Raw genomic sequence first — 261078 nt, 5'->3', positions numbered from 1 at the left:
ATGCCCAGTTATTTTTTTTTATTTTTTGTAGAGACAAGGTCTTGCTATGTTGCCCAGGCTGATCTTGAACTCGTGGCCTCAAGCAATCCTCCTGCCTTGGCCTCCCAAAGTGCTGGGATTACAGGCCTGAGCCACAGCACCTGGACTGTCCCTGAGTTTTGTTGATAAAAACCAGTAGTCTTTTTCTGTCCAGCCATCCTACTTCACTGCAGCCCAGCACCTGTCCAGGCCCTAAAAGCTCTCCAAGGAAGGCTGACTCCTCCCTTGGGGGACCCCTGGGATGAGGCACCAAGAGCTGGGATCCCAAGTGTATGGCTCCTTGCTTTTCCCTGAAACACTCAGCTCTTGTTTCCACAACACATCTGAGGGGTTGCAGCAGCAGCCCCAACCACACCCTCGATAAGAATCTGCCTTTCCTGGCCGGGCGCAGTGGCTCACGCCTGTAATACCAACACTTTGGGAGGCCGAGGTGGGTGGATGACCTGAGGACAGAAGTTCAAGACCACCCTGGCCAACGACATGAAACCCCGTTTCCACTCAAAATACAAAATTAGCCAGCATGGTGGCATACATCTGTAGTCCCAGCTATTGAGGTGGCTGAGGCAGGAGAATCGCCTGAACCCAGGAGGTGGAGGTTGCAGTGAGCCGAGATCACACCATTGCACTCCACTCCAGCCTGGGTGACAAGAGCGAAACTCTGTCTCAAAACCTGCCTTTCCCAACAACAATCCGTACCCCGATGTTGAGCTTCGTCCAGCTTCTTCCTGCTTGATGAGTTCCCCAAGGGTTCCCATGTCCCCTGTCTGGCAGCTGAGCCCACCAAGACCCTTCTCCACCCATCAGAGAGGGTCAGACCCTGAATTCTCTAATCTCAGGAATCTCTTTGACCCCTCACAAAAACTTGCTCTGGGATAGTCTTTGTGTACCAACGGTTACTAGGAGAAACAGGTTATATCGAGACACAAAGAAAGATCTTGCTCTACCCCTCCCCGGGGCCAACGGTTGTCTGTTGCCAGTAAGATTTACAGCCGTAAGAGGGGTGGACCAAGGTCAGCTCCAAGGTGATCTGCTACCTCCTCCTAGACAGCCTGTGTTGTTGTTTTGCCTTCCTTTTGTTTGCTACTTAGTCTCACTCTACTGCCCAGGTTAGAGTGCAGTGGCACAATCTCAGCTCTCTACAACCTCCGCCTCCTGGGTTCAAGCGATTCTCCTGCCTCGGCCTCCAGAGTAGCTGGGATTACAGGTACGTGCCACCATGCCCAACTAATTTTTGTATATTTGGTAGAGACAGGATTTCACCATGTTGCCCAGGCTGGTTTCAAACTCCTGGCCTCAAGTGATCCACCCCCTTGGCCTCCCAAAGTACTGGGATTATAGGCATGAGCCACCGTGCCCAGCCATGTTCCTTTATTTTTTGAACTGGTAGTACATTTGCATGGTTCAAAATTCACAAAGTAACAAAAGATATATAGTCTCCCCACTCCTGCCCTCAGCCACCCATATCTTCTTCCCAGAAGCAACCAATTCGATCAGTTTTTTGTGTGTTTCCTTCAGTTATTTTATGTATATACTAGCAAATATACACATATCTCTATATATTCCACCCCTTTTTACATAAATGGTGTTATGCAATACAAAATGTTGTGCTACTTTTTTTTTCACTTAACAATATATCTACAATTGATCCATAGAGCTTTCTGTTCTTATTATAGCTTCAAAGTACAGTGTATTCCGAAGTATAAATGTATTCTAAGCTACTTAACTGAAAGTATTTTGTTGGTGGACTCTGGTTGGTTTACATGCCACTTACAAATACAGTCATGCCTCACATAACAATGGGGATACGTTCTGAGAAATGTATGGTTAGGCGATTTTATCATTCTGCAAAATCATGGAGTGTGCTTACACAAACCTAGATAGCCTACTACAGACCTAGACTGTATGGTGTAGCCTATTGCTTCTAGGCTACTAACCTATACAGCATGTGACTGTATTGAATACTGTAGGCAACTGTAACACAATGGTAAGTATTTGTGTATTTAAACATAGAAAAGGCACAGTAAATGGTATGATTTTATGGGACCAACTTCATATATACAGTCTGGATTGTGGATTAAAACATCATTATATGGTGCATGACTGTAACCGTACTGAATAAACTTATGAACAGGACCCAGACAGCTTTTAACAAGTAAATTCTTTTGCTTAGAAATAAATTAAAGTTCCAACTAAAGGAGGCATCCTGCTGTGTAAGATAAAGAATGATAAAATACCCCAAAGGATCAGAAAAGATACAACTTACTTTTGGCTGGCTCAGGATGAGGGAGACGATATGTGTGGAGTGAAAAAGACTGAGTCTAGCCGGGCATGGTGGCTCACGCCTGTAATCCCAGCACTTTGGGAGGCTGAGGCAGGTGGATCACCTGAGGTCAGACGTTCAAGACCAGCCTGGCCAACATGGTAAAACTCCCTCTCTACTTAAAATACAAAACATTAGCTGGGCTTGGTGGTGGATGCCTGTAATCCCAGCTACTCGAGAGGCTGAGGCAGGAGAATTGCTTGAACCCGGGAGGCAGAGGTTGCAGTGAGCTGAGATCGCGCCATGGCACTTTGGCCTGGGCAACAAGAGTGAAACTCTGTCTCAAAACAAAAAAGAAAAGAAAAGAAAAAGACTGAGTCTGCAAGAGGGGAAATCACAGATGGATTCATTTAGAAAAAAATTAAGTTACATTGAGCTATGTATAGAATGCACAGTATTGGGGGGTGAGTTGTTAGCTCAACTTAAAAAAAAAAACAAACTCTAACTTAAAAACTCCAGTATTAAAATGGCATTATATATATTGCTTGCCTAGGAATGCAAGTATCAGGCTGTTCAAATAAATCACAGACCTACTGCAAAATCTGACCCAGTTCTTAGGAACGCAGACTATAAAACACTGTAATGGAGGCAAAAATCCACATCAAAATCTCCATTGTCTCAGAAGACTGGATTTAAAGAAGCCCTTCTCTATTCAGTGACACTACAACTGGTAAATTAGAATAATACTATTCTTGCCTTTTGTCATTAACATATGCTTGCCACTTCTTGGCAAATGTCTTTGGTTTCTTTTTGGTTGGTGGGTAGAAAGTGAGAGTAATGCAGTTAAGGTGGCAAATTTTCCCACAAACAGGCACTGCAGACATGACATCTTCCCACAATGCACTTGATGCTCTGAATTATTAATTAGGGCGTTATATGTATTGCTTGGTGCATGAGGTTATATTTAACTCCATGTACTGAACAATCTAAGCTTTCTACCTTCCTGGGTTTGAAAATTAATTTGTAACAAGATTTCTTGTGTGTTTGTTCAGAAAAACATTCTTGTAACAAGGGTGGGAAATCATTTTAAACTAACCTAGAGAAGTGAAAAGTCAGTTGAGGTCTGGGATAGAATCCCCAAATAGGAACATCCACAATTAACCCCTGGCACCCCCAGGTTCAATCTTCCAGAAAATTCTGTCTGGAAGTATTGGAAAAGACATCAATCAGATCTGAGTTCAAATCTAGATTCTGCCAAAATCTAAAATACGGCCAGGTGCAGTGGCTCACACCTGTAATCCCAGCACTTTGGGAGGCAGAGGTGAGTGGATCATTTGAGGTCAGGAGTTCGAGACCAGTCTGGTCAATATGGGGAAATCCTGCCTCTACCAAAAATACAAAAATCAGCCGGGTGTGGTGGCAGACACCTGTAGTCCCAGCTACTTGGGAGGCTGAGGCAGGAGAATCTCTTGAACCTGGGAGGCAGAGGTTGCAGTGAGCTGAGATTGTGCCACTGCACTCCAGCCTGGGTGACAGAACAAGACTCCATCTCAAAAAAAGAAAAAAAACCCTAAAATACAAAAATATTTTGCAAGTATTAAAAAGATTTTTGCAGACATTTTGTGAAACGGATAGTACTGCAGCATTTTATGTAAAGACAAAACACTGGAAGCAATTTAAATGTCTGTTGGAATGGGTTTGGAAAAATAAGTTATGATACGCTGATTATGTTGTGAAGTGACTTAGGCCAGTTTGGTCAGGCACACATGGAAGCTCTCTGCAGCCACCAATAGTCCAAAGTAAGTGGAGCCTACTTATTCCCCACCTTTCTAGTGGGTTAGAACAAAAGCAAGTTTCAGGCCCAAATTGGCCAAATATATTAACAAGCAGGCACAACAATTGTACAACCTCTTTGATGGACTCAAACCCAGCTCTTGGTCCTTTGTGCAAGGTTCATTTGCGGCGAAGGCTACAGTGTTCTGAAAACAGGATTCCTTTAGCCTTGTAGGTGGAATCAGGCAACCAGAACGTCCAAATTCATGGCTGGACAAACGCCTTATTGGACATCTAGCCTTAGGTGATACTGAGCATGGGCCACATGCCCATCTAGATTCAATCACCTTGGTTGTGCAAGGGTGAGGAGGATCTCTAACATAGCGCACAGCCAATCCATATACCTTGAATACTTCTTAATTCAACAATAAGAGCCTATTTCTAATAGCCATTGTGCAGATTGACTTGAACATTCATTATGCTCATTAGCAACATATCTGGCAACACCTGTAAAGGGCAACTGACTGTTCCAAGAGGGTAGCTTAAGGTAACTACAGTAACACACATTGCTAATACACTATCTGTATATTACAGACACCATTACACAGACAATAGAATACGATGCACCTATATACTTCCTGACATGGCATGGTAGCTGAGATATTTTATCTTTTTTTTTAGAGAGAGACAGGATCTCACTATGTTGACCAGGGTGGTCTTGAACTCCTGGCCTCAAGCAGTCTTCCTGCCCTAGGCTCTCGAAGTGCTGGGATTACAGGCATGAGCCACCTTACCCAGCTGCTGAGACATTTTAAAGTAAAATAAGCAAGAATGTGTAATGTGATATTTTTCGTAAAAAAATTAAAAATTATATATATGACTGAATAGGTATAGCAGAAAGTATAGACCAATATAGAACTTATTTTTACCTCTAGAGAGGGAAGAGATAACAGAATCCCTCCATGTTTTCCTTCTTTCTTTCTTTCTTTCTTTCTTTCTTTCTTTCTTTCTTTCTTTCTTTCTTTCTTTTTTTTTTTTTTTTGAGATGGAGTCTTGCTCTGCCGCCCAGGCTGGAGTGCAGTGGCATGATCTCGGCTCACTGCCACCTCTGCCCACTTCCCAGGTTCAAGCAATTCTCCTGCTTCAGCCTCCCTAGTAGCTGGGATTACAGGCATGCACCACCACACTTGGCTAATTTTTGTATTCTTAGTAGAGATGTATTTTCACCATGTTGGCCAGGCTGGTCTTGAACTCCTGACCTCAAGAGAGCCGCCCACCTTGGGCTCCCAAAGTGCTGAGATTACAGGCATGAGCCACTGCACCTGGCCCACGTTTTTCTTTATGCATTTCTGTATTTTGAGGTTTGTTTTCACAACTACACATTACTTTGGTAACATAAATTTTAAAAATAAAAACTTTTTATAAAGTGATGTTGCAGAATAATTATGTGATGAGATGCTGATAATATATTGTTGGGTAAAATAGTATTCCATTAGCTATGACAGCCATTGTCTCCCTACCTATATGCAAACCCCTACGGCAGATTGTATTTTCCAAAGATGGCCACACCAATAAATATCCTAACCCACAGGCTCTTCTTACAATGTGACTTTGACAAGCCTCTGCTGATGGGTGGGGGGGTCCGTGTTCCCTCCCCTTGAACCTGGGCAGCCCCTTATATCTGCCTTGACCAGTAGAATACAGAGGAAGTGATGCTCAGTGACTTTCTAAAGCTAGGTCATAAAAGGTGCTATGGCTTCCACCTGCTTTTCCCCTTTTGGGGACACACACCTGAGCCTTTGGAGTCCAGAGTTTCCATGGAATCCATCTGATTACCCTGAAGCCACCTGCTAGAATGTCCACGTGTGGAGAGGTCCTGTAGAAATAGAGACAGAGTTGCCCAATATGCCCCGACACTTCCAGCCCCCAGATGTTTGAGTCTTTCTAGAACAGGTGCCAGGCATGTGAGTGAGGAAACCTTAAAGATGACACCACCTCCAGCCACCATCTGACTGCAGGGGCACTGAGAGACCCCAAGCCAGGTGGCACCCAGCCAAGCTGCTCTCAAATTCCTGATCACACAGACCCTGAGAGATAACAAATGGATATTGTTGCTTGAAGCCACTAAGATTTTTGTTGTTATTGTTGTTGTTTGTTTGTTTGTTTCTTTCTTTCTTTCTCTCTCTCTCTTTCTTTCTTTCCTTTTTTGTTTCTTTTGAGACAGAGTCTCACTCTGTCTGCCAGGCTGGAGTGCAGTAGCATGATCATGACTCACTGTAGCCTTGACCTCCAGGGCTCAGGTGATTCTCCCACTTCAGCCTCCCTGATAGCTGGGACTACAATTGTGCACACCATGCCTGGATTTTTTGTGTGTTTTTGTAGAGACGAGGTTCCACCATGTTGCCCAGGTTGGTCTCGAACTCCTAAGCTCAAGCTATCCGCCCGCCTCGGCCTCTCAAAGTGCTGGGATTACAGGCGTGAGCCACCATGCCTGACCCATCTTCATCATTATTATAGGTCAGGATGATGGGGTGTTCTCTAGCCAAGTACCGTCCTAAGCACTCTGCCCATGTTAACTCATGTAATCCTCACACGACCTATGGGGTCAATACCATTATCAACCCCATTTTACAGATGAGGCAACTGAGCACTGAAAGGTAAAGTAACTGATCCAAGGTCACACAGGCAGTTGGGTAACAGAGTCCCTGTCTTACCAGCTCTTTACCCCACACTGTTGTTAGATACCCTGGTATCCTGCCAGTAAAGGACCCACTTTTTGTTGAGGTCTCAAGGGGACCGAATGAGTCACTTGCAACCAAATCATTTCTGATGAAGCCAAGTGTGTATAAGACCATTCCAATTTGGTAAAATTTAATACAACTAAATTTAACATTAATACAAGAGGGGAAAACGCAATGGTTGCAGGAAACACCGTGATGGGTTCAGGTACAAGTGTCACTTCAGGTCACTGGGGCTTCCAGAATTGAGACTCATCTGCTGGTGTGGTAACTGCCAGCGATAGAGCTGGGGCAGAAAGAACTGTGGATAGGAAGGAGTGGAGGAGGGCAGGGGGCCATTAGGTGGGGAACATCCATGCCCAAGTCAAGGCAGTTCAGGAGAAGAGAGGAAGGAAATGAATCAAAACTCCAGCTGGATTAGGTAAAAACTGAGGAAATCTAAATAAAGTATGGACTTGGGTGACTGGGCACGGTGGGTCACGCCTATAATCCCAGCACTATGGGAGATCGAGGTGGGTGGATCACTTTAGGTCAGGAGTTTGAGACCAGCCTGGCCAACATGGTGAAACCCCGTCTCTACTAAAAATACAAAAATTAGCTGGGCGTGGTGGCAGGCACTTGCAATCCCAGCTACTCAGGAGGCTGAGGTGGGAGGATCGCTGGAATCCAGGAGGCAGAGTTTGCAGTGAGCCGAGGTCGGGCCACTGCACTCCAGCCTGGGAGACAGAGCGAGACTCCGTCTCAAATAAATAAATAAATAGATAAATAAATAAATAAAGTATAGACTTGATTATTAACACATTAATATTGGTTCTGACAAATATACCACACTAATGCATCATGTTAACAATAGGGGAAAGTTGGATGTAGAGTATATGAGAATTCTCTGCACTATCTTTGTGGCTTGTCTATAAATTGAGACCTATTCTAAAATAAAAAGCTCATTCAAACAAATTCTACCTGGAAAGTTGAACCAGGCACCAAGTGGAAAGCTGAACTGTGGATGAAGAAGACAGCAAATGCAGGATGAGAAGTCTGAACACCAGGAGAGTTAGGAACATGGGGCTGTAAGGTTCTCCAGGACGAAGGCTCAGTCTGAGGCACTCTTCTCTCCTCATCCCCAGCGCCACACCTAGTGCACACGGAACTCAAGATCTGTGCAGAAGAAATGGGTGAGGCCAATAACAATGTGAAGCCAGGCTTCCATGCTCCTCTGGAGGCTCTCCCTAATACCCAAGAGCGGGTCAGTGCAAGGTGCTCCCGCAGGCCACTAGGTGCAGGGTTCCTGGAATGGCCCTCCTGGGGATGAGGAAGGGTATCTAGAGACTGGAGATTTTTCATTAATAAGTCATCGCATTCATAAAGAAGGGGAAGTAGCTGCCAGAGGTGATGAAAGAAGAGGGAGCACGGTTGTTTTCCTGAGGCTGGTAATGGATCCGTAATGACCAATTCACACTCCCGAGTCTAGACTCTTTCCCCTATGGTCAGCAGGACGATGCTCAATAATTGGGGGAAGCTGGAGTGTGGTCTCCCTAGAGGAGGGAGAGGCTTGAAGACATTGCTGGAAGCTTTAAACAGCTGCAGGGATGGGGAGGAAGGGAGGAAGCAGTGAGTGGGGCAGGAGAAAGGGTGGTCAGGCAGGTTTGAGAGCCCATATGACAGCCACTTCCCAGGGGTAGGGGAATTTCCACAGCAGTAATCAGCAGCCCATTATAGAAAAGGAAGGTGAGCAGCAACATGCTGGAAGGAAAGGGAATCAGGCTGTGGTTTTTTGAATCATGGGTTAAAAGCGGAATGGGGAAGGCAAAAGAGACAGAAGGGGAACTGGTGGGAGGAAATAGAGGAACTGCTCAGGACATCAAGCACCCCAACCAGCTCCTGTCAGCTCCAGAGATTCTGTCTTAAAAAGAGTTGTAGCAGAGATGAAATCTTGCCCTGTCTTTGGTTTTTTACTTATCTGTGCTACCGGAAAGGGGTCCAGATCCAGACCCCAAGAGAGAGTTCTTAGATCTCGCGCAAGAAAGACTTTGGGGCGAGTCCATAAAGTGAAAGCAAGTTTGTTAAGAAAGTAAAGAAATAAAGAGTGGCTACTCCATAGGCAGAGCAACAGCTTGGGGTGCCCAACTGATAGTACTTATAGTTATTTCTTGATTACATGCTAAACAAGGGGTGGATTATTCATGAGTTTTCCAGGAAAGAGGTGGGCAATTCCTGGAACTGAGGGTTCCTTCCCCTTTTAGACCATATAGGGTAACTTCCTGACATTGCCATGGCATCTGTAAACTGTCATGGTGCTGGTGGGAGTGTCTTTTAGCATGCTAATGCATTATAATTAACATGTAACGAGCAGTGAGGATGACCAGAGGTCACTTTCATCGCCATCTTGGTTTTGGCAGGCTTCTTTACCGCATGCTTCATCAGCAAGGTCTTTATGACCTGTATCCTGTGCGGATCTCCTATCTCATCCTGTAACTGAGAATGCCTAATCCTCTGGGAAGGCAGCCCAGTAGGTCTCAGGCTTATTTTACCCAGCCCCATTCAAGATGGAGTCACTCTAGTTCAAATGCCTCTGACATCTGGAAATTGAACTTACTGTGATCCCTTTACTCCCAGAAAGTTCCCTCCATTTCATACTTACTGATAATAGAAACCATTATTCGTTAATTTATTCATTCACTCATTCATTCATTCCTTCATCCATTGCTGTGTGCTTATGTGCTCTGTGTACATTGGGCCCTGCTAACTTGGAGCTGAACCATGTGGAAATAAGTTTTTTCTTCTTTACCCCTTCCGATGGGACATACATTCTCAGTTTTTTCCCTAAGATTCAGCTCTGAAGTTAGCAGGGCCCAGTGTTCACACAGTGCATTGTAAACACACAACATTAAATAAAGGGATGAATGAATAGGTGGATGAACAAATTCACAAATAATGTTTCCTATTCATGTGAGTTTAAATACACTCATCCCCTAGGGGCAAACTGAGAATACCCTACTTTTGAAACTTTTTAGATACAATTTGATATGGTAACATGCTTACATCTTTTTTTTCCCTTTCACACAGCTAACAACTCCAACCTGCATGAGTCTTAAGTGGACAACTTGTTGCATTTTCACCTATGTCTATCCCTCATGTAACCACCACCTAGATCAAGACACAGAACATTTCCGGAACCCCAGACAGTTCCCTTATGCCCTTCAAGTCGGCCTCCCTCACCTTCAGAGATACGGAATATTCTGACTTCTATTATCACAGAGTCAGAAGACACACTGCATTCGATTAGGTTTTTTCAGGGGAGTTGGGAAGAACTATCCCAGAGTCACTGAAGTCAGTACCCAGTGGCTCAATGAGATGAAGTGCCCACTAAAACTTGGAAATAGGTTTGTCCTCTGCCTCGGTCAGGGTTTAGTCAGGAAAACAAGATATATCAAGTAAGGCCAGGCTCAGTGGCTCACACCTGTAATCCCAGAACTTTAGGAGGCCAAGAAGGGTGGATTGCTAGAGCCCGAGAGTTTGAGACCAGCCTTGGCAACAAAGTGAGACTCCATCTCTAATTTAAAAAAAAATCTCAGGCCAGGTGCGTGGCTCACACCTGTAATCCCAGCACTTTGGGAAGCTGAGGCAGGTGGATCACCTGAGGTCAGAAGTTCAAGGCCAGCCTGGTCAACATGGTGAAACCCCGCCTCTAGTAAAAATACAAAAATTAGCCCGGCAGCTGAGGCAGGAGAATGGCTTGAACCCGGGAGGTGGAGGTTGCAGTGAGCCAAGATCACACCATTGCACTCCAGCCTGGGCAATAAGAGTGAAACTCTGTCTCAAAAAAAAAAAAAATTCAGGCCAGGCGCAGCGGTTCACACCTGTAATCCCAGCACTTTGGGAGGCCAAGGCGGGTGGACCACTTGAGGCCAAGAGTTTGAGACCAGCCTGGCCAGCATGGCAGAAACTCTGTCTCTACTATAACATACAAAAATCAGCTGGACGTGGTGGCACATGCCTGTAATCCCAGCTACTGGGGAGGTGGAGGCTGCAGTGAGCCAGGATCACGCCACTGCACACCAGCCTGGGTAACAGAGCAAGACTGTCTCAAAAAAAAAAAAAAAATGCTGACAGATCTTAAGAAAAGTTTGTACTCATCAGAAGGTGAGGTTTGTCAGTGGAAGTATATAAGGAGCCTGAGAACAGAATAAGGATAAGAATAAGAATAAGAATAAGCAAGCAGTGTCCAGATGAGAACATGCTCATTTTAGCCAAAAATATTTTGGTTACAAGCCCCCAGACACCCAATCAAACCAGCTGATGCAAAAGAGAAGGTTGATGTCACATCCATTAGGATGGCTACTATCAAAAAAAAGAAAAAGAAAACAAAAAGCCCCAGAAAATAACAAGTGTTGCTGAGGATGTGAAGAAATGGAAATGAAACCCTTGTGCACTGCTGATGGGATTGTAAAATGGTGCAGCCTCTAAGGAAAATAATATGGCAGTTCCTCAAACAATTAAAAACAGACTTACCACATGCTATGGTTTAAATGTGTCCCCTAAAGTTGATGCGTTGGAAACTTAATCCCCAATGCAACAGTGTTGAGAGGTGGGTCCTTTAAGAGGTGAGTAGGTCATAAGAACTCTGCCTTCATGAATGGATTAATGTTGTTATTGAGGGAGTGAGTTAATTATTTCAAGAGTGGGCTTGTTTTAAAAAGCGAGTTTGGACCTCTTTTGCTCTCTTGCTCTCTGTCTCCCTCTTGCCTTCTGCCATGGGATAGCACAGCAAAAAGACCCTCGCTAGATGCCAGCACCTTGATATTGGACTTCCCAGCCTCCAGCACTGTAAGAAAGAAATACTTTTCTTCATAAATTACCCAGTCTGTGGTATTCTATTATAGCAACACAAAATGGCAGCTCCAGACACCATATGACCCAGCAATTCCACTCCTGGGTAAATACTCAAAATAATTGAAAGCAGGATCTCAAAGAGATTTCTTCTTTTTTTTTTTTTTTCTTTCTTTCTTTCTTTTTTTTTTTTTTGAGACAGGATCTCACTCTGTCACCCAGGCTGGAGTGCAATGGTGCAACCTCGGCTCACTGCAACCTCCGCCTCCCAGGTTCAAGCGATTCTCCCACCTCAGCCTCCCAAGTAGCTGAGAATACAGGTGCCCGCCACCACGCCCAGCTAATGTTGTTGTTGCTGTTGTTTTTGTATTTTTGGTAGAAACAGGGTTTTACCATGTTGCCCAGGCTGATCTCGAGCTCCTGGGTCCAAGTGATCTGCCCACCTCGGCTTTTCAAAGTGCTGGGATTACGGGTATGAGCCACAACGTCCAGCCTCAAAGAGATATTGGTACACCCATGTTCACAGCAGCATTATTCACAATACAAAAAGGTGGAGGGTGCCCATCCACGGATGAATGGATAAACAAAATGTGTTGTATCCCTACAACAGAATACTATTCAGTCTGAAGAAGGAAGACAATTCTGACACATGCCACAACAGGAAAGAACCTTGAGGAATTTTTTTTTTTTTTTTTCCTAAGTGGAATAAGCCAGTCACACAAAGATAAATACTGTATGATTCCACTTACACAAGGTGTCTAGAGTAGTCAAATTTATAGAGACAGAAAGTAGATCAGTGGTTACCAGGGTGTAGGGTAATGAAGGAATGGGGAATTCTTGTTTAATGGGTACAGAGTTTCAGATTTGCAAGATGAAAGAGTTCTGGGGATAGACTGTGGTGATGGCTGCACAACAATGTGAATGTACTTAATGCCACTGAACTGTACAGTTAAAATGGTGAAGATGGTCAATTTTATGTTACCTGTATTTTATTACAATTAAAAATAATTTTTACAGAGGTGGTGGATCACCTGGGGTCAGGAGTTCGAGACCAGTCTGGCCAACATGGTGAAACCCCATCTCTACTAAAAATACAAAAATTAGCCGGGCATGGTGGCACGTGCCTATAATCCCAGCTACTCGGGAGGTTGAGGCAGGAGAATCAAGAGGCGGGGGTTGCAGTGAGCTGAGATAGTGCCATTGCACTCCAGCCTGGGCAACAGAGCAAAACTCCGTCTCAAAATATAATAATAACAATAATAATAATTTTTAAAGAAGAGGAGGTTGAGTTATAAGAATTCTGGGCCAACACATATAGTTCTAAGTCAGGGGATGCAGCTGAGTCTCCTCACGGATGAGAAAATAATTTTAGAGCTGGCAGGAATTGCAGGCACATTTGGTCTTTCCTGTCTACTTGTCTCTGGATGTTTGCTTTGCTCCTCTCTTTCTGCAGCCCAGCTTCTCCACCTCTGAGTATGTGGCAAAAGATGGTAATTCACAGGTCTCCCTGTTCAACTGTCATACAAGAATCACTAGCATCTTTTGGCCTCAATCCCAGAATTCTAGGATAGAGAAGCCCATTGGCCTAGTCTGGGTCATGTGACCACTCCTGCTTTAGTCTGCCAGGCATATGGACTCATAAAGTACAGACAGGGCCAGGCACAGTGGCTCATGCCTGTAATCCCAGCACTTTGGGAGGCCAAGGCGGGTGGATCACTTGAGGCCAGGAGTTTGAGACCATCCTGGCCAACATGGTAAAATCCCATCTCTACCAAAAGTACAAAAATTAGCTGGGTGTGGTGGTGCCTACCAGTAATCCCAGCTACTCAGGAGGCTGAGGCAGGAGAATCGCTTGAACTCGGGAGGCGGAGGTTGCAGTGAACTGAGATTGCACCACTGCACTCCAGCCTGGGCGACAGAGCAAGTCTGCCTCAGAAAAAAAAAAAAAAAAAAAGTACAGATAGGACTGTAGAGGTCATGGAAAACGTGGGAAGCTATCATAAATGGCAAGGTGTGGTCCTTGCAGTCATCCCCAATATATGGTTTATCATAGTGCCCTGTCAGTCTGAAACAATATTCAGTCTGCTTGGTGTGTATGTTCCAGATGTGGACATGGATACAACAGAGTTTAACGCGTTAAATATTTGCTCTGATTGTATACTCACCAAGTCTATTCTGAGTAACTCAAAGAGTCCTATGTCACTTGCATTTTTGGAGAGAATACACTAGCCAGGTTGACATGAATATGCAGACTACTACATACTTATATATCTCACTGTAAATGAACAAATTGCTATTCGCAACATTAAAATCTTATGAGCTTATTATTTTGGGTTGATGTCACCCAGTTGGATTAACTCTGGGATGCTGATAGAATTAGGATTCTCAGGCTGGAAGGCCAAGGCCTGGCTTTTGCCTCATAGTGAATTCCCACAGGAGATAGCATCTCTACTATCTCTTGGAAGACAGCCGTTAGCATGCCAAGCACAACACTGGCCTTTCTTTGGAAACTTCCACACTCACTGAAGACATGTTTTGTAAACACAAGATTCTGCAAACACAAATTGAAACCACATACAAATAATTTCTACCAAGTGAAAAAGAAGTGCGCCTTCTCAAGACTCAAAAAAAGCAAACTAGATTTTTAAAACCTTTCTACGGGAAAATACAGCGCACAAGTGAACATACAATTTCAATGCTCAGAATATGGATAATCACAAAATGAACACTAGTGTAAAAACCACCACGACCACTCAGAAGCGACCAGCACGCCCAAATACTTCTGCATGTCTCTTTCAGACACATCTTCCTCCCCTCCACCGTGGAGGTAATCACTATTCGAATTTTTTATGGTAACCGTTTCCTTGCTTTTCTTTAAACGTTTGTCACCTATGCTGGATTCTTTAAAAATATAGTTTCTGGTTGTTGTGGGTTTTTTTTTTTTTTTTTTTTTTTTTTTTAGAGGGTTTCCCTCTGTTGCCCAGGCTGGAGTGCAGTGATGAGATCTTGACTTACTGCAGTCTCAACCTCCTGGGTTCACGTGATCCTCCTGTCTCAGCCTTCCCAGTAGCTGGGACTATAGGTGTGTGCTACCATGCCTGGCTAATTTTTTTTTTTTCTTTTGAAGCAGGGTCTCACTCTGTTACCCAGGCTAAATTACAGTGGCACAAGCTTGGCTCACTGCAACCTCCGCCTCCCAGGTTCAAGCGATTCTCCCACCTTGGCCTCCTGAGTAGCTAGGACTACAGGCACGTACCACCATACCTGGCTAATTTTTGTATTTTTTGGTAGTGATGGGGTTTCACCATTTTGGCTAGGCTGGTCTTGAACTCCTGACCTCAAGTGATCCACTCGCCTAGGTCTGCCAAAGTGCTGGGATTACAGGCGTGAGCCACTGCACCCGGCCCAGACTTTCCTTGTTTTTGATTACCTCTGAGGAGCAGCGGTCAGATATTTTGTAGAATGCCCCTCTATTGGCATTTGTCTGATGTTTTTCTCATGATTTGACTGGGGTGATGGGTTTGGGGGAGGAAGATCATAGAGGTGAAGTGCCTGCCATTATCATTGTATCACATCAAGGGCACACACTGTCAACATGACCGATCACTGTTGGTGTTGACCTTGATCACCTCACCTAGATAGTATTAGTTGGGTTTTTGCACTGTCAAGCTGCTCTGCCCTCCCCCACACCTTTCCATACTGCATACAGTACCTTTTGAAGAACAGAAATTCTTAATTTTAACTGCATGGTCTGTGAGAGGGGCATGATCTTCGCCTCCACAGGGCTCCTGGATGGGATGTCTCATTTGCAGAGATCAGCTCATGTTACTGAGCTCACTCTGGGATCACTCAGAACTCACTGCTGGACTTAATTGGGGGGTGAGGGCGGGACCTAGGGAGCAAATGGAATTACGTATTCTTTCAAATCTTGCATCGGGACCTCTAGGTTTGAAACTCAAGAGCCAAGAATTTGACATTTGTTTTCTGGTTCTCCTGAGAGTCCTCCCCTCAGGGCAACGGATGGCTGGAGTCTTGCCTATTTGGCCTGGGGCGAGAGGGGAAAAAGGCTTCTTTTAGGCTAACAAATGGGGTCATAACTTCAAATATTGTATTACCCTGCCACACATATATCCATCTCTAAATGCTTCGGTGGAAAAGTTAACCGTACATCACCAGTTGTTTACTGAGCGCTAAAGATTGAATCAGCAGGGCTGCATTCACCAAGCAGAACTGCTGACGATTCAGAATATGACCTTGAGTACATATGCCCTTCCCTAGGCTTCAATCTCTCAATCTATGAAACAAGGAGAGGGCTTCCGACAATGTTTATCTTGCTAAATTCCAAGGCTGTAAGGAACAACAATGCGTCTTTGTGACCTCAGGTGAAAAGGGTCCTTAGATGTAAAGAATAAGCTATTCGCCCTTAGCTCAAAAAGGGATGTTATTTCTCAAGATATAAATGGAGTGTGAAAGATTGCGAGGTTTTCTGGGGAAATGGGGGTGGGGGTGGGGATTTATTTTATATTCCAGTCCATTTACAAAATTTTTCATCTTCCTTAAATTCAAAGAAATAAGAATGTACTAGAACTCCTTTAAGAACAGCGACATTCACTCCTTTCTCTGTTTCCTCAAGCTGGATGAAACCGCAGGAGGTCTGCTCCACTTTTAGCTGATTATGTCCCTAAATAAGGTTTAGATAAGCTCTTGCAGGGCCTGTGATTCAAAACCTGTTCTAAGACATGCAGAAAGATGGACAAAGAATGAAACTTTAGTTGGTGTGAAGAGATTGTGAATTTATCATGCTTAAAAATGAATTTTTAAAAGTGATTAATTTTTTTCAGCAGGGCGTGGTGGCTCACGCCTGTAATCCTGGCACTTTGGGAGGCTGAGGTGGGCGGGTCGCCTGAGGTCAGGAGTTTGAGACCAGCCTGGCCAACATGGTGAAAACCCCGTCTCTACCAAAAATACAAAAATTAGCCGGGCGTGGTGGTGCGCACATGTAATCCCAACTACTTGGGAAGCTGAGGCAGAATTGCTTGAATTCGGGAGTTGGAGGTTGCAGTGAGCCGAGATCTCACCACTGCACTCCAGCCTGGGCAACAAGAGGGAAACTCTGTCTCAACAACAACAACAACACCACCACAAGTGATTATTTTTTTCGAGTCAGTCACATTAGAGTGGAGGTTTTGGAAGGGTGCTTTAGACATTTTGGTGCTAATAATTTCACATTCCTAATGGAAAAATCTCTCTTCTTCCTTTCAGAGTTCTCTGAAGTCCCATTTGTATAAATTCCCTAGAGGCAAAGCAAGTTTGAGAGTTTCCTGTTTCTTGATGATAGGTGAGGAAATCGACTCTATTCCCTAAATTGGGAGTGGCTTTGGTAAGCATAGTGTGTTCTAGAAAGTTCAAACTTTTTAGGGAGTGTTTTTCTTTTTTTGCTTTCTTTCTTTTTTAATAATAAAGAGACAGGGCCTCGCTATGTTATCCAGGCTGGTTTTCAACTCCTGGCGTCAAAGGATCTTCCCACCTTGGCCTCTCAAAGGGCTGGGATTACAGGAGTGAGCCACCACACCTGGCTTTGAGAGTGTCTTTCTGATTCAGTTTTCAGTTGGGCAAGGTTTTCCTAGGGTGAGTCTGCTACCTGGGGAACTCCTGGGGTCACTGCTTTTAACTCACTCTCATTTTTTCACCCTCAGGAAACTCCAAGAAGAAAATGGAGACTGGGAACTGAAGAAACAGTAAGGCTTCCCCGCCCCCCCCAATAAATCTGTTTTACATTTGTGCACTAAATCACGCTCAAATGCCTTAGTGTAGGTCTCTTATGTGCAATTTAAAATCCTCAATGTCTCTAACTGAAAGTTTTAGCTCTGTGCCTCCTCTCTCATATAATCTCTTATTTGATTACTGATGCTCAACCTGACTGGGCTTTCTCCCCACCTTACCTACAGTTTTCACTGAAAAAATCTCCCCATCTCCTATCCTTGGATATGAAATCATTTCCACCTTTCAAGGTCACCAGCTGGGGCGTCATTTTCTACCTAGAGACGCTATAGTGTGCCCCTTCTTGCCTCACATCATAGGCAAAAGACTATGAACTGCGGAAGGGGAGGATCCTGGTCTAATTACTATGTCTAGCCTTCATACATCCTCATGGAACACCTTGCCCAGATTGGAAACTGAGTGAATGGACAAATTAAGTAATTAATTAACTTTCTGTCCCATGACTCCTTGTAGATTGGAAAGCCTTTGGAGGTAGAGTTGCCAGATTTAGCGAATCAAAATATAGGCTACCCAGTTATATCTGCATTTCAGATAACCAGTAATATTTCTTTTAATATAAGTATGTCCCATAAATTAATTGCGACATCATAACAAATAATCGTTGTTTACATGAAATTCAAATTTAACTGGGCGTCCTGTATTTTATCTGGCACCACGATGTGGAGGGCAGGGGTTCCCTTTTGCGCCTGGCTTCTTCCCAGCAGGTGCTCGGTGTCTGTGTACCTGTTAGAGCGAAATCCTAACCAGCCCCGCCTTTCATAGCTGGCGTCCTTAGCCGGGCGGAGGCACACGACCAGGAAAGCCAGACATCCGGGTTGGAGACCATCGCTCGAGACTGGCAGAAAGGTCTGCACTCGGGAGGCAGCCTCAACCCGTGGGCTCCGGGACTTCTCGACTGGCTCCATCACCCACTCTGACCACCCGCCCTACGCCCCACCTGGTGACCAGTCATCCCCGATCGGGGGGCGGGACTGCCCGACTTTTCAGTCGCTGCCTACCATTGGCAAAACTCTCCATCCGTTACTTTAAGCCCCGCCTATCAGACTGACGCTTCCCAAGTTACGTCTCTTCCGTAGGCCGCGACGTAGCTGGTGATTGGTGGCGAAAGCGGCAGCTGTCCCAGCGGACGCGACGAAGGGACGGGCCCCGGGAGTCTGGAAGAGTCCGAGCGCGTCGCCCCCTCACGCTGCGGTTGTCGCTCGTGTCCCGCCGGCTCGCTCCGTGTCGCCCTGCACTGCTGCGGCCGGCGCGGCACCATGGCTGTGTTTGTCGTGCTCCTGGCGTTGGTGGCGGGTGAGGAGCCGGGGGCGGGCAGGACGTGCCTGGGAAGGCCCTGCGCCGCGGGGCTTGGGGGTCCGGGGCGGCCGCGGGCGAGTGACTGCGAGGCAGGTGCCGCAGTGCGGTCCGTCAGCGGCGGCCTCGCCTCAGCCGCCTCCCTGTCAGCATCTTCTCCGGATCGGCGGTGGCGGCGCGGCCTCACGGGCCGCCGGGGCCGGGGCTGGGCTGCGTAGGGGACCCTTGAGCCGGCCTCCACCCTCCACTTTGAGGAAGGCGCGTCCGGCAGGCCTCTTCCGCCTGGAGAGGCCCTTCAGAGTACGGAGATACATTTCTCAATGAAGTGGGATTCATTGAGTCGCAGCCCGGTGCCGAAGAAGGGAAGGCAGACTTTTTAGCTGCCACGATGTTTTTGCATTTGTACGGTGTCTTCATTTCTAGTGGTTGTCATCAGTAATTGCTGAAATCTCCTCCCCTCCCCTCCCTTATGTATATTTCAGGATACAAAAGTTGAGATGGAGTCATTATTTTTATGTGATTATTTCTTAAGGCGAATACAAAGCACCTCTCAATGGTTTGTCACAGTTCCAAATTTTAAGGATTTGGAAACTAGGATGTGAGTCACATTTTTAGGGTCACATGTCAATACATGGTAGCTTTCTGAGTAGAACCTAGGTTCCTAAGCATTCAGCAAGAGGAGAAGAAATCAGCTAATACGTGGCCTCTTATTGCATATCATGTGGTAATGTATTTCATTTGACAGCAGTCCTTAGAAGTGGGTATCTTCTTCGTTTTGCAGGGTGATCAACCTAAATAAATTACCCAATGCTAAACAGGTAGTAGCAAAGCTGAATTTGATTTCAGATGAGGTGGTACCAGCGCATGGGCCTTTTCCATTATATATGTTGTGTTGCACAGGTAACGCTATTACTGTATGAGAATGTGGGAGTAATGGGGGCTGAGACTGGAGGCACACACAGTAGTGAACAAGAGGCCAAGTTGAGAACAGTTTGGAGGAATGGGTGCTCTGATCCTCAGTGTGTCAGTTTAAAACCTGTGGGAGGCCGGGCGCGGTGGCTCACGCCTGTAATCCCAGCACTTAGGGAGATTGAGGCAGGCGGATCACCTGAGGTCAGGAGTTTGAGACCAGCCTGGCCAACATGGCAAAACGCCATCTCTACTGCAAATACAAAAATTACCCGGGCGTGATGGGGCACGCCTGTAAATCCCAGCTACTCAGGAGGCTGAGGTACAGGAATCGCTTGAACCTGGGAGGCGGAGGTTGCAGTGAGCCGAGATCCCGCCACTGCACTCCAGCCTGAGCGACAGAGCCAGACTTTATCTCAAAAGCAAAAACAAACAAACAGACAAACAAACCAAAAACCTATGTGAGGTGTTGGGAGGTCCTGCTTTTGGAATGGCGATTTAATTCTGCACCAGTATGCTCTTGAAATCTGCAGATCTCCTCTGTCCCTAGAGGTGCGGGGGTTTTTGTGTGTTAATGATAGTTAGGTTGTATCCATGCCCCAAACATTTTCAAGTTTTTTGTTTCTTCTGTTTCTGGCTCCGGAAAGGTCATTCTGATCTACTGAGATATTTTGAGGGAATTAATTTTAATTCAGTTTTTGAAATTTTAAAAATATTCCCTTTGATCCTATGGTTTAACTGAACATCTATTGAGATTCCATGTTTTAATGTTTTGACTGATATTATTTTGATTCAGTGAGGTGTAGGGTTTTTTGTTTTGGGTCTGAGATAAAATAATTGCTTCTGCACACGGTTTGAACATGCTTTCCTTACTAGCATAGCCGAGTTCATACAGAACAAGAACCTGATCCTGTCAGCTTCTGAATTGCTCAGTCTTGTCAGATGAGGCTCAATTATTATTTTCCACAATGACTAAATGTGATGTAATGGAAAATATCTTTAAGAGCTCTGACTTCTATATTCCAGGCAGAAACAAAAATAGAAATCCTTTAAAACAGTGTTGCCAAACTAGACAGAGAACTAGGGACCTAGAGAGAGAGGAAGGGAACTAGGGTTTTGAATACCAAATCATGAGGAGTATTTGAAAAAATTCAGATATTTAGCCTGGAGAAGAATGGCCAAGGGTGAACACATGGAATTTGAAGTGATGTCATGTAGAAGAGAAGAGAGATAGGACCCATTTTATATTAATTGATTCCATCCGCCATTCATAGATGATCATAGCACAGTATAGTGGAGTTCCTAGAGGGAAGGACACTTATCCCAGATGGGGGAGGCTGAGAAAAATTTCCCATGGGAGGTGCCTCCCAGGGCTAATGTGTTGAAAAGTTGGGGTGGGAAGAAAAGGTATTTGAAACAGAACAGCATGTGTAAAAGCAGAGCGATGTGAGAGTAAAGGGGCAATTAGTTTGGTGGGGCTAAAATGTACAGCGATTAAGTTGGGGAGATCCCAGAAATAATGTTGATGAGGTTACTTGGGTGTTAATGCTTTGGGTTTTGCCTCAGAGTCTCTGGGCAGTGAGAGGAGGCATTTAAGCAGAAGGGTGAATGGTCAGATCTATATTTTGAAGCAGTTATGGGAAAATCTGGATTGGAGAGTGGCATGACAAGGGTCATAAGGCAACCAATTCTAGCACACCTGGTGAGGGCCTGAAGAGTGTGGCCTGGACATTGAGGGAAAGGATTTGTGAGATAAGAAAGAAAGATGAGAGTCAGTGGCTAATTAGCTGTGTTGCTGAGGAAGGATTTAAAGACAACTGATTCCAGCCACTGGTTGGAAGGTGGTATCATCCATCAAGATAGAGAATACAGGAGAAGCGTGTGGAAAGATGGTGAATTGGGTGTTTTTGGTGTTTGTAGCCTTAGGAGTAGTTGGGCTCAGCCTCGGAGAGATGTAGAATAGGAAAATAATAAAAGTCAAGAATGGAGCCCTCAGATCTCCAAAGTGGAATATGCTAGGTGATCCATTTGGATGCCAGAAGAATGTACTAGAACTTCCATTTATATCTTTTTTGTTTTTGTTTTTGAGACAGAGTCTCACTCTGTCGCCCAGGCTGGAGTGCACTGGTGTGATCACAGCTCACTGCAGCCTCGACTACCCAGGCTCAAGCGATTCTCCCACCTCAGCCTCCCTAGTAGCTGGGACCGCAGGTGCATGCCACTATACCCAGCTAATTTTTTGTTTGTTTTTGTAGCGATGAGGTCTTGAACTCCTGGGCCCAAGTGATCCCCCTCCTCAGCCTCCCAAAGTGCTGGAATTACATGCAGGTGTGAGCCATCGCACCTGGCCTCTATCTATCTATCTGTCTATCTAGCGATCATTTTTTTTTTTTTTCTTTTTTGAGACAGTCTTGCTCTGTCACCCAGACTGAAGTGCAGTGGCACAATCTCGGCTCACTACAACCTCCGCCTCCTGGGTTCAAGTGATTCTTGTCCCTCAGCCTCCCAAGTAGCTGGGACTACTCTTGTTGCCCAGGCTGGAGTGCAATGGCACGATCTTGGCTCACCTCAAGCTCCACCTCCTGGGTTCAAGTGATTCTCCTGCCTCAGTCTTCCAAGTAGCTGGGATTACAGCCATGCGCCACCACGCCTGGCTAATTTTGTATTTTTCTAGTAGAGACGGGGTTTCTCCATGTTGGTCAGGCTGGTCTTGAACTCTCAACCTCAGGTGATCTGCCTCCTGAGTAGCTGGGACTACAGGCATGCACCACCACATCCGGCTAACTTGTGTATTTTTTTTGGTACAGACGAGTTTCACTATGTTCGCCAGACTGGTCTCGAACTCCTGACCTCAAATGATCCACCCGCCTCAGCCTCCAAAAGTGCTGGGATTACAGGCATGAGCCACCACACCTGGCCTAATTTTTATATTTTCAGTAGAGATGGGGTTTCGCCATGATGGCCAGGCTGGTCTTGAACTCTTGACCTCAAGTGATCTGCCTGTCTCAGCCTCCCAAAGTGCTGGGATTACAGCTGTGAGCCATCATGCCTGGCCTATCTGTTTTTATCTTATCTCTTTTTAAGAGATAATGGTCAGGTATTTTGTAGACTGTCCCTCGATTTGGGTTTATCTGATGTTTTCTCATTATTAGATTGGGAAAAATATACACAGGTATCTCATCCTTTTTAAAATTTTTGGTTTTTTGTGCTTTGTAATATAGCACAAATCAAATACATAATCTATTACTATAGTAGAAGTGTATACTTTACATGGAGAGGATGAGAGGGACAGAGAGAAGAGAGAAAGGCTACTTTCCAATTTTGTGCTGATAGGGTTGAAATCTAAAAAGTTTGGCCGCCAGTGCTTTAAAGGACAGGAAGGGAAAGAAACAGAGGAGAAGCAGTCAAAGGGATTGCAAGGAAAACCAGGGGCTGTGGCTGCATGAAGACCAAAGCAGGGGCTTTTCAAGGACGGAGTTGGCAGTATCAAATGCTTTGGTAAGTTAGATAAAATTAAGGGATGGAAATTGCCTTTTGAGTTTGGGGAGTCGTTTCAGTGGCATGGTGGGCTTGGAAGGTGTGGGCGGCCAAGTGCGGTGGCTCACGTCTGTAATCCCAGCACTTTGGGAGGCCAAGGCAGGCGGGTTGTTTGAGGTCAGGAGTTTGAGACCAGTCTGGCCAACATAGTGAAACCCCGTCTCTACCAAAAAAATACACAAGTTAGCCACATGGGGTGATGCGTGCCCGTAGTCCCAGCCACTCAGGAGTCTGAGGCAGTAGAATCTCTTGAACCTGGGAGGTGGAGGTTGCGGTGAGCTGAGATCCTTACCACTGCGCTCCAACCTGGGTGACAGAGCAAGACCCTGTCTCAAAAAAAAAAAAAAATTAAAAGTTTTAAAAAATTGTGTGGGTTAAGTAGTAAATGTAAAATGAAGTCTAGAAGCAAACGGTGGTTTACGGCTCTTCCTGGATTCTTCCTCTGAAGGGGAGCAAGGCTGGTAGCTGGTGGAGACTGGTAGGACCAAAGGAGGTTTTTTATGGTTTTAGTTATAGAATGGGAGTGCCCTGAGTTTATTTTTATGCTGAAGTGAAAGGGCCAGTGGAGAGGGAGAAAATTGGTGGTTTGAGGTGTGACTTCATTCATTCATTAACTCAACAAGTACTTATTGAGCAGCAATGTGTCGGGCTCTCTTCTCAGCCCTGGGGATAGTGTGTGAACAAGACTGCACTGAAATCCCCGCCTTCATGGAGCTTGTATTCTATAGGACCATCTTTTGATGGCTGTTACCATATAGCCACCTAGCTCCTGATATGTTGTCTGTCCTAGAAGAGTGGCTTACTTAATAAACAGTGAAGGAGCGAAGGTCCCTGAGAAGGCTGAACACAGGATTGTCTTAGACTGGAGGAGGGACATCCCTGCCCTCATGTCTGGAGGGAGAGGAGATATAGATAGGGGCTTGTGCAGATACATTTGTGGTGGGGAGAGGAAGCAGGTAGCTCAAGAAATTCCTCTGTTTTCTCTGAAGCTGGAGATGAGGTTATCTGGTGAGACTGAGTCAGGGAGTGATAGCATAGGAAGTTGAAAGTTAGGAAGCCCATTTCAGTTCAGTACAAGGAAAAACTTTTCAAAGGATTAGAATGTTGGGAAAATGAAGCCAGTTGCCGGCAAATGTAGTTCGTATATTGAGGTGGTGTCCCCATCACTGGCAGTATTGAAATAGAGGAGGGGTGACTTTCTGCCAGGTATCCCTGAGACATGCTTATACTTACAATAAGCAGAAGTTTGGACAAATGACCTTTCTCTTTATAGGAGTCCCTGACTCTAGGTTTTCTAAAGCTCTGGGCTTCTAAAGGACTGTTGTACAAGCATGGAAGTTGAAACTACGAAGTTGGGGCAAAGTTATTTGGTATAGGTTTGCTGGAATTGAATGAGTAGGGCCATGTCTCAAAACAAGGGTATCTCCAAATCAAAATATGGTTTTTTAAATGTGTATGGTACCTGGGGCTGGGTGTGGTGGCTCACGCCTGTAATCCCAACACATAGGGAGGCCGAGGCAGGCTGATCACTTGAGGTCAGGAGTTTGAGACCAGCCTGGCTGATATGGTGAAACCCCGTCTCTACTAAAAATACAAAATTTAGCCAGGCATGGTGGCACACACCTGTAATTCCAGCTACTCGGGAGGCTGAGGCAGGAGAATTGCTTGAACCTGGGAGGCGGAGGTTGCAGTGAGCCAATATTGTGCCACTGCACTCCAGCCTTGGCAACACTGCGAGACTCTGTCTCAAAACAAACAAACAAACTAAATATGTGTATGGTTCTTGGGAAGCATAGGTCTCTTGGTTACTCATTTTTTTAGTGTTTGCAGTACTACTACTTTAGTGAACCAAGATATCGATCAGTTACAAAAGACCATTCCATTCTGCTAAATTTTTTTGGTCTATCTTCAGCTAGAGCAGTTTGGAAGTTCCTGTTCTGACGGCTGTGCTGGATTGAAATTTGTAACACTATGTATCAGCACCATCCTGAAACCTTTTATTTACTGTCAATACTGCAACACCAAAACATTTACTGTTGCTTCCAACTTTATTTCCATACCCTGTTAGTGGTACTTTCCTTAGGTCAAGAGAATAACACTGATGCTTTACTAAAGTCTAATTTTCCCATACTAGATGTGGCTGACATTTGTTCTAGACTTAGAGCTAATTTTTTTCATAGGAATGCAAAATTTAAAAATCAGCCAGACATGATGGCATGCACCTGTAGTCCTAGCTACTCAGAAGGCTGAGGCAGGAGGCTGAGGCAGGAAGATCACTTGGGCCCTGGAGTTTGAGGCTGCAGTGAGTCATGCAGACTCAAACTCAGCTTGGGCGACACAGTCAGACCCTGCCTCTAAAAAAAGAACTAGGTACAAATTTCATCCTTAAATGTAAACAACCAATTGTGTTCACTTTGGTTGCCCAAAGACTACAAAAAGCTCAGGGGCTCTGCCCTTAGGCCTGGCAGTGAAGCAGTTCCCAGGCAGAGTTTCTGTTTTCAGGGGTGCTCAGGATATGGAGAAAAGTTCCTTTCAGTGACTGAAATTAGCTACTTGTCCCCGTGTAAGCTAGACATCACTAGGTTAATAGATAATGGATGAAGAGGCCAAATACGTCATCCTTGGCTGTGGAGGGCTTATAAAATAGTCCCTTTCTCATCTTTATCTTTTAATCCCAAAACCTTAGACTAGTTGACTTTATCATTACAGAATACCTTTTCTTACCCTCTTGACATGTCAACTACAATTTCCTGGACTTTGTTTCTAAAGTCTGAAGTGTTTTTGTGTTTCTCCTTGTGACATGTATGCCCCATCCCCCCAACATTTGAGAGTCCTTATTTCACTAGGGTTGCCTGTGGGACATAGGGGAAGATGTTACCTATCCTAAGACATACTAACCTGCTAAAATCTTATAGTGAAATACTAGGAACTTTATGAATTTGTATTGTGTAGAGAGGATTGATGGTAGAAATAATTTAGAGATTTCAAGCTTTTCTTCCTTTTTAGTCTGTGCCTGGGCTTTGTTTTTTAAATTTTGGAGATATGCCACTGATTTCTAATTCCTGCCAAATTGCTACATGCCTCTATTAAGAGCCATCAGTAGAAAGGTGTCTATATCATTAGGAAACCCTGTTTTATAGTCGTACCTTTGTTGATCTCTTTTTGAGATTTTGTTTGTTTGTTTCTTGTTTTTATCAGGCAGTCCCTGAACCGGAATAGGTTCAGAGAGGCTCTGATAGTTGTACTTTTGTTCCAGCAGAATGTGTGGACTTAAATCCTTAGAGTGATACTTTGAAAAAGAATTTGTTATTGTTTAGGACTCAGCATTTTGACCAGTCATAATTTAATATGCTAAGTCAGTGAATGGGGAAACATGTATTATATTTAATAATTGTCAAGGTAAATGATTTATGGTGTTGATAATTCATTTACTAATCTGTTTTCTTTTCAGGTGTTTTGGGGAACGAGTTTAGTATATTAAGATCACCGGGGTCTGTTGTTTTCCGAAATGGAAATTGGCCTATACCAGGAGAGCGGATCCCAGACGTGGCTGCATTGTCCATGGGCTTCTCTGTGAAAGAAGTATGTATATATTTTTTTAAATGTTTGGAGCTGCTTCTAAGAACATTTTTACTGATTTCTGCTAATAGCCCAAGAAAGCATCAAACAAACGTAGGTACATTTGGTACAGATTACAAAAGTTAAAAAGCTCATCTGGACCAGGCGCAGTGGCTCACGCCTGTAATCCCGGCATTCTAGTAGGCCAAGGTGAGAGGATCAGTTGAACCCAGGAATTTGAGACCAGCCTGGGCAACATAGTGAGACTCCCATCTCAATTAAAAATAAATGAATTAATTTTTTAAAAGCCCATTTGAGTTGGGAAGATTTTGGATAAGTGCTTCAAGCTTGGCTTCTGAAACAAATCATTAGAAATCATTAACTATATAATTGTTTATTCATTGTAGTGAAATTCTTTATATATTAGAGAATGCATCTGTCCTACTGCTAATAGGATATCTACTTTGTTTTTTTTTTTTTTCTTTTAGAATAGGCGATAGATTCACTATGAATGATAAAATATATATGCATTATGCCTGAGGTTAGGAAAATAGTGTAGTCAGTAGCCATGGGGCAGCCAAGGACCTTGGTTTCCTAGAATGAAGCTGTGACCTGTTGTAGTAATTGGTTGCTTATGTGATTGTAGGGGGTGGGAGGGTCTAGATCCAGTCAGTATGAGAGATCAGAAGCTAAGGGCTCAGAAGAAAGGAAATGCAGCTTGCTCTGTGCTATCATCTCCTTCTCTTTGTAAGTCTGCTGCTTTTGATGTGGTCTCTAGATATATATCATCAGTCACTGAAAGGAACTTTTCTCCAAATCCTGAGCACCCTTGAAAACAGAAACTCTGCCTGGGAACTGCTTCACTGCCAGGCCTAAGGGCAGAGCCTCTGAGCTTTTTGTAGTCTTTGGGCAACCAAAGTGAACACGATTGGTTGTTTACATTTAAGGATGAAATTTGTACCTAGTTCTTTTTTTTAGAGACAGGGTCTGACTGTGTCGCCCAAGCTGAGTTTGAGTCTGCATGACTCACTGCAGCCTCAAACTCCAGGGCCCAAGTGATCTTCCTGCCTCAGCCTTCTGAGTAGCTAGGACTACAGGTGCATGCCATCATGCCTGGTTGATTTTTAAATTTTTCATAGAGACAGGGTCTCACTATGTTGTCCAGGCTAGTAGGTCTTTAACTCCTGGCCTCAAGCAATCCTTTCTGCCTCAGCCTTCTAAAGCGCTCGATTACAGGCACGAGCCACCACACCCAGCCTGTACCTAATTCTTTTCTTTGTTTTGTTTTGTTTGCAACAGGGTCCCGCTCTGTCACCCAAGCTAGAGTGCAGTGGCCTGATCTCGGCTCACTGCAACCTCCACCTCCTAGGTTCAAGAGATTCTCCCACCTCAGCCTCCCCAGTAGCTGGGACCACAGGTGCACAACACCATGCCCAGATCATTTTTATATTTTTTGTAGAGACAGGATTTTGCCATGTTGCCCAGGCTGGTCTTGAACTCCTGGGCACAAGGAATCTACCTGCTTCAGCCTCCCAAAGTGCTGAGATTATAGGCGTGAAGACCATACCCGACCATCTAGTTCTTTACAACCTTAAACTTGATTACAGATGGCTGTTAAAATAACTTTGAGAAAGAATTATTAGTAAACTAATGATAGTTACTTTTAGTAGGAATTGTTTTATTTATAAAGAGCTTAGTCTAAAGAAGATGTTTTAATGACCATCTTGCTATGTCGCTGTGAAAGATAAAAGTGATGCTGTATATAAGGGCAAAAAATGATGTGGGGGAAGAAAATTTCCGTGGCTACATGAAGAAAAGAATTATTTTGTGATCTGTTATTTGAAAGGTACCTATGTTTTGTTTACTTGCTTTTTTCCACAAAAGGTGTGAGATAACTTACTATTAGACTTTGTTTCAAATCTGTAGAATTTTAAGAAAATGAAGAGGGTAGAAATCAGCATTCTTAATTAGGAGATTGCAGCGACTGCCACAAATAAAATGTTTACTTTCCCTGTGAATTTTCCTTGTCAGTGTCATCCCAGAACCCCTTAACTCTGCTTTTTAGATGTTATTGGGGAGGTGGGTTCCTGAGTTGATAATTAAGCACCGTTTTGTGCTTTTCAATGTTTAGGACCTTTCTTGGCCAGGACTCGCAGTGGGTAACCTGTTTCATCGTCCTCGGGCTACTGTCATGGTGATGGTGAAGGGAGTGGACAAACTGGCTCTACCCCCAGGCAGTGTCATTTCGTACCCTTTGGAGAATGTGAGTATTTATTATAAAAATATTAAAGGGATGTGTTTTACATTTTCCCTTGTCAGCTGCCATTATGAATTGCATTCTAAACATACTTCTCTTATCTGTTTCTGATGCACGGTTTCTTTTGAAATTCTTTTACAAACACAATTTCTTTTTAAGAAAATTACATGATGATTGTAATTGATTGAGGCTTGGCTGTTCTCTGTGGATGAGAGTACTGTTTAAGATAAGAGATAGAGAAATTGCCCCACTCAGAATAGCCAGAGGCTCGAAAAAAAGAGCCACCAAAGGAGAAACCAGTTGGGGGTGTATCCTGCTGCCATTTTCTTGGCCATTGTCTTGTCATCTTCCCTGCAGGATTTTACCTCTTTTTGTGTGTAAGGACACTGGAGGCTGCTTGCTGGCTCACTTACTCCTTCACTGGCCATTCAGGCAATGTGGGTGACTGTGCTGATCTGAGAGGCCCTCCTTCCATTATAAGCATAGAGAAGTGCTTGAAAGAATGTCACAAAAACATTTTTACTAGCATAAGTAAATTTGAATGCAAGAGGGGGCGATATACACAGGTGTTACATATGGATAGAAAACTCAGAAGCCATAGTGGTGAGCAGGAGCTGATGCTGAAACTGTGTTTCCTGCAGAAATCCAGGGACTAGAAAATGCTGTCAACTTGTTCTTGAAAAGAGGACTGGTAAAACTAGTAAAGCTGGCTTGCTGCCCTTGGCTGTTGGACCCAAAGAGTCCCCTGAGATAAATTAGAATTAGAATTATAGGCTTATGCTGTGTAGAGTGGTTCTTTCCAAATTCACATGACCTGCCCCATAGGGACACCTCCACAGCCAAGGGCTCCTTTGGTCAAATATGGAAGATGAGTGGAATTTACAAAGCACCTGAAGGAAAAAAAATGCCACGAGAAACTAGGTGCAACAAACAGAATTCATCTCCTTAGAACTACAGAGAATAGGCCAATTTCCAAGAGACCTAAAAATACATACATTAAAATTGTGAAAAAAAAAAAAAGGGCCAGACATGGTGGCTCACACCTGTAATCCCAGCACTTTGGGAGGCCAAGATGGGAGGATTGCTTGAGGCCAGGAGTTCAAGACCAGCTTGGTCAACATAGCAAGACCCTATCTCTGGGGAGGGGAGAAGAAGAAAGAAAGAGAAAAAATTTGTGAAAAAAAGGAAGGAACAGAAACTATGAGGAAGTTATAAGATATTTTTGATATATGGTGCTTTAGTTGATACTTCAAAATATTTCATAATTTGTATTGTGATTCTTTAACCCATGAGTTATGTAGAAGTATTTTTTCCAAATGCATGAGTTTTAAAAACATAATTTCTAATTTTTAAATTTCTAAGTTCACTGCATTGTAATACTGTGGTCTATGTGATGCTGAAGTTTTGGGAATTTTTTTTTTTCAGACTTTCCTGTGGTCTAGTATAGATTATTTCCAAGCACACATGGCATACTTAGAAAAAATTACTATGCACTAATCCACAAGGCAAATCTCAACAAACAATAAAGAATCAGTATCATATAAACTACCTTCTCTGACCACAATGCAGTTAAATCTGAAAATAATAATAAAACAATATCTTAAAAGGGTATTTGGAGCCCGACACCATGCCTCATGCCTGTAATCCCAACACTTTGAGAGGCCGAGGCGGGTGAATCACTTGAGGCCAGGAATCCGAGACCAACCTGGCCAACATGGCTAAACCCTGTCTCTACTGAAAATACAAAAATTAGCCAGGCGTGGTGGCACACGTCTGTAGTCCCAGCTACTCGGTGGCTGAGGCACGAGAATTACTTGAACCCAGGAGGTGGAGGTTGCAGTGAGCTGGGATTGCGCCACTGCACTCCAGCCTGGGTGACAGAGCGAGACTCTATCTGAAAAAAAAAAAAGAAAAAGCTATTTGGATCAACATTTCTCCTTTCCCCATCCACCTGTCTTCCCCAGCCTCTTCTAACCATCATTCTGCTCTCTACTTCTATGAGTTCAACTTACAAGTGAGGTCATGTAGTATTTGTCCTTCTATGCCTGGCTTATTTCACTTAACATAATGTCCTCCAGGTTTATCCATGTTGCAAATGACAGTTTCCCCCACTTTAAAGGCTGTATAGTATTCCATTATGTTTATATACCACATTTTCTTCCGCCGAGACCAGCTGGGTTGGGGAGACCAGCGGCGCTAGAGGAATTAAAGACACACACACAGAAATATAGAGGTGTGAAGTGGGTAATCAGGGGTCTCACAGTCTTCAGAGCTGAGAGCCCCAAACAGAGATTTACCCACATATTTATTAACAGCAAACCAGTCATTAGTGTTGTTTCTATAGATATTAAATTAACTAAAAGTGTCCCTTATGGAAAATGAAGGATGGACAGAATTAAAGGAATAGGTTGGGCTAGTTAACTGCAGCAGGAACATGCCCTTAAGACACAGATCGCTCATGCTATTGTTTGTGGCTTAAGAATGGCTTTAAGCGGTTTTCCGCCCTGGGCGGGCCAGGTGTTCCTTGCCCTCATTCCTGTAAACCCACAACCTTCCAGCTTGGGCGTTAGGGCCATTATGAACATGTCACAGTGCTGCAGAGATTTTGTTTATAGCCAGTTTTGGGGCCAGTTTATGGCCAGATTTTGGGGGGCTTGTTCCCAACACACATTTTCTTCTTTCTGCTTTTTTCTTTTTTTTGAGACAGAATCTTGCTCTGTCGCTCAGGCTGGAGTGCAGTGGTGCGATATCATCTCACTGCAACTTCTGCCTCCTGAGTTCAAGGGATTCTGGTGCCTCAGCCTCCTGAGTAGCTGGGATTACAGGTGCATGCCACCACGTCTGGCTAATTTTTTGTATTTTTAGTAGAGATGAAGTTTCATCATGTTGGCCAGGCTGGTCTCAAACTCCTGAGTTCAGGTGATCCACCCACCTCAGCCTCCCAAAGTGCTGGAATTACAGGCATGAGCCACTGCATCCAGTTGCACATTTTCTTTTATCCATTCGTTTGATTATGGACACCGACGTTGCTTCCATCCATATCTTAGAAATTGTAAATAGTGCTGCAGTGAACATGGGAGTGCAGTTACCTCTTCAGCATACTGACTTCAATTGCTTTGGATATATATACCCAGAAGTGGGCTTGCTGGATCATGCTTTAGTGATCTGTTGCACAGAATGGTGACTATATTAAATAATAATGCGGTGTATATTTCAAAACTGCTAAAGGAGTAGATTTTAGATACTTTTACCACAAAAAAAGATAAGTATGTGAGGTGATGGATTTGTTCATTAGCCTGATTTAATCAGTCTACTTTGTAAACTTACGACAAAACATGACGTTGTACCCCATAAATATATACAGTTACTGTTTGTCAGTTAAAAATAAAATGAAAAGTATTTGGAAATAGTAACAAACAAAAGATACGACTCCTCAGATTTAAAGCATATGGAACATCCAGTAGGCAAAAGCCAGATCCACACCTGGATACAGTGAAATTGAAGAGTCATCAAGGAAATGGAAAGTCTTAAAAGCTATCAGGGAGAAAAAAGACACTGTCATTACAAAGGAATGAGAGTAGAAGGAAAGCAAGGAAAATGCAGTGATTGTGTAGTATGAGCTAAGTTGAGTATTATTTACATTGTCATAATAATAAAATGATATTGATCCAGTGAAAATTTTGATGTAACTGTTGGGAGAGTGGGGAGATAGAAACAGAAGTGGAGCGCATGGATGGCTCAGGGGGTGGGGCAGTGTGGTTGGTGATGTGAGAGAGCTAAAGCCTTGTTTTCTATAATGGGTAGTAAATAGACAAGGCCTGAAATTGAAAAATCAGGAGATTTAATTTAAGTGTCTTATTTAGAGATGGTAAAAACAAAAAAAGTCAACAAGAAAAGATAGTTGGAATAGATGTACTCCTAAATAATTCATGGGTTGAGGAGGAGATCACTGGAACTTTCTAAATTATTTGGAACTGAGTAACAATGAATGTACCATTTATTTACAAAATTGGGAGGTGCAGCTAACGTGGTAAGAAAAGAGAAGTTTATAGCCTTAAATTCATGTTTTAGACAATTTAGCTTGTCTAAGAATGGAAATTAATGAGCTAAAGAAAGCAGAAGAACTTCAGAGTAAATACACATAAAGTAGAAGGAAGGGAACAATACAGATCAAAAGGCAGATTATTTCACAGGGAGCATTTAAGTTGTTTATTATGTGATTTCTGTGAAAATCATTGCAGAAGATTTTCTTCAAAATAAATATATAAAAATCCAAAATGCCATTTTGAGATTTTTATTAGCATGTAATCCAAAAATAAAGATTTAACAACAGACTAGCCTCATTTTACATGAGAAGAAGCTGTGCTGTGCGAGGAGCTCATTTTATTGTTTGGCCCTGGTTGGCTGCTCAATACTTTTCCTAGCAGAAGATGGTAAATGAGAGAAAAGATTCAGGGGCAAACCCCACAAAACATAAAAATCAGAGTATCTTAGAATTCCATTTAACGTAGCTTCCATTTGATTAGCTAGCTGTTTTAGTTAGAATTTCAAGTCATACAGGTACAGAAATATGAGAAGAGATATGCATCTCCTTATAATACAGTGAGAGAAAACCATCATTCGTTATTATAAGCAACCAAGCTTTTTACTTTTTGAGCTTAGCTGCCTATATAATTATTTATTTTCCTTCATTGGTGTTCATCTGATTCATGAGCTGCTTCAATTTGATCTCTATGGACATGGTACCTAATCTTCAACTTTCCTGAACCAAGCGCCATTTCACTAAGTGAAGTGAGGCTGGAAAGTTTGCATGATTTACTCATGTATTCCCCTCACAGCCTGAGGAGGTAAACTGTATGATTGCTAAAGGAAAGCACCTCTAGCTGATTCAGGGCGGCTGCTAACAGTATGCTTTTGCAACTTTGAACTCTCTTCCCCCTCTTCACTTACTCATTAACTCATTTTAAGAGAATTTGGGGAAGAGTTAATAAGCATCTTGAGTAAGAGAAAAAAATTATTTCATTTCACAGAATCATAAAATTGATCACTTAATATTGATGTTGGGGCCGGGCGTGGTGGCTCATGCCTGTAATCCCAGCACTTTGAGAGGTCAAGGCAGGCAGATCACATGAGGCTAGGAGTTTGAGACTAGCCTGGCCAACTTGGTGAAACCCCATCTCTACTAAAAATACAAAAATTAGCCAGGTGTGGTGGTGCGTGCCTGTAATCCCAGCTACTCAGGAGGCTGAGGCAGGAGAATCACTTGTACCTGGGAGGCGGAGGCTGCAGTGAGCCGAGATCACACCACTGTACTCCAGCCTGGGCGACAGAGCAAGACTCTGTCTCAAAATAAATAAATAAATAAATAAAAAATAAGTAATGCTGGGATTTTATCAGTAAGACATAATCACATTGATTTCTGCCTGTACCACATTAGCGTTACTTTGCTACTTGTAAACATGAATCTTTAAGTAGTAAGGGAACTACTGAACGAAAGATCAACGTAAGAAATCTCCATTAAAACAAAAACATGACTGTATTCCTTGTTTTAATACAGTAATACTGGGAATGAAATAATTTTTTGAGGGGAAAAATAACTAATTTATTTTTTAAAATCATGTAGTGCAAAACAAATCTAATGGAAATAGAAGTCAGAATTTTCATTACCCTTGAGGGTAGAGGTAGTACTTCGAGGGCACTGATAGTGTTCTGTGTCGGTCTGGCTGTGCTACCTGAGTGCATGCATTTGTAAACATTTGTTGAGCTGTTACCCCAAGATTTGTATACTATATTATATGTATTTTGCACTTTAATAAAAAAATTGAAGAAAAAAAGTAGGTCTTATCACAATTGGTTATTTCAATCTAATAATATCAACATGTCCTAAGATAAAGGCTTCAAAAACCTTGTGACATACTTAACATGTTATCCAAGAGTCTTTAGGCTATCTGAAGACAAATGTTAAATCTCATTAAACATTTTTAAAATTTTGAAATGAAAGATGAATTCCATTTTTATTTCAATTAAATTCAATACTCAGATTCCTCTAACCTTCTCTTAAATGCAAGTTAAATACTTTATTGTGGGATACGCATTAATCGTGGCCCATTTAGTCAATATTGAAACCAAATGTCTTGCTACTTCAAATACATGAGTGATCACCAGAAAATGGTTTGTGCTAGATATAGTGTTGTGTCCATCAGGTTTAAGTTATTTTCCTCTGAGGCACATTGGGAGACACAGACTTGGCCTACCAGGGGGCTGTTTAATCTTCTGTGCCCTCAAAAGAGCTTGTTTGGAAATGATTTTGGGTTTCTAAATTTCCATAGAAAGTGCTGGAAAAAAGTTTAAGCCTTCTTTTTAAATACCATTCAGATGAATGATTTTTATTCCCACTTTGGTTCACATAATAATTGCGTTCTTACTCTTAAATTTCAGGCAGTTCCTTTTAGTCTTGACAGTGTTGCAAATTCCATTCACTCCTTATTTTCTGAGGAAACTCCTGTTGTTTTGCAGTTGGCTCCCAGTGAGGAAGTAAGTGATAATGTTTTTATTTAAGACATTTTTAAAAATAAGCTTTTATTATTTGGAAATTATGAAATGTATTTTATTATGAAAATTTAAAACTAATTTATGAACAATGTTGTCATACCTCTGTGTATTGGAACTAATCTGTAGAATGTGAGCAACTTAAAATTTTCTATTCTTCTTACAGAGAGTGTATATGGTAGGGAAGGCAAACTCAGTGTTTGAAGACCTTTCAGTCACCTTACGCCAGCTCCGTAATCGCCTATTTCAAGAAAACTCTGTTCTAAGTTCACTCCCCCTCAATTCTCTGAGTAGGAACAATGAAGTAAGTGCAGTTATTCAATGAATATATGAATATCATTAATTTCCCTCTTTTTAAAAAATAGAGACAGGGTCTTACTCTGTTGAGTCCAGGCGAACTCCTGGCCTCAAGCAGTCCTGTCTCGGCCTCCCAAAGTGCTGGGATCACAGGCATGAGCCACTGCGTCTGGCCCTCCCATTCCTTATACTACTTGAAATTTTGGAAATTTTGATATTTTAGAAAATGAAAAATTGTGCACATTTACTGCTGGGGTAGATTCTTCTTTAATGTAATTTTCTTATGACTCTCATGAATAAACTGATCCTTTTTTGTGAGGGGAGCTATGGTAAATAACATCACATTTTAGCACGAGGGTTGCCACCTATTAATTCAAACAAGCCAGAGGTCATAGATCTACTTGGTGACTGGTGGAGCTGTGTGGATCTGGTAACTTGGGAGCCATTGTTCACTGCTTCTGCTGATGTGCTGCCACATTTTTCTCATTCATTCTGGACATTGCAGTGGAGGGAGCCACCTCTGCTTTTGACTCCTGTCCTTCAGCTTCTCCATCTGCTCATGCGCCCTCTTAACCATGTGGCATGCCACTTTTGTGGTGGCCTCCCCTCTTTATTTGCTGTGGATGACCAGGGCCATCATCTTTTATTCTCTGATGTGGAAACTATTCAAGGGAAGTAAGCAAACTGGGCCAATGGTAGGATCTCATTGCAGAGTGCCAGGATATCCCGATGCTTTGAAGGAAAACCACTGGAGAACTTGAATGCTTTATCATGGTTTTGTCAAAAATATAGCTATTGAGTGGCGGTCACTGTACTAGGGAATGGCCATCACCTTTTTGTTAGGAAATAATGTTTTATGTGCATTTTCAATTGAAGCAAACATACCAAATGGAAGATAATTATATAAATTCAGTTATATCATCAACATTTGTAATATCCCATGCCTTACTTGATAAATGGCAAATAAAGATCTCTGGTGCACATTTAAAAGAATGCTCTTTTTTTTGGGCTCTCTGAAGGTTGACCTGCTCTTTCTTTCTGAACTGCAAGTGCTACATGATATTTCAAGCTTGGTAAGTAGGCTGCTCTAATTTTTCAGTTCCATTTATTTTGGTTTCTAGAGAATCCTTGAATGATAGTAAAAGCAGTTGAAAAGTTTGATTAAATATGCCTTAGATTTATGATCCCATGAAAATTGAAAACTTAGTGGCAGTATTGGGAATTTTGAATATATCCATGTTATAGTCAAATTATTTTGCATTTCTGCTTTTTAGGGAGAGACAGCATATCTTCCAAGAACACAAGCCTGGGTGTAAGAACACCCTGGCCATAGTCCTAACTTGGCTGTTGATTTCTTGTCAGACTTAATTCCTATCTATATCTTTGGGCCTAAAATAGAAATAATAGTTTGGACTAATAATGCTGTCAGTCAAGTCAAGAAGGGACAAAATCCGTCTGAAGGGTATTTTTTTGGTGAATGATTTTTTAAAAATCATCCTTGTTACTGAAATAGAAATTCTTACCTGTTTGTTGTCTTCTGAGGTTGTTTTCCAAACTTTTTCAACAGATGTTGGTTTGGGGAGTCTGGAAGTGTAGTGCATTCCTGGGATCAAACTGGTCCAGCCATCTGTTCTTTCATACCAAGGCCCATACCTGTGTTTTTAAAACTGAGGAATTTTGTTGAAAGCTTTTATTAAATATCCAAGGAGTCTTGTACTGCTCCTAAACATGAGATTCGTGTTGGATTTATCAGAAACGCTTATTCAAACCAGTTTCTTTTGCCACCATTTTAGACTATTTGCATGCTGTAGTACACTGGTATGGTTTAGTTTAGCCTAGTTTGGGCATAAAACTTTAACTGGCTGTGTTTGACATCTTTCATCTTACTTTATCCACTACCTTTTTTTGTTTGTTTGTTCTCCTAAGCTGTCTCGTCATAAGCATCTAGCCAAGGATCATTCTCCTGATTTGTATTCACTGGAGCTGGCAGGTTTGGATGAAATTGGGAAGCGTTACGGGGAAGACTCTGAACAATTCAGAGATGCTTCTAAGATCCTTGTTGACGCTTTGCAAAAGGTAAATATCAATGAGACATGAGAGGCTGGAGTATGACCATTTCACTTTTAGCCTCTTAATAGAAAAATCTGCTGTTTCAAACACTGTTGACTGAGCTCTTACTTGCCTTCTTTGGGGTTCCTCTAATTATATTGGCCAAGGATGGAGTAGGGTCAAAAATGTATATTGATATATTTCTTCCTAATGCTAGAAAGAACAGCATTAGGAAAAGTTATCTCACACAAAGCTTTACACAATTTTTGTGGTAAAATATATATAACATAAAATTACCATTTTAACCACTTTTAATTGTCCAGTTCAGTGTTATTAAGTACCAGTACATTCACATGTTGTACAACCATCACTATCTTTTATTTCTAGAACTTTTTCATCTTCCCCAACTGAAACTCTGTACCGCTTAAACACTATGAGATAACTGAAGTAGAACACCCAGCACAGTACCAGACACTTAGTAGATGCATAATAAATGCTAGTTCCCCTCTGCCCTTGAAGTTCTTCACCTGCATCCTTTCAGTGAGGCTTCATATTTTAATTTTTATAGATGTTTGTGATTAACCAGAGACCACTTAGGAAGATTTCTTCATTTCTGTTTCCAACTTTCCCTCCTCCAATTTATATGCTGACAAATTCAGTCTCTTAAAGTAATTTTATTCTGAACATTTGCATATATGTTAAAGCTCAACACTTTTCTGTATAGTTGAGCATAATCAAAACCTTTAATACTTGCTTATTTTAAGATGTAGTATATTTCATGAGCCAGGAGGTAAGTGTACATTGTTCTTGTAGCTACACAAAAGCTTTAAAAATCATTTTAATAAGTATGTGTTTGACTCATTGCATAAAATGATAAGTAGTGAGGTAATGCATATGTTAATTAGCCAATGTGTACTTAAACCATTTCACAATGTGTACATATTTCAAAACAATTTGATGTGATAAATATATATGATTTTAATTTGTTAATTAAAAATGAGAAAAGTACATATCTGAGATTCCCAATAACGTTAATAACTAACTTTCAGTTTGCAGATGACATGTACAATCTTTATGGTGGGAATGCAGTGGTAGAGTTAGTCACTGTCAAGTCATTTGACACCTCCCTTGTTAGGAAGACAAGGACTATCCTTGAGGCAAAACAAGCGGTGAGTATATTTTGAGATCCTGCTTTAAAACTGTAAAATTAACTTTTTATAAAAACAAAAACATACAAAGTCCTATATCACCTATGGGTGACATGAATGAGCAGTCAGTAAATCTGAAAAACAATTTCAGTTAAAACATAAGCTTCTTGTTCACATACATATGTGTGTTTTGCCAGTGATAATCAATTCTTTGGGGTTATAATCAGATAATGCAAGAATTTTAGGGATCAAAGTAAATCTGTCCAAGATTATAATTCAAATATCAGTACACACAAGGAGACATCAGAAGTTAATGTGGCGCCAGGTGCAGTGGCGCACACCTGTGATCGCAGCTCCTCAGGAGGCTGAGGTGGGAGGATTGCTTTAGCTTGGGAGGAGTTTGAGGCCAGTTTGAGCAAACATAGCAAGACCCTGTTTTGAAAAAAAAAAAAAGAAGTGAATGTGTGCAGGAGTGGTGTGGTGCCCACATCCTATGGGCTCTGCTTTTCTAGCAGGCACATTGTCTTTGTGGCATAGTCCCTTACTTGCTGAGATCCTCTGTGTATACCTCTTTATGATTTTGATTTACTTCAACAGTTTTTTGGGTATGGATCTTGCTTCGATTTTAAGCATTTAGAGGGTCAGGATTAAGCATTACCATGGTTGCTGGCCATGGTAAAACACATACCTGTGTGTGTGTATATGTATGTGCACATTTACATACATACATATATACTTACAGCTGCAGCAGAACCTAGGGAGGGTGATGAGAAAGAGTAGTGTAGATACTCCCTAACATCCTACGGTCGAGAACATTGCTTAGGGCTGGCTGCATCACTTGCAGCAGATAGATATCCAGTCAGTCACATACACCTCCACTTCAGAACCATTTGCAGCCCCCACCTTGCTCAGTTTTACTGACCTCAGTGTGGGACTTGGAGTCAGAAGGTTGAAGCCAGTGCCTGTTTGAGATAGTCTAGCGATTACTGGTTTGAGATTGTTTCTTTCTAAATTAAATTGGGGATGGAAGGACTCTGTTTCAGACAGCATGTCAGTCTAGACAACCACCCCAAATTTTCCACCATACAACATCTAGAAATGCTGGATAAAAATAAAGACCTTTTAAAAAGTACATAGTTTGGGCCGGGTGCGGTGGCTCACGCCTGTTATCCCAGCACTTTGGGAGGCTGAGGCGGGCAGAACACCTGAGGTCAGGAGTTCTAGACCAGCCTGGGCAACATGGTGAAACAAACCCTGCTGTCTCTACTAAAAATACAAAAATTAGCCGGTGTGCGGCGGCACCTGTAATCCCAGCTAGTTGGAAGACTGAGGCAGGAGACCGCCACCAGCAGGATGCGTGAGTCGAGATTGCACCACTGGGGACCCCAGCCTGGGAGACAAGAAGCGACCTGGCCCAAATTAAAAAAAAAAAAGAAAAAAGAAATTATAAAAATAAAAAAGTACGAGTTCAGCTCACAAGAAAGGAAATTCTCTTACAGAGCAATGGAAGAGGAGAAGGCTAGTAGCCTCCGCTTCAATCCCAGCATTTTGGGAGGCTGGAGGCGGCAGATCATGAGGTTAGGAGCCTGAGATCAGCCTGGTTAACATGGTGAAACCCCGCCTCTACTTAAAATACACAAATTAGCCGGGCGCAGGCGATACCAGTCCCAGTTACTTCTAGGGAGTCTGAGGATTAAATCACTGAACTCGGGAGGCTGAGGCCAAGTGGTTTCAGACTGTGCCACCGTACTCCAGCCTGGTGACAGGAGTGAGACCTCGTCTTCAAAAGAAGAGGAACTGAATGGTAAGCAGGCTGCCCCTAAGGATATTTGCAGGCCAGCTGGGTCACCAAGCAAGAGTCCTTTGGTGCCTTGTGTGTTGGGATGGGAATGGACACCTCCAGATAAAGCTGGGGACCCTGACCCTGAAAGAGCTGTGCCCCCAGTGAGAGGGCAGACTGGTACCCTTGCCCACAAGCAAAGGGGTAAGCAGAAAGGCACCTGGGCTCTGGGTGGTGAGCACATGTTAAGAGGGATGCCTCCCAGATAATTCCTTTTTTTTTGGAGATAGGATCTTACCTGTCACCTAGACTGGAGTGCAGTAGCACAATCTCAGCTTACCACAACCTCCACCTCCCAGGTCTGCGATTCTCCCGCTTCAGCCTCCCTAGTAGTTGGAATCACAGGCTGTACCACCATGCCTGGCTAATTTTTGTAATTTCTAGTAGAGATGGGGTTTCACCCATGTTGGCCAGGCTGTCTTGAACTCCTGGCCTCAAGTGATCTGTTCACCTCAGCTCCAAAGTGCTGGGATTACAGGTGTGTTACCTGCCCAGCCTATGAGATTTCTTTTTTTTTTTTTTTTTTTTTTTTTGAGACGGAGTCTCAGCCTGGCCCAGGCTGAGTGCAGGCTTGATCTCAGCTCACTGCAAGCTCCGGGCCTCCCCGGGTTTACTTTATTCTCCTGCCTCAGCCTCCAGTAGCTGGAACTACAGGCTCACCACCTCGGGCCTCGCTAGTTTTCTGTATTTTTAGTAGAGACGGGTTTCACCGTGTCGGCCAGGATGGTCTCTGACCTCCCTGACCTTGATCCGCCTGCCTCCCGGCCTCCCAAAGTGCTGGGATTACAGGCTTGGAGCCATCATACCGCGCCCAGCTGAGATTTCTTTTTAGGGTGATAGAAATGTTCTAGAATTAGATTGTGGCGATGACTATGAAACCACTAAAATTCCTTGACTTGTACACTTAAAATGGATAGGAAAAAGAACCTGTTTATCAAAAAAAAAAAAAAAAAAAAAAAAAGGAAAGAAACAAAGAGGTCTTCATGGGCATGAAATCCTTTAATGTTTGCCTCAGCTCTGAGCTCCCCGCAGGTAAATATGCATGTCTGTGTACCCATTCTCTCCTACAGTTGAAATCACTCTCTTCCATTAGTTTAAGGAGACAGTTGGGAGTTTAAGGAACATTTACTGAGTACTCACAACGTGCCAGGTGCTGGGGCTGTAGGGACAAATAGATCTCAGTTACATTTTCTTTTTCATTCTTACTGCCAGGCACCCTGCCCTCATTTCTCCCACCTCATTTGGCTGCTGCCTCCTAACTTGTCTGGACTCATCTGTCTCTCTCTGTCCCAGCTGGCTCCTCCCAAATCCATCCAACACATTGTTATCAAAGTTATCTTTTTTTCTTTTCTTTTTTTTGAGACAGGGTCTCGCCCTGTCCCAGGCCGGAGTGCAGTGGCACAATCATCGCTCATTGTAGCCTCAAACTCCTGGGCTCAGGTGATCCACCTGCCTCAGCCTCCTGAGTAGCCAGTTCTATAGGCTTGAGCCACCACACTCAGCTAATTTTTTATTTTAATGTTATCTTTTTAAGACAAACCTGATCATGTCACTCACTTTCTGCCTAAAGCTTGTCAGTGACTCCTTATTGCCCAGAGGCTCATGTCAGATTTTCTGTAGCTTCCCTGCTTCTAGCTTCATCTCCTGCTGTGTTCCTACTTTTAAAATTCTCTAGCCAGAATGAATATTTCCCAAACTGTGCCTTTGTCAGAATGAATTCAGTTTCCCAAACAATGTTTTTACACAGCTCTGTATTTTAAAAAAAGTGTTAAGTAGATCATACATACATAAGTATATAACATATTTAATACTAGTTATTTAAATAATAAAAATAATAACACTTTATAGCTCCATTTTCACATGGCTATAAAGAACTACCTGACACTTGGTAATTTATAAAGGAAAGAGGTTTACTTGACTCACAGTTCCACATGGCTGGGGAGGCCTCAGGAAACTTGCAATCATGGCAGAAGGGGAAGGGGAGGCAAGCACCTTTTTCACAAGGTGGCAAAAGAGAAAGTGCCACACTTTTAAACCATCAGATCTCGTGAGAACTCACTATCATGAGAACAGTATGGGAGAAACTGCCCCCATGATCCAATCACCTCCCACCAGGTCCCTCTCTCGACACATGGGGATTACAAATCAAGATGAGATTTGGGTGGGGACACAGAACCAAACCATATCAATAGCTTAAGAGAATGCTTGGTCCTTTGAAGCTCCCTATTTTCTCCCTCTACCCTCCCTCATCCAGAGGTAACTGCTGTCCTGGATATCATGTGAATCCCTTGCTTTTCTTTACAGATTGACTGCATATGTATTTGTCCTTAAACAGTGTTGTTTGGTTTTGCCTGTATTTGAATTTTATATAAATGGAATCATACTACATGTATTTTTCTGTGTTCTTTGTTCAGTATTCTTTTTAAGATTCACTCAGGCGGACAAATGTAGCTGTAGTTCAGTCATTTTACTGTTACATATTCTGCTGTAGGGATATGCCACAATTATCCATTCTGTTGATGACTTTTTTTTTGAGACAGAGTTTTGTTCTTGTTGCCCAGGCTGGAGTGCAATGGCACGGTCTTGGCTCACTGCAACCTCCACCTGCCGGGTTCAAGCAATTCTCCTGCCTCAGCCTCCTGAGTAGCTGGGATTACAGGCACCTGCCATGCCTGGCTAATTTCATATTTTTAGTAGAGACGGGTTTTCACCATGTTGGCCAGGCTGGTCTGGAACTCCTGACCTCAGGTGATCTGCCTGCCTTGGCCTCCCGAAGTACTGAGATTACAGGCGTGAGCCACTGTGCCCGGCCTTTTTGATGATATTCTTATACATGTCTCTTGGTACACATATAGAAATTTTCCCTAGCGTATGGACTTACTGGATCACAGGATATGCACACCTTCAACTTTATTAGGTATTGTCAAAATTTCCCAAGCATTTGGACTGGTTTATACTTCCACCATCAGTGCAAGTGTCTTGTCCACGAAGGCGCTCCTTCTTGCTTCCTCTTAGTATAAGTAGCTGTTATGCCACTTATGAAGAAATGTTTGTTAGACAAATGAATCACAGCCACTAGACTGGGATAATTTCCTATCTTAAAATTCTTCCCTCTTGATTTTTCTTTCTTTTCTATATTGTAGAAGAACCCAGCAAGTCCCTATAACCTTGCATATAAGTATAATTTTGAATATTCTGTGGTTTTCAACATGGTACTTTGGATAATGATCGCCTTGGCCTTGGCTGTGATTATCACCTCTTACAATATTTGGAACATGGATCCTGGATATGATAGCATCATTTATAGGATGACAAACCAGAAGATTCGAATGGATTGAACGTTCCCTGTGCCAGAATTAGAAAAGAGGGTTGGAAATTGGCTGTTTTGTTAAAATATGTCTTTTGGTGTGCTTTAAAGTAGATAGTATACTTTACACTTACAAAAAAAATCAAATTTTGTTCTCTATTTTGTGTGTGCCTGTGATGTTTTTCTAGAGTGAATTATAGTATTGATGTGAGTCCCACTGTGGTATAGATTCCATAATATGCTTGAATACTATGATATAGCTATTTAATAACATGATTTCATTATGTTTAATGAATTTGGAAATATGTACTGAAAGAAATGTAAAACATTTAAAATAGCTCATGTTATTATGGAAAAAAGTGCACTGAATTTATTAGATAAACTTATGAATGCTTAACTTCTTTACACAGCATAGGTGAAAATCATATTTGGGCTATTGTATACTATGAACGATTTGTAAATGTCTTAATTTGATGTAAATAACTCTGAAACGGGAAAAGGTTTTTAATTTAGAGTGGCCCTAAAATATGGATGTGCTTATATAATCACTTAGTTTTGGAACTGTATCTGAGTGACAGAGGACAGCTGTTTTTTAACCCTCTTCTGCAAGTTTGTTGACCTACATGGTCTAGTATGGATACTAAAAATACTACATTGATCTAAGAAGAAACTAGCCTTGTGGAGAATACAGATGCTTTTCATTATACACACAAAAATCCCCAAGGGGCATTTTGAGGCATGAATATAAAACATTTTTATTTCAGTAACTTTTCCCCCTATGTAAGTTACTGTAGTTTGTGGTACAACTTCATTCTATAGAATATTAAGTGGAAGTGGGTGAATTCTACTTTTTATGTTGGAGTGGACCAATGTCTATCAAGAGTGACAAATAAAGTTAATAATGATTCCAAATTTGTGTCATTGCAGTACTAAATCTATTTTATATCGTAAAAACCTAACAAAATAGGCTTTTCTTTCATCAGGATTGGCTGTTTTGTTGTACAGATGATTTCATGCTGTTTCTTTTACATTTGTTTATTCTCACTGCCTCTTGAGATTTAGTACTAATGTAAGGAAGGCATTTTAATTACCATTCTTGTTACTGAATTTATATAAAATATATGAGAAGTTCATACTTTATGTAGGAAAGGGTTACATTTTTCTATAGCTTTTTTTTTTTTTTTTTTTAATTAAAAACATTTTAGAGACCAGTCTTGCTATGTTGCCAGGCCGAACTCCTGGCCTCCAGTGATCCTCCCACCTCAGCCTCCCCAGTAGCTGGGATTACAGGTGTGCACCACTGCACCCGGCTCTGTAGCGTTTTTAAAGATGAATAAGCAACTAATTGGTTAGAATATGAAGGACTGTTTCAGGTAAAGGTTTAAGGTAACAATTTGTTTTCTTTTTCATAAAACAGAATCTTTAACTTCATAATTATATAGCAAGATTATTTTAGTACGAGCATTGTAGCCCTGACCCTGGGATCCTTCCTTGTATTTAGTATTAGCTGTTTCTGCATCTTCTTTGCAAAGATCATCAAATTATTTATAAATAGCATTGAGTTTGGCAGGTTTGAGAAGGTAGGGTATATTTAGTTGTCACTTACTGCAAGATGCCCTTGACAATTACAGTTTCAAACCTCCATAGAGTGGAGGAAATGTTGGTTTTCTTTTTGCCTCTCATTGAAGTATAAATAGTTGTAGGGAAACTGATACTCAGCTTCACAGGGAAGAAAAACTGCGTTGTTCTAAAATCACTCTTCCATCCCTACTTCCTACCAGAGTGATGGGGGTGAGGGTTTTTCAGCTGTTTATCACCAAAACAGTTCCCACTCTGACCCCATGGAACGCAACACGGCCTAAGTGTAGGGAGCAGGAACCTATCATGCTGCAGGGTGGTTAGAATCCACTTGTCTTTCACAACTTTCTTATATAAACATTGCCAGAGATGTTAGATTGTTATGATTATGAAATAAACCAATGCCTTTGTAATTTAAAACTGATGAGACTTTTAAGTTCTAAGGGAAGAAAAAAAAAATTACATGACAGCACTAATCTGTATAGGGTAAATGGCATCAGCATCCTTCTATCTATGTTAGGCAGAGAGCAATTCATTAAAATAAATGTTCTGCCAAGATTATTATACCTGTTGCTGATGATTTGCTCTTAAATTAAGTCTAATTTGTTCAGGAACATAAATCACAGTGTCGATTTGTGTGAGAGGCAGAAAAGGCAGACTCATGGCAGATGATTCCACTGACAAAGAGAAAACCCAATCACTTTAAATCTCATTGGTGGACTGTTCCGGGTTTATAAAATATCTGAGATTCTACATATGCAGATATTGCTTATGGCCTAATTCTATTAGGAATAATATACAATTGATTTTTATTTTCTTTGGTTATGTGTTTTTTTGAAGGAATAATCTGAATCCATTTTCACTGATACCAAGTAATATGGAAACTGTAAATGTAGTTTTTTTTTTTTTTTTTTTTGAGACTGTAATCTCACTGTGTTGCCCTGGCTGGAGTGCAGTGACACAATCACAGCTCTACAGCATCAACCTCCTGGGCTCAAACTATCCTCCCACCTCAGCCTCCCAAGTAGATGGGACCACAGGCGTGTACCACCACACCTGGCTTATTTCTTGTAGAGATGGGGTCTCTATGTTGCCCAGGCTAGTCTTGAATTCCTGGGCTCAAGCAATCCTCCAGCCTCAGCCTCCCAAAGTGTTGGGATTACAGGCATGAGCCACTGCGCACCTAGCCTAAACTTAACTTTGTTAGGGGGATAGAGTCTCACTCTGTCGCCCAGGCTGGAGTGCAGTGGCGCGATCTCGGCTACTGCAACCTCCGCCTCCCAGGTTCAAGTGATTCTCCTGCCTCAGCCTCCCAACTAGCTGGGATTACAGGCACCTGCCACGATGCCTGGCTAATTTTTGTATTTTTAGTAGAGACAGGGTTTCACCATGTTGGCCAGGCTGATCTCGAACTCCTCCTGGTCTCAAGTGATCTGCCTGCCTCAGCCTCCCAAAGTGCTGGGATTACAGGTGTGAGCCATCACGCCTCACTCTAAACATTTTTATTTTATTTTATTATTTTTGAGACACAGTCTTGCTCTGTCGCTCAGGCTGGAGTGCAGTGGCACAATCTTGGCTCACTGCCGCCTCCACCTCCTGGGCTCAAGTGATTGTTGTGCCTCAGCCTCCACGAGTAGTTGGGACTATAGGCGTGCATCACCACGCCTGGCTAATTTTTGTATTTTTTGATAGAGACAGGGTTTTGCCCTTTTGGCTAGGCTGGTCTTGAACTCCTGACCTCAAGTGATCTGCCTGCCTCAGCCTCCCAAAGTGCTGGGATTACAGGCATAAGCCACCGCGCCTGGCCTAAATTTAACTTTTTAATGGACAAGCAAACCAACAATTTTGCATGTAGGAACCAGGGTCAATGATCATGCCAACTGAGTTATACAGTGGCATCAAGCCTTCTAACTTTTGGGCACAGGTGGTTTTTTTCTAGCCTTTTCATGACAGAATGACTGACTATTCTGTGGTTTCTTTGGAAAATACAGTTGTTGGGGAAGGCCATCAGTAAAAAGCATTGTGAGTAAAATACATTAAGAGTCATACAGGTGAATTCAGTTCACTGCTTTACCACTTACAAGTTGAACAATCTAGGGCAAATCCCTTAATCTCTCTGAATCAGCATTTTTAATCTATATAATGGGGGTAGTAATACCCCAGGTCTATAAAAATTAGCATTCAGTAGGAGAACACAATAAAGTTTGTGAATGCTTAATAAATATAAACTACAATCTTAGTACTAAACTCAAGGAACTCTGCTTGGACCCAGCATTGCGCCATTGATATGTGCTAGCCAGTTTCTTGCAAGCAACAGGAACAAACTTTGGTTAAATTTTGCTAGTTGTCTTGCTAATGCCCTTTTACTAGACCAGGGTCCAGTCCAGGAGCACTCATTGTAATATCATGTTTCCTTAGTCTCCTTTCATCTGACACAGTCTACCTTTGAAAAGTATTGGCCAGTTATTTTATAGGACGTCCCTCAGTTTTGGTTTGTTTGATGTTTGCTCATGATTAAATTCAGGTTATGTATTTTTAGAAGGAATACCACTGGCTAGGCGTGGTGGCTCATGCCTGTAATCTCAGCACTTTGGGAGGCTGAGGCAGGAGGATCACTTGAGTCCAGGAGTTCAAGACCAACCTGAACAACATTGGGAGACCCCGTCTCTACAAAAATTAGCCGGGCGTGATGGTGCATGCCTGTGGTCCCAGCTACCCAGGAGACTGAGGTGGGAGGATCACTTGATCCCGGGAGGTTGAGGCTGCAGTGAGCCAAGATCATGCCACTGCACTCCAGCCTGGGCAACCCTGTCTGGAGTGACACTCTGTCTCAAAAAAAAAAAAAAAAAAAAGAAAGAAAGAAAAAAGTAGTAGTATTCTGTTCTTACTGTTTGTGTAAGACAGGAAATAAGGAAACATGCATATACAGGTTGACTACCCCTTATCTGAAATGCTCGGGACCAGATGTGTTCCATATTTCAGATTTTCTTGGACTTTGGAATCTGGTTGAGCATCCCCAATCTAAAATTCCACAATCAGAACTGCTTCAATAAGCATTTCCTTCATGTGTCATGTCTCAAGAAGTTTTGGATTTTGGAGCATTTTGGATTTCAGCCTTTAGATTTGGGATGCTCAACCTGTATCTTCTTACTTTTGTAAAGAGAAACATGGGAAATATAAGCCAGAAAACAATAAAGTTAATTATAAGCTGTAGGAGTAGACAGAATGGAACAAATAAGGGAGGAAACAGCACGACTACAAAGAGTAGACCTTTTTGTATAGTTTTAATGCCAGAAGGTCAAAGGAGGCAGCTTCAAGGGGCTCCCACTGTCCAAAGTTGGGCCAATTTCAGCATCAAAATTAAGAGGACAGTAATAGATTATAACCCACTGAATAAAATGAAATAAAATGAATAGATTATAACCCACTAAATAAAATGAAATCCATGAGACCATATTGATAATAAGTAGATAAGTAAATAAATGGGGAGAGAAGGAAGGGTATTCCTTATATCAGAATGCTGACTGATATATGTATATGTATATATCCATATACACATATGTATGCATATACACATATATGTATATATCACACATATACATATATGCCACCCAGGCTGGAGTGCAGTGACACAATCATGGCTCACTGCAGCCTCCACTTCCCAGGCTCAAGTGATCCTCCCACCTCAGCCTCCCAGGTACCTGGGACTACAGGCGTGTGCCACCATGCCCAGCTAATTTTTGTTGTTTTTTTAAAAAAATCTTTTTATTTATTATTTTATTTTATTCTTTTGAAACAGGTTCTTGCTCTGTCACCCAGGCTGGAGTGTAGTAGCATGATCTCAGCTTACTGTGACCTCTGCCTCCCAGGCTCAAGTGATCCTCCAACCTCAGCCTCCCAGTAGCTGGGACCACAGGCCCGTGCCACCATGCCCAGCTAATTCTTTTGTATTTTTGGTAGAGACAGGGTTTTCACCATGTTGCCCAGGCTGGTCTCAAACTCCTGAGCAAGTAATCCACTTGCCTCAGCCTCCCAAAGTACTGAGATTACAGGAGTGAGGCACCATGCCTGGCCTAAATTTTGTATTTTTTGTAGAGATGGGGTCACGCTTTGTTACCCAAGCTGGTCTTGAACCCCTGGGCTCAACCAATCCTCGCCACTCAGCCTCCCAAAATGCTGGGATTACAGGCCTGGGCCACCGCGCCCAGCCAGTAGTCCCCTTTAATCTAGAATAAGACAGAGAAACAAAACAAAAGATTGGAGGAAACCGTGGTTCAATGGGGGCTGAACAAAACCCATTCCCTCCTGTCAGTTCATTGTACTGGGGGACCGAGACCAGACTACAATGACAAGGGGCATTTTATAGCTAGAGAAACTGAGGTACACAATACACTTAATCTAACATTCTTATAGCTACTGGAAGATGCTGGATAACCATACAGCCTTCAGCCATTGTATTCACATGAGAAAAACAATGAAAAAGGCAAAAGATTAGAATCAGGGCCGCAGATGGCTCTAAAATTACTTTCAGCAGTATCTGAAAATAGCGAGCCAATGTATCTGCCTATTGTTTTATTCATTCAGCTTCTCTTGAGGCACAATGCTATTTATTCCCTTTGGTAGAATTTAACAGCAAATATTCCAGGAAGTCAGTACAGGATATGGCAAAAAAAAAAAAAAAAAAAGTTTCATAAAATACTCAAATCCTAAGTGTTTTGTTTCACAGCCATAATTCAAGAGCAGGTATGTTTTTGTAAATGTGGGCCAGCATTCCATGGCAAATTTAATGAAATACATTTCTGATTTTTATTGTTTTAAACCGCAGACAGAAAATCACTTACAAAATATAATGTTGCAATCATTAGACTGATACTGACTCAGACAAGAATCATCGATGTATGCTAAAACTAGCGGGTTAAATATTTAATGAGGAAATAGATATTTACATAGTCTCAAAGTATCTCTGCACAAATTACTTATTAATTATAAAGGGAAAAATACTAACTTAGCAGTAGAGAAACCTGGTGAACACTACCTTAACATCACTAATAACCAGATATCACATGCCTCCCAGTGTGAGGCACTGGGGACATGTCGTTGCTGTGGTGTTCATGCCAAAAATGAACACCCTGAAGGTAGCTGTCTTAGTCCATTTGGGCTGCAATTACAAAATACCTTAGACTGGGTAATTTATAAACAACAGAAATGTACTACTCACAGTTCCGGAGGCCAGGAAGTCCAAGATCAAGGTGCCGGCAGATTTAGTGTCTGGTGAGGGCTCATTGTCTGCTTCATAGATGGCTCCTTCTTTCTGCGTCATCACATGGCAGAAGGGATGAACAAGCTCCTTCGGGCTCTTTTATAAGGGCACTAATTCCATCCATGAGGGTGGTGCCCTCATGGCTTCATCACTTCCCCAAAGGCCCCACCTCTTAATATCACCTTGATGGTTGGTTAAGTTCCAACCTACGAATTTTGGGGGAAGGCATACACACCCAGATCATAGAAGCAGTCATGAGGAAACATTGAATGAACCCCAGTTGAGGGGCATTTTACCAAATTGCAGGCTTGAACTCTTCTAAAATGTCAAGGTCGGCCAGGCGCCGTGGCTCACGCCTGTAATCCTAGCACTTTGGGAGGCCAAGGCAGGCGGATCACCTGAAGTCAGGAGTTCGAGACCAGCCTGGCCAACATGGTGAAACCCCATCTCTACTAAAAATACAAAAATCAGCTGGGCTTGGTGGCACACACCCGTAATCCCAGCTACTCAGGAGAATCACTTGAATCTGGGAGGTGGAGGTTGCAGTGAGCCGACATCGCATCACTGCATTCCAGCCTTGGCAACAGAGCGAGACTGTCAAAAACATAAAACAAATGTCAAGGTCATGAATGCCAAAGAAAGGTAGAGGATCTGGTCTAGATTAAAGGAGACTAAAGTGACATTACAATTAAGTGCCATGTGTAATCCTGGTCTGGATCCTAGACTAGAAAAACAAAATTGTTATATTGGACGTTATTGAGACAATTAGCCAAATAAGAATACTGATTGTAGATTATAGTATTATATCAATGTTGAATGTCTTGATTTTGATGGGTGTATTGTGATAATATAAAAGAAAGTTTACAAAAGTCTATATGCTTAGAAAATACATACTGAGGCTGGGCGCGGTGGCTCATGCCTGTAATCCCAGTACTTTGGGAGGCCGAGGCGGGTGGACTACCTGAAGTCAGGAGTTCGAGACCAGCCTGGCCAACATGGTGAAACCCCATCTCTACTAAAAATACAAAAATTAGCCAGGCATGGTGGCAGGCACCTGTAATCCCAGCTGGAGATTTGGGAGGCTGAGGCAGGAGAATTGCCTTGAACCTGGGAGGTGGAGGTTGCAGTGAGCCAAGATCGTGCCATTGCACCCCAGCCTGGGTGACATAGAGAGACTCCATCTCAAAAAAAAAAAAAAAAGAAAAAAAAGAAAATACACACTGATGCTCTTAAGAAATACTGTTAAGGGCCAAGTGTGGTGGTTCACACCTGTAATCCCAGCACTTTGCCAAAGCAGGCAGATGGCTTAAGCCCAGGAGTTCAAGACCAGCCTGAGCAACATGGCAAAACCCATCTCTACAAAAAATACAAAAATTCGCCGGGCATGGTGGCACACGTGTAGTCCCAGCTACTTGGGAGGCTGAGATGGGAGGATCACTTGTGCCTAGGAAGTTGAATCTGCTGTAAGCCATGATTGCATCACTGTACTCCAGCTTGGGTGACACAGAGAGACCCTGTCTCAAAGAAAAAAAACAAAACAAAACAAAAAACCAATACCCTTAGGCTAGAGAGAAGAGGAAAGCAAATATCGCAAAATGTTAACAGTTGGTACATCTAGGTAAAGGGCATATGGGAGCTCTTTTGAGCATTTGTTTCTCTGTTATACCTGTTTTAGATTTTTCTAAGTTTTCTCAGCTTGAAATTATTTCAAAATGAAAAGTTAAAAAGAACAATTAAAATTAAGTAATGCCACCTCTATGGTCTGCTGCACTGGACCTCACTGAAGATTTGTGTAGGTCCAGGGTCATGCCCATCAAGCAGGATTTCGTAGGAGCTGTGACCGAGAACCTTGGTTAGAAGAAAGAGTGCGATGCACATTTTTCACAACTGGGAAAAGGGATGAATCTATCGTTGTATTTGCTTGTCTTCTCCCGGCGTTTTCCTTTGAAAGATAACAGTAAACTTGCCAGCCATGTCTCGTGATTGAGTCACATAGGACCTGACAGCTTCACGTTTGTGAGGCAGCACTAAGAGTAGAAATGCCAAAAGCATTAACAGCAGATAAATATTATTTGAAATAATGAAAAATCTTTAGCTGTTCAGTCTCATCTATTAAGCACAGCAAACTGTACAGCAGAACTAATTTAGCTGTGAGGAGAGGTAATCGCTGGACAGCATTACTGATGTTCTCTAATCCTAAAGCTGTTTCATCACTACCTTTGTTTCAGACACGTAAAATTCTCTACAGTTTTGCTCAATCCTAGCCCTGAATCTTCTCAATCCACCTTGGAGACCCTTTTACCTCTAAGTATCCCTTCAACTGCTGGCAAAGTTCCAAGATAATATCTTACCTTCTATTTCTAGTGTAAGTCTGGCCCATTTGTCATGATTATAACAATCAACAAATGTCTAGTAGACACATATGTTATACAAAGGCACAGCCAAGCGTCTACCAGGAAAGTTACATGCACATCGTCTGTACCTCCATTTCTCTAAAATTTCTGTTAAAGTGCTCCTCTGGGTGGGCAGGCCTTGTCTTATTAAATTTGGGCCACATCCAGTCAACATGTTAGAAAGGTTTGGAGGGAGAAGGAATATTTCATTTGGTGATTTCTTCCCTGGCCTAAAGGAATTTAACGACATAGTTGGAAAGACATAAACACATCACAAGTTACAGTAATTTGTGTAGAGGAGTGAGGTGAGAAATAGGAAACCTTAATCCTGGTTTCCCATGAATTTGCTGTCACCATGCCAGATGACATGATCTCAAGGCCTCATGCCTCCTTTGTAAAATGAGATGGATGGACTGGATGATAATAATGACAACAGCTAAAATACACTGAGCACTTACTATATATCAAGCCCTATAGTAAGCATTTACTGTGGATTAACATGCTGAAACCTTGCAACACTGCTGTGAGGTGGGTACCACTATCATCCTCATTTTACAGATAATCCATGAGATCCTTTCAACTCCAAATTTCTATAATTATGTGACTTCAAGTTAAGTAATATGGTAGACTGCATTTTCCAGAGGTGGACACAATATTTCCTATCTTATATGCTTGCTCTCTCTATATATACACACACACATATATGTGTATATATGTATATAGTATATACACATATGTACATATATTATACACATATGTACATATAATATACACATATGCATATATGTATATGCACACATATATGTATATGCACACATATACATATATACACATATACATATATAATATACACATACATATATACATATATTCATATATAATATACACATACATATATACACATATATACATAATACATAAATACATATATGTACATACACATATATGTATACACATACATGCATATACACATACATGAATGTATATACACATATATGTATACATATATACAGACATATATACACATACATACATATATACACATATACATATATAATATACACATTACACACAATGTACACACATACATATATGTACACACACATATGTACACACATATGTATATGCACACATATACATATATGTATACACATACCTATATGTATATACACATATGTATACACACACACACATATACATATATATATTTTTTGGCTGGGCACAGTGGCTGACACCTGTAATCCCAATGCTTTGGGTGGCTGAGGTGGGAGGATCACTTGAGCCCAGGAAGTCGAGGCTGCAGTGAGCTGTGATTGTGCCACTGCACTCCAGCCTGGGCGACAGAGTGAGAGCAGATCTCAATCAATCAATCAATCAATCAATCAATAAAGTATTTTTAGAGATGGGATCTCGCTCTGTTGCTCAGGCTGGTCTCAAACTCCTGGGCTCAGGCAATCCTCTTACCTCAGCCTCCTGAGTAGCTGGAACTATAAGTGTGTGCCACTGCACCCAGCTCCTATGCTCTTCTTGAAGTATAACTTTGAGAAGTGGGTCTATCTACCCTCCATTGAATTTGGGTGGCCTTGTGGCTATGAAAAAAGTGATGTCATGTTGACTTCTGAGGCTAAGTCCATAAAAACCAATATAGCTTATGTTAGTTTTCTATTGCTATGCAACAAATTACCCAAAACTTAGTGGCTGAAAACAATACCTGTTTATTAGCTCATGGTTTTGTAGGTCAGAATTCTGGGCACAGCATGACTTGGTTCTCTGCTCAGGGTGTCACACAGCTGCAATGAAGGCGTTAGCTGGGCTGAGTTCCTGGAGGATCAGAGTTGAGGTGGGGACCCGCTTCCAAGCTCACTACATTGTTGGTTGAATTCAGTTCTTTATGGTCATAAGACTGAGATCTCTGTTTCTTTGGTCAGCTGGGAGCTGCGTGCATTTTTCGCCATGTGGTCACCTCCACCTTCAGAGCCGGCTATGGAGAATATCCTTCACGTCAAATCCCTCTCATGTTTTGAATCTCTGAATTCTGGTCTCTGACCTCTAGACCCAGATTTAAATGGTTGCTATGGTTAGGGGAGGCTCACTTGGGAAATCTCTCTGTCTTAAGATCAACTGATTCAAAACCTCAATTACATCTGCCAAATCTCTTTTGTCATGTAATCATGGGAATAATATCTAATGATATTCATAGGTTCCGCTCACACTCAAGTGCAGATTACACAAGGGTGAGGGTCACTGGGGCCATCTTAGAATTCTGCCTACGCGATAGCTTCTACTTGATTCTCTTGTTACGTTTACTCCTGGAACTCAGCCACCATATTGTGAGGAAGCCTAAGCACCCTGTGGAATGGTCCACATGGAAAGAAACTGGCCCCAGTTAACAGCCCCAGCTGAGCTCCCAGCCAGTAACCAGCATCAGCGTGCTATGTGAGTGAGCCATTTTCAAAGTGGATCCTCCAAGCCGCAGGCTGAAATATCCCCACTGGTGATGCATGGGACAGATGAGCTGTCCCTATTAAGTCCTGCCCAAATGGTAAATTTGGGAGTAAAATAAAAGATTTTGTTCTAAGCCACTAAGTTTTGGGGTGATTTGTTATACAGCAATAGGTGATCAAAACCAAGTAACTTATGTGAGACAGTCTGTAAGTACTGAAAGCTTCTGTGGACAAGGAGCGGTAGCTTCTATTTCTTTTAAGACATTGGAGCATCTGGCAGTGTAGGCCTAAAATGTCATTCAACACATGCTTGCTGATTTATTAGTTCAAACTTATACTGACCTGATTTATAACAGTATACCATTCATCCATATTTGGAAGCTCCGCATTTTAAAATAGTTATCTAAAAATTATGCCACTTTCTTTTGGAGGAATGGCTATACTATATATTTTTAAGCCATATTTGTAAAATGTTTGGGGTGTAAATGAACACAGATAATGAATATTAATTTTAAAGGTACAATGGGCTTGTGTGTAAATCACTACATAAAGCATTAGTATTTCAATGCATATTCAATCGTTTTTCAACAGTTGCTGTTTTTATTTTTTTGTTGTTGTTATTTATTTATTAGACGGAATCTTGCTGTGTCTCCCAGGCTGGAGTGCAGTGGTGCAATCTCGGCTCACTGCAACCTCCGCCTCTGGGGTTCAAGCAATTCTTCTGCCTCAGCCTCCCGAGTAGCTGGGACTACAGGCACGTGCCATCACACCTGGCTAATTTTTATATTTTTAGTAGAGATGGGGTTTTATCATATTGGCCAGACTGGTCTTGAACTCCTGACCTCAGGTGATCCTCCCACCTCGGCCTCCCAAACTGCTGGGATTACAGGCATGAGCCACTGCACCTGGCCAACAGTTGCTGTTTTTATTGGAAAACACAGAAAGCACTGGAAAAATAATCACCAGTTTTGTCATTAAAGATTTTTCATCCACAGATATCAAAACTATTAGGTGAAAAACTGTTGGAGAGGCCAGGAGCGGTGGCTCATGCCTATAATTCCAGCACTTTGGGAGGCCAAGGCAGGCAGATCACCTGAGGTCAGGAGTTCAAGACCAGCCTGGCCAACATGGCAAAACCCCATCTTTATGAAAAATACAAAAATTAGCTGGGAATAGTGGCACACACGTGTTATCCCAGCTACTAGGGAAGCTGAGGCAGGAGAATTGCTTGAACCTGGGAGGTGGAGGTTGCAGTGAGCCAAGATCGTGCCACTGCACTCCAGCCTGGGCAAAAGAGCAAGACTCTGTCTCAAAAAAAAAAAAAATTGTTGGAGAATAGAATATCCATACACTCTCAAGGCAGTTCCCCCCAGATTATTTGAAGGGAAAAGGTAACTTTACAATGGAGAAACCCGGCAGATAACTTCTTTTTTTTGGGGGGAATATATCCATTTTGTTAAATGCATCTTGTCTGAGCCATGGAAGATACAGAAACAATTTCAAAGAGCATTAAACACTGGTTCTCTCAACTGTGGACTGAAAAAATATAAAGCATATGGAGACGCTGAGTCTGACAGCTGTTCAAACAAGTGGGCCAGAGCTGGTTTCAATGGTGCCAAAAGTACAGGTACTCTACCTCCTGCCAAATGATCCTACCAAAAAAGATGCCAGAAGTACACAGAGAAGATGGTTAACAGACACTTGGAAGGTACAAATTCTCCCTGATATGACATTTTCAACATACCAGTGGAACCCACATATGTAGGCTCCATTCTGTCTTGAACAATTCCAAAATATTAAAGAAAAACATCAGGAAGTAGGTAGATTACTTAGAGAAAAATTTGAGTTACTTTTAACCAAAGTTATTTCTACTATGCTTTGTCACTCACTCAGTAGCTGCTCTCAAAACAAAGAAATATTTTATATATAATATGTATTTTACTAAAAGTATTTTTTACCCATCTCAAATGGGTTGATTGACCAGTCTCACTAATAGTAAGAGTGCTCAACATTTCCCATTTTGGGCCATTTCTATCACTCTCAAATTTTGGTGAATCTGCCCTAAGTTCCCAGCATCACAGCATTCGTGGATCTGAGTAAACATTCCAGAAAACACAGAGATGTTCCAATACTCTCTGTTCTTAATTTCATCTAATTAGTTTTAAAATTTATTCTCTACTCACAAAGAAGCATAAATAAAGGTTTCACTCTTATGTAAAGACCTGACAAAACATACTGATCCTCTGCTGATGTGGAAGCAAGGACAGTTTTCTACGATAGTCTGTTCTTTATAACCTGTAACTGTTGTGGAAAAAAAAGAAAATCAATTTCTTATTGTAATTATTTTTCTTGTTTGAGGTTTCTTTTCCACACCCTGAATCTACAATGACCCAACCACAAGTTTGGGAACATTGCTTCTGAGGCCCATTCTCTGATTAGAAAGTTCAGTCCCACCTGGGGAAAGTACCCGAGTCCCAGCCTTTTCAGCCTAACATTATGCCTAATATCTAGAGTAAGAAATCAGGCTAAGTGTGGTGGTGTGCGCCTGTAATCCCAGCCACTTGGGAGGCTGAGGCAGGAGAATCGCCTGAACCCCGGTGGCAGAGATTGCAGTGAGCAGAGATTGCACCAGTCACTCCAGCCTGGGCAACACAGAGAGACTCCACCTCAAAAAATAAATAAATAAATAAATAAAATAAAACATCCAAGTATCCACCTTGGGTTGCAGGAAAATAGTTAATATTATGCGTTTTAAAAAATGTAACTATATAATGTGAAACACCATAAAGTCAGATGGCACTGCACGAGGCATTTTTGCTTCTTTTTCTTAGGGAAAAGGAGTTCTGTGGAAAATTCTCTCATCCTCCTCTCTCCGCCACCGACTCCTCTATGTCCAAAGGTTTTTTCCTCCCTCCACCCCCCGCGAGAGAGAGTCTCACTGTGTTGCCCAGGCTGGAGTGCAGTGGTGCAATCTCGGTTCACTGCAACCTCTGTCCCCTCTGCATTCAAGCGATTCTCCTCCCTCAGCCTCCCGAGTAGCTGGGATTACAGGCATGCACCACCACATCTGGCTAATTTTGTATTTTTAGTAGAGACAGGGTTTCTCCATGTTGGTCAGGCTGGTCTCAAACTCCCAACCTCAGGTGATCCGCCCACCTCAGCCTCCCAAAGTGCTGGAATTACAGGCGTGAGCCATCGCATCCGACCTAGGTTTTTGTTCAAAATTGGGCCTTTGTTCTTATTCAGTAAATCTATGTCACAGGATGAGCCAGGACTTAAATATATAAATATAATTTTTTAGTATCTTTCACGTCAAATTAGAAACACATATTTGGAACCTACTGCTGCAGTCTCTACTGTGCTTATCATGGTAGTGGTTGAAACTGAAAGACTTTTTTTTTTAAACCCTGAAGTCATCCATACTTGCTACTTATTTAGTCTTCTTGCTTGGAATGAAAAGTATTCACCAATACCACCAGCTAAGCACCTGTTTCAAATGCAACTCAGCCTTCAGCTTGCAAAATGATCTCTTTATAATTAAGCAAACAGCGGAAGACCCATGCGAGTTGTTTCTTTCTTCCTGGAGAAGTTGGCAGGATAACTGGAATCCTAGGAGCTCCTCTGTATTGAATTTGCCAAGTCCTGAGTTCAGAATTTTGTTTCTGAGATGAATATAAAAGCACCTAATGGTCAAGGAAACTTTTCTTCCTGTGATAAGGAACCTTTGCTTTAGTGTAGATGACCACTCCCCTCTGTAAGGTAGGGAGGAAGAATGTTCGGTTAGTTCCTTTCCTCTGGCCGATCTCTTTTTTTCTTCTCCTCGCACTGTACAACAGACGCACTCAGCCTCCCGGGGTCCCGGCCCAGAGGCCAGTTTATAGCTGCACGCCTCACTCCGCCATCTTCGCAGCTTCTCCGCGGATAACTTCTTAACCAAGTGGCCGAACTTAGTACCACCAATGCTGGAAGAAAGTGACGTCATGTGCCTCGCATTGTGATGCACTAAGAATACAACATCTCTTGTGAAGTTGTTTTATCAAAAAATGTTTAACCTAAATCTAGTAAGAAAACAGACAAATCCAACTTAAAGACATTCTGAAAAGCGACAAGCTTGGACTCCAAAAATGTCCATGTCATGAAACACAAAAAGCCAGGGAACTCTTCTAGATTAAATATTAATCAAAGGAGTTAACTAAACTTGAATTTTGATTGAATCCTGATTTCCCCCTCCAACAAGAAGGAAAAAAAAAAAAAAAGCCGTAAAGCTATAAAATTTAAATATGCTCTGCATATTATAGTGTGGATTACTGCGTTGTGGTTAAGTAGGGGTCCATCCTTGTTTTTAAGAGACAGATGCTAAAATCTTAAGGTGAAATGTCACCGTGTCTGCAAGTAACACTCAGGCAAATTATGTAAGGGCTAAAATTCTGAACCTGGTTGAGGAATTTTGTATCAACATCTAGTCAACACTGTCCAGGGACTAGTCAGAACAAGTAGTTTCCCTTCGCATGGCTGAGAAGCAGGCAGCCTGACCCACTCCTCTCCGGGTGGCACGAGTAACCCTCAGCACTTAAAAGCGGCTGCAGCCCTGTGGGGAACGAAGGCTGAGGCTGTGGTTCCACTTCTGCCAGAGGACACACACATGCACACATGCTGTATGCACTTTATGGCAGTCCATGGAAGGCACAAAAGTGCAAGGGTGAGGCTGCGCCCCTCCCCTAACCTCCACAGGAACATATGACAGTAGCACAGGCTGTCTAGAGCACTTTACAGTAGTCACGTCCGCCCGAGGGTGAAACCACACCCTTTCACCCCCACAGAACAGCGGCAGGTGCTGTCTGGAGCACTTTAGGGCAGTCAGGCAAACGTGCGAGGATGAGGCCAGGCCCCTTCACCCTGGCAGAACCGCTGCACGTGCTTGTGGAGCACTTTACAGCAGTCATGCAGAGGCGCGAGGGCAAAGCTACGCCCTTTCATCCCCACAGAACAGCGGCATGTAGTCTGGAGCACTTTATAGCAGTTACTTGAAGGTGCGACGGCAAAGCCACGGCCTTGCACCCCCGTAGAACAGGAGCACGTGCTGTCCGCGGCACTTTAACGGCATTCAGGCAGAGGCGCGTGGGTGAGGCCACTCCCTTTCGCCCCAACAGAACAGCGGCACGTGCGGTCCGGCGCACTTTACGGCAGTCAACGCGAAGGCGCCAGGGTGAAACCATGCCCTTTCATTCCGACAGAACAGCTGCACGTGCTGTTGGCGCACTTTATGGCAGCCACGCGAAGACTCGAGGTCGCTAGCGTGCGCCCAGTCAGGGTCAGCTGCGGATACTGGGCTTTGCGCTCTATTTCGTTGTGGTCTGGCTGTCGGTCCGTAGGCACACCTACGGCTATTCCATCATGGCGAGGGTGGCGGTACCGTGGTGAACGATGAGAGATCACTTCCAGAGCAAGGAGTTCCGGGGATACGTGAGCAGCACTCACTTCTGGGGTCCTGTGTTCGACTGGGGCCTTCCGCTGGCTTCCTTTAAAGACATGAAGGCAGGCCGGGCGCAGTGGCTCACGCCTGTAATCCCAGCACTTTGGGAGGCCGAGGCGGGTGGATCACCTGAGGTCGGGAGTTGGAGACCAGCCTGACCAACATGGAGAAACCCCGTCTCTACTAAAAATACAAAATTAGCTGGGCCTGGTGGCACATGCCTATAATCCCAGCTACTAGGGAGGCTGAGGCAGAATTGCTTGAACCTGGGAGGCAGAGGTTGCGGTGAGCCGAGATCGTGCCATTGCACTCCAGCCTGGGCAACAAGAGTGAAACTCCGTCTCAAAAAAATAAATACATAAATAAAATAAAATAAAAATAAAGACATGAAGGCGTCGCTGGAGATCATCAGTGGCCGCATGACGACAGCGTTCATCTTGTACTCGGCGATCTTCATGCGCTTCGCCTACAGCGTACAGCCTCGAAACCTGCTGCTGATGACGTGCCACTGTACCAACGTGATGGCGCAGAGTGTGCAGGCCAGTCGCTACCTACTCTACTACGGCGGCGGCACCGAGGCTAAAGCCCGCGACACTCCGCCGTCGCGGCCGCCACCAGCCGGGGTTCCCAGCCCCCGAAACAAGCTTCTTAAGAACTGAGAGGGCCTGATCTCATCTCTGCAGGTCACAAGCACTGAACTGTCATTCCTCCTGAAAAAAGGCCAATGAAGACCTCGGTTTTGACTCTAAAACAGTGCGAATCTGACTTAAACCTGCAGTTTGATTAATAAAGAAATACAAAGTAACATTGAACTGAAGTTGAGTGTTGCCTCTTTTGTAAACTGGAAATGTTTTTTAGAAGGGGAGGATGGATTAGCTGGTCTTTCTCTTCACAGGACCTGCAACTCAAGATAGTTTAATATGGGGGAGGAAGACTTTGAATGTAAAGCACTTCACAGCTTTTTTGTTTTTTCTTAAAGCTCTCTTGGGAACATATTTTTGTTACTTGTTTTGGATGTCCAGGGCAAACAGGGTTGCTTAGTATCACACATGACTCACAACTTGGTGCAGTCACAAATCTGTACGTCAAAAAAAGTCTGGGGGCTCTTTCTACTGAGGGAAATGTTTCGAAGTGGGTTTTAAATGAATGTCGTGAGGTACAGTGTAGCCTTAAGGAGTCCTCAAGAGAACCTAGGATCTCTTGGTGACGGAGAGCAATTATAGAATTAGCCATGGAGACAGGATAAACAATTCTGGGGACAATTGCCATCAACCCTGGGATTCTAGGTAAATAGGTAAAAGGACAAAATCATTCTTTCCTCCTTTTCTTATCCTTAAAAACGGGGGAAATGGCAGTTTGCAGAACTGGTTACCTATCACTCTGTCGAATGCTAGCTAGAGCTGGGGGTGAGGGGTCAGTGGTCAACAGCGGCAGCTCGGAGTATTCCCCTAGGAATCTTGGGGGGCTCCTACGGACTCTTAAATCACAGAGCCGAGAAAAGGGAAACGAGAAGGGTGGGGTAGTGGGGCAGTAGGCTAAGGCTATTACCTACATAGGAGAGGCTGCCCTCTACGATTTGACCCAAAAATTTTCCCTGCCCCTGCCTCTGAAGGATGCGGAAAGTTCCAGAGTGTTTACTGGTGAACCCCAAAGTAGGTGTTTAGAAGTATTCGACCCTGCTTTAGATAGAGTTTTCAAATGCAAAGAAATTTAAAAGCACTATCAAAGATTCTGAAGACATCAGTTCTTGGACAAAACGGGCACATTTGTGGAATTCTAGAAGATTCCCCTTTATCTTCTCTGGCATTAAAGCAGTAGTCCTCTTTGTGGGCAGTCTCTGTGTTTCACGAAATTCTGCATGTGGGGACGGGGGTGGGGGGTGGGTGGGAAACGAACTATGGGGAAGTAGTGAATTATCTATGGCCATGTAATCACCCCCAACACTTAGTTTAAAACAGTTACCTCACTTAATTTCTGAAGGTCAGGAATCTGGGAGTGATTTAGCGGGGGACTTCTGGCTCAGGGATTCTCAGCTGTCAGCTGGGGCTGCAGTCTCTGAAGATTTGACTGGAGCTGGAAGATCCACTTTCAAGCTCATTCATAGTTGTTTGCAGGAGGCTTCAGTTCCTTGTCATCTGGGCCTCGCCATACGGCTGCTTGTGACGTGGCTTCCCCCAGAGTGGTGTTCCAAGAGACAGCCCAAGATGGAGGTTCTAGCCTTTTACAGCTTCATCTTAGAAGTTACATACCATCACTTCTGCTGTGTTCACACAAAACAACTCTGGTACACTATGGGAGGACAATATGAGGATGGGAAGCAGGCATTGTTAGGGGCCATCCTGGATGCTGGCTACCACACGTGGTGCTAAAATAATTCTCATGCCTTTCTGGTAGTCAGTAGGAAAGTAAAGCATGTAAATTTGTTGCCTACCTTCCCAAAGAGAGGTCACAAAATGCTCAGTTTACGGTTTTGTGGTCATTGCTAACATGCACATAGAGAGCATGGGTTTGAGAAGCAGAAATCTCTGGAAGATAACAGTGGGTCTTAATGTTTTAGATAATTCAGACTACAATGCAGTATTAAAAACCAGTTCTTAAAGTTATGAAATGAATAACTTTATATCCACTTCACTAACAATTTCATAAGTAGAAATTAATATATTTTTAGGTTGTCTTACAATATGCATTTTGTAATTTGAGTCTATTTCAATGAAAGGCCACTGTCTGTTGAAGACATTTCAGAGCAGGTAGGTTTCTAATTAACCTCGTGAGGGAAAAGGAGGTAATCTCTGCTGCTAATTTCCTATTACTCTATACTTACAATTTAGAGGTCAAAACAATTCAAGGAAATGTCCAAAAGATTGCAACACTTCCACAATAATGCAATGTTCCACTTAAGGCATCTAATTCACAATATGCCCACCCAACTAAGTGAGCTAACCCTTTGTTGTCTAGGATATTAGTGTTTAAAGCCAAATAGGTAATTCATACTTTAATAAAAATGAACCTTTTAAATCATTAGGGTAACAATCATTTCATAATCTTCCCAAACTCTCAAACGTAATCCTTTCTAACCTTGGCAATTTAAACTGTCTACAGATCTCCACAACTTTATAAAGCCAGTAACATTTTTTGAATTGGCAGAGCTAGTTTTCCAGTTTTTGTCACCAACGCACTTTAGTCATTTCTCAGAATCAGGTGTTTTACTCTGAGTTGAATATGTAATGTCTTCCTCCTTAGGTACTCTGAGCTCCCTGGTGAAGAACAGGATAAATCCAAAGAACTGCTTTATCTTTGCAACTATAATGCTAATACCATTTTTTTCCTCTAATTCTTTCAAAACTATGAACCACATATTGTGTCCCAGGGAGAGGCTGACAACAAATCATATTGCTGGACGAAGAAGACAAGGCGCTTCACAATGAAACAGACAGCCCTATGCAGAAAGTGATCCATGTGCTGGGCTTCTTCCCACTGCCCTGACAATTTGCAGGTGACCCTGGAGGTGGAGCTACAAAATGGAGGAATGGAGGCTACAACATAGCCCAGGAAATGCGACACAGCCAGCTTGCAGTTTGAATTTATATTTTATTATTCTGAAATATAAAATTTTAAAAACATTCAAAATACACCAGTACATGTTTGTTATAAAAATTTCACCCAGGAGGATATAAAACAGAAAAGCCAAATATTCCTTCTAACTCTCCCCTCTACCTCAATTTCCTACAGAGGTAACACAGCAAAAAAAAAAACTGGGGAAAAGCAAACAACTTTCCAGACCTCTACTATTCTAAAACACAAACAACATTATAGCTTGCTATGCATTGTTTTCTTGTGTTTGTTTTTTTGGTTGTTTTTTAGAGACGGAGTCTCCCTCTGTCACCCAGGCTGGAGTGCAGTGGTGTGATCTCGGCTCACTGCAACCTCCACCTCCCCAGTTCAAGCGATTCTCCTGCCTCAGCCTGCGGAATAGCTGGGATTACAGGCACGTGCCACCGTGCCCGCCTTTTTTGTGTTTTTAGTAGAGACAGGGTTTCACCATGTTGGCCAGGTTGGTCTCAAACTCTTGACCTCAGGTGATCCGCCCCACTCAGCCTCCCAAAGTGCTAGGATTACAGGCGTGAGGCACCGCGCGCGACTGCTATGCATTGTTAAGCCTTTTGCTTTTCTAGTTAGTATGTCTGAGACCACTGCATGACCACAGTGCGGCGTCGCTTCATTCTTTCCAACAGTTGCATAAGATTCTGTAGTATAATGCGCTACACTTTAACAGTGCTGCTGTACACATCCTGTTGTGCACACCCTTGTGCCCAGGTGCACAGTTCCGTTAAATAGAAAGATATCAACAGGTTGATGTCTCTATAGATGATGCTACATTGCCTTAAAGTCCTCTCTGGGGTTTTAAAAAGTTTTCGGAACCGTATCTTTATCAGAGCGGACAAATCCAGTAAGATGACAGCTCGTATACCATCATCCATACCTTACACATCCTTGTATTTATATCTACTTCAGGGGCTGGCACATGGTGGACCCTTGATAAAAGCTTGTGGGCAAACTAACTAGACACAGGTATAAAATGGAAGCGTTCATAACCCAAAGTTCCTAAAATCAGAAGTCAGATCTTAAATTGGTTAATGAATCAAGATTCCATTTGATCCCAAGTTTTGTATTGCACATCTAGAAGCTCGGAAATATTTCGCTAAGTTTCTTCATTTGGAAGAGTTGTGAGATGAATGAAATTTCTTTCTTTACTGTTGAAGTTTTCTCAAGGAATTCCATGAAATGAAGGGAGAAAGAAAATGTAAGACTAAAGATTAAATACTACCTGGACAGATTAAAGGAGGAAGTTACAGGCACATCTGCACTCATCTGGGCTTTCCAGAGTGATATTAAGTGCATTTTAACATAAAAATGTACACCAAATAAACCCCTGCCCTCCACCCATTCTACAGATGACATCCTTGGTAGGCGGCTGGATAGGCACACATCTTCACTGGGCTTGGAATGGAGCCTTTCCTGCAGGCAGCGAGGAACATGGCAATTCTGTTCCTGAAGGTCCACAGGCAACTTGACCCAGTTAAGTACCGCTGGCCTTGGAAACAAGTAGATGCGGGGAAAGGTGAAAGTGAGGCCGACTCCGCAGACCACTGCCTACGATGGGGCAGTCATTGCGCAGTTTGGGAAACCAGCAGGAGGAAGTCAGGAGTGGATGACTTTAGGGGTAAAAGGTATAGAAAAAGCATGAACGAATGTGTGAATTTGTTGAAAGAAAATGTTTGTCTTTGAATTTCCACAAGAATGATGCAATTTCATTTTTAAATTTTGTAATGAAGGACCAGGCTTAGTTAACAGCATAACTAACATTTAGGCCTGGGAATACTCCCAAGCTAAGAGGGGCCCTTCAGTCAAATGTTCACTGAGCATGTGAGGCCAGGCCCCAGGAGCTTACTTTTCAAATGTGTACCATAAACCAGCTGCCAAGCGAGAAGCTCCCCTGCTCCTGCCTGACATCCCTGCTTGTGATGCTGGCCTGGGTCCTGTCAGTCTACTGGTCACTCAAGTCACCATTCTCCAGCTCCCCACAGACCAGCCTGGGCCCACCTCCTTGCCCTACTGCCTTAGGCTACTCCAACCTAGTAGTAACAGTTTTTTGGGGTTTTTTTGAGACAGGGTCTTGTTCTGTTACCCAGGCTGGAGTGCAATGGCATGATCATAGCTCACCACAGCCTTGACCACCTGGGCTCAAGGGATCCTCCCACCTCAGCCACCTGAGTAGCTGAGACTAAAGGTGTGTGCCACCATGCCCAGGTAATTTTTAACTTTTTTGTAGAGATGGGGTCTTGCCAACTTGCCCAGGTTGGTACTACACTCCTGGGCTCAAGTGATCCGCCCACCAATGCTGGGATTACAGGCGTGAGCCACTGTACCCAGAGGCAGTAACATTTCTGTACTAATTGGAAACGACTAGAAAAATCGCCTTTCAGGCAATGTTTCTTCTTGCTTTCCTCTAAAAAGGAAATATTTCTTTCCTATCCCAGCATTTATATCCCAGCCCAGCCTTGGGCATCCTGGGTGAATAGGAATAGGACTTGCCTGCCAGTGGGTGGAGCACTACAGGTAAGCCTCTGGCACAGGCCTGGCCAAACACAGCCTTTACTAAGTTAAGCAGTTACAGTTTAGGACCAGAAAAGAAATTCACCTTTTAAATAGCAAAAAAATCCCTGGATGGTAGTAAGTTTTGTTGCTGTTTTTTGTTTTTTTGGGAGACAGAATCTCGCTCTATTGCCCAGGCTGGAGTACAGTGGCATGGTCTCAGCTCACTGCAACCTCTGCCTCCCAGGTTCAAGCGATTCTCCTGCCTCAGCCTCCTGAGTAGCTGGGATTATAGGCACATGTCACCATGCCCGGCTAATTTTTGTATTTTTTTTCTTTTTTTTTCTTTTTTTTTTGAGACGGAGTCTCGCTCTGTCGCCCAGGCTGGAGTGCAGTGGCGCGATCTCGGCTCACTGCAAGCTCCGCCTCCCGGGTTCACGCCATTCTCCTGCCTCAGCCTCCCGAGTAGCTGGGACTACAGGCGCCCACAACCACGCCCGGCTAATTTTTTGTATTTTTAGTAGAGACGGGGTTTCACCGTGGTCTCGATCTCCTGACCTTGTGATCCGCCCGCCTCGGCCTCCCAAAGTGCTGGGATTACAGGCGTGAGCCACCACGCCCGGCGTATTTTTTTTTTCAGTAGAGATGGGGTTTCACTATGTTGGCCAGGCTGGTCTCGAACTCCTTGCCTCAGGTGATCCACCCGCCTGGGCCTCCCAAAGTGCTGGGGATTACAGGTGTGAGCCATCACGCCTGGCCTGGTATCAAGTTTTGGCAAAGAGTATCTAATATTTTTTATTGCAATAGATTATACAACCCCAAGTTTACAAATATTAAAATAGTTCCAAAGAGAGGAAAGTTCAGGACAAAACAACAAAAATTCCTTTTTGTTTGGGTACAATAGTCTGGTAACTTTTTCCTTTTGCACAGAAAAGGATGTCTGAGACGGAAGCCATGCTGACTTTCACAGAACATGCCTGATTTTTGTTGACAGGCAACCTAAAATGAAAGGGAATGTTTTGATTTTTTTTTTATTTGAGGGGAAAAAAGTAAAATGCTGAAGATAGTTACTCATTTTAAGAAGTTCTCCTTATGGAAACTAATCAATTGCTATTAATGCCATGGTAAGAGCCAGGCATCAATGGTGTCATTTTAAGGCAGAAATGCTTTTTGATTATGTTATAAAGCTGATTCATTTAATTCTAGACCAATGACTTCAGGTATATTTGGCTAAACAGGGAGTTGATGTTGAATTACTTCACAGACTTAAGAACCGTTAAGTAGAGAAAGAACACAAACCTCAGTGTCCTCTCTTTGAAACAATAAGGACAAACTTCAGATTAGACTGTTGTGTGTTCATGATGGCCTCACATGAGAGAACAGACATGAAAGAGATGGGGCGATTCTGTCCTTCTTTAACACCATCATCTGCCTGAACTCACCTCAGGCCTTCCTGTCAGGTGTCTGTCTCCCAGGTTCCTGTGAATCCAGTTTCTGATGTAGACGGAGGCTGTCTAGCTTCTGCATATCTTCTGTAAGGCCACTTCTAAGATCCTCATTGTTTCTCAGAAATTCCTTCACCACTTCTAGTCGATTTGAGAGCTGCAAGAGGAAACCATGCAATGTACAGCTTAGACGATTTTATAGCAGATTTGTAATTCAAATGAAAAACCCACTAGCTCCCAGACTGGCTCCTACTCATATGCCCAAGAGACAGAAATCTTGGCTACAGGTATCTGTCCACAGACAGGTTAAAGTTTGAAAAACAAAAACAAAACAAACCCTTTAAAACAAAGCATCCTCCACTCAAAAAATAGTGGCCCAGGATAAGTGGTTCTGGGGGTACACAAGGGAGTATTTGCTTGTCTCCTTCCATTTTTTTGCTTTAAAACTTTGTCTTTACATGAAAGGGCATCATTTTATACATACACACACGTGTATGTGTATAAATAAATAAAATGCCCTTTTCTTTTGAATTCTGTACCTGAATTATTATACATATGGATATATACATATATACACGTGTGTGTGTGTGTGTGTGTGTGTGTGTGTATTTTTTGTTTTTTTGAGACAGTATCTCACTCTGTTGCCCAGGCTGGAGTGCAATGGTGCGATCTTGGCTCACTGCAACCTCCGCCTCCTGGGATCAAGTGATTCTCTTGCCTCAGCCTCCTAACTGGGATTACAGGAGCCTGCTACCACACCCGGCTAATTTTTGTTTTTAGTAGAGACGGGGTTTCGCCATGTTGGCCAGGCTGGTCTCAAACTCCTGACCTCAGGTGATTTGCCCACTTCGGCCTCCCAAAATGCTGGGATTACAGGCATGAGCCACGATGCCCAGCGATGAATGCTTTTAAATGGGGAACCCTCAACTGCAAGTCAAGTCAGGGTTATATAAATCTAATGAAGAAAAGTAACGGAGCACTCTGCCCTAAGAGAGCAGTAGCTCTTAAACTGCAGAGTGTATGTCACTGATTCCCATGCAGTAGGTCTGGTGTGGAACCCCAGCAAATACTCACGTTATTGTGAAGTAAGCAAATGAAAGAGCCGGATGCCAGATGATGGACGCTGGGGATGGGAGGGAGGTGAATGACTGGCTAAGGCTGTGGCCAGGACGCACAGGGAGTGGGGAGGGACAGGGAGGAGCTGCAGATGATCAGAGGGTTTCCGATTGGTCAGTAAGTAGACCGGGAATGTGCCCTTCAGGAGCTGGTTAATACACAGCTGGAAACTAGCCTAGAGCTCCTGCAAGATGCTTGGGCTTTAAATAATAAATCTGAAAGCCACAGACATGTGAAATGAAGATCACACGGATGACATGGTTCACAGCATGCGTTAGGAACTGTGGGCACTGCATCGTTAGCTCTCAGTGACCGTGCCCGTTGCCCTAGACACACCCCAGGGTCCTCCTGAGGCTCTGATCAGATGTCCGTGATGGCACCAGCAGGGCCTGGGCACCACACGCATACTCCCAGATAGACTTTTGCCCTCAGTGGGGTGCCCCTCCACTTGTGCGGAGACTTTCTCACATGATAACCTGGGAACGGTGGTCCTTCTGCTGCCACCTCCTGACCCCCCCTGCAGACTCTCAGGACTGATGTGCTCTGTTCTACTTAGTTTCTTTTCTTTTGTTCAAGGTTTCAGTTCTCTTTTCCATCCCAAATTGCCTTTCTTTTCCATTATCTTCAACATGAGTGTCCCATAGCTGACATTTCTTGGACTTGTTTTCTCCTTTGTGAAATGCAACAAATGCATTTACTCTTGAAATGTGCTTAAGAGATGTTCTGGATGGGGTGATTATTTTAGCTTGGGGTTGGCAGGATGAATCAAAAGGAGGCTTTAAAAAAAGTATTAAGAACAGAGAAGGCTTTGTATGTTTATATGTAAAGGGGGAGGAGAAAGTAGAGATGGAAAAACTGAAAGTACTAGAAAAATTTGGAACGCAGAATATTCAGACTTGGACACTGAAGCCCAGCTTTGTCACTTAATTAGCTGTGTGACTTTGGCCAAGACATCTGACCTCTCTGAGCTTACTTCTAGGTACACAAATTAAGGATGATGATACCAACACCACCTAGGATTCTGGTGAGGATCAGAAATAAACTACTAAAAGCACTTAGCAGCTTTGGTCCATTCCCTCCTCCCTAACTACATTCATTTAATAAATGTCCAATTTACTCACAGTCTACTACGTGCTGGTCTACTGTTGGAGGCAAAAGACGCTCGGCAACTTCACTCTTCCAGTCACCTAAGCCAAAACTCTTGGCCTTGCTTTGATCTCTTTCTTTCTCTCACATGCCACACTGGCACACCTTCACATCACCTCTACACTTCTACCCTCAGCCTGGCTACCACCATCCTTTACCTGGTCCACTGCAGTAGCCTCCTACCAGTCGCCCTGCTTCTATCTTGGCCCCTCCCCTCCAGTACCCCAGGGTACCCTCACCACTGCAGCCAGGGGCTCCTTTTGTCATCCCAATGGCTCACAAGGCCCAGTAGGACCTGCTTCTTCTCCCTTCACTTCTCTGACCTCTTCACCCACTATTCTTTCAAATCCTCTTCCCCCAGATACACGCATGGTTAATCCTCACCTCCTTCAAGGTACTGCTAAGTCTCACCCTCTCAAAGAGGCCACCCTAATTACTCTACTGCAACCTGACATTCGTCCCCACTCTGCCAATCCTGATCACCCTCCCTCTGCTCTACACTGGATTTCTCCTTCTACTGCCCCACATCATGACCTTATTATGTTTACTGTTTAGTATCTGTCTCCCACTCTGGAGATCTTTGTCTGTTTCACTCACTGATGCATACCAAGCTTCTAGAACTGTGCCTGGCACACAGTAGGTGCTCAATAAAAATTTCTTGAATATAACGAATGAAGTGCCATTTTCTATCCTTTCCCCAGTGACCTTGAGTACACGCTGTCATCATCCCTTATCCCTAAGCTTCCCTGCAGGTCTCTGTGAAGGTGGCTCCCTCACCAGGGTTTAAGAAATCAGTCTTGATTTTAAAGTCTGTGAAAATTATTTTCATGTTTTTTAGCCACTAACTGTGCTCAATGTACTTTAGTTGGATTTTTTTTTTTAACTCCCAGATCCTAACAGAGCAATGAGGGCTGGCAGGACTATGTGAAGGGCACTTAGGTGGCAGCCGAATCCTGGGGCAGATGAGCCCATGGCCGACACAAACTCCATGTTACAAGGGGCTGAGCAGCTGCTACTGCCATTTGGCTCCACAGCAGAGTAAAATCTCACAATCACAGCAATACATGCACAGTGTATTTTAACGTGAGCCCACTTTTTCTACTGTTTTATACCTTTAAGGTTCACCAAACTAATAGAAAACTGTGGAGATGGTAAGCTCTCTGTGGCACTCCATGATGTGTTTGCAGGAGGTGTCACACTGAATTACTGCTATCAATCATTTTTCTCAACTTAGCTTTCTAACCCTACCCCTACTTCTTTTGGTTTGTTAGTTTGTTTCAAGAGATGGGGTCTCCCTATGTTGCTCAGGCTGGTCCCAAACTCCTGGGCTCAAGTGATCCTTTCACCTTGGCCTCCAAAAGTGCCGGGATTATAGGTCAGAGCCATCGCACCTCGCCTTTACCCCTACTGTTTTAACAAAAACAAGAAATAGTTCTTGATAACATTTATAATAAAAGCCCTGGGGTCATAATACAATCACTGTATTTCCTGATCCCAGGATGCACATTTTTTCCTATTCTAACATCTCAAATGAGAATGCATCTTACCATTGATAGTGTCTTATAATAAACGGGCAGCATTGTTTTTTCTTTCTTAGAAGTAACTAAAATAATGGTATATTTTACAATTGACAGCATTTTAGATTCATTGAAATCTGGTCTTAACAAATCCTCTGACTTTGGCAACTAACCCGAAAGAACATGGATAATCATATAGGGTACTGAACTTTCAGAAGACGTCAAATTTCATATACACAGAAACCTGACTTCCAACTTTTTTGAGATAACATGCCAATCAATCCTCACATTTTGATCAATTGAAATATTATGAGAAATGCCATGGTCTGCTGAAGAGAAAGCATGAAAAATGAGAATTTATTAACTCCACCTAGAGACTCCACCCAGAGAACAAGCCAATTAATCCCTATTTCCTTTCTGTAAAACAGAGATAATGGGGGTTCAAAACTTACAGCTGCCAGCTCCTCAGTATATAAGATCTGCAGCACAGCAGGCAGGAAGCCACAGGATCAGAAGGGGGAGACCTGCGGGCCAGCCCTGAGCCCCAGTGCAAGCTCTTTGGGGCCCTTGCCTCACATGCAAAGCAGGGGATATAAGATGACTGCCAGGTTCCCTTCCAGCTCTCAACTGACACAAACTCCTGGCTCTAGCTTCTGAAAACAGCAGCAGAAAGAAAACTGGGGCTCTAATGGCATTATAAAATAAAGACAGGAACCGAAACACACGGATTTAGAAAAGAGAAGATTAAACATTCTAATACATCATTTTAAATACCTATGGTGTACCATGGTAGGCACACCCAAAAAACCAGGGGTACCAAGTCCTTGTGCTAAAGGGGCTCACCATGCTGAATGAAGCACCTGGATCAAAGCTGGAATGGTTAATACAGGCATAGTTACCTGCAAGGAGCATGGTTCCGTGAATTTGCATTTAATAAACCCTCCCTATGTTTAATGAGGTAACCAGCAAAACTACTTTCCTTGGACAAGGAGGAATGGAGAGGTGAAATGATTTTTCCAAGATCTCCTGGTGATCTAGAAGTCTAATCCAGCCAGTACTGGAATATTTCTGAACCTTGCTGGAATATAATTCAACTACTGTTAATTTATTTTATACCTTGCATGTGACAAAGGAGATTTGTTCCTCCTGTACCTGGGAGTTTAGACCATCATTAGCCTGCAGGTCCTAAACTAGAAACATTGATGATTCTTTAAACACTCCCCTCCCTACCTTCTCCACCCTTTTCCAGCCCCATGCCATGCTCCAAGTAATCTCCCTGGCCACCAAGATCCATCAGTTCTGCCCAGGTACTGCCTCCAGAATCCAGTTCCTCCACAGCCCCTAGTTTCTGTTCTCTCTCGCCTTCACACGACTGCAAGAGCCTTCTGGGTAGTTGCTAGCCACTCATCCAACCTCCAGCTACCACAAGAGTTAACTTTCTAAAAGCTGTATCTGATCCTATTACCCTTTCTTGACTGCTTTTTGGGAATGAAGCCAAAACTCTGTGGCATGGCCTAGAAAACCTTTCGGCATGTGGCTCCAGCCCACTTTACCATCCTCAAACCTGGCCATGGCTCCTGTGCTCACTTGTCCTTGCCCAGGCTTAGACTATCCTTCCCTGCTTTTGCAAGTACTGTGCTCTCTGTCAAGAATCATCTTTTTCTCTTGCCAATTTGTCAGACTCTTATTTGATTCTGTGAGTCACAGCTCAACAGCATCTTCTTAGCAAAATCTTTTTTTTGGCAATCCCCCTGACCAGCAGAGAACGTCTGGAGCATTTTTTTCAGAATTCTATTGTAGCCCTTACCAGATTTTTCCACTTTGTGGCACAGATTAGGCACTCAAATGTTTGCTGATGTGAAAGTGAAAATATTTGTTAAGAGGTAATATTAATTTGTGCCAAAAGCATATTCACACTTCTGGAAATTATTTGACTTATAAATCAAAACCACCATTAATTATTTGTTAAGATGAGCTACTCTTCCTCCCCAGAATCTTTCTTTGTGTTGTTTACTCACACGGAGCCTATAACACTTTTCTTTTACCTCTTCAGGCAACACCTCTTGTTCTTCTGCTTGAAGATATATCTCTTGAAGTTTCTCCTTTAGTAACTGCATTTCTATTTCATTGACTTGGCTCTCACTCAGGTAAGTTCCCGTTTCACATTCACACCCATCTCGCTGATCTTCCTCAGGGATGTGAACAGCCCAGTCAGATGTCAACAGCTGAGGGATTGCCACACAAATATATGAACTGATTTCATGTAAAATGCATTCCACTGAATTACTCAAATAATTTGTAATTAAACATAATGAACTGGATCCATATTAATAGTGCACCGTGACCACAGAAAAGTTTCTCAGCCCAGTATAATTGCACATTTCATATCAGCATTCTTTCCCCTGCTTACATTCTAACATTTAGGTTAAATCTAATAAACTTCAAATTCTAAATGTGTGGCTGTTGTTGTTTTCTGTCCCTTCATTCTGTATGCCAGAACTATTAAACATGATTTTTACCTGTTCTATTCTGGAGTATACTGCCACAATCTCTGGGATGTTCCTGAATTCATTCAGAAAATTTTGGATCTTCATCTGAAAATCTCGAAGCCACGTAGAAGATACTTTCATCTCTGAAGAGTGCATGATCTCATTACGACATTTAATTACCTGCAGAAAGACAAAAAGATAAAAGGCTTCAAAATCAAACAATGGGGTAAACTGAGATCTTTGACCCCAAAGAAAAATCATAGAAAGGCTTTGTTAATTACAAATTAACAAAAGCAGTCGTCAGAAGAGAAGGCCTGGAACTTTCTTGGGATCATGGGCATAAGCTGGCATGTACCTGTATCAGAGTGGAGGACACTTCAGCCCTCCAGCCCCGTAAGTCAGATCCATATTTAGTTCCATCCTGTCTAGAGGGCAGACACCAAGAAGTGAAGTTCTCCTTCTGTCTTCAAGGGTCAGGCAGGTAGCCTAAGGGAAGCTGGCCATGTGTAATGGTAAGGAGTCATCTCCCTACTAAAAGACTGGTTCAGAGCTAACTGGACAGCAGAGGCCCTATCTGAAGGGGCAGCCTCTACTTAACATGCGGCTTGTTGCCATGGGAGTTGTATGAGCCTATGTTCCCAGATCTTCTGATTTTTCATGAGAAACTGGAAATTTAGATTTTTATGACAACTAATTTGAAATTTTAAAAAATCATGCAGGACACATAAGACATGACAATAAGTCAGATTATGGCCACAGGATTCTAGGAATAAAAAGATGGCTCCTGGGTAACAGTTCAGCCTTTTCTCCCTCCTTGAGTCTCTGGAGCTGATTTCCAAGCAATCCCGAAATTCCTAACATAACCTGTAGGTACCTGTTGGTGCCGCTGAGGCGTGAGGGATTGTTCAATCCCCAGTCACACAAATAATACATTAGTCAGTGTAAGAAATACAAATAAGCCTACAACTATCCTTAGCCCTTGAAGTCTTGTGGCCAGCTGGATATTCCACATTCCCCCAAAATCCCTTAACTTAAAACAACCTGCCAAAGAACAAGCTCATTGGCTCTGGGTATACCCACAGGATGAAGCAGCCAACACAAAAGTCTTTTAAATACTGTTGGAGCACCAGGAAGCTGCGTCTAGGGAGTTTCCTGATGTGGAAACCATGATGAAAAGAAAATAAACTTTGGCCACTATCTTTAGAAAAATGGTCTTGTCTAATCATGTATTAATATATAATTCATATAGTCTTCCACAGTTTGGTTAAAAGATATCAAAGGGTTCAACTACTATGATAGTTCTTTGTTTCTGCTGATATCATAAAGGAGTCTCAATCCTGGTAGTTGCTGGTATGCAGACAAAAGATACATGCATTTTCTCTACCTATTATAAATAATCCAGGTATAGCTATATACTCTTTCCAATGACCTTCAGGGTAATAAATGTATGAATTGTTCTCTGGTGAACTAGAGAAAAATTTAAATTTCCCAGAGGAAATCTAACAAGCACAGTGATCTATTCTGACACTGTTACCATCAGTATTCAAGTTTTCTTCAGTTCCATATCATTTGGTCTTGCAGCTGCTTAGCCAATGAGATTCAGAAGGGTAGGATTCCAACGCTGGCATACAACAGGCAGAATGATGCAATGTTCTGTATTTTTTTTAATAAGGAAAATTATTTTGGTTCTGTTTATGGCAGAACAGGGAAGAGACTTTTAGGTTCATCTACTTCAGCGGCAAACGGCACAATGAGTTGTTAGGAAACTAATTCAGGAGAACTACTCTTGACTGCATTTGCACTGGGGTTCTTGGACATCACAGAAGACATGATATGAGTCACACTAGCTTGCTTAGTGATGCCAACTTTGAACCCAAGTCTAACTTTCTTTGTACACCACTGTTCCGGGGAACTACTACGTGCTATACCTGCATGGCTGGCTTAGCATCACAGGTGTATCTCATGACTGGCTCTCACAGCATAGACCCAACAAACTCAGGGTATGCTTTTGAATCTGAAAGCTCTTACCTCTGTGACTTTCTTTCGATCAACCACGAAGTGATCGCAGGAGTTGATGAGACTTAAAAGAGCAACCGCATCACATTCCTCAGGTCCTCGTTTGTCTGCTAGTCCTCGGGGCATGAAGGCCTATAGCAAGGGAGGGAGGAGGGGGACCTGAGCCTCTTCCAACTCTAGGAGATGGAAAGGCGATGGTTACTTGTCTGTTTTCCAAATGATGACTGAAATTCTCTTACGCACTGAGGTTTCAACTTAGAGCCTCATGGGCCCAAAATGCAAGTAGGGAAACAGTGTCACAGCTAAACCTTGGTCAAGGGCAATAACTGAAGGGTTGTACTATCCCTGCTATTAGATACATATGATATAACTGGCTTTCCATCCTGTCTTAATGGCATATAAACAGAAAGCATGAGTAGAAGGCACCTTTTTTCTTTTCCTTACTGAAATTTCAGTGGTTGAGTTGTTAAATAAAAAGATTTAAAAATAAAATAAAAGCCGGGCACGGTGGCTCAAGCCTGTAATCCCAGCACTTTGGGAGGCTGAGACGGGCGGATCACAAGGTCAGGAGATCGAGACCATCCTGGCTAACACGGTGAAACCCCGTCTCTACTAAAAAATACAAAAAACTAGCCGGGCGAGGTGGCGGGCGCCTGTGGTCCCAGCTACTCCGGAGGCTGAGGCAGGAGAATGGCGTAAACCCGGGAGGCGGAGCTTGCAGTGAGCTGAGATCCGGCCACTGCACTCCAGCCTGGGACACAGAGCCAGACTCAGTCTCAAAAAAAAAAAAAAAAAAACAAAAAAAATAAAATAAAAGTGGACAGATTCTAAACGACTTGAGGAAGTTCGGTATGGAAGTAATACATTAAGAGTCTGGGCTTTGGAGTGAAAACTGGGTTCAAACGCCAGCTCTGTCATTTGCCAACTGTGACCTTGGTCAAGTCACCCTCAGATTCCTTATCAGTAAATGGGGGATAACTGTCCTTATCTACTTCAAAGGATATTGTGAGAATGAAATAAGAGAAAGCAGGTATAGCACTAGCACAGTGCTCGGTACATGCCAGTAACCAGGACATCAATGCAGGCAATTATTATGTAGATGGTGCAAGGCGAGTAGGACCCACATAGGAGTTACAGATAGAATCCGGGGATGGGAGATACTAGATATACCAGAAGGGCCTCAAGCTAGCAGGATCTTGCCTTTAGTAGGATTTTATGGCACAGACTCCCAAAATGGTGTTACAGGAAAGCTTGGGCGTATTTCTTTCCTGAAATATTGCTCAACTTATATCGGGATGCAACAACTTTACTAGGCTAAGAATCACAAGGGTACTCTCCTGCCAAGGAAGTAACAAAAAGTTACTCACAATAAACTCTAAATAGGCTGGGTACAGTGGCTCATTCCTGTAATCCCAGCACTTTGGGAGGCAAAAGCAGGAGGATCGCTTGAGCCCAGGAGTTTGAGGCCAGCCTGGGCAACAAAGCAACACTCCCATCTCTATTTAAAAAAAAAAATTAGCCATGCATGGTGGTGTGTGCTATAGTCCCAGGTACTCAAGAGGCTGAGGCAAGAGGATTGCTTGAGCCCAGGAGTTCAAGGTTGCAATAAGCTCTGATTACACCACTGCACTCCAGCCTGGACAAGAGAGCAAGACCCTGTTTCAAAACAGAAACAAAAACAAAAAACAACAAAAAAGACCTATTTTATTTAAGAGACCTGTTCCATTGAAAACACATCTCAATAGGCAAGCAACTACAATGCCTCCTACAGGGCTGCTCATGAAAGCATTCTGAAAAGGCTGGGGTAAGTGTTCATGTATGCCAAGGAGAGTCAGCGCTACGTTCCTGATGGTGGCGAAATCATACACCTGAGTCCCACATAATTCAGAATTTTGTAAACCCTGGCTGGCCCCTATCAACAGGTACAGTAGCCAGTACCATCACTATCTTTCTGTGCCTTAATAGCCACAGACATGCTGACCCTCTGAAAGAAATCTATTATGGGCCGGGCGCACATCTGTAATCCCAGCACTTTGGGAGGCCAAGGCGGGTGGATCACCTGAGGTCAGGAGTTCAAGACCAGCCTGGCCAACACGGTGAAACCCCATCTCTACTAAAAATACAAAAACCAGCCGGGTGTGGCGGCACGTGCCTGTAATCCCAGCTACTTGGGAAGCTAAGGCAGGAGAATCGCTTGAACTCAGGAGGCAGAGGTTGCAGTGAGCCAAGATTGCTCCACTACTCTCCAGCCTGGGCAACAGAGTGAGGCTCTGTCTTAAAAAAAAAAAAAAAAAAAAAAAGAAGTCTATTATGAATGCTACAAAGGTTAACGAAGAAGCTAACTAACTTACCACAGGCAAACTAATGCCATGAAACTGAGGAAAAGAAGCTCTGAAAAATAAAAAATAAAAAAAATTAGTCAGGCATAGTGGCATACACCTGTAGTACCAGCTACTTCGGAGGCTGAAATGGGAAGATCACTTGAGCCCAGGAGGTGGAGTTTGCAGTGAATTGAGACTGTGCAACTGCACTCAAGCCTGGGCGACAGCGCAAGACCCTGTCTCAAAAAGGAAAAAAAAGAAACTGCTGAATTCAGCTGTTGCTGGGAAGAAAATGCAAAGTTAGTGGGGTCTTAGTCACCTCCAAATCAGGTGTAGTAGTTTTTCTTTTCCATTATAAGGTAGGTCCTGTCTGGCATTTTTCTCACCAATATAAGCCAATCTCTTCCACGTTAAAGTGTTTGTTTTGTTTTTTAGAGACAGGGTCTTGCTCTGTTGCCCAGACTGGAGTACACTGGCACAATCACAGCCCACTGCAGCCTCAAACTCCCAAGCTCAAGCGATCCTCCCAACTCAACCTCCCAAGTACCTGGGAGGATTACAGGCATGCACCACCATGCTTGCCTAATTTTTTGTATTTTTTGTAGACATGGGGTTTCGCCATGTTGCCCAGGCTGGTCTTAAACTCCTGGAGTCAAGTGATCCACCTGCTTCGGCCTCCCAAAGTGCTGGGATTACAAGCGTGAGCCACTGTGCCTGGCCTTGTTAAAATTTTATTTTAGTAATTATTCCCTTTCTTCAGAACTGGAAGCCAACAGGGAGGCTCTGCGGCATCCTTGCAGTGAAAGCAGTGTCTTAAAATTGTACTGCATACCACCGTGTTCCACACGCCAAACGCACAGCAGTGAGAAACATGTTATTGCCTCTATCCTCCACTGTCTCTTTGCTGAGTAGGAGATGGGGCTGGAAAATAAACAGAGGCCCAATCGTGCCAGGCCTTATCGGCTCTGGAAAGGTGTGGGGTTTATTCTAAGGCCATCAGGAAGCCATCCAAGGGTTTTAGGATGATCTGATTCCCATTTGAAGACTGTACATGCTGCTGTGTGAAGGACCGGATGCTCAGAGCAGCAGAGGCCTGGTAGGAGGCCAGGTAGAGGCCTGGTAGGAGGGTGAGAGTTGTGACGTGGAGATGGAAAAGAGGATTCCAAAAGTATTTTGCAGGTACAAACAAGGAGAGAGGGGGTACTGAGAGGGAAAGAGATGAAACGAGTGATTCTAGAAAGTTGGTAATGGGGAATGGGCATAGGGTAGGGGGGCAAAGACAAACTGTTCTACTTTCAAACTAAATAAAATGTGCTCCATAGGCGATGGAGTGGAGGGGGCAAGTAAGCAGTTGGATGTGTGCGTCTAGAACTCAGAAGAGAGGGCAGGGCTAGAGCCACCAATTTGGGAGCCAGTTAGCATTTAACACCACAGGCCTGGGCAATGTCACCAGAGAAGAAGGGAACAGAAGAGGCCCGGCCCCGAGTCCCGGGGAAGGCCAAAAGACATTCAGAAGGAGGCTGAGCAGAAAGAGCCAGGGAGATGGAAGGAAAGCCAAGAGGGTTTCAAGAGCAGCCAGTAGTGCCAAATGGCTCTGGGAGGTAAGAGAGATGAGGTCATAGATGCAGTGGAGTGACGGGGGCAGAAGCCGAGGCAGAGTGGGTTGAAGAGGAAGTGAGGGCAGAGAAGAAGAGAACAGGCATGAAACCTCTTTTTTGAGATGCTTTGCTGGATATGTGTATAGGAGGCAGATAGAGAAATGGGGAGACAGCAGGAGAGAATGGATCAAGGGACATTTTTCTTTTTGTCTTTTTTTTTCTGAGACAGGGTCTTACTCTGTCACCCAGGCTGGAGTACAGTGGTGCCACCACAGTTCACTGCAACCTTGACCTCCTGGGCTCAAGCAATCCACCCATCCCAGCCCCCCAAGTAGCTGGGATTACAAGCACACACCACCACAGCTGGCTAATTTTTTTTGTATTTTTTGGTAGCACACACCACCACAGCTGGCTAATTTCTTTAGGTATTTTTTTGTATATTTAGGGGTTTCACCATGCTGGCCAGGCTGGTCTTGAACTCCTGAACTCAAGTGATCCACTCGCCTCGGCCTCCCAAAGTGCTGGGATTACAGGTGTGAACCACCGTGCCCAGCCACGCCCGGCTAATTTTTGTATTTTTTTGTGGAGACAGTTACAGGGTTTCGCCATGTTGCCCAGGCTGGTCTCGAACTCCTGAGCTCAAGCAATCTTCTCACCTCTGCCTCCCAAAGTGCTGTGATAACAGGAATGAGCCACCACATCTGGCCTCTTGAAATCTTATTTTCCAAGTATTTATTCAAGTGTTTTTTTAAAAACAGCTTTCTTGAGATATAATTCACCCATCTACACATTACAATTCAGTGGTTTCCAGCATATTTAAAGAAACCATCACTACAGTCAACTTTAGAACATTTTCATTGCCACGAAAAGAAACCCCATACCCATTAGCTATCATCCCTCATTCCCCAAAGCCCTGGCAACCACTAATCTACTTCTGCTTCTGTGGATTTGCCTATTCTGGACATTTCTTTTCTTTTCTTTTCTGAGACGGAGTTTCGCTCTTATTGCCCAGGCTGGAGTGCAATAGCACAATCTTGGCTCACGGCAACCTCCACCTCCCAGGTTCAAGCGATTCTCCTGCCTCAGTCGCTGAGTAGCTGGGATTACAGGCATGCGCCAACACGCCCGGCTAATTTTTTGTATTTTTAGTAGAGACAGGGTTTCTCCTTGTTGGTCAGGCTGGTCTCAAACTCCTGACCTCAGGTGATACACCCGTCTCGGCCTCCCAAAGTGCTGGGATTACAGGCGTGAGCCACCGTGCGGATATTTCTTATAAATGGAGTCTAAATGGAATTTATATAAAATGGACATGTCATATAAATATAACATGTGATTGGCTTCTTTCACTCAGCATACTGTTTTCAAGATTTATCCACATTGTAACATGTATCAGTACTTCATTCCTTTGTTACACTGTTACAGCAAAACAATATTCCATTGTACAGAGATACTGCATTTTAAAAATTCCATTCATCAGCTGATGGGTATTTGGGTTGTTTCTACCTTTTGGCTATAGTGAATGGAGCTGCTATAAACATCTGTGTACACTTTTTTGTATGAATGTATGTTTTCATTTCTCTTGGGAATATACCTAGGAAGGGAACTGCTGGGTCATGTGGTAACTGTTTAATTCTTTCTTTTAAAAAATTTAAATAAACCATGGCTATATTAAAGCTTTTTCTATGGAGATGGGAATGAGCTGCAAGAGAGAGAGTGGACAACTGAAGCCTCAAAGGCCTTGAGCAAGAGAAAAGGGATAAGATCCAATACATGAGTGGAGGTATGAGGCAATAAGAGGAGAGACACCCTTCCTCCTCTGTAGCAGAAGGAAATAGATGGTGCACATGGAGATTAGTTGGTGTTGGCAAAAAGAAGAGGAAGTATAGTCAGCCCTCCATATCTATGGGTTCCACATTCATAGGATCAACCAACTGTGGATGAAAAATTCTCAGAAAAATAAAATAATACAATAGTAAAAAGTAATAGAAATTTAAAAAAAAATAGCATAACTATTTACATAGCACTTACATTGTATCAGGTATTATAAGTAATCTAGAGATGATTTAAAGTATATAGGAGAATGTATGTAAGTAACATGCAAATGCCACATACATCATTTTGTATCAGGGACTTGAGCATCTGTGGATTTTGGTATCCTTGGGGGTCCTGGAAGCAATACCCCATGGATAAGGAGAGACAACTATATATGTCCAGGGGCCTCCATCAATTCCGTGAAGGGTGAGCAAGGGCGGAGGAACGGGAGTGGGGATTTGCTGAGGAAAAGTAGTAGTCTCCAGAAACAGAAGCCTAGAGAGAGATGTGGTCAGACCACTGGGGCTCATGATCAAGAATGAAAGTGAAACTAGTCAGCTCCCTTGTGAGATTCTTTCCCACTAATCAGAAGTAGAAAATGTTGTCATCAGGACTGGAGTTGGGCCAGGCAAGTTCAGAGAAAGGAGGAAAAAAAAAAAAAAAAAGCGGAGATAACAGCAAGGGACTGATTATACTGATAGGCCATGGAATCTGGGCTAGCTGAGGTGACAAAGGCAGGCAGGAGGGCAGAGGGCGCTGGGTATTCAGGAAGCAGTGGAAGCCTCAAAGAAGCGGAAGTAGTATGGGGCACAGGGTTGGGGGCAGGGGTGTGTGAATAAGTGTGCCAAAGGCCAGCAGGATGTTAGACACTGAGACTTCCTGTGCTAAGGTCCAGGGTGTGGGCATGCAAGCGGGAGGCTGAGTGGGAGTACAGCAGAGGATGCTAGAATCAGGAGCCCAGAAACTGAGAGGATGGGGTTGGACTAGAAGGTCTGTAAATGACAGCAACCAAGAGGAGCAAAGAGGGGTATAAGGAGGTAGCATAGGCTACAAGAGGATTCCAACGGTGTGAAAGCAGCAACGGAGACCAAACAGATGAGGGACAGGCATTGCAAAGGGCAGAGTTTTCTTTCCGTTTTTTTCTCTTTTCTAGGTAAAAGTAGAAGTCAGCAACTCTATGGCTGCAGTGGCAAAAAAAATGGGGAAGAATGTGTAGGTGTGGTGGGTTTGCCGGCTCGTGATACCCAAAAGTCTGGGGACCCCTGATATAGTTCAATTTTTTAAGACAGGGTCTTGCTTTGTCACCCAGGCTGGAATGCAGTGGTGTGATCACAGCTCCCTGCAGCCTAGACTTCCCGGGCTCCAGCGATCCTCTTACCTCAGCCTCTTGAGTAGCTGGGACTACAGGCACGCACTACCACACCAAGCTAATTTTTGTATTTTTTGTAGAGAGGGGGTTTTGCCGTGTTATCCAGGGTGGTCTTGAACTCCTGAGCTCAAGCCATCCTCCCACCTTGGCCTCCCAAAGTGCTGGGATTACAGGCATCAGCCACCGCGCCCAGCCCCAATTCCTTTCATTTTTGAGATTGGGGAGCACAAGCTGGCCCAGTGTCACACCACAGCAGCTGAGCCAGGACTCAGATCACCTGCTTCCCAGGCACTGCTCCTTTCCAGTGCCCACTCTGTGCCTGCTGATAACCACTGGCATGTAGACTGACTGCTAAAGTCAATTTGTGTTAGGAAGCCACTTCTGGCTGTCCCTCTCCGTCCCTTATTGGGCAAAAAAATTTCCCACTCGGTCTACTTAGTAAGTGACATTGCCAAGATCTGAAGACAGATCCGGCTGCCTACCCCATCCCCAGCTCCCCAAAGTGCCTTTACCTGGGCACTTAAGGTGCTTTCTATTTTAGCTCTAACTTCCCTTGGCTTACTCTGTCATCCTTATAGCTTCCTATAGCCAAAAAGAGCTGATGAGCTGTTCAGTGAGTCTACCCTCAAACAGGCCACACATGAGTCTCCCTCCCTCCCTGCCTGTGCTCATGATGCTCGCTCTACATCTTGCCCCTACATCTCTTGTAGAAATCTTTCCTATAACTTTCCAAGCAGGGGTAACAAACTCAAAAGCCGTCAGGAGGCAGACGAGTAGAAGAAAGCTTCTACTTCACTAAGCTGGGTTGGGTCCCCCACACCACCCTTGAACCGCCTAGATCCTTGATCAATCTCTCTCTCCGCATCTGTTTATGAGGCCCCGGCGACCACAGGACCAGACAGCCACCCCGAGTGCTGGGTGACCCGCCGCCTCCTCCTTCCGTCCCAGCCTCAGGCGCTTACCTTGGCCACCTCCCAGGCGTCCACGGGCCAGCGGCCCGGCCGGCAGTTTCCCCAGTGCACGTCTCCATTTCTGTTGACGTGATGTCTCAAAATCTCCTGTTTCCATTCAGCGCACACCTGACACTGAGGCTGAAACTACAGGAGGCGGCGGTGAGCAGGGGCCCAGGAGGGAGGGGCGTCGCGGTTGGCCCTGCCTCGCGGAAGGAACAGGACACTTGCGCTCTGGGTCTGGGACAGGAACGGGGATGAGGAGGGGTGGGGTGGGCACGGTGGTCAAGGCCCCGAGCCAGGTGCTCACCTGACGGGCGCGCGGGCTGCACCGTGAGCCGCCGCGGCAGACGGCGCGTGGCCCCAGGCCGGGGGCTGCGGCGAGTAGGCCGTGGTGGAAGGAGAGCACCTCACGGCCGACGAAACCCTGCAGGCAGCTGCGCAGCAGCAGCAGGCAGTGGCCCGCCTTCACCCAGTTCTTGTACTCAGCGCAGTTGAGGCGCGCCGCTAGCTCCGACAGCACCATGTCTCCCCGCTTGTACCCAGGAGACTGCGGGGCGTGGCGGACAGCAGTGCGCAGGCGCGGCGGACGGCAGTGCGCAGGCGCGGAGCCTGGGAGGTGCCCGGGGCAGCGGCGCCTGCGCCTGCGCGGCGCGGCGCCACCGATCCTGGGGCGGGGCGTCTTGACTTCCGGGGCACGTCGGCTCCACCCCACTTGGGTGACGTCTGACGTCTAAGAACTTTGGTGCTTGGGGAAGCAGCCGCTATTTGAAACCCTTAGGCCTTCTTCGTCCCCCAGAGACCCTGTCAGCATCCAATTCGACTTCCTCTCCTAATGTAGGGCACTTCTGTTTTAACTTTTTTTTATTGTACAGATGTACAAGATGCTTAGGGCACATTACTTGAATCGTGTGTGTTCTTTGCATTATACAATTCTAGAGTTACTGGTGCCTAAGCCCACACACCAGCTGTAGCAAATTGAGGTATTAGTGAACCGTGACCGCTGGCTGCCGGCGGTGTGCCAAGCTGACCCAAAACTCAAAATCCCCCGCCACTGGACCACCTAGAAGGGGGCATTTGCCTGTTTAGGGCAACACATCATTTGGATTCTAGAAGGCTGCACATCTGAGCCAGATAAGGACATCCTGAAGCACCTAGCAAAGGTTAGACGATAACTATCTAGTATTCTTGGTTATATGATAATTAGTGCTCCTTGCACATGGAAGTCTGATTTAAGTTCCAAAGAAGTGCCACAAAGGTCAGAAGGCATTGGGATTGTCAACTCCAAGTGACAAGTCAAGTCAGTTTTAGTTGTTTTTAGTGAGCTTTCTGAGCTTGGAAAACATGTCAAAATTGTGTGTAGTTAAAAGCCTCTGAGGAAAGAGTCCAAAACATTAAATCTTCCCCTGACTGTGGTTCACAGCAAAAATGCCCAGTGTTTAGAAGCACTAGCTCAGACTCAAACTGCCCCTTCTTAGCAGTTCGATCTTAAGCAACCTTAATTTGATCTCAGGCAAATTACATTTCTCTCAGCCTCCATTTAGTCATTTTTAAGAGGAGGATATCAATAACCTACCACACTGGGTTGTTGTGAGGATTAAACACACATTGAAATATTAAGAAAATGCCTAGCACATAGTAAGCTCTCAATAAATACTTGCTATTATTTTATATTGACCTAAATATGCCCTTTCACCAATCAGTTATATTCTTGGGCAAGGTATTTTAACAAATCACTGGTCACTTGGAAGTGGAGGCAACTTACAGAAAATTGTGAGCATATCATGGAGTTCCTGGAGTTGTGCAGCACAGTGCTGGTTGGCCTCTGCTAACTTTGTCTTAATAACCTCAATGCTAAATCCATCCTAAGTAAATTTAAATCACATCCTTAGACACAGTGTCCATTCTCAAACCAAATGAAAAAAAAAAAAAATTCCACAAGAAACAATGAAATATACATTAACATTTTCCCTCTATGTCCCTTGAATGTAAGTTCTCTTAAAATTTTCTGTATACTGATTTTATATCAAGAACACTTGGATGATAAATAAATATTAAGGTAAAATGTAACAGACATTTCTTTTGGGGGGAAATAAACTATGAAAGGAACAACTTTTTATACTGAAATTGGATCAGAATCCAGGGTAGCAAAGTTATAACTTCTTCAAGTTATCAAATTAACCACAGCCGAAAGAATGGCTGTTAGTATCCTTTGGCTGAACAGATTACTGTATTAATTAGAACACAGTTATTAGTGGCTCTTAAATTCAAAGTCATATATATTTCAGTTTATGCTTGCACTTAACTCACTCAGTTAATTTTCAAACATAAGGTTCAGCTCCTGTTATTAACAACTTGACATGTTCTGTTGAAGCTCTCACTTTTCTTCTAATTCTGAAAGTACTTTTATACATTCTGAAGTGGCATTTCAGCAGATGGAAAAATGAAGATGGCAAATCAGGACCAATTTCTTATTTCAAGGTTAAATTAATACTAAACCAGACTATTAACGAAAACATCTTCATCAAAATTAACTAGAGAGAGTTGGTAGTTCTCTGAAACTTTGTATAAATTTTATTTATTACTGGAAAATACTAAAATCACATTGAAAACACCTTAAAGTTAAGTCCCAACCCGATTATTAGAGAAAATCACTTGGGCATCCAGTCCCTTTGATTGAACCTGGGTAACAAAAGAGGCAAAAGACATGATTTGTGATGAAACTTACTATTCAAATGCTAAATGTTTTCAAGCTTTAATAAGGTATATATCAATTCCAAGTACCAAGCATAATATAAAAATTCAAATTCATGGGTTTACTCTTAATAAGCATCAAAAGCAAATTCTGTTCACTGAATCCTATCTTTTGATTGGCACAATGCATTCAGAGATGAGTTATAATTAGGAAAAAAGAGCGTCCACTGAATGCATCATGTGTAAAAATGCAATTAACATTTCAAAACCACATTAAAAGGGAAAATACCTAAAAAGTTAACTCTTAATAAAATTATTTGAAACAATATTATCCTGCAGATAAAAATACATTTCTTGTATATACATGTAGATTTCTACATGAAAGAAAAGATTCAGCTCCAAATAGAAAAGGGCTGACCCTTGAAAAAGACATCTTAGATTGCCAAACTGATGTGATTACCACTGTAAGAACTAAAAACAGAAGGATAAAAAGGTTAAGTTAAAGGAAGGATAAAAGTTTAGTCAACTGCTCCTGAACGGTGGCAGAGTTGGGTGAGAAGTGGGAGATGAAGGCAGAAATAAGACAAAGAAGAAAGGCAAAGAAGGCCTCAACTCTGATTGAAAATGAGTGGAGAATCAAGCAAAGTTGAGAACAGATATGATATAGGTGCAGTGAGACACTTCAAACTAGAATTTGGTAGTTGATAGTTATAGAAGCTCAATTAAATCATCTTAAAGTAGAATTAGACAAAGCATCTACATTTTAATGGAGAACCAGTCTTACAGTGACCAGATAACTCGGCATGGTATTATCATTTAAAAATTTTTCCTAAATACCATGAAGTCGGTAGAAGACCTTTGCATCAGATCATGTTCTTTGAAGCTGAAAAAAGTCCCTGACTGACTAGGAAAGACAGCACAGTGCTCCAAAAAGAAACCTGCAGAGATGTATCAACACCAAAAACTCCATTTGACCCTGGACAGGCCCAGGATTTGGGATTCTTCAAAATGAGGGGAATGGACCAGGTTTCTTCCAAGCAAAACATTCTATCGTTTTGTTGACAATGAATTAAATTGAAATTGTTTAGAACAATCCCAATTTTGGTGGGGAAGGCAAGGAAGATAAGTTAAGCAAGATAAAGAAAGCTCACAGAAACTTCATGCAGGGGTACAGCATTAAAGTTCTTTGTTTCCTAATTAATGTTGTATGCAGAAGTATTCTGTAAACTAAATTTTCCTGATAGAAAAGTTCCCACATCCTCAACAAATGAGAATGATTGCATTATTTGGGATCCTTGATCAATATGAACCACGTACTGTCCCTTCTCAAAGACTAAGTTCCTTATTTTTCACCCAAATCCTATATATTGAAAGACAACTGAGGTGCTAAATGTTAACCACTAGTCAAGTTAGGAATGTCTGAAGAAAATATATTAACCTTGACATAAAGATGATGTTTTCGGTCAAATTTCAGACATGTATTATTATAAATTAATAACTGGCTCCATCCACCAGGTTAAAGATGAAGGAGGGCCTAAGATGTCTCTTAGAGTTTATATACACACAAGTGAGTGTCACTGTTTTGTTTTGTTTTTGACCTAGTTTTATTAAATATTGCTTCCTTGGGGTGTGTTTATAACAACTCCCAGAACATTTCATGTAAGGATTCAAAGCGGTCATATTAAAATACAGCTTCAATATAAAGTTTATCACAGTTTTACAGTATTCAAAAATGACAGACCTGCCTTAAAAAACAAAACAAAAACCAAAAAAGGACTATTACACCCAAAACATAAGAAAACAATTAAATAAACAAGTTTGGCATTTTCATAACTTTATAGTATAAAACAGAATATTAAATTTATTACTGGCAAACGGACACTGATTTATTTCCTTTGAAATGTGTCCCATTTAAACACACTATACAAGTTCATTATACAAAAGATTGATGATCATTTTGATGAAAGAAGTGCACCCTGAAAATTTTTGCCAGTTTAGAATATTTAGCTCTTAAAGTTTTTAAAAAAAGTCCTTTTCCTTTTTTAAACTGAAGGCTGAATTCAGATTTTTTTTGTTGTCTCATCTGTCAGCCTTCCTGGTTTAAAAACAATAGTGTCTATGGACGCCCACCAGGGGGCAGTGTAAGATTAGCCATTAAATCACGAACAGCTGCAAATATTGTGCATTCACCTGCAACAGAGAAAAATGGTCATTAGCTATTCGCAATACAGGTAAGATGATGTTAACACACCGGTGGGGGAAGGGGTAATTAAATCTAAAATTAGTAAGAACTTTAAAGATCAAAATAAAAGACAATTTTAACTGCCCAGATTATTGGGGATTAAGCTGTGGTGTTAAGTATCAGATTATATTTGTTTGGATTTTTTTTCTCAGGAGGAAACTTTGAGCAAGTCCCAGTTAGGTCTGAATTTAGGAAGATATGCCTAGAGTTTCTGTTTAGAAACAGTGTAGCATTAGATAAGCCTTTGAAGTTGGGCTTTAAGGCTACTGAGTGCTTATGGGCATTTTGGATATCATAAAAACATCTAGTTTATATTTATGCATTAGTTACAACTTTGGTGGTATCTTTCAAACATTGCATTAAAGGCCAGATAAAAAATTTTTATGACAGCGCTGTCCAATAGAACTTTTTGTGATGATGGAAATGTTGTATAAGTGTGCTATGACTACTAAGCACTTGTAATATAGCTATTGTGACTGAGGAACTGAATTTAAAGTTTTATTTAATTTTAATTAAATTTAAGTAGCCACATGCTGGCTAGTGGCAGTTATACTGGACAGTGCAAGTCTCTGACATCTATTGGAGTTTTCTCCCAAAATTCAAGGAAATGGTCAACTTCCAGAGTTCAACATTAAAATCAATTATATACAAAAATGATTTTTCTTAAAAGCACTTCATCAGAAGAGAAGTGATGGGTGTGGGAGGTGGGGTGGGAGACTGAAGTATGGTGCACCAACAATCCAAAAACAAGATTTGTGGGTGGGGAGGGTGCTGGCAATTCATCCCCTCAACTTCCCCTTTGCTCAAAGAAACCAAATACTCTGCTTCTTGTAAATATTACAAGTATTTAAATATTATAAACCAAAAGCTGGATCCCTTCCTCTACAGCATGGTCTAACACTATATACACTGGCTGAAAGTGGGAGAACTGAAGACCTCATGTGAACCATCGCCTTTCAGCAAAGGGCAGGATGTGCAGTGATCCTGTGCACATGAGAAGGTACAGAAAGAAAAGGAAATCCAAAGGTCTGCCCAGTCCAAGGGGGATAAAAAAGGAAAACACTTCCAAAATATCTCAACAATTTCTTAAAAGGAGAAGTGATATTGTTTTTTAAAAAACACATTTTCATTATTGATAGGCAGGAAAACTTGCTTGATCCCAACTGGATCAAAACATTTTCCTTTTAATTTTAAATTCCACAAGACATAATACATAAAAACACATAAGATAATGATAGCCATCTTCTTGTGAAGGAATAGTGTTTATTATCAAGGTTCTACTGGACTGTTACTTTGAGAATTCTGATAGCTTTAAACTTTGATTCTTGAGGACCTATTTTTAGCTGAAAGAAGAGAGAAGTCAAAGGATGAAAGCAGAAAATTTTAAGAAGTAGAAGAAGTATTACAACAAAAGAAGCACACCCTTCTCTACTGCCCAGTGTATTCCGTATACACTAAAGTGAGAACTCGCCTGCATATCCAATGTGGGGAAACAAATAGTTAAATATATCATTTCTTTCCTGATTCCTAGTTCTAGAAAACTTTGGACACTGTAGTACCTAAAAATGTTTCAGAGAACAACTTTCCCTCATTTAAAAACATAATTGTTATTTAACTATTCTAAACAGAGAGATACAGAGAACTTCCTTAATATTCCAAATAAGCAAATTTTAAATTTAAATTTCCTTAATATTAGAAATGAGCAAAATGGAAGAAAAGTTCTCTTGGCTGAGCTTTGTATTTCGCAACCCCAAATTTAGCACTGCCAGGAGTTACGTGTTAAGTGAAGGCTACTCCAGTATTGCAGGGACCTTGTTTATCTTTCTAGAAACATTCTGGTTTCCTCGGAAATGTTCAGTTTGAGAGCTTCATTGTGCACATGGTGAAAAGCTTCACTTGCACCCACCTGACACTTATATAAGAAGCCCAAAAAAGCAGTAATGCCATTTGTATCAGCTTTTATTCTTCACAAAACATTTAGAAGATACAGAACTTTTAATAATATTCTTCTATTCATGATTGAACCATGAAATATGAGAAACCAACATGCATTTCAACTTTGTGATGTACAGAGTGGCAGGTATTGATGGTAGGGCAGGAATTCACAGCCATGGAAAGTTCTATCATCCTAACCTAGGTCTTTGTGGCAATGTGTGCTATAAATACAAGCTTCTGGCATTAGCAACTGGGTCAGTCCCAATAGTAAGTAAATCACTAACAAAAAGTCCAGGCAGCAGAGAAATGGACAAAAATGAAGAACCAGTGAGAAAGGAAGAAAGCGACAGGCAGACATTAAGAGGGCCACAGCAACCAGACCTCTACTGCTATGACTGGGTGGTAGAGTAGGTAAGGAGGGAGAAGAGAAGAGGAGAAAGGGGTGTCTCTCAAAAGCACTTTTATAACATCTATGCAATAAAATATTTTCTACTGGTCATGTACCTTGTCGTGGTGGATTCATCTCTGCAAACCTCTTCAGAATGTTGCTGACCATCATGGGAGCAGCAACAGAAGAGTTCTGCTGTCTAGGAATGTCTGCCTGCTGGGTTGTACCTGAAGCCATGTCATAAATGATTGGAACTATAATACTAACAGGTTCTTGGGGAGGGACCGATGTTTTCTGAGTTAGTTGAAGCTGTATACACACAACACACACAAAGAGAATAAAAACATCATAAAACATCTGTCTAAATGTATCAAAGGTACTATCATTTACTATACTTTCAGATTAAGATAAGCAAGCAAAAGAAAGTTACACATGACAAGTGACAAACAACTGAATATTATGGTTAAGATGCAACTGTGCTACACAATTACCTGGTTCAATAAATTTCTGTTTATTACTAAAGGAACCAGGATGTCATGACATCTACGCTGACAATTAAGGAATCTTGGGCTCTATTTGGCAACAAAAGATAATTTATGCAGTTATCCAAAAGTTGCTCTATTATCACGTGGCTTTCTCCTCAGAAGCTCTGTACATGCACAGATGCTGGGTGGTACTTACAAAAAATAGCATTTTTGATTTCAGCACCACAGCAGGTGTCCCAGGAGGTGCAATTGGTGGTGCGCTGGGAGGGATCGTTAGGCAAAACTGAACATTCCATTTCAGCTGTGTTGCCTGGTCAGGGAACTGTTTTGAGGGGGAAAAAAATCAAGATAAAGGCATATAAACATTTAAAATCATATTCTACTACGAAAGTCTGAGAGGTTAGAATTTTGTTTCATACCCAATTATTAACAGAACATAAAGTTGATAATCTACACTTTTTCAAAACAAATATATACATGAAGTTGCTAACAGAAAAGTCAAGTGTGGATTTATGTAAGATTTCCCCCTTCCTTCCCTCCCACTTCGTTAATTCCTAAGGCCTATGGATTCAGCTTCTGCAGTGTCTCTGACATCTGTTCCCTCCTATCGATATTCATTGAGGCCACCATGTGCAGGGCTTTATTACTTCTCCTGTGCTCCCCTAACAGCTCTTTCCAGTGGCTGCGTCTTCCAGTCCATCCTTATACCACCATCAGACATAGGTCCTACAACATGGTTCTACTCAAGCTCACAAATGCTCAGTGACATTTAGTGACATATGCTGTCCCCCTACCACCCACAACTGAGGACCAACACCTAGCATTCGAGGCCCTTCTTAACTGTGCCAATCTAGACTTCCCAGTCCTGTTTCCAACTCTTACCCTAAACAAACTAGTCAAACTGTGTGAAAGACTTTTAAATTATATCCATTGGTGCTTTTTTAGCCACATAAATATTTACTCCTTTAAAAATTCAAATGGATCTCTTTTTGACATAAATAATGTTTCCTACAGCCTATTAGATCAGAAGCCAAATGTTGAGACTATTAGCAAAAGAATACTATTGCCCCAATATGTATAGTAAAACGCTAACTAAAAAACCAGTGAGGTAATTGAAGTTACTCAAATCAGCACTAGAAACATTAAAATGAAAAGACCACTGTAAGATTGAAAAAATATATCAGCTGCCATCTTGATTCCATCTATATAACTACATACTTTCACAGGAAAGAATTCAAAATCTCCCCATACAGAGAAGATTGATTATATGATAAATTAGCATCTGAAAAAGTTGGATCCATACCTCCTCACATTTGACACCAAAACAAAGTGAGACCCTGTCTCAAAATAAATAAATAAAAATAGATTTAAAAATTTAAATAATTAAAAAAATGAATCCGAATGGTATTAGAAAAAAACTTTGGGAGGATTATTTCAAAATCTGAGAGTGAGAAGAATCTAACAATGATACAAAATCAGGAAAACTTAAAAACCAATATTGCTACATTTATACTATTTAAAAGAAAATTTTGCATAGCTAAACCTACCAAAAGTCAAGTCAAAACACAAATGAAAAACGAGGAAAAAATATTTACAATGAATATCCCAAGGGGCTAACTTCGCTAATGTACATACCCAATTCCTACAAATCAAAAGACCTAAAAATCTACAAATCAGAAAGACCCAAAGTCTAAAGACTGATAAAACTGTTGACAAGGATGTGGGAAAAAGCCAGTACTCTCATTGGTGGTGGGAATATAAACTGGCATAACCTCTGTGGAGAACAATTTGGCAAAATCTACCAAACTTACAATTATATATATCCTTCGACCCAGCAATTCTACAGGTATACTGGCACATCCATAAAAAGGCTCTTTATTGTGGCACTGTTTGTAACAGCAAAATATCAGAAGAAACCAAAATGGCCAACAAGTTGGGAGTACTTAGAAATTTTAATACATTCACCTAATGAAATACTAAGCTTTGTTAAACAACACAAAACAAAGACATCCTTTATATACTGATATGGAAAGATCTCCAAGATTTGTTCAGTGAATAAAGCAAGATGCTCTTCCATTTCAAGCAATACGCCAGGTTTGATATCCTGGACATCACATCCACCACAAACACTAAAAATATTGAGGGTGGAAAGGCATCTTTTTATTTTATTTTTTATTTTTTGAGACAGAGTCTTGCTCTGTCACCCGGGCTGGAGTGCAATGGTGTGATCTCGACTCACTGCAGCCTCTACCTTCTGGGTTCAAGCGATTCTCCTGCCTCAGCCTCCTGAGTAGCTGGGATTACAGGTGCCCATCACCACGCCTGGCTAATTCTTTGTATTTTTAGTAGAGATGGAGTTTCACCATGTTGGCCAGGCTGGTCTCGAACTCCCGACCTCAGATGATCCACCCACCTTGGCCTCCCAAAGTGCTGGGATTACAGACATGAGCCACCACACCCAGCCAAAAGGCATGTTTTTAAATGCTGTTATGCATTGAATTGCACACCTGAAAAAGACACGAATTCCTAACCCCCAGCACCCATGAATATGATCTTATCTGAAAACCAGGTCTCTTTGTAGATGTAATCAAATTAAGATGAGGTCATTAGAATGGTCCTTAATTCAATATGACTGTTGTCCTTTATAAGAACAGAAGAGACACAGGCAGAGACACACACAGAGAGAACACCATGTGATGACAGAGGCAGAGGTTGCAGTGATGAGTCTATAGCTAAGGAATACCAAAGACTGCTGGAACCACCTGAAGCTAAGAGAAACGCATGGAATAGATTCAACCCTAGAGTCTTCAGAGAGCATGGCCCCGCTGACCCCTTGATTTAGGATTTATGGCCTCCAGAACTGTGAGATAATAAATTCCTATTGTTTTAAGCCACTCAGCTTGTGGTAATTTGTTGTGGCAGCCCTAGAAAACTAACACGAATGCAGACTGAGCTATGCAGAAACTAGGGGAAATCCCCAAAGGGCCAACAACAAACCAAGAACAGATATTCCGTGCTCTGAAGGCAGCTGCTGCCCATGGAGCATCCTGCTGTCTCTTACTTTGCACTTCAGATTGACTGATTGATTGATTTTTTTGGAGACGGAGTCTCACTCGGTCATCCAGGTTGGAGTGCAGTGGCATGATCTCGGCTCACTGCAACCTCTGCCTCCTGGGTTCAAGCGATTCTCTCGCCTCAGCCTCCCAAGTAGCTGGGACTACAGGCATGTGCCACCATGCCTGGCTAATTTTTTTGCATTTTTAGTAGAGACGAGGTTTCACCATGTTGCCCAAGCTGGTCTGGAACTCCTGAGCTCAGGCAATCAGCCCGCCCTGGCCTCCCAAAGTGCTAGGATTACAGGCGTAAGCCACCGTGCCCGGCCATTTTTTTTTTTTTTTTTTTTGAGACAGTCTCACTCCATCACCCAAGCTGGAGTGCAGTGGCGAGATCTCAGCTCACTGCAACCTCCGCCTCCCAGATTCAAGCGATTTTTCTGCCTCAGCCTCCCAAGTAGCTGGGACTATAGGCCATGCCACCATGCCTAGCTAATTTTTTTGTATTTTTAGTAGAGACAGGGTTTCACATTGCCCAGGCTGGTCTCGAGCTCCTGAGCTCAGGCAATCTGCCTGCCTCAGCCCCTCAAAGTGCTAGGATTATAGGTGTGAGCCACCGCGTCCGGCCTACACTTCAGTTTTAACAGCTATTCAGGACATAAAGTCTAGGACCAACAAAGGTGAGGAGTCAGATTTTTTAAAATTACATGTTATAAATTTATACATAAACTAGCTCATAATAAAAATGGAAAAAAGTATAAAACAGGATGTGTAAATATCATTTCATTTAAAATATTTACAAGAAGGCCACGCACGGTGGCTTACACCTGTAATCCCAGCACTTTGGGAGGCCAAGGTGGGTGGATCACTTGAGACCTGAAGTCTAAGACCAGCCTGAGCAACATGGTGAAACCCCGTCTCTACAAAAACAACAACAACAACAAAAGCCAGGCATGGTGGCGTGCATCTGTAGTCCTAGCTATTCAGGAGGCTGAGGTGGGAGAATCACCTGAGCCCCAGAGGTTGAGGCTGCAGTGAGCCGAGATCGCATCACTGCACTCCAGCCTGGGCATCGGAATGAGACCCTGTCTCAATCAATCAAAAGTTTATGAGAGCAATGCTATTTGCTTTTATGAATGGACCATCTCTGGAAGGAGAGGCAAGCCATGGTAACTCTGGTTGGCCAGAAGACAGTTGGACAGGGATGGAGGGGACAGGGATAGCTAGACAGGAACTGATGGGAAATTTCTCACTATATTATCTTGTTTTAAATTCAAAAGATAAAACAGAATTGTGTTACCCATTCAAAGATAAATAAAATTTAAGTTAAAAATATTTAAGAATTTAAGAGAAAAATAGAAGAAACTATATAGATGGGTGAAAACCAATAAACACTGCTCCCACCAAGTCTAACCTCCTCAAACAAACCTTGCTGGAAATGTATATCTCTGTAACTTACCAGCTCCAGCTTCATAATGTGCACACAATCCCTCAGGATGTGTGTAGGAGCTCCTAATAGCTTGGTGAAGGCTATTAACGTATTAGCTTTAAATGGTGGTCCTGCAACCTACAGGGATAAATAAAGCAAGTTATTCTTCATTCTACATTAATGCTTCTGTTTCATTAATTATATTCAAATTATGCATTATTAAACACATACTCTTGTTTCAAAGAATTTCTCTAAAACTTGAAGTTCATCAGGTTTCCACTGTCCTGCATTTTCAGGTGTCACTTTTAGCTGAAGCGTTTGGTTGGTTTTGGGACTAAGGGCAACTCTGCATTTCAGTGCATCAGTCTTAAACATGATCACTCCGGGTTCATTGGAATTTATCAGCTGCAGCTGCAAAATAAGGACACATCAAATTAACATGTAAATCAAAGAGAAAATGAAGATGTTACTGAGAGAACTGTTCCAAAAGCAAAACCACTAAGTTGATACCTATTCCAAAACAAAGGCACCTACAGCATTCAGCATCAACTGCTGTCAACATTGCAAAAAGAAATGCAATCAGACATTATGTGCCTTTTGATGGAAGAACATAATTCTACCTATGAAGTATTCTTGCAAAACAACATCAAAAAACTTGAGCCTGAATACATTCAGTAGCTTGATCCAGAGGACTGACCAATGTGATAGAAAACATAGGGATCAAAAAAATATTCAATGATTCCAAATTGTATAAGGATGAAGAAGGAGAACTAGAGGGGGGAACCAAAACTTTGAACGGGACTTAGAAAAACTTATTTGAGTTCTGATTCAAAGTGTAAAAAATGAGACAACCTGGGAAATCTGGATATTAACTAGATATGTGGTGATAAAGAAATTTTTTTTTTAGGTAGAGAATGGTGCACTTTTTTTTAAGAGTCCATACCTTTTAGAGACACATGCAAAAATTTTTATGGAAGAAATTATGTCTGAGATTTGCTGTGAAAATCTGAGGGGAGTTCTAGATGAAACAATACTGATACTAGTTAACTGTTGGAGGTGGGTGATGAGAGTACAGAAGTTCATTATACTATTCTACTTCTGTATATGCTGAACATTTTCCACTATATATATATATTTTTTTAAAGTGGCACATTAGAAAAAAAGAATACAGAGTACAATTACAAAAGGTTAGATCTGGATTAGGCTCTTATTTTAGCCCAGGGGTTGACAAACTTTTTCTGTAAAGTGTTATATAGAAAAAGTTGCAGGTTTTATGCACTATATGGTCTCTGTCACAACTATTCAATGTTGTCATCACAGCTGAAAGCAGCTATAGACAATACATAAATGAACAGGTGTGGCTGTGTTCCAATAAAACTTTATTTACAAAAACAGGTGGTGAGAAGGACATAGCAACCAGGGGCCATAGTTTACTGACCCCTGTTTTGGCAGAGTATGTTGATTATGCAGCTGAGCAAAATGAGGTCAAAGAGCTGAAAGCTTAGATAGTAAGTGGCATAGCTGAGGCTAGATCCCAGGTCTGATGATAACCATTTTGAGTGCTGATTTTAGTTTATTTTATTATTTTTCTCTTTTTTCTTTTGCATGCTAATTTATTCAAAAACGTTTCCGTACCAACTCTTAGTGTGAAGGTTGCAAAATGGCTTCACACTAAGCATGGAGTGAATATTTTAAACATTCATCATTTTTAATTCTTTTTTTATTTTTTGAGATGGAGTCTTGCTCTGTTGCCCAGGCTGGAGAGCAGTGTCACGATCTCGGCTCACTGCAACCTCTGCCTCCCAGGTTCAAGCGATTCTCCTGCCTCAGTCTCCCAAGTAGCAGGAATTACAGGCATGTGCCACCACGCCCAGATAATTTTTGTTTTTGTTTGTTTGTTTTGAGAGAGAGTCTCTCTCTGTCTGCTCAGGCTGGAGTGCAGTGGCACGATCTCAGCTCACTGCAACCTCTGCCTCCCAGGTTCAAATGATTCTCATGACTCAGCCACCCAAGTAGCTGGGATTACAGGCGTGTGCCACCACACCCGGCTAATTTTTGTATTTCTAGTAGAGATGGGGTTTCACCATGTTGGCCAGGCTGGTCTCGAACTCCTGGGCTCAAGTAATCCACCTGCCTTGGCCTCCCAAAGTGCTGGGATTACAGGCATGAGTCACCGTGCCTGGTCTTGTATTTTCAGTAGAGGTGGGGTGTCGCCATGCTGGCCAGGCTGGTCTCAAACTCCTGACCTCAAGTGATCTGCTTGCCTCGGTCTCCCAAAGTGCTGGGATTACAGGCATGAGCCACGGTGCCCAGCCTAAACATTCACCATTTTGACTACCTCATTAATACATGCATCTACCAATAATAACAGTAATTATAAATAATGAAAATGCCAAGACATTATATTAAGGGCTTTACATGAAATATCTCAAATCCCCACAACTGTTATCAGTTAGGTAAATACTATTATCTGAAGTAATTTGCCCAAACACACATTAGCAGGTAGTATGGCTGGCTACAAACCCAGGCAGCCTGACTCTAGAACTGGTGCTCTCAATTATAAATTATCTCCTAAGGCTTTATCACCATAGGATAAGTTAGAAGTCTTCTTTCTTTTTTTTTTTAGAAGTCTTTTTTCTACAAGAGTTTTTAAAAATTCAATTGTTTATTTATTTATTTATTTATTTATGAGACAGAGTCTCGCTCTATTGCCCAGGCTGGAGTGCACTGGCGTGATCTCGGCTCACTGCAACCTCCGCCTCCCGGGTTCAAGCAATTCTGCCTCAGCCTCCCATATAGCTGGGATTACAGGTGCACACCACCATGCCTGGCTAATTTTTGTATGTTTTAGAAGAGACGGGATTTCATCATGTTGCCCAGGCTGGTCTTGAACTCCTGACCTCAAGAGATCTGCCCACCTCAGCCTCTCAAAGTGCTGGGATTACAGGCATGAGCCACCGTGCCTGTCCCGTTCATGTATTTTAAAAGAAGCTTTTGTCCTTGTAACCATAAATAATTTTCTTTAAATTTTTTTTCTATTTTTATTTTTTTAGAGACAGCGTCTTACTTGATCACCCAGGATAGAGTGCAGCAGCATGATCACAGCTCAGTGTAACCTGGAACTCCTGGTCTCAAGCAATCCTCCTGCCTACACCTCCCAAGTAGCTAGGACTACAGGTGCATGCCTGATGATTTTTTTAATTTTTTGTAGAGAGAGGGTCTTGCTATATTGCCTAGGGTGGTCTGGAACTCTTGGGCTCAGTGATCCTCCTGCCTCAGCATTCCAAGGTGCTGGGATTATAGGTCTAAGCCACCACATCCAGCCAATTATTTTATTTCCATAAAGACTCAGATTCAAAAAATCAGTCTGCCTGCACGGGCACTCCAGAAGGCAAATAATTACTGGTATGCTATTCTCTGCAAGGCCAGATCCTGTGCGCACTGGTCCTATGTGCTGCAGAGACCTATCTCCAGGTTCATGTTAGCCACATAACATAGAAGCCACAGCACAGCAAATTGTATAATGCAGAACTATGTTAACGTAAGAATGGAAAAGAAAATAATGGAGTCCATTTTTAATGCCAGTTTAGGGTGAAAAGCATAATTCTAACGAGCTTGTTAAAGGAGGGAAGGTGAAGGAATGTCACGTTAGTTCAGATCCTATCCTGCAGGACAACTGAGCATTTTACCCTTAACAATCACCACTTAGAAGGTCACTAGGTACCCATACCGTTTCTTGTTGAATAATTCTTTGAAGATGTCGTCTCATGATGACTGATCCAAGGAATCTCTCAAGTGGAGAACAAAGGTAACTACCTGCCAGACCAGGCACAAGGCCTGGCGTTGGAGAGGGCAGCAGTAAAATGTTCAAGGCACTGTGAGTGAGGATGGTAGGTATGGATGCCGCCCAAGAGCGCTGAGGTAGTTTACGAGGTGGAGGCATGTTTGTTGGCATTGTTTGAGAACCTTTTGGGAAGGAAAACATGTTATGTCATTTACAAATACATACTATCTCACTGCTTCCTGTTTTGCCTTCATCACAAATCTTTGATGTTCTAAATCATTCTGTACTGTTGCAGTTACTCCTTGTGGTGTAACAATCGTATATTAACAACCTGTTAGCAAAAATGGCCACTATTTTTCTCCTTCTTGTGTCCAGGCCCCTTGCAATATGACTTTGCAGCAACTCCTTTAAGGGGTGAACTCTATTTCTCCACCCGAAACCTGGCTGGCCTAGTGACTTGCTTCTGACCAACAGAATGTGGTGGAAGTGACACTGGGCTAGTTGTAGGCCTCAGCTTCTACTCCCTGCCTTAAAATCCTGTTGAGCCACCATGTGAACAAGCCTCAGATCAAGTGCGAAACCACACAAAGCAGAGCGAAACCTTGCCATCTGAGGCCATCTTAGATCACCTAGTCCCAAACAAACCCAGCAGCTGACTACAGACACCTAAGTGAGCTGCCCAGCAGAGCCTGAAAGAATCACTCAGCTGTGCTCAGCCTAAACTGCCAACCTGCAGAATTGTGAACCAATATATAACAATCATATATTGTTTTAAGCCACTAAATGTTATGTAGCAAAAGCTAACCAATAAATGTATATAATTCTCTTCTGTGTTAATATGTGTGATATTGTGAAATATATATTTGGTCTTTGTCCTAGCTCCTGGCATACAAATCCTAAAATTTTTGGAATCTTCAAAGTGGTTAAGTGTCCTTTTGTATGCTAATGAGATGGCTGATGGCTGGCAGCCCCTGGGTAGCTTCAGGAAGGGGGCTGATCATAGGAAAGACAAGGCACAATTAGAAGGTTGGTAGTTTCAGCCCCATCCCCAAAGTTGATCACCAGTGGCCAGTGATTTAATCAATAATGCCTACGTGATGAAACTTCCATAAAAACCCAAAAGGACAGAGTTTGGAGAACTTCCAGATAGCCAAACATGTGGAGGCTCACAGAGGACATGGAAACTCCACTCTCCTTATGCATCTCTTCATCAGGATCCTATGTAATATCCTTTAAGTATCCTCTCTCAAAAAGTAGATCATGACTTTCAAATGTGAGGATGCAACAAAATACATCACTTTGAGTTATACTAAAAAAGAACATAAAAATGTTGATGATACTCACTTGTTCCAGCTCGAGGGGAATGAGAAGCATCTGGAACCGGAGAATGTAGTGAAGGGTTGGCTGGTGACATTCCAGGCATGCGTGCTGCTGGTGAGGGGCCGGACACTTGAGGAGATCCTGGCCAGTTCCCTGCTCGTCCACTTGGTGACACCATAGTGTATGGGGAACTAGGGTCAAGAGTCCCTATAAAAAAGGTAAACAAATGATTCTCAAAACCTATATTTTAATAACTGAAAATTACTTGACAGCATTCAAATCTTTACATAGTAATAATTTTATTTTTTCTTCCAATAAGATGTTTCACTGAAGCTTGATGTGTGTTAACATGTCATGACTGAATCTCTATTTTGTGTAAGGTACTTTTTAACATGATACAAAAATTAGAAAAATATAAAGATAGAGGATAAAATTTACCTTCACACAAGCTTCAATGTGTGTAATATGTAACAGTGTATGCTACTATATGCATGAAAATATTAAGCAAACAATCTCAGAGTTCCTTTAAAGGCAGAAATATATTTTTAAACCAACTTCGACAAATGAGGAGAAGGAAATTTTCCATATTCTTTATTTAGGCTACGTTGACTAAGAAATGAACCAAGACTCAAGTTTTGAAAGCAGTGACTTCCTGAACAATCTGATATTTAAATTTCATCCTCCATTGGTATCCAAGAAAATATTCAAAAATAAAAAATAAATAAATAAATTTCATCCTCCAGATACCTTCAACATATTTTTTATATCCCTCTATAACCAAATGACAAACTGAAAAAATACTTTTACCATGTATATGTCAGACACTAAATGGTCTTTACTTAAGTCTTACAAATGGGTAAGAAAAAACACAAGAACATAGGTAAAGCATATATAACTGGGAGGTATAAAATAAGAAACACCAAAGACCGGCCAGGCATGGTGGCTCACACTTGTAATCCCAGCACTTTGGAAGGCTGAGGTGGGTGGATTGCTTGAGTCCAGGAGTTCCAAGACCAGCCTGGGCAACACGGCAAAACCCCATCTCTACAAAAAAAAAAACCCCACAAAAACTAGCCAGGCGTGGTGGTGCACATCTGTAGTCCAAGCTACTTTGCTGGGGAGGGGATTGAGGCAGGAGGATCACCTGAACTTGAGAAGCGAGGTTGCAGTGTGCTGAGACTGCACCACTGCAGTCCAGCCTGGGTAACAGAGAGAGACCCTGTCTCAAAAAAAAAAAAAAAAAAAAAAAAAAGGAAAAAAAGAAACACATTAAACAATAAGATACCATTTTTCACCTATCAAAATGGCCAAGGTCTTTAAAATATGTAATACTCCCTGCTGGCAATGATGCAGGATAACAGACATTCTTGTATGATGGTATGGGAAACTGGTACAGCCTTTCAGATGAGCAGTTAGCAATATGTTTCGAAAGCTTTAGAATTTCTCAAAACCCTTGATACAACAATTCCATTTTTGGAACTTAAGGAAACAATCATGGATATGAGCACAGATGGCACCACTTTTAATTGTGAAAAAAATGGCAACATTCTAAACATATAACAATAGGAGAGCAGTTAAGTCATGGTACACCCTGACAAGGGGATATTATTACGCCATATGGTATGATGATGTGACAGAAATGTTCCCACAAATATTAATAGTAAAAACTAAAATCCCAGGTGCTATACAACTTAAAAACTGAGGAACCTGTTTATGTTCTATGGTATCATACTCATGATACATTAAGTGAAAAAAGGCACTGAACACTGTAAAGTATGCTGTCGTGTGTGTAAAGGAGAGGGGAAAGAACACTTGCATGTATTTGCTTGTGTATGCATGAAACAGCTCTGCAAGAATATCTACATGTTTCTGGGAAGAGGAACTGGTGGTTGGTGGAATAAAAAGGAAACATTTCACTGACTTCTGGTTCTGGTTCTAATTTTTATCTAGTTGAATCAATTCAAAATAAAATTTTTTAGTTAAAAAGTTAAAAAATTCAAGTCTCAAAACAATTCCTATGTTAGGGTACCCACTGTAGGGGGGCAAGGGCAGGTATTTGAAGGGGGAGACAAGCAGCTGGGTAGAGAGCAAGCGAGAATAACAGAAACGTGAGAGGGCAGGCAAGCAGGGCATGTGACAGGAAGGGCAAGGCAGAGCAACAGCAAGGGAGAGTCCAAGGCAGAGACAAACTCACTGGTCATTACCTCTGTGTGGTGGAATTAGATAAATTTGATTCTTTTTGCTTGAGCAATATTTTTGCTACTTCCTCAATAAACAAGTATTAATTTTGCAATGAAAAAATTTACTCAACAAAAATTATTTTCACATCAAGCTCTTACGCTGTATCGATTTCCATGTATGGACTCACCATGTGGACTAGCAAAACTGGCCCCTGGTCCTATTGAGATTCCATGCGAGGATGGGGGAGGAGTTGGAACAAATGACGCTGGTGATGGGGCTCTCAAAGCCCCACTTGGGGAGCTGGCAGCGTGCAGATTTCCTAATAAAGGAAAATAATTATAGATAATCTTGCAGGACACATTTTATGTCCTGTCCAAGGACCCCAAGTTAAAAACCTCTCTACAAACTAAAGAAACGAGTAGTATAGCTCCCATATATATAACACAGAGAAAAACTGGCAAGATTTCATTATCGAAAGAGAGTGTTCAATTCCATGGGCCCAAATTCTAGCTCTTATATTGACTGATTAAAAATCCGGTGTACTTTTTATTCAGTTATTCATTCAACAAGAAGGCCTGAATGCCGACTTCATGCCAAGCACTGTTTTAGGCACTGGGGATGCAGCAGTTAACGAAAGAGATAAAAATTCCTGCCCTAACAAAGCTTATATTCTAATAGAATGAGAAAGACAAGTATCTGTCAGGTAAGTGCTATGGAAAAAAATACAACAGGGTAAGGGGACAATATCGTGTAGTGAAGGAGGTGGGTATTGTTCCTTATATATAGCAATCAGAAAAGACCTCTCTAAGGAAAGGGGCATGTGAGCTGACACGTGAAGAAAGGATTAGGCATGAGGATACCCAGGGGATGAGATATTCCAGCCAAACAGAGAGCTAGTGCAAATGCCCCAAAGGTGGAAGCAGTTATAAATAACAGGGAGGAAGCCAGTGTGGCAAGAACAGAGTGAACGAGGTGGGCAGTGGGAAGAGAGGACACCAGAGAGGCTGGAGGAAGAGGGGTGGGTCCCAGATCACATGGGGACTTGTGGGCCACTCTAAGGACTTAGGGTTTACCCTGAATGAGTGGGAATCCAATGCAGAGTTTGGAGCGGAAATCATGGACGAACTTCTGTCCCAGAAGGATCACTCTAGCTGCTGTGGGACAGACTATAGAGCAAGGGTAGGGGTAGGGACAGGAAAACCAGTTAGAAATGACTGCAATAATTCAGGTGAGAGAGGACTAGTGGCTTGGGTAAAGGTGACAGACTATGGTAGTGAAAAGTGGTTGGATTCTGGGTAAATTCTGAAAATCAAGCTGACAGTATTTGGTAAATGACTGAACATGGGTATGAAAGAGACGTCCAGCATGACTCGAAGAGCTTCAGCCCAAGTAGCAGGAAGGAAGGGCCTGCCATTTACTGAGCTGGGGTGTCTGTGGGAAGAGGAGCACTGGGGCAGTGAAGAGATCCGGAGTTTAGTTTCAGCCATGCTGAGTTTCAGGTATCTACCAGACATTACATGGAAATTATGCCGAATAGACAGTTAGAAAATACAATACAAGGCCGGGTGTGGTGGCTCACGCCTGTAATCCCAGCACTTTGGGAGGGCGACGCGGGCAGATCACCTGAGGTCAGGAGTTTGAGACCATCCTGGTCAACATGGCGAAACCCCGTCTCTACTAAAAATACAATCATTAGCCAGGCACAGTGGCGTGTGCCTGTAATCCCAGCTACTCAGGAGGGTGAGGTGGGAGAATTACTCGAACCCAGAAGGTGGAGGTTGCAGCAAGATGAGATTGCTCCATTGTACTCTAGCCTGGATGACAGAGCAAGACTCTGTCTCCAAAAAAAAAAAGAAAGAAAAAAGAAAATACAATACTAGACTTACGGAGAGACTGAGATTGGAGATATAAAAAACAGGCAAACGTTAACTTATTTAAAGCCACAGGACTAGTTTTAATTTAGGATTATGAAAGGGTGAACTATGGCTACCAAAACTATGAATAAATGCAACATTTAAACACTTGCTACATTATCATAATTACCTTTAATATCAGCATGTTTCAAATTCTCTACTATAGCAGTCCCCGCCTTATCCACAGGGGATATGTTCCAAGACCCCCAGTGGATGCCTGAAACCTCAGATAGTATTGAAACCTGTTTTTATCCTACACACATATATGATAAAGTTTAATTAACAAATTAAGTACAGTAAAAAATTAACAACAGTAAAATAGAACACTCTTAGCAGTATATTATCATAAAAGTTATGTGAATATGGTACCTCTCTGTCTCTAAATATCTTATTGTACTATACTTGCCCATTTTTGGTCCTCAGTTGATCTCAGGCAACTAAAACCTCGGAGAGCGATAAGGCGAGGGGAACTGTACTATGTGAGATAATTTCATATTTTTGTGTTCTGTAATACCTAAAGCACTGCCTTACTTTCAGTCAGTATGTTGATCAACTTGACCAACTTTTAAGTGTTTATGTTTACTTATTTAGCTGTATGATCTGGACAAGCGACCTAACTTCTCCATGTCTCAGTTTTCCTCCATAAAACGGCAATAATAATAGGACCTACACCACAGGTTTGCTGTGAGGATTAAATGGGTAAAGTGCTTAGACTAGGGCTTGGCACACAGTAAGCACTATATATGCTTGTCTACTACTATAAGTATTTCAAAATATTTTTCCCTTCCTACTGTATAAAAACAATGTCAACTCCTATCCTAGAAACACACTCCCCTGGGGTTCTACAATCCTGTTTCTCCTGTTTTGCCTACTTCCTCCCTAGCTGCTACTTCCCTACTGACCACTGGTATTCCTAGGGGTGGACTCAACTACCCACTTGGGCTTCAATGACCCTAGACATGACAACAACAACTTCCAAGTCTTCATCTGTGGCTCAACCATCTCTGATGAACCATAGGCTCATACAGCCAACTGCCTACTGGACATCTTGACTTAGGAATCTCTGGGGACTTGCAAAATCAACAGGTTCAAGAGAACGCCCTGCTCCTTTCTCTGTGAAATCTGCCCATCCACCACTCTTGTCACTTTCAGTTGTATAAATTTAACCCAGACTAAAATCCAACAATGGCTTCCTATTTACCCATACAATAAAGGCCAAAATTTTGAACAGAGCCCTGTCTCTCCACACACCAGCCATTTGGAAGAGTCTACCATCTTCTGGGAGTTCAGACTCCACACACCCTGCACAGTCTGCCTGAGATATCCTCCTTGTCCATGTCCCTGCACCTGGGTAACTCTGACCCACCCTTCACGTCTCGGCTTAAATAGTGTTGAAAGGCGGGAGGCAAACAAGGCATCCCCAAGAAACAAACAATTGAACCCCTCCTTATCGAACGCTCTTTCAGAAGCCCAAGTGACCCTTTTTGTAACACTCATCATACTTGGCATTACAGATGAAGACTGTTTACCTAGGAATCTAAGCAGAGGAAGCACACCCCACCCCCCAAATAAAAGTGAATTTAAAGATTTAAAAAATGAGGATCTGTTTTTTTAAAACGACACCACTGAAGTAATGTGAAGAGCAATATGAATGGCTACGTGTGAGACATGGTGGGGGTGGGATCTGCCAGGGTGCGGGTGCCTAGGCAGTGCAGGATGCCGAGCAGCCCAATCTGGGCAACAAGACAGATTACAATGGACTGGTCAAAGAGGCATTTGTCATGTACCACACCCCAGGCTAAACACTTTATGTGAACTATTGCGTTCAATTCTTACAACATCCCTATGGAAAAGGTTTTATATTATTCTCATTTTACAAATGGAATTAGCTATTGAATAAGTTATGTCATTACATCTCCCACCTGCAGATTAACGGATTTTCTGGTCAATACAAATTTCTCATATACAGACACACATATACATATCTATAAGAATTTTTGTATTTTATAAAGGAGAAAAGTATGCACCGCAAATTCTGCTTTTCAAAGTGAAAACTTAAAAGCAGATGTATTTGTTGGGTTTGTTACTTAAAAATCAGGATTTAATGTAGTTTTGTTTGTCCTGTTTTCTGATAAGCCCGAATGCCTTTAATTGGTACTAAACTACTTAATGTATTCTTTAGTTGAGTGGACTGACATATTTACAGTAGATAAAAGGTTTTATTATGCATGCTTTTAAAAATCATTTAATTTCTTATATTTTACATCCTATATTACATATCACATCTTTTATGCTAAAACTTTCTTTGAAAAAACCATCATTATGCTCTGGACATATTACCAGGACCTAGTAGGCAAGGGGTCATTCTCCCCAATAAATCTGATGACCTAGCTTCCTTGCTAGATGATAAGCTCAAGAGCAGGGCTGATATCTGGTTCACTGTTAAATCCCCAGCACCAGGCAGCATTTGGCACAGAGCAAGTGCTCAAGAGATACCACTGAATCATTCAGTTAAAAGCAAAAATTTGGCATTCTCAAGCACTTTTATGGCACACTTCATAGGGCTGCCAACAAAGTCATTATGTCTGGACAAACAGACTGTGCACTGCCTGACTCGGAGCCTGGGGGCAGGCCACCCTTCCACCTATTCCATGGCTTAGCAAACTTTTTCTGTAAAGGGCTGTCATAGTGGGAAAGCAGCCATAGACATCACATAAACAAGTGTGGCTTCATTCCAATGAAACTTTATTTACAAAAACAGATGACAGGCAGGATTTGGCTCTATAGGCCTTAGAGTCTGTCGATCTGTAATATAGATCATGTTGTGATTAGCACCCCCTGGAGTTGTGCTGTGAGTCTGGCTCTGGGTGACATTAATTTAAACCTTTTAAAGTGCTCCTGAGCCTGGACACAGACTTCACAAACCTTCCATAATAAATGAGTGACAACTATCTAGCCATAGACTAGAAAGGGAATTCTCTCTGAAGCCTGAGGCTAGATGCACAGTGCTTCTCAATGTGGGGGGCGGGTGTGTGTGTGTATTTTGGATTTGAAAGTTGAACATGACAAGAAAGTAAGTGATATCTTACCTGGAGACTGTGTGTGCATCATAGAGGGAGACTGATTGACTGTGCTATGATAAGATGTAGGGGGTGAAGTAAGAGGATAAGCACCTGATGTTCCTGGCTGCTTTGGAAATGGCTGAAAAGAAGAAAATTAAATGTTGGTAAAATGGCCAACTGCATGGAGCATAAGAGTGTGGCTTTCACTAATTATAGCAACAGTGTTAATATTTACACACTTTGTTGGTTACCAAATAGGAAACATGAGGTATAAAAGCGTGCAAAATAAATACACATCAACAACACAACCCTGACTTTCGAAATGTTTTAAAATAGCAACATCCTCTTTCCCGATCTTGCAATGCTTTCTATCCCTCAAGATGTTTTTTGCTCATTTTATATCTAGCATATAACTGATTTATCTCTATTATTTATCTACCATTTCATTGATTCTAAGACATTTTCCCCCCACACTTTAATATCTCTAACATCAGGGTGTCTCTTTCCATTTATGGGATGTTAGTTTAACTGGCAGTGCTTTTTCTTTCTGAGCAGTAGATAAAAACTGATGCATCTTACATTTGGTGGCGTTTAGTATCAATGAAATATGGTAGCTCAGCCTGACCTTTACTCATCTTTATCACTTTCACAAGGTAGTTGTAACATTTTACATATTTTCTAGTGCCACACAAGAGTTTCAGTTGTTCCTAACATCAAATGTTGGAAATAATTATCAATTTTTTTCTTAAAGTCATTTTTGTGGGTGTGGAGTGTTACCTCATTGTAGCTTTAATTTGTATTTCTGTGATGGCAAATAATGTTTGAATACCTTTTCTGTGCTTATCGGCCACTTGGACATCCTATTATGTGAAATGACTTGAATCTTTTACCTATTTTTAAAACCAGATTGTCTACTTTTTTTTTTATTGATTCTTTCTAAGCTATCTTAAAGAAATTATAGAATTCAGGCTAACTCATAAGCTACAAAATCATGTATTTGCCCATACTGTTTTATCCAATAATGTAGAATGTACCTTTATGTTTGGAAATGTAAGCCATACTAACTTGTTAATTAAAACTATGATATTCATAAACTTTTATATTTTCTTCCTTTCCTTTCTCATGGACTAGCTTATACACTAAAACAGCATTTTACATAAAAGAAGAAAAGCTACCTGCTAACATCAAGTAAAATGTACATGAATCCCTTTATGAACATTTTTTTCTCACAACTGTCTTATCAGGGAGATGAACAGTTTACAAATAGAAGCATTGCACAGATATCTGATAAGCAGAAAAAACTGAAAACTGAAACTGCTCAATAAAAGGCTCAGTCTTTAGGAGTACATAAAGCCAAAGCCACTGACTAAAGACATTTAACCATGGCAGATGAATATTCTTTTAAAAGGATTCTGACTTGGTATTAAGTGTCAAACTTTTTAACTTAAAAACAAAACAAACAAAAAGGCTCTACCTACAGGTTGAATACAGAGCAAGAAAAAGCAGAAAATTCCTCAAGTTTTCCCAAAGTGACAAATCATTCTAACTTTTCTAGAATATCCTAACCTTTGGCCAATCTACCCACATCTAATCCTTCTGCCTTAGCTTGCAACTATTTTCCTAGTTAGAAATCTCATGTTCAGTATGAAATGCTACTGGGTGTATAGAGCTCTTAGCCAACTCAGAGTATCTAATAAACTAGCGCTGCAGGCTCTCACTGTGTCAAATTATGATTTTTTTCAGTAACAACAGCACTTTGGGAGGCCAAGGCAGGCAGATCACCTGAGGTCGAGAGTTTGAGACCAGACTGACCAACATGGAGAAACCCCCTCTCTACTAAAAATACAATATCAGCCGGGTATGGTGGTGCGTGCCTGTAGTGCCAGCTACTCGGGAGGCTGAGGCAGGAGAATCACTTGAACCTGGGAGGCGGAGGTTGCGGTGAGCTGAGATCACACCACTGCACTCCAGCCTGGGCAACAAGAACAAAAGTTCATCTCAAAAAAAAAAAAAAAATCATTATAGAGGGGCCAATGAACAACTTATCTTGGGAGACAGAGAGAATAATGGACCACATTCTCCCTCCATCCCCCCTATAACATTGGCCCTGCTACGGCCATGGTCATGAGACAGCCCATCTCAGTTACTTCTTTCCCCCAAAGGATGTGGCTCATTCCCTGCTCCATATCAGGTACAGGAAAAATAAAAAATGCAAGAAAGTGGCTTCCACAAGGAAAAAGCTGCTCTGATATCCGCTGGGCCAAGGTACTTCTCTCCCATGGTGGCCCAGCATCCTCAGAGGGCTAGTATCTCATCTGAGTCAATGTTTGTCACAAGAGTGCAGCACCTTGGCTACACAGAGATATTCGCATAGGCCTTTACTGAGCTTCCCTGTTCTACATGAAGTCCAAGAAGGGAAACAGCGAGAAGGCAAGTAACCCTAAATAGCTGTCAGGAACAATAGAGCTTCCAAAAAACCCTCCTTCTAGTAAGAATCTAGTATTTTTTCAAAGATTTAAGCACTGGAAAGTTGTAGTCACTAAGTAGCCAGACCAGAAGCTAAGCAATAAAATAAGCTAAGAGGATTCTCTGCACAATGCTGGTTTCAAGCAATGCTATTCATGAAAGCTTCTGGGTGAGAAGCAGTGAGCTATTTTGTAAACCAAAACTAAAGGATGTGCCAAAGAGCCTTGCCTAGAGGCTGTGTGCTCATATACAACTAAAAATGGAGCCCCTGAAGACTCCAGCCCAGAGTCTACAGCCTCAATGAGGATTTTTCAGACTAGGGAGTCACACAGGACTGTTGAAGGGCTAAATGATCACTGTTCACCTTCTATTTCAGGAGGGTCTGTGAGAAAACAATGGCTGGCCTAGGGGCCTGTTCAACTCTCAGACATGTGAAGGTGACAGGACAGAACTGAAAGCTCTTATGGTTCTATGATGTGGCTTATCCAAATGGTCTGAGGACAGAACCCTGAAAATTTGTCCACCTGTTCTCTGTAGCAGTCCCTACTGAACATCGCTAGACATTTAGTCCACTGTGCTCTACTTTAACAGCATCTGTCCTTCAAGACAAGGTGAGGAAACTCTCTCAAAGATCTCACATCCTGCGGATGATATTTCCATCCCTGGAATCATATAACATCATTTTAAGTGCGTGAATGATCTGAGATGAATGCTGTTTCCAACACTATTCATTTCTTGTCACTGGAAGTCTCCTCCTCACCTCCTTCTGTAACTCATTATTTCATAAGTATTTCCTGGGCATCTCGGGCCCACCAAGGACCTCCTTGTCTTTGATGCCTATAGAACCTGTGAAGTTACAGAAATGTGATACCACTTGGAATTTTGGCTAGATATTACCTGTTGCTGGGGTGGTGGCTGGAGCTGCGATATTAAAGAATCCATCATATCTCCTCCTATAGGAGAAGGGGGATTATCGTCCTCATTTACAGACCTTCTTCGAGCATCCTGATTGCTGTCAACAAACATATTCAGGAACGTCTACGGATATAAACAGGTAAAAATTAGATTATTTTACCTAACATTATTAGCAAAACATTTTAAATTATTTAGAATATTTAAACAGAAACATAGTATGTTGATCCTTGAAGATCATTACTAGGACAACCTAGAAGAAATATTGTTAATTTTGAAGCTGGAAACTAAGGAAAACAGTTAACAAAAACAGCATCTAAAAAAAGGTCATATCAACTAAGAAATATTGTGTGAGCAAAAAGTTGAAGAAAGAAGTACATCCTGGCACCTCTTACCATCAGATCATAATATTTTCTTATTAACTTCTAATCCAGAAATGAGGGTAAAAAATGAAAAGCATATTGGCCATAACTTGGAAAATTCCCCAGCTAGTGAGCGCTCTCACTTTTTAAACTAGAAAATATGAAAGGAAAACTGAGTAAGAAACGATCCAATTTTTTCCTTTTTTATATTACATGATTTAATCTTGAACCATTAAGAGTGGGACAGCCTTGTTTTTATATATTGTCAAAACTGAGCAAGGCTATCAGAGTTTATGTTTCAAGCACAGATTCTCTTTAACACTCCTTACATCCCCAGTATTCTATCATAAGCTTATCAGAATCACTAGAGAGCTATTAAAAGTCCAAAGTGGGCTGAGCACAGTGGCTCATGCTTATAATCCTAGCACTTTGGGAGGCTGAGGTGGGAGGATCCCTTGCGAGACCAACCTGGGCAACAATGGCAAAACCTCATCTCTACAAAAAATACAAAAATCAGCCAGGCATGACAGTGCACACCTGTGGATCCAGCTACTAGGGAGGCTGAGATGGGAGGACTGCTTGAGCCTGGGAAGTTGAGGCTGCAGTGAGCCGTGATCCCACCACTGTGCTCCAGCCTGGGCAACAGAGTGAGACCCTATCTCAAAAAAAAAAAGTCGACAGTCTACTTTTAATTAAAGATGATGGGCTCACAACACACACTGCATTCTTTCCCCACTAAAACTACTGGAAAAAAAATTTTGAAGCAATAAGTAACAAAGACAAAAAGAATGGGAGAACAGAAAAAACAGCAATACATCCTGGAGGCTGCAAAGCAGATGGTTTAGTAGCAACTAGAACCATCCAATGTGAGAAAGCTGTATCCTAAGTAAGCTGTGGGGAAAGCCAAGAAGCAAACTATTTCCATCCAGATCCCCGAGACACTTTGGAACTGGCAGTATCAGGCACTGATATGGTTTGGCTCTGTGTCCCCACCCAAATCTCATCTTGAATTGTAATCGAATTATAATCCCCATGTGTTGAGAGAGGGACTGATTGATTGGATTATGGGGACAGTTCCCCCTAGGCTGTTGTGATAGTGAGTTCTCATGAGATCTAATGGTTTTATAAGTAGAAGTTTCCCCTGCTCTTGCGCTTCCCCTTTACCTTCCACTACAATTGTACATTTCCTGAGGCCTCCTAGCCATTCTTTCTGTTAAGCTTGTGGAACTGTGAGTCAATTAAACCTCTTTCCTTTATAAATTACCCAGTCTTGGGTAGTATCTTTACGGCAGTGTGAAAACGGACTAATATGGGTACCTTTGGAAGTGGGGATAAAAGTGGGACTAATAACAGAAGGACTAAGTGAAAGTCTAAGAGACATTTAGACCCTCCCAGATCCTCTGCTATTCTCACTGAGCTGGGTTGATCTCTTCCACCCTGGAGGAGGATCTCTGACTTGAGGGACGCCAAGATCAATTGAGAGAAGGACTACCATATAAAAAATGGGGATCAAAGTCTACATAAATTTGAGAATACTCGTTTTCTCATTTGACTTTCCCAATATTGAGAGCCAGATGCATACCATCTATGCAGAAGATTTGGATACTTCTGTCTTGGTACTCACACCAGTCCAACAAAAAGACCTAAAGCTACTGATATCAGGAGTTTCCCAAAGAAATGGCACAAGGAGATCATCCTGCAATGAAGACCACAGTCAATAAGTCTTACCTTTAAATAAGAGCAGGGAGTTAAGAATCGCTTAACATTTGAGGAAAGACACTAATATAAAAGAAATCAATACCACACCCCCACATACACAAAAGCAAGGTAAATAAAATAGAGATTATGTAGGATAAAAAGAAGAAAAAGTAATGTTGTCATATAATAGAATGTTTAAAATAAACATTTTGAAACAAAAAAAGACCTTTTGAAAAAAATTTTTAAAGAATGGCCAAAATAAAATATTGATAGAAATAAAAAATAGAGGGATAAGAGGAAAAAAGTGAGGTATCTCCCAGAAACAAGAGACCAAAAAAAAAAAAAAAAACAAACAACAGAAGAAATAAGAAAACTAGAGGACAAGTCCACAATGCCTAGCATCAGAACACTGGGAGTACCCAAACAAGCTAACAGAGAAAACAACGGAGATGAACAAAGAAATAGTGCAAGGAAATTTCCCAAAGCAAAAGGATGTAAGTTTTCAGACTGAAAGAGCCCAGTCAAGTCACATAATGTTCAACAGTGTGAACTCATTACACATCTCAATAGTCACAATGCAAGCTAGGAGACAATGAAGTAGTATCTTCAAAATTTTTACAGAAAATGATTGCAACCTAGAGTTCTTTACCTAGCCACTTCAGTTAGATGAGGGTAAACTAAAGATGCTTTCAGGCATACATGATTTCAAATTAACTCTCCACCCACCATGTACCTTCTCCCAGTAATCAAAACAATGAAATAAACTAAGAAAAAAAAACAAGGGGCCCACGACACAAGGCATGCAACATGCAACATAAAAGAGAAATAGAGGAATCTCCCCTTTCATCCTTTTGCAGATTCCTAAGTGAAAACTGTGTAGAAGGCCCAGACTGCTATCAGTTCAAATTGGAGCAGGTCAGAGGCCTATTGAAGAGATTTCTTCAAGATTAAATCAATAAGGTATCTTGACATGTTTGAACATACTAAAAGTAGTTATATAAATAGGAGAGAGTTTAAGGTTAATTAGTGATAGGCACTATAGAGAAAGTGAAACCAAAAAAGACCCAATTAATATTCCCAATAAAATAAAATGTTGAGCAAGACAGGAAAAATAATCATAGTAAGCTTGGTTGCAGCAATGCTTACATATTCATAACAGTGCAAATGCTGAAAAATAATCTAATCAAAATTGCTACCTAACCATGTTACCAAGATAGGAGGAAAGACAAATGTGTTTATGTACTGAGAGCAGCCTAGAAGGAGGAAGGCACACATAAAAAAGAATTTAATAACAACTAAAGCCTGGGCAACATGACAAAATCCCATCTCTACAAAAAATACAAAAATTATCCGGGTGTGGTCCCTGCTACTGGGGAAGTTGAGGTGGTATGGTGGGAGGACGGATTTAGCCCTGGTGGTTGAGGCTGCAGTGAGCCATGATCATGCCACTGCACTCCAGCTTGGAGGACAGAACGAGATCCTGTCTCCAAAAAAAAAAAAGAATGCTCATCTTCCATTGTGAGAATCAGATAATGCCCTCAACCAAAAAGTAAACAAACAGCAATGTAGGCATTCTACTTAGAGATAAAGATATAAATACCAAGATAATCAGCTATATAAGAATTGAAAACAGGGCATCTGGGGAGCAAGAAAATGACAAGAGTGAATTGCAGGAGACTATTTTTCAAATCAAGCCTTTTAGATTTATTTGACTCCAGACAAAAAACACATACAACTGAGCTATCACATCAGTTAACCACTCTGGCAGTTGTAGTCCAGGACCTTACATTTTTAAAAAGCATCAGGCCAGGCACAGGTTACTGTGATCCTGGCACTTTGCAAGGGTCCAGGACCTTACATTTTTAAAATGCATCAGGCCAGGCACAGATTACATCACACCTGTAATCCCAGCACTTTGGGAGGCTGAGGCAGGTGGATTACTTGAGGTCAGGAGTTCGAGACCAGCCTGGCCAACATAGTGAAATCCCATCCCTACTAAAAATGCAAAAATTAGCCGGGTGTGGTGGCACATGCCTATAATCTCAGCTACTGGGGAGGCTGAGGCAGGAGAGTCACTTGAACCCACATGGCTGAGGTTGCAGTGAGCCAAGATCGTGCCACTATACTCCAGCCTGGGTGACAAAGTGAGACTCTGTCTCATAAATAAATAAATAAATAAATAAGCATCACAGTATAATTGATGACCAAATCTTTTCAAAAATCAATGATAAAAACTACTTTTAAAGTTCCAAAGACCAAATACAACTCTCTTTAGTATCTTCACCCTACTAATCAGAAGGTAAGAATGTAAAGAAAAATATTTTAATCATCTCATACACATAAGCACGGCATTTATGAGAACTTCTAGCTGCTTCAGAATGAAGTTATAGAGATGATGAATTAACACTGCTACTTATATTAAATTTAAACAGGAATTTGTTGCTTTTCCCCATTATTTCCCCATCAAAGAAACTATTTTAGAGATAATTTTTATGTTTACTCATGTTATAACACTAAAGTCTGTTACCTTTAGTCCTGGTGCAGGATAGAAACCTTCAACTAATTTGCTGTTATCAAAAAGACTATAGGCACCATCCCGTATTGCCACAACACCTCGACTCCGGCAGTATATATCGATGCAATACATGTTCCTGAAGGCCAGTCTGATGTGGGTGGATGACTGTGGTAGAATGGAGAAGCACTGGTAGGCAGTGTTGGTTCTCTGGGTCAAGCCCAACATGGGCACAGTGGGGAGTTTGTTGATGGCATTTAATGGAGCCTGAGTATCAAACAGTACCTAAAAGGAACAAACACAGTGAGAGCAGCCAGTTTCTGTACAAACGTTAAAACCTCAGAATTTTCAGTGTATAAATGTCAAAAACAAGACAACGTCCTTCTGGCAGATTCCATAAAACTTCCCCTTGAAGAGAATGCAAACTAGATCACTGGGTCCACATTGAATCAAAGAAAATTCTCAAAGAAGTGTTCAAGATATAGAAGACAAAAGTTATCAGCCTTAGTCATTAAAGACAAGTCTCCATGATCTTTTGAAGAGTTTTGCCTGAGACACTAAATGCTGTTTTTGTTTGTTTGTTTGTTTGTTTTTTAAGACAGGGTCTCATTCTGCCACCCAGGCTGGAGTGCAGTGGCACAATCACGGCTCACTGCAGCCTTGACTTCCCCAGGCTCAGGTGACCCTCCCACTTCAGCCTCCCAGAGAGCTGGGACTACAGGCATGCTTCGCCACACCTGGCTAATTTTTGTATTTTTATAGAGACAGGGTTTTGCCACATTGCCCAAGCTGGTCTTGAACTCCTGAGAACAAGCAATCCTTTCGCCTTGGCCTCCCAAAGTGTTGGAATTACAGGTGTGAACCAGCACGGCTGGCATACTAAGTCTTATTTTTAGACAGAAAATAAACTTAATTACCTGTAATAACTGAACCACATTTGGTGTTTTGTTGAACATTTCTTGAAGCTGATGGAGAATGGTATTGTGACAGTTACTGCAACCTGAGTTTGGGCCAACAGTTCCCAAAGAAATGTGGAATTTTTGATGGACTGAATTCCATTGGATACTAATCTAAATGAAAAAGATTACATGTTTCAGAAACTGAGAAAGTAACAGATTCAAGTAGGGGGAAAAAATGTTAAAAGTAAGGCAAAATGCCAAAAATCTAAAGGAGATTTTTTTTTTTTGGAAAACAAGCAATAAAATAAGACTGGATTCGAACTCCAGATGTGCTAATATGTGTTAATATTGAAAGTACATTCCCTGACCATGTGTTAGTCCTCTTTTACTAAATAAAACAGAAAGGCGCTAAAACAACTTTATTAAACTTTATTTGAAAATTATCATTAGTTTTTCTTTTCATTTTTCTCTTGAACTAAAGAAGAGTCACACTCTTGGTACCATCAACTAAGGAGCACTGTCATAAAGGGGAAGGGTGCCACTCTGAACACAGATACATTTGGTTAATAGATATTAAAAAGCTCAAGTAACCTGACATTACTTGACGTAGAAGTCTAGAGAGAAACCAGTTGGCTGCATTTTTATACTACATTTCTAGGACTTTACATGTGAGGTGGGAAAAAAATAAAGAACTACAGATTACAGGAAATACTTCAAGATTAAGATGAAACAATGTTAACATTCATGTGCCCAAAAGCAAAAGCATCCCATATTGTTATAACCACTCATACATAATTTTCCTTACAATAATCACATTGCCAAGCAAATCTGTAATCAGTGAAGAAAAAAATACAAACACCATCAGTACATTACCTTATCCAAATTGCTTCAACATCATATACCCCATCACAGGGTTATTATTTTTGTTTTCAATTTTAAAGAGTTAAGCATTATAGTATACTATATTTATAGCCACAAGCATTTAAAATTTACCATTTTATCCCTAACTTTTACTTGAGCTCTTACTTATATTAAGGCAATTTTCATGTTTTTTTAATTCTTGATTTTTAAAAAATTCGTAAGACAGGAACTTCAGCATTTCAATCAGACTTACTGAGCTTCCCTTGGTGGTTCCATAACACAAGATAAGTTTGCGGTAATTATAAACACGAACTTCTGAGAAAATATTTAGATGAGCGGGTATGTCTAAACCAAAGGAAACAAAAAGGAGATTAATATTATACATGTAAAATTTTAAAATATAAATTTGAATAAGACGGCATTTTGGCAATATTATATGCCCACACAGGTCTCTAGTTAAGTAACTTAGTTTAAAAAAAAGCAACAGCATAATAAATAATATGCTTCCATTTCTACAAAAGGGGACAAGGGCAGGTGAGATACACTGAAGCAGTCTAGCATAGTGGTTAAAGGGTTCCAATTCCAACTCTGCCACTCACTAGCTATGGGACTTTATACAAAGTTCTTAGTCTTTGCAACTTGTTTTCTTCTGTAAAATGAGGAATAATACTCACCTCATGATTGTGATTGTGAAGACTGTGAAGATAACTCATTTGTTAACACAAGCAAACTGTTTATAATATTGTATGGCACACAGTAAATAAGCACTATTATTATGATACAGTATACCTGTGTGTAAAATTTTTGCAAACAAAAGAAACTTAACAGTGGTTGTCCTTAGGGGAAGGAAATTGAAGTCTGAAGTGAAAGGAACACTTAAGTTTTATTAGATACACTTTTGATTTTTTTTGCTTTGAACACTGTGCATGTTTTACTTCTTCAGTTAAAAAAAAAGGGTATGGACTTTTTTTATTATTATTATTTATTTAAAAAGGAGATTATCTCTACATGTACCTGGTAGAGAACGTGCAAATTCCAACACACACTCATATAATCGTGCAATGCTATTCCAGTCATTAAGAAACATTTCAACCACTTTTCTACCACCAACAGGCTCAGACAACAGATTTTCATATGTCAGGTAAACGTGCCGGGATGGGCCTACAGGATTAAAAGAAAATATTAATAGTAACCGATACTAAAAAAATCCAGAAATATGCAAAGACAAAATGTGTGAAACATCTCACCTTGCTCCCTGGTAGAAGTGCCATTAAGTGGACAATTTGCAAACACTAACTCTGCTACCCAAGTGCGGTTATTTCTACCTTGTAATCGGAAAGTGCAATCAAGAAGAGAGCGGTCCAGAGCCTTTTGGGTTTCCTCACTTATACCCTTACAGGGAGGAATTCTGGTGATAAAAGACAGCATATGAAATACACTTTACACAGACAAAGCGCAATGTACACAATGACAGACAGGGTATGACATTAGAGCTTCAGTTCAAACTCCACTTCTAGATACCTTCTGCCAAGGCAGGAAGCAATTCACAGCAATTAATAGTATTTAATCCATTTCCATTCACATCAATATGGATTAGAACTCTCATTTTAACAGTGATGTTTGTCTTTATTCATAATTTTGTTCTTTAAAAAAGACTACAATTCTACAGAATGAAAATCAAGAACACTGGTTTTCTACAAAATCTATCTAGAACATCCTCAAGGAAAAGCTAAGGGGAACAAATCCTTATAAAACCACTCTTTGAAGACAGGATGATACAGTACAAACAATAAGGGCCTTGGAGTCAGAGACCCACATTCTAACTCTGACTCGCCACATTTAATGTCTCTGAATTTCCCAATTACAAAATAGAGATGAAGAATTACTTTATGTGTCATTGATGAAGAAAATGAAAGTGCTTATGGTGGCTGACACAGCAGGTATTCATATGTTTTGTTTTTTAAGAGATGGAGTCTTGCTGTGTTGCCCAGGCTAGCCCTGAACTCCTGAGCGATCCTCCCACCTCAGCCTCCCAAGTAGCTGGAATTACAGATGCACACCACCAAGCCTGGCCCCATGTATGTTAATTCTCCCTTGCAGTAAAACCAAATCTTGGTCACTGACTGAATAACCATGATAAAATCCCAGGTTCATTATCCCCACTTTGCCACCTCCTCCTCTGTAGAGGTAACCCTTATTTTCATAGACCTTTACATGTATCAACTCGTTTAACATACATATTGTCACACATACATCACATACACAAGAGGAATGTAGTAGCTTGGTTTCTTAAAATATCTACCTATCCATGTTCTTTCTATAGCTTTACAAACTATCTCATTGGTCATAAAACATTATGAGGTAATATATTTTAGCTATTTATGAGTTAATTTCAGTAAGAGATAAAATAACGAGATATTATAGGCCGGGCGCGGTGGCTCACGCCTGTAATCCCAGCACTCTGGGAGGTCGAGACGGGCGGATCACGAGGTCAGGAGATCGAGACCATCCTGGCTAACACGGTGAAACCCTGTCTCTACTAAAAAATACAAAAAACCAGCCAGGCGAGGTGGCGGGCGCCTGTAGTCCCAGCTACTCCGGAGGCTGAGGCAGGAGAATGGCGTAAACCCGGGAGGCAGAGCTTGCAGTGAGCTGAGATCCGGCCACTGCACTCCAACCTGGGCAACAGAGTGACACTCCGTCTCAAAAAAAAAAAAAAAAAAAAAAAAGAGAGATATTATTTAATTATATATAACCTTTACCTCATACAGAAGGTGGTTAATTCTCAGATTTGGTATAATAAATATCTATATTGAGGCAAAAAAAAAAAACAACAAATATAATTGGAATTATGGAATCTTGGTTCAGACCCCTTAATTCAGAATATAACACCTAGAACAAAGTTTCTCAGTCTTGGCAGGATTGGCATTTGGGGCTGGAAAATCCTTTGTTGTGGGGTGAGGGGGCTGTTTTTTGCAGCCCAGGTCTCTACCAACTAGGTGCCAGTAGCACTTCCTACTCCCTCTTCTCAGTAAATGATCAAAAACATCTGCAGACATTGCCAAAAGTCCCCTGCAGGGCAAAACTGCCCTGGGGTGGAGAACCACTGACCTGGAATAAACAACTTGAGAGCAAAAAACAGATTGCATGTGCTAATTAAAACTTCTATCACAGCTCCTCTTCAATATACAGCTTTTGAAGTTTTTCAAAAGTTAATCTTTCACACTATATAGTTTTTATCACTACCAGAAAGATTTTGTGCAACTATATTTTGGGTAGTTATTACAGAAATTGCATACACTTATCTGTTTTTCAACTTGACAGGTATACTGACGACTTGCCTGCCCTTACCCCTCACAACATAGCCCTCCCCATAGGAGTTATAAAGCAGCCAATTCAGACAGATTTTTAAATCTCAAGTTTGAAAATATAAATGCAGTACATTATCTTCCTTTCAAATAAAACAGGTTTTTCACAAAATCTATCTAGTTAGAAAAGGAAAGCACAGAAGCCAGTATGTGTTCAAGTGAGAACTAACATTAGTGTAAGCCTCTTTTCCATTTATGCTCTTAGGGACAGCGGAACCCTGAAAGTGCATTGTATATCACTTTAATCTGTGATGCAGATACAATGAGCTCTACCTCAAGGCACCCGTAAAATAGTTACTTGCTTTTAAGGTTATGAATGGAACAGAATGAATAAAAATAAACTGTAACTTTTATCTTCCCAGCATGATCATATGAGGGGGAAAAAAACAACAACCCAAAACCAGGTTCCCCAAAAGGAAACCTGACAAAATTGTTACAAACTTAAAATACTGCAAAATAGTACTATAGTAGCCAAAAATTAAGAACCGTGGAAGATATTTTCTGGACAATGGATTAACCTATCTGAAAATTTTTACCAATTCAAAAATGTTTGCTTTACACGGCTGCTCCTAACCAACTTTTCTCCTGTACTTCTCAGTATTAAACAAATTGAGGAGCCAGGTTATGGTCTTTTATGGTCTGGCAGATGTGTATTAGCTTTGTTGTGAGGGCTTTTACAAACATCATTAACCCCACTATGGCCCTGCAGTGCAAAAGCAGGGAGATCACTGAAAGTACTAGCAAAAGCAGCATGAGTGTGCCTAAAAGGAAAGTGAAGAGGTTTTTATAAAGACTGTACACGTGTGTGAAGGACAAGCTGGGCCGCACAACTTGCAAAAACAGAGCTGTGCCTGTGCATTATCAGCATAAGCTATAGGAGGCAAAGAAACACAATGGAGGAAATGAAAAACCCTCGTGGGTGTGGCCAGAGGACCTTTACTACTGCGCATGACTGTGACATGAGTTCAACGAGAAGGTGGGAAGTTTGCTGAAGTGTTCAAAACTAGGCACCATGAGCATGCCGCTCTCAAAACTTGTGTCCCAAGCCTGATTTGGGTTATAGGATCAAGGTTCTTGAATTTGCACAAGGCAACAGGTCCATGAACCATAGCAACTGAAGAAGTTTACCATGATACATTTGATACTATGATTGCAGAGATGCATCAAGGAGGCCTGCTCAATACATTTTCAAGGAGATAAAGTAGAACAAGAACAGAATGTATTTTTGGCAAAGAGAAGGAAAGTGTGCCAATTTTAAAGCTTTGAAGTATCAACTCATATTCATATTCAATATTAATATATCCAGGACTAAAAGTTTGTTACAAGAGTTTCTGAAAATAAATGCATGAGTCCAATTCCATACTAATTAGGTCTATATAGGATTTTAATAAAATCATGTTGAGACATTTATTATTTACTTTTTCCTTCTTCACTTCTATACCCTACTCCAACAATGGACAGCACTTACTTGACAAACAGTTATCTTTAACATATCCATTTATGTATATTTTCCTTTACATTTTAAAATAAAGAAAACAAAAGCCAGGATTAAAGACTTTAAGAGTTATTATAAAATGAAGCTAAAAAAATATAAAGTACTTCCTTCCTAGGTAGGACTCTTACGCATTCCCTTGAGTTCAAGAAGAAAGGAGACTGAAATTTCTCTTGTAAAAATGCCGAGAACAAGATATTATGCAAATTATCAACTTATCTACAGGTGCCAAGAAGAGTAAAAAGAAAAAAAAATAACCTATATTCAAGGCAAAGCAATTCAAAACCAAACGCAATTGAAAGTATTGCATTTTCCTACTGATTTCCATTATAAGACTAGTTCTCTCTCTCCTGAAAATGTTTTTGTAGAAATGGTGTTAAGATAGCCTGGAAGAGGAACTACTCTAGTTCTTCAATTCTGTGGTATCTAAAGGGAGCACTAATGACACATGGGTCATGTGACACTATTTGCTAGCTCTACCTTCCACAGAAACAGATTCCTATATAACAAATGGTAAAGCCCCATTGCTCAAATTGCAGAGCTGCTATGTCTTAGCAGACAGAGGAATTCAATAAATAAAAATTGCTTATATAATTTATATCATTAAGCAACACCTGGGAAACAATAAAGTGTACCTCTCCTTTGCAAAGAAATCTGTCTCCTGGACCAAAAAGGTTGATCTCTTAGATGGTATTCTGGCTTTGCAAGTCCATACTGGGTCACTTTATAAAGCACATGTACCACATTAGCTTTACTTCTAAGCATCCTTTGGCTCCTCGTCCTTTGTCCATTAGAACTAAGCCCTATGCCCATTTCCTGCATATTCTTTCCTGGTGATATAATTTACTACCCCAGCTCAATTACTATCACCATGGTGATGACTTTATCTACTTCTCCTTCCCAGATCTGTTACCTGAGCTTGAAACACATGCCCAAAGGGTATTCAGGCACCTTAAACTTAGCAAAGTCCATTCAAACTCACATCTTTGGTGTCCCTTATCTCAGAAAGCACTGCCACCATCCATCATTTGCCCAAGATAAAACCAAGAATCATCTTTGCCACTTTCCCCTCTTTCTCACCTTCAACACCAATCTAATCACAACTCGTGAATACTTTCTCTCCTAACTCCTTGTGGAACGTACTCTGCTCTGAGCTACCAACAACTCTAGTGTGAACCATTTCACCAACTTCATTACTTTAGTCTTGTTCCCCTTCAATTTATTCTCCATATTGCTATCAGGTTGAGCTTTCAAAAACACCTATGTAATGATGTCAGTTTTAGCTTAAAATCATCTGATAGCTTCTTAGTGCCATTAGGATAAAACCTAAATTGTTGAAGGACATTTACATAGGCCTAAAGGATCTGACCAATTCCTGCTTACATTTCCAGCCTCATTTCTCCCATCTCCTGCCATGCCGAACTCCTTTCAGCACAAAAATGCCAAGCTCTCTCTTCCCTCTAAGCCTTCACATTAGCAGTTACCCCTCTGGTTAGGACCTCCACTACCTCTGCCCCACTTTCCTCTTATTCTCACCTCTCCTTCAGTCCGAGTACAACTGGTACCTCCTCAGGGATACCCTTCCTGACTTCTGAACTAGCCCATACTCCTCTGCTTTATGAACCGACAGCATTCTGAGGGGATGTCAGAATTCAAGCCTGACACACAGTCACACTCAATATATATCTGCTGAATGAAAAGACATCCAAAAATACCAAGTGAGGCCAGGTGCGGTGGCTTATGCCTGTAATCCCAGCACTTTGGGAGGCCGAGGCAGGTAGATCACTTGAGGCCAGGAGTTCGAGACCAGCCTGGCCAACATGGCAAAACCCTGTCTCTACTAAAAATATACAAAAACTAGCCGGGCATGGTGGTGTGTGCCTGTAGTCCCAGCTACTTGGGAGATTGAGGCACAAGAATTGCTTGAACCTAGGAGGCGGAGGTTGGGAGGTTGCAGTGAGCCAAGATTGTGTCACTGCACTCCAGTCAACCTGAGCAAAAGAACGAGACTCTGTCTCAAAACAAACAAACAAACAAAACAAAACAAAACAAAAAAACCAAGTGATGCTGGATTGCCACTCCATAGAATAAAGGGAATTTTCCCCCAGACCCTAGTAACTCTATGCAGAAATCCACAACACCCACAGGTTCTGAACACTGCTTTATGTTGTCTCATGGAAGAGAAGCAGCTTTCAGAGTGTGACTGCAACATATGGTACCAAGTGAAACACATGACAGGGGCTTACTTTAATAAGCGAATTGCATGGCTGAAGCCATCACCTTCCACTTGCACTCCTTGATGTGGAATCTCCAGATTGGACAACTAGAAAGAGAAAAACAGAATTATATCAGACCACCAATTTTACAAAAACAACTACCATTTCTAAGTACTACAGTCTCTATTCTTGTGGCACGTTATAGGGCCATTCTTTCCCCAAATTACAACATATTAGGCATGAGTATTATCCCCATCATTAGATTTCCTGGGAAACTATACGAAGTCCAGTGGAACTCAAAGCTGTCCCAGCGCATCTAGTTTAAGAAATACCTCCACAAGTGGCAAATATTCAAAATTCAGGAGATTAGTCTAATTTTTGCAGTGAGCAAAAAGTAATCTAAAATCAATTTTAGTAGTTCAAGAGGCCACTACAAAATAAGAATGGTTTTCTCGTGTAGTTCTATACTGTTTGTTCAAAACAATGTTTGAGTCACTGTCATAGCTTATTTCTAAACAATATTTTTTAGTTTACAACTCTTCTGAAATATATTTTTAAGAATTAAACTACTTCCTATGTGAAACCCAAGAAAAGATTTCCAATTTGTGCATTTACCCAATGACATCTCTTTCCCAATTAAAGGATTCAGAAAGCAAATTAAAAAGATAAATGCAGAGATAGTGCCTGAAACCCTATCCATGGGACTGCAAGTAATTACAGTATGCCAGAAAGTCATCTGATCTAAAGAAATGCTTGCCTTTGGCAGATATTCCCAGGTCTTGCATGACAGACTATTTATATCTACCATGTTCTGGAAAGGATTTAAGGAAGTTCCAAGTATTTAAGTGAGCCCCGCTCTTTGGGCCTGGGAAAGGGAAAGGTTTAGAAAAATAGCTGCTACCAGATAGGAAGTAGGGGTTCAGATTCAAAAGGAAATGAAGTGTGGGCCAGCTCAAAAATGTTGCTGCTATTCTACCAATCAGATATATAAACATCCGGCCGGGTGCGGTGGTTCACACCTGTAATTCCAGCACTTTGTGAGGCCAAGGCGGTCGGATCACCTGAGGTCAGGAGTTCAAGACGAGCCTAGCCAACATGGTGAAACCCCATCTCTACTAATACAAAAATTAGCCAGGTGTGGTGGCACATGCCTGTAATCCCAGCTACTTGGGAGGCTGAGGCAGGAGAATTGCTTGAATCGGGGAGACTGAGGTTGCAATGAGTCGAGATCGCGCCATTGCACTCCAGCCTGAGTGACAAGAGTGAAACTCCATTTAAAAAAAAAAAAAGATATATAAACATCTCTTATAAGATTAGATTTAGTTTTAGTTAGTCACATCTCAGCCTAAATTACTTTAAGTAGAAAATGTGCTTGCTTTTATGTTTAACATAGCTAGAATGTTCACTGAGAATAAAAGGTAAGTTTTTAAGAGTTTGAGTTCAATAGAGCACTACAGAATGTTCATCTGTGTCCCATATGTGCAGCAAGTATAAGAATACAGAGAAGGTGGAAAGAGAGGACGTATGTCTACAGTCATTAACCTTCGTAAGCCTACAAGGATGTACATTTTTGCAAATTCTGGCCTGTGGGTAGGGAAGAGAGGATATAAATGCACTGCTTTGCCCCAGCACCATATATCCATCTTCCCTTCCCACTGCAAAGGTAGTTAACTGAATGACATTCATATAATCAATCCAAATAACACAATAAAAGAGTCCAAGAATACAGTCAATTACATAGGAAACATGGACACACTACAGTTTAGGAGCTAAGGCCAGTATCCAGATAAGAGGACATTCATCAAGCTCACAGTTCTAGGAGCTGGGTCATCAAGGACAAGAGTATTTATTTTAGGTGCCTGTTTCTAGGCTTGGGTTTCTCTCTGGGCTCTTTACAATTTCACACCTTATCCTCTGCCTGCAGATCCCAAAGTCCTGTAAAGCAGGGGTTGGCAAACAACAGCTCATGAGCCAAATCCAGCCCACTGCCTGGATTTTCTGTTTGTTTGTTTGTTTTGAGAAGGAGTCTCGCTCTGTCGCCCAGGCTAGAGTGCAGTGGCGTGATCTCGGCTCACTGCAACCTCCACCTCCCAGGTTCAAGCGATTCTCCTGCCTCAGCCTCCCGAGTAGCTGGGATTACAGGCCCCCGCTACCATGCCCAACTAAGTTCTGTATTTTTAGTAGAGACGGGGTTTCACCATGTTGGCCAGGTTGGTCTCAAATTCCTGACCTCAGGTGATCTGCACACCTCGGCCTCCCAAAGTGCTGGGACTACAGGCATGAGCCACAGCGCCTGGCCCACTGCCTGTTTTTGTAAATGAAGTTTTACCATAACACAGCCATGCTCATTTGTTTAAATATCAGCTCTGGCTGGTTCACACTACAACAGCAGATTTGAGTAGCTATAACAGAGACCACTTGACCCACAAAGTCTAAAATATTTATATTTGGCTCTTTACAGAAAAAGTTTCCCAATCCCTGTTCTAAAGCATGAAAGCTATTTTCAACGAATCTTCCCAAGGCCATCATCATCAGCCCAGCTGAAAAAGTCCATTTCCACATTTCTAGGTCTCTCCTTCATTCACAATAACTTACAGAGGAGGGGATTCTTACAAAACATAAAACTTTAAACTACAGGGAAATAACTGGGGTTTTAGTGTATCACTTTTGAGCGGCTACCCATCCTTGGCCAAACTCCTTTTTGGAAATACAAAAAATGCAGGTCTGTTACCTCCCTTTCACATTTGAGGATTATATTGGATATCACAACTGCATATTCTTTAAAGGCACTAATTCTGCATAAATCTATTGCTTCTCCCATGTGAGAAAAGTAAAAATTTAGTTTAATATTCTTTCTGATCTGCTTCTTAGAAAGGATCCCAGTTTTACTAGGGCTTAAGCAATATACATGGCTTTACCAACTCAAAAATAAGCCACCCAGCTATCAACTAACCGTCTCTAATAGCCTTAAACAATGCTCCTACTAAGAGGTATAAAAGTAAAATGTTAATTCTTAAAAACTGTCCACTTGTTTTTCTTTCTTTAACTTTTTAAATAGAGACGAGGTCTTGCTATGTTGCCCAGGCTGGTCTTGAACTCCTGAGCTCAAGCAATCCTTCCACCTTGGCCTCTCAAAGTGCTGGGATTATAGGCATCAGCCACTGCACTCAGCCTGTCCACTTTTTCTTTTATCCTTTTTTTTTTTTTTTTTTTGAGATAGAATCTTGCTCTGTTGCCCAGGCTGGAATACAGTGGTGCAATCTTGGCTCACTGCAACCTATACCTCCCGGGTTCAAGCAGTTCTCCTGCTTCAGCCTCCCAAGTAGCTGGGATTACAGGCATGTGCCACCATGCCCCAATTATTTTTGTATTTTTAGTAGAGACAGGGTTTTACCATGTTGGCCAGTCTGGACTCAAACTCCTGACCTCAAGTGATCCACCCGCCTCGGCCTCCCAAAGCGCTCGGTGTGAGCCACCGTGCCCAGCCCTGTCCACTTTTTTTAACTGGGAAAAATTTACATTCAATTTCCATAAAGAGCAGAAGACCCAGAATCTGGAATCAGAGAGATGAAATAATTCAAGCCATGTTTTACATGTATACCGTAAGATGCTATGATTGCAACCCTACCACTCTGAACAGGATCACAAACATTCTGCTTTTCCTAGTGGAATCTATATATACCCTGAGCAACACATTTTAAAAACCACTCTTTCATTTGGGGTATTCAGAACTGTTCCAAAAAAATTACCTCCAACCGAAGTCCTACAAATGGCATATTTGTATCACACATAGCGACAAAGTGAGCTAAAACTTTATTGAAGGCACACATTTCTCCTGATCGTTTTGTTTTCTTGGATTCTACTGGACATGGATCATCAGACAACTAGAATTTAAGTAAAGAACACAAACAGGTAAAAAAAAAAAAAAAAAAAAAAGTACATGTGATACAATTCATTAAGATAGTTAAAATACTGGAAGAAAGCTCAGGGTTAACCAAAACAAATGTTATTGTATTTACTGAGTAAATACTGACCTAAACACTGGTAATTTATTAGTAAATATTTTGTGTTTAACAAGTTATCTCATGGAAAATGGTGGACAATTATTTAATTAAAACAGAAGCATTTTCAAGAAAATGTAGACAATTGTTACTTAAGCCTTATTGCTGCCTCGTCTCTTAAAAACCGTATCTTAGTTCTTTCTCATATTAAAAATGAGTAAAGAACACAACCAAGTTAACACACACAAATTCTGTGCTCATTTTCATATGGAATCATACCTTGCGCTTGGCATTGGTTCTGGTCTGTTTCCCGGTTTTTGTACGAAAAACCAAGTCCTGGATGTTTTCCTTGAACTGCTGTAGCAGCAATGCCATTGCAGGACTGTCTTCACGATCTGCAGCATTCACAGACATAAAGTAGTACTTGTATGACAGTTGTGTGGGTTTATTGGGAACCTCCAACATCTCCACAACCTAAAAATCCCAAAAAGAAATAAGACTCAGAGAAATAAGAAGTGTCAGATATTTTCCTCTGTACATCATCAAGTAAGGCTCAGAATTATAAATCTAATGTAGATGTCTTAAAAAAAAAAAAAGAAAAAAGAGGTTAAATCAATCGTATCAAAAAAGAGCATTCCTAGTAAATACATAATTTGTTTTTCAAAAAGTAGATGAGACCAAAGAAGAATGATAAAAGCAAAAGCAACCATAAATTATAATGGGGCATTTAAACTATTATGTGTTAGGTGTTCTTGATATTCATACCTCAGTTTTTAAATTGAAAATAAAAAATTATGCCTAAATCCAATAGGTCTGTGATATGGTTTGACTTTGTGTCCCCACCCAAATCTCATCTTGTAGCTCCCATAATTCCCATGTGTTGTGGGAGGGACTCAGTGGGAGATGACTGAATCACGGGGCGGGTCTTTCCTGTGATGTTCTCATGATAGTGAATGGGTCTCACGAAATTTGATGGTTTTAAAAATGGGAGTTTCTTTGCACAAGCTCTCTCTTTACCTGCCACCATCCACGTAAGCTGTGACTTGCTCCTCCTTGCCTTCCACTGTGATTGTGAGGCCTTCCCAGTCACATGGAACTGTGGGTCCAATTAAACCTCTTTCTTTTGTAAATTGTCCAGTCTCAGGCATTTCTTTATCAGCAGCGCGAAAACAGACTAATACAGTCTGCTAGATTTTCTAGAATGGTATCTATTTTAAATTGCTCTGCTGCCTCCCTTAACCACTCAAACATCCTAAAAATTCCATTATTAAGGCAGAGAAAAATGACAACCAACCCTCATACTTGGAAATATGTAAAAACAAACCCTAATTTTTCAACTGAAAAATATGGTCACTGTGAGGGTAACAATACTGACAGTTAACACTGATACAAAGCTTAATATGTGCCAAGTATTGTCCCAATACTTCACAGATGCTAACATACCTGTGAAGTAGGTTTTTTTGTTTATTTGTTTTGAGACAGAGTCTCACTCTGTCAACCAGGCTGGAGTGCAGTGGCACAATGTCAGCTCACTGCAACCTCCGCCTCCCAGGTTCAAGCGATTCTTATGCCTCAGCCTCCCAAGTAGCTGGGATTACAGGCGTGTGCACTACACTAGGCTAATTTTTTGTATTTTTATTAGAGGAGGAGTTTTGCCATGTTGCCCAAGCTGGTCTCGAACTGCTGACCTCGGGTGATCCGCCTGCCTAGGCCTCCCAGAGTACTAGGATTACAGGCATGAGCCACCGCAACCAGCCTATCTTTATTTTTGCGATGAGGAAACTAAGGCACAAAAAAAGCAAGTTACTTGCCCAAGGTCACACATGTAATAAGTGACAGACTCATGCTTTGATTCCAGAAGTTTGGCTCCAGAGGCCTTGCTCTTCCTACTATACCTGCTTACTGTTTCCAAGGTGTAGCTAAAATTTAAGAAAAGTCCCTAAATACTTTAGTGACAAAAATAAATGCCATTAGGAAAGGCTCCTGACCAACACACATTCTTTCCCATCTCTCTTCCTGCTTCCTTTCTCCCTTGCTACCCCTCCTCCCCACACATACTCTTCAGGAAAGCATCACACTGATGAGGTACCTCAGGAAATGTTAAAATTAAAAGTCAAATGGCCATTTCACCAAAGAAGATAGGATGAGCACACGAAAATATGCTCAACATCTTCAGCCATTAGGGCAGTGTAAATTAGGCCTACGATAAGACACCACTACATACCTATCAGAATGGTTAATATTTTTAAAAAATTCTAATGACTAACCGTTGGTAAGAATGAGGAGCAACTAGAACTCTCATACATTGCTGGCTGGAATGCAAAATAGTACATCACTTTGGAAAACAGCTTGCAGTTTTCTACAAAGTTAAACACACATTTACCGTATGACCCAATAATCCCACTCCTAGTTACTTATCCAAGATGAAATAAAAAATGACAACTTGTGCACACACAAAAATCTATATGCAAATGTTTAACAGCTTTAGTCACAATTGCCCCAAACTGGAAACAACCCCAATGTCCTTCAATGAGTGACTCATTAAACACAAACTGTGGTACTCCCACACCATGGAATGCTACTCTGCAACAAAAGGAAGAAACTATTATACACACAACAACACAGATGAATGTCAAAGGCATTATGCTGAGTCAAAGAAACTGGACAGAAAAGGTAAACCTATAGAGACAGAAAACAGGCCAGTGATTACTAGTTGGAGGGGACTGATCATAAGGGGTATTGTGAGGGAATTTTGGGGTATAATGGATCTGTTCTGTGTCCTCAGATGGAGGCTACACAACTGTATGCATTTATCAGAACTCAGGCTAAAAAGTTTGTATTTTTACTTTATGTAAATTATATCTTAATAAAGCTAACCAAAAAAGAAAGGTAAAACGGCAGAAACACATTTAAAGGGAGATCAATTGCAGCAAGACTTTCCTCTGTTCTTCTTAATGTCCATGGTAGTAGTTCTTTCCACTTCCATGAACATATCTCCCCTAAGTGATAAATCTAGAGGACGAGGAGTAATCTACATTCAGTTTTGGTCTAAACCATGTGAAACAAATTATTGCTTTATAATAGATCACTGGTCACTGACATTAAAGCCTGGTTGTTTGTTGATGCTAAATGTCAGAAAATAATAAATTATAACCATTTTTATTTTATTTTGTGCATGGCTGATTATAAGAGATCTTTGTATGTTCATGGGTTTTGCTATGATGCATGTATTCTGTATTATCATTTCACATGTAGACCAAGCAAGCTCACTGAGAACTGAAACAATAGTCTTTTGTTGTGGGCCAAATCTAGTTCTACAGCTGCTGTTTTAAAATTCAGAAAAAAGTAAAATTCAGATCAATGACAGACTCATTAGTCTACATAAGTATCCCGAGCTTAAGATATGTTAGCCTACACATGGTGTCCTTTTAAAATAATATCTTTTAAAAGTACAGGTCAACACCTTAAAAAGTTCACTCCTATTACTTTCAACCAACAATCTTGAATTAAAATTTTTATTTTTATTTTATTTTTGTAAGAGACGAGGTCTCACTATATTGCTTAAGCTGATCTCAAACGTCTGGGCTCAAGTGATCCTCCTGCCTCAGCCTCCCAAAGTGTTAGTTTTACAGGTGTGAGCCACCACACCTGGCCTGAATTAATATTTGTAAAACATAGATTCTTAGCCAACACATCTACTTGGTATACTTGGTATATGTACAGAAATTTCTTTCTTTTTTTTTTTTTTCTGAGACAGAGTCACCCAGGTTGGAGTGCAGTGGCGCCATCTCAGCTCACTGCAAGTTCCACCTCCTGGGTTCACGCCATTCTCCTGCCTCAGCCTCCCAAGTAGCTGGGACTACAGGCGCCCGCCACCATGCCTGGCTAATTTTTTGTTTTTGTATTTTCAGTAGAGATGGGGTTTCATCGTGTTAGCCAGGATGGTCTCCATCTCCTGACCTCGTGATCTGCCTGCCTCGGCCTCCCAAGTGCTGGGATTACAGGTGTGAGCCACCATGCCCGGCCAGAAATTTCAACAAGCAGGAAAATATATTCAGAATGAGCTCATATTTCAAATTATTGCAAATTTTAACTAATTCAAAAATAAAGAAACTAGAAAACATACAGAAACAGTGAAAAAGGAATAAGAGAAGACCTCACTGTGCACTAAAAGGAACACATACTCAATAAAAAGAAAGATGCCTTCAATCAACGAAGGATGAAAAAATAAAGCCAATTCAGCCAGTCTATATTTGAAAGGTTTCACTATACAAGTTAATATTCAAGTCAAACAACTTTATCTGACATCAAAACATCACCAGACCTTTACAGGAATTGCTCTCAAATTTTTTATTCTTACAGAGATGTCTCATTGCAATCAAAGACTAGGCCTCATGATAGGACAGACCCTAGAGTGAGGGATGGGGTTATACCTTATGTTCCCCAACTGAGACATGACATTCCTCTCTCCCCCATTCTAACCCCCTGGGTTGAGAATCACTATATGAAAGTCAAATATTCAATAAAATTCATTGGCAAGTTAAACAATAAGTCATTTACGATACTAACAGAATTACTAAACTTGATCACTCCAAATCACTCCTTTGCATACTTACAATGTAGTATTGTGGAAGGCGGGTAAGTTTAATGAACAGTTTATTCTTAGAAAGGTTTCCAATAGGATGAGTTGAGTAATTGGAAAGCTGCAATGTTTCACTGCTTATCGTAGGCAGATGTTTTATAGACTGCTTGCAACGCTGCTGTCCAAGCCAAAACCTGAATTTAAAAGTGATAATCCACATCAAATCTCAGACTTTTCTGATTATCTGTGTGCTATCGATTTACGAATGATTAAAGACCATTAAAAAAAACAATTGAAATTTAACTGAACTAATAAAAGGACACATGGCCATAATGACAAATCATTTCTTCATAGTTTTGCATTAGACCGTCAATTCTAGTTTTAGTTTAAGAAGTTTAAACCACAATGTGAATGATCTTAGTTATAAGGTAGAATTAACTATAAGGATGAGATACTATATTAGTTTATTATAAGGAGTGACAGATTTCCTATAGTTTAAAGACAGCATCAACTAATCTCAATATTCTTTATATAGCCCCAGTTTTTAAATTGTGTATGTGTGAAGTGTGTAGTATACCTAGCAGGTCCCAGTAGTATTAACTACCTTTGTTCCCACAAAGGTAAGCTGCCAGATTTCACTGATGTTTTTAATATAGTACTCCTCTTATTCCTTGTATGTGATTATCTATCCTTGAAACTAGGATACCATATAATATGTAAAAAAGGGATAAAATGGCTGGTTCACAAACTCCACTGATGCATAATGAAACTACAGAAAACAAGAATTTTCACAGCAGCATAACAATGCCACAACATCCCAGCTCCTATCAGCAGCCTTGCCTTGATGAATAGGGCAAAGACCAGTTTGGGTGCTGATACATTTGTGTGGCAAGTTGCATGTGGTACAAACTGTATACCAGTCATGTGCAGTAAAACCACGTTATAATATATGACATTTTAAGGGTAGTTTGTCAACTGTTCTGGAAACCGTTTTGTTTTTTTCATTGAAAGAAAAATTTAACTACAACTTTACGATCTAATGCAAGAATTGGTTACTGATGAAGGAATGAAGATAAATTTTGAAAATATACCATCACTTGCTTCATTTTGAATAAAAATTAAAAATTAATATCCTGAACTTGCTAAAATTTCTTTCAAATCTCTACTTTGATTCCCATCAACATAGCTTTGTGAGAATGATATCTCTACTATGTATGTTATTAAAAGGAAAACATGAGAAACATCTCTCATGATTAGCATGATCATCAATCTAACACAGACAAGTTATTACAAACAAGAAACAAGCTCATGTGTCACATTAAAAATTCTAACTACTGATATACCAGGTGGTCTTTTCAAAGTCGATCTGAAATTGCTATCTCACTCTTCACTATTTGTTATGATTCTGTGGGACAAAAAACTTGAGTCTAAGTGACTTTCTATATTAATTGCGTGTGTGTACACTTTCAATGAAAAATGTACACAGTTTCTATAATTTTCTTTTTTCCTATGTTTGTTCTGATTATATTTAGTGAAGTGTAACTTGATCTGTTGATTCTAATAAAAAAACACTGGGGCTTATATCTTGTACATGTTCTTTCATTTCTTTTTTCCTGGAATGCATTTTTATTGCACATTATTTAAAAAAGTAATCACATGAATAGACAGATGCTCAACATCATTATTAGGGAAATACAAATCAAAATTACAATGAAATACTTCTTCATACTCATTAGGATGTCTATATTCAAAGACAGTAACAATTGTTGGCAAGGATGTAGAGAAATGGAAATTCTCGCAACATTACTGATAGGGTTGTAAAATGGCACAGTCATTCTGGAAAACAGTTTGGCATTTTCTTTTAAAAGCTAAACAAATTACTGTACGCCCTAGCAGTTCCACTCCTTGGTGCCACTCCAAGAGAAAAGAAAACATAAGTCCACATATAGACTTACACATGAATGTTCATGGCATCATTATGCATAATAACCAAAAAGTGGAAACAATCCAAATGTTCATCAATTGATGAATGGATAAACCAAATGTGGTATATCCATACAGTGAAATATTATTCAGTCATAAAAAGGAATGAAGTACTGATATATGCTACAATATGGATGAACCTTGAAAACATTATGCTAAGTGGAAGAAGCCAGTCACAAAAGACAGCATATTTTGATTCTACTTTATATGAAATGACCAGAAAAGGCAAATAGAAAGTGGATTCAGAGTTTTCTGAGGTTGGGAATGGTTAACTATAAATGGACATTTCTTTGGGGTGATGGAAATGTCTTACATGTTCTAAAGGTGGATTGTGGTGATGGTTGCAAAAGTCAGTAAATTTACAACAAATCATTGAATTGTACACTTAAAATGGGTGCATTTTTATGGTATGTAAATTATACCTCAATAAAGTTATTTCGAAAAATCAGTGTCCCATGATAGATTAGTGACAAACTGGTCATTCACCACAGATCATTTGAGAAACACTATTATAAATGACAATCAGGGGACTTTTCTTATAAATAAATTATGTAAGTTTACGTACAGGCACACATTTGGTGAGTTAAAGGCTTCTGGGACTTAGCTTTCTGGTTTTAGTTTATATTTTGGGCAGCTAGAACTGCCAGATAAACAACCTCAAGTTATGCAAGATGTGAATTATTAAGCATGTTAGGATATTTAAACCTTGCTTATTTAGCCAAAATGCACAATGATGCTAAAACACTAAAAGTTTTAGAAATCGCTACCCAGATTAATGACTGATTTTTTTTTCACATACAGATAAACTAAATAGCTGCTCAAAAATAAAGGCTCACATAATATTATCTATCTACTGGCTTTAAAAATCATTCCCTGGGCTGGGCACAGTGGCTCATGCCTGTAATCCCAGCACTTTGGGAGGCCAAGGCAGGCACATCACACCTGAGGTCAGGAGTTTGAGACCAGCCTGGCCAACATGATGAAACTCCGTCTCTACTAAAAATACAAAAAATTAGTTTGGCATGGTGGCACACACCTGTAATCCCAGTCATTCGGGAGGCTGAGGCAGGAGAATCCCTTGAACCCGGGAGGCAGAGGTTGCAGTAAGCTGAGATAACGCCACTGCACTCCAGCCTGGGCAACAGAGTGAGACTGTCTCAAAAAAAAAAAAAAAAAAAAAATCCCTGAAAACAAAAATTGGCTGGGCATGGTGGTATGCGCCTGTGGTCCCAGCTACTTAGGAGGCTGAGGTAGAAGAATCGCTTAAGCCTGGAAGGCAGAGGTTGCAGTGAGCTGAGATCACGCTATTGTACTCTACTCCAGCCTGGGTGGCAACAAAGCAAAACCCTGTCTCAAAAAAAAAAAAAAAAATCATACCCTGTTAATGAAAACATTACTTGATTATATTGAATTTTTCAAATATTGGCTAAAGGGAAGGGCAGAGGCTAAAAGATTATAAGAACAATAGATCCCACTTTATAGTCTTTTCTTTAGACAAGCCCCACCTGCCCCCCGTACTGCCTTCTCCATTTGCCAGTTTTGGTTTTAGTCTCTGAATTTTTTTTTATCCTTTGGAATTTTGTTTTATTAATTTTAAGAAAGAGTTTGTTAGAGTTGCTATAAGGGTACCTTTGTGTACCAGAGTGGTAATGAAACTCCACAGAATCATATCTAGCTCCATTTTCAATTTTGTTTACTTTAACAGTGTGAAGCATTTAAAGGATTTTGAGCCAAATTGAATGACAGTGTTCGAGAAGCAGAAATGACTTTTGAAAGTGTCAGTTGGGGCCGGGCGCGGTGGCTCAAGCCTGTAATCCCAGCACTTTGGGAGGCCGAGACGGGCGGATCACGAGGTCAGGAGATCGAGACCATCCTGGCTAACACGGTGAAACCCCGTCTCTACTAAAAATACAAAAAATTAGCCGGGCGTGGTGGCGGGCGCCTGTAGTCCCAGCTACTCGGAGGCTGAGGCGGGAGAATGGCGTGAACCCAGGAGGCGGAGCTTGCAGTGAGCCGAGATCGCGCCACCGCACTCCAGCCTGGGAGACACAGCGAGACTCCGTCTCAAAAAAAAAAAAAAAAAAAAAAAAAAAAAAAGAAAGTGTCAGTTGGTAGTCGACCACGATGATTACCCTGGATAAGAACAAATAGGACTTTATTACAGAGAACACTTGATACAATAAAATTCATTGTTTAAGTGATTTGTAAAGTGCTTGTACAGAAGAAAATGTGGTAAGGGATGAAAGTTGAGTGTTATGCCGTTCACACCTATATTTGCTCTAGAGGAGAATTTGATATGAGAAACTGACATCTTGGAACTATTTCAAGATAATTTAGATTCTAAGATACCAAAAGGCACTTAAGTTTCATGTCATAAACCTTAAGGACAGTGACTGACCAAAAGTAATGATGGAGAAGAAAACATCTTGTCAAAATAAGTTTCCATTTTTAGTCTTGAGCTATATAAATAAGCTTACTTAAGTTGCTGAATCCAGGGTATGATTCGTTTCATATCATCATTCACAGACTTCTCCATGTCATCCAGAGTGGCCTGGTCTACAGAATAAAGCACCTAATTAATTAACTGCTTACATGGGAAACAAAACCTTTATCTAAGTAGTGTAAAACAAATGAAAATTATTGTTTAAGGCAGAAAATTATGTTGTTTTTGAGTCAGATAAAAATTAAACTAAATGTATCATGAGAAATAAGCCAACCTAGTTTGTTTTCCCTCTTTAACATTTAGGCAGCATTATAGATACGACAACTAATTAATAGCAAATGTACACTGGCAGCAAGAACAAGTAACAAATACATGAATCCATTTTTTGCCTATATTTTAATTCCCCAAACTCTTAGTCTACTTAATCAGTATTTTTAAATTATAAGTATTTAAAACTCACAGTATTACTAGACTTAGAACCTTAAAAATCATAAAATCAAAAACTCCACTGAAATGTTTACTTATGAAACACAAATGATCTCTGGCATATGCAAGAGCTGTTGGCTGAAGATCAGCTTGCAAATTAAGTCAGTTAGAATTTTTAATGACAGTAGAAAATGCTAGTAAATAATGAGCAAAAAAAGCAAGACACAAAATGATTTTGATTAATGGGGACAAAGTATAGAAAAAATTAGAAAAGCACTGCTATGGGGTCAACTATGTCCCCTCCAAGATCCATATGTTGAACCCCTAATCCTCAGTGTGATGGTATTTGGAGAAGGGGTCTTTGGGAGGCAATTAGGTTTAAATGAGGTCATGAAGGTAGGGACTTCATGAAGGATCAGTAGTAGACTTATAAGAACGGAGGCCAGAGAAGTTGCTCTCTCAGCCATGTGAAGACACAGCAAGAAGGCAGCTGTCTACATACAAGCTAGAAAGAGAGCTCTCATCAGAAATCAACCACGCTGACACCTTGATCTTGAATTTCTGGCCTCCAGAACTATGATAAAATAAATTTCTGTTAAGTCACCTAGTCTATGATATTTTGTTATGGCAGCCTGAGCTGCTAAGACAAGCATACATCCCTAAAAGACTATTTTCTGTTGCTTTTCTAATTTTTGTGCGTTTAAGTTTTTTATTTATGAGTATGTACTATGTTAATAATCAGGAAGACAGTTAAATATAAGTTTTTAATAACAAATAACATTTGCCTTATTTGGAACCCACAGTTAAAGTAATTCATAAATGCGGCATTTAGCCATCATAAATGTGATGTCATTCAAAGTAATTAGTTCAGTTTTCCATGAGCAGCCCATAGAAAAAATCTATGGCTATAAAATATAACCAGAAAGTCCTTTATTTTCAACCTTTCTAGCTGAATATTAATTTCAAATAGCAGATGTCCTAATATATTCAAGAACATTGTCCAGTAGCAATACAAAAACACTAAATTCTCTTTTTTTTTTTTTGAGACTGAGTCTGGCTCTGTCGCCCAGGCTGGAGTGCGGTGGCCGGATCTCAGCTCACTGCAAGCTCCGCCTCCCGGGTTCAGATTACAGGCTTGAGCCACCGCGCCCGGCCAAAAACACTAAATTCTTATTTCATCATTTCAGAACACCAACTCAGTAGCAGAACAAGTAAGAAATCAAACTTTAATTTCTACTGTGTTTAGCCCAGAAAAAAAAAATCCTTTCCTCCAGGATTCTGTACCTCAAGTCATCTTAGATGTTTCTACTGTAATAAAAATGTTCTTCAGCCACAAATGACATTAGAATTCCTTGTTGTAATTTCCATGTCACCCAGTGGTAAAACAGAAACTGAGCTACTGGGACAGATAAGTTAACCTAAAAAAACAGCGGCCATCAACATTATTTTACATAAGCAAACATGAATATGCTTTATACTGGAAAGTTCAACATCTGCTACAAGAAAATCCAAAGTAGAGTTAAAACGGCCCTGAGGAACTGACATCAGCCAGAGTTATTGTTTCCATACCCACTTTCGACACTACATACACCATTCTTTTTTTTTTTTTTCAATTTTTATTTATTTTATAATACTTTAAGTTCTAGGGTACATGTGCACAATGTGCAGGTTTGTTGCATATGTATACATGTACTATGGGTGTGCTGCACCCATTAACTCATCATTTACATTGGGTATTTCTCTTAATGCCATCCCTCCCCTCTCCCCAGACCCCAAAACAGGCCCCAGTGTGTGATGTTCCCCACCCTGTGTCCAAGTGTTCTCATTGTTCAATTCCCACCTGTGAGGGAGAACATACGGTGTTTGGTTTTCTGTCCTTGTGATAGTTTGCTCAGAATGATGGTTTCTAGCTTTATTCATGTCCCTACAAAGGACATGAACTCATCCTTTTTTACGGCTGCATAGTATTCCATGGTGTATGTGTGCCACATTTTCTTTTTTTATTATTATTATTATTATACTTCAAGTTCTAGGGTACATGTGCATAACGTGCAGGTTTGTTACATATGTATACTTGTGCCATATTGGTGTGCTGCACCCATCAATTTGTCAGCACCCATCAACTCGTCATTTACATCAGGTATAACTCCCAATGCAATCCCTCCCCCCACTCCCCATGATGAGATCACTTGGACTCGGGAAGGGGAACATCATACACCATTCTTTCTAATACCTAATGACAGAAAATGTTTATTTTTTTTTTGTTAAAAATAATTTTTCTTACATTGAATGATTATATCATTTAGTAACTTACCAAGTCCATAAAGCATCAATTGAAACATTCCAGAATGCAAATCTACAAAAATGTGCAGACACTCTGAATTACCACAGGGCTCCAAGATGGGAACAACAAGAGCTGGGAGTGCAGTCTCTATGGAAGCTGAACAATCAAGAATTAAAAATTACTTTTCCATCTGAATATTTTCCAGAAAAATTATTTCTCAATCAATGAGTACAAACAAACCAACTATTGAAGGATCCTAAATGTTAGAGGAAAAACATGATTTTGCAAAATTTGCAATCGTATTATTATGTCAGTTAGTAGTTCAAAAAGAAAAGAAAGTAATTTTCAAGGTGACTTGAAACAAACATGCCCATCTCAAATACTACAGCAAAAAAAATCCAAAATTTCTTTAAGAGGGTTGAAATAGTGAAAATTCAATTTCATCAGTGAGCTGAGTTCTAGTTTTACTTTCACTTGGTAATTACTAATAAGTTAATTAATTTTTAAGGATTTTCTCTCCTATATAATGGAAAGAAAACTGGTTGTTTGTAAACAGAATAAATATCTTTTATGGCCGCATGATTTTCAATGCCATTCTTCATAAAAAAGAGGTATCCTGGCAATTAGAGCCCATGTATTTAAAGAAACACTTGAAAACTAATAAACATTATTGATTACTCAGGAAGAAAAATTTTTTTCAAGTCATTTGTGTACTCCATTTCAAGTCCCAGATGAATTAAGAACATAGGCAACTGCTAAACACAAATCCCCAAAGCTGACAATATACCTGATCTAGAGTTTCATAGTATTTCCACCAGGCCCAATTAACTTTTCTCTTAATTCTGCAAGTGACATAATGAAATCCAGTAAACAAGCAAAACATTGAAAACACACTAAGTGCTGATCAGATTGAGGGGTTGTAAAAGGAATATGCTCTTCTTGTTACCAAGTTCCTCTGAAGCTACAGCACAGAAAAAGAAAGGCAGATACAGAGGGGAATGGCGATACAGGTGCAGGAAGGAGAGGTAACGTGGCAGGCGCAGAGGGGAGTGGCGATGCAGGCTTTTCACCAGGCGTGGCTTCTGCCTGCTACTTTGTCAAACAAGGACAATAACATCTTCCCCTCTATGCCACAGGTTGTTAGGATCAAGAAATGACAAGGCTGTAAAAGTGCTTTAAAAAGCAAAGTGTTCGACAAATGTATATTATCTATATTCCTTTTGAATCAAAGAAACAAACCAAAACCTCTTACTATAAATTTTCAATAATTCAAATGGGTGACATTACCATTGGTACTGTCTACACAAACAAATTATCAAACAAATTAATAAAGTAAAAGATTGCAGAAGATATATTTAATTAGAGAAAAATAAATTGCTTTAAAGCACAGGGTGAGCATCCTCAACTCCAAAATTTGAAATGCTTCAAAATCCAAAACTTTTTGAGTGCTGACATGATGCTCAAAGGAAATGCTTAATGAAGCATTTTGGATTTTGGATTTTCAGATTTGGGATGCTCAACCTGTAAGTATAAATGCAAATATTCCAAACCTGAAAAAAACATCCGAGATCTGAAATACTTCTGGTCTCAAGCATTTCAGATAAGGGATACTCAACCTGTACATCTAATACATATTTGTATACAAAATGTTTAACATGCAAATCCAGCAGAACTCTGACCTGAAAAAAACAGAACAAAAAGGGCAAAAACAAAAATTTCTTTTACCATATAATTCAGACCAATGTGACAAATTAGTTCAAATCAGTGATGTTTTGCTGAACTTACTATGTTAACATAATAAAAAGTTATTACAAATGTGAAACAGAGTTACTGATTTTTGAAACATTTCCATACTGTTACAATTCCTGACAGGGTAGGAGTGGATTCTCTAAAGCAAAACCATTTCTAAAGTGTGGCAACGGAGCAAAACTAGTTCTGGGAATTGGGGTAACAATTATAATTTCAATCTAATTACCACAATTGAGTATTCTTAGAAAAATAGGGCATCAAAGAATACAGAGAACACAGTTCAAAAGACAAGAAATACTTAGACATAAATTGATGTACATATTTTTTAACCACCAATGCCCACAGTTTTCTTTACAGAAAATAAAATACATAATGCCCTAAAGCATTTAAAGGCAACAGGTTTTAGGTAAACAAAAATGGGGAAACTTGCAAAAAATAAAGAAGAGGGAATTAAAAGCAGTGTAAGATGACAGGACTTGCTGCTATTTCGTCCCGCAAGAACACATACGTATCTCCTTTTATTTCTTTTTTTTTTTTTTTTTTTTTTTGAGACAGAGTCTCGCTCTGTCGCCCCGGGCTGGAGTGCAGTGGCTGGATCTCAGCTCACTGCAAGCTCCGCCTCCAGGGTTTACACCATTCTCCTGCCTCAGCCTCCCGAGTAGCTGGGACTACAGGCGCCCGCCACCTCGCCCGGCTAACTTTTTTGTATTTTTCAGTAGAGACGGGGTTTCACTGTGTTAGCCAGGATGGTCTTGATCTCCTGACCTTGTGATCTGCTGTCTCGGCCTCCCAAAGTGCTGGGATTACAGGCTTGAGCCACCGCGCCCGGCCTTCTCCTTTTATTTCTATCATTTATTGAGAACAAGATGAGGAATGGATGAACAGACAGTAATATAAAGTGTGAAGAGTGAAGAGCAGCAACTAAGCTCAATTAGGAATGGCTGTGTGTGGTTCATAGCTTCCAAACTGATCAGGATGCCCTGATTACAAGCGCTGAAGGGTAGAGTACAACACAAGGGAGCAGCACCCTGGCTTTCAAGAGTTAGGCAATGCTGCCAACTGGGCCATATCTCAAGTTACCTTTAGTGCCTTGCACTGCCTTTCTGGAACTTATCTCCAAAGTCCTGCCTCCTCTCCCCTAAACCATTTCTACCCCCACGAAACCACATACCTGAGCTGCTCAAAATCTGAAGTCTATGCCTTCCCCTAGCCTTCCCTTGAAATGCTCCATTCTCTGAGCTACTCATTTCCTTGGGTTATTCCAGTTAGGTGTTAAAAGAAAAGCCAGCTGATTTAAGGGTGACTGCACTAAGGGATTCTAAGAATAGACTATGTAGTCCCTGGTTCCAGTAGGGATCTTAATAAAGCATGCTCACCCATCAAAAAAGGATCAAGTAAGACTACATGGAGAGTATAAATGCATGCATGTGAATTTTAAAAACAAGTTAAAGCACACGCTCTAAAATGGTGCGTCGGCAGACCCTTTCCTCTAGCAGTCCTCATTTCTAGAACTGTCCTGATTAAAGCAGAACTGAGGAGATCAACCCCGCATGCAAGCTTCCCCCTTCCTTCCAAATTATAGTCCCTAAGGCACCCTTCTCTAACACCTAGGACTCTACAAAACACCTAGGGCTTGAAAACCACTGGTGTAGCACATTCCTACTAGAGTTTAAGATCTAGGAAGACCCTGGACTATTATAATATCCTCAAATTTCAGATGAGGAGAATGGCCCAAATAGTGTAAATGACTTGTTTAAGAGCAGACAGCTGAACTCAGATCTCTAACATTTCTACAAAAAGGAATTTTACACCTGAGTTCTGAAGACTTCTCTTTAGAAATCTTCAGAACCTAGGTGAACAGTACACAAAACCATTCCTATGTAAACATATGCTTTGAGTTTATTTTTCAAAGTAATTTATCCCTTGGCAATCATAGTTTTTGGTTTCTATTTTTTAACTTACAAGTTTTTGCTCCGTTTTTTTACTAAGCCTTGTTTACAGATGATACTAAAGTAAACCAAAGCCTATCAAAAGATTACACACCCCCTATTTTCTGGAATCTCAACAACTGAAGTTTTGAAAAATTACAAAAATTAAGATTGCAAAATACTTAAACTCTTCCTTAAGAACAAAAGAGGTGGACATGGTGGTTCACACTTGTAATCCCAGCACTTTGGGAGGCCAATGTGGAAGGATTGCTTGAGCCCAGGAGCATAAGACCAGCCTGTTCAGCAGGCCATGGACTTAAAATAGATACATAGATAGATAAATAGATAGATAGATAGATAGACAGACAGACAGACAGACAGACAGATAAAGACCAGCCTGGGCAACACAGTGAGACCCCATTTCTTAAAAAAGAGAGAACAAAAGGGGAATTTCAACAAGGGTGACAAGACAATTAAATAGGAAAAAACAGTCTTCAACAAATGTTACTGAGATAACTGCATCCTCACATAAAAGAATATAAACAATAACAAGTATTGGTGAGGATGTGGAGAAAATGAAACTTTCCCACATTGCTGGTTAGATTGTAAAGTGGTGTTAAACACGTCAAAAGGTTAAACAGAGTTACCACAAGACCCGGCCATTACACTCCTAGGTGTACAGCCAAGAGAAATGAAAACTTATGTCCACACAAAAACTTGGGCATGAATGTTCATAGCAGCATTATCCACAATAGCCAAAAAAGAAAAACAACCCCAATGTTCAACAATGATGAATGGATAAACAAAAGATGGTATAGCCATACAATGGATTATTTGACAATAAAAGTGAATGAAGTGTTGAAACATACTGTGAACCTCAAAAAAATTGTGTTAAAAACAGTATGTAAGAGACCACACATTATGATTCCATTTATATGAAATGTCCAAATAGGCAAATCTATAGAGGTAGAAAGTAGATTAATGATTGCCAGAAGGGAGACAGAGAAGGAGAGGGGTGACTGGGTTGTGACTGCTAATGGGTACACAGTTTCTTTCTGGGATGATTAAAATGTTCTAAAATCGGCCAGGCGCAGTGGCTCACGCCTGTAATCCCAGCATTTTGGGAGGCCGAGGCAGGCGGATCATGAGGTCAGGCGATCGAGACCATCCTGGCTAACGTGGTGAAACCCCGTCTCTACTAAAAATACAAACAATTAGCCGGGCACGGTGGCGGGTGCCTGTAGTCCCAGCTACTAGGGAGGCTGAGCCAGGAAAATGGTGTGAACCCGGGAGGCGGAGCCTGCAGTGAGCTGAGATCGCGCCACTGCACTCCAGCCTGGGCGACAGGGCAAGACTCCATCTCCAAAAAAAAAAAAAAATGTTCTAAAGTCAAATTGCAGTGATAGTTGCACAACTCTTTCCGTAAAAACCACTGAATGAGGTAATTATATGTGAATTATATCTCAATAAAGCTATTAAGAAAAAAACACCAAAAGGGGGCAGTGGTTAGTAGCTTTTCTAACTCCAGTGAGAGTTTCAATTATACTTTCCAATCATAATTTTTAGGTCTGTATTTAACATCTTTGCTTGAGGGATTAAAGGGGAGGGCCTTCTAATGAAGCTTTTAATTAAATTAAGATAATGAAGTACTGATGAAGCTAATGTTAAACCCTGATAGGGCTAATGGACAGGCACCCCCAAGATACATCTAACCAATACATTCACCAAATTTCTGGCAGATTCTTTATTTCTTTTACAAGGCCCATATTTGCATTTTTGTTAAGTTAGGCTGCCCCTCTCCTTAGTCTCTTTAAAAATATAAGCTAATGCTTTGGTTTATGTTAGATCCCCTTTTTCACCTCTATCTTTTCACTTTCTTTGAATGAGTATGTATTCTAAATGCACATTTCGTTTTCTAACTTTCTGTCTTTCCTTCAGGCAATTTTTTAAAAATCTATTTCTGTCAAAGTGGCTTTAATTCAGAGTTACTAGTACATACCTAAGAAGCAGCTTTTTTAAGTATAATGGGTTGAGCTGGGCTCTGTGATGACAAAAGGAAGTACCTTCGTTACTAGTACTATTAAGACTTCCTACTTATAAGGCACTTCACTTACGTCATCTTACTTAATTAAAGACTGTGCACTGCAGGCACAAGGTAATTACGGCCAAAAACAATTGGGGCAGGGATAGTAAATATGCTCATTATGATGTTGTGAACCTATATTCCTAGAATGAAAGGGTTCACTTTCTAAATGACTGTCCCTCAAAGCTCTGAATATACTTACTAGGTAATTAAACTTGGAAGATTTTTCACTATGTCCATGTACCTGCATTTCTTATTTGAACTCTGTTAATAATTTTTAAAACTTTTAAAAAAAGACAAGGGATGAATTCTGCTTCACTCAAAGGGGCATATTTTACAAGTATATTATAAATATTTGGACTGTTGTTTTATCACTAGAAAAAAGTTTTAAAATCATTCATATTAAATTGTTAGCTCATGTTTCATAAAGTTTTTCTTTTTTATTTAAAAAATTTTATAAATAGACACGGGGTCTCATTTTTTGCCCAGGCTTGTCTAGAACTCCTGGCCTCAAGTGATCCTTACATCTCGGCCTCCCAAAGTGCTGGTATTACAGGCATGAGCCGCCATGCCCAGCCCCATTTCATAAAGTTTTAAGGAAATCCAATACACAAATATTTCAAAAATGAGGCCAAGTTAATAAGTAATAAGGGAAAAATTAGGACAAGTTTGGCAGATCACAAGTTAAATGCAGAAATACCAGCTTCCACAATAAAAGCAAAATATCAGGAAAAAGACATATTAAGATTCCCATCAAATAAAACTGGATACTAGTTTAAACCAAAGAAAACCAAATGTCAGTTTAAAAGAACCTACAGTTTTCATTGGCATTGAAGCCTCTAAGAATGGCCTTCAGTTCTTGGAGCTTCTGATGAGCTCTTGCATGGACACTGTCAATCAGGAGTTTTTCTATTGATAAGTGGTCAATCTGCATAAATAAGAACAACAAATTCATACATGCAATTTAAACATTTTTACTTTAAAAGCCCAACAGTAGATTACTGTGCTTCAAAATATTTCCTTTTGGAATCACATTGATTAAATGTTAACCACTAATAGAAAGCAAACTTAAAGTTAAAAATTAACTAACATGGTATTGAGTTAAAAATTAACTTACATGGTATTGATAGCTTAAAAACTATAGTTAACATTTTGGTAAGTATAGGCAAAGATACTACAAATTAGTTATGGTGCCCTAATGCCAGACCTTAAAATTAAAATGGTATCTGATCTAAATTATAAAATATGAAAGAATATCTTAAAAATTATATATTATAGTATCAGATGTTTTTAAAAAAAAACAAATGTAAGAAATGTAACATTTACTTAAAATAAGTTTCATAAAAGGTTTTAGGAAGAATTAGATATTTTTAAAAATTTATGCTAAGAGTTTAAGGATAAATGGCAAGTTACATTCATTTAAACCAATATTAAAATATATTGAGATCTTTTACCTTCATGGCTCTTTCTACTAATTTGGAATCAGAAGCTGGCAAAGGAGGATCATGAAAAATCTGTAAAGGCTTGGAGACATCATTCTCATCAATTTTAATTGTAACTTTGTGAACAGATGCTGTTCCAGTTTTTCTCCCAAGAACCTGTTGACTAAAGAAAAAAAATGAAGAATTTTTTTCAACACAGTCTGTTAACTTCTAGAATAAAATAGAGACAATCCATTGTGCAGTTTAGCCAGAGCCTGGAATATGGCAGGCCCTCAGTGTTTGTGGAGGGAATAATAATGGGAAGATAGCTATTCTGTAATCCAATACAATATTTGATTTATTGCATTAAGATATATAATTTAAAAATAAAACATATACACACACGAAAAAGAACCCCAAAACAAAAACTACCTGTCTTCAAAGTGGCATCTACTCACCTCTGACTCCTTTACAGAAAATGGTGGTCATTTGGGATAATAAGATTCGGGGGTGAGGAGAAAAACAGGAATCAAATAAAGTTCAAACAGGGAATTGAGAGTTGTAAACAGTCCAATACCGATTTTCTCCCAAAGAAAAGTTTTTAACAGGCACAATTCAAAGTGGAAAACTGTGGTAAGCATGTATGTTTTTAAAAATGATATCCAACAATCTAACCTAATGGTCTTTTAGCAATTTGGTATAAGTCCAGAGTAAACTAACCTCTCAAACTTTTCAAGAATAGTAAGTCTTAGTACAAATAGGTAAATGTCTATGTATTTAAAACATGTTCTATGACAGGTGTCAACTATGGATGTCCTAGGTGGTCTACATAATACCATGGGGCCTTACTAAACTAAAGCATCTTACTAGAGGTGCATAGCTATTGGTATACAGTCATTCCTTGGTATACTTGGAAGACTGGCTCCAGGATTCCTGTCCCAATACCAAAATCCATGCAAACTCATGTCTTGCAATCAGTTCTGCAGTCAGCCAGCAGAACCCACGTATAGGGAAGGTTGGCCCTATACGCAGGTTTCGCATCTTGCAAATTGATCTGCATATAAGTGGACCCACACAATTCAAGTTTGTGTTATCCAAGGGTCAACAGTATATTAAATCAGATGTATGAGAGAAAAACAGAAATAAAAGAGTATTTACAGTCATAGCACGAACCCACCAGAACTGATTTTACTTACTTCCAAACTGAGAGGGAGAGGCACTTTCCAGCATGATACCTTTCCACCTGTACAAGGTCTCCCCACCGTTCTCGGATTAACATTAGAGTTTGGGAATGTAACACTTCTAACTGAAGTGATAAACAGAAAGAATCTGATAGATGTTGTTAAGTAAAATTAATATGTTACACCAACAGTCAATCAAATACAGGCAAACTTCATTTAAGAAAGGCTCTCTTATTGAAAAACTGGAGAAAAATTTCTGAAGAAAATTTCTGAAATGATTATTTCTCCAATGGCTCATCCTAAAAAGTGTTATAATTTATAGCATAATTTCAGAAAAAGGTTTTATATTTAATTTTAAACCAATATAAAACCATAAAGTGTGGGTTGTGTCTTAATTTATCATAGTTTAGAGAACACGGATTGACCAAAGAGTACTATTTTTTTCACCAAACAGTACTTTTTTATTATTATTATTTTTTGCTTGTGTGTGACGGAGTCTTGCTCTGTCATCCAGGCTGTAGTGCGGTGGCACAATCTCAGCTCATTGCAACCTCTGCTTCCTGGGTTCAAGCGACTCTCCCGTCTCAGACTCCCTAGTAGCTGGGATTACAGGTGCTCACCACCACAACAGGCTTTTTTTTTTTTTTTTTAAGTAGAGACAGGGTTTCACCATGGTGGCCAGGCAGGTCTTGAACTCCTGACCTCAAGTGATACACCCGCCTCAGCCTCCCGAAGTGCTGGGATTACAGGCGTGAGCCACCATGCCCAACCTCAAACAACACTATTTTTAACTAATCACTTTTTGCTTTTACCTGCAAAGTCAACAGTAAAATTTTAAATTTGGTTTATTATAAACATATCACTATTCTTCACAGTGGCCAGTTCTCCGGCTCTATTTGCACCCTAAAAAGGGTGGGGGAGATGGGGGCAAGGAATGTAGACTGCTACAGTACAAGACTAAGGACAAATGAAAAATGTGGGAGAGGTACCACAAAATCCTTACAAATACATGTCTCAAATATCAGAAGGATACGTAGGCAGTTGTACATATCCTGAAGAGGTTTCTCATCAGCAAAGAGCCTAGACTGCACCAGCTGATGGATGAAGCTGATTTGCATGCTATGAACCAAAGCTCGCCCATCTTCCATTGGCAGAAGAAAAGAAGGTAGTTAATCAAATAGGTGTACAAATGTGTCACTATACCAACTAAGGAAGCATATAATAACAATGAATTTTTTTAAGAAGCACTGAAATTATCTACAGAAACTTGACATTGTACTCTGAGAAACACTGAAACTTCCACGGTCAATAGGTAGATACAATTACAAAACTTGCTTCAAATTACAGGATAAATTGCTACACACATTTATTATTTTGCAGGAATATATATATATATATATTTTAGAGACAGGATCTTGCTCTGTCACCCAGGCTAGAGTGCAGTGGCATGATCATGGCTCACTGCAGCCTCAACCTCCCTGGGCTCAGGTGATCCTCCCACCTCCCAACCCCAGCCTCCCAAGTAGCTGGGACTATAGGAGCACAACACCACACCTGGTTAATTTTTAAATTTTTTTTAAAAAATGGGGTCTTGCTATATTGTCCAGGCTGGTCTCAAACTCCTGAGCTCAAGCAATCCACCTGCCTCGGCCTCCCAAAGTAGTGGGATTACAAGCATGAGCCATCATCCCCAGCTGGGAATATTTCAATAATATAAAAATATCAAACATTTAAATTAATACTTATGATTTAAATCACTACTTATGATTTACCTCCTGTTTCCTTATCCTCAACTAGAATTTCTAGCTTGAGAAGACGCCATGGAACATCAGGGTCATCTCCCATCACAGTCAAGGTGGCTTCAAATTCTCCTTCAACACGAAACTTCACCCGGCCATTTGCTTTTAGAAGAAAAAGATGAAGAAAAAGAAGTGTACTTTGCTAGAAAATGAGAATCTTCCCCCTGACCTAGAACTTTGAGTCTTACTTATAAAAATTTTTAAATAGATTGAAGGTTCTTTCATAAGGTTCCAACAATTCAATGGTTCCTGAATAAGAAGTAGCCAGCTTCCAGGTCAAGAAATGAAAGGCAACTCTTCTAACATAAATGAACAATATTTTCTTGAGGCTCAACTCTGGGGAGCCTTCTCTCTTTCCAGCCCCACTCCCAAGCTGCAAATACCAGCACTGTATTTCTGGGTACTAAAGAGAAATGATATGGCTGACAAGTCATAGAATCAAACACCATAAAACTGTCAGTCAAATCTTCACAATGCTATTTCTTTGAATAAAACCCAAAAAGCTGTTCAGGAAAATATTCTAACATGCAAATTCTGTCGCCCAGGCTGGAGTACAGTGGTACAATCTTGGCTCACTGCAACCTCTGCCTCCCAGGTTCAAGCAATTATCTTGCCTCAGTCACCCAAATAGCTGGGATTACAGGTGCGTGCCACCACACCCAGCTAATTTTTGTATTTTTAGTAGAGATGGGGTTTCACCATGTTGGCCAGGCTGGTCTCAAACTCCTGACCTCAAGTGATCTGTCTGCCTCAGCCTCCCAAAGTGCTAAGATTACAGGCATGAGCCACTGCACCTGGCCATCAAGTCTTAAAAAAAAATAAATTTCAGATACATACCAACTGTAAGATTTGCTAACTGAGGAGGAAGATCTGTGGTTACAAGCCGATGTCTAAGAATCTGATTCAGCTGATGGAGTGTGGCTTGTTTTTCAATTTTGGTAATTGGGTCTGGAGGAATAATTTTATCCTGCAAAAAAATTTAAGTGATTTGTAAATAATGTACGAAAAGGGATTTTAAAAAAAATCTTTTCCTGTTTTTATACAGTGTTTTCATATTTTACCTAAGAGAATCTCAACACACATTTCTGCAGTCTACATCCAAAAATAATGGCCATAACTATCATGCATAAGAGCAACAATGATTCCGGTCATTTAGCTAAGATCATAATACAACATGACCTCCTTTATGCTCTATTTACAAAGCAACTAAATATCACTTGATAACTTCCACAAGTTCTTACAAGTATAAAATACAATATGGCACCAAGTCAGTAAACTACCAAAACAATAAAAGTTTAAAACACTTTCAAAAAGCAACTAGCATGCAGCATTTTCACATCTGAAATAGATGTTATGTCTGCACATCCGCGCTCCCCTGGGGAAAAAAAAATAAAACCTTCACCCATTTTGATATCTACTCACATCTGGCCCCAACTTATTTCAAAAAAGTACAACTTTAGTTATAGAGAAAAAAGCAAACTATATATACTGTTTGTTTTAACAATGTTTTTTGCTGGGCTACTTAATAATACAATCCAACCCAATGGCAAAACCTTTAGTTTTTAGGAACATGGGGGCAAAGCACTTACCCTAATGCAGGTTGGCAGCCGTGGGTAAGAGCCAGTAGTCAGTACATCAATGGCATATGGGATGGCAAAACTAGGCAGGCGTGCATGGACCAGAGCATCTCTAGCTAACGAGGCCAGGCGATCAGCAGTGTCCACAAACAGGATGGCTTGCTGATCTAAAAAGCTTGAAATCATCTTTAAAGTAAAGGGTAAATGTATTAAGCATCCCTGAAAACTATCTCCTTTTCACACTAAATATTGTTAAATCATTCCAAAGTAAACTTCAAGGGGAATTAATATAATAAGTTTTCCCTATTTCAAAGTAGTTCTTCAAACATTCTCCAGTAATTTGAAGAAGAAATATTTAATACATTTGTATTTGATATTAAGAGCAATAATTTTCTGTCACTTTAAGTAAAAGCTTTCTAATTCATTTATCCATTCTTAACATAACACATACATAATATCAACGTTAGGAAAAATAAGTAGAATAAAATGGTTTTTTCTTCTTACAGACTTCCAGAGTTGGTTGGTAATGAAGGAGTTAAAAGCATGTACTCCTAGACCCAGACTGCCTTGTTCTCCATTTTAATTCTACTACTTACTAGCCCTGTAACCTTGGGCGAGTAACTTAACCTCTTTGTGCCTCAGTTTTTTCAGCTGTAAAATGGAGGTGATCATGATTACCAATCTCATAAAGTTGTTCTCAGGATTAAGAGTTAATGCAAAATAGAGAACACAGAAATCCACACATAGCCAACTCATTTTCCAAAAAAGCACCAAGAACATACACTGGGGAAAGGGCAGTTTCTTTAATAAATGGTGATGGGAAAACTCGATAACCATATGCAAAAGAATGAAACTAGACCCCCATCTCTCACGCTATACAAAAATCAACTGAAAATGAATTAAAGGCTTAAGCGTGAGACCTGAGACTATGAAACTACTAGAAAAAAGCATTGGGAAAATGCTCTAAGACATTAGCCTGGGCTGGGCGCGGTGGCTCACGCCTGTAATCCCAGCACTTTGGGAGGCCGAGGCAGGCAGATCACGAGGTCAGGAGATCGAGACCATCTTGGCTAACACAGTGAAACCCCATCTCTACTAAAAATACAAAAAAGTTAGTGGGGCGTGGTGGCATGCGCCTGTAGTCCCAGCTACTCGGGAGACTGAGGCAGCAGAATGGCGTGAACCCAGGAGGTGGAGCTTGCAGTGAGTCGAGATCACGCCATGGCACTCCAGCCTGGGCAACAGAGCGAGACTCCATCTCAAAAACAAACAAAAAAAGACAAGCAACAAAAGCAAAAATAGACAAAAGAGATTATATCAAGCTAAAAAGCTTCTGCACAGCAAAAGAAATAATCAACAGTATGAAGAGACAACCCACAGAACAGGAAAAAACGCTTGCAAAATATCCATCTGACAAGGGATTAATATCCAAAATACATAAGGAACTCAACTCAATAGCAAAATAAAGCCAAATAACTCCATTTTTAAAATGAGCAAAATACCTGAATAAACATTTCTCAAAAGAAGACATACAAATGGCCAAAAGGTATTACGAAAAAAATGCAACATTACTAATCATCAAGGAAATGTAAATAAAAACCACAATGAGATATCATCTCATCCCAGTTAAAATGACTATTATCAAAAAGACAAAAAATAACAGATGCTTGTGAGGATGTGGAGATGTGGAGGGAAGGGAATCCTCACGCTGTTGGTGGGAATGTGAAGTACTACAGCCACTACAGAGAACACTATGGAGGTTCCTCAAAAAAAAAAAAAAAAAACTAAAAATAGGCTGTGTGTGGTGGCTCACATATGTCATCCCAGCGTTTGGGGAGGCAGAGGCAGGAAGACTGCTTGAGCCCAGGACTTGCAGACCAACCTGGACCACATAGGGAGACCCTGTCTCTACAAAAAATTAAAAAACAAACAAATTAGCCTGGCATAGTGGTGTATGCCTGTGGTCACAGCTACTAGGGAGGATCACTAGAGCCCAGGAGGTTGATGCTGCAAAGAGCCATGACTGTGCCACTGCACTCCAGTTTGGGTGACAGAATGAGACCCTGTCTCAAAAAACAAACAAACAACAACTACAAAACACTAAAAATAGAATTACCATAAGATCCAGCAATTCCACTGCTGAGTATATATCCAAGAGAAAGGAAATCAGCATACCAAAAAGACACCTGCACTCCCAGGTTTACTGCAGCACTATTCACAATAGCCAAGATACAGAATCAACCCAAGGGTGCATAAACAGATGAATACAGAAAATACAGTACATATACACAATGGAATACCATTCAGTCATAAAAAAGAATGAAAGCCTGCCATTTGCAACAGCATGGCAGTGTGTTCACTGTGAAGTGAAGGTCACTATGTTAAATGAAATAAGCCAGGCACAGAAAGACAAATATTGCACATTCTCTCTCATACGTGAGAGTTAAAAAAGTGGATATCATGGAAGTAGAGAGTAGAATGCTGGTTAGGATAAGCTGGGAACGGGGGAGGAGGTATGAAGAAAAGTTGGTACAAAAATACAGTTAAAAGGAATAAGTTCTAGTATTTGATAGTAGAGTAGGGAAATGATAATTAACAGTAATTTATTATATATTCAAAACAACAAGAACTGTAACATTCCCAACACAAAGAAGAATGTCTGAGGTAATGAATATCCCAATTATCCTGCCTTGATCACTATGTACATGTATCAAAATATCACATGTACCCCCAAAATATGTACAACTATGATATATCAACTGAAAAAAAAAGAGTTAACACATAAAAAAACCTTTAGAACAGTGCCTAGAAAGAACATAGAAAACACTCCAAAACACCCATTATGAGATACAGGTCAACTTCATGCCCAATACAGAAATCCTTTCCATCAGTTTTCTGCCCAATGCATTTCATGAGGATACCTAAACTAGTAGAGCTCATCACAGAGCTAAAAACTACCTCACTAAAACGTTTATCTTCTAGTTCATGGTTTGTTTGTTGTTGTTGTTGTTGTTTTGTTTTGGAGACAGAGTCTCGCTCTGTCCCCCAGGCTGGAGTGCAGTGGCACAATCTCTGCTCACTGTGACCTCCGCCTCCCGGGTTCAAGCAATTCTCCTGGCTCAGCCTCCTCAGTAGGTGGGATTACAGGGGTGAACCACCACCCCCAGCTAATTTTTGTATTTTTAGTAAAGACGGGGTTTCACCATGCTGGCCAGGCTGGTCTTGAACTCCTGACCTCAGGTGATCCACCCGCCTCAGCCTCCCAAAGTGCTGGTATTACAGGTGTGAGTCACTGCACCCGGCCATCTTCTAGTTCTATTCTAGAACAATACTTAAAGTTTTCTCTCTCATGTCCTTCGAACAGGCTGTCAGTGGCCAACTTAAAACATAGTACCCAGAATTAATACCAACATCACAAAAACACAGTGCTCTACAATTTCTTAGTGTTTTCAAACACTTTATTTGATTTTTGCAACTCTAGGAAGTACAATCAGATAATTACTATGAGCTTAGAGATGAGAAAATTGAGGCTTAGGTTAAGACACTTGCCCAAAAGGTCAATAATCAGAAGTGAAACAACAACAACAAAAATATTTCTTCTAATTCTTAGTTAGACCCAATATACAGCACGGTCCAGTAAAAATGCTACCTTCTATGACTAGTACAATGAATTTCTATCAATGCCACCAACATTAACTTCTTATCAACAGTCATGACACTGCTAATACATTCTCAAATTTTTAACAGGCTTTTACTCAGATTTAGGCCATCTCATATCTCCCTTAACTCAGGTCACTATAAAAATGCTTATCAGACCAAAGTCAAGCTCAAAGAGTACCAAAGACCTCCCCAGCAGAAAGACATGCATCAACCCTACTGGGATGCCACAGTTATCCAGCCCCTATCGCTCCACTTAAACATAAACAATGAATGAAACACTATCTAAACTACTTCACTGAACTCAAAATACACTAGCTTCAGCTACATTTCTTGAACTTAGAAATATAATTAATCAAGATAAAACGTGGCTGGGTGTGGTGGCTGACACCTGTAATCCCCAGCAGTTTGGGAGGTGGAGGCGGGAAGATTGCTTGAAGCCAGGAGTTCGAAACTAGGCAACCAAGTAAGACTCCAACTCTACAAAAACTTTTTAAAAATTAGATGGGCACAGTAGTGTGTGCCTGTGGTCTCAGCTACTCAGGGAGGCTGAGGTGGGAGGGCTGCTTGAGCCCAGAAGTTCGAGGTTGCAGTGAGCTGTGATTACACCACTGCACTCCAGCCTGGATGACAGAGTGAGACTCCATGTCTTAAAAAAAAAAAAAAAGATAAAACTTGAGTTTTGAGTAACTGATTAGTGAATCCATTCACATAGACAGTCTTAGTTCACAAGAACTAATCCATGTTATTTTTAAGTATTCACACACCAGCTGTGAATATGTTTAATAATAATCTCCTTTAGAATTTAACACTGAATAAATGTTTCTCTAAACAAGACACACAAATGGCCAATAAGCACATGAAAACATGTTCAACATCACTGGTCATTAGGAAAATACAAATTAAAACTTTAATGAGATGCCACTTCATACCTATTAGGATGGCTAGACTCAAAAAGTCAAGTAACAACAAGTGTTGGCATGGATGTGGAGAAACTAAACTTCCATACATTGCTGGTGAAAATGTAAAATGGTGTGGCCACTTTGTAAAACAGTCTGGCAGTTCCACAAAAAGTTCAACAAAGAGTTACTATATGACCTAGCCATCCCACTCCTAGGTATACACTCAAGATAAATAAAAGCATACATCCAGACAGTTGGACATGACTATTTACAAGAGCATTAGTCATAATAATCCAAAACTGGAAACAACCCAAATGCCTATTAACTGAACAGATAAACAAACATGTAGTATATCCATGCAATTCAGCCATAAAAAGGAATGAAGTAGTGACACATGCTACCACATGAATCAATCTTGAAAATACTACACTAAAAAAAAAATGCTAAGTTAAAGAAGCCAATCACAACATAACACATTTGATTCCATTTATATGAAATGTTCAGAACAGGCACATCTATTGAGACGAAGTAGATTAGCGGCTGCTTAGGGCTAGAGGAGAGCTGGGGGTGACAACTAAAGGGCACAGGTTTTCTTTCTGAGGTGATTAAAATGTTCTAAAATTGACTGTGATGAAGGTTGCACATATCTGTGAATTAACAAAAACCACTGAATTGTATACTTTAAGTGGGTGAATAGTATGGTATGTAAATGATAGCTCGATAAAGCTACTGAAAAAAATCTCCAGGAGAATGAGAGATATTTTCTCTTTTTCTTAGGCAAAACATTATCCAGGTTGTTTTACCATTAGTCAGAGTTCTATAAACTATGGATCTATATACTCATAACACATCTGGCATGGCTAAAGATCATTATCAAGAATCTCTAATAAAACTAGTTAAATAATCATTAGGTTGAAACATGAACAATCCCTCTAATTCTCATTGACGGACTGTATCCCTGACATAAACACATCTGTATCTACATTCAGAAAACAAAAATGCTGAGAGGGTCAGAGCAAGATAGTGGAATACAAGCCAACACTAGTCACCCCCTCTCCAGGAACATGAAATTTTTACTGTCTGCACGCAGAAAAGCACTGTTACAAAAACCAAAAATCAGGTAAGCCATCACAGTACTTGGTTTTAACTTCATATCACTGAAAGAGGCATTGAGAAGGGCAGGAGAGGCAGTCTTGAATCGCTGACACTGCCCCTCCCCCGCTACTCCAGCAGAGGCCCTGCACTTAAGGGAGGGAGAGAACAGTGATTGGGGGACTTTACACTGAACTCAGTGCTGCCCTGTCATAGTGGAAAGCAAAGTTGTGCTGGGCCAGAAGGAGCATTTGGACCAGCCTTGGCCAGAGAATTGCCCATCGCAGCGGTCAGAACTTGAGTTTCTCCGCAAGCCTTGCTAATATGGGCCAAAGTACTCTGGAGTCCTAGGTAAACATGAAAGGCAGTCTAGGACACAAATACTGCAATTCCTAGGCAACTCCTAGTGCTAGGCTGGGCTCAGAGCCAGAGGACTAGGTGGTACATGACCTAGGGATACACCAGCTGGGGGCCTAAGGGAGTGCTTGCACCACCCTTCCACAAACCCCAGGCAGCGCAGCTTGTGACAACAAAAGAGACTCCTTTCTTCTGCTTGAGGAAGAGAGCAAAGAGTAAAAAGGACTTCGTCTTGCATCTTGGATACCAGCTCAGCCACAGTAGGACAGGGCACCAGGCAGAGTAGTGAGGCCCCTATTCCAGGCTTTAGCTCACAGATGACAAAGACACATCCTGGGCCAGCAGGGAACCTGCTGCCTTAAAGGAAAGGACCCAGTCCTGGCAGGATTCATCACCCGCTGAATAAAAGAGCCCTTGGGCCCTGAATAACCAGCAGTGATACCCAGGTAGTATGCCATGGACCTTGGGTTCTGAGATGTGTTGACTTCAGGTGTGACCAAGCACATTCAGAGCTATAGTGGCTATGGTGAAAGACTCCTGTTTGAGAAAAGCAGGGGGAAAAGTAAAGGGGACTTTGTTTTGCACCTTAGGTACCAGCTCAGCCAAAGTGGGGTACAGCATAAGCAGGCTCTTGGGGTCCCCAAGTCCAGGCCTAGGCTCTTGGACAGCATTTTTGGACCTCCCCAGGGCCAGAGGGAAGCCCACTGCCCTGAAGGATGAGTCCCAGGCCTGGCAGTATTCACCACAAGCTAACTGAAGAATCCTTCGATTTTAAGCGAACATCAGTGGTGGCCTAGCAGAACCCCTCCCATGGGCCGGTGATGGCCAAAGCGGGAGGCTCCTCTGCCTGTGGAAAGGGGAGGGAAAAGCAGGAAGGAAATTGTATTGTGGTTTGAATGTCAGCTTAGCCACAGTAAGAAAAGAATATCAGGCAAATTACTAAGGTTTTTTACTCTAATCCCTGCCACCAGACAGCATCTCTGGGCTCACCCAAAGCCTGGGGAAACTTGCCACCCTGAAAAACACAAACCTGACTGGCTTTGCCACCTACTGATCATAGAGCCCTAGGGCCTGGAGTGAAGGTAAGTGGTAGCCAGGGAGTGGTTACACTGGGCCTTGGGCAAGACCCAGTGCTGTGCTGACTTCAGGTCTGAGCTGGTGCAGTCCTAGTGGTGGTGGCCATATGGGTGCTTACATCACCATACCCCCAGTTCCAGGTGGCTCAGCACAAAGAGCAAGACTTTGTTTGGAAGAAACTAAGGAAAAAGAACAAGAGCCTTTGGTTGGTAATCCAGAGAAATCTTCCAGATCTTATCCAAGACCATCAAGGCAGTACCTCTATGAGTCAGCAAAAACCACAGCATTATTGAGCTTGGGGCCTAAGTACCTTCAAATATCTGGAAAGCCTCCTCAAGAAGGACAGGCATAAACAAGCCCAGACTGCAAAGACTACAATAAATACCTAACTCTTTGAGGCCCAGATCTAAAAGCATCAAGATCATCCAGGAAAACAGGACCTCACCAAATGAACAAAAGAAGGTACCAGGAACCAATCCTGGAGAAACAGAGATATGAGACCTTTCCGACAGAAAATTCAAAATAGCTGTTTTGAGGAAACTCAAAGAAATTCAAGATAACACAAAGAATGAATTCAGAATTCTATCAGATAAATTTAACAGAGATTGAAATAATTGCTTTAAAAATCAAGCAGAAACTCTGGAGTTGAAAAATGCAATTGGCATACTGAAGAATGTATCAGAATCTCTTAATAACAGAGTTGATCAACCAGAAGAAAAAATTAGTGAGCTTGAAGACAGGCTATTTGAAAATACACAGTCAGAAGAGACAAAAGAACAAAAAAGAATGAAGCACACCTACAAAATTTAGAAAATAGCCTCAAAAGGACAAATCTCAAAATTATTGGCCTTAGAGAGGAGGCAGAAAAAGAGAGATAGGGGTAGTAAGTTTATTGAAAAGGATAACAACAGAGAACTTCCCAAACCTAGAGAAAGATATCAACACTCAAGTACAAGAAGATTATAGAACACCAAGCAGATTTAGCACCCACACGACTACCTCAAGGCATCCAATAATCAAACTCCCAAAGGTCAAGGATAAAGAAAGGATCCTAAAAGCAGCAAGAGAAAAGAAACAAATAACATACAACAGAGCTCTCTAATATGTTTGGCAGGAGACTTTTCAGTGGAAATCTTACAGGCCAGGAGAGAGTGGCATGACATATTTAAAGTGCTGAAGGAAAAAAAACTTTTACCCGAGGATAGCATATCCGGTGGAAATATCCTTCAAACATGAAGGAGAAATAAAGACTTTCTCTGACAAACAAGCTGAGAGATTTCATCAACATCAGACCTGTCCTACAAGAAAAGCTAAAGGGAGTTCTTTAATCTGAAAGAAAAGTATATTAATAAGCAAGAAGAAATCATCTAAAGGTACAAACTCACTGGTAACAGTTAGCACACAGAAAAATACAGAATATTATAACACTGTAATTGTACTATGTAAACTACTCTTATCTTAAATAGAAAGACTAAATGATAAACCAACAGGAAATCATAACTACAACAACTTTTGAAGATACAGAACTTTTCAAGACAATAAGAACTAAAGAGAAACAAAAAAGTTAAAAAGGAGGGAGATAAAGTTAAATTGCAGAGTTTTCATTAGTTTTCTTTTTGCGTGTCTGTTTATGCAATCAGTGTCAAGTTGTCATCAGTTTAAAATAATGGGTTATAAGACAGTATTTGCAAGCCTCACAGTAACCTCAAATCAAAAAACACACAATGGGCCAGGTGCAGTGGCTCACGCCTGTAATCCCAGCACTTTGGGAAACCGAGGCAGGTGGATCACCTGAGGTCCGGAGTTCAAGACCAGCCTGGCCAATGAGGCAAAACCCCGTCTCTACTAAAAATATAAAAATTAACCAGGCGTGGTGGCATGCGCCTGTAATCCCAGCTACTCAGGAGGCTGAGGCAGTAGAACCGCTTGAATCTGGGAGTCAGAGGTTACAGTGGGCCAAGATTGCGCCACTGCACTCCAACCTGGGCAACAAAGCAAGACTCCGTCTCAGAAAAAAAATAAAATAAAATACAACGGATACAAAAAATAAAAAACAAGAAATTACATCATGTCACCAGAGAAAATCACCTTCACTAAAAGGAAGATAAGAAGGAAGGGAAAAAGGAAGAGAAGACCACAAAACAACTAGAAAACAACAAAACGGCAAGGGTAAATCTCTACTTATCAATAATAACACTAAATGTAAATGAACTAAACTCTCTAATAAAAAGGCACAGAGTGGCTGAATGGATTTAAAAAAACAAGACTCAATGATCTGTTGCCTATAAGAAACATACTTCACCTATAAAGACACACATACACAGACTGAAAATAAAGGGATGGAAAAAGATTTATATGTCAATGGAAACCAAAAAGGAGTAGGAGTAGCTATACTTAGACAAAATAGATTTCAAGACAAAAACTATGAAAAGAGACAAACGAGGTCATTAATGATAAAGGAGTCAATTCAGAAAAAGGATATGATTGTAAACATATATGTATCCAACACTGGAGCACCCAGATACATAAACCAAATACTAATATTATTAAAGAGCAAGATGTCAATACAATAATAGCTGCAGACTTCAACACCCCACTTTCAGCACTGGACGGATCTCCCAGACAGAAACTCAACAGAGAAACATGGAACTTAATCTGCACTATGGAACAAATAAACCTAATAGATATTTACAGAACATTTTATCCAAAGGCTGCAGGATACACATTCTTCTCCTCAGCATATAGATCATTCTCAAGGATAGACCATATGTTAGGCCACAAAGCAAATCTTAAAACATTTAGAAAAACTGAAATAATATCAAGCATCTTCTCTGACCACAATGGAATAAAACTAGAAAACATTAAGAGGAATTTTGGAAACTATACAAACACACGGAAACAATATGCTCCCAAATGAACAGTGGGTCAATGAACAAATTAAGAAGAAAATTTACAAATTTCTTGTAATAAATGATAATGGAAACACAACACACCAAAACCTATGGGATGCAGCACTAAGAAAGAAAGTTATAGTTATAAGTGCCTACATCAGAAAAGAAGAAAAACTTCAAATAAATAACCTAAGGATGCATCTTAAAGACTATAAAAGCAAGAGAAACCCGAAACCTAAAGATCAGGGCAGAAATAAATGAATTTGAAATGAAGAAAACAATGCAAAAGATCAATGAAACAAGAAGTTGATTTTTTGAAACAATGAACAAAATTGACAAACCTTTAACCAGACTCACAAAGAAAAAAAGAGAGAAGACCCAAATGAATAAAATCAGGGATGAAAAGGAAACATTACAACTAATACCACAGAAATTCAAAGGATCATTAGTGGCTACTGTAAGCAACTACATGCCAATAAATTGGAAAATCTAGAGGAAATAGATAAATTCCTAGACACATACAACCTGTGAAGATTGAACCATGAAGAAATTCAAAACCCAAACACACTAATAACAAGTAACAAGATTGAAGCTATAATTCATTATATTAATTATAATTTGTCTCCCAGCGAAGAAAAGCCCAGGACCTTATGGCTTCACTACTGAATTCTACCAAACATTTAAAGACGAACTAATAACAATCCTACTTAAACTATTCCAAAAAATAGTGGAAGAGGGAAAACTTCCAAACTCATTCTACAAGGCCAGTATTACCCTAATACCAAAACCAGACAAAGACAAATCAAAAAAAGAAAATTACAGACCAATATATCTGATGAATGCTGATACAAAAATCCTCTCAACAAAATACTAGCAAACCAAATTCAACAAAACATTAAAAAGATCGTTCGTCATGACCAAGTGGGATTTATCCCTGGGATGCAAGGATGGTTCAAAATATACAAATCAATCAATGTGATATATCATATCTATAGAATGAAAAATAAAAACCATGTGATCATTTCAACTGATGCTGAAAACACATGTAATAGCATTCAACATCCCTTCATGATAAAAACCCTCAAAAAACTAGGTATAGAAGGAACATACCTCAACATAATAAAAGTCATATTTGACAGACCCACAGCTAATTATCATGCTGAATGGAGAAAAACTGAAAGCCCTTCCTCTCAGACCTGGAACACGACAAGGATGCCCATTTTCACCACTATTATTCAACACAGTACTGGAACTCCTAGCTAGAGCAATCAGACAAAAGAAAGAAAGAAAGGGCATCCAAATTGGAAAGGAAGAAGTCAAATTATCCTTGTTTGCAGATGATATGATCTTATATTTGGAAAAACCTAAAGACCCCACCAAAATCTATTAGAACTGATAAATTCAGTGAAGTTGCAGAATACAAAATCAACATACAAAATGTCAGTAGTATTTCTATATGCCAACAGTGAACAATCTGAAAAAAAAAATCAAGTTTTTATTCCTTAACACTTCTTGAACATAGCATAAAACTTTATTTCTGGTAGATTTTAGCATCTTTGGTACACTGCACTGCATGTCACTTTGCATTCCAAAGAGTGATTCAATAGTCAAAAGACCATGAGGTTCTCGAAGGCAGGGGCTATTCCTTATTGAAGATTCCATCCTCTGTCCCCTATACCCTGTGCTTATTAGAGGTTTGGAGAATCAGTAGATAAACAGAAAAATGTTGTTATCAGCCTCTGTGACCTTGAAGAAGCCATATAACTTCTAGGAACCTTATCGTTTCATCATCTGTAAAAGTGGAAAAAAAAATTACCAACTCTGCCATTCTCACAGGATTGTCAAGAATTAATAAGCAAAATGTAAGGGAGAACCTTGCAAATTCTAAGGAATCGTACAAATATAAACTAACAATTTTCCCCCTTTTTCCCCAGTCTCATATTTAAAGTCTCCTCATGTAATGATGTCTCCAGCTACCTCCTCTTCTTTCTGATCAGGTGTCCATAAACAAATACTAAGTTTCTGCAGAAATATACATTATCATTCAGAAATATGATTATTCACGTCACTCAAATCGGCAAGGATAGTTAAAGCTAAAATGTCTATCATAACATCCGAAAAGTTATTTTATACAAAGTAAAATAAAAAGTTTAACTCACCGCACATTTTTCCACTTTGCCAGCATTATTAGCCCATTTCACTAAAGCTAATAATCGAACGAAGAGTTGGCGTGTCCGGCTAGCAAACTGCACTATTTCTATTTTCCTATAAAATAAAACAACTCTTAAAGAACCAACATATTAGAAAAAGTATTTCACAATTTATTTCAGCTGAGCAAAAAATAAATAAATATATAAATAAATCAGCCTTTGCTTAAAACCACTACAAAATGAGCCACCTAAAGTATTTATCTAAATATGAACTATTGTCACATTTTGTATACTATCTGCATATGCTTTTTCACCTCAGAGCAATACACCAAATAGAATGTTTTAGCAGTAAGTCACATTTTTAAATTGATTTTATATTGTAATAAAAGTTGTTTACAAAAATATACTAAATTCAGTATATGGCAGTAGAAGTAAACTGGTTCACAGAAGGGATTAAATGAAGAGTTATGAATTATCAACTCATAACTGAAATTAGGAGTAATTTAATTAGTAAGTAATTAGTAACCCTTTTGGTAAGTGAAAGGAATTGAAACTGATAATTACCAAAGCCTGAAACTGTATTCATTCTACAAAAGGGCACCATTTCCCATCCTGCACCAGCATGAAAGATTGAATAATCAGGCCGGGCGCGGTGGCTCAAACCTGTAATCCCAGCACTTTGGGAGGCCGAGACAGGCGGATCACGAGGTCAGGAGATCGAGACCATCCTGGCTAACATGGTGAAACCCCGTCTCTACTAAAAACTACAAAAAAACTAGCCGGGCAAGGTGGCGGGCGCCTGCAGTCCCAGCTACTCGGGAGGCTGAGGCAGGAGAATGGCGTAAACCCGGGAGGCAGAGCTTGCAGTGAGCTGAGCTGAGATCTGGCCACTGCCCTCTAGCCTGGGCGACAGAGCGAGACTCCATCTCAAAAAAAAAAAAAATTGAATAATTAAAGAACTTAACTATGTAACTCTTTACCAAACTAATTTCAGTGACAAACTTGGATACATTAAAAAATATCCAAGCAAAGCTAAAGAAATTACTTTGAGTACTAAAAATAAAAGGTCTGTCCATATCTAGTTTTATCCTATACTCACTATTATTCCTTTTCCCCCAATACTCATTAGTACTTTTATCTCATCCTAAAGCCCCAAAAGCTTTACTAATGTCAATCAACGTGTTAGCTACATCTCTCAACTTCATAGCAGCTATAAAACTGATAATCATATCTTTCATGGTCTAAGACACTGAAAAAAATATTCAACAAGCCAGGACTGATGACAGGACCCAGCAGGACACCAACCTCCCTCCAAGTAGGCTCTGACCTATTAATCTTAGTACAGCTGTTCAATGACCTACAGATCCAATCCACATCTCTGCATCTTGCCAATACCACCACCATAACACAATGCACCAAAGTAAAAGTTCTTGCTGAAGTACAATCCTGACTGAAGGCTAGAGGCTAGCTCCTACTGAGAGCACACATAGCCCACAAGCACCCTAAAAGGCTCTCTTAAAGATAGGCCAGCAATGATTAGTGGTACTATAAAGAGAAGAATCAAGGGCATAATTATAACTCTTTGCCAGTGTCTATGAAGGATCATGAGACAAGACTGAGACACAGCAGAAATGTTAAACACACATTAAGATCCAGCAGATCTCAGGGCTGGGAACCTCAGTACCTTCACTCTAACTCAGCAATGGCTTATAGAGGATGCAATGTTTCTGCTCCTCTCACAGAGCAAACACACTTGTCTATTATTAATTCGGTTTCCCAAATGCAGTCCTCTACTAGAATGGAGATGTCCCCCTTGTAAACTACAGTAACATGGTTTTCTGACACCATGTCGTCCCAAGTGATAGGGAACATGAGTTTTCCAAAGGCCCAGTTTCCCTTCATACCCCACAGGAGACAGAACAAATCCTTGACTTAACGTTTTCCCCCTTTAATACTGACCAGCCAAACCATAACACAGGTTTCCTTAATTGTCTCTTTTACTTCTACCTTTTTGATCTCTAAGTCGATCAAAAAGTTAAGCTGGGGTTGGCAATGGAGTGTTGCAACTAAGAAATGCTAAAAAGTTGCCAAGTGATTTGGTATTTAAAAAAAAAAAAATCAACCAAGGAGCATAAGTAGTGCCAAAGATATGGTCAAGTACCGTATACTGTAGTTACAATTTAAATCTCCATCAAATGATTTTTTTGAAACTTTAGTTTAGCTTGTTCCTTTGGCCTCTGGAAACATTTTAGCCTTAAGTTAAATCTTAAGCTCCAAGCTCCAACTGAACCAAAATGTTAACTATGTAACAGTAGGAGCAGCAGGCAAATGTCAATTCTCTAAAGATACTTAATAGCATCATTGTTGCAAGTGATAAATTAGCAGCCAACTTTTTTTTTTTTTTTTTTGAGACAAAGTTTCGCTCTGTCGCCCAGGCTAGAGTGCAGTGGCCTGACGTCCGCTCACTGCAACCTCTGCCTCCTGGGTTCAAACAATTCTTCTGCCTCAACCTCCTGAGTAGCTGGGACTACAGGCGCATGCCACCATGCCTGTGGCAGTCAACTTTCTAAAGCCAGTCTGCTGCTCCTCGGCGTCTTCCTTTACAGACTATACCTTCTACATCTTAATATCACCCTTAGGGACTTGACCAGGTCAGTCACTCAATAAAGGTTTGTAGAATAGAAGATGTAGAACTGGTCTCACACCAACTATTGTTAAGGGTTAGGAAATTACATTTCCCAGGACTCCCTAAACCCATGGTGTGAAAAATCATTCTAGACTCTTTGGGCCTAGGTTTCCAATCCACAGCCCTACACCACCCATACCCACACACCAACACTCATAGATTGATCAATAAAGAGACTTTAAGGGTTTGTTTGTTTGTTCGTTTGTTTGTTTTCATACTCACCTTTCCACATCAGATTTCCTTGGCAGTCTAAGACAAAAAAAACAACAAAAAACAAATTGATTAAATACATGTATACCTTCATTCTAATGTGATAATAGTCTTTACTTTGACTCTATTAAATACATTAATGTTTCAGAAAAACTGGGTAAACAGCTACTACAGGGTCATGTGGCTACCTACGCTTTTTTAGATTTATGAGTTTCCAGCAGCATGGTTGTAAGGCAAAAACCAACCAAAGAACATTTCTCTCCATTCAAAATACTTCAAAACGTATTGCATGAACCTCAAACATTTAAAAAGCCCAAGTCCCACATTAGCACACTATATCATAGGGTAACAGAGAAAAGATTATTTTAAAACCAAAATGGTCACAGATGCAGAACTTACTACTTTGTTGCCAGCCTCCCTGTATCCAATGGATACCTGTTTCCAAGCAATAATCCCTCCATGTTGTGTTATGGTAGACAAAACTGGAAGCTAAGCATACAAAAGGGCCAGTGTATGTCAAGGGTTTTACAGTAATTATGTTGCATGGTGGTTAGATGAAAAATGTTTTATTGCTTTTAAACAGCTCCAATAGGATTTTTAAATTTCTTTTTGCTAGTCCTCCAATATTGATAGCGAGCAACCAATGTCAGCTTCTTCCCAGATAAGTTATACCATTTAACATTCACATCCACTGATGTCTAGAAAGATCCTTAATGCCTCCTGAATTGCCACATTCTGTTAACCTCTATCCCACAGTCCAAGATTCAACGGCCTAAACAACTCTCATGCCTCTTTCATAGCTAATCAGTTCTTGAAGTATACACACCCAGCCATTTAGATTGTCTCCCACCCATGTGCCACAGGAACAGAAAAACTAAAACTACTTCCAGAGGTTCAAAGTACAAGGAGGAGAAAATATTAAAATGAGCTCTGGCTTATAGTTACCTGCTATTCTTAGGGTAGACAGTGAGATGGAAGTTAAAAGTTATGGTCAGAATGATAAAGAGAGCTAGGTGGGATGAAGACCAGAGGGATGAAGCAGAAATTAAGGTCCTGTTAGAAGACTGCAAATAAAGGCAGCTACTGGCAAGTTCCTCTACATGCCAAACCTCCTGAGAACACTCCTTGAGAATCCACAGCCCTTCCCCTGTCTTCACCTCAAGGGAGGGGGAGAATGAGAACGATGGGTATCTATAAGGGGAGAAGGGGAGTAGAGCCTCGGGGGTAGAAAGAACAGCAATCATTGTTTCCACTCCTCCTACCTGCCTCAGAGACCCTAAAAGGACCATCTCATGTCAGAGGCAGCATCAGTTCAGGGACAAAAGACAGGCTTTGCTGCCTGCCTCCCCTTTCCCCTGTTCCTCCTAATCTATTTGAAATTCTTTTATGGATAAGAAAGTTACCACATAGGGTAAAAGCTCTAAAATGCAAATGTTGGGAGGTAAGGCATAGAAATTTATTTACACCAAAGCACAATAAGACAAGATGCCATGACTGAGATCCTGGCATTTTCTGATTTTAATTAAAAGAAGTTAAAAAAAAAAGGGGGGGGGGGGCAGGTACATGGCTCATACCTGTAATCCCAGCGCTTTGGGAGGCTTGGCGGGGGGCGGGGGTTGGGCTGCAGATCACTTGAGTTCAGGAGTTCGGGACCAGCCTAAGCAACACGGCAACCCCATCTCTACAAATAATACATATTAGCCAAGTGTGGTGGCAAGTAGTCCAGCTACTTGGAAGGCTGAAGTGGGAGAATCACCTGAGCCCTGGAAGTTCAGGCTGCAGTGAGCCATGATTGTGCCACTGCATTCCAGCCTGGGTGACAGAGCAAGACCCTATCTCAAAAAATAATAAAGAGTAGAACCTAGGTCTCTTTTAAAAAGTCAAGGGAGAGAGTAAACTCTAGGATGAGAGCGTGTATGTTGAGGGGGAAGGGAGGTGGACAAGCAGAAAAACCCAGAAATCTGAGACCAAAACAAAACCACCTAAGTTGCCAAGGTTGTCCTTTTTACCTTCGATAGTTCACACACAAGCATCACTTGTTACTGAAATGAGTAACTGTTTCCCTAAAGACTCATAAAGTATAGCTAGAACAGGGGCTCTACATTAACATATTAATCCTGACAGTTTTTAGGGAAAATATACTATTTAGGAACTTCCATGGTAAGTTTCCAAACTAATTTTATTAATAATTACCCACAATCAAAAGTGAAAAAAGTTTTTTAGTATACCTGTGTATCAAGAGCAAAAATAACTTTTCCTATTAAATTTCCCATGATTTATAATTCTTTTTGAACAATATTTTTATTGATGCATTAAAGATGTATGGTTTCACAGTACATATAATTTCATACATTTATACAATTTGTAAAGATCAAATCAGTGTACTTGTGATATCCATCACCTTAAATATTTTTCTTTATGCTGGAAACATCTGGATTATTCTCTTCTAGCTATTTTGAAGTGTACAACAGATTCTTGCAAACTAGTCACCCTACTGATTTATCAAACACTAATTATTTCTTCTATCAAACCATATATTGATTTATGACAATTCTAAACATTCATGTATTAAATCAATAAATACTTAGTTAAGTCCTGTGTGCCAGGCATTGTTCTAGGCCCCAGGGAAAGTCATAAACAAATCAAAATCTCTGTCCTTATGGGGTGGGAACGAACAACAAACTAATAATGTCAGGTGGCAATAAGTGCTGTAAAGAAAAATAGAGCAGCAAGTAAGAAGGATAGAGTAAAGGGGCAGAGTACTATTTTATAGGTGGTCAGAGAAAATCTTTCTGATAAATTGTATGTAAACAAGGACCTAAAGGACTAATGAGAAAGCAATCCACACAGATTTCTAGGGAAAAAGCAAGGGCTTGAAGATGGCACCGTGCTAGGCACTAACAAGAAACATCAAGAAGGTTTGGAGGCTGGGCGGGATGGCTCACACCTGTAATCCCAGCATTTTGGGAGGCCAAGGAGATTAGATTACCTGAAGTTGGGAGTTTGAGACCAGACTGGTCAACATGGTGAAATCCCATCTCTACTAAAAATACAAAAATTAACCAGGTGTGGTGGGGCATGCCTGCAATCGCAGCTACTCAGGAGGCTGAGGCACAAGAATCACTGGAACCCGGGAGGCGGAGGCTGCAGCAAGCCGAGATCACACCACTGCACTCCAGCCTGGGCAACAGTGAGACTCTGTCTCAAAAAAAAAAAGTCTGGGAGGCAGAGGTGGGAGGATTGCTTAAAGCCCAGAGTTCAAGATCAGCCTGGGCAACATAGTGAGACTCTTGTCTCTATCAAAAATAAAAAAATTAGCTGGGCGTGGTGGCACATGCCTGTAGTTCCAGCTATTTGGGAGGCTGAGGCAGGAGGAGCAGTTGAGCCCAGGTCAAGAGGCTGCAGTGAGCATGACTGTGCCACTGCACTCCAGCCTGGGCAACAGAGCAAGACCCTGTCTCAAAAAAGAAACATCAGGAAGGGTAATGTGGTCAGAACAGGATAAGCAAAGAGGAGAGTTTCAGGACATGCAGTTAAAGAGGTAAGGGACAAACCAAAAGTGGTAAAGAGGTTGGAAACAAAAAAAAAAAAAAAAAAAAAAAGAGGTAAGGAAAAGAGAAGGCACATCATGTAAGGCCTTAAAGGTAAGATGACCACATGTTCTGGTTTTCTGGTTTGCCCAAGACAGTCCTGGTTTATGCCTCTTGTTCTGACATTATTATCATCAGCCCCACTATGCTCAAAAGTGTCCCGGTTTGGACCATAAATTTTATGATCACTATACAGGTGATTATCAACACTTTATTTTATTTTATTTTTTTTTTTGAGAAAGGATCTCACTGTCACCCAGGCTGGAGTGCAGTGGTGCGATCATGCTCACTGCAGCCTCAACCTCCTGGGCTCAAGCGAACCTCCTGGGCCCAAGCAATCCTCCCACCTCCGCCTCCCAAGTAGCTAGAACTACAGACTTGGGCCACCACACCCAGCTAATTTTTTATTTTTGGTAGAGACAGGAGTCTCGAACTCCTGGGCTCAAGTGATACCGCCTCAGCCTCCCAAAGTGCTGGGATTACAGGTATGAGCCACCACACCTGGCAATTATCAAAACTTTTTAATCTCAGTGAGATGGGGAACCATCGAAGGGTTCTGAGCAGAGAAATTTTAAAAGAATCATTCTGGCTATTTTGTGGAGAAGAAACTATAGAAGGGGCAAGGGAACTACAGAGATACCAGTGAGCTAACTACTGCAGTACACAGGTGAAGGATTAGGTGGCTTGGACCAACACTTGGTGGAAGTGTTGAGAAATGGTCAGACTCTGAAGACAAAGATAACAGGACTTGCTGATGTATGTAGGATGTGAAGAAAGAGGAGCTAGGAGTTACTCCAAAATTTTTGGCCTGAGCAACAACAGGAAGAATGGAGATACTATTTAGTGAGATAGCAAAGAAGGTTTTGCAGGAGGGAGGACAGTGGAATCAGGAGTTTGGTCCTGGAGTTGCTATGTTGAAACGCCTATCAAGATACTGAAATGTAGGCATCTGGATATAGAGTCTGGAGTTCATCAGAGAGGTCTGTGCTGGAGATACAAATATGGGAATCATCATATAAAGGGTGTGGGACTATAACTACATACTTATTCTACAGCAATAAAACAGATGTTCCTCTCTTCATACACCAACTCCTAAAATAGTAAAAAGACAAAAAACCACAATTCAAGGAATTTCTACAAATCCCCTATGGAAAAGCAAACTACACCACCGATAGCATCAGTTTTCAACATTTTTTTTCCATAGCTCTATATAGGACAGCGACCTTCACATACATTAAACTTTCTCATGGATATTCTTGGATTTTTATGAAATCCAACAATAAATGGTGCAGAGAGGTATGTCATTACAATAGTCCCTAATCCTGACAGCTATTTAAATTTCTCATTAGCCATGGGCAGGCTTCTTTAACTCTACTTTTTTCTGTCCCATTCAAAAAAGTACAGTACATCAAAACTGAGAATGACGTTTTACAGGAGTAAGTGGAGCCTATTCTTTCAGCCATCTGCAAACAAGTATCTGTTATCAATCTCTAAAAACGAATTACTGTGACGCTTTACAGCCTAATATCTGCATACTAATGTATCTCAACTGATAACCCTGATCTGAAGTCTTGCAATAGATAAAAAATAAAATTCTGATTAACTTTTTCTGAACCTGGGTTATAAGATGTACAACTGAGTCCCAAAATGTTACGGTGCCTTTTCTTCACACACTGAAATTCATTAGTATATTCTGATCCTATTCTGAAGGGATTAACAACTTAATCATGCCCCAAGGCATTTCATGGGTAACTAGGTGATTTATAAACCCCCTTCATACTCCAAGAAATAACAGACTACATACAAAAAAAATTTTACTCACACTAACTTCATTAAGACCTCAAACACTCAAAAGTTCCAGAAAAAAGTACTTTGAATTCAAATTTGTATTTTATACACAACGCATGTAGCTCCTCTATTAACTTAGAAGCAATAACAGCTTACATTTAAAACGTATCGTCAAGAGGCTGTAATACAAATTTCCCGTCTATGGAGTTTTTTCTGAAAGCTCGAATATTATGTATTCCAGCCAAGAAATCAAGAGAGTTCTGTTGGGAACTCGGACAAAAATTTCATACAATTTTCAGTGGAAGTGTAACAACACGCAAAATTAACAAGTCTCGGTTGCATCGTTGCCAGGAAGACCCCAGATACAAAGCTTCTTCTCCACCTCCGCTGAACCCCAGGAGTTCAAAAATTCTAGACTAAGCAGTCCAGCGGAGAACACAGCAGCCTCTCGGGGAGAGGGAGGTGCAAACGTCTCAGCCGGTTGGGCGGGAAGGGGGGGCTGGGGAACAGGCAGGGGTTTCGGGGCACTTACAGGTCCGTCAACACCATAAGCTCCGAGTAGGCCCGGTGCAGCAGAAATTCAATGAGGGTGCTCAGCCGGTAGCCCGGGCTAGCCGCAGCTGCAGCGGCCGCCGCCACGGCGGCTCCCGGGGGAGGAGGGGCTGGGGCTGACGGGGGTCCGCCGCTGCCCCCGCCGCCGCCTCCGGGCGGGACCAGCTGGTGGTTCTCCAGCTGCACTGGGGCCATGGCGGCGCAGGACCGGGCTTGGCGCAACGGCACACGATGCGGTCCTCGAGCCTCCCGGGCGCTCGGTCACCGCGCCGAAACGGGAGCGGGCAGAGTCGCCACCGCCTACCGCCGGGCCGCCTCAGAACAGGAAGCCGTGCGCCGACCGCGGAAGCCCGCCCCCATGTAGCGAGAAGTCCGCCGACCCCAGGGACGGGAGCGAGGGGCGGGGGGAGGCGGGGATCGGGGGGAAGCAGGGCGGCCCCGCAGAGGGGAAGCTGCGCCTCCGCAAACGCTCAGAAGCAGCTTCGCCAGACAGCCGCAACGTACATGTTGACTGCCCGAGGCGGAAGTCGATCGGCAGAGCGGAAGGGGGACCTGCAGAGGACCTTCCGACAGGTCTGTGTCTGTTCTCTCAGCTGTCTAGCGCGGCAGCGCTGGGGGGCGCGTGGGAGTGAGGCGGTACCTGTGCGCGCGCGGGAGAGCGGAAAAGGGAGCCGCGCGCCGCCGGAAACCAGGGTGAGGGCTGAGTCGGAGTCGTCAGCGGGAACGTCAGCAGTTGCCCCGCCCTTACCCTTGCCGCTCTCCCTCCCGCCTCCGCCCCCTGGCGTTGTAAAGGCGACAATTTGCCCAGAGAAATCCACCATCGCTCCGTAAGTGGGGCACAAACACAGCCGAGGGAGGCCTCCTCTAAATGTTCGTGAATTCTGGTTCTGGAATCGCGAAGAAATGGTAGCGGCCGCGCGCTTGTGATTCTCAGGCCTTTGCTCCTCCCATACACGTCCACGGCGCGTTACGTGGGAGAACGTTTTCGCCCCTTTTTTTTTTTTTTTTTTTCAAACTGTGGGAAAAGGTGCTAGAAAATATGATTGCGGGTAGGGACAGGGCCGCTGGCAGAATAACTCAACTTTAATAGAGTCGGGTGTATGCTGAGGGCGTCACCGTCCCCCAAATCCTGTCAGTCCCACACAAGAACGGCCCTTAAATCTCCTGCCACGGGCTCTCATACAGTTTTTGTCCTTGCTCTCGCAGTCACCGCTCTATTCTGAAGGGCTTTTCAGTTCATCCATGCCTACCACCGTCCCCCTATCAAAGTCCACGTTTAATTTTTTGCACCTGCTTTAAAACAGCAATTCTCAACCTCGGCTGCACTTTGGAATTATCTGAGTTTTGTTTGTTTGTTTGTTTAAATACTTAGGTCTATGGGGTTCCACCCCTATAGATTCAGATTTAATTGGTCTGGCGTGAGGTCTGGGCTTGGGGATTTTTTGAACTTTCCCAAGGAGATTCTAGTATGCAGCTAACGTAGAGATTCACCATTAGAAGCATTCGTTGCTGCGACCCCTTTCAAACATCTTTTTGCAGTTTCATCTCCTCTTAGGTGTAAGGGATGTTCATGATGTTCCCTAAGGTTAGAATACTCTTGCTGTCATCACTTGAGTAATTCTTTATCATTGTTGAAAGCGGCTCATCTGCTTCTGAAGGTGTAACCTCACTTGTTCCCTCCCTTTGTGGTCCTAAAGCACATTGGAACAGAATATCATTGTGCTAGTTATTAAAATGCATTGGGATTATTTATACCCCCTACAGATACAGTTGCTGGAAGGCAGCTACCTCATTTTTAAATGTTATTTTTATTTTTAATGGTTGATAGTATATACTTATGGCATACAATGTGATGTTTTGAAACATGTAACCATTGTGGAATGAGCAAATCAGGCTATTAACATATCTATCAAATGATATACATACTTACTTCTTTTGGTGAGAACATTTAAAATCCACTTTTAGCAATTTAGGAAGATACAAAAGGTTATTGTTAATTGTAGTCACATTGCTGTGCAATAGATCACCAGAACTTATTCCTCCTGTCTAACTGAAACTTTGTACCCTTTGACTAATATTACCCCTTTCCCCATCCACTGCCCTACCCAGCCTCTGGTGGTAACCACCATTCTACTCTCTACTTGTCTACTTCTTTTTTTTTTTTTTTTTTTGGGACAGAGTCTTGCTCTGTCGCCCAAGCTGGAGTGCAGTGGCACGATCTTGGCTCACTGCAACCTCGCCTCCCGGGTTCAAGCGATTCTCCTGCCTCAGCCTCCTGAGTAGCTGGTATTACAGGCGCGTGCCACCACGCCTAGCTAATTTTTTTTTTTTTTTTTTGTATTTTTAATAGAGATGGCCATGTTGGCCAGGCTGGTCTCAAACTCCTGACCTCAGGTGATCCACCCACGTTGGCCTCCCAAAGTGCTGGGATTACAGGCGTGAGCCACCATGCCCGGCCTGAATTTAATTCTTTTTTAAAGCTGAATAGTATTCTGTTGTGTATTTATACCACATTTTAAAATTCATTCATTGGTTGATGGACACTTTGATGCCGCATCTTAGCTATTATGAATAATGGTGCAGTGAACATGGGAGTGCAGACATCTCTTCAACATGCTGATTTCAGTTCCTTTGGATATATACCCAGAAGTGAGATTGCTGCATCCTGTAGTAATTCTATTTTTAGTTTCTTAAGGAACCTCCATACTGTTTTCCAAAATGGGTGTACTACGAATTTACATTCATATCAAATAGTGTACAAGGGTTCCCTTTTCTCCACACCTTCACCAACACTTGTTATCTTTCATCTTTTTGGTTATAGACATTCTAACAAAATTTGTTTGCTCCCTACACAAATTAATTGTGTGGTTTTAATTTGCATAGAGAGGCAGGCAAAGGCTACTCTGCTAATGGCTTTAGAGGCCACAGTAAGAAGTTTAGGTTTTATTCTAAATGCAAAGTCATTACAATGTTCTCATTTTTTTCTAGGTTGGTCAGACCATGCCCATGGTTCCTCCTCGACTTCACTATGAATGCCACATCTGTTGAATGAATGCAGTTTCTGCTGTTGCTTTCCATTTTGGATAGAAGTGATTGCAAATCTTATCGAAATAATGAAAAAAATACTTTTCAATTCCTTTTCAACCCTTTTGAGTCTGAGGGGCAGCTGTACATTAAATGAAACCATATGTATCATAATTTCATTTTTCCATCAAAAAGGCTTTAAAGGAAATTCCCCTTTTTCTCCATGTTTTGCAATCTTTTTTGTTCCTTTTGTTAAAATCAGATTAATCTCATGAAACATCTGAAGCATTTCAGTCAATTTAAGAGCTGAGAAAATATCATGCTGCTAGTTCTGAAACGATCTGAAGTGTGAATCATGTGATCACCAAATAGAGGAACAACTGAAAAATGTGAATGAAAGAAGTATGTACCTATACTATAGTGTCAAATATTTTACTGTAAGCTTTAAAATGATAAATTGGAAACTTTCCAAAAGTGCTTTAAATATGGGTCATTTCTTTAGTAACTCAGCCAAACATACTAACATTTTCGTTCTTTCCCCATTAATTTATTCTACTAGCCCTTCCTGTGTTTGCCAAGTGGCTATATTACTGGAATCAGCCCAATTGTCCCATAGAACCGATGTTTACAGTCTTTTAAAATAAACATAGATATTAACCCTTCCAGTTTTAAAGCTTGAAACTTATATTTGTCTTAACTGAGTTCCTTTCTCAGGAAAATAACCCTCATGCCTCCCAGATAGTTTCAAGAAACCGAAACCAGGTCACCATATCTAGACAATGAGAAGCCAGGTCCCTCATCCTTCATGATTTCCTTACCTCTCCCTAATTCCTGTTTACCCACATGTAGTTATATTCCTTTCCCACTATATAAACCCCCAATTTTAGTCAGTCAGAGAGATGGAATGATTACTTCCCTGACAATAGTCGTTGTCTCAGTGATTGGCTTTCTGTGCAGGGAGCAATGGGACCTAGACCAAACCCCTGGCATTTTGGTAACACTATCTGGTTGGGAGGCGGGATATCACTGCACTCAGGAGCTTTCGTTTACTTTACCTCTCTGGTCTCCAATAATTCAAGCACAGTAAGTTTCATAGTCCTATTGCTGAATTTTCATCCTATTTTTCTTTAGAATATTATTTTTCATAAATAATGCTTTTCTATTTTTAAAGATATCTATTCAACTCACAGAAATTTCAATAAACTCCCCATCTCCTGCCGCTTATTCCCTTACTACACTGTAACTTCACTGGTTACATAGTACATGCCATTCCCTCCCACTGAAGATATCTTGCATTATGTTGCAGATACTTGAAATATTGTTTCCTGGCTGGCTTTTCATCCTTCAAGAATCAGTTTTAATGATAAAATCCTCAGAGACACCTTCCTGACTATCTTACATTAGGCATGTACAAGGAACTTCATTGCAGCTTTATTTGTAGAAGCAAGAAAATATGAATGATCTTAACTGTCTCTCAGTAGGAGAATAGATAAGTAAGCTACTATATTTTTGCCCAGGCATGGTGGCTCATACCTGTAATCCAGGCACTTTGGGAGGCTGAGGCAAGCGAATTGCTTGAGGCCAGGAGTTCCAGACCAGCCTGGCCAACATGATGAAAACTCTGTCTCTACTAAAAATACAAAAAAAAAAAAAAAAAAAATCTAGCTGAGCGTGGTGGTGCAAGCCTGTAATCCCAGCTGCTTGGGAGACTGAGGCACGAGAATTGCTTGAACCCGGGAGGCGCAGGTTGCAGTGAGCCAAGATCCACCACTGTACTCCAGCCTGAGTGACAGAGCAGGACTCTGTCTCAAAAATTAAATAAATAAATAAATAAATAAATAAATAAATAACTATATTTTTATGTAACTGTTCAAATGTATTACAGCTATGTAAACCAACATGGATACATCTTAAAAACAATACTGAATGAAAAAAAGCGAACTTTTTGATACTATTTGTGTCCATTTTAAAAGCATACAAAAACCAGACACAGTAGCTGATGCCTGTAATCCCAGCACTTTGGGAGGCCAAAGCGGGCAGATCACCTGAGCCCAGGAGTTCAAGACCAGCCTGGTCAACACGACAACACTCTGTCTCTACAAAAAAATACAAGAAATTGGCTAGGGGTGATGGCATGCACCTGTAGTCCCAACTACTCGGGAGGCTGAGGTGGGAGGATTGCTGGGGCCTGGAAGTCAGAGGTTGCAGAGAGCTGAGATCACACCACTGCATGCCAGCCTGGGCAATAGAGCGAGACCTTATCTCAAAAAAAAAAAAAAAAAAAAAAAGAAAGAAAAAGAAAAACACACAAAATAATACTCTATAATTCAGTATATTGTAGTAAAAGTAAAAAATATAAATGCGGATGATATATACCACCTGCAGGATAGTAGTTACTTCTAGGGAGGGCTAAAGGATAAGATGATGCTTTGTTGGTTACTAGCTATTTTATCTTACGGATTTCTGGAAGAAAAACATAAAGGAAATGTGACAGTATTAATATCTATTAAATCGGGGGATAGAGATCTGATTGTTAATATATTCTGTACTTTTCAATATTTTTAAATATTTCATAATTTTAAAACATTTAAATTAAAGTGTTTCTATTAGTATAATTTACACTAGCTGCCATTAAAACTCCAAAATCTTGGTAACTTAACGGAGTAAGAGTTTATTTCTCATGCTCACGAATCTCAATAAAGATGTACCTGATGGGGACTGTCCTCTAAGTAGTAACTCAGAGACCCAAGCTCCTTCCATTTTGGGAAGCCATCACTGTATGAGATTTTTTTTTACGTCCACCCATGTTCCATTAGCCAGAATTAGTCATACAGCCCATTTAAAGTCTAGGGACCTGGAAAATATGGTCTTCTTGTGTGCTTAGGGAAGAAATGAAATAGTATGATGAACAGATAGCATTGTTTTTACCACAATATTAAAGTAGTCTCCTCTTTTATTTCCCTTTAGGGCACAGCCTCTGAAATCAGACTGCTTAGATTCAAATCCTAGCTCTACCACACACTATCTGAACGCTCTCCAGCAAGTTACTTTACTTTGCATGATCTCAGTGTCTTCATCTGTAATAATACTGCTTACCTCAAAGGATGATTGTGAAGAATGAATGAATTGACATTTGCAGAGGGCTTAAAACAGTAAGTGATCTTTATCCTTTGGTGATCAAACAGTAAGTGATCATCATCATTTAGGATCAATAAGTCTTGTATTTGCTTATTCACCTAATAACCTATGAACTTTCTTCTCCTGTCCTCATGTGGCTATCTTTCTGATCTCCCCACCTACCACAGTGCCTAGCTACCTGGCTTTAATGAATGAATGGGATGAATATATTTTTGCACCAACCTAATATTTCTTCATTTATATGCTATAGTTCTATTTGTATTACATTTACTTCTGTAGGATTAAGATTGACTTACAGGCTGGTCATGGCCTCACACCTGTAATCCCAGCACTTTGGGAGGCCAAGGCGGGCAGATCAGGAGGTCAGGAGTTCGATACCAGCCTGGCCAACAGGGAGAAACCCCGTCTCTACTAAAAAAAAAAAAAAAAAACAAAATTAGCCAGATGTGATGGTGGGCACCTGTAATCCCAGCTACTTGGGAGGCTGAGGCAGGAGAATTGATTGAACCCAGGAGGCAGAGGTTGTAGTGAGCCGAGATTGTGCCATTGCACCCCAGCCTGGGCGACAAGAGCAAGACTCTGTCTAAAAAAAAAAAAAAAAAAAAAAAAAACCAACCAACCAACCAAACGTTGACTTACATATATTTATGTGAAATAAAGTGTCAGGATTTTTTGGGGGGAAGGAGGGGGACAGGGTCTCACTCTATTGCCCAGGCTGGAGTGCAGTGACACAATCACAGCTCACTGTAACCTCTATCTTCTGGGCTCAAGGGATCTTCCTGCCTCAGCGGAGACTACAGGCACACATTACTGCACCCAGCTGATTTTTAATTTTTTTTGTAAAAAGGAGGTCTTGCTATATTGCCCCAGCTGATCTCGAACACCTGGCCTCAAACTGGCCTTAAGGGATCCTTCTGCCTTGGCCTCCCAAAGTGTTAGAATTACACATGTGAGCCTCCATGCCTGGCCTCAGGAATTTTTTAAAAAATGCTTCAGAAAGCCAGACGCGGTGGCTCACACCTGTAATCCCAGCACTTTGGGAGGCCAGTGCAGGTGGATCACAAGGTCAGAAGATCGAGACCATCCTGGCTAACACGATGAAACCCCATCTCTACTAAACATACAAAAAAAAAAATAGCCGGGCATGGTGGCGGGTGCCTGTAGTTCCAGCTACGCGGGAGGCTGAGGCAGGAGAATGGCGGGAACCCGGGAGGCGGAGCTTGCAGTGAGCTGAGATCCGGCCACAGCACTCCAGCCTGGGAGACAGAGCAAGACTCTGTCTCAAAAAAAAAAAAAAAAAAAAAAAAAAAACTTCAGAAAAAAATGTTGGGGAGTTAGATGAAATAAGATTAGCAGAATGTTAACAGTTGTTAAAGCTGATGATGAATATATGGGCGTTCATTATAGTCTTGTTTTCTGTGTTTCAGAATATACATGATAAAAAGTTCAAAAAAAAAAAAAAGACTGGAAATGGATAGTCAACTAAAGGCTCAGATCTTTTCTCTTTCCTAATGAGCAGCCTTTAATATATATGTATTCGTTTTCAGTTTTAAAAAATTATAATATACAGAGTGTCTAACATAAAAAAGAAAACGACATGGAAACATCAATTATAATTGCCTATAAAAGAGATAAAAGTGTCAAATATTTTAACAGTTTTGGTTTCAGGCCTTGAAAAGAATGTTTCCGAGGAACTCTTAAAAAAACGTATACGATTTTATAATCTTAAAATTTTCTAACTATGCTAAAATTCAGTATCTTTTGAATAAATGATTTATAATGGGTGAACAAAAGAAAAAGAAAAAGAAGGGCATTACTACAAATAGAAAGGAGAAGGAGGGAAGGAGTCCATTTAGAATTATTATATTCTTCATTAAGAGATAAAAATCTTGTCTTGCCTTGTTCTGTTTGTTGGAGAAGAGCCCCCCACCTCTGGAAGGGGCAACGGAGTAAACCTGCCATCCATAGCTGCTCAAAATAAACAATGAAATCAGAGTAAGACACCATGGCAAACAGCAGGGGCATGAGCATGGTAGCTCTGGTTCCAATGCCTCCAAGTCTCACAGAATGTTGTGATGAGCATGGAGACTATATGCACAGTGAGTTGTGCCATAGCTAATGGAACCCAGGGCTGAGGGCTCCATGCCTTAATTCTTACCATCAGATTGAATCAAAGTTGCCTTGGTGCACATATGAGGAAGGAGCTGAGGTGTCAGACACAGCCAAATAGTCATGTTATTGTGAGGGTGTCAGGTATGGCTAAACAGTGCTGCTATTGTGAGAGTGTCATGTGCAGTGAAATAGTTCAGATCCTGCCATACCTACATGGGTGTTCTGTTTTTATAGCATGAAGATGGGGATGGTAAACCCAGCAGCAGCGTTGTGTTGCCAATTGCAGCTGCCGCCTGACTCGGGTGGACCAAGTGATTGTTTTGCCATGCTGCAGTGCTACATCTAGGGACAAAGAAAGCATTAAATGTTTTCCCCCTTCCCACACCTCCTGGGGACTAAGGTATTCCTTCCCCAGGTCCCAGGTTTATTGCTCTTTCCATATAGTCCATTTGTTTTAAATCAGTAGCCACTATTTCTCCTTTCCCCCAGCCATCCACCACCTCTACCCAGATGGATGAAGGCTCATGGGAACTGGGCACAATGGGTAGAACTTGCAACAGCCCATGACATCCTCTAACATTGCCCAAGTAGGCCACTGTAGCAGTACTCTAGGGCCCATGAATTTCACCAACTATTATCCTCATGGCCTGTACTCTTCTATGTCCAACAACTGAAACCGAGTCATAGCAGAAGCAAAAGGTTGCAGTCACCTTCTTCCTGTTGCCTAACCTTAGGATGAAACCAGTCAGGCTTACCAGGCACTCAGGGCTAGCAGAAAAAAAGACTAGGGGTGGCTGAAGATTGTCAGGATTCTGTCACAGATACATAGCACCAGTCTCCCATTCCTCCTACCCCTTCCATCCTGGCCTTCCCTAGGCAATGGGAAATTTTAAATATAATTGATCAGAAAACTCATTCAGTCATGTGCATATTCTAGGAATATCTAGTGTAGGTAAATTGTAACACATGTCTATGAGAAAGAAAAAATTTAATATTTATTTCACTTAAAAATATAGAGACAAGTAAGTTCAAATAATAGCCTTTGTTACTATAGTTACATCCAGTGAGGAACGAAGGGGGAAGAGCCCCTCATAACCAACAGATCTTGTGAAAACTCACTCACTATCACGAGAACAGCATGGAGGAAACTGTTCCTATGATGCAATCACCCCCAACTGGATTCCTCCTTGGACATGTGGGGATTATGGGGATTACAATTCGAGATGAGATTTGAGTGGGGACACAGAGCCAAACTGTATTATTCTGTCCCCAGCCCCTCCCAAATGTCATGTCCTTTTCACATTTCAAAACCAATCATGCCTTCCCAACAGTCCCCCAAAGTCTTCACTCATTTCAGCATTAACACAAAAGTCCAAGTCTCATTTGAGACAAGGCAAATCCTTTCTGCCTATGAACCTGTAAAATAAAAAACAAATTAGTTACTTCCAAGATACAGTGGGGTTAGAAGCATTGAGTAAATGTTCCCATTCCAAATGGGAGAAATTGACCAGAACAAAGGGGCCACGGGCCCCATGCAAATCCGAAACCCGGTGGGGCAGTCATTAAATCTTAAAACTCCGAAATGATCTCCTTTGACTCCATGTCTTACATCTGGAGGATGCTGATGCAAGAAGTGGGCTCCCATAGCCTTGGGCGGCAGCTCCTGCGCAGGCTGACATTGAGTATCTGAGGCTTTTCCAGGTTCATGGTGCAAGCTTTTGGTGGATCTACCATCCTGGAGGCTGGAGAACAGCGGCCCTCTTCTGATAGCTAGTTCTATAGACCCTTCAGATTGGGGGATAGGATCTATAGTCTTAGTTTAATTTTGGACACACTTGTTTCCTAAAAGTATACTATAAAGTCTGATTATAAAATATTCTGTTAGTATTTGTCTGGGTTACAGTGTTCATATGTGTGATCTTCAGAGTCTTAAATGCTATTATTCAGTCATTGTCACATAAATTGACTCAAAAGTTCATCTTACAGTGAAAGAAACATGAAGGATTGATTTTAATCCAACTATCCAAATAGACTTCCTATCAATGGAACTCAGACAGTGGTGCACATCTGGATTTCACAAAATAATGTCCTATGGTCCGAATTTAATAGCCCTTGGCCAAAAGAAAGGACTAAGAAAGTACAACCTAGCTCAGAGTGAAAAAGTGTTACAGAAATCTGTCCAGCCATTCATTAGACTGGAATAATACACAGATAAAGTCAGCTGCACAGTTCAGTATCAGGGGATGGTTAGGCCTTAGTGTGGCACACTTAGCAAGACTGTGCAAAGACCTTTGAGACCTATGGTGGACTACCTCACCTGTAAACCAGTGGAAAGATTTGTACAGAATTCACTTTTACTTCCAAAAAAATTAGCCCATTATTTCTAATGATTTTTGAAGAAGATAGAATTGAGCCAAAAAGGAAGGAAACTTCAAATTCTAAGATAAAAGTAAAGCTTAGAGAGAAAACAATGCTCCTGAAGAAAATATGGATTATAATTTTAGTTTTACTTTGATATTTATGAAACATGCCAAAATTACTTCCTCTGGATGTTATCAAAAGGCATAAATAAAATGTGAAAACATTTAGGTCTGCATTAAAAAAAAAATAAGAGGAAAGTGATTAGAGCCCTCCAAACCAGAGATAATAGGCTAAAATTTGAAAGAAAATATAAAATCAGTATATTTTAGACAATTAGAAACCTAAAAGAAGAATTGAAATGCTAAGAAAAGAGCAAGACATTATGAAAAAAGGAAAAGACAGGCTAGGGAAAAATAACCATTAAAATGTAAAGATTAGAAAATTCGGAGTTGCTTCTGAAAAGCAATTTAGTGAATAAGTTAGAAAGCAGATTAGACAGCTAAAAAGAGAAGAAATAAACTCTACAATAGATTTAAGGAAATTTTTCAGAATGCTGTGACACAGAGTTACCCAAAGACTGAAAATATTAAACAAGTTAAAAAGACCTAGAAGATAACATGTGTAAGATTCAGAGCAGTGTTTATAGAATGCTATCTTTGGCGTAAGAAAAAGGAAAATAATAATATGTATTCATATGTTATTATATTCCCATAACAAATTCAGAGGATACACAAGTAGTACATCTGTTTGAATGTGGTTGTGGTGAGGGAAATAGTAGATTTGGGCAAGGGTGGGAATGAGACTTGTATTACTGTATACATTTTATATTGGTTTAATTCACAAACCGTGTCTGAGTCCTCTGAGAAGCAGAAGCCAACATGGGATTGGATATGCAAGGATTGATTGGAGAAATCCTCTGAGGGTAAAAGGGGAGGGAGGGATCCCCAGGAGGTGGGAAGAGCCTTCAGGCCACTCTGCAGGTCTGACACCAATGAAAGAAGAGTTGGATAGGCAGAGTCTAAGACTGCAGCGAGATTCTAAGAAAGGTTCCGCCAGGTTGATGAGGCATCCTGAAGCCAAAGTAGCCTGTCAGAGGAGTCACATGTCTTATAGGAATGGGTCTACCTTATTATCCCTGCCATGTGGAATCATTGACTGAAAGCAGCCTGTGTGAAGTGTGGTCTCCATGCTAACGGGCGGTAGATTTGTAGTGCAGCAGCTGAGGCCATCTGTCAATTATGCTTCCTGTAGCAAGAGATCTGAGTGGCATATTTTCATAGCGGCCACACCATGGGACTACATTTTGTATTCAAAGAAGAGCAAAATAAAGACATTTTCAGACAAAGATTAAAGGAGCTTATCATTCACAGACTGTCACCCTGAGAACCTCTAAAGGATTCACTTTAGAAAGAACTGTTTTGAATCCTGAAGGATAGTGTAGGATGCAAGAAGCAATGGTGAGCAAATAAATTGGTAAACCTGTGGGAAAGAAGTTAGTAAATATGCAGATAAATCTAAATAGACATTGACTATTAAAAAAAAAAAACTAAGAAAATGGAAAAAAGCAAGAAAAATGGCAATAATGATTAAATTGAGTATATTAAAAACAAGATGGAATTAAAATATTAGCAATAACATGAAAAATTGGAAGGAGAAATTGGAGGTAGAGTATTTCAAGGTCCATGCCTTAGTCAGGGGGACAGTAAAGATATAGATTAACTTTATTTATTTATTTTTTTTTGGTTTTTTTTTTTTTGGAGTCAAGTTCTCACTGTGTCACCCAGGCTGGAATGTAGTGGCACTATCACGGCTCACTGCAGTCTCAGCCTCCTGGGCTCAAATGATCCTCCTGCCTCAGCCTTTCAAGTAGCTGGGACTACAGGCACGCACCAGCACATACCACTAATTTTTTTGTATTTTTTGCAGCGACGAGGGTCTCACTATGTTGCCCAGGCTGGTCTCTCAAATTCCGGGGCTCAAGCAATCCTCTGGCCCCGGCCTCCCAAAGTGCTGGGATTACAGATGTGAGCCACAGAGCCTGGCCAATATAGATTAACTTTAGATTTCAAACCAAGTATGCCAAATTTAAGAGAAACTACTACAAAAGTACAAATGGATTATATGACTTCCAAGCCAGAAGAGGACAAAGAAGGGAAAAAATGAAGCATGGTGAATCCATAGTTGGAATAAAATGAGGAGGAAAAAATAAAGCAAAAGAATGGGAAATAGAAAGCATAAATTAAGAAAAAAATAAATACCAATATGTCAGTAATCACTAAAACTATGGATTATTTTCTTTGCACTAGGGATATCCCCCTTGTAAAGAGACCAGATAAATTGCAGGTCAGTTCCTTTAACTATTTCCTTCTTGCAAATATGTGTATGTGCATGCATGTGCATGTGTATACACATGTGTACATTTACACACATATTTGTTTCCACATCTGTCTCTCTCTCTCTCTCTATATATATATGTGTGTGTGTGTGTGTGTGTATATATATATATATATGCCATGAGTTCATACTGATACCTCATATTTCAATCCAACACCACAGGTTCATTCTAGTTTTCCCCCTTTCCATATTTGTAACTACCTTTTCTGACAGTGAACAATCTGGCTCAACATATTTATTTGCTCAATCCTAGAATACATAGAAAGTCGTTTCAGAATAGATAATCTATACCATTGTGAAAAACTGGCCTTCTGGGTTTGGAGGACAGTGGCAATACTGCCTCATTCTGAATCTCCCTACTCACCCCTCTCTCCACAAATAAACCTCATAAAATAAAGCAACATATGACTGATATAGTTTGGCTGTGCCCACACCCAGATCTCATCTTGAATTGTAGCTCCCACAATTCCCATGTGTTGTGGGAGGGACCTGGTGGGAGGTAATTGAATCATGGGGGTGGGTCTTTCTTGTGCTGTTCTCATGATAGTGAATAAATCTCACGAGATCTGATGGTTTTATAAGGCAGAGTTTCCCTGCACAAGTTCTCTCTCATCTGCTGCCATGTAAGATGTGCCTTTCACCTTCCACCATGATTGTGAGGCCTCCCCAGCCACGTGGAACTGTTGAGTCCATTAAACCTCTTTTTCTTTATAAATTACCAAGTCTCAGGTATGTCTTTATCAGCATCATGAAAATGGTCTAATACAGTGACTTATACCTTCATCAGTATTTTTTAAAAGAGAATATTCTGATGTTCAAATTACTTGTAAGTAAAGAAATAAACCAAATTCTAATAGAGCTCCTGCCATCTGTCTTCTGCTGCAAGCCTGTGGGTGCAGAGTGCAGAGGAGAAGAGGCATAAAGAAATGCCATGAAAAAATATAGCGGGGCATAGAGGACTTGGATAAGGCACAGACAAAATAACCCTTAGAAAGAGAAAGCCAGATAAGATAAATGCCAAAATATATAATATATAGGTCAGGATATGGTAAGTTTATGGTAGTTTGTTATGCAACAATAGAAAACGAATATGGATTTTAGTACCTGAAAGTGTGGTGCTGCTATAAGAAATATTTAAAAATGTGAAAGTGTCTTTGGAACCAAGTTTGAAGAGGATTTTGTGGAGCATGACAACAGCCTAAGTTTCCTTGTTAGTAGAAATATGGACTGTGGGAAGGCTGCTGGTGAGGCCTCAGAAGGAAGTGAGGCTCATGTTATTAGAATCTGGAGGAAGTGAGATCCTTGTTATATATTGGCAGCAAGCTTAGCAAAACTGAAACTTGTGTCCTGTAGTTATTTGGAAGGTAGAATTTGAAAGCAATTAACTCGCATATTTAGCTGAAAAGATTTCCAGGTAAAGTGGGTTATTGTTTTTGCTTGTTTTTTTTGTTTTGTTTTGTTTTATTTTAGAGACAGGGTCTCCCCTGTTGCCCAGGAAGGAGTGCAGTGGTACAATTATGGCTCACTGCAGCCTCAAACTCCTGGGCTAAAATGATCCTCCTGCCTCAGCCTCTCAAGTAACCGGGACTACAGGCATGTGCCACAACACCTGGCTAATTTATTTTTATTTTTATAGAGATGGGGTCTCGCTGGATTGGTCAAGTAAAGTGTTAAAGGTGCCATCTAGTTTCTTCTTGCTGATTTTAGTAAAACCCAAGAAGAGAGAGACAAACTGAGGAAAGGACTGGTAAACACAAAGGAATTGGGTAATTCTCAGCATATCAAGATTGACAAAGACACTAAAATTAAGAGACAAAAGGTTAGAGTATTTGATCACAAGAGGTTTATGCTGTGCCTCATAGATCTCATTCAAATCAGTGGCTTCTAAGAAGCTTAAGGGTGTCCCTGAGCCATCTCAGCAGCAGCCAAAGCTGGAGAAGGAATGATCTCTACCAGATTTGTGGACATGGCTTCTGTTCAATGTAGTGAATTCCCATGACATCCACTCAAAGCAGACAAGGTTCTTGAGAAATTTATATCAGCAGAAATACTGCCAGCTTGGACTGAAAGTGACAGAGTTTGAAGTGAAAGGAAGCTGTCAAACTCCCAGAATTCCTCTGGCAGAAAGGAGGTTGACAAAACTACTCAGCTGTAAACACATTCTACCTTTCATGAAAAAAGGATGGCTCAGAGAGAGGAACTGAAAGCCCAGGGGGCACAGGCGAGAGCCAGAGGGCAGAACTGAAAGGCACGTGGGAATATTTCCAAGTCTTGAAACCCAAGGGAGTTTCCCAGCTTTTAAAACTGCTTTGGACTGGCGATCTTTTTTACCTTCCATTTTTCTCCCTTTTGTACTGGAATGTCTGTAACTCTTATCCTATGCCTGTTCCATCATCATGTGTTGGCGATAGAAAACTTGTTTCTACAGTTTCATAGGTCCACAGATGGAGAGAAATTGTGCCAGGTGTCTCACCCACACCTAATCTAAGTGATTTGATGATGAGATGTTGGATTTTTGAATTGATGAGATTTAGATGAGAGTTTGAACTTTGAGTTTAAGCTGTAATGGGATTGACACCCTTGGGAAATTTAGGAGAAGGTGAATGTATTTTGCATTTAGGAGACACATGAATCATGAATCATTGGGGGCCAGAGGGCAGACTGTGGTAAACAGAATTGTTCTTTTTTATTTTTTTTATTTTTCTTTTGAGACAGGGTCTTGCTGGGTCACTTAGACTGGAGTGCAGTGGTGTGATCATAGCTCACTGCAACCTCGAACTCCTGGGTTCAAGTGATCCTCCCTCCTCAGCCTTCTGAGTAGTTGGGACTGCAGGCATGCATCAATACACCTGGCTAATTTTTTTTTAAAAAATGGTAGAAACAAGGGTCTCCCTATGTTGACCAGGCTAGTCTCGAACTCCTGGCCTCAAGTGATCCTCTTGCTTCAACTTCTCGTAGTATTGGGATTACAGGCGTGAGCCGCCTTGCCTGACCTTGATGTTTGATACATGTTTACATTGTGGAAAGATTAAATCAAGCAAATTAACAAATTCACCACTTCAAATACTTAAACATCTCCCCTTTCCATGTCTACCCCTCTACTCCTCTGGGAATTGCCATTGTACTCTCTACTTGTATGAATTTGACTTTTTAAAATTTCACATGTAAGTGAGATGGTATGATATTTGTCTTTCTGTGCCTGGCTTATTTCACTTAACATAATGTCCTCCATGTTCATCCATGTTGTCACATGTGACAGAATTTTATTCTTTTTAAAGGCTGCATAGTATTCCATTGTGTATATAGACCACATTTTTAAAAATCCATTCATCCATTGATGGAATCTTACCCTCTGTGAATAATGCTGCAATGAACATGGGAGTACAGATATCACTTTGACATATTGATTTTAATTCCTTTGGATTCCTTTTAATTCCAGTAGTGGGATTGCTGGATCATATGGTAGTTCTATTTATTGTGGGGCTTTTTGAGGAAATTCATAATATTTTTCCTAATTGCTATATTAATTTATATTTCCACCAACAGTGTACAAGCATTCCCTTTTCTCTACACCCTTGTTAACACTTGTTATCTTTTGGTTTTCTGATAGTAATTCTATTATCACCTATTCTATTCTATTATAGATTTCATTATATTCTATCATATCACCTCACATTTGGGTGTAACATGATATTTCCATTGTGCTTTTAATTAACATTTCCCTGAGGATTAGGGATGGTAAGTATTTTTCATATATCTGTTGAACATTTGTATATCTATTTTTGAGAAATGTCAAGTCATTGGTCCGTTTTTTAACTAGGTTTTTTTTTTCTCTTGCTATTGAGTTGTTTGAGTTCATTATTTTGGATATTAGTTTCTTGTCAGATGTATGGTTTGCAAATATTTTCTCCCAATCCTTGAGTTGTCTCTTCATTCTATTAATGGTTTCCTTTGCTGTGCAGAAGCTTTTTAATTTGATGCAATCCCATTTGTTTATTTTTGCTTTTGTTGCCTTTGCTTTTGGGGCTATTGTGGAGCATTTCCCCCATGTTTTCTTCCAGTAGTTTTAGAGTTTCAAGCTTTATGTTTAAGTCTTTAATCCATTTTGAGTTGATTTTTGTACATGGTATAAGAGTCCAAGTTCATTTTGCATGTGGATGTCCAGTTTTCCCAGCACCCTTTATTGAAGAGATTGTCCTTTCTCATTGTGTGTTCTTGGCACCTTTGTCAAAAATTAATTGATTGTAAGTGCTTGGGGTTATTTTTGGGCTCTATTCTGTTCTGTTGGTCAATGCATCTTTTTAAATGCCAGTACCATGCTGTTTTGATTACTACAGCTTTGTAATAGATTTTGAAGCCAGGTGGTATGATGTCTTCAGCTTTTGTTTCTGAGCTTTGGGCTCCAGTTTTTTTGCTCAAGATTGCTTTGGCTATGCAGGGTCTTTTGTGGTTCCATACAAATTTTAGGATTTTTTCTAGTTCTGTGAAAAATGACATTGGAATTTTGATAGAGATTTCATTGAACCTGTAGATTGCTTTGGGAAGTATGGAAATGTTTTAACAATATTAATTCTTCCAATACATGAACATGGGATACTTTTTCATTTATTTGTATCTTTTCTATTTCTTTCATCAATGTGTTATAGTCTTTAGTGCACAGACCTTTCACCTCCTTGGTTAAATTTATTCCTAAATATTCAATTTTTTGATGCTATTGTGGATAGGACTGTTTTCTTAATTTCTTTTTCATATAGTTCACGTTTAGTGTTAGGAAAGGCTACAGATTTTTGCATGTTGATTTTGTATACTGCAACTTTACTGAATTCATTTATTAGTTCTAACAGTTTTGGCAAGAGTTTTTTGGGTTTTCTATATGTAAGATTATGTTGTCTGCAAACAGGGGCAATTTAACTTCTTCCTTTCCAATTTGGCTGTCTTTTATTTCTTTCTCTTGCCTCATCACTCAAGCTAGGATTTCCAGTACTATATTGAATAGAAGTGGTGAGAGTGGACATCCTTGTCTTGTTCCTGATCTTAGAGGAAAAACTTTCAACTTTTCACTGTTGAGTATGTTAGTTGTGGGCTTTTCATATATAGCCTTTATTGTGTTTAGGTATGTTCCTTCTATGCCTAATTTGTTGAGAGTTTTTATCATGAAAGGATGTTCAGTTTTCTCAAATGTTTTTTCTTTCTGCATCTATTGAGATGATTGTATAGTTTTTGTCCTTCATTCTGTTATGGTTTATCACATTCATTGATTTGCAAATGTTGAACCATCCTTGAATCCCAGGGATAAATATCATTTGATCACGGTGAATTATCCTTTTAATATGCTGTTGAATTTGGTTTGCTAGTATTTTGTTTAGGATTTTTGCGTCTATGTTTATCAGGGATATTGGCCTGGAATTTTCTTTTTTGGTGGTGCTATTGCCTGGCTTTGGCATCAGGGTAATGCTGGCCTCATAGAATCAGTTTAGAAGTATTTCCTCTTCTTCATTTTTTTGGGAAAAAGTGTGAGGAGGATTTGTATTAGTTATTTAAATATTTGGTAGAATTCCACTGTAAGGCCATCTGGTCCTGGGCTTTGCTTTGATGGGAGATGTCTTATTATTGAGTCAATCTCATTGCTCATTATTGGTTTGTTCATATTTTCTGTTTCTTCTTGATTCAGTCTTGTTAGGTTTTATGTTTCTAGGAATTTATCCATTTCTTCTAGGTTAACCAAATTTTTGGCATATAATTGCCCACAGCAGTCTCTTATGGTCGTTTGTATTTCTGTGACATCGGTAGTATCTCCTCTCTTATTTCTGATTGTCTTTATTTGAGTCTTCTCTCTTTTTTGCTTAGTTGTTCTGGCTAAAGGTTTGTCAATTTTGTTTACATTTTCAAAGAACCAACTTTTAGTTTTGTTGATGTTTTCTATCATCTTTTTAGCCCCTATTTCATGTATTTCTGCTCTGATCTTTATTCTTTCTTTCCTTCTACTGATTTTGGGCTTAGTTTGTTCTTCTTTTTCTAGTTCCTTGAGGCATAAGGTTAGGCTGTTTATTTGAGATTTCTTTTTTAATTTTTTTTTTTTATGTAGGCATTTGTTGTTATAACTTCCTTTGGTGATGTATGTGTAGGCTTGCATTTGAAGGAACAAACCCCTCTTTCAGTCTTTACAGATAAATTTTGGCAAGTTAAAGTGTTCTCCTGTTAGGTATTGTATTAGTCCATTCTCACATTGCTATAAAGAAATATCTGAGACTGGGTAATTTATAAAGAAAAGAGGTGTAGTTGGCTCACAGTTCTGCAGACTGTATAGGAAGCATAGTGGCTACTGCTGCTGGGGAGGCCTCAGGAAGCTTCCAATCATGGCAGAAGGCAAAGGGGTTATGAGGTGTCTCACATGGTGGGAGCAAGGAGCAATAGAGAGAGGGGGGAGGTGCTGTGCACTTTCAACAACCAGATCTCAGGAGAACTCTACCATGACCATGAGGACGGTACAAAGGGGGATATGCTAAACCATTCATGAGAAATCCACACCCGTAATACAACCACCTCCCACCAGGCCCCACCTCCAACACTGGGGATTACAATTTGACATGAGATTTGGTGGGGGTACAAATCCAAACCATATCAGGTATCTGGATTGATGAGATTGCCTCCAGGATCCCAGTTGAGTAGGGTTGAATCTAGATCATGTTGCCGGTGCCGGGTCTGCAGTGGAGACCAAAGTTAGTGAGTATGGGTCCTATATGGTCCGCTAGTGGACTGGAGTATTTCCAGGATCTTGGTCTGTGGGGCTGGTGCTAGGATGAGGATCCACTTCAGGATTCACAGATGGCAGGCCCTTTAACAGGTGTACTGATGGGTATGGCTTCCTCCATGATTCTGAGAGAGTTGCTGCTGGATCACTGGATAAGCCCCTAGGCTGGCCATATTGCTCTGGTCCATGGCTGAGAGGGGCTAGAACAGAGACACAGGATTGTTTCAGGGTCCGCAGCTGAGACTGAGATCTTCAGTCCTGTCTCCAGGGTCGGGGTGGGTGTGTCTCCCGGTGGGCTTCTGAGTGAGCAGGCCTGCTATCAGGCTGCAATTGAGTAGGGTTGGAGTCTATTTATAGGGCTGTTTCAAGATCCACAATGAGACCGAGGTCAAGGAGTCAGCCTTCAGGGACACTGCCAGACATGCCTCCCTCCAGGACCAAGATCCAGGAACTCAGAAGGGCATGTCTCCTGGCGGGATCCTAGCTGGGCAGAACTGCTCTCAGACCACAGCTGGGAGGGGCTGAAACTGAGCTTCAGTGCTATTTCAGAAACTGCTGTGTGACTGATATTGGCAAGCCCAACCTGGGTGGCACCATCAGGCAAGACTCCCAACAGTTCCCTATGTGAGAAGGATTGCTCCAGGACTGCAACTGAGAGGGGCTGGAACTGAGATTCAGGGCTCCTTTAAGAACCACTAGGAGACAGAGGTTGGCAAGTCTGTCCCAGTGCATCTCCCAGTAGTTTCTTGCATAGGGGGAATAGCTCTGGACTGAAGCTGAGACAGAGCCTCTTCAGGGTCTGCTGTGGAATGTAGGCTGGCAAGCCTGTCCTGGTGACATAGACAGGCATGTCTCACAGCAGTTCTCTGTGCTTTTGGGTTTGTTCCCAGACTGGGCTGGAGTCAAGCTTCCGGGCCCCTTCAGGATCTGCTGTAGGAAGGAAGCTGGCAAGCCTGTCACAGTGGCTCAGACAGACTAGTCTCCCAGCAGTTCTCTGCGTGGGTGGGAATACTCCTGGGCTGTGGCAGAGAGGAGCTGGAACTGAGACAGGGCCCCTTCAGGATCTACTGTGGGATGGAGGCCAGCAAGCCTGTCCCAGTGGCACATATGGGCAAATTTCCCTCTGGGTCCTTGTGCAAGTAGTACTAATCTGGGACCATTATTGAGAGGGTCTGGGGCCAAGTTACAGGATAGCTTTTGGGTTTACTACCTAGACCAATGTTGGCAGGCCTGTCTGTTGAGGCACTAGTGTGCCTGATTCCTCCCGGACCCTTGGCAAATGGTTTTGATAGCAGGCTCAAGGCCAAATGGGGTCGTAGCCAAACCCTTAGAAGAACAGGGCTATTTCCAGGTATGAAGCCAGGATAGCAGTCAGCTGGTCTGCCACCTAGGTGTGGGTCTGCACTCTCAAAATGACCCTCCTAGGTCTTGGGCTCCACTGGGTTTCACAACTTCCTATCTGTATCCCAAGGATCCCACAAAGACACTTTTGTCTGTGGATGGGTGCAGAATTCTTGTTGTGGGGGGATATGAGTGAGGGAACCTCCTATTCTGCCATGTTGTTCTCTCCTGTTTCCTGTTACAAGTTTTTTAGCTTAACCTTTTATATTTAGGTCTCTGTTCCATTTTGAGTCAATTTTTGAGTATGGTGTGCATGTAGATATCCAATTTTCTCAGCACTATTCGTTGAAAAGACTATCTGTCCTTTCCCCATTGAAATGCCTTGCACTTTTGTCAAAAGTCAATTGACCATTAATGTAAAGGTTTAGTTCTAGATTCTCAATTCTGTACCTTTGGTCTGTATGTCTGTCTTTATGCCAGCACCACACTGTATTGATAACTGAGCTTTGTAATAAGTTTTGAAATTGAGAGGTAAAAGTCCTCCAACTTTGTTCTTCATTTTCAAAATTGTTTTGGATATACTGGATCTATTTCATTTAATTTCAGGATCAGTATGAAGTCAAAAACTGTGAAGGGTCTGAGATTTTACCCTACTTGCAAACTAACAAATTAGTTTGCGACAGTTTCACGTATATATGCTGACAGAAGATATCAGACCCCTATGTCAAGGACAGATGGTTTATAAGTCATGGCAAAAGCAGCATCCAGAGTACCATCTCACTAGTGCCTCCTTCCCCATGCCCCAGTTCTCCACAGGGCAACACAAATGAGAGCCAGATGTTTACCTGTGTACGCAATGGGTTTCATCACAGGAGAAAACCCCCCAAATTAGGAGGCTCTGAAGTTTATACAAGGTTTGCTGGCACATCTGCCCATCCTCCCCTTTAAGAAGGGAGAGATAATGACTTCATCTTTTCTCTTGAATGTAAACAGATCTTCACTGGAAAGGGGAGTGGAAGGCCTCTAGGTTTATTATCTTGAAATGTAAGCAAATGTCTACTGGGGAGACACAGCTCGAAATCTCTAGCTTCCAAGGCCTTTGCCATTCAAACAAGCTCTTTGTTCAGAAGACCTGGACTGTGTGGAGCTGTGAAATATTCATGGAGAATTGTCTCCCAGCAATCAATTTGTCAATTTCCTAAAAAAAAAAAAAAAAAAAACTGTTGGAATTTTGATAGAGATTGTGTTAATCTACAAATCAATTTTGAGAGAATTGCCATATTACTGAGTTTTCCATGATCATGGGATGGATGTCTCTCCATATATTTAGGTCTTCTTTAATTTCCCTCATCAGTATTTTTAAATTTTCACTGTACATGTCTTACACTTATTTTGTTAAAATTAGTCTTAAGTGTTTTATTCTTTTTAATACAATCATAAATGGAGTTATTTTTTAATTTCACTTTTGGAATTTTCATTGCTCGTACATAGTAATACAATTGATTTTTGTATACTGACTTAGTATCCCATCACTTTGGTGAACTTATTTGTTCTAATAGTTGTGTGTGTGTGTGCGTGTGTATAAATTCCTTAGGATTTTCTACATGATGATCATGTCATTAGCAAATAAAGACAGTTTTACTTTTTTACAACCTAGATGCTTTTTAATTTTTTTTTACTTGATTGCACTAGAACCTCCAGTACAATGTTGAATAGAAGTGGCAAGAGTGGGTAGTCTTGCCTTCTTCCTAGTCTTGGAGGCAAACATGCAGTCTTTTATGATTAGGTATGACGTGAGACAGAATTAGGTGAAATCCAGGGGGCTCTGGAGGATCCAGGAATCACATTGGAAGCAGATAGGGCAGAAACAGTTGGAAGGGGTTGGGAATCAGGTGTGGCTATGGAGTAAGCTATTTAAGTCTGGATTCAATCTCTACTAGTTCTTATCATTGGATCTGAACACAGGAGCACATCTGCATTAGAAGATGTCAGACTCAGAGGATCTTCCCAAAGGCAAGCACCAGGTGCATTCACACAGGAAATGAACCATGTTCACTGAGAAACTACTGGAAGATTTGAACAGCTTTTTCAATGAGAACCTATACCCAAACCCCAGCCTTCAGTGGGCTTCGAAAATCGAAATACATCCAACAGTACTGGAGGTCTGGTTCGAGAACCACAGAGCAAAACTTAAGAAAGCAAAATGCGAGCATGTTCAGCAAAAACAAGAAACTCAACAACCATCAATACCAGAGGGCGAAGTCAAGACCAGTGCTGGCCTGAGAAATACAGACACGCTACTCAGATTCCCCAATGCTGCTCATCCTATCGGCCTGGTGTATATGAATCTTCGGGCACCCTCATTCCTACTCATTCTGTACCCCAACCTTAAGGTCCCTACAAATGACTTCCCTGGCCAAAAAATAGTCCATTTTGGCTGCTGCCAAAATCCTAACATATACTGCCTCTAGCCCATTTGGGAATCCCAAGTTTGTTCTCCACGCTTCAATTCTAGTTCTTCTTCCTGTTCATCTCTACAAAGTTGAGAGAGATGCTAAATACAAAAAATTACATATTGTAAAAACAAAACACTGGTGGTTTTTGTGGATACTCTTCATCAGGTTGAAGGTTGAAGAAGTTCCCTTCTATTCTAAGTTTGTTGAGAATTTGTATTATGAATTTGTATTTTTCTGTGTCCATTGAAATGATCACATGGTTTTTGCCCTTCATTCTATTATGTTCATTTCCACGTGAATTTCATTTTCCTGAACTTCTACAAGGGAAATATAGATTTTATAACTTTATGACTAGAACTCTCCTGTTGTTTTTGTGAAGTGTCAAAAAATATGGTGGCTTAATTTCTGAGATCTCCAGAGTCTGTTCCCCTCCCTACTTTTTCTGGCCCTGTTCTTTCTTTTGTCTGTATTGTCACTATCCTGTTCAATTTAGATTGATCAGCAAGTCTCCTCAGTGTGGATCTTTATCCTCAAAGGATGCTTTGGCTAGTTAGTTCTAAGAGCTTGTATGATCCAGAGTATTTTAGATCTCTTATATCTTATTGCAGACCATTGTCATGGAGGTTTACCTCTACAGTTTTAGTTCCTGTTCTCGCTTTGGCTCTCTAAACTTTCAGTTAGTGCCTTTTGGTTATTTTGTTGTTCCCAGGTCAGTGAGATGCCCTGTTGCTTCCCTAAGCATGTTTCTGTACAGATGCCAGTACTATAGGTATTGTAGCTATCACTGGTCTATCCCTACTTGCTCATATATATCTTTTTACTTTCCAAAACTTATTTTTTATTACTATACAAAATGTGCACTCTCCTCTCTTTTTGTGTCTCCCACCCCACCCCCCAGAGAACAGTACATGGTGTGCAGGGATGGCGTGACCAGGAGGCCTTTGTCCTGCGCCCTGCCCACAGATTGAGCTCTGCCCCAGGTCTTTTCAGGCATCTAGATACACCCATAGCCTGTCAGGCTGGGGCAAAGGGGTCCCAACTCACATGTACTCCTTGGCAGAGTTGGACTTAGAGTAAGAGTGAGGTACATGGTACCCAGTTTGGGTCTTATTCCCAGGACAAGAGCAAGAGAATAGTACACCTCCTAGGAGGGCCAGAGAAGACCCTGCCCAGCCAATAAAGATAGCAGGACCAAACTCATACCTAATATTCAAGGGGATCAAGGGGTTGTAAAAGTCCGTGACAATCTGATGGCCATACCAGAAGAAAGCTACCAAGTCAGCAAGACCTGCCATGATGAAAATGACGCCTCTAACCATGCCTATTGTATTAGTCTGTTTTCACACTGCTATAAAGAAATATCCAAGACTGGGTAATTTATAAAGGAGAGAGGTTTAATTGACTCACAGTTTAGCATGACTGGGGAGGCCTCAGGAAACTTACAATCATGGCGGAAGGGGAAGCAAGGACCTTCTTCACATGGCAGCAGGAGGGAGAAAGCATGTGAGAGAGCAGGAAAAACTACCGTTTATAAAACCATCAGGGCCGGGCACAGTGGCTCACCCCTGTAATCCCAGTACTTTGGGAGGCTGAGGTGGGCAGATCACCTGAGTTCAGGAGTTTGAGACCAGCTTGGCCAACATGGTGAAACCCCGTGTCTACTAAAAATACAAAACTTAGCTGAGTGTGGTGGGGGATGCCTGTAATACCAACTACGTGGGAGGCAGAGGCAGGAGAATCGCTTGAACCTGAGAGGCAGAGGTTGCAGTGAGCTGAGACTATGCCATTGCACTCCAGCCTGGGCAACAAGAGTGAAACTCCATTTCAAAAAACAAACAAACAAAAAACTGTCAGATCTCCTGAGAATTCACTCACTATCATGAGAACAGTATGGGGGAAACTGCCCCCATAATCCAGTCATTTCCCTCCCTTGACATGTGAGGATTACAATTCCAAGATGAGATTTGGGTGGGGACACAGAGCCAAGCCATATCAGCTATACAGGCCTTCTTCACTTTATCATTTCCCCCACAACACATGCACTTCATGCCCATCGTGGCCACACACATATGGTCAGGAAGCCCAGCACCAGGTATGCCACCATTAAGGGCTCGAAGGACCTGCATGGCTGCTGGCAGGGCGAGCACCAAGTCATACATTTCACAGCTCATCAAGCCCATGCTCTGCGTGATGTAGTCCATTCACAGTCCCTTGTGATGATGCTGTTGCCCACACATGAGCTCATCTGCCGCTGCAGGATGGTGGTGCAGGCCACAAGGCCTACCCAGCCCAGCAGAGTCATGGAAAAGTTCAGCAATTGCAGGCCCAAATTGGCCATTTCTACTCTCAGAAAAAATTGGGGGTGCTGGGCAGGCAACCCTACAGTAAAACAAATAAAACTTTGGGACATCCCCATGAAAGACATCTTGGGGTAGAGTTTTTAAGTCATCCAAAGAGACAAAGAAGTTTTTGGCCAGGTGACCGCAAATCTTGTCACCTGAAGTACACACAAATTGACCCCTCTGGTGGAGTGATAGTCTCACAGCAGAGGGAACAGGCCCATATTTTGTGTTTTGAGGAAAACAATTTATTGTCTAGCTTTGTTGTACAAATAACTCTTACTTTAAAAGAAAGCTAGCAGCTGGATAACTTGAACATGAAAATGGGAAACCAAAGAACGAAAGTGAGGTATGGCAACCCCTGGGACTATGACAGGTGTGTGTCGGGGGAGGGGGAATCATTTTTGTTAGATCACATCTTTGCACCAGGTGGCAGAAATAATTGGGAATGGAAAGGAGTAAACAAACAACAAAAACAACAACAACAAAGGTGACACTTCACCTCTATTACTTCAACTACTACTTTAACTTACTAATTTGTGTTTTTTAAATTTAATAAAAATTGAGTTACATTAGGGAAGCTGGAATCATATTGCATGCAGGTAGTTATGGGTGGGGAAGAAAGGAGACTAATGAGCTGACGCACTGGTGTTGCAACAGATGTAATTTGAGTCCTTCAAAAAAAATGCTTGACATTTTTATCATGGTGAGATAATGAGACCTGTTATTATAGCAGATTCTCTCTTCAAGGAGGGAGACCTTGAGAGTGGATTTTACTCACAACTGCCATCAGTAGACAAATAAAATAAGTGAATGTTCATGACCTAAGTACAAGTGTTACTCAACAAGATTAATGAAGTCTAACAAATTTGAAACCAGTAAAAGTCATCTAGAGGGTCTCGGTGGATACTTTTTATTTTATTTTATTTTGAGAGGGAGTCTTGCTCTGTCGCCCAGACTGGAGTGTAATGGTGCGATCTTGGCTCACTGAAACCTCCGCCTCCCGGTTTCAAGCGATTCTCCTGTCTCAGCCTCTGGAGTAGCTGGGACTACAGGCATGTGCCACCATGCCTGGCTAAGTTTTGTGTTTTTAGTACAGACGGGTTTCACTATGTTGGCAAGGCTGGTCTCGAACTCCTGACCTCAAGTGAGTCACCTGCCTCGGCCTCCGAAAGTGCTGAGATTACAAGTGTGAGCCACGGCGCCCGGTCATTGATTTTAAAAATAAATATTTTAAAATCTGGCATGCCATGTGATTAGAATCCTCAGTCACTAAATCAGGAAATTTCCATTTTAAAAATTAAAATGTTGGTCTTTTGGATATTTCAAGCCCTCCTCCACACACACTATTCTTATCCCAAGACTTTTATTTCAGCCATCATGTAACATCTTAAATTTCTCCACAAATAACTTTATACTTTTATCTTAAAATCCCCAAATGTTTAAAATCATGCATTTTAAACCTTTTAAAAGTCCTAGTACTCTTAGTAATTTAATGGTGTCCAAATGTGGAAGTGTAACTTCAATTCATTAGCTGAGAATAACTTTTTAAAAATTGCAGTAACTAAAACAATAAGGATTAACAGAAAGCATTTGTGTTGAATACTGAGCTTCCATGATAAAAAGTAGTAGATATACTTCTCAAGTCATTATATTTTATTAAGGACACGTAGAAGCAAACTCACATACTTATCAAATATTTTAATGTAAATGCATTAGAAAGCAAATATTTACTTTTATTTATTTACATATCTATTTAGAGACAGGGTTGCACTATGTTGCCCAGGCCGGGGTGTAGTGGCACAACTACAGCTCACTGCAGCCTGGAACTCCTGGGCTCAATCAATCCTCCCACCCCAGCCTCCTGAGTAGCTGGGACTACAGGCATATGGTACCACACTTAGCTAATAAAAAAAGAGAAAAAATTAGAGATGGGGTCTCACTATGTTGCCCAGGCTGGTCTTGAACTCCTGGCCTCAAGTGATCCTCCTGCCTCAGCCTCCTAAGTAGCAGGGAGGGATTACATGTATGAGCTAATGTTTCCAGCTAAATCTTCATTTTTGAATCAACTTAGTTTCAAATACCTTTCTGACTGTCTGTAATATTCCAATTAAATGGCATAATAGCTGGTTTTGCTTTAAAATTTTGGGAAGACTAATTAAAAGTTTTAATAAGGAAAATTAAAAATACATTGCAGAGCGATGATGTTGCCAAATAAATTGAAAATCAAACTTAAAATTAATAGGCAAGTGCCTCATTAACACCATCAAGCAATTCTAATATTTGAGGAACACACATGCTAGTTCCAGAAGCCTCCCCTGCTTCTTTCTTTATCCTTCCAACTTAATTTGTACATGTTGTCAATAGAGATTTATAGTAAGCAGAGTTTGATGAATAAAATTGTATGCTTACTAATATCTGTATCTAAGAAATACTTAACTTATTTTACTTAAATCTATTCAAAATTGAGATAACACTGAAAAGGAGATTACAGTGAAAGATTTGTTTTTCTGGATATCAGTCTGTCTCTCAAATTTCTAGGGTGGAGAACCGGGAAAGGAGATGAATGAAATAAGAAAAGAAACAGATCACAAAGGAATTACTGACGGGAGAAAGAATAATACATACCTAAGAACAAAACATACAAAACCCAACGTTATCAAATTCTGCAGTCTGAAGAAGGAGGAGCCCACATTCACAACTCCTATAAACACATTGAATGAGGATCTGACAATGTTGTATTTTATTGTTTAGAGTTATACCTATTGATACTGTTCAAAGGTTGGGATTGAAGGATGTGGAAGAAATAACTTGTCAAAAATATTTGCTGGCCAGGCACAGTGGCTCATGCCTATAATACCAGCACTTTAGGAGGTTGAGGCAGGCGGATGACCTAAGGTCGGGAGTCGGAGACTAGTCTGGCCAACATGGTGAAACCCCGTCTCTACTAAAAATACAAAAATTAGCTGGGCGTGATGGCGGGCGTCTGTAGTCTCAGCTACTTGGGAGGCTGAGGCAGGAGAATCACTTGGACGTGGCAGGCGGAGTTTGCCGTGAGCTGAAATTGTGCCACTACATTCCAGCCTGGGCGACTATCTCAAAACAAAAACAAAAACAAAAACAAAAACAAAATACCACATGTTCTCACTTATAACTGGGAACTGAACAATGAGAACACATGGACACAGGGAGGGGAACAATACTCTGGGGGCCTATCAGGGTTGGGTTGGGGAGAGGGAGAGCATTAGAAAAAATAACTAATGCATGCTGGGCTTAATACCTACGTGATCAGTTGATAGGTGCAGCAAACCACCATGGCACACGTTTACCTATGTGACAAACCTGCACATCCTGCACATGTACCCCAGAACTTAAAAGATAAATAAATAAATAAATAAATAAATCAAAACAAATTTGCCCAGTGACCATTATAGTCCTTAAAGCATAATATTCAGCCAACAGCTCCCTGTTCAAACACAATTAGAGTAGGCAACATGATTCATTTAAAATACTTACTTAGCACCTACTATATGCCAGGAATGATTCTAAATACTGAGACTAAATAAAATAGGTAAAAATTCCTACCTGCATAAGATTATATTCTGGTAGGAAAAGCCAATTGAAACAGGATAAATAAGTAAAGTTATGGAATACAGATATAGATATAAAAAGAGTTATGTCAATAATGTTAAGTACTAAAGAGAAAACAATAAAACCAGGAAGGGATATAGGATGTTTGGGCAGGAGTGGCAGTGGTGGTGGTATGGATATTAATACATCATCTGACTTATGATTTTAAGAGGATCACCCTGACTACTGTGATGAGAACAGAGTGAATCAAGAGAGGGCGTTTGTATTAGTCTGTTCTCATGCTGCTAATAAAGACATACCCGAGACTGGGTAATTTATAAAGGAAAGAGATTTAATTGACTCACAGTTCAGCATGGCTGGGGAGGCCTCAGAAAACTCACAATCATGTCAGAAGGGAAAGCAAAAACATCCTTCTTCACATGGTGGCAGGAAGGAGAAGTGCCGAGCAAAAGGGAGAAAAACCCCTTATAAAACCATCAGAACTCGTGAGAACTCACTATCACAAGAACAGCATGAGGGTAACCACCCCCATGATTCCATTACCTCCCACTGGGTCCTTCCCAAGACATGTGGGGATTATGGAAACTACAATTGAAGATGAAATTTGGGTAGGGCACAGCCAAACCATATCAGCATCCTTTTAAGATTAGAGATATAATAGCTTCTTTGTGGGTACACTGATGGAATAGTCCAGTAGAGAGGGTAAAACTGATGATGCAAAAGAGAGAGGGGATACATAATAACTTATAACTTATCGGCAATTTAGCAAAGACAGCTAACCAGTACCTTAGGTGACATGGTTTGGATGTTTGTCCCCTCCAAATCTCATGTTGAAATGTAATTTCCAATGTTGGAGGTGGGGCCTGGTGGGAGATGATTGGATCATGGGAGTGGATCCCTTATTTACGGCTTAGCTCCATCCCCTTGGTGGTAAGTGAGTTCTCACTCAGTTCATGTGAGATCTGGTTGTCTAAAAGTGTGTGACACCTCCCCACCACCACTCCTGCTCTTGGCGTATGATGCTGGCTCCCCCTTCACCTTCGGCCATGATTGTAAGCTCCCTGGGGCCCTCACCCAGAGCAGATCTTGGCACCATGCTCCTTGAACAGCCTGCAGAACCATGAGCCAATTAAACCTCTTTTCTTTATAAATTATCCAGCCTCTGGTGTGTCTTTATAGTGACACAAAAACAGCCTAATACATTAGGCAATCCAAATGTATCTAACATACTATATAATTTACTTATTTATCATATTCATTGTTCATCGTCTATCTGCCCCCACTAGAATGCAAGCTCTATGAAGGCAGGGACTTCTGTTTGTTTCATTTGCTTATCTATCCCAAGCACAAGCTGTTACCCAGCACATAGCAGGTGCTCAATAAACGTTTGCTGCACGAGCATATTTTATGGGCATAAAGAGAAAAAACAGTCTGTCATATAAGTACAACCACTTAGTTTGGAGTGTGGGGCAGCACTTGGGGATGATGAAAAGAGATGGTGCCTAAAGAAATACAGAGAGAAATGCTAAACTAGTCATTGGCAAGCCACCATTCCATGGGGACACAGGAAATACATTGTCTTTTTATCCTTCATGTTTTATGCTTATTTTTGAAATCCCTTTGTATCCAGAGTAAAATGTAGGGAAAGAGTGTCATCATCTGTCACGTGTTTACCTGAAGTATATGCTTGATAAATATAGTAGTTTGAAAGGCTGCCTAGATGGAGGGTTCTACACTGTTTTCCACAGGGCTCACCAGGTCAGTGATTCTGGGGTTAGGCCATGTAAATCTCCTAAAGCATCCCTATTCCTGAAATACACACACCTAGCACTGACAATCACTACAAAAGATGAAATATTTTTAATTTCTTAAAGGGCATTTTTAGGGAAGCATTACATATTCACTTGATCAGACAACAAAAGTCAGTTCTCTTGACATTCTTATACAATATGCTGACAGTTATACAATTCTCTCTGACAGTTACCAAGGCCTGAGGGAAAGTGAATCTGCTGTGACACAGTGACCCTCTTATCCAGAGCATAAAATAAATGTCAGATTCTCTCCTGTAGTTTGCAAAACGTAAGAAAGGGCATATTCTCTATAACATAAGCTCTAATTTCTAATGCTTAAAGGTAACTTATTTGAAAATAATTCAGATTGAATTGCTATTTCAAGGCTGAAACTCACATATTGCTTTGAGCTTAAATGATCGTTGCTCAGCAAATAAATTGGACATTATTGTAAGTGACAAATACATTTATCTCTTTTTATAGAGAATAACACTTGCTTTTCCTGTCCTTGAAGAAACGGTTGTCATCATCGTAACCTAATAAGTTACAACTGAGTTCATCATCTCATTCACACAAGCCTGCCATTTTAAACAAGGGAATTACTGCAGTAAACAACTTCATAAATAGAATGGATAGAAGCCATATCTTTCATTTATTTTACAAATTTATTTTTTTAGAGATGGGGTCTCACTATGTTGCTCAGGCTGGAATGCAGTGGGTATTCCCAGGTCTCATCATGCCCCACTGTAGCCTTAAAGTCCTGGCCTCAAGTGATCCTCCTACCTCAGCCTCCAGAGTAGCTGGGACTATAGGCACGTACCACCACACCTGGTTAGAAACCATATCTTTTAAAAGATTTCTTGATCCTTGTATCTTAGGGAAAAGGCAATTTTGATATATCTTGTGACAGAGATGAACTGATCTGATAGGTTACTGGGTTTTTCTTTCTAATCAACATACAGTATTATTGACTTTTATGTGTGCATATACTTCTGTGAATTTTAACACATTTATAGATTCCTGTAACCATGCCACAGTTGGATACAGAACAATTATATCTCTCATTCCCCACCCTGCCAACTCCCTTAAACTCTGTCATTGTCACAAGAGTTGGCAAACTACACCTGAGTCAAATCTGGTCCATGGCCTGTTTTCTCAGGGCCCAGAAGCTAAGAATCATTTTTACATTTTTAAAGGTTTGTAAAAAGAACAAAAACCAGAGACAAAAGTAAAGAATATGTGACACAAAGCCTAAACTATTTACTATCTGGCCCTCCACAGAAAAAGTTTGCTGTCTCCTGCTTTAGAATCACACCTTCCTCCAACTACTAATCCTTGGAAATCACTGATCTGTTTTTCTGTCACTGTAGTTTTGTCTTTTCAAACATAGCATATATATTCCATTTATAACTGGAATCATACAGTAGGTAGCCTTTTGAGTCGTTGTTGTTGTTGTTGTTGTTGTTTTTGACACGGAGTCTCACTCTGTCGCCCAGGCTGGAGTGCAGTGGAGAGATCTTGGCTCACTGCAACCTCTGCCTCCCGGATTCAAGTGATTCTCCTGCCTCAGCCTCCTGAGTAGCTAGGATTACACGCATGTGCCACCACGCCCAGCTAAAAAACAATTTTATTTTATTTTTTGTCGCCTAGGCTGCAGTGCGGTGGTATGATCTCGGCTCACTGCAACCTCAGCCTCCCAGATTGAAGCAGTTCTCCTGCCTCAGCCTACTGAGTAGCTGGGATTACAGGCGCACACCACCGTACCTGGCTAATTTTTTTTTTTTTTTTTTAGTAGAGACGGAGTTTCACCGTATTGGTCAGGCTGGTCTCAAACTCCTGACCTCATGATCCGCCCGCCTCAGCCTCCCAAAGTCCTGGGATTACCAGCATGAGTCACTGCGCCCAGCAGTTTTTTTTTATTTTTAAAAGAGACGGGGTTTCACCATGTTGGCCAGGCTGGTCACGAACTCCTGGCCTTAAGTGATCTGCCCACCTCGGCCTCCCAAAGTGCTGGGATTATAGGCGTGAGCCACCGCGCCTGGCCTCCATCTCTATTCTTTTGTCACTTTGAGAATATTATATAAACGGAATCATATAGTATGCGACATTTTGAAGTTGGCTTTTTTTGACTCAGTGTACAGCAGAATACCCTTGAGAACCATCCAAGTTGTTGCATATATTAATAGTTCATTGCTTTTTACTGCTGAGTAATCTGTGGTATGGATGTACCACAGTATGTTTAACTAGTCAACTATAGAGAAACATTTTGATTATTTCAAGGTTTTGAACATTGCAAATAATGTTGCTATGATCATCTGTGTACAGGTTTGTATGCACACAAATTGTTATTTCTCTGGGATATATACCCAGGATTGTGATTGCTGGGTTGTATTTTTAGTTTTTGCCCCTTTTAAAAATTGGACTGTTTGTTTTCTAACTGTTTGGTTTTGAGGGTTCTTTGTATATCCTGGACTGGACATACAAGTTCTTTTTTTAAAATGGATCGTACTTTTGGTGTTGTGTCTAAGAAATCTTTGCCTAACCACTGATGATGATGATTTTCTCCTGTGCTTCTTTCTAAAAGGTTTATAGTTTTATGTTTTACATTTAGATATGGAATCAATTTCAAGTTAATTTTTGGAAAAGAGATGAGGTTTAGGCCCAAATTGACTTTTTCTGTTTAGGGATGTACAATTATTTTAATACCATTTGTTGAATAGTCTTCTTTCTCCATTGAATTGCCAAATGTGGTATTAATATTAATATACCATACAATGGAATGTTATTAGGAATTAAAAAAGGAATGAAGTACTCATACATGCTACAACATGGATGAACCTTGAAAAGATTATGCTAAGTGAAAGAAGCCAGATCACAGAAGATCACATACTGTATTGATTCCATTTATATAAAATGTCCTGAATAGGCAAATCTATAGAGACAGAAAGTAGATTAGTGATCGCCTAGGGCTTGTGGTTTTGGAGGGTAAATGAGGAGTGACTGCTAATTAGTACAGTTTCTTTCTGCTGTGATAAAAATGTTCTAAAATTGTGGTGATGGTTGCAAAACTTTTAATATACTAAAAGCCAACAAATTGTACACTTTAAATGGGTGAAATTGTATGGCCTGTGAATTATATTTCAATAAAGCCATTATAAATGTTTGCAGGGGAGAAGGGAAGAGGAAAGTGTCTTGCTCTGCCACTGAGGCTGGAGTGCAGTGGCACAATCATGGCTCACTGCAGCCTTGACCTCCTGGGCTCAATCAATCAAAATTTTTTTAAAAAGAAGGAAGAATGTTTATGAATCAATCAATGACAGAGCATAGCAACAAGCAAAAATTAGGATAACTGAGCAAGAGGTAAATAGTTTTGGACAATTGTAGAGCAATAATATTAGTAAGAGGTGCTCAGAAAGCAATATAGTAGGCCAAGCGCAGTGACTCACGTCTGTAATCCCAGTACTTTGGGAGCCCGAGGCGGGTAGATCACCTGAGGTCAGGAGTTCGAGACTAGCCTGGCTAACATGGTGAACTCGGCTCTACTAAAAATATATAAATTGTACGGTGGTGGGAGCATGTAATCCCAACTACTTGGGGAGGAGAATCACTTGTCCCGGGAGTAGCGCCGACGAGATCGTGCCACTGCACTCCAGCCTGGCGACAGAGCAGGACCGCATCTCAAAAAAAAAAAAGCAATGTAGTGAGTTTATGAAGTGTTGAATGAGCTTTGAACATAAAGTTCTTTAAAATGACCCGAGCCTATTACTCATAGAGTGCTTGCATATATGTACTTCATGTTACTTGCGCAAAGCAATTTGTTAATGCATATCAATAATTTTTAAAAATGGCCGCTGCGTCAAGCCTGTAATCCCAGCACTTTATGACGAAGACGGCGGTCGGTGGCGACTGGCACTTCATCCCTGGCTGGCGGAAACCCCGCTCTGTCACTAAAATACAAAACTGAAGCCGGGCGAGGTGAGCATGCCTGCAGTCCCAGCTACTCGGAGGCTGAGGCAGGAGAATGGCGAACTCCGGAGGCGGAGCTTGCAGAGCCGGAGATCCAGCCACTGCACTCCAGGCCTGGTGACAGAGCGGCACTCGGTTCCCAAAAAAAAAAAAAAAAAATTTTTTAAAAAAACAAACAAACCTAAGAATCTTTTCTACCATTGAGTGGGGGCGGCAGAAGTCTATGAGATTTTCTTCTCCTTGCCCTAGCATTAATTCACCCCTCTTATTCGATGTGTCTGCTGAACTATCCCTCTTCTTTGGTCAGAATTTTAACAATTATGCATTTTAAGTGTAAGATGATGATTGTTTTAGACAATTGGGTGATAAAAAAGAAACCAGCAAAGTTAACTTTAAAAGTACCAGGGACCAAATGAGAAGACAGGTAAGCCAATATAATAAGTACCTGAACTTGTACTTGCAAATGACTAAGTACTTGTGAGGTTCTTATTTTGTTGAGATCTTCTCCTACAGTTATGGATGGCTGTATGACTAAGTGCTACTTAATGGGATGTAAGCAGAAGTTTTGGGTGGAGGTTCTGGGAAAGCTCTTTTAAAACGAGGTTGACTCACCTGGCAAGCGTCCTTTTGCCTCTTCTCTCTTCAGTCTTCCTCTTTCCTTCAGCCTGGAATACAGACATGATGGCTGGAGTTGCAGTGGTCATCTGGCAACCAGGAGGCAAACTTTAGAGTGGAAAATGTGTGCTAAGAAGGACAAAGCAGAGAGATAGAAGGAGCAAGGGACTTGGATGACTTCATGGGCTTGGCATGCCACCACTGGATTGTCTACCTCTGCCTGCAAAAGATAGAAAATAACCTCCCAATTTATTTAAACCACTCTTTATTTAGTGTCGATTGCTAGCAGCTGAACACAATTCCTAAAGCATGCACTAACATCCATGTGGTGGCATCATCTTATCTTCAATACCCTTCTTCAGATGACGCTAGTGTAAACCTTACATGGAATATTTTGAACCACTGAGGTAGGGCATTGCGTCTCGGTCAATCTCTCCCTCCACTTCCAAACATAGTGCCTGATAAATAGTAGGTGCTCAGTTAAAATGGATTGACCAGTCATGAGCCTGGCTAAGTCTTGAGCCATACTAACTCTCGCACCCTAGTCTTCAATTTGTCCAGGCTAGCTAAATTGAAGACTATAGCCATTGTGGTTCCTTGAACACAGTAAACAAACTTTACTTCAGTTTGAAGGTAGTAGAGTCCAATACCATCACAAATGTATTTAATAAAGAGCCAACGAAAACATGAGAATAAGACAACTCCTAAAATGAAAAAAAAAGGCAGATGATGATAGAGAAGAAATTATTGCTGTTAAGTTTAGCCTAAAGCTGCCTCCTGATATATTTTAAGTTCAGCCTAAAGGCATCTCCTCACAGAGTGACCTGTAACCCAACTGGATGTGTAAACAAACTATAACCTACTCTGGTGCCAACCACTGAGTTTTGGCTAATCACAGGCAGCCAACTGTTCAAACCGTGTGTGTAACCAATCTGGCTGTTTCTGTACCTCACTTTCTTTTTGCTGCCTGTAAATCTTCTTCCACACGTTCGCAGCATCGCAGACTCTCTGAACCTATTCTGGCTTCCTGAACTGTGAACAGTTCTTTGATCAATTAAACTCTGTTAAGCTTAATTTGTCTAAGGTTTTTCTTTTAACACCACACACCAAAAAGTAACTATGGAAGGTAATGGACATGTAAATTTGTTTGACTGTAGTCATCATTTCACTATATGTATATGTATATGTGTATCAAAACATGTTGTACATCTTAAATATATACAATAAAAAATAAAAGATGAGATTCCAGACCTGCATTTCTTTTTCTTTCCTAATCCATCTCTCTGTGGTATATTTTGTGTCTCTTGTTCATCTCTCCTGTCCTTTAGACTATAAATGCTCGTCTGCTTCAGCATTTGTAAAACTATCATTTTAAAATAAAGTGACCTACATAAATAAGTAATTGCCAGGGATGAATAAATAATAAAGGAAGGTTAAGGGAGTACACACACATGCTCATGAGTCACACACATAAAGAACCAGCAGTGGCATTCGGCTGGGTCACCAGGATAGAGGAAAATCACCAGGAAGGAGAGAGGAGTCACGCAGAATATGCCCGGGAAAAGGAAGGTTCACATAAATATTAGAGGAAGGAAGCATTACAAACCAGATTGGAAATTTTGTCTTCTGACTTTCAAAAATGCATTTTTAAATGCCTGGAGGGGCTGGCATCTAGCTCTCCTTTCAGACCGTGGAAACTGTGTTATCCCTATGACAAACCTACAGCCAAGGAAAATAAAATGTAGTCAGCCCTTCAGCAAGAAGTGTCTGGAGACCATGTCTGTAAGGAAGAAGACATGAAACAGTTTAAGCTATAGAGCGATGAATTTCTCATACATCTTTTCTTGTGACCTGAGATCAGGAGCTTCTGACCCTAACATTATGGAAGAGTGTTTAGCTCCTGATTTGAAAAATATATGGCATATGATAGAATGTTCAGCGACAGACAACAGGGTGGACTTGCAGGAATAAGGCCGTGAGAAGTCATAGACTTGGACTTCCTGTCCATATTCTACTTCTAACTTTGCCCATTTCAACTTTGCCTCCTACATTTTTGGCTCAGCATCTTTTAAGAAACTTTTATTTTTCACGTCATTTTCTTTATCCTACTTCTTTATATTGAAAATTTTTAATCCTATAGAAAAGTGTAAAACTAGTACAATAAACACCCACATACCCTTTACCTAGATTCGCCACGGCTAATTTTTGTATTTTTAGTAGAGACGGGATTTCACCATGTTGGCCAGGCTGGTCTTGAACTCCTGACCTCAGGTGATCTGCCCGCCTCGGCCTCCCAAAGTTCTGAGATTACAGGGTGAGCCACCATGCGTGGCCCTCTTTCCTTTCTTTTAAAGATTATCCTGAGCTTTTTTTTTTTTTTTTAACCTTTCATAGCATTGACATTTTGTAATAGTCCAGGTCAGCTGTTTTGCATAATGTTCCTGAATTTGGTTTGATTATTTCCTAATGATTAGAATCTTTTTTGGGAGGAGGGGGCAGGAATACTTAATGTGTGATCTGTGTCCTTAGTGCATCACATCAGAGGGCACGTGATGTCAATTTTTCCCATTATTGGTGACATTAAATTTGATCATTTGGTTTAAGTGGTGTCCACCAGACCTCTCCATTATAGAAGTACCTTTTCCCCTTTATAATTCATGATTACAACTAGTGGTACTTTGAGACTGTGAATATATTATTCTGTAACATTTTACTTAATGATTTTACATCTATTGATGATTCTTGCCTGAATCAATTATTACAATGGTGATTGCACAATTTTGGTTTTCTAATTCTAACAATCCTACATTAATTAGTTGGTCTTCTTCTGTAAACAACTTTCCCTTCTCCTCCTCCCTACCTCTTAATTTTTTTAAGAATAGGGTTGGTTTGAATTCTTTATTTAATGTGTTATGATCTGTTCCAGTCCTTATTTTAATACTCAAAACTGTCCCATATTTAGCAAGTGAGAGCCCTTTTAAGCTGGCTTCTGCCTTTTTTTGGCATGACTTTATCAGTTTTGTTTTTGTTCAGTAAGTCCTCACTTAAGGTCTTCAATAGATGCTTGGAAACTGTGACTTTAAGTGAAACAAAGTATTAAAAAGTATTTAAAAACCCAGATTCCTTCCTTATCAGTGTTATGATGAAACAATGTTATTCAAGGACCTGCTGTACACCATTTCGCTTGAAGTTGCAGTTTCCAAGAACATATCAATGAGATTAAGTGAGTACTTACTGCACTTCCATATTTCTGTCCCACAAGATATTCCAAGTTCCCTTTATACTTTCCCCACTCCAGCCTAGAATCATCTATTTATCCAAGAAGCCCTGGTTCTTTATAGTGGGAAATAATCTCTACAGACTAAGACCTGGGCACTAGATATGCTCATTGTTATCAAGGTATTTTCCACAGATTTTTATTTTATTTTATTTTGAGACGGAGTTTCGCTCTTGTTGCCCAAGCTGGAGTGCCATGGCATGATCTCGGCTCACTGCAACCTCTGCCTCCCAGGTTCAAGCGATTCTCCTGCCTCAGCCTCCCGAGTAGCTGGGATTAAAGGCATTCGCCACCACGCCCGACTAATTTTGTATTTTCAGTAGAAATGGGGTTTCTCCATGTTGTTCAGGCTGGTCTCGAACTCCCGACCTCAGGTGATCCACCCGCCTCAGCCTCCCAAAGTGCTGGGATTACAGGAGTGAGCCACCACACCTGACCTATTCACAGATATTTTAAACAGAAAAGAAATATCATCGAGAACAGTCATTTCCGGTGGGCTGTGTAAGGCTGAATTAGACAAGAATGTAGAAAGTATAAGAAGAATTTTAGAAGGTAGGTAATATTTTTGATAATGGTTTTCATTTGTGTAAGATGAACTAAGTGCATGACACCTGGTAATGTCAAAATTGACTCTCGTATTAAAAGCCATATTGAACATGCCATGCTCTCATCAGCATGGTAATATACATTTTCCATATATAATCTAGAACGTAATTTGCATCATTTAACATAATTTTTTTTTTTTTTTTTTTGAGATGGAGTCTCGCTCTGTTGCCCAGGCTGGAGTGCAATGGCACGATCTCGACTCACTGCAACCTCCGCCTCCTGGGTTCAAGCAATTCTCCTGCCTCAGCCTCCCAAGTAGCTGGGATTACAGGCATGTGCCACCATGCCCAGCTAATTTTTGTATTTTTAGTATTGGGGTTTCACCGTGTTGGCCAGACTGGTCTTGAGCTCCTGACCTCAGGTGATCCACCTGCCTTGGCCTCCCAAAGTGCTGGGATTACAGGCATGAGCCACCGCACCTGGCTCGATTTAACACAAATTTTAACCCCACATTTATTTATAGTGAAATGTTCTTCCTAGGTTTGCAACCTTATTCACACTTACAACTATTTTGGGATTTTATTTGAGAAGAGGAGGAGAAAAGACAAATGAAGAAAGAGAAAGGAAACACAAGGTGCTTTAATTAGAAAAAACCACTGGTAGATTCACTGGTAGTTGAATCTATCATCTGAATGAGTATTGACATAAAGCATGGGTTTATAGGTTTATAAAGAGATTTCCTTAATTCTCAGGGAAGCTGTGTGGCACAGGCTATTAACTATCCAATACTGCCCACTCCTCTAGAACGGAGCAAAGTAGGAATCTTCATAAATTATTTTTTAAATGATTATTGTATATGTAACCCACATAGAGCTGAGCTGTACCATGGCCCAGTCATAACATAGTGCTGTTTTCGAAGAAAACAGTTCAACATTCAAGAAACAAATTCAAAAGTAATTTAAATTTTAATAAATCATCTTAATTTTCTTTTATTTTTGGTAAAACATTTTTTAAATTCCAAAGGGAGGTTCTATTTATATTACATGGGAAAACTTGTATAAATCTTTCCCCCACCATTTCTCCCTCTCTTCCCATCCCTAACTTCAACATCTTATGCACGTGGCAGAAATCCTCTATCCAAAACCCTCCATCCTGTCTCCAAAACTCATTTAGAGCTAGCTGTCTTATTTTTCTGCCTCCTTTATTACCTTCCAGATCTTCTCATTTCTTTTCTTCTAGTATCCCCTGCCCTTTTTAAAACAGACTTTATTTTTTTAAAGCAGTTTTAGATTCAGAGCAAATGTAGGGGGAGGTACAAATATTTCCCATACTCCCTTTCCCCATACATGCATAGACTCCCACATTATCAGCATCCCCCACCAGAGTGGTATATTTGCTACAATTGATGAACTTACACTTGACACATGATTATCATGCACAGATCATAGTTTACCTTAGAGCTGCCTCTAATGTATATTCTATGGATTTGGACAAATGTATAGTGACATATATTCACGTGGAAGTAACTGATTTGTTTTTTATTTTATAGGCTCATAGGCAGAAGGGATTTGCCTCTTCTCAAATGAGACTTCAGACTTGGACTTTTGAGTTAATGCTGAAATGAGTGAAGACTCTGGGGTACTGTTGGGGAGGCATGATTAGTTTTGAAATGTGAAAAGGACATGATATTTGGGAGGGGCCAGGGTGAAATGATATGATTTGGTTTTGTCCCCACCCAAGTTTCATCGCGAATTTTAATCTGAATTGTAATCCCCATGTATTAAGGAAGGGACCTGGTGTGACATGATTGGATCACAGGGGTGGTTTTCCTCATGATGTTCTCATAATAGTGAGTGAGTTCGCAAGAGATCTGGTCTTTTGATAAATGTCTGGTGCTTCCCCCTTCACTTTCTCTCTCTCCTGCTGCCATATAAAATGTGCCTTGCTTCCCCTTTGCCTTTTGCCATGATTGTAATTTTCCTGAGACTTCCCCAGACATGCAGAACTGTGAGTCAATGAAACTTCCTTTTATTATAAATTACCCAGTCTCAGGTAATATCTTTATAGCAGTGTGAAAATGGACTAATACACCATGTATTTAAAGGACTTGAGTGTTATGATCTAAGTTTTTGGTCACTGCAGCCAGTATTATGGTAACCCAAGTCCAGTAACACTGTGGCTCTTATAGACTCATAGAGGTGTCACCTTGGTGTTCTTGGATAAGATGTGGAAGAATTCCCTGTATTACCAGGCAAAGATTCTTGTTCTCTTCCCTTATTTTTTCCCAAACAAATGGAGCCTCTCTCTCTCTGTGCTGAGCTGCCCAGAACTGGGAGAGGCGTGACACAAGCACCCCTGTGGCCACTACTACTGGGACTGTGCTGGGTCAGACCCAAAGCCAGAACAGCACTGGGTCTCACCCAAGGCCTGCTGTAACTACTGCCTATGTTTGTTCAGAGACCTAGGGTTCTACAATCAGCAGCTGGTGGAGCCAGTCAGGTTTCTGTCCTTCTCTTCAGAGTGGCATGTTCCCACCAGCCCTGGGCAGGTCCAGAGATGCTGTTTGGGAGCCAGGGCCTGGAGCCAGAAACCTTAGGAATCTACCTGGTGCTCTATTCTACTGCAGCTGAGGTGGCAGCTGAGTCACAAGACAAAGTCCTTCCCACTCTTCCCTCCACTTTCCACAAGCAGAGGAGTCTCTCCCTGTAGCCACCACCACCCCAGGACCATGGCAGGTACTACCTGGCTAAAGTCAATGTTCACTTAAGGGCCAAGATCTCTTCAGTCAGTTTGTGGTGAATGCTGCCAAGCCTGGGACCCTCCCTTTAGGTCAGTGGACTCCCCTCTGGCCCAAGGCAGGTCCAGAAATGCTGTCTAAGAGCCAAGGCCTAGAATCAGGGACCCCCAGAGCCCATTTGGTGCTTTGGCCAAGCTGGTACCTCAGGTGCAAGACAAAGTCCTCTTTACTCTTTCCTCTCTTTTTCTCAAGCAGAAGAAGGCTCTCCCTGTAGCCACCACAGCTGGGAATGTGCTGGGCCATATCTGAAGCCAGCATGTCTCTGAGTCTCACCCAAGGCCCACGGCAAGTACTGCCACTGCTGATTATTTAGGGCCCAAGGGTTCTTTAGTCAGCAAGTGATTCATCCTGCCAGGACTGGGTTCTTCCCTGCAAGGCAGCAGGTTCCCTTCTGGCTCAGGGTGTGTCTAGAAATGTCATCCAGGAGCCGGGGCCTTGAATGGGGGCCCCAGGACTCTGCCTCATGGCCTCTCCTACTGTGGTTGAACTGGTATCCAAGTGGCAATAAATGTCCTCTTTATTCTTCCCTGTCCTTTCTTAAGCAAAAGGAAGGAGTCTCTCCCAGAGCTGCAAGCTGTGCAGCCTGGGGTTAGGGGAAGGGTGGCACAAGCATACCCTTGGCTGCTCCGGCTGGTGTCTCACTAGGTCGCATGCCTCCCAAGCCTACTGGCTCCAAGCCCAGCACAGCACCAACACTTGCCCAGGAATTGCAGTTCTTGTGGCCTAGACTGCCCTTCAAATTTATGTAGGACCACAGAGCACTTTAATGCATGGCGGCAAGGCTTGAAAGAACTCAGATTCTGACTGCTGAGATGGGTGATTCCCTTCCGGCTAGGGCTGATCTAAATGCTCCCGCCGTGGGCACCAGCTGAGTTCTGCCTGGTACTGCTTTCCCCTGTGACAGGGCAGCACTGAGTTCCAATGCAAAGTCCCACAATCACTGTGCTCTCCTTCTCCCAAGCCCACAGATTCTTTTTTCCATACCGTGCAGCTGCTGCTGGGGGATGGAAAAGAAGTGGTGTCAGCAATTCAAGACTGTCTTTCCTACCCTCTTCAGTGCCTCTTTCAGTGATAGGAAGTTAAAGCCAGGTACTGTGAGAACACAGTATTAGTCTGTATTAGTCTGTATGAGAACAGACTAATACAGACTAATACTAATACAGGTTCTTATGAAAGTGCTTTTGTGTGTGGATAGTTGTTCAATTTGGTGCTCCTACAGGGAAGATGATCAGTGGAGGCTTCTATTCAGTCATCTTGCTTCTCTGAAAAGCGTTTTGAAAATCTCCTGTGGAAGTCTGACTTTCTGGTACTTTCCAAGGAATGGGTTTTCCTTCTTATGAAAAAGAAAGATTTTATTATATTTGTGATCACTGCTTTTAAACAAGCTCTGTCAAATGTAACTGTATCTTTCTATGGAGATACCCACATGTTTGTAATCAGAGAGTATAAATAACAATTGCAAATCCCATCTTTATACTTCAGAATCTCCATGGCAACCCCACCTCGCCCCCTTGTAGATAGGCAGAACCATGTGATTTGTTCTGGCCAATGTTCTGTGAAGGGAGGAGTCATTCCTGGACTGAGGTGGTGAAAAGTTCACGTGTGATTCTGTCACTTCCTCTGCTGGGGGACTAAAGAGGCTGCATGTTCCAGACAGTATAGTTACAAGGTGTTGAAGCCTCTGACAGTATAGGTACCTGGGTGACTGAAACAGACTTTCGTTGTACTATATCAGGCCACTAAGATTCAGGGCTTGTTTGCTACCTCACTCGTTATAATCAGCCTCTCCTGGTTTTTCATATCTGTTCACTATAAGTAACATTTTAAGCTAAACTATTTAAGTAGATGTATATTAACTATATATACATGTATATACATCTACCAAAAATCAAATATATATTATGTATATTGCTATGGTTTGGCTGTGTCTCCACCCAAATCTCATCTTGAATTGTAGCTCCCATAATTCCCATGTGTAATGGGAAGGACCCAGTGGGAGGTAATTGAATCATGGGAGGAGGATCTTTCCCATGTTGTTCTCCTGATAGTGGTTAAGTCTCATGAGAGCACATGCTGTCTTTGCCTGCTGCCATGTAAGAGGTGCCTTTGCTACTCCTTTGCCTCTGCCATGATTGTGAGACCTCCCCGGCCATGTGAAACTGTGAGTCAATTAAACCTCTTTCCTTTACACATTACCCAGTCTTGGATATGTCTTTATTAGCAGTGTGAGAACAGACTAATACATTTATATAATATATAAATTATAAAAGTAATATATCGCCGGGCGTGGTGGCTCAAGCCTGTAATCCCAGCACTTTGGGAGGCCGAGACGGGCGGATCACGAGGTCAGGAGATCAAGACCATCCTGGCTAACACGGTGAAACCCCGTCTCTACTAAAAAATACAAAAACTAGCCGGGCGAAGTGGCGGGCGCCTGTGGTCCCAGCTACTCGGGAGGCTGAGGCAGGAGAATGGCGTAAACCCGGGAGGCGGAGCTTGCAGTGAGCTGAGATCCGGCCACTGCACTCCAGCCCGGGCGACAGAGCCAGACTCCCTCTCAAAAAAAAAAAAAAAAAAAAGTAATATATCAAGCATGTGTATGTTATATATATCTACTAAATATATTAAATATATGTAATATCTTCTCCATACCTCAGCTGTGACAGCTATTATCAGTTTGATTCATATGCTTCCAGACTTTTCCTATATAAAGGTATGAAAGCATTCAACATCTAGGTTTCATATGGCAACTTTGTCACTAATGTCAAGCTTTACCTTTATTAACTAACTCCAAGTCCCCAAAGGAAAGTAAAAATTTGTTCTCTTAAATGTTGAAATATTGAAGTTTGTCTTCCACATTTTGCTCAGAGTGAAAACTCCCTTATCTCTCCTTCTTCTGCCTCAGATGGTTCTTCCTTCTTGGATGAGTAGTTCGAGTTGATCATTGAGAGGGCAAGAGAGCCCTCAATCTCCCTGGCTCTTGACAACTGCTTCCTTTTGCTGTACAGGTTGAAGAAGGAAAAGAAAGAAAATTCCAAGACACAGTGTCCCAAGTATAGCTCAAGCAGGAAGAGGCGCTTTTCCAATGTACTCTTCTTAGTTTCCCCACCTCCCACCATCTTGTTAACCTTTTCTTTTCTTTTTTCCTTTTTTTTTTTTTTTTTTTTTTTTGAGACAGAATCTGGCTCTGTCACCCAGGCTGGAGTGCAGTGGTACGATCTCCACTCACTGCAACCTCCACCTCCCGGGTTCAAAAGATTCTCCCACCTCAGCCTCCTGAGTAATCCCGAGCTGGGATTACAGGCATGCACCACCATGCCTGGCTAATTTTTCTATTTTTAGTAGAGGTGGGTTTTCACCATGTTGGCCAGGCTGGTCTCAAAGTCCTGACCTCAGGTGATCTGATCGCCTCAGCCTCCCAAAGTTCTGGAATTACAGGCATGAGCCACTGCACCCGGCCTCGTTAACCTCTTCAACTGGACTACTATAGCAGATAATATTGCAGTCTCACAATTAATCCCTTTTTCCAGCCCAGAGGTTACTGTGGACACTCCCCATGCACACTGGTGGCTTCCTGCATCTCTCTGTGCTTTCTGGATGACTAAGCATGCTGAAAATGTCTGGGAATTAACAACCTCGGGAAGAATACTCAGGACCTCCACTTATGAGGGATAAGAATAAATAAATACATAAATCCTCACTTAATGTCATCAACAGGTTCTTAGAAACTGCCACTGTAAGCAAGCAACATATAACAAAACTGATTTTCCCATAGGCTAATTGATATAAACAAGAGTTAAGTTCCTGTAGCATATTTCTGGTCTTCGAAACATGACCAAACTTCTAAATAAAGACCCAAAACACTTGTAATATTAAACATTGAAATAAATATGAACCATACATACATTTAACAAAGATTAACAAAAAACAGTAAGATAATTATTTACCCAATTTTTGGCGCATTAGCGAGCGATGACAGTTGTGGTGGTGGTGGGTTAAATCAAGGAATAAATGGCCGGGCGCGGTGGCTCAAGCCTGTAATCCCAGCACTTTGGGAGGCCGAGACGGGCGGATCACGAGGTCAGGAGATCGAGACCATCCTGGCTAACACGGTGAAACCCCGTCTCTACTAAAAATTACAAAAAACTAGCCGGGCGAGGTGGCGGGTGCCTGTAGTCCCAGCTACTCGGGAGGCTGAGGCAGGAGAATGGCATGAACCCGGGAGGCGGAGCTTGCAGTGAGCCGAGATCCGGCCACTGCACTCCAGCCTGGGTGACAGAGCAAGACTCCGTCTCAAAAAAAAAAAAAAAAAAAAAAAAAAAAAAGGAATAAATGTTTGCAAAGCAAACATTGTAAGGAGCGTCTCCTACCACCATGCAGTTCAAAACCACTCATAAATAGAGCAGGCTCACTGAGCGCTTTTGTACCACATCTTTTATTGATTGTTGTGGACTTTATGAATATTTATTTGACAATAATTTGTACTCACTCATTCATTTTCCAATCTGTTTATTCCAGTTCAGGGTCACGGGTGGCCAGCGCCTATCACAGCAACTCAGGGCGCCAGGTAGGAACCCATCCTGACCAGGAAGCCATCTCATCATGAGCGGCACTCACACACCCATACTCACTCAGACTGGGGCCATGTAGACAAGTCAGTTCACCTCATGTGCACAGCTTTGGGATGTGGGAGAACACTGGAGTACCTGGAAAAAACCCACACAGACTCCACACAGATCCTGGCCCCACCCAGGGATCGATTTTATTTTTTCTCATCAACCTTTTAACAAAACAGCGTTGAATGAAACAGTGTTATTGGAGAACCTACTGTACGCCAGCTTCTTTGACCCCCAGTGGCACAGTTCTGAGACATCTTGTACTCCCTGTCTCAGAGGACTCCTGCTGGAATTGAGCCTCAGTTGCCCAGAGTAATAACTTGCCCACTGACACACCCTTTACAAGCTTCCCTCCTTTCCTTGTCTCACTTCCTCACTCTGTCACTGTGCTTCCTGGGATCACCTCCTAAATAAACTACTTGTTTCCAAAACTTTGTCTCAAGATCTGCATAAGGAAACTTGGCTGACTACAACACTACCTTGTCTCTCTAAAGGCCAGAACTCACAACTTCTGCCTAGGCCAAGGTTTCTACTTTACCCTGAGATGTCAAGATCAGTCAGGAAGTATGTTAAAAATACTGAAATATGTGAATGATTTCCTTTGTAAGTATGAGTTAGAGTAAATCCAAAGTTACCCTGTGAACAGTGCCATTCTCCCTCACTGAGACAAGATGTGAACTTATAGCTCACTAGGAATTGGTCCCACCTGTGTCACCCATCTTCTATGTTTCAGTGGAGAAATTCCTAGGCAGTTTTTTTTTTTTTTTTTTTCTTAAAAGATCCGTATTCAGTCACTCAACAAGTATTCATTGTTTATTAAATGCCAGGCATGATGCTAGGTAGTGGATATCACATTATAAGTATTAAAATTTTTATATGAGTAGTTGGTAACTATGATACATTAATTTAGAAACTTCAGTGGGATGTATATACTTAATTATGTTCTTTAAATATACTAAAAAGGAAATCATGACTGTTAGGCAAACACTGTAAAATGGCTCACTTAACTCCTATTCTAACGTTGGTGGTATTTCAGGTGAAACTTTCCCGTGGGGTGATTGTGTATTTTTACTACTACATTTTCCTGGCTGCATTTCTGGCTGAGTCATATCCAATCTCTTTCTGCTTAAACTAGCTGGAATGAACCTGTTGTCCATAACTAAGTAGAGAAGAGAATTGTAAGAGAATTGTAAATACCAGCTTAGGAAAAGGTTGCAAAAGATACACACACTGGTCTGAGGAACAGGAATATGGATGAACCTATAGGAGAGGATACAGAGCATGGAGACTTTTGTGTTTCGTATTAATGACCACCAGAGAGCATCCACATAGGTGCACAGCATGATCCATCTTGTGTATGTCAGCCAACCTCTTTCCTTGGCCACCCTAGTTCCTGTGAACAGAGTAGTCATGGTGGCAGTGATGGAAGCTGTGTATGGGCCCAACAACATGTACTCCCTTTCATCATGGCTGATCTAACTACTGTCTCTGCTAAATGCCCAACCTTCCAGCAGTAGGTACCAATGCTGAGCCCTCAAAATGGACGATTGCTCTGGGAGATCAGCCAGCCAACAGCATATGTTGTCAAACTTTTGAATTTTTGTCAGTCTCGTAAGTGAGAAACGTTATCTCTGTATCATTTTAATTCGCATTTCTCTTACTGTAAGTAAAGTTGAATATCTTTTCACATGTATAAAGGCTGTTTTCATTTCTTTTTCTGTGAATTATCTATACATATCTCTTACAACTTTTTCTATTGGGTTGTTAGTCTTTTCTTCTCAATTTAAGAAGTTCATTATATGTTAAAGACGTTTGCTTCTTGATTATTATGTAAGTTGCAAATATTTTTTTCCAATTGGTCATTTGTCTTCTCACTTTTGTATAATGTTTTCTGACATGCAAAATGTTTTTATTTTTATGTGATCAAATTTATCTTTTTCCTTATTGCTTCTGGAGTTTGAATCATAGTTAGTAATGTTTTCCCTCTCCCAGACGTCAAGGGATTCACCCATATTTTCTCTTATTATTTGTGTAGTTTCATTTTTCACACTGAGAATTCTTCTCTATCTGGAATTTATCAGTGTAAGAAATAAATTGGATCTTATCTTTTTCCATATGGCTATCAAGTTGTTCCAGTGCCACTTATCTAAAAAGTGTTTCTTGGGCTGGGCGTGATGACTCATGCCTGTAATCATAGCACTTTGGGAGGCCGAGGCGGATGGATCACCTGAAGTCAGGAGTTCGAGACCAGCCTAGCCATCATGGTGAAACCCTGTTTCTACTAAAAATACAAAAAAATAGTTAGGCGTGGTGGCAGATGCCTGTAATCCCAGCTACTCAGGAGCCTGAGGCAGGAGAATCACTTGAACCTGGGAGGCAGAGGTTGTAGTGGGCCAGGATCATGCCACTGCACTCCAGCCTGGGCAACAAGAGCGAAACTCCGCCTCAAAAAAAAAAAAACAAAAAAAAAACACGTGTTTCTTTTCCCCATGATTGAAATAAGCTTTTATCGTATACTATATTTCATGTGCGTGTGGGTGTATTTCTTGCTTGCTTTATATTCTGTTCCATTTGTCAATTCATATGCCAATATCATACTGATTTAATTATAAAACTTTTAAATATGTTTTCATATCTCTTAGAGCTAGTCCTCCTCATCACTTTTATTTCCTAAGGAATGTCTGTTCTTACTTATTTATTCTTCTAAATAAACTTTATAATCAACATTTCTGGCTCCAGAAAAAAAAGACTGATGAAATTATATTGAGATAGTGTTAAATCTGTAGATTAGCTTATAAATAATTGACACTTTTATGTTGTTAAATTTTCCTATAAAGAATGTGGTAATCTACTTATTCAAATATTTTAGGAGTGTTTCATAGTTTCTTCATAAAGATTTTCCATGTTTCTTGTTATGTTTCTACTATAAGGCACTTTATTTTATTTTGCTCTTGTAAATGGTGTTTTCTCTTCCATTATTTCTTCTAACTGGTTATTGATTAGAAGAAATATTGTTAAAATGTCCATACTGCCCAAAGTGATCTACAAATTCAATGCAATCTCTATCAAAATTCTAATGACATTTTTGTCACACAAATTTTTTTTAAATCCTAAAATTCATATGGAACCACAAAAGACCCTGAATAGCTAAAGCAATCTTGAGCAAAAGGAACAAAGCTAGAGGCATCATACTAGCTAACTTCAAAATATGCTACAAATCTATAGTAATCAAAACTGCATGGTACTGACATAAAAACAGGACACATAGATCACCAGAACAGAATATAGTGCCCAGAATAAATCCACACATTTACAGTCAATTTATTTGTCAGTTTTTGACAAAGATGCCGAAAACACACAATGGAGAATGAACAGTCTCTTGATTATTATTTGCAGTAATTTGTTCATTGACTCTTTTAGGTTTTCCAGGTATATAATATCAGCTGCAACAAAAAAGATAAAATTTTACTTCTTTCTTTCTCCTTATTATGCCTCTACTTGATTTTTTTTTTTTCTAATTGCTTTGGCTAATACCTCTACTTGATTTTTTTTTTTTCTAATTGCTTTGCCTAATACCTTCAATACAATTTTTAAAACTAGTGGATCCAGACCGGGCGCGGTGGCTCACACCTGTAATTCCAGCACTTTGGGAGGCCAAGGAGGGCAGATCAATTGAGGTCAGGAGTTTGAGACCAGCCTGACCAACATGGTGAAACCCTATCTCTACTAAAAGTACAAAAATTAGCTGGGCGTGGTGATGTATGCCTGTAATCTCAGCTACTCAGGAGGCGGAGGCACGAGAATCGCTTGAACCCGGGAGGTGGAGGTTGCATTGAGCTGAGATTGCACTGCTGCACTTCAGTCTGGGTGACAGAGCGAGACTCTGTCTCAAAACAAAACAAACAAACAAAAAACTAGTGGATCCAATGGGCCTTCTTATCTCAGTCCTGACTTTGGCATGAAAACCTCCCTTATTTCATTATTAAGTAAGATGCTGTACTTTGGGGTGAGATATATAAATACATAATCATGTTAAAGAAATATCCATGAGGTCCTGTTTTATCATTTTTAACGTGTCAACTCCTAAATTTGTAAGTGGTAAAAGAACGAGTCACATTATTTATCTCAAAGAAAACCTGTTAATGTAACACGTGATCAGAGTAACTTCACAGGCAAGTGTGTTCAAGAATGTCTGTTCCAGGAGGCTTACAATCCCAGGGGAGGGGTGCTGCATGAGCCAATCACAGAATAATTCAAAGGCTCTAGGGTGGAAAGTAGGGACAGTATAGTGTAGTGGGTCTCTATATTAAAAAGACTCAGGTTCGAGTCCTAACTCTGCAACTGTGATAATGGGCAAGTTACTCAGCCTCTCAGGGCCTCAATTGCCTTTTATGTAAATGAAGATAATGATCCTAGCTACCTGAAGGATTGCTGTGTTTAGTGAGATAATTGCCCCTGAAGATTTAGTTTAGGACTTGGCACATACTAAAAGCTCATTAAGTGGTAGCTCTTATCATTAAGTGCTAAAACAAGTAGTAAAGATAATAAATGCTATGAGGGGGTCTCTGGACGAGGGGGACACTTAAGCCAATTCTTTGAAAGGTTTGTAGGGTTTGAATAGACAGAGGATTAAGGATGAAAAAGAGGACTTTCTAGGTAGGAGGGGAAAGATCTTTAAAATGTAAATAGTCATGCCAAAACAGTAGTTCATTTTAATTTGTGTTTTTTAAAAGGTCCAATTGCTTTTTTTGTCCAGTTGCCTTTTAAAAGCATCATTATTTAAAATCAAGCTGGGCATAGTGGCTCACACTTGTAATCCCAGTACTTTGGGAGGCCAAGGCTGGCAGATCACTTCAGGCCAGGAGTTTGAGGCCAGCCCCGTCAACATGGCAAAACCCCGTTTCTACTAAAATTACAAAAATTAGCAAGGCATGGTGGCACGTGCCTGTAATCCCAGCTACTCGGGAGGCTGAGGCACAAGAATTGCTTGAACCCAGGAGTTGGAGGTTGCAGTGAGCCAAGTTTATGCCACTGCACTCCAGCCTAGGTGATAAAGTGAAACTCTGTTTCAAAAATAAATAAATAAATAAATAAATAAATAAATAAATAAAGCATCATTATTTAAAATTCGATTTGCTCTCCTCATTACATTTTGCAGAATACTTGAATATGAATAGCATGTTTTATTATCTATATGAGAGAAAAACACTTTGAATCAACTTCCATGATGTCTATCCTTTAGGCCCCCACTGGCTTCTTCATCCTTTATAATTTTTATCTAGCTGCTACTTTGCATTTTAATTTGACTCTGCCTTTATTTATTTGCACTTATTACCAGAGCACTTTCTTAATTTTTTTTGTGTTTCCTGTTCAGTATTTGATGACTGTTTATTATTGTAATTCATTGTTCAGAAAAATGTACCACATCCCACATCCATCGTTGCACTCCATTCTCCATGGTGTCTAAACCATTTTACGGAGTCATTAAATGAATATGTTATTTGGGAATTAAATGAATGGAAAGAAAGTGAAAGGGCATCCAGAGGTGGTGAGGAGGTGAGGGAGGCAGTGGTGGGACTTATTCAAAGCACACTCTCCACTGCAAGCAGGAAGTACATAAAAAGCCTGAGCCTTTCCATTTCCCCTATCTCCCCACTCTGCCCTTTAGTCCTCTAATTTAGTGGAAACTTGCATTAATCTCCTTCAGACTGAGATTGGGAGTGTGCAGGGCAGTTGAACAAACATTTGTGGAACATATTGGTTGTCTCAAGTTTTCTTATCCAAGAAGACTGATATGGTTTGGCTGTGTCCCCATCCAAATCTCATCTTGAATTGTAGCTCCCATAATCCCCATGTATCATAGGAGGGACCTGGTGGGAGGTAATTGAATCATGGTGGTGTGGGGTTTTCCCATGCTGTTCTCATGATAGTGAATAAGTCTCACAAGATCTGATGGTTTTATAAAGGGCAGTTCCCCTGCACAAGCTCTCTTGTCTGCTGCCATGTAAGATGTGCCTTTCATCCTCATTTGTCTTCTGCCATGATTGTGAGGCCTCCCCAGCCATTTGGAACTATAAGTCCATTAAACCTCCTTTCCTTTGTAAATTACCCCGTCTCAGTTATTTCTTCATTGCAGTATGAAAATGGACTAATACAAAGACCCTGAGTCAAGAATTTTAATGCCAATAGTTCATCTGGGAGGTGATTGTCAAAAAGAACGGTGGGGAAAGGGGGAAGTAAAACAGGAAGGAGAAGGAAGCCATGTTAAGGAGAAGGAAGGTATGTTATTGTCAAGAACTATAAAGGGTCATTTATTCATTTAAAATTTTGAAAAGAATAAATGCTTACTGGAGAAATTCCAGAAAAGATGTATATGTATACAGATTATATACATGTATATTATGATATGATATAATTGTCAAGAAGTGTGGAGGTTCTGAGATTTTACCATACTTGCAAGCTAACAAGTTAGCCTGCCACAGATTCATAGATTCTGGCAGAAGACAGGAGACTCCTGGATTAGAGGAAAGGGATATATTACTCATGGCACAGCAGGCAGTTCCCCACATTTCCACAGGGTGATGGGGAATGGTCCATATGGATGCTGCACATGCAATATTTATCACCAAATTCTCATCCCTTTCTCACTAGGGCTGTTCTGGGGACCTTAACTCCATGGCACTTCTGGTCTATTCATCATTCTACCACACCCAGTTGCCAGAGCCAGTCCTGACCAAAATATGGAATTGGCTTTGATTGCCAACTTCCCCTTCTCCAAACTTTCCCCAAGGTGACTGTCTCTACCTTCCCCAAGGAGAAAGTGGATCCACATCTTTATGTGTCTTGGATTCTTTTATTCTCAATGAAGTCTGCCATTGTAAACTCTTCATTTGCACTAGGGAGTAAATGGCTGGGAACAGCTGTGTTATCCTTGGAACTGGGATCAATGTCTTAAAGCTAAAGATTTAAACACCTCATCTAAGTGAAACAGGAGAGTTCCCTGATTCCCCTTGTGGATGTGTGATGGGATGTCACTTGCTTGGTCGCCGGCAGCTCAAATCCCTAGTGGGAGCCTGCAGCTGGGCAGATGCAGAGGCCGTTCTGAGCACTTTTGGGCTCCGGCCCCAAGCCAGCATCTTAGGGATGGGTGTCTGCAACTCCCGAAGCCCAAGTGGGCATGTGTTATCAAGCTCTTTCAGATTTGCCATCTGCAGATGGCTTGTATGTTAATCAGCTCAATGGACCCTCTGCCTTATTGCAAGGGCTGGGGGCCAGTGTAACAGCCTTCTATATCCTGAGTTATTGCCCAGTGTACAATAAGAATCAGATCACACTTTTATTTTATTTTATTGATTTTATTGAGTGGTGAAGGTGGCTCTCAGTGAGATGGACAGGGAGTCAGAAGGGGGTGGATGGAGTGGGAAGGTGGTCTTCCCCTGGAGTCAGGCCACCTAATGGCCAGATTCTTCTCCGACCGCCCCTAGCTGAATTCCCCTCGGCATCCAGATGTTCCTCCTCTTCTCTCTTTCTTTGCTGCGTTGTTCCACCATCGCTGGTCTGCTGGTCCTGACATTCAGCCACTTGTGTGTGTGCCCACTAAGGTCTTGGGTTTATACAGGGGCAGGATGGGCAGGGGGGCACGGCAGTCCAAAAGGCAACTTTTTGGGTGCAAAAACAGAAATGCCTGTCCTCATTTAGGGCTGCATGTCTTCAGGCTTGAGGGTGGGGTCTTTGCCGGGGAACCACCCTCTTCTACCCAGTATTTCCCCATCTCCTGTCCATATCATTTCCTTCCTCTGAAGAGGTACATCTAACTGCTGTTAGAATATGTATGATGACTGATCTTAGCTACTTCCTGCTGACAGGGAACATCGTTTTGGGGAAAATAGCAGTCAGATTCCTCCCAGAGGTCTATCGAAGGGTCCCCAGCAAAGCAGAGTCTTTGTCTGAAGCTCTGGTTGCCTGACCATTTGGAGTTTGATGGTTTCTAGGTGTGAGAGAATAAAACAACTTTTATAAGGTTAAGTATCCATGGGTTAAATGTGTATTATGTAAGGAAAGAATCTAGTGCCAAGGGTTACAGAGATAAGAAGTGAGGCCGGGTGCCATGGCTCACCCCTGTAATCCCAGCACTTTGGGAGGCCGAGGCAGAGGGATCACCTAAAGTCAAGAGTTCAAGACCAGCCTGGCCAACATAGTGAAACCTGTCTCTACTAAAAATACAAAAGTTAGCTGGGTGTGGCAGCGCACACCTGTAATCTCAGCTACTCAGGACGCTGAGGCAGGAGAATTGCTTGAACCTTAGAGGTGGAGGTTGCAGTGAGCCAAGATCATGACACTGCACTCCAGCCTGGGTGACAGAGTGAGACTCCATCTCAAAAAAAAAAAAAAAGAAGTGGAATATATGAATTATTCTGAAAACACTATTGTGCCCTCTGGTATAGAACAGAACATGTCCGGACACAGTGGCCTGCGCCTGTAATCCCAGCACTTTGGGGAGGCCGGGCGGGCTGGATCACTGCTTCAGGGAGAGATCGTGAGACCATCCTGGCAATATGGTGGAAACCCCGCTCTCTACTAAAAAAAATACAAAAATTAGCCTATGGTGGCGGGAGCTCGTAGTCCTAGAAGCTTACTCGGGAGGCTGAGGCAGGGGAATGATGTGAACCTGGGAGGTGTGGAGTTTCTGCAGTGAGCTGGAGATCACCATGCTTGCACTCCAGCCTGGGCGAAGGGAGAGAGACTCACTCCCAAAAAGAAAAAAAAAAAAAAAAAAAAGGACAAACAAAGGTAAGAATAGCAAGCATAGGCAAGACTATAAAGAGGATATCCACGGAAGGCTAATTATTAATGCTTATCTTTTGTGATTTTTAGCTTGAGGTCCCCAGCCTCTTCACATTGGTACTTTAGGTGTTCTTCTGGGTGAATGGAAGACTCCGATGGCTTCCCAAGCCTCTACTTGGGTATAATGAATCCAAGAGTCTATTCTAGTGACCTTCACTGCCATAGGAGTAGAAAAGAGTACGGTGTAGGGTCCCTCCCAACCTGGGCCTATAGAGGGAGAAAGGGAAGGGATATCACTTTTACTAGCACTAGGTCCCCTGGGTTGAATAGAGGTGGCCCTGGTTCACGGGATTGGGCCTCCAACAGTTGTTTCAGTTCCTGTTGGAAATGGACCAAAGAGGTTATATGCTTAATTAAATCACAGGTTTCTTGGTCTAGCAAGAGATAACTGGTGAGAAAAGGCTATCCACACATCATTTCAAAGGGACTCAAATCTAGCTTTGAAGGAGTGTTTCTGACATGTAGCAGGGCTATGGGGAGAAAGGTAGTCCAGGGGAGATGAGTCTCCTGAGACAGTTGCCTGAGATACCTTTTGGTAATATCATTTGTCTTTTCTACCTTTCCCGGGGATTGCGGTCTCCAGGCACAATGAAGATAGTACTGTAAAGCCAGGTGGCTTTGAGACCCCCTGGATGACAGCCACCTTGAACGAGGGGCCATTATTGCTCTGGAGGTACTTAGGAAGTCCAAAGCAGGGAATTATCTCATTGATTAGTACTTTTATCACCTCAGAGGCTTTCTCTGTCTGACATGGAAATGCTTCTACCCAGTTAGGGAACGTATCTATTTATAGTAGGAGGTACTGGATGCCCCTTGCCTTTGGCATATGGGTGAAATCCATTTGCCAGTGTTCCCCAAGGTAACCTCTTGTACTTTGAGTTCCTGGCCGAAGACGCTGTCAATTAAGGGGGTTGTTTTTATGGCAGATCTTGCCACCCTTAACAATTTATTTAACCCTTTGTATTAGGTTTTTACCTGAGAACAATCTCTGGGCCAGTTGATAGGTTTTATCCTTACCTAGGTGGAAGGCCTGGTAAAGGCTTTTAAGTACTTTCCATTGGTTGGCAGCTGGTAGATGAAGCTTATTGTCCTCCAATTGTAGCCATCCTGAGGACTGAAGGATGTATTCCCAAGAGGTGGCCCATTCTATTTCTGCAAGAGAGTATTGAGGTTTTATTTCTCTGATGCAGCCCTCCCAGATCAGTGGGGCTTCAAGTGGATCAGAGACCTGGGCCCCTTTGCTGCTGATTTAGCTGCTTTGTCTGCCAGCCAATTTCCCTTGGCTACCTCATCCATCGCTCTTTGGTGGCCTTTACAATGTATTATTGCCAATTCCCATGGGAGGAAAACCTAGGAAAATAGTCTTATTAATTTCCTGATGGGAAATTCATTAGCTGTGAGGAAGTTCTTCTCTTTCCAGATAGTAGCATGGGCATGGAGGACTAGGAAAGCATACTTAGAATCAGTATACAAGGGTCAGGTGTGGTGGCTCACGCCTGTAATCCCAGCACTTTGGGAGGCCGAGGCAGGTGGATCACCTGAGGTCAGGAGTTCAAGACCAGCCTGATCAACATGGAGAAACCCTATCCTACCAGAACATAAAATTAGTCGGCCGCGGGTGGCATTACATGCCTGTAATCCCAGCTACCCGAGGCTGAGGCAGGAGAATCTGTTTGAACCCTCGGTGAGACGAGGGCTGAAAGTGAGCTGAGACTGCGCTTACTGCACTCCAGCCTGGGCAAATAAGATTAAACCTCAGATCAAAAAGAAAGGTTGCTAAGAGAGAAAGAAAGAAAGAAAGAAAGAAAGAGAGAGAGAGAGAGAAAGAAAGAAAGAAAGAAAAGAAAGAAAGAAAGAAAGAAAGAAAAGAAAGAGAAAGGGCAGAGAGAGAAAGAGAAGGAAGAAAGAAAAAAAAGAAAAAGAAAGAAAGAGAAAGGGAGAGAGAGAGAAAGAAAGAAAGAAAGAAAGAAAGAAAGAAAGAAAGAAAGAAAGAAAAAAAAAAAGAAAGAAAGAAAGAAAGGGAAAAAAGAATCAGTATAAATGTTAACAGCTTTTCCTTTGCTTAACTTGAGCGCCCTCTTGAGGGCAATTAGTTTGGTTAGTTGAACACTTGTGCCCGAGGAGAGAAGTGCACTCTCAACTATATCGTTTAGAGTAGCTGTTGCATACCCTGCTTTATGGGTTCCTTGTTCTACAGAAGAACTCCAGTCCGTAAAGAGAATCCAGTCTGGGAAAAACAGACTCGGGGCTGTTGCAGGGGGCACAGTGGGAGTGAGACCAGCTCTTTGGTTTGCATGGGATCTGGGCGAGGCCTGTGACTGCCGTCCCTGACAACTTGCATGACTCAGCAGAGGCAGCCATAATCCTCCTAGGTACACAACTTCAGTGACCTGGGAATCTCACCCCCATACTCCATGGCAGCCGCAGCAAGACCTGCTCAAGGAGAGTCTGAGCTCAGACACGCCTAGCCCTGCTCCCACCTGATGGTCCTTCACTACCCACCCTGGTAGCAGAAGGCAAAGGACATATAATCTTGGGAGTTCTACAGCCTGCCTACTGCCAGTCCCTCTCCACAGTATTATAGTTGATGCTTTCTGGAAAGCACCACCTCCTGGCAGGAGGCCAACCAGCACAAAAATAGAGCATTAAACCAACAAAGATAAGGACTCCCATGGAGTCCACTGCACCCTCTGCCACCTCCACCAGAGCAGGTGCTGGCATCCATGGCTGAGAGACTCATAGATGGTTCACATCACAGGACTCTGTACAGACAACCCCCAGTACGAGCCTGGAGCCGGATTGACTCATTGGGTGGCTACACCCAGAAGAGAGACAACAATCACTGGAATTCAGCTCACAGGAAGCCACATCCACAGGAAAAGGGGGAGAATACTATATCAAGGGAACACCCCATGGGACAAAAAAATCCGAACAAGAGCCTTCAGTCCTAGACCTTCCCTCCGACAGAGCCTACACAAATGAGAAGGAACCAGAAAACCAACCCTGGTAATATAACAAAACAAGGCTCATCAACACCTCCCAAAAATTACATTGGTTCACCAGCAATGGATCCAAACCAAGTAGAAATACCCTATTTACCTGGAAAAGAATTAAAGAGGCTAGTTATTAAGCTAATCAGGGAGGGACCAGAGAAAGGCAAAGACCAATACAAGGAAATCCAAAAAAATGACACAAGAAGTGAAGGGAGAAATATTCAAGGAAATAGATAGCTTAAAGAAAAAACAACCAAAAATTCATAAAACTTTGGACACACTGTTAGAAATGCGAAAAGCTCTGGAAAGTCTCAGCAATAGACTTAAACAAATAGAGGGAAAAAACTCAGAGCTCAAAGACAAGGTCCTTGAATTAACTTAATCCAACAAAGACAAAGAAAAAAGAATAAGAAAATACGAACAAAGCCTCCAAGAAGTCTGAGATTATGTTAAACACTCAAACCTAAGAATAATCGGTGTTCCTGAGGAAGAAGACAATTCTAAATGCTTGGAAAATATATTTGGGGGAATAATCAAGGAAAACTTCCCCAGCCATGCTAGAGACCTAGACATGCAAATACAAGAAGCACAAGGAACACTTGGGAAATTCATCACAAAAAGATCATCACCTAGGCGCATTGTCATCAGGTTATCCAAAGTTAAGATAAAGGAAAGAATCTTAAGAGCTGTGAGACAGAAGCACCAGGTAACCTGTAAAGGAAAACCTATCAGATTAACAGCAGATTTCTCGGCAGAAATCCTACAAGCTAGAAGGGATTGGGACCCTATTTTCAGCCTCCTCAAACAAAACAATTATCAGCCAAGAATTTTGCATCCAGTAAAACTAAGCATCATATATGAAGGAAAGATACAGTTGTTTCAGACAAACATAAACTGAGAGAATTCACCATTACCAAGCCACCACTACAAGAACTGCTAAAAGGAGCTCTAAATCTTGAAACAAATCCTGAAAACACATCAAAACAGAACCTCTTTAAAGCACAAATCACACAGGACCTGTAAACCAAAAACACAAGTTAAAAAGCAAAACAAACAAACAAACAAAGTATGCAGGCAACAAAGAGCATGATGAATGCAAGGGTACCTCACATTTCAATATTAACATTGAACGTAAATGGCCTAAATGCTCCACTTAAAAGATACAGAACCGCAGAATGGATAAGAACTCACCAATTGGCCGGGCACAGTGGCTCATGCCTGTAATCCCAGCACTTTGGGAGGCCGAGGCGGGAGGATCACAAGGTCAGGAGATCGAGACCATCCTGGCTAGCACAGTGAAACCCCGTCTCTACTAAGAATACAAAAAATTAGCCGGGTGTGGTGGCGGGTGCCTGTAGTCCCAGCTACTTGGGAGGCTGAGGCAGGAGAACGGCATGAACCCAGGAGGCAGAGCTTGCAGTGAGCCGAGATCATGCCACTGCACTCCAGCCTGGGCGACAGAGCGAGACTCCATCTCAAAAAAACAACAACAGCAGCAACAACAAAAAACAGAACAAACAAAAAAAAGAACTCACCAACCATCTGCTGCCTTCAGGAGACTCACCTAACACATAAGGACTCACATAAACTTAAAGAAAAGGAGTAGAAAAAAGGCATTTCATGTAAATGGACACCAAAAGTGAGCAGGGGTAGCTATTCTTATATCAGACAAAACAAACTTTAAAGCAATAGCAGTTAAAAGAGACAAAGAGGGACATTATATGATGGTAAAAGGCCTTGTCCAACAGGAAAATATTACAATCCTAAAAATATATGCACCTAACACTGGAGCTCCCAAATTTATAAACAATTACTAATAGACCTAAGAAACATGATAGACAGCAATACAATAATAGTGGGGGACTTCAGTACTCCACTGACAGCACTAGACAGGTCATCAAGACAGAAAGTCAATAAAGAAATAATGGATTTAAACCATACCTTGGAACAAATGGACTTAATAGACATATACAGAACATTTCATCCAACCGCAGAATACACATTCCATTCAACAGTGCATGGAACTTTCTCCAAGATAGAGCATACAATAGGCCATAAAATGAGCCTCAATATATTTAAGAAAATTGAAATTATATCAAACACTCTCGCAGACCACAGTGGAATGAAACTGGAAATCAACTCCAAAAGGAACCTTCAAAACCACCACGCAAATACATGGAAATTAAATAACCTGCTCTTGAATGAGCATTGGGTCAAAAACCAACTCAAGATGGAAATTTAAAAATTCTTCGAACTGAATGACAATAATGACACAACCTATCAAAACCTCTGGGATACAGCTAAGGCAGTGCTAAGAGGAAAGTTCATAGTACTAGATGCCTACATCAAAAAGTCTAAAAGAGCACAAACAGACAATCTAAGGTCACACCTCAAGGAACTAGAGAAAGAAGAACAAATCAAATGCCAAACCAGCAGAAAAAGGAAATAACCAAGATCAGAGCAGAACTAAATGAAATTGAAATTAAAAAAAAAAAAGGTGCAAAAGTTAAATGAAACAAAAAGCTGGTTCTTTGAAAAGATAAATAAAATTGATAGACCATTAGCAAGATTAACCAAGAAAAGAAGAGAGAAAATCCAAATAACCTCGCTAAGAAACAAAACAGGAGATATTACTACTGACACCACTGAAATACAAAAGATCATTCAAGGCTACTATGAACACCTTTACACAAATTAACTAGAAAACCTAAAAGAGATGGATAAATTCCTGGAAAAATGCAACCTTTCTAGCTTAAATCAGGAAGAATGAGATATCCTGAACAGACCAATAACAAGCAGAGAGATTGAAATGGTAATTTTAAAATTACCAACAAAAAAAGTCCAGGACCAGAAGGATTCACAGAAGAATTCTATCAGCCATTCAAAGAAGAATTGGTATCAATCCTTTTGACACTATTTCACAAGATAGAGAAAGAAGGAACCCTCCCTAATTCATTCTATGAAGCCAGCATCACCCTAATACCAAAACCAGGAAAGGACACAACCAAAAAAGAAAACTGGCCAGGTGCGGTGACTCACACCTGTAATCCCAACACTGGGAGGCTGAGGCGGGTGGATCACAAGGTCAGGAGATCGAGACCATCTTGGCCAACATGGTGAGTCCCTGTCTCTACCAAAATACAAAACATAGCTGGGTGTGGTGGCACGTGCCTGTAGTCCCAGCTACTCGGGAGGTTGAGGCAGGGGAATTGCTTGAACCCAGGAGGCGGAGGTCGCAGTGAGCCGAGATGGCGCCACTGCACTCCAGCCTAGTGACAGAACAAGGCTGTATCTCAAAAAAACAAAAAAAGAAAAGAAAAGAAAAGAAAACTACAGACCAATATCCTTGATGAACATAGATGCTAAAATCCTTAACAATATACTAGCTAACTAAATCCAACAACATATCAAAAAGGTAATCCACCACGATCAAGTGGGTTTCATACCAGGGATGCAGGGATGGTTTAACATATGCAAGTCAATAAATGTGATACACCACATAAACAGAATTAAAAACAAAAATCACATGATCATTTCAATAGATGCAGAAAAAGTATTTGACAAAATCCAGCATCACTTTATGATTAAAACCCTCCACAAAATCAGCATACAAGGAACATACCATAATGTAATAAAAGCCATCTATGACAAACCAACATGATACCGAATGAGGAAAAATTGAAAGCATTCCCTCTGAGAACAGGAACAAGATAAGGATGTCCACTCTCACCACTCCTCTTCCCCATAGTACTGGAAGTCCTAGCGAGAGCAATCAGCCAAGAGAAAGAAATAAAGGGCATCCAAATCGGTAAAGAGGAAGTCAAACTGTCCCTGTTTACTGATGATATGATCATTTACCTTGAAAACCGTAAGGCCTCCAACAGAAAGCTCATAGAACTGATAAAAGAGTTCAGCAAAGTTTCCGGATACAAGATTATTGTACACAAATCAGTAGTTCTTCTATACACCAACAGAGACCAAGTGGAGAATCAAATCAAGAACTCAAGCCCTTTTACAATAACTGCAAAAAAATAAAATAAAATACTTAGGAATATACTTAACAAAAAAGTTGAAAGACCTCTACAAGGAAAACTACAAAACATTGCTGAAAGAAATCATAGATGGCACAAACAAATGGAAACACATCCATTGGGTAGAATAAATATTGTGAAAATGATCATACTGCCAAAAGCAATTCAATACAATCCCCATCAAAATACCACCATCATTCTTCACAGAGTTAGAAAAAACAATTCTAAAATTCATATGGAACCAAAAAAGAGCCCACGTAGCCAAAACAAGACTAAGCAAAAAGAACAAATCTGGAGGCATCACACTACCTGATTTCAAACAATACTATAAGGCCATAGTCACCGAAACATGGTACTGGTATAAAAATAGACACATAGATCAATAGAACAGAACAGAAAATCCAGAAATAAACCCAAATACTTACAGCCAACTGCTCTTCGACAAAGCAAACAAAAACATAAAGTGGGGAAAGGACACCCTTTTCAACAAACGGTGGTGGGATAATTGGCTAGCTACACGTAGGAGAATGAAACTGGATCCTCATCTCTCACCTTATACAAAAATCAACTCAAGATGGATTAAGGACTTAAACCTAAGACCTGAAACTATAAAGAGACTAGAAGATAACATTGGAAAAACCTTTCTAGACACTGGCTTAGGCAAGGATTTTATAAGCAAGAACCCAAAAGCAAATGCAATAAAAACAAAGATAAATAGGTACTACCTAATTAAACTAAAGAACTTTTGCATGGCAAAAGGAACAGTCAGCAGAGTAAACAAACAACCCACAGAGTGGGGGAAAAATCTTCATAATCTATACATCTGACAAAGGACTAATATCCAGAATCTACAACGAACTCAAACAAATCCGTAAGAAAAAAACAAACAATCCCATAAAAAACTGGGCTAAGGACATGAATAGATAATTCTCAAAAGAAGATATACAAATGGCCAACAAACATATGAAAAAATACTCAACATCACTAATAATCAGGGAAATGCAAATCAAAACCATAATGCTATATCATCTAAATCCTGCAAGAATGGCCATAGTCAAAAAATTAAAAAACAGTAGATGTTGGCATGGATGCAGTGATCAGGGAACACTTCTACACTGCTGGTGGGAATGTAAACTAGTACAGCCACTATGGAAAACAGTGTGGAGATTCCTTAAAGAACTAAAAGTAGAACTACCATTTGATCCAGCAATCCTACTACTGGGTATCTACCCAGAGGAAAAGAAGTCATTGTATGAAAAAGATACTTACACACACATGTTTACAGCAGCACAATTCACAATTGCAAAATCATGGAACCAACCTAAATGCCCATCAATCAATGAGTGAATAAAGAAACTGTGGTATATGTATATATATATAATATATATGATGAAATACTACTCAGCCATAAAAAGGAATGAATTAACAGCATTTGCAATGACCTGGATGAGACTGGAGACTATTATTCTAAGTGAAGTAACTCAGAAATGGAAAACCAAACATCATATATTCTCACTGATATGTGGGAGCTAAGCTATGAGGCCGCAGAGGTTTAAGAATGATACAATGGACTTTGGGGACTTGGGGGAAAGGTGGGAGGGGGACAAGGGATAAAAGACTACAAATAGGGTGCAGTGGATACTGCTTAGGTGATGGGTGCACAAGGATCTCACAAATCACCACTAAAGAACTTACTCATGTAACCAAATACCACCTGTACCCCAACAACTTACAGAAAAATAAAATAACTTTTTAAAAAGACAGAATCCTGTCTGGGTTCTCTAAGGGGATTTCCTTGAGGTCCTCTCTGGCCACATAGGTTTGTACTACTATTTGTTTGCAGTCATGTTCAAGTTCCCCAACTTCCTCTGGGAGGAAGGTGGCTGGATTTAGGGAGGGACAGGTTCTTAATTGGACCACAGATCCTTCTAATAACACAGCTTGATACCTCAGGAGGCAGTTGTCTGTTAGCCAGAGACTCCCCTTAGAAGACAGTAGTCCTGCCACATTAAGTTATTCCCCATGGTTAACTTAGTAGCCTCTGCTACCAGCAAGGCTACTACTGTGATTGCCCGGAAGCAGGCCACCCATTCTTTGGCTACCAAATCGAGCTCCTTACTCAGGTAGCCTACAGGCTGCTGGGCTGGACCCCGGGCCTGTGTTAGGACTCCCAGTGTCATTCCCTTTCTTTCTGACACGTAAAGATTAAACGTTTTCCCTATGGGGAGACTGAGGGCTGGTGTCTTAAGCAAGGCTTGTTTTAGTTGGTTGAAGGCCTTTTTAGCCTCCAGTTCCCAAGTTAGACAATGAGTTTCAGCTGCCTGAGTCTCCTTTATTATGTGATAAAGGGGACAAGCCATTTCACCGTATCCAGGTATCCATACTCTGCAGAATCCTGTAATGTCCAAGAATCCCCTTAGTTGCTTGAGGGCTTTGGGGAAAGGAAAGGAGGAGATAGGTTTAATCCTCTCTTTGCCCAATGTTCTGGTCCTCTCTGACAAGACCAAGCCTAGGTACTTCACTGAAGTCTGACAGAGCTGAGCTTTAGATTTTGAAACTTTATATCCACTGGTAGCCAGAAAATTAAGAAGAGCCTTACTGCTCTTCTGAGAGATTTCCTCAGTTGGAGCACAGAGGAGAAGGTCCTCCAAATATTGCAAAACTTTAACCTGAGGATAAAGGAACTCAGAGAGGTTTCTTAATAATGTCTGCCCAAACAAGTGGGGACTGTCTCAGAACCCCTGAGGTAACATTATCCAGGTTAACTGGGTGGTTTGGTTGAAGGGATCCACAAAGGCAAACAAATACTGGGAGTCAGGGTGTAACAGTATGCAAAAGAAGGCATCCTTTAGGTCCAGGACTGTGAACCATTTAGTTCCCTCAGGTATTTGGGATAGCAGGGTATATAGATTGGGAACCACCAGCTGCATTGGAACCACAGCCTCATTAACAAGGTAGAGGTGCTGAACTAGTCTCCATTCCCCATTGGGTTTTTGTACCCCTAATACTGGGGTATTACAAGGGCTGTTGCAGGCTTTGAGGAGGCCTCGCATCTTCAAGTTATCTATGATGGCTTCTAGCCCTTTCCTAACTTCTGGTTTCAGGGCATATTGTTTCTGGTTAGGAAAGGAGGTGGGATCCTTAAGATGGACCTGGACCGGTATGGCGGTGGTGGTTCTGCCAATCTTCCCGCGAGTTGACCAAACTTCTGGGTTAATATTGGTCTCCACTAGGATGAGACAAAGAGTTTGCCCAGGGGCCTTCAGGATAGTGGTCCCCATGCAGGCCAGGATATTCCTTCCCAGCAGAGGAGTTGGGCTTTCAGGCATAATTAGAAAAGCATGGGTGAACAAAAGGTCTCCCCAGCTACAACTAAGTGGCTGGGAGAAATATCAGGTTAAAGGCCTTCCACAGACGCCCCTCACAGTTGTGCTAGGAGAGGAGAGGAGGCCCAGATTGGAGAGGAGAGCTGAGACTAGCCCCAGTGTCCAAAAGGAAGTCCAATTTCCTCCCTTCAATTTCCAGAATTACTTGGGATGCCTGGATGGTAATGGTGGTCTGGACCACCGGAGCTGGAGAAAGGGGCCCTGGGACCCCTCAGTCCTGCTCCTGGACCATTTGGATGATTGGTTCTGGACCCAGTGATCAGCATTCCTGGGAACAGTCCACCCCCCAGTGGTTCCCATTGCAGATTGGACAGGGTCAAGGTGGCTTTCTCATGCCAGCTGGGTAATCCTTTTTGAAATACCCTGGCTTGCCACATCTGTAGCAACTAGGCGCACCCTGGGAATTCTGGTGTTTGTGGGCTTGCCTGGTGACCATTAAAGCCTCTGTCTCTTTCCTGTATTTCCTCTCTCTCTCCTGGGCCTCCCTATCTCTATTATAAAAGACTGAAGTGGCTACTTTCAGGAGGTTCTCTAAAGCACTATCTGGTCCCAGGACCTGTTTTTGCAGCTTCCTCCTGATATCAGGGGCTCCCTGAGTAACACATTTATCCTTTAGGATTATCTGTGCGTTGAGTGAATCAGGACATAAAGCAGTGTGCTTTACCAAGACCTTTCTTAGCCTTTCCAGGAAGGCAGTGGTATTTTCATCAAATCCATGGTCGATCATGGACAACTTCGTATAATTGAGAGGCTTCGTCCTACTCCTACGTAAGCCCTCCACTATGCACACCTGAAAGTGTCTCCTCTTCCAGGTTTCCCTCTCGTCATTGGGATCCCATTTAGGGTCATCCATTGATACTGCTTCTCTTCCAGCTGGATAATGTTTTCCCACTTCCCTGATGCTATATGTGATACAAAGCTTATCCCCAAATCTCTCTGCTGCTTGCAGAGTGGCCTGATTCTCAGCATCTGTCAGGGTTTGATTCAAAAGTAACATAACATCTCTCCAGGAGAGTTCAAATATTTGGGTGAAATTCTGGAAAGCCTCTATATATCTGTCAGGGTTATCTGAAAACTTACCAAGATCCTCTTTACATTGCTTTAAGTCCTGTAGAGAGAAGAGGACCTGGACCTCACTGGACCCAAATTCACTAGGCACCTGTTGGAGGCGCAAGAGTGAGACTGGGGTTTGTCTAAGGCAAGGATTTCTAGGAGAGGGCAAGTGAGAGGCCGAAGCTGGACAGGGAGGTTGGGGTGGACCCAGAGTTGCAGGGCTGGAGGGAGCTGGCTCCTCTGCTGAAGGTGCCTCTGGAATTAGTATCTTTAGTTCCCTGGGCTTGCCCCTTGCAGCCTTCCCTGAGATGGCAAACAGGAGGGCTGGGTCCATCCTACACTGTCAGCAAAGGTCTGGATTTCCTTGCAAGGTATAGGAAGCCTGCACAGATGGAACCTCAGACCATCTGTCCTCACGTCTACAGAAAAGGTCCAACTGCTGAATGGTACAGAAATGAATGAGGCCAACCCAGTTCTTCGTAATTTGGCCAAACCTTTGTGCAGAGGGCTATGAGGCGTTTTCCCTCCAGATTCTGAGGATCAAAGCAGTCCCAACAGTTCAGGATACATTCCAGAGGAGTATAAGCTGAGGATGGAGAAGAGAGCTGGTTGCCCATTCTGAAAGACAGGGAATAAAGGCACCCTTCAATTCTCTTCCTTCTTTCAGTGAAAAACTCGGAGTGTGATGGAGACAGAAAGTGAGCATCTTCTTTTCTCTTCCATCTTTTTATCCCCGAGTCCCAGTGACCTTGGCAAGTGATGAGCATGACTGCCCATGCAGCACACACACATGAAGCAGGGAAGGCCTAGAGAATAGGCATTATCTGCACTGACCTGTGCCTCTGTCTTCGCCTGCTGTTGACAGCCTTTGAGTTCCCTGGGCCTCATTTATGCCATGGACCATGGCCTCCTTCCACGGGGGTGGGGTGTTCAGTCAGCAGGAATTGGACCTGCCCATTTACATTGTGCCTGTTGCCTGGCTTTGGATCCCTCAGATCTGGTTTTCCTTTCTAGGGCCTCAGCCTGAAGCTTGGAATTGAGTTTGGGACTAAAAGGTATTTTAAGGGGCTGCATGTATCTTTTTAGATTAAGGCTCAAATGGGCCCTGCCAGTGGGAGCTGCTCCTCCATTATTTTCCCTATCAACAGCAGAGTGCTGAAGAGGGGAAACCCTCTCACTTAAAAAAGAAAACACACACACACACACACACACACACACAAAACAGTTTGAGGGGTGAAAGGGGAAGGTCCTGGGGGAAGAACCCCTTGCTCAGTGCAAATGGGTTCCGTCAGTCATTGTATCTTTCCCCCAGTTCAAGCCTGGCTGAACTACTTGGCCAGATGAGGTAGAGTTCCGATGGTGTGGCAGGTGGAAAGCGCTGACCAGCCAGCCCTGCAGGGTCGCAGCAGTGGCTGTGGTTTTCTCCTGTCCCTTGTGGCCATTGGGCATGACCTGTGCATGCTGTGGACATGCCCAGGTGCCTGAGCTGGGAGGGGAGGGGGTGTGCTGCCAGCATCTGTGGCTGTCGAGGTGGAGGCAGGGATCGCACCTCGGGGTAAAAACAGAAACCATATTGTTCTGATTTGCTCCTTTGGTGGCTGAGCCAAATGCTCATTCCATTTAATATTATAGCCGCAGCCTGTAGCTAAACTCTTAACATTAGAAAGAAAGAAATAACAGCCGTTTCAAACCGTGGGGGAAAAGACATCAATCAAAGTCTGGGGGTCTTCACCGGTGCCTGTCAGAATGGCGGGAGACAGAGTTCAGTCTTGGGGCCTTCCAGCAAGGGATGCCTTTGGTTGCCCCAGGTCTTTACTCAGGTCCCATGCGGTGGTTAGACCTCCCTGAAGGGAAACACAGCCTTTCTGCCACGGGAAAGAGAGAGAAGAGGCGTATTGGATAGTTTCGACAGTTTTGCATTTGTACTCACCTTCTGATGAATATCCCGGATGGGGCCCCAGCTGAAACGGTAGAGTTCCCAGATTCCCCTTGCAGGATGCGTGCGACAAGGGTGTGGCCTGCTTGGTCACCGCGCAGCTCAAACCCCTAGGGGGAGCATGTGGACGGGCAGATACAGAAGCAAGCATGAGCGCTTTTGGGCTTCGGCCCATGGCAGCGTCTAGGGGTGGGTGTCTGTGACTCCCAAGCCCAAGTGGGCATGTGTTACCCAGCTCTTTCGGCTTTGCCATCTGCAGATGGCTTGTGTGTTAATGAGCTCAATGGACCCTCTGCCTTATTGCAAGGGCAGGTGGCCAGTGTGATAGCTTTCCATATCCCGAGTCCTTGCCCAGTGTACCAGAAGAATCGGATCACACGTGGGCTGGAAGGATGAGTACAAGGTTTTATTGAGTGATGGAGGTGGCTCTCAGCCCTATGGATGGGGAGCCAGAAGGGGGCGGATTGAGTGGGAATGTGGTCTTCCCTTGGAGTCGGGCCACCCAGAGGCCAGAATCGTCTCCTACCACCCCCAGCCAAACTCCTCTTGGCGTCCAGATGTTCCTCCTCTTCTCTCTTTCTCTGCCACCGTGTTCTGCCATCGCTGGTCTGCTGGTCCCAATATTCATCCGCTTGTGTGTGTGCCCTCTAAGGTCGTGGGTTTACATAAGGGTAGGATGGGGGGCATGGCCGGCCAAAAGGCAACTTTTTGGGCACAAAACCAGAAATGCCTGTCCTCATTTAGGGCCGCAGGTCTTCAGGCTTGAGGGTGGGGCCTTTGTCGGGGAACTGCCCTCTTCTACCTAGTATTTTCCTGTCTCCTGTCCATATCATAAGGAGACCTCAGACATCAGATGGCAAATGGAGGAGGCTATAGGATAGAGGGAAAATGCCAACTTCACCAAGAATGGGATTTCCTGGATGATTCTCAGGTGTCCCCAGGTGGTTTAATGCCCTATTCTGCTGAGTGCAACCTCCTAGGCCTTGGGAAAAAGAGCCCATTGACATCCCTGCATCTTCCTACTGCTTCCCTCTGATTCAGCTCTGTACTTAATCACTTTGATTTCTTGATAAAATTTATAGGAGCCCAACAACCTTCCTACATTTACACTGTGTCCATTTTCCTCTCCCTTCCCTCCCTAAATTATAGATCACTGGACTGAAAATAAAATTCACTTGTTTCAGATGGATGAGTCACAGCATGACTAAAGTACAGAGACTCCATTCTTCCTTCATCCTGTAACCACCCAATGGGTTCACCTTGCCCACTGCCTAGACAGAGCCAATTTATCAAGACAGGGGACTTGAAATAGAGAAAGAGTAATTCACACAGAGCCGGCTGTGCGGGAAACCAGAGTTTTATTATTACTCAAATCAGTCTCCCCTAGCATATTCGGGGATCAGAGTTTTTAAGGATAATGTGGTGGGTGGTGAGGTCCAGTGAGATGAGAGTGCTGATTGGTTGAGTGAGAGATGAAATCATAGGGAGTCAAAGCTGTCCTCTTGCGCTAAGTCAGTTCCCAGGTGGGGGCCACAGGATCAGAGGAGCCAATTTATCAGTCTGGGTGGTGCCAGCTGATCTTTTTAGTGCAGGGTCTGCAAAATACCTCAAGCACTGATCTTGGGTTTTATAATAGTGATGTTATCCCCAGGAGCAACTTAGAGAGGGTCAGAATCTTGTAGCCTCCAGCTGCATGACTCCTAAATCATAATTTCTAATCTTGTGGCTAATTTGTTAGTCTTACAAAGGCAGTTTAGTCCCCAGGCAGGAAGGGGGTTTGTTTTGGGAAAGGGCTGTTATGGTATTTGTTTTAAACCATAGCGTATAACTAATTTCCTCCCAAAGTTGGCTTGGCCTACGCCCAGGAATGAACAAGGACAGCTTGGAGGTCAGGAGTTAGTTAGGTCTTTCACTGTCTCAGTTATAATTTTGCAATGGTGGTTTCGATCTCAGAACATTCTAGTGAGAGAGTCACAGCATGATTAAAGTACAGAGACTCCTTTCTCCCACCATTCCCAGTCAGCTACCCCAGAGGATAGACAGCTCGGCATAGCTTACAGACTTGGGACTAGCTAGCACCACCCTCAGGGGAGGGAGCAGCATGGGTTGGAGGGACCTCAAGTCCTCAAGAAACTAATGAATAGAGCTCCTTGGGCTTTGCTCTAATGTCCAAATTTACCACTGTGGTCCATACTGCTGAGCTCAGTGTCTTTCCACTCTTGCTGAGGTCTATCTGAATTTCATTCACCCCAACTTTCTTTTTTCCAGGCTCGCTCTGAGCAAATGAAATGAATATAGTCATGCATCACATAAGGACAGGTATATGTTCTGAGAAATGTGTCAGTGGGCTTTTTTGTCCTTGTGTGAACATCATAGATGTACTTACACAAACCTAGATGGTATAGCCCACTGTACACCTAGGTTATAAGGTATAGCCTATGGTTCCCAGGCTACAAACCCGAACAGCCTGTGGCTGTATTGAATACTGCATGTAACTGTAGCACAATGGTAAGTATTTGTGTATCTAAACATAGAAAAGGTAATGCATTGTGCTATGATGTTACCATGGCTACAATGTCACTAGATGATAGGAATTTTTCAGTTCCATTATAATATGGCACCACTGTCATACATGCAGTCCATTGTTGACCAAAATGTCATTACAAGGAGCATGAGTATATGTATATTCCATTTTCCAATGATTTTTTGTATTTATAAGATAATTTTTTTCTTTTTTTTTCTCAATGGATATAATAGTGGGTCAGGAGACAAGTATCTAGGACACTTAGCACCTTGCTATTATTATCGTTGCTATTGCCTACTGAGACTGTTCAGAGAAGATCTAGTGGTTTCAGAAATACATCCTTTTTTATGACATTTATTTTTCTGAAATTTGCATTAGTTTTCTGTAGATGTTTCTAATCATCTCTTCTAGACTATCAAAGGTCAAGTCAAACATCCTTATATCCCAGGACATACTCTGCTGTGCACTTAGTAAGTGCTCAATTAACATCCATTGGCTGGGTGCGGTGGCTCACACCTGTAATCCCAGCACTTTGGGAGGCCAAGGTGGGTGGATTGCCTGAACTCAGGAATTCATGACCATCCTGGGCAACACAGTGAAAACCCGTCTCTACTAAAATACAAAAAAAAAAATTAGTCGGCCGTGGCAGTGTGCACCTGTAGTCCCAGTTACTCGGGAGGCTAAGGCAGGAGAATTGCTTGAACCTGGGAGGCGAAAGTTGCAGTGAGCCGAGGTCGCGCCACTGCACTCCAGCCTGGGCAACAGAGCAAGGCTCTGTCTCCAAAAAAAAAAAAAAAAAAAAAAAAAACCAGTTTCTATTCCGGGGGAGAGGGTGTTGGCCAACTATCAGGAAGTTGCTGCCACCCAGGAACTGAAGCTCATGAGCAGATACTTACTGCTGATATTACCTGGACCACTGCTGCCACTGCAACTTCACAGACAGAATGGCTTCTACCTTCTTACTGCTTTCTAATCTAACACGACTGCCTCCGTTGTCAGAACCCAACCACAACCCAGCTGCCAAGGGAGTCTGGGAAATGTGAACTGTAGGCTTCCAGCCCTAGTGGTATAACACAGAAGGTTAGTATGGAGGTGAATGGCAACAGACATCTGGGATAGATGATCAGGCCAGTGCTGATTCCACTGAATCCGCTGCAGTGGAAGGGGTACGCAGGAGAAGAGCTGATCTCCATATTAGAACTTTGCAGCAATCCCATCTTGGGGTCTGAGGCAGGAATTGCCTAGCAGCTGTCAGTCCTGACCACTTTGGAATAGCAGAACCAAGTGGAGGCAGAGTTCCCTAGTCCCATCAACAGTCACTGATGCCTCCCTCACACAAGAGCCTGGGACTCTAGGGTGAGTCATCACCCCTTTCCTCAGAAGTTCATCACTTCAGTTAAAAGGCAGAGAGAAAAGTGGCAGATGGGAACACAGCAGGTGCAGTAATCCCAACCTACTGAAAATATTAAGTTCAAACCATTTAGCAATTTGGACCATAATGATCTTTTACTTTGCCCCCTTTCTACTGTTTCTGAGATTGGGAAGGTTGGCATTTATAGAGTGAATCTGAGAAGTAGAAAAAGCCGGATCTGATCCCATTCATATTTATTGAGCAGAATTATCTAGTCTGGTTGTCTCCACACAGCTTTATCTCATCAGATAACAATTAGTGCTTTCCTTGACACTATTCATATGAATGTGGCTTTGTGGAACCAACTGTCTCTTGCTAAAGTGGTGATAGATGCAGGAGGAAGATAAGGGAAAGGGTCCCCAGAGAACCTGCGACTGGCCTGTGCCCTGGGAGAACAGGGCGGAGCCAGGGGAAGTTTGCACTGTTTGCAGTGGGGAGGAGTCTGGCCTCTTCAGTTCCTGTGTGGTGGCCTGGGATTCAATCTGTGAGGTGGGGGGCCCGTTAGCAGGACTCTGTCTCACTTTACTGAGTTTTTTTTTTCATTTTTTCCCTTTTCACCCAATAAAATCCTGCTCTACTCACCCTTCAATGTGTCCACATGCCTAAATTTTCCTCCTTGTGGGACAACCACCTGGTTTTAGCTGAACTAAGGAACAAAGTTCTGCAACAGTGGGGCAAGGAAAGCAGAACTAGGTATGGTTGCTCTAGCATTGACAGCAGAGATAGTTTTCCCTCTCTGTGTCTGCCTGTGGCCAAGCCTTAAACATAGGCTACAGAGCCCAAAAAGATTATGACAGAGCCTGGAGCAGTATGTGACCAAGACACCCTTATTTGTCTTTGGCATACACCACTTTTGAAATAAATGAATAAAAAGAGATTTGAATTCCCCTCCCTTGACGAGAAATGTTTTACTCTGGTCTGTCATGAGAGAAAAAAAATGTGTAGCCCAGGCATGGTGGCTCACGCCTGTAATCCCAGCACTTTGGGAGGCCAAGGTGGGCGGATCACGGGTTCAGGAGATCGAGACCATCCTGGTTAACAAGGTTAAACCCTGTCTCTACTAAAAATACAAAAAAAATTAGCCGGGAGTGGTGGCAGGTGCCTGTAGTCCCAGCAACTCGGGAGGTTGAGGCAAGAGAATGGCGTGAACCCAGGAGGTGGAGCTTGCAGTGAGCAAAGATCGCACCACTGCTCTCCAGCCTGGGCGACAGAGTGAGACTCCATCTCAAAAAAAAGATGTGTAAATTTCTTTGGCAGTGTCTTTAGTCTACATGGAATTTATTTTTGTGTGTGGTGTGAGATAGGAGTACAATTTATTTTTTTTCTTTTACACACAGAGATCCAATTGTCTCAGACAATTTATTGAAAAATTTATCTCTTTTCACTGATCTGAAATAACCACCTCTGCTGTATACTGTGTTTGTGATTGTGTAGGCCTATTTCTAGGCTTTCTATTCTGTTCCATTGATCTCTTTATCTGTAGTACAATACGATACTACCTCAATTATTATACCTTTATATTGACTTTTCATCCAGTAGAGCAGTTCTCTTTGCCTTGTTTTCCTTTGGGAGTAATTTTGATATTCTTGTCCATTTGCATTTCCTTATAAATTTTAGAAGCAGCTTCTCAGATTCCACAAAATGCTTCTTGGGGTTTTGATTGGGTTTGCATTGAATCTATAGATCACTTGGGGAAGAAGTGACATCTTTACAATATTAGTCTTCTAACCCATGAACATGGTATATTTCTCATTTCATTTAGATCTTTAATATTTCCTGATAGTTTTATAATTTTTTCCATAGAAAATCAAAACATTCTATTTTCTTTAATGTTCCCTGAAGTTGAGGTATACTTCCTGTTCACCTTTACGTTAAAGGAATAAATTCTTTGGGTGGGGGCTCCATATTGTTCCACTCCAGAAAGCACCATATTCACATTTTCAGTGAACATGTTGTAGACTACAGTATGAATGGAGGTGCTTTCTATTGTTCTATTGTTGGGCAATATGGTGGTACTGCCTGTAGGGTCCCAGTTTTATAGAAGAAGGGTTTCCTATTAAATGTTCCACTTTGTGTGTGCTCTGATCATAGTCATCTCTTCTTTGCACTCCTTGAGACAAGGAGTTCAAAAAATTAAGTAATGTTGTTATAACAAAACTTCTTTCATTACTGTTTACTTATTTACATGGGTAATTTTTCTCAACACTTTCATCTACAAAAATGAAAAATAGGGATAATTGATGTTCAACGTGTCTCATTTTAGCAATAAATACTAGTCATCCATGGATACATGGACTATGAAAAAAGCCCATCCAACTTATAAGCAATGTGTTTTAAATAAAGGTTTAATAATTAATTTTTAAAATCTGTAATAAATTTATGTTGTTTTGATCAACTGGGTACAACTAATTATTATAATGATAACTTAATCTAGAAGAACAATTATTTAACACTTGGAGCCTTTTGATCACAGAAAATTAAACACTTATTTTAATTTTAAATATATCTATATTTGTATATTCCTATGTACACATACATATGTACACACATATTTTTGCTTTCATAGAAGTATGATAGGATGATTAATAAAAGGTTTTTAAACCTAAAATATATTACATAAGCATAACATTTTGTGGAGGAGATGAAATGGAATTATGACTTCTAGGAGAGAAAGGAATAATATAACATATCCAGCTGTTAAAGAAGAGCTCCTTCAAGTATTTACAAAAATTGATAATGGTGGATGTTAAATCACTACAGAATTTGGTGGTGGATATTAAATCACTACAGAATTTAGCAACCATTGGATATATTTGATAAAATGATGTATATTTCATTTTAAAATTTCCATTTTAAAATGTTGGAAATTATATCCTGTGATGGAAATTGCTTGCTGTCCCCCAAAATCTATTCTCTCCATTATAGTAACTGATATATGGCTACCCAACTAGGGACTAAATTTCCTAGTCTCCCTTTGTTACCAATGGAAGGTGTCCAGGTTCTTGACAAAGAATTGGACAAAATACACAAACAAAGCAAGGAAAGAATGAAGCAACAAAAGCAGAGATTTCTTGAAAATGAAAGTACACGCCACAGGATGGGACTGGGCCTGAGCAAGCGTCTCAAGGGCTCGGTTACAGAATTTTCTGGAGTTTAAATACCCTCTCGAGGTTTCCATTGGTTACTGAGTGTACACATTATGTAAATGAAGAGGATGAAGTAAAGTTACAATGTCATTTACTTGGTGTACAACCTATGTAAATGAAGAGGATAGTTCCTGTCATAGCTGACTTGGTCTTAGAAAGTTGGGGTTTTTCCATTTAATTTAGTTGAAGGAAGTCCTTAGGTTCCCTGCCCCCAGACCCTATTCTCCTGCCTCATTTCCCCACTGAAGGACATGATCCCCATAAATCTTTATGGGACGCAGAGGGACTGATCGTCTTTCTTCTGCAACTGCTTCATGCTGGTTTGGGGTATAGTGGCTACTTACTAGGGATCAGGGAACTCTCACCCTACTCTGTCTAGTGGAGATAGGGTAGCTCCTTGATGGCCAGGGGTAGTGTCTTCACCTGGAACTGGTGATCATCTGAAGCTTGATGGTGTCTAGGCAAGAGGAAAGCAATTTGGTTAAAAGATTTAATGGGAGCTGGGAGTGGTGGCTCATGCCTGTAATCCCAGCACTTTAGGAGGCCGAGGTGGATGGATCACCTGAGGTCAGGAGTTCCAGACCAGCCTGACCAACATCATGAAACCCCATCTCTACTAGAAATATGAAAAATTAGCTGGGCGTGGTGGCAGGTGCCCGTAACCCCAGCTACTCAAGAGGCTGAGGCAGGAGAATTGTTTGAACCCAGGAGGTGGAGGTTGCAGTGAGCCAAGGTTGTGCCACTGCACTCCAGCCTGGGCAACAAGAGTGAAACTCTGTCTCAGAAAAAAAAGAAAAAAGAAAAGATTTAATGGGACCTTCAGGGGTTGGATACCTATGCTGTCAGGAATGTTTGTTATAGAGATTTTCAGGAGAAAAACAACCTGGTCTGTTCTAGGATCTAAGTGTTTCCTTAAAGTCTTAGCACAAGCGACTCCATTTTGGTTTGGTTTGTTGGGGCCTAATGCATGAGCTCAGTACAAAACAATGGCCTCCAGAACTTTGCTTCAAAAACATTACCCCTTTTTGGTCAGGTTCTCACTTGGGTGAGAGTGTGACCAAAGCTTACGGCCTTAGCATCACTCTCAGTTACCATCGTTTTATGTTTCCCATCTCAGCACATCGTTCATAGGTTACAGTGTACTCCTGGTCACACATTTCTTTCAGCTCTTGTCATTCCAGTTGAAGAAAGATCATTTGACATTCTAGACATCTCTAGAATGCATGCAAACATTTAAAACCTTTGAGAAAATACAGCTCACAAGGGAGACTATTATTATTACTATCAGGAGGATAATACTAAGAGTTTGGAGTTTGATCCTTGCCCAGGGTCCCCATAATCCAAACCACCTAAAATCAAATAGATCAAAGAATGAGCTAGATAAAGAGTCTACTCACTTAACTAAGCTCTCTTCATTAATCCTCTACCGCTGAATCTCTGTGATTTTCATTTGATGTATTTCTCCATAGTCCACAAGTGCCAGCAGCTGCACAGATACTTCTCTGTTCAGCCAATTCTATCATAACTTTCACAAAAGAATTTAAAGTCTGTTGTGTAACTATAGCCTTTATGGCGGATGTTCTCAGAAGAGCCACTCTTTGGGTTGGAGATTGTGAAGGGGTTGATTGTCCTCCACGAACCATAAAAACCTTTGTTAACCTGGTGAAAATACAATGTAGCATAATAATCTACTGTTAAAACATCAGCCCTCTTGCAGGGGAAAGCTTTTATACAGCCAGAAAACATGCATTGAAAATGACAATTGGCTGGGCACAGTGGCTCACGCCTATAATTCCAGCACTTTGGGAGGCCAAGGTGGGTGGATCATGAGGGCAAGAGATTGAGACCATCCTGGCCAACATGGTGAAACCCCGTCTCTACTAAAAATACAAAAATTAGCTGGGCATGGTGGCACATGCCTGTAGTCCCAGCTACTCAGGAGGCTGAGGCAGGAGAATCACTTGAACCCAGGAGGCAGAGGTTGCAGTGAGCCAAGATTGCGCCACTGCACTCCAGCCTGGTGACAGAACGAGACTCCATCTCAAAAAAAAGAGAAAAAAAAACAAAAACAGAAAATGACAATTGAATGAAATCCCTTTGTAAATGTTTAAATGGCCCACCCATCAGATAGCCAAATGTACCTGAAGCTTTGATTGTCTTCCCAGGAATATGGATTTGACAAACCAAACTTTGGTTATAAACTATTTTAGGCTGTGTATGGTGGCTCACGCCTGTAGTCCCAGCACTTTGGGAGGCCAAGGTGAGTGGATCACTTGAGGTCAGGAGTTCGAGACCAGCCTGGCCAACATGGTGAAACCCTGTCTCTACTAAAAATACAAAAAATTAGCTGGGCACAGTGGCACATGCCTGTAATCCCAGCTACTCGGGAGGCTGAGGCAGGAGAATCACTTGAACCTGGGAGGCGGAGGTCGCAGTGAGCCGGGATCATGCCGTTGCACTGCAGCCTGGCAACAGAGTGAGACTTCTCACACTCCGCCCACCAAAAAAACTATTTTGGCAATTTATACATCACCACACCAATATGTATTTAATTTGGAACCTTTAATAACAAAAGTTTCAGCGACTGTCCTGGTTCTCCATGAATCTATGCTTATGTTCTCTTGAATCATTTGCTAAAATATAACCTGAAGAAGATTAAACATTATTTTTTATTTTGACAATGCTTCCCATGTAACTTAACATGTCAAATAATCCTGTTTACCTCTCTTTTGAATGCTTCAGGAGCCCTCTGTAGCATCTCAAAGTTAGAGGTCAGAAAATACAATCTTGAAGCTGAAATTTGATTTTGGGAAGACTATTAAATATGTTAAAGGTTTAAAATACTTCATATTATGACATACTGACATGAATTAAGAATATTCACAAATAGTTTACAAATTTTGGAGAAATTAGTCAAGGAGAGAGAAATATGACACAAATTCTATTTACAAAAGTATACTTAATCCTTAAGTCCAGCATTATCACCATACATCCTGTGCAATCAAGAAATTCACTCCAGGCACTTGACCAGTAAATACTACAGTGCCAGCAGTATACATGCAAAACAGTAAACATAGTGTGAAGCAATGGGCATGTATAGAATTTGGCTCCACACCCTAGTGGAGCCAGCTTCATGCTTAACTATATTAAAAAGAATTGCCGGCCGGGCTGTGGCTCAATGCCTGTAATCTCAGCACTTTGGGAGGCCGAGGCAGGCGACTGGCGAGGTCAGGAGATCGAGACCATCCTGGCTAACACTCTGTGAAACCCCATCTCTACTAAAATACAAAAAATTAGCTGGCTGGTGGTGGGCGCCTAGAACTCTGTGCTACCCAGGAGGCTGAGGCAGGAGGAATGGCGTGAACCCAGGAGTGGAGGCTTGCAGTGGGAGCCGAGATCTCGCTTCTGCACTTGAAGCCTGGGTGATAGAGCAAGACCTGCCTCAAAAAAAAAAAAAGAATTGCCAAACTGACGATGCATTTCTTTACAATATTTCTTTTTTTTTTTTTTTTTTTTTGAGACTTGAGTCTCGCCTGTTGCCCAGGGCTGGAGTGGGAGGCTGGCCCGCCTCACTGCAGCCTGCACCTCCCTGGGCCCACTTATATTCTCCCCCGCCTCAGCCTCGAAAGTAGCTGGGACTACAGGCCTCGGCCACCACACCCGGGTTAGTTTTTGTATTTTTAGTAGAGACGGGCCACCTATGTTAGCTTGTGGGATGGTCTCGATCTCCTGACCTCGTGGGATCCACCTACTGCCTCCCAAAGTGCTGCTGGGATTACAGGCTTGAGCCACCGGGCTACCCGGCCTAATATTTTTGTTTTAATTTTTTAATCAAGACTAAGAGGTTTAACTATGAAAATGTTAATTAGCCAAATGTCTCGAATTCTCTGTCAGGTTTTAAAGAATATTTTATTATCTAAACTTTTTCCATAATTTTAGAAACATATTTCCCCATATCACAATGCTTTTTTTAATTGGAAATTACCTAGATATTCAATGAGCATAAAAAATAGTTTCAAGTTTATAACTTACACAAGAAATTTACCTAAACATTAATCTCATTTACCATACTCAGTTCTTTCATATTTAACAGTTTATCTAGATTACTTCTGTAAACTGAAATATTAGCCACTATCATTGTTTTTAATAGCCATTGAACATCAGGTGCTCACCTAATCCTAAGTAAGAGTCTCAAAGTTAAATACATAGGTATTTTTGCCAGTAACTCAGAAGATTTAGCTAACATTAAATTACTCTCATTTGTAAAAAAAAAAAAAAAAAAAAAAAAGGCATGCAAACCAAGATAATTTCGTTTTGGCTGGGTTAGTAGCTTTATAACCTTCTATGCCCAACATTGACATCTCAAAATATCTAGCAAAGACAAACATAAAATCCAGACAAAAATGTATGCTGACAATTCTGAAGGTATTTCTATTTTTATTTTACCAATAATTTTAAAACCAGCTTGTTTAGTAAAGTTATACTTAAGTCACATGAACTTGAAAATTGCTTAGACTTATTTACTTAATTTATGAGTACTCTTACTTATAAGCTAATTTGGCAGACACAGTATATAACAATAAATGTACATACAACTAAACATATTTAGACATGTATACACACACACACAAATGAAGATCCAATAGCTTTTACCTTGGAACTCTAGCCATGAGATAGCAATACAGGCTTAACAGTTTTACTTTGTTTGCCCTAATAGATAATCCAATAAAGGCTTTGAACCAAAATTTTGGGTAAAGCAGTTTCCATGGCAGTTTGATTTTTAAAGGTCAAACCTCCCCAGATTGCAAAGAACACTGGGGGCAAATAGTACCAAAGGAGAGCATCACACATAAACCAGGACCCCACTTAGAACAGCAGCACAAAAGCCTGGATACATGCAACTCCATCCCACTTTCCCATTCAACAGCAAATTCCAGATTCTAAACAATATGGGAGCCAAACAATATTGTAACTGTGAGAGAAAATTCAAAGGAGGGCTTAGTACTAGGCCTCAGAATCTCTGCCGAGGGCATCCCCTTTGGGGAGGTTGAGGTCTGGAGGATCCTTCAGGGTGTCCCCCTTTGGGGTCCAATTTTCGAGTGTCAGACATCTCTAACCTTAGGTGGGGTGGGCACTGGTGCCACTTTGCATGCGTTCCCTCCAGAGGCAACAGCCTACTATGAGCTTTCCTTTGTTTCCTGGGTGTAATCCTGACTTTTAGTATCCTTATAATTTGATAAGGCCACACTTTCCCATGTTTCCCATTCCACTAGAGTGATAGCCATGAACTGTAATGATAGGAACTGGAGGCTGGGTAAGTTTCCTTTGTCCTTAGCCAGTTGAGTAGGGGAAGGGAAGAATTTAGCATAAGAAAAGAAGGTTTAAGCCATCTGAAATGCGTGCAAGTTCCCCCGGGGGAGCAGCTCCACAAGTAGGGATCAGGGACCAAAACTGGAAAAGATAGAAAAGAGTCCTTCCCCTTTCTGGGCTGGGCAACTATCCTCTTTCACTTCTTGGCCTTCAGATAACACTGGAGAGTGGCCGCAGCCAGAAACCTGCAGTTGCCTCCATGTTTAGGCGCTGCCCACCAAGGGTCCTGAGTTGGAAAGGAAGAGAGAGAGAGAGAGAGAGAGAGAGAGAGAGAGAGAGAGAGAGAGAGAGAGAGATTTCCCTGTATAGAGCAGAAAGAGGAGAAAAATAAATCCCAAACTTTGGGCTTATCTCCTGGCTGCCTCACTAAAATATGTACCAGTGGAGGGTGTTCAGGTTCTTGGCGTTTTTAACAAAGAATTGGACAATACACACAAACAAAGCAAGGAAAGAATGAAGCAACAAAAAGCAGAGATTTATTGGAAATGAAAGCACACTTCACAGGATGGGACTGGATCCAAGCAAGCAGCTCAAGGACCCAGTTACAGAATTTTCTGGGGTTTAAATACCCTCTAGAGGTTTCCATTGGTTGCTTGGTATACGCCCTATGTCAATGAAGAGGATGAAGTAAGTTACAAAGTCATTTACTCCGTGTGTGCCCTATGTAAATAAATAGGATATTTCCTGTCATAGCTGACATAGCCTTAGAGAGTTGGAGTTTTTCCATTTAATTTACTTCTAGGAATTCCTGAGGTTCCCTGCCCCCAGACCCTATTCTCCTGCCTCACCTTGAAACTAGATGTTGAAAAAGAAAAGAAACTTTTTATCTGAGGAATATGAGCCCCTTTAAATTATCAAGCCCAGAGAGGCAATGAAATATAACAGTAGTCACATCTCACTCTCTGTTTGAGATAAGTAATCTCACCTGTTGAAGTCACTTGTTATGTGGGTCCTAGAATGACGGATGTCAAGTAGCCATAAATTAACCTAACAATGCCATATTCTGGACACCATAACTCATATCTTGTAGTTCAACAATATATAGCTAATTACTAATCAATGTTATTTCTGTAAACCAATGAGATTCCTATCAAACAACTTTATATCAACCCACTCTTTGCTTCCTTTTGCTTTTAAAATCCTACTTGTAACAAAGCCCAGAGTACTTCCCAGTGTTTCCTGGGCTGCAGTCCTCAAACCTTGGCCCAAATAGACTCTCTACTTGTATTAATTTTGCTTCAGTTTATTTATTTAGGTCAACAATGTGACCATAGGTCTGAGCTCTCATTAGTAGAATTTGAGCAGAAATAATGAGTACAAGTCTATTGCTTAAGAGACAGTTCCTGGCCCTGGATGATTCCTCCTTCTCCTGTTCCACTGGCTGGAATGAAAATGACTACAGTGACCTTGGAATTCTCATATTAAATATGGCAGATCTGTCAGAAGCCTGGATCACTGTCTGACTATGTGGAAACCTAGAAGCCTCAGGTTACAATGTGACATGAGAGAAATAGACTTCTTTGTTTTTTAAGCCTCTAAATTTGATGGAGCCTTTTTGTTACAGCAGCTAGGCCTGCCTTAACTACTACAGCAGTTGGTACCATGAAAGTGGAGACTACTATAACAAAAACCTAAATTTTACAGCACTTGTTTAATTCTCAGGCAGTGAGTGATGAAGAAATAGTGTGAGCCAGAAAGCTGGGAGCCTCAAGACAACTGGTAAAACTGTTACCTATATTATTTAATAACTTAAAAGACAGACCACATGCCTACCAGTAGCTCTCCGTAAGATCCTGAATGCTAACTGGTAGTGGTTTAGCAAGGTATTACAAGAAAGAGATAAGCTCAGGCAAGAATTGGTCAGTTTGCAAACAGAAGTGAAAGAGAATACAGAGAATCTTTATATTAAAAGCCTGATGGGATTGGAAAATCTAATTGTTTCTGGACCCAAGAGATAAGCCTTTTATTCAAAGTTCATTTCAATAAGTAAGCAAAATATTTGATCAGGAAAAAAAAGAAAACAAAATTCATTAGGTTGGTGCAAATGTAATCGCGGTTTTTGCATTGTTGAAATTTGCCATTTGATATTGGAATACATTCTTAAATAAATGTGGTTATGTTACAGGTCATTTTAATGCACTTTTTTTTTGCGTTTTTTGGTAATGACTTACTGCTTACTGTTTATTTTATATTTATTTTAGACTATGAAAATGATGTTAGAGGCCGGGTGTGGTGGCTCACGCCTATAATCCCAGCACTTTGGGAGGCCGAGGCGGGTGGATCACAAGGTCAGGAGATCGAGACCATCCTGGCTAACACGGTGAAACCTCGTCTCTACTAAAGAATACAAAAAATTAGCCGGGCATAGTGGCGAGCGCCTATAGTCCCAGCTACCTGGGAGGCTGAGGCAGGAGAATGGCATGAACCCAGGAGGCGGAGGTTGCAGTGAGCTGAGATTGTGCCACTGCACTCCAGCCTGGGCAACAGAGCAAGACTCCATCTCAAAAAAAAAGAAAAAAAAAAAAGAAAATGATGTTAGACAAAAAGCAAATTTGGGCAATTTTATTCAAATGGGTCATAAAGCAGTGGAGACAACTCACAACATCAACAACACATTTGGCCCAGGAACTGCTAAGGAATGTACAGCGCAGTGGAAGATTAGAAATTATGGTTTTGAAGTCATGCAGCTGGGGGCTACAAGATTCTGACCCTCCCTAAATTGCTCCTGGGGATAACATCACTATTGTAAAGCCTAGGATCAGTGTTTGAGATATTTTGCAGACCCTGCACTTGATGGATCAGCTGGCACCACCCAGACAGATAATCATCTGATCTTGTGGCCCCCACCCGGGAACTGACTCAGTGCAAGGGGACAGCTTTGATTCCCTAAGATTTCATCTCCAACCCAACCAATCAGCACTCCCAACTCTCTGGCCCCTACCTACCAAATTGTCCTTAAAAACCCTGATCCCCAGCCAGGCACAGTGGCTCATGTCTGTAATCCCAGCACTTTGGGAGGCTGAGGCAGGCAGATCACTTGAGCCCAGGAGTTTGAGACCAGCATGGGCAACATGGTGAAACCCTGTCTCTGCAAAAAATACAAACACTAGCCGGGCGTAGTGGTGCACACCTGTAGTCCCAGCTATTCAGGAGGCTGAGGCAGGAGGATAGCTTGAGCCTGGGAGGTAGAGGTTGCTGTGAGCCAAGATCGCACCACTGTACTCCAGCCTGGGCGACAGAGTAAGACCCTGTCCCTGTCTCAAAAACAACAACAAAAAGCCCAATCCCCAGTGATTTGAGTACTAACAAAACTTCAGTCTCCCGTACAGCTGGCTCTGTATGAATTAAACTTTCCTGCAATTCACATGTCTTGATAAATTGGCCCTGTCTAGGCAGTGGACAAAGAGAACCTGTTGGGCTCTGTATAAAGTAAAGCAGAGGTTCCTCTTCAAAGACTTTCCTCCCCATCTAATTAGGAATAAATAGTAACTTCTCTTAGAAGCAAAATTTATTCAAAGACCTGTGCTAACATTCTTAAATATCTGCTAGCCGTGGTAAAGAAATCAATATACTTTATGTTCTTAGCTCCCACAATTTAACCTAAGTATTTGCCCTGGCATGCTTATACCGGTCCAAGCAAGCATTAGGTCATAGTCTGTTCCTCTTCCTTATTTGAAGGTGTTTTTACTTTTCTCAGCATTCCACAAGTTACTTCCTCCTTCCTTTGTTCTCCTCTGCCTTTGCCACTTTTAAAAAGTTCTACGTTGCTAGCCAATCAAGACAAATACAGAATGTGAGGTCCCGTTCCAGCCAATGGAAACCGGACACAGCAGTAGGGTGGACGCATCAGGTTATAAATGTTTGGTGTACTCTCGTGGCAAAACTGCTGGCGAGTGTACCCTCTCTGCAAGAAGGAAAAATGGTCTTGCTGAGAAAATTAAATTTATGTTCAAGTGCTATTTCTTTACAGCACTGGGGAACAAGCATTTCAAACAGAATCCTTGGGCCCTTCCTGGGACTGTATTAACTTCTTTATTCTTTAAACTACTAAATGTTGGGGACCTCTTTGTTATAACATGTAGCCTTTCACCATAACTAACATACATAATTAGCAACTGTTTAAACTTATAATGAAAAATATGAGATAACTTCCAAATGTGTGAAAAAGTAAACAGTTTGTTTAAAAATTCTTCTTTCTTTTAAGGGGTCATAAACGAAAAAAGTTTAGACTCCTAGAATAGTTTATGCTTGATCGTCTCCACTTCTTCACCTTCTAGTCACTCACCAACCTATTGTACCTTGCTCTCTCCCTCTCCAGAAAGAGAAGATGCAGATTCCAAAGAGGTTGATATATCAATCACTTGCTCTGCCCAGAGCAACCTCTAGAAATATCCATTGACTTCTCTG

The 261078-nt window shown here is 41.3% G+C and overlaps 7 protein-coding genes across 13 annotated transcripts; 4 read left to right on the top strand and 3 right to left on the bottom strand.

Moving 5' to 3' along the window:
- Positions 1–18502: 18502 nt before the first annotated feature.
- On the top strand, positions 18503–45074 carry ATP6AP2 (ATPase H+ transporting accessory protein 2). Its single transcript, XM_003917588.2, has 9 exons — positions 18503–18711; positions 26609–26739; positions 28847–28978; positions 35411–35506; positions 35688–35825; positions 36838–36891; positions 37745–37894; positions 38917–39036; positions 43999–45074. Exons 1-9 carry the CDS (start codon positions 18675–18677, stop codon positions 44191–44193), a joined length of 1053 nt encoding a protein of 350 aa, XP_003917637.1. The 5' UTR covers positions 18503–18674; the 3' UTR covers positions 44194–45074.
- Positions 45075–60832: 15758 nt separating this feature from the next.
- On the top strand, positions 60833–61962 carry MPC1L (mitochondrial pyruvate carrier 1 like). Its single transcript, XM_021932956.2, is given in 3 exon segments — positions 60833–61372; positions 61703–61907; positions 61910–61962. Coding segments are annotated over 3 exon segments (399 nt in total). The 5' UTR covers positions 60833–61231.
- Positions 61963–64878: 2916 nt separating this feature from the next.
- On the bottom strand, positions 64879–85843 carry CXHXorf38 (chromosome X CXorf38 homolog). 6 transcript variants are annotated; one of them, XM_009197413.3, is made up of 7 exons: positions 85493–85822; positions 85195–85329; positions 77145–77264; positions 75147–75296; positions 74673–74852; positions 68846–69005; positions 64879–66523 (listed from the first exon to the last, which is right to left on the bottom strand). In XM_009197413.3, the coding sequence occupies exons 1-6, from the start codon at positions 85706–85708 to the stop codon at positions 68847–68849; spliced, it is 960 nt and encodes a 319-aa protein (XP_009195677.1). In that variant the 5' UTR covers positions 85709–85822; the 3' UTR covers positions 64879–66523; position 68846. The 6 variants fall into 6 exon arrangements, with proteins under 6 accessions (XP_009195677.1, XP_009195678.1, XP_021788645.1 ...); XM_009197414.3 differs by having other exon boundaries at positions 64879–66402; XM_021932953.2 differs by having other exon boundaries at positions 77145–77308; positions 85493–85751.
- A 1890-nt stretch (positions 85844–87733) lies between these two features.
- Positions 87734–175763, bottom strand: MED14 (mediator complex subunit 14). Of its 2 annotated transcripts, none has more exons than XM_009197416.4 (31): positions 175504–175763; positions 168946–168972; positions 166047–166152; positions 153924–154097; positions 153172–153301; positions 152308–152436; positions 151569–151676; positions 150551–150683; positions 149388–149538; positions 148750–148861; positions 142204–142329; positions 139498–139576; positions 135072–135231; positions 130735–130929; positions 130204–130338; positions 126485–126561; positions 120626–120786; positions 120393–120539; positions 119632–119723; positions 118536–118688; positions 117634–117903; positions 113032–113172; positions 109696–109807; positions 104881–105012; positions 102537–102719; positions 101139–101374; positions 97640–97819; positions 97439–97546; positions 93123–93248; positions 92558–92750; positions 87734–90066 (listed from the first exon to the last, which is right to left on the bottom strand). In XM_009197416.4, exons 4-31 carry the CDS (start codon positions 154095–154097, stop codon positions 89993–89995), a joined length of 4017 nt encoding a protein of 1338 aa, XP_009195680.1. In that variant the 5' UTR covers positions 166047–166152; positions 168946–168972; positions 175504–175763; the 3' UTR covers positions 87734–89992. The 2 variants fall into 2 exon arrangements, with proteins under 2 accessions (XP_009195680.1, XP_003917641.1); XM_003917592.5 differs by lacking the exon at positions 175504–175763 and adding an exon at positions 174844–175374.
- MED14OS (MED14 opposite strand) lies at positions 175012–178361 on the top strand. Its single transcript, XM_009197415.4, has 2 exons — positions 175012–175436; positions 177852–178361. The coding sequence occupies exons 1-2, from the start codon at positions 175095–175097 to the stop codon at positions 177909–177911; spliced, it is 402 nt and encodes a 133-aa protein (XP_009195679.1). The 5' UTR covers positions 175012–175094; the 3' UTR covers positions 177912–178361.
- A 2577-nt stretch (positions 178362–180938) lies between these two features.
- On the top strand, positions 180939–199533 carry LOC101021384 (divergent paired-related homeobox-like). Its single transcript, XM_021932955.2, has 2 exons — positions 180939–181039; positions 197925–199533. Exon 2 carries the CDS (start codon positions 198033–198035, stop codon positions 198453–198455), a length of 423 nt encoding a protein of 140 aa, XP_021788647.1. The 5' UTR covers positions 180939–181039; positions 197925–198032; the 3' UTR covers positions 198456–199533.
- LOC101021750 (claudin-7-like) lies at positions 199481–200778 on the bottom strand. The gene is given in 3 exon segments (XM_031661024.1): positions 199481–199761; positions 200419–200655; positions 200658–200778. Coding segments are annotated over 3 exon segments (639 nt in total).
- Between the last annotated feature and the right edge of the window lie 60300 nt (positions 200779–261078).

This window comes from Papio anubis, chromosome X (genome assembly GCF_008728515.1).
Source record: "Papio anubis isolate 15944 chromosome X, Panubis1.0, whole genome shotgun sequence".
NCBI classification, from domain to species: Eukaryota; Metazoa; Chordata; class Mammalia; order Primates; family Cercopithecidae; genus Papio; species Papio anubis.
This window is presented reverse-complemented; position numbering and strand designations above follow the sequence as displayed.

Bases quoted from the DNA above. Each gene is read 5' to 3' on its own strand.
- ATP6AP2 (XM_003917588.2), top strand. From the start codon at position 18,675: ATGGCTGTGTTTGTCGTGCTCCTGGCGTTGGTGGCGG. The intron at 35,507-35,687 runs GTAAGTGATAAT...TTCTTCTTACAG, and splicing joins AGTTGGCTCCCAGTGAGGAA to AGAGTGTATATGGTAGGGAA. The intron at 35,826-36,837 runs GTAAGTGCAGTT...GGCTCTCTGAAG, and splicing joins CTCTGAGTAGGAACAATGAA to GTTGACCTGCTCTTTCTTTC.
- CXHXorf38 (XM_009197413.3), bottom strand. From the start codon at position 85,708: ATGGTGCTGTCGGAGCTAGCGGCGCGCCTCAACTGCGCTGAGTACAAG. The intron at 85,330-85,492 runs GTGAGCACCTGG...CGCCTCCTGTAG, and splicing joins GCAGCCCGCGCGCCCGTCAG to TTTCAGCCTCAGTGTCAGGT. The intron at 69,006-74,672 runs GTAAAAGAAAAG...TTCCTCTTGCAG, and splicing joins AAGAGGTGTTGCCTGAAGAG to CTCTCAAATCGACTAGAAGT.
- MED14 (XM_003917592.5), bottom strand. From the start codon at position 175,058: ATGGCCCCAGTGCAGCTGGAGAACCACCAGCTGGTCCCGCCCGGAGGC. The intron at 118,689-119,631 runs GTAAGTCTGATT...TTTTTCATTTAG, and splicing joins GAACCACCAAGGGAAGCTCA to ATTAGTATCCAATGGAATTC. The intron at 97,820-101,138 runs GTATGGGTACCT...CTTATTTTGCAG, and splicing joins GAATTATTCAACAAGAAACG to CTGCAGCTGATAAATTCCAA.
- MED14OS (XM_009197415.4), top strand. From the start codon at position 175,095: ATGCGGTCCTCGAGCCTCCCGGGCGCTCGGTCACCGCGCCGAAACGGG. The intron at 175,437-177,851 runs GTCTGTGTCTGT...ATTTTTTTCTAG, and splicing joins TGCAGAGGACCTTCCGACAG to GTTGGTCAGACCATGCCCAT.
- LOC101021384 (XM_021932955.2), top strand. From the start codon at position 198,033: ATGTTCACTGAGAAACTACTGGAAGATTTGAACAGCTTTTTCAATGAG.